At 43.9% G+C, this 263,050-nt stretch overlaps 3 protein-coding genes, 2 long non-coding RNA genes and 1 pseudogene across 10 annotated transcripts; 3 read left to right on the top strand and 3 right to left on the bottom strand.

The window, feature by feature from the left end:
• Positions 1-6,076: 6,076 nt before the first annotated feature.
• LOC307215630 (fatty acid-binding protein, adipocyte pseudogene) lies at positions 6,077-6,728 on the top strand (annotated as a pseudogene). The gene has a single exon. The product of its transcript is annotated as a fatty acid-binding protein, adipocyte pseudogene (transcript).
• A 25,316-nt stretch (positions 6,729-32,044) lies between these two features.
• On the bottom strand, positions 32,045-113,402 carry LRRC20 (leucine rich repeat containing 20). Of its 3 annotated transcripts, none has more exons than XM_079976506.1 (5): positions 112,502-113,380; positions 108,342-108,460; positions 98,160-98,309; positions 80,298-80,465; positions 32,045-32,623 (listed from the first exon to the last, which is right to left on the bottom strand). In XM_079976506.1, the coding sequence occupies exons 2-5, from the start codon at positions 108,421-108,423 to the stop codon at positions 32,478-32,480; spliced, it is 546 nt and encodes a 181-aa protein (XP_079832632.1). In that variant the 5' UTR covers positions 108,424-108,460; positions 112,502-113,380; the 3' UTR covers positions 32,045-32,477. The 3 variants fall into 3 exon arrangements, with proteins under 3 accessions (XP_079832632.1, XP_079832630.1, XP_079832631.1); XM_079976504.1 differs by lacking the exon at positions 32,045-32,623 and adding an exon at positions 44,376-44,551 and having other exon boundaries at positions 112,502-113,402; XM_079976505.1 differs by lacking the exons at positions 32,045-32,623; positions 112,502-113,380 and adding exons at positions 44,376-44,551; positions 111,625-112,478.
• A 2,221-nt stretch (positions 113,403-115,623) lies between these two features.
• EIF4EBP2 (eukaryotic translation initiation factor 4E binding protein 2) lies at positions 115,624-136,969 on the top strand. Its single transcript, XM_079976516.1, has 3 exons — positions 115,624-116,044; positions 126,419-126,595; positions 128,760-136,969. Exons 1-3 carry the CDS (start codon positions 115,894-115,896, stop codon positions 128,789-128,791), a joined length of 360 nt encoding a protein of 119 aa, XP_079832642.1. The 5' UTR covers positions 115,624-115,893; the 3' UTR covers positions 128,792-136,969.
• A 7,827-nt stretch (positions 136,970-144,796) lies between these two features.
• PALD1 (phosphatase domain containing paladin 1) lies at positions 144,797-262,511 on the top strand. 3 transcript variants are annotated; one of them, XM_079976263.1, is made up of 20 exons: positions 144,797-145,278; positions 201,578-201,772; positions 202,465-202,567; positions 203,183-203,362; positions 204,340-204,504; positions 205,464-205,624; positions 206,758-206,833; positions 208,289-208,440; positions 210,153-210,249; positions 211,113-211,217; positions 217,159-217,254; positions 218,692-218,826; positions 219,878-219,994; positions 220,912-221,091; positions 222,437-222,634; positions 223,909-224,049; positions 224,907-224,978; positions 226,040-226,180; positions 248,245-248,400; positions 262,129-262,511. In XM_079976263.1, exons 2-20 carry the CDS (start codon positions 201,591-201,593, stop codon positions 262,276-262,278), a joined length of 2,607 nt encoding a protein of 868 aa, XP_079832389.1. In that variant the 5' UTR covers positions 144,797-145,278; positions 201,578-201,590; the 3' UTR covers positions 262,279-262,511. The 3 variants fall into 3 exon arrangements, with proteins under 3 accessions (XP_079832389.1, XP_079832390.1, XP_079832388.1); XM_079976264.1 differs by lacking the exon at positions 144,797-145,278 and adding an exon at positions 154,331-154,500; XM_079976262.1 differs by lacking the exon at positions 144,797-145,278 and adding an exon at positions 156,473-156,866.
• LOC307216336 lies at positions 150,879-156,136 on the bottom strand. Its single transcript, XR_013839035.1, has 2 exons — positions 156,030-156,136; positions 150,879-153,713 (listed from the first exon to the last, which is right to left on the bottom strand). It is a non-coding gene; the product is annotated as an uncharacterized lncRNA (long non-coding RNA).
• LOC307216166 lies at positions 174,822-179,633 on the bottom strand. Its single transcript, XR_013838968.1, has 3 exons — positions 179,414-179,633; positions 178,592-179,372; positions 174,822-175,811 (listed from the first exon to the last, which is right to left on the bottom strand). It is a non-coding gene; the product is annotated as an uncharacterized lncRNA (long non-coding RNA).
• Positions 262,512-263,050: the final 539 nt, after the last annotated feature.

Below are 263,050 nucleotides of genomic sequence, written 5' to 3'. Positions count from 1 at the left end.
GAGTCATATTTGCAGCTTTCTCTCCTGGGATCCAGAAGAACCATTCCCAGTTCAAGGGCCACACCCTCTCAGGGCTCCCGAATGGTGGAAATTGGCTGGAATTGACTTCCTTTTGCAGCAGAGATCCCTCTGGAGGTGTAGGGCATTTTTGGTCACATTTGTTTTACCTGCCGACTTGCATGGGCAAGAATAAATGGGCAAGTCCAGGAAGAACGTAGGGAGGCAAGCAGCATTATAATATTCTAGGAACAGAAAGAGCTGTCTTATACCAAGTCAGAGCATCAGTCTATCTAGCTCAATACAGCCAACACTGACTGGCAGCAGCTCTCAAGAGTTTCAGACAAGGGACATTCCCAGCCCGGCTTGGAGATGCCAGGGATTGAAGCTGGGACCTTCTGCACAGAAAGCGATGCTCTGCCACTGAGCTGCAGCCTTTCCCCTGGAGAGCAAATCCACTGCCCTGCATCAGATCCCACAGAAAGATCCCCAGATGCTTTCAGCTTAGAACCACCAGCCAGTTTTTCCTCTGCCTTTTCCTGTCTTTCTCTCTGTGCCCCAAGCAACGTAATTTCTCTCTCTCACTGCCTCCGAATCTGCTTCATACCTCAGTTCCAAAAGCACACCTTTCCGTGGGGTGGGGACAGGCACACATCACCTTCTATGATCCCGGATGGGCTTTTCCATTCCAGCGGCAGGTCCAAGTCTTGCCATAAGTGCCTCATATTTGGGAGATGATCTCAGACAGAGGCAGGTAACTTTCTCGGCCCCTTTGCCTCATTGCTTGCAGGTTAATCTAACTATGGGGGCTTGCTTCTGGGGCATACCAACTGCACAGGCCCAATCCGTGGTGTGGTGGTAAACAGTGAAGTATGGGTTCTCTTCATAACAGCCCCCAACATAGACACAACCCTTAGGCGGTCACATTCCCATTCCCCTACAATGGCCAAGAGCTCCCTTTGAAGAAGGCTTGATTGTTAAATCACTCAAATTGTAGCTCTGTGAGGGAAATAGAGGTTGTCATAACGAGTCTCAGCACCCTTAAACTACAGCTCCCAGAACTCCTTGGGGGAAGCCAGGACTGTTTAAGGTGGTTGAAATGGGTTGTAGAGTGGTACCTCGGGTTACAGACGCTTCAGGCTACAGACTCCACTAACCCAGAAATAGTACCTCGGGTTAAGAACTTTGCTTCAGGATGAGAACAGAAATCGTGTGGCGGCAGCGGGAGGCCCCATTAGCTAAAGTGGTACCTCAGGTTAAGAACGGACCTCCACAACGAATTAAGTTCTTAACCCGAGGTACCATTGTATAGGGTATTAGTGGAGGGGTACGATGCTCTTTTGGGGGTAGTTTGTCCACCTTTGGCCCCTTCCCCCCGCACTCAGCTCCCACCTGCAGCTCCTAGAATCTGTCAGCATGCGACAGCGGCCACACTCTGGGAAACGGCTTTAACTAGCTGGCTAAACCAGGTGAGGGGTGGCCAAGGGGTCTCAAACCCTCAGTGAGTTAGGGACTTCCCCTGCATGCAAAAACAGGCTCTGGCGGATTGAGTGGACAAGACCAATAGTGACTCCAACGGTCAAGAAGGCGGTTTCTGCATGTGCTGTAGAGGAAAGTTGAGGGGCAGATGGGGCTCAGCCACATGGGAAGGTAGCCCATCTAGGAGAAGGAGAGCTCTGATCCTAAACCTCTGCTTCCTTGTGGGATATCTTCGGAGTGAAACCCTACACAAATCTGGAGTAGAGTCCTGAAGATGGTTGGATGGTGCCTTCCGGCAACTTCTGCAGCCAAGCTGCTGCCAAACGTATTGCGCTGCTTTCCTTTGGGCCTTGTCAGTGAGGTCAAGAGGGGGGGTCTTGTCATCTGGGCAGCCAAGGACCTCCACACACATTGCTTAGGTTTGCACCCTGGGGAGGTCACTTCAGTGCTGAAAATGCAGCAATTTGACTTCACCCCCAGAGGCACACTCCATTTTCTCTCGAGACAGATGGATACCAACAAGTGTTGTCAATGTGTGGTGTGAATCTGACAGAAGACAATACAGCAGAAGTGAACTGTTGACCGATGCAGACCTTACAGCTCCCATATCAGCCCAGCTTCCCCCTCCCCCTGCCTCCTGCTTTGCTTAACATCCAACCCGATGAAGGCTGTGCATAAACTATGAACCTTTAAAGTGCCTTTGGGACACATCCTTTCCCTCAATGAATTCTGGGACCGGCAGTATCCTAGGAGTTGTTGGGAATGGGAACTCTGTGAGGGGCAAACTGCAGGACCCATAATTTTTTTGAGGGAAATGACGTGCTTTGAAGATGTTGTGTGTATGCGGCTGTCGACTTCTGGAGGACTCAAAAGCTCGCTTGCTGCTTTGCAACATTCTGCTTGGTCACAATAAAAGGATTTCGGAATTCCTCAAAACCAAAGTGGCAGTTTAAACCATAGCTGTGCATGCTAATGTAACCTGCCTCTTTCTCTGCTTGGCTTATTGTGTGGGGGTGGGGTGGGGGGAAACAATCTCATTTGGCATGCAAGGGAATGGCAAAAAGCACCCCAGGAGATGCTATCATCATTCCCAATGTGAAATAAGTAGCAATACTGTCATTGTCCTAAAGTACAGGCAGAGACAAGGGAATAGCATTCCTGCAAGCAGCTGGCCACATTGGATTCCCTAGAGAAGCACCATTATTTCTCTCTCTCTCTCTCTCTCTCTCTCTCTCTCTCTCTCTCTCTCTCTCTCTGTGTGTGTGTGTGTGTGTGTGTGTTTCAAACTGCAGCATCTTTCTCACTGCCCCCAAAACCTGCTCCTTTTCTCTGTTCCCAAAATGCTTTTGTTGTGCACTCTCACACGTACCTGAAGACCAGTCCTCAGCTAAAGGGGAAAGGAGGGGGTTGTTGGGCAGAATGAGTCACCTTTCCTAGTTTCTGATGGGTTTCCCCATTCAGAACGTAGAGCTGTGCGTCATTGTTCTAAGCAGTCCTGCTACGTGAATCTGAAAGGAAGCGTGCTTCACAATCACAGCCTGCCAAGAGAGAAGGCTTACCTGCGCCTCAGGAGAACGTAAGCAACAGCAGCAGCAGCAGCAGCAGCAGCAACGTCACCACAAGACGGAATTCAACCTTCCCTTTCCCTCTCTTTCTGCCTCTCAGGAGAGCTTTTGTGATGGCACCTCTCTTACTTCCTTAAGAGTCCTCTTCAAGACCCACATTTTCTCTGAGGCCTTTGGCTCAGTTGCTTGTTCCCATGCTCTCCTGTATCCAAGGCTATATACACATTCGTAGCTTAAAACTCATCGAGGTCTTTTTCCACCTCACTGCCATTTCAAGCCACATCTTCGCAGCGCTGTGCACCCCTGAGAGGTGGTGGGGATGCGCATCACCAGAGGCACATTACCTGATTTGTTTCCCCACACCTGCAACCCCACCCCCTATTCCACAAAGCAGTCACCTGCACACATGCAAAGAATAACCAAAAGGTACGCACCTCAGCTTAACTGCTGCTTATGCTTTCCAACTGGATGCATGCATACTTTGACGGGAAACGCATCCAAGAGGAGTATTTCTCAAGAAACTGCAGGGTGCATATGCATTCTGGCTAGTGCCATATGTGCCCAGCAGTGGGGATTCACTGGAGCAAAAGGGAATGTGTATATAGCGTAAGCCTGCTACTGAGTCTGAGCACCAGCAATGGAAACAATGGGATATTATTTCCTTGCTTACCATGGCCTCCACCAGTGGCGTAGTGTGGGTTGCCAGAACCTGGGACTGCATGGAGAGGTGGGTGGGAGGGAAACGGATGGAGTATGCATGCACGCTCAACTGCCTAATGGTGTCCATGTCACCCAGGAAATCGTAGCCAAAGAAATAAGAAAAGAAAAAGTCATTCCACTGTCTGGAAAGGCAACTTCCTGATTTGCATGGAGAAGCCATTTTCAATGGAGGCCAGAGATGGAAGCATGCCACTGTACTGAGGCAGCACCAGGTGTTGAAATTTTGCCCCCCTAACAATTTTGTGCCTGGGGCAACCACCCCTGTGGCCCCCTGACGCTACACCCCTGGCCTCCACCCCCGCCAGACTTTCGTTTCCCTTGTGTCAAATTTTTGGCTAAGGTTGGGGAGCCAAATGTCATTGTTTTTCAGCTTCCATCATCCCTGACTGCTGGCCTTGTTGGTCAAGGCTGATAGGAATTAGAGCCCAGATACCCAGAGAGCAACAGGCTCCTCATCCGTTTTTGACAGATGTGTCCCCTTACACTCTGTTTACTTCTTTTGGCACCATCAGTGTGCAAACAAACACTTAAATAAACCAAACCTATGATTCTCCTACCCACCAGCAGAACTGGAGCAGTCTAGGAAGGTCTGCCCATGGCATGAAGTTCCTGAAAGTTCCCTCACAGTTTTTTCTGGCCAAGACAATGCTCATGCCATAGGTCTTAAGTTACTTATAGCTGCGCAAGAACAAATGTGTTGTCTGACACTGTCATTTTTCATAATTGGTTTTACATTCATCCTAGAATTATTTTCAATGCGGTGGAGAGAGGGGGGGGGCCTTTAACTCACACCTCTTGATTTCTGTCCTGTCAACCTTACACTGTTGTTTCTTCACATTCAGCCCCGATTTCTGCTCTCACTTCCTTTGTGTGTCAGTCCATGCCAGACGGAGAAACATAACAATTTTCACCTTGTGGGCTGCTCCTAAATTGCCTGCTTTGACTATTCATTGTGACTGGAGTTTTTTTTTTTTCTGCTGTCCCAGGACACACAGTGTTCTAACTCTCTAAACTCTAAATCTTGAAGGCTTTCAAGATTTCTGCCTTCAGGGAACTATTTCCACACCATTTTTTGCATTTCTGAATGCCCAGAAAGCTCACACAGAGTCCAGACCTGGCCTCTGGGGGCCTGATCATTGCTCCACATAAACAGAGAATCCAACCCAGAACACACTCAATGTACCTCTGCAACCCTGGATTGCAAGGAAATATCAGTAAGGGTGAGATCTCTCTCTCTCTCTCTCTCTCTCTCTCTCTCTCTCTCTCTCTCGCACACACACACACACACACACACACACACACACACACACCATTAAGCTCCTTGATAATCTTCCAAGAAACCCCAGAGTTCACTAGAAGACAATCTGAACTCTGCTGGAGGGGTAGCCTTGTTAGTCTGTAGTACCCAAAGCAGCAAAGAGTCTTATAGCACTGTGAAGCAAACTGTGTATGGCACAAACCATAAAGTCTTGGCCAATGTAGTGTTTTCCAGCTTTTTGGACTACAACTCACATGATGGCTACAGCACAGCCATCCTGGTTGTTCTGGCTGTGACCGATCGGAGCTGTAGTCTAAAACATCTGATGTGAACAATGAGTTGCATTACACAGAGCTTGGTCTCTCCAACTCCCTTGCTAAGTGTAAATAGAATTCCAGCCTGCAGCTGCAGTCCTATATACACTTACTTGGGTGCGTCCCATTGAACTAAACGGGGCTTAAAACCGAGTGGAAACGCATAGCATTGCACTGTAAGCAGAATGTTTACAAAGCAGAATGTCTCTGTAATACATCAAAATCAGGCAGCTATAATCACAAATTAGTACTAGCGAATCTCTGAGGTTGCTATTTAATCAGCATGCTAGTATGATTATTTTCTCAGCCAAATGATTCTTGCAATCAAATGACTTAGCTGTTTAAGTCATTGGCATGTTGATGGGGGTGGGGCTGGCATTTCCCTGCCCTCCTCCTCCCTGCCCAAATGCTGCTAAAATCACACTACAACATCATAATGTAGAATAATAATTAGACCACAGGCCCACATCTTCCAGTATCCTCTTCTCACAGTGGCCTATGGGAAGATTATAAGCAGAACCTGAAATCAACAGCTCTCTTGTGATTCCCAGTAACTGGTTCTTAAATGGCACAGCACCTCCTACACTGGAGGTAGTAAATAGCCATCATGCTAGTAGCCACCGATAGCCCTATCCTTTAGGATAGGGTTGTCATATTTCTAAAAGTAACACCCAAACTTTAAGACAGTGTTTCCAGAAATGGGTCTCCAGCTGGTTTTGCACTGCAGTTCCCATCATCACTGGCTGTGCTCTTTGTGGTGCTTAGTTAAACTTGTAAGAAGTTCCTCAGGAGACTTAGTTAATCCTACACCATGTGTGAACAATTTTTGGGAACTTGGAAGCTTGTTTCCACTGAAAAATTTGATGACTATATGAAAGAACTTGGTGTGGGCTTTGCCACCAGGAAGGTGGCTGGTGTTGCCAAGCCCAATGTGATCATCAGCTGCAACGGAGATGTTATAACCATCAAAAAACAGAGAGCAGTTTAAAGAACACCGAGATTTCCTTCAAACTGGGGGAACAGTTTGATGAGACCACAGCAGACGATAGGAAAGTAAAGAGTGTTGTAACAATGGGTCACTCAATCAGTTGCAGAAATAGGATGGCAAAGAGACCACAATAAAAAGAAAAATAGAAGATGGAAAGCTGGTTGTGGAGTGTGAAATGAACAACGTTATCTGCACCAGAGTGTATGAGAAAGCATGAAGATAGACTCCTTCCCCTGTGTGGTTAGTGGGACAAAGAAGTAGGAGAGTTAGCTGGTTCGGGATGCAGAGCCCCACAAAGCAGTTGCTTTCTCCAAAGAACTGATATGTTATTGATAGAACCATTGCCAAGAACCTGTATACAGTATTCAACCTAAAAGTATGGTGACTATTCAATAAAGTGCTTAATGATAAAGAAGAAAAAAACAATTCCCATCATCACTAGCAGGCAAGACCAGTGGTCAGGGATGGTGGGTATTGTAGTCTGAAAAAACAGCTGGAGACCCAAGTCTGGGAAATGCTGCTCTAGGAGTTTGCCTAAATCTCATTCAGAGCCATCCAAGCTGGCGACCATCACTACATCTTGTAGCAGCGAATTCCAGAAGTCAACATCGCTGTTCCTTTGGCCCCACCAACCTCACTCTGACCGCAGCCAACCTGCTACAGGCCTGCCTTCCTACATATAACAGGCACCACCTGTCAGCTTCCTCTGCCTTAATGTGGCTCCAGATGGCATGTTGATCCAGTATTCATTTTGATTTGTTTGTGGAGTGATTATGCAATATTACATCAAGCAGATGTCACCCCACATTTCCCGGTGCATTCCCCAGTTACATTTCTGGTTTGTAGCAGGTTTGCATACCCTCTAACATTTCTCCAGTGAAAATAAGGATGTCCTATTCCATAGTAAGATGATGATGATGATGATTTATACTCCACCCATTTGACTGGGTTGCCCCAGCCACTCTGGGCAGCTTCTATCATGTATAAAAACATAATAAAACATTTTTTAAAAAATCTTCCCTATACTGTACAGGGCTCCCTTCAGATGTCTTCTAAAGGTTGAATAGTTGCTTGTTTTCTTGACTCGGGGTTGCATAACTCCATACCCTCCAACATTTCTCCAATGAAACTAAATACGTCCCAAGGAAAGCAGGACATTCCGGGATCAAATCAAAACTGGCTTGGCTTATGAAGATCTGGGACTGTTCCTGGAAAATAGGGACCCTTGAAGGGTCTGGGTTTGTTGCAGGTTTGCTGTTCAGGGAAGTTTCTACTGAAAAGTCCTCCTCCTCTTCCTCAGTCCTATGTATGCGAGACTCTTTAACCAGGCATCTCTGGCTGATTTCAGCGGTGGTTGGCACACTGCAATGCAGGGATAGGCCGAAAGCAGATTGGGATCTAGCTGCAGATTCCTAGCTACTCAGCAGTAGAACGGCAAGAGTTTCTGACTCTCCGTTAGCAGCAACTCAGCTATCATCACCATCTAAATTAAGCTGAAATTAAAACGTTATAAAAGCTATCCTCCTGGGATGCTTTTGAGTGCAAGAACGGAGAGCTCAGACAGTTCAGTTTGGGAACCAAACTCTGCAGCTCAGGATGGGCTCAGAGAGGCACCTGGGTACTCATGAATTATAATCGTATCTCTTTTGCACTTAAATCTCCTTGATAGATCTTGGAGTTTTAGTTTTAAAACAACTACAACCAAATGCATCTGGCCAACCTGACGTCTGCCCAACTGCCGTGTGGAGAGCATGGCCTCTGTTGTGTGAGGGGAAGTGTGGGGCTGGTCTCTGTCACCAGACAGTTTTCCATGTGTTCAGAAGTGCTTTCACATGAGTTTTGACTCCACATGTTTTACAACCCTCAGGGATCTCCCCAGGGTTGCAGGTTGTGCAAGGAGCTGGGATGGGCTTCAGGCCTTCCCCCTCCAATGAATTCCCTCCCATAGAGTTGGAAGGGAACCTGAGGATCATCTAGTCCAAACCCCTGCAATGCAGGACTATGCAGTCGTCCTATGTGGGGATCGGAACCCACAGCCTTGGCGTTATCAGCACCATGCTCTAACCAACTGAGCTACAGGTGGCAGGACTGGGTAGCAGGGATGCAACAGAGGGGAAGCCAGAGAGCGTGCCCCCTCATTTCCCCTCACGCAATGGAGGCATCACACCTGAAGACAAGCCAGTAAGTAATATCTGTAGCCACTCAAAGGCTGCTCTGGAATCTCCTGCCTGTGTGAACTGGATCCAAGTTTAGGCTAATTTAATCCTGCATCAAGTGTTTTGTAAATGTACGTGGCATACCTTGGTACCATTATAGGGCAGTAATTCCTGACCAGCGTTTCCCAGAAAGTGAACCAAGTGGAATTCATAGCCTTGTTGAACATTTTCTTCTATATGCAGCTGTTTGTTTAAAAAGTCGGGGGAGATGCTAGTCAATCTTGTTGCAATAACATTAGTTGCTGGCTCATTGAACTGATGCCTGCCAGCAGATGGCTCATTGCTACAGTTTTGGATGAAAACTCTCCATGTCTCAAGTGAACAATTTTTCAGAGAAAGGGACCTGTATAGAGGCAAACAACTGCTCTTTAGCTGGTGGGTGTTGTGTGAAAGTCCTATAAGGTTTGAGATGGATACTGAAAAGAACAGAATCTTTCATTAAGATGGCTATGTATTTATTGGAACTCTTTCAAAGCTGCTCTTCAATTTACAGACCAATCTGCAAGGTGGCTTACAATTAACTTTTTCTCCTTTTTTTTTTTTTTTTTGAAAACCAACAGCAATTTTCAAAATACAAAGCATTGCTAAACAGCCAGGCTGATTGAAAATGACGAGGAAATAAAAGCAACAGGTAGCGGCCGCAGCAGAATCTTACACCTTCTAACCATCGAGTGATGTTAGTGGGATTGTAGAGGGTTTCAAAGGTGTGGCAAAGAGTTTGTGCTGGATCCAGGAGCAGACTGGAAGATGGTGCTAGTTTCTAAGGAGGAGCTTCATTGGACCTGAGCAATGAAACAAGAGAGTGGAATGCTGGGTAGACATCAGGGGGCCAAGCTGAGACCAGAGAGGAGGAGGCTGCATTGCAGTAGCCCAAATGAGAGGTGACTATAGCATGGAAGCAGAGCTTTTTCTCAAGAGACAGAAAGAATGGATCCCATTCATGCAATGTAAAGTGCATTGTTTGATTATGGGCCAGATATGGGGGATCAAAAGAGAGTGAGGCATCAAAGATCAAGCTATGTGCATAATCAATGGGGTGGAGGGAAGAGCAACATACAGTGGTAGCTCGGGTTACATACGCTTCAGGTTACATACGCTTCAGGTTACAGACTCCGCTAACCCAGAAATAGTACCTCGGGTTAAGAACTTTGCTTCAGGATGAGAACATATATCGGGCTCCGGTGGTGTGGCAGCAGCGGGAGGCCCCATTAGCTAAAGTGGTGCTTTAGGTTAAGAACAGTTTCAGGTTAAGAATGGACCTCCGGAACGAATTAAGTTCTTAACCCAAGGTACCACTGTACTGCACTCTGTAGTCAACACAGGGTACTCCAGATGTTGTTGGACTACAACTCCCATCATCCCTGATTATTGACCATGCCAGCTGAGACTGATGGGAGCCTCAGTTTGATAACACCTGCAGGGTACCACATTGGCTTTTCCACCTTGGGTCATGGACGAGTCGGACACAACTAAACAACAATCTTGGGGAGCAGGGGCACCTGGAGAAAGGCCCCTGTTGCAGCCTTCCCTGACCTGGTGCCCTTCAGCTGCTTTGGAGGATGCTGGCCGGGGCTGATGGAAGCACATCTAAGGCACATGACCCCCCTCCCCAACAATCCTGGGGCCTGTAGCTTCCTCCTCACATAGCTCCAATTCCCAGCATCCTTAACAAAGTGCAGTTCCCAGGATTATTTGGGTGTGGGGAACCATGTGCTTCAAATGAGCCTCGAATGTGCTTCGAATCTCTGCTGCCAGCGAAGTGGGGTGTGGTCAGGAAAACCCACATCACAACGTTTGGACATGGGTAAATGGAACTAGATATTACAGAGGGGGAGGGGGAGGGGGAACCGGACACTGACATCTCATTTTCGGTGGCTGCCCTGTCACCTTGTAATGTAATAGTTCCCTGCGTGGATTTTTTGAAAATGGGATGTTTTTGGCAGAGCTGATCGTTGCAGAGCGGCAGCCTCTTCCTAACAGGGCAAGTGTCGGGGTGGGAAAGGAAGAGCAGTGGGAAGCATAGATTCATACCTTTGTTCAGCTTGAATTGCAAATTCTGACATTGGTCAAAAAGGGGTGGGAGGGGGTGGGAGTCCATTCTTTGAGTCACTCAGGCCGTGGTTTTTATGTAACGACAAAATGCAATTAGCTTCTTCACAGTGATCCAAAATAATGAGAGAGATGCTAGGATGGCAACGGCTTTAATTCTGGATGCACTGCTAACCTGTCACCCTGGCAACTCGTGAAAATGTGCTCCTTGACAACTATGGAGGAATTGGAGAGACTGCTGTGTGGACATTTCCATAATACATTTCCAGGTTACTATTGTTTCCCATCCGTCCTGGCATTGCTGTGCATCCCTTAACTCACTAGGTTCTTTCTTTCTTCCTTCCTTCCTTCCTTCCTTTCTTTCTTTCTTTCTTTCTTTCTTTCTTTCTTTCTTTCTTTCTCTGAATACTGTTTTCTCTGTTGAGTTTCTATTTTTTTTAAAATAATATTTATTAAAGATTTTCAAATATAACAAAAAAAAGAAAAACATCCAAATTTAAGGCCTTATTTTCAATATCATCTTTCCAGGACTTCCCCCTCCCCACCCCCTCTTGTATTCCAATTCTTTCAAATAGATTCAACAAATTCTTACCCCAAATTTTAAAATTATTATCATTAACCCAATTTAAAAAATATTTTCCCATCCCCTAAAATCGACCTGTTCCCTTCCACGAGTTCCCCTCTTTAATATAAGATACAGATTAACATAAAAGAATTAAAAAAAGAATAAAATATAATTTAAACCCTTTGGATTCCAAATTTCCCTCCCCCCTTTCCCGGTTGCGTTCCCAGTGTCCATCAAATCCACTGTCTCCTGGAGCTCCCACATCTGAACCATAATCTAAGCCATAATCCTTCACCAGTCCGCTTTGCCGTCTTTTTAGTAATCTTTACCGTCTTTTAATCATCTTTAATTTCAAATGTCCAATCTTAGAAAGGGTCTATCTTCCAACTTTGTCCAGTTCTTGTTTTTCTTGTTGTTCTTGATGTTCTCTCTTCTCCTCTTTTTTTTTTCTTTTTTCCCCCCTGCTCTCCTGCACAAATGTTCTAATTCGAAAAAGCTTGTAATTCCTCTACAGAGGCTTTGTTATTCAGGAACAAAACATTACGTCAAGTCCCTTCCATTCTTCAATAGATAAATCTATTGTCTCCTTTAGTGTGTAGACCTCTGTAGACAAAATAGTGTTCCATTTCTGCAGTTTCCCAGGAGATAAAATGTCCGATTCAAATTCCATGCCAGCGATACTTGTAATAACCCACAGCTCCTCTAGAGAGATTATAGTAACTCAGTTTCATTCCCGATCTCACCCACCAGTCAAAGTAACTTATTATTCCTTGTTTTAAACAGTTTATATCCAATTTATAACAAATGTAACCAGCAAAGTCCTCGTAACAAAGTTCTCTTTTTGTTCTTCAGTTTTGGCAGCTCCTTTGACAGCTGTCAAAACCTCTATTTCTCCTCTCCAGGCGCTCTCACAGATCGCTCCCGGGGCTTCCGGGGGGGGGGGTTGTATTTTAATTCACATTCCACTCTTCTCCTCCAGCCCAGCTTATAATTTTCCATCGCGAAATTAATATCTTTATCAAAAGAAAAGGTTGCGCTCGATCTTAGTTGTCAGGTCCTTTGCTTTAGCTCCTCTACAACAGGGGGGAGGTTGACTTCCTTTTTATACCTCCCCCGCTCGCTCCGAATTTAAGAAAAAAATTATTCCCCTTTTTAATCCAAGTTCCAATTACTCACGGGTTGTTCTTTTAAGTCCAGATTTTCAATGGAAGAAGTCAGCGCTCTCCGCCAAATGGCATGCGGCTTCGCTCGGCAGGGGAAGCGGAGGACTCACAGCACCACCACCCCCCCGTCACCCGCTCCGCAGCCTTTAAAAAGGCTCCTTCGCGTGGTCGGGGGGGCGCAAACGGTGCCAGCCGAGTCACCATGCCCATGGGTTTCAGCGCCCATGGTTTTTGAGGGTCCCCGCGTCGCCGGCGCGGTAGAACCCAGCCCCTGCCGAGCAGACTCCCTCCGGAGCTCGGAGGGAGTCCACCATTTGGCGATGGCGCCAACCCGGAAGTCCTCTCTGTTGAGTTTCTAATCCATTAGCTGATAAAGTTGTGGCAGAGCTGTCTGTTGGTTGAGAACACATTATTGTACACATCAGATGCTGGTCTTGTGCACTCTGAATTTTATCTTTTTTGAAAGACGAGAAGAGCTATTTTTCTACAGATTGAAGGAGCTGAAGGGGAGGACTTCTGCTGATGCTCAGCTGCATTTGCCTGATGCTGCAGACCCAATCTTGCACCATATCAATTACTTATAACATTCCACTTACTTAAGAAAGATGCTGGGAGGCGATCTGCTCTTCCATTAGAACAGAATGAATTTTGTGCCCATCTCAAAATGAGTTCATGTCCTAGCCAAGACATCTAAATTCATTTTAGCCAGCTGAGGTCAACCACTATGCCAGGGGCAATTGCAGTTTTGACCAGATTTATTATATTTCCAGCAGCTTCAGCTGGTGCGCTAGACACCCAGAGACTGTGCTTTTCAGGAATTAATGGTAAAAGGAGGAACACCAGTTTGAAACTCTGTTAAACCTTTGAAAATGTTACCCTAGGCCTTTCAAGGGATATAGCAGCCTTTGCCAAGCTGTTACCCCCAAGCTATCAGAGACTAAATCCCATCAGCTCCAGCCAGAATGTCCTGACTTTTCATGTAAAAGGGTATGTGTGTTTTAAAGTGCAACACGGTGAAGTAAATGATCTCTTCAAGCTACATTTCAAAGCGCAATTCAAAGTGTTGGTGCTGACCTTTAAAGCCCTAAACGGTCTCAGCCGAGTATACCTGAAGGAGCGTTTCCACCTCCATCATTCAGCCCGGACACTGAGGTCCAGCTCCAAGGGCCTTCTGGAGGTTCCCTCGCTACAGGAAGCCAAGTTACAGGGAACCAGGCAGAGGGCCTTCTCGGTAGTGGCACCCGCCCTTGGAACGCCCTCCCACCAGATGTCAAGGAGAAAAAAATAACTACCAAACTTTTAGAAGGCATCTGAAGGCAGCCCTGTTTAGGGAAGTTTTTAATGGTTGATGTTTTAGTGTGTTTTTATTATTTTGTTGGGAGCTGTTCAGAATGGCTGGAGCAACCCAGTCAGATAGGTGGCATATAAATAATAAAATAATGATGCTAATAATAATATAATAAATAATAAATCACCTCAGGAGAGAGATGAAGAAGCAGCTTAACCTGAAGTCTAGTTCATAAACCTGTGACTCCCTGTTTCCATGTATGAGTGTGCCATACAACTACAAATGCACTTGTGATATATGAACTGTGTAACTTTAAGAACTTGAGCTTGCTTTGCCCTTCCTCCCTCCCGTTCCTTTTTCTATGTGTGCCATGTCTCTTTAGATTGCAAGCTTGAGGGCAGGGACTGTCTTAGGATTCTTCTAAGTGCTCCAAGAGCCTTTTGGCTACAGGGCGGGGGTATAAATGGCTGATGGGACACAGGTACTGAGATATCCGAAACTTCTTTTTGCTGATAAATCTAAAGAACAACTTTGACCTCAAAGTTTGAGCATTTTTGGCAGAAAAGATCCAAAGAGAATGGCTTAAATTGATCATGAGTCACTCTCTGAGTACTGTGACTCTGTTGTCAATTGCCACAATATAGCCATTTCCGCATAATGAAAACTAAACACCAACAAATCACCAGACCTTCCCCCCCTTTGCAAATTCCCTGTTATTCTTTTTGATGAGGATTGAAGTGACCTTCATAAGGCGAAGAAAGTAATTGGTTGCCTTCCTATTAGTGTCTGTGTTTGTCATAATTCTCAGGAGGTAAGAGAGGTGCACTGATGTTTGTGCTTTCTTGTGTTGAGCTTCACATTGATCCAGCTCTTTATTCTGTTGGCTCTTCTTTTTTTCCTTTTTTTAAATAATATTTATTAACATTTCCAATAAAAACATACAAATACAAACAGCAACAATAAAAACAAAACAAACAAACAAAACAACAAGTATAATTTCAAACCTTAATTTTCTCAACCTATTTTCCCCGACTTCCTCATACCTCCCCGTTTTGTATTCTAATTTCATTATCCAATCAGCAAATCCATTCCCTTGTTTCCCAAAAGTTTTTTACTAATTCCATTCCTTTTCTTAATCAAGGTCTCTGAAAACCACATTATTTTTAAACCCCTGTCAATCTAACATTCACTAATCTTATAGTATTTATTAAGGTAGTCTTTAAATTTTTTCCAATCTTCTTCCACTGTCTCCTTCTCCTGGTCCCGGATTCTGCCCGTCATCTCTGCCAGTCCCATATAGTCTGTCATTTTCATCTGCCATTCTTCCCGAGTGGGTAGATCTGGTGTCTTCCAATACTTGGCAATAAGGATTCTTGCTGCTGTTGTGGCATACAGAAACAAAGTTCTATCCTTTAACACCACATGGCTAACCATACCCAGGAGAAAGGCCTCTGGTTTCTTCAAGAAGGTATATTTAAATACCTTTTTCATTTCATTATATATCATTTCCCAGAAAGCCTTGATCCTTGGGCACGTCCACCAGAGGTGAAAGAATGAACCTTCATTTTCTTTACACTTCCAACATTTATTATCTGATAAGTGGTAAATTTTAGCAAGCTTGACTGGGGTCATGTACCACCTATAAATCATTTTCATAATATTTTCTCTCAAGGCGTTGCACGCCGTGAATTTCATACCGGTGGTCCACAACTTTTCCCAGTCAGCAAACATAATATTGTGTCCAATATCTTGCGCCCACTTAATCATAGCTGATTTAACCGTTTCATCTTGCGTGTTCCATTTCAACAGCAAGTTATACATTTTTGACAAATTCTTAGTATTAGATTCTAACAATTTCCAATTTTGACTTTTCCACCTGGAAACCAATTTTCCTATCCAGCTTGTAAACCTCCATTATTTGATAATAGTGAAGCCAATCTCGCACTTTGTCTTTTAGATTCTCAAAACTCTGCAATTTCCACTTATTACCCTCCTGTTCTAGGATTTCACAATATTTTGGCCATTTAGACTCCGTATTAAGTTTTTTCAATGCCTTTGCCTCCATTGGTGACAGCCACCTTGGAGTTTTATTCTCCAACAAATCTTTATATTTAATCCAGACATTATACAATGCTTTCCTGACAATATGGTTTTTAAAGCCTTTATGAACCTTAACCTTGTCATACCACAAAAATGCATGCCACCCAAAAAAGTTATTAAAACCTTCCAAATCTAAGGTGTCTGTGTTCTCAAGAAGCAGCCAATCCTTCAACCAGCAGAAAGCTGCTGATTCATAGTAAAGTTTCAAGTCTGGCAGGGCAAATCCCCCCCCTTTCCTTTGCATCAGTTAAAATCTTAAATTTTATTCTGGGTTTTTTGCCCTGCCAGATAAATTTAGAGATATCTCACTGCCATCTCTTAAAACACTCCATCTTATCAACAATTTGCAATGTTTGGAACAAAAATAACATTCTAGGCAATACATTCATCTTAATAGCTGCAATTCGACCAGACAAGGAAAGCTTCAAGTTTGACCAAATTTCTAGATCTTTTTTCACTTGATTCCAACATTTCTCATAATTATCTTTAAATAGATTCATGTTTTTAGCTGTCATATTAATCCCCAAATATTTTACACTCTTAACCACAGTTAAACCTGTTTCATTCTGAAACCTCTCCTTCTCCCCTACTGTTAAGTTTTTCTCTAATACCTTAGTCTTTGATTTGTTTAATTTAAATCCTGCCACTTGACCAAACTCTTGAATTAATTCCAAAACCCTTTTGGTGCTAGATTCTGGCTCTTGTAATGTAAGTACCAAGTCATCTGCAAATGCTCTCAATTTATATCGTCTCGCTCCGACCTGAACCCCTTTAACCAGCTGGTCTTTTCTTATCATGTTGAGCAAAACCTCCAGGACCGAAATAAAAAGTAATGGGGAAATTGGGCACCCCTGACGTGTCCCTTTTTCTATCTTAAATTCTTCTGTGACTACATTATTTACAATTAACTTTGCTTTTTGTTCAGAATATATTGCGCCTATACCGTTTTCAAAACCTTGGCCTACCCCCATCCCATGGAGATTCTTCTTTAAAAAGGTCCAGGAAATATTGTCAAAGGCTTTCTCCGCATCCACAAATATCAGAACAGCTTTTGTGTTTATGTTAACTTCTAGCATTTCCAAAATGTCTATTATATTCCTTACATTATCTGATAAATGTCTTCTCGGGAGGAAGCCCGATTGAGCCCTATGAATCTCCCCCATCAAAACTTTTTTCAATCTCTTAGCTAAAATGTCGGCAAAAATTTTGTAATCCACATTTAATAAAGAGATTGGACGATAGTTCTTAAGTTGGGTCTTTTCAGTCTCTGTCTTCGGTATAAGCGTAATATAAGCCTCTTTCCACGTATCAGGTGCTTCTTTCCCCTCAAGGATTTCATTACAGACTTCCTTCAAAGGTTGTATTAGCCATTCTTTTAAAGCCTTGTAATATTTGGAAGTCAGTCCGTCAGGTCCCGGAGATTTGCCCAGTTTCATGTTTTGAATGGCATCTTCTATTTCTTGTTCAGTTATTTTCTGATTCAGAAGCACTTTGTCTTGACATGAAATTTCCTTCATCCCATTTTTCTTCAAAAATTGTTCTATATCAATCTCTTTTTCTGGCCCTTGTGTATATAGTTGTTTAAAATATCTCTGGAAGCAGCTTCTAATTTCAGTTGGATTGTTTATGTTCTTTCCATCCACTTCTAAATTTGTCACTGTATTTAGTTTTTGTCTCTTCTTCAATTGCCAAGCCAACAATTTCCCGCATTTATCAGCGGATTCAAACGTTTTCTGTCTCATTTGTTTAATTTTCCATTCTATTTCTTGGTTCATCAGTTCCATGTATTGCATTTGGCATAATTTAATTTCTCTCAAGATCTCCTGAGACTTTGGTTTTGATCTCAATTTCTTTTCTCCTTCTTTAATTTTTTCTAATATCTTATCCTTTTTCTCGTTTTGGCTTTTCTTCTTTATTGCATTTTGTTGTATCAAGAAACCTCTCATAACCGCTTTGCTTGCGTCCCAGATTACTCTTTTTTCCACATTAGTCCTCATGTTAATTTCAAAATAGTCTCTTAATGTTTTCTGGGCCTTTTTACAAAATTCTTTATCTCTGAATAATGAGTCATTCATCCTCCATCTGAAAGTGCCAGCTGTTGTTTGATTCATCCCCATCTTCATGGCGTTATGGTCGGAGCAAGTCTTTGGGCAGATTTCCACTTTTTTTATCTTTGATGCCAGTCCTCTAGTAACCCATATTTGGTCAATTCTAGTCCAGGTCATTTTGGCTTCAGAAAAGAAGGTTCCTTCTCTTTCAAGAGGATTTTTTAATCTCCAAATATCAACTAAGTCCATATTGTCAGTCATTTCAAAAAATGTTTTTGGTAGCCTTCCGTCTTTAGAAATTACTTGTCTTTGTGCTTTGTCCATGTTTGTAGAGACAACTCCATTCATATCTCCCATCAAAATTATATTTGAGTCCATGTAGTCCAGCAAAATCTCATGCAACTTTTTAAAAAAATCAGATTTGCCTTCATTTGGTGCGTAGATTCCTAGAATCAAAAATTTCTGGCCTTGTACTTGGATTTCAATTGCCAGATATCTTCCTTGTTCATCTTTAAATATTTGTTTCGGCATCAATCTATCCTTTGCATATATAACCACTCCTCTTTTTTTCACTCTGTCAGATGATATAAATTCATGTCCTAGTTTTTTATTGATAAGTAGTTTTCTATGTGTTCTTGTCACATGTGTCTCTTGCAGGCAAATCAAGTCCAATTGTTGTTTCTGTAGAATATGAAAAACGTTCTTCCTCTTCCGAGGAATATTAAGTCCATTACAGTTCCAGCTCAATAATCGCAGGGCCATGATGGGATTATTTACTTACTCCTCCTACTGCTCCCAATTGTTGCTCTTCTTCTGTTGGTGGCTGTAGTCCAAACGATAAATTTGCCAAGTCCAATATTCCTTTTCCTGGTATTGTTGGCTCTTCTCCAAGTTCTGCTTCCTTCACTAAGTCTTCTTCGTGATCTCTCGAGAATTTGTCTTTGTCACTCAGTGTCCTTAGTCTAACTTTCTTTCCTCTGTATTTGTATTCTGTTAGCTCTTCTTGCAGAAGGCATAAGCCGTCAGGAGACCACAGAGACTGTAAAAAAGTCATCGATTAACTGCACAGAACAGTTGCCACAGAGAAGCGATGCATTTCGTTTCTGAGATGTCGTGTGTTTGTGTTTGTGTGTGTGTGTGTTTTGATTTGTGTCTGGGTTAATTACCAGAGGAACCAGAGAATGGTCAGAAATTTATTGTGTGCATGCTAGCGCTGCCAACTCTGCTTTCCTGCAATGGACCTCTGATGGCATTAAGTAATAACAGAAACCAAGTGATAGCTAGTTTTACGAAAGGGAGAAGCTTAAACACACTCCTTCCCCCTGGGGCAGAGTAAATGGACTGTGATAAGCATATTCCCTTGCAGTACTGCTCTGGAACAAGCTGGGACTGATATTTTTTTCATTCTTTTTGTCTAGTTCCACAATCGCAAGATAATCCAGTGTCCTGAATTATGATGATCACATGAGAGAGAAAAAACGAGGATTGTCCATTTTGGGATGAAAAAAATTACCACCAAAAATGAATTCCCTGAATTATGATGATCATGTTAAAACCCCCAAAACTGGTTCATATTGAGATGAATGCAATTGACCAGCAAAAGGGCTATTACCCATGGCAAACAAAACTATAGGTTTTACATGTGGCTGAGATGGAGGCAAGAAGCTAACACTAGCACATGCTGACCCATTCTGACCACATTTGGAGAAAAAGCAGGAAGGAAGTGAAGCCTGTAAGGAAGTTATCTACATTACCAATAAGCAGTTACTAAATCTTTCTGCGTATTGCTCCCTGCACGATGTTTATTGCAAGTGTTGTTGCTTTACTCCCAACTGGGGCTTAGTGTGTTTTAATACACTGAGAGCAGTCATTGCTTGTCACAGAACCAGATGTACAACTTTGACGAGAACCTGCTCATCATCAGCAATAATCAGTCTCACACCAAGATAGGTTGAAAAAGTCTGACTGCTGCAGCCCAATGTTTATTGTGCACACAATAGAACAACACAAAATCAAAAAAGTAACTTTTCCCTCAGCCAGCAGATAAAGACAACACCATACATGGGCATCGTGCCATCACACCAGGCTACGTAGTTGATCAGGCTATGCTACAGGGACCAATCATTGGAACAGCATGAACTGTTCATGCGCTGTTCATGCTCCAAGCGATGCCTCCTGCTACGAAATCACCCTGCAATAATAAACTTTCGCCCATGCTCTTATGTACAAACAACCATTTTCCCACACAACTTAACACCTGCAGCATCTAGTAGGGACTGATTCACCTTCGGTCTCCATCTTGGGACTGAATCTAAGTGAAGACCTTTGGTTGGTCCTAAAAAACTAATGCCCGACTGTGAATTCTGGAGTTTTGAAATTAGGTGACTGTTGAACCTGGCACCTGGAAAGATGGTTGACTCATAGACCACTGTGACATTGCCTTCCCACCAAAGGGGTTTAGCCTGCTGCTGAACCAGGAAACCTGGAGGGCAAAGCTGGGATAAGTTTATGTTGGATAGCTCTGCCAGTAGTGCATGAGACTGAATCTTGAGCCCCACGTCGGGCAAAAAGTTTCCTGCATTAAAGGGGGTTGGACTAGATGATCCTCATAGTCCCTTCCAACTCTACAATTCTACGATTCTATGCCACAGATGGCTAAGACAGGGGTGCTTGGGAAGATGGGCTAGTGACTTTTCCAGCTGCGTTGCGTTTTCAATTGGAAAACGACAGAGGAAATACCCTGAAGTTATGACTGTCAAAAGCTCACAGGTGTTGTAAAAGCCTAATAACAACAAAGCAGTTCTATAAAATCCATGGGATGTGGGTTGAGACTGTGCATTCCAACAGCTTGCCCTGTTCTTGTTCAGCTGCAATCCATATCTGCAGATGGGTATCTGCCTTGCTCTTGAGCAAGTGTTTTGAAGCCTGCAGCTATCATGTTTGAAGTATGCACACACTTTGGAAAGCCTCGGTGCAACTGAGGCTTTTTATTCAGATTGCGATGGAGGATAAGGATACCAATTTCCTTTTAGTTGTACAGTATATAGAGCGGTTGTTTCAGCACCATGGAAAGCAGCAGAAGAGGCACCACAGCTTTCATTTGGGGAAGTTTTGTGTTTCTCTCTCTCTCTCTCTGTTTCGATTCGATTACTGCATTGAAAAGCAGCTTGGAGGCTATGATAAGGAGCAGAAGAATGTGTGTAGCTGCTCAACTCTTCCTCCCTCCGCTTGTCTGCTCAGTCCACAGACCTGAGATCTGCTAGTACAATTTTGGGTGTGTGTTTTACCTGCCACAATTGAACCTTGTTTCGCTTGCTCTGAGTCCTCTGTCCCTACATGGGGTCATGATGTCATAGGACTCCATGCCACACTAGAGAACTCAAACATTTGCAGCTACCTTTGGTGGGCTTGCTAGGACACTCTGCACATGATCTGGTCAGTGGGGCAGGGTCGTTGTCTCTCCCCATGCCCCACAGCCAGCAAGGTTTGAATGAGAGGTGGGTGGCACCACCACCTGTCAATCATCTAGCATTACAGTGATGTCAGGTGACCCATTTTCTTTTGCCCGTGTGCTTGAAATCAAACCACATGGGTAAAGGCACAGGGCTTTGCAGGTGCTGCTGAGAGGCAGGGCTTTCAAAGCCCACCAGAGGTTCCCCGCTGCTCCCATAGACATAGACCCTATTCTGGGGTACAGGAACTTGGATCAGATTTTGTATCTTTTTTTTAAGGAGCTGGCCCTGAACTAAACATGTTTTAGGGTCAGCCAAAACAATGCAAAGCAGATCTGGCAGAGTCTGCCCATCATCTCTAGTAGTTTCGCATCTCTGCTGTTTGCACTTCCAAAGGTCCTTGAAATTATTTTGGATGTAGAAAGTCACACAAAGAAGCAGAAACAGGACCTGCAGTGTTATACGGACTTTCAGGAAGAGGGGTCAGCTCCAGCTTGTGTCTACATAGCAGGTTCCTCTTGGCAGGGTGGTCCGTCTTCTCTTGATGCTATTAATGTCATGATGATAAATAACTGTGTGCCATCTCTGCTAGGTCTCCCGTTCAGGGTAAGGCAGAACGTCTCTATTTCTTTCTCTTTTCTTCCTAATTACTAAAGCTGTATTCCCTATGCTCCTTTGTGTGCTGGAGATGAGAACGAATTTTAAATTCTCCCGATTCATTCTTTGACACCAACTCACAAATTCATATGTTGATCCCAAATTGTGCACTTGGGAATAACAGCTGACAAATTCAATGAAATCTGGAACTGCCACACATTAAAAGGCACCAACTAAAAGCCTTTACATATACGGGTGGGTGAAATACAACCACACAGTTTGTGGTAAGAAGGGATTTGAAGATCAGCCTGGGCACAAATGAGGAACCCATGGCCATCCAAATGTGGTTGGGCTCCATCTCCCATCATTCCTGACCCACCAGATGTTCTTGGGAAGCAGCTCCCATCATCCCTGGTCACTTTCCATTAGAACTATATTTTAAACCAAGGGATGGGGGTAGAAATCTCACAATAAAATAAGATATGGCAGATTTAGTTGACTGGAGGCTCCCATAACTGCTCAGAGGATAAACACTGGCCCCAAGTTTGATTGCAATGGCACCTCTCCCAGCCAGTGTCCCGATCACCCAGCCTGGTTATAAATCTTTTTATGACTTGCAATTACTGACATGGCACTTGGGCCAGGTACGTAACACATGACATCCATCACCAGAACTCCTACTGGCCTCCCTTTCCTTCTGTTCTCGGACATTGCGTTCAAGGCAAAACCAATATTTGTGGCAACCAGTTGCAGCTCTGCGCCTGAAGGCAAAGGGAACCGATTAATTGCATCTGGCTTGTTTTGCTGCTGCTGAATAAGAGCACTCAGATGATTTGCCTTAAAGGTACGTTTTGGCCCATTGCACTGCCAGCCCAATGTTTATGCTGTAAAGCAGCCAAGCCCATCAGATAAGTGGCTGGATGCATATCACAGCAACTTTACATGCCAAATGAAAATATCTATATCTATCTATCTATCTATCTATCTATCTATCTATCATCTATCATCTATATATCATCTATCATCTATATCTATCTATCTGTCTGTCTGTCTGTCTGTCTGTCTGTCTGTCTGTCTGTCTGTCTATCTGTCTGTCTGTCTGTCTATCTATCTATCATCTATCTATCTCTATCATCTATCTATCTATCTATCTATCTATCTATCTATCTATCTATCTATCTATCTATGTATCATCTATCATCTATCATCTATCATCTATCATCTCAAGGCTTAATTAAGGGGTCCGCTGTGTATTCTTTTCCCTCACACTCCAAAATGGTTACAACGAAATCAGGATTTCCTAGGGCTGGGGATACATGTCCCTTTGAAAAAACAAAGCCAGCTCATGTTTCTGGTCCTCATGGCCGTGGAAAATAATTAGAACACAGTGCTGGCTCCACGTTTCATGAGGCCTATGAGCAAAGCCCCTCCCCTCCCCACCAATGGGCATTTCCAAGACACTGTTGCCTGCTTCTTTTCCTTCTCCTTCTGGGTCCAAACCATAGAAATGCATTTCCTCACACTTGTCACTGCATGCATGCTCACAGCCAGCAGATGAAGACCAGCAAGGATGGTAAAGAGGATGTGCAGCAGGACTAGGAGTCTTCAGAGAGTGGAAGTGAGGACCCTGAAGTGGTGTGTGGGATTTTGCAAGTGCTCAACGTCTACCCATAATGTCGGCCCAGCATATGAATGTAGCATCTGCCGAAAGGCTCAGCAATTGAAAGGCTCAGAGTGGGCAATGCCTTGCAGGGACTAGAGGGTGAAACTTCTGCACTTTATTCTCTCCTCCATTATTCACCACCTCTGTCCCCAGTTTCCCATGAACAAACACAACTTCTCTTTTGCTAAAACTGGCGGAAAGATGCTAAATATGCTATTCAAAGCAGGCAAACTGCATGTGCAAATTTACTCAGATGTGAACACTGTATGTTTTGCCCAAGGGTTCATTAGCATGAAATTCAGATTTTTGAGGGAGGAGCAGAGTGAAAGCTATAATTTGCCATCTGTGGAGCTGTTGCTGATCTTGCTGAACCAAGCAAGGGCTCCAGCGACTTTAAAAACACAGCAAAATATCCAAATGTCTGCAGTGTTGCGGGGTGGGGTGGAGCAAGCATGAAAGGGTATTATTTGTGGGTATGTTAAAAGAGATCAGTTTAATATGGAGTCCTAACCTCCGTCAGCCCCAAAGACGGCTTCCATTCCCCCAGAGACCCATAAACATACATGATGCACTTTCTGTGGAATGTTAGTGCAGAATGCCATCCCTTCTTGTTCTAGCCTAGGGGCTGCTAAAGGCAAACGTTACTCTGCTTTCAGTAAGGTTGACAGGGGGCATCCCAGAAGAGGGCATTCTTTGTGGCAGCACCTGAATGGTGGCTTTCTCTCCCCAGAGAAGTGTGCCTGGCATCTTCACTGAAAATGAAATAATAATTAATAATAATATAGCTTTTGACATCGGCTGAAGACACACCCTTTACTCAAGCCTTTGATAACTCAGATACAGTGGTACCTGCACCGCCACTGCACGATTTCTGTTCTCATCCTGAAGCAAAGTTCTTAACCCGAGGTACTATTTCTGGGTTAGCGGAGTCTGTAACCTGAAGCGTCTGTAACCTGAGGTACCACTGTACTTATTTTTAGGGCCCACCCTATTCTTCTGACGGTAAATGGTTTCCACTGGTTTTTAATGTTACATTGCGTTGGGAGGGCATGAGACTCTTAACCCCAAGGATAGCTCAGTTGGTAGTGCACGAGGCTCTTAATCTCAAGGTCATGGGTTTGAGAACCATGTTGGGCAAAAGATGACCCTTGTATTCCCTTCTAATTCTAGTTCTATGATTTTATGCTGTAACTGGCCTAGGCCCTTATTGTGGTGGTTAATGATGATGATGATGATGATAGTCCTCTTGTCTCTTGAGCGGCTTGCAGATGAATGTTCAGACGCCCTCTTGCAAATGCAGGATAGCTCAGTTAATCCTTTGTTCTTGCTGCTTCAGTTTTGATCAGAATCTCACCCTCCACCCACCTCATTCTTGCAATAAGAAGGCGGCTTCCATTGGCATGAAGGACAAGCAACATGACCAATGTCACAACTACTTTGGTCCTAACTCTCCAGTCTCAGCCCCACCCCTTCTCCAAAAGATGGCCATTTCGCCACAGGTGTGACCCACCTTAGATAAGCTTGTGAACTGCAAGTCATCAGTTGAAAGACCAAGAGGCGTACTAGGCAGCTGAAATGCAGAGGAATACTGTACGTCCATCAGGCGTAGCTGTGTTTTTCCCAGTACAAAAAACAAAAAAAACACGCACTATGGGAAATTCTATAGTGGATTTCTTGCTGGTTAACTTGACATTTAACTAGTTTGCTTTTGAAATGCCAGTTGTGAGCAGCCTAGTACGACTGCTGATTAATGACCTTTTGCGGGGCTTTGTCTAGCCTAGGAAGAATAATTTCCTCAAGAACTTTCAGTATTTCTGCAGAGTTAAGTTCCCTCTGTGATAAGAGTAGAGTTTGGGGTAAAAGTTGTTGCCTGCATACGGACAGGAGCGCGGGAGATGAGGAAAGGCTGGTGCTGTTGGCTCAGGGACTGAACCTGCTGTCTGAGGACTCTGCATCCAATTGGGGGTTAACTTAGGGAGGCCTGAGCCCATCACCTGCCAAGAAGGGCACCTCCTCCCTTTTTGCCAATTTCTCAGTGGGAAGGGTCTGCAGAAAGGGAAGCAGTGCTTGCAGCACAGATCCCTCACCCACTCTGAGTGACGGCAATGCTCCACTCCCTCACTCTGAATGAGCTTTGTGACATCACCACAGCCAATTCAGAGTGAGAGAAGGAAGCTCTGACACTGTCTCAGAGCCCACTTGTGCTGTCCGCATAGTGCAGCAATACCATTTCATTCACCAAATGGTTTAAGCCCGATCAGCAATTGGAAAGTGGCTGTAAATCCTCAAGAAAAGTTTAAAACATTTTGGGAGTGGGGATTTTGGGAGTTTGCACACCCCATACCAAATATACTTCCAATATATTTCCACACCAAATATACTTACTGAAGAATATAGTTTGGCCTGGCCTTTCTTGCAGTGTTCTTAATACATAATTTTTTTGCATTGGCCACACATTACAAGCGGTAGAATGGCTGAGAAGTGAGCGGTGATTCTGAAAATGCAAGGATGGTGGAAAACTAACCTAAAAGATGTTTATTATTACACTGCTGCCCCTCAGCTGTTCTTCACCCTGTAAAACTGATCTTTGCAGTAGATATGGGAGTTAATAGAGGTTCATTCATTCCCCATAATTGTAGAGGGTGCAATTTAAACTTGAAGTGCATCTCCAACATACTCATTTTCTAAAGCACGAAAGCACTCAAGAGCAAAACTCCTTACAGTCAAATTTTAATGGGTGGAAATTCAGAACCAAAGGGTGGGGTGACAATTGCTTGACCTGACAGCGTAAACCTCTCCACAAATAAAGCCAAATAATGCTCAGTAAACTATAGACCTTGAATAATCTCCCTGCAAACTTTGTGCTAGCCAATCGGGATGAATGCTAACCAAACAGGAAATGACCCTGGCATTTGTTTCTGGTTTTGTGGCTTTATTTCGGTTTATGTACCGTGCCTAGTTTACGCAGTTTCTTTTGCAAACAATAAATAACAATTACAGAAAGCTGACAAAATCAATGGCACACTGTTAAAACTCTTGGCGTAAATCTTTTTTTTTTTTAAAAAAAAAACCCTCAATAAACTAAAGACTATTGATGGTGGGAAGTGGAAAACCAGTTGTTTCCTGCAGATGTTTAAACTCACTATGCTGTGGAAGATTGGGGTTATTTTCATGTTGCAGCAAACGTTTTGCCCAGGGGTTGCACGTATAGTATGAAACACTCATAGACTTCACTTGGGCAAAGGGTGTTACGCAAAATCAAGTTCTATAAATGGTAGGAATGAAGTATTTGCTCATTAGGCACCCTTGAACACAGGACCCAGTGCAAATATAGTATCTTCAGCACACAAATCTGAGGTGGCCCAGTGAGATCCCAATTCTGCACTGTGTGGTAAGAGTTTGAATGTCTGTATAGGGCTAGCATACTGCACTGTCTCTGAAAAGTCTCTCCAGAGAATATATGCATTTTTTGAAGTTCAATTCTGTTCATTTGTGTCTGAATGGGGACAATGGTTTTCCTTTTCCACTGCAGGCATTAAATAACACAAGAACCTCAGCAGTATCAGTAGTCACAAATTACTGCTGCTGTAAAGGGTATATATTTAAACATTAACTGAACTGTCACAGATAATGGGCAGTATTCAACAAACTTTTGCGCTAGCGCAAGGATTGTACTAAGGGCAAGAGGTTTCCTTTTTTTTTTAAATAATATTTATCAAAGATTTTCAAATATAACAAAAGAAAGAAAAACATCCAATTTTAAGGCCTTATTTTCAATATCATCTTTCCAGGACTTCCCCCTCCCCACCCCCTCTTATATTCCAATTCTTTCAAATAGATTCAGCAAATTCTTAGCCCAAATTTTAAAATTATTATCATTAACCCAATTTAAAAAATATTTTCCCATCCCCTAAAATTGACCTGCTCCCTTCCACGAGTTCCCCTCTTTAATATAAGATACAGATTAACATAAAAAAATTAAAAAAAAGAATAAAATATAATTTAACACCCTTTGGATTCCAAATTTCCCTCCCCCCTTTCCCGGTTGCGTTCCCAATGTCCATCAATATCTACTGTCTCCTGGAGCTCCCACATCTAAGCCATAATCCTACCAGTCCGCTTTGCCGTCTTTTTAATAGTCTTTACCGTCTTTTAATCATCTTTAATTTCAAATGTCCAATCTTGGAAGGGGTCTATCTTCCATCTTTGTCCAGTTCTTGTTATTCTTATTGTTCTTGTTGTTCTCTCTCCTCCTCTTTTTTTTTTTCCCCCCTGCTCTCCTGCACAAATGTTCTAATTCCAAAAAGCTTATAATTCCTCTACAGAGGCTTTGTTATTCAGGGACAAAACATTTCGTCAAGTCCCTTCCATTCTTCAATAGATAAATCTATTGTCTCCTTTAGTGTGTAGACCTCTGTAGACAAAATAGTGTTCCATTTCTGCAGTTTCCCAGGAGATAAAAAGTCCGATTCAAATTCCATGCCAGCGATACTTGTAATAACCCACAGCTCCTCTAGAGGGATTATAGTAACTCAGTTTCATTCCCGATCTCACCCACCAGTCAAAGTAACTTATTATTCCTTGTTTTAAACAGTTTATATCCAATTTATAACAAATGTAACCAGCAAAGTCCTCGTAACAAAGTTCTCTTTTTGTTCTTCAGTTTTGGCAGCTCCTTTGACAGCTGTCAAAACCTCTATTTCTCCTCTCCAGGCGCTCTCACGGATCGCTCCCGGGGTTTCCGGGGGGGGGGTTGTATTTTAATTCAAATTCCACTCTTCTCCTCCAGCCCAGCTTATAATTTTCCATCGCGAAATTAATAACTTTATCAAAAAAAAAGGTTGCACTCGATCTTAGTTGTCAGGTCCTTTGCTTTAGCTCCTCTACAACAGGGGGGAGGTTGACTTCCTTTTTATACCTCCCCCGCTCGCTCCAAATTTAAGAAAAGATTTATTCCCCTTTTTAATCCAAGTTCCAATTACTCACGAGGTTATTCTTTTAAGTCCAGATTTTCAATGGAAGAAGTCAGCGCTCTCCGCCAAATGGCATGCGGCTTCGCTCGGCAGGGGAAGCGGAGGACTCACAGCACCCCCCCCCGTCACCCGCTCCGCAGCCTTTAAAAAGGCTCCTTCGCGTGGTCGGGGGGCGCAAACGGTGCCAGCCGAGTCACCATGCCCATGGGTTTCAGCGCGGTAGAACCCAGCCCCTGCCGAGCAGACTCCCTCCGGAGCTCGGAGGGAGTCCGCCATTCGGCGATGGCGCCAACCCGGAAGTCTGGGGGCAAGAGGTTTCCATCACGTTGTCCTCTTGTGCCAGAAGCAGTTTGGTCATGCTGACCACATGACCTGGAAAACTGTCTGTGGACAAACTCTGGCTCCCTTGGCCTGCAAGTGAAATGAGCGCTGCAACCCCATAGTCGCCTTTGACCGGACTTAACCGTCCAGGGGTCCTTTACCTTTAATAAATCTTCCTTATCACCTCAGTGTTTACAGTACTTCATTTGGCCCCCTGATCCCAATTTGTTTGTTATTGTTCTAGAGAAAAACCTCCGAAATGGGAAACAACCAGAAAAAACAATAGACAATTAACCTTTCTTCTCCGGCAGCAACAAAACTGATGAAGGACCTTCAACAGGGATGGGGAACCTTTGTCAGCCCAAGGGTTGCATTGCCTTGAGGGCAACCCTGTAGGGACCACAGGCCTGTGTGTGAAGCTCAGAGCCAGATGTGGGCAGAGCCACAGATGTGATTCTTTCCTTTGTACAGCAGGCTACAATCCAACCTTGCAAAAGCCAGAGGTTTCTCTCTATACCTCCAGGCAGGCAAAATTGCAGCAGTTCAAGGACCCAGTTGAGCCAGGTAAAAGCCCTCGAGGAGAGTGTGGAGCAGAGTCAGTAAAAATCAGGGGGAGAGATGTTGTAGCTTGGGGAGCTTCCTGAGCACTGGATAGATTTGGCCCTCCAGACCTGAGATTCCTCCCCACTGTCCCTGAGGAAGCAAAGGTACACATGAAGACCCCCCCCCCCCGCAAAACAGGGAAGTGGAGCAGTAGCCGTGAGCTCCTCTCTAAAGCAGGCTGTTCTTTCCCAGAACTGAACTAATGTAATGTTAATGCTTCCTCTATCATCTCTAACATGGCACAGTCAAAATAGTCTTGGTTATCTGATCTGGAAAGCAAGCAAAGCGGCAGTCAGCCTCCATGAAGCCAAGATAATAGATGCAGCACTGAGAGATACAATTATGTACATCCCCCAACTGCAAACATAGAAGCTGTTTATCTGATGAAAGATTAGAGTTTTTGCACTTCTCCTTTTGGCTGTGCCCCAATCTCTGCTGAAGCTTTTACTTCTCTGATGCCTCCACCCAGATCAGCTCTTTATCTATCTGCATTATCACTATTATTTTAGAAGTATATAGTATTGTTTCAATTAAGGAGTACAGTGGTACCTCAAGTTAAGTACTTAATTTGTTCCGGAGGTCTGTACTTAACCTGAAACTGTTCTTAACCTGAAGCACCACTTTAGCTAATGAGGCCTCCTGCTGCCGCTGCGTCGCTGGAGCACGATTTCTGTTCTCATCCTGAAGCAAAGTTCTTAACCTGAGGTAATATTTCTGGGTTAGCGGAGTCTGTAACCTGAAGCGTATGTAACCTGAGGCGTATGTAACCCAAAGTACCACTGTATTGGGAAAGTTGGAGGGGGAGTAGGAAAGCATGCAGGCTTAAGGAGCACTGTGAGGGGCACACCTTCAGCCCTATATACCTGAAGGAGCGTCTCCACCCCCATCGTTCAGCCCAGACAATGAGGTCCAGCTCTGAGGGCTTTCTTGTGGTTTCCTCACTGCGTGAAGTGAAATTACAGGGGATCAGGCAGAAGCCCTTTTCGGTAGTCACACCTGCCCTGTTGAATGCCCTCCTCAAAGAGTTAATCAACTTCATAGAAATATGAAGGCAATCCCATAGCTGTCAATGTTTCCCTTTTTTAAAGGGAAATTCCCTTATTCCAAATAGGATTCCTCGCAAGAAAAGGGAAAAGTTGACAGCTATGCAGTCCTGTTTCGGGAAGCACTTAATGTTTGATGCTGTGTTTTACTTGGAAGCCTCCCAATATGGCTGGGGCAATCCAGTTGGATGGGCAAGGTATAATAAATAAATAAATACTACTACTACTATCCCCATTTTAGGGACGGACCCATCTGTCAGTTTCTCCTGCTTTCTCATTTTCAGAAAGTATGGATTGGATAGGGCTGCATGAAAATGCAAACGGAGCGAATGCCTCCCCCATCCTTGTCTATTTGGCCATTTGTAATATGACATTAAAAGGGACGCGTGTGGTGCTGTGGGTTAAACCACAGAGCCTGGGACTTGCCGATCAGAAGGTCGGCGATTCGAATCCCCACAACGGGGTGAGCTCCCGTTGCTCGGTCCCTGCTCCTGCCAACCTAGCAGTTCAAAAGCACGTCAAAGTGCAAGTAGATAAATAGGTACCGCTCCAGCAGGAAGGTAAACTGCGTTTCCGTGCGCTGCTCTGGTTCGCAAGAAGCAGCTTAGTCATGCTGGCCACATGACCCGGAAGCTGTACGCCAGCCCCCTCAGCCAATAAAGCGAGATGAGCGCTGCAACCCCAGAGTTGGTCATGACTGGACCTAATGGTCAGGGGTCCCTTTACCTTTACCTAATATGACATTGCTCCGAAGCTAACTCAGGGGAAAGTTAACAGCACATTATGTTAACCATGCAACAGTGAATCATGTTTTTTGAGACTGCAAACAGGTGCAGCGAGGAGGGTGGACTGATTGTTACTGCCTGGCACTATAAGCATGAAGGGAGGGGAGGTTTAAGCCTTCCATCCCCAGCCATCATCTCAGTAAACAGGTGGGCACACGTGTGGACTTAGAGAAAACTACTCAGGGTAGAGATGCAGCCATTTCTCCCACCTTTCAAACCCCAAAGCCATCCCAGTGCTGCAAAGTACTTCTTCATCTATTGCTATGAAACTTGTATTGTGTGGTGGATTGGATTTCAGAGGATCAGGCCGTTTATTTGCCAAAGCAGGAAGTCTGTCAATCACACGCTGAAAGGGAGAGGGGAACAATAGCCTGCGGGTGTGGGGGTGGGGTTGCAGTAGAGGAAAATAATTTCCAAGAAAATCCCATGGCTATAGCGCTGAGAAAGAAAACAAAGGAATCCCAAGCCGCAACCTAAGGTCAAGCCACTATGCTCCAACTAATCAAAACTAGAAACTGAGCACATGCAGCATTTTAAAGGGCTCTTTCAAAACCAAACAAACAAAAAGTGGAGGAAGGATGAATCTGGTAGTTTTCCACTGACAAGCACATAGCAAGCCTTTCCCCATCCTTAAGGTATAAGCAAGGGGGTACTCAGCCACTCACAGCTCAACATTAAACCCCTTCAGCAGAGGGGGGTGTATGAGAGAGAGAGAGAGAGAGAGAGAGAGAGAGAGAGAGAGAGAGAATGGGATGCAGAAGGAATACAGCACTCAAGAGTTTTTGGAATCTGTTGCTTTCACGTTGCACAGGTCAGCAAGGTGGAATCTAGACTCATATAAAAAAACGCTGTGAAACTGTTTTTAAAAACAGGTTGGGCTGCAATTGCCATCAACCTTATCCAATGGTCAGGGACAATGGGACTTGTAGTCTAGCAATATCTAGAGGGCCACACGTTCTCCACCCTTAAGGTATTCTGTTCACACCTTTGTCAGTCCAGGACTGGAGAGACTGTTGTATGTCCTAGGAAAGCTGAGAAAGATAGCCATTTTTCTGTGCAGGCACAATGTGCTTTCAGTCTATTCACAGTTTAGCAGAGTTTTGGTTCAGCAAGGACCACTATGATTTGGCAGGAACATCATGCTTCCTGCTCCTTTGGAAGCCCAAGAAACCTAACACATGCAGGAGCAGCGCAGCTTTAGGAAAGCATCCTAGCTCAGCTAACACTGTCTCCTCTTTTCCTTTACAGCCATGCCTGACTATGACTACATGCCCAAAAGTCCATCACGTGTCAGACTCTGGGGGCAGCTGGAGATGTCAGGAGGTCAAACTTGATCAGAGGCCTGGCGATCACTCGGATCTCGTCATTGACAGGGTTTGACTTGAGGTTCACACTCTGCAGAGACTCCATGGTGGCCAGCTTCTCGACAGGCACATCTGTAGCAAGGAAAAAGAGGGATGAAATCAGTAACACCCGAGCCTGAATGCCAGCCACCAGCATGTTAGACATGAATAGCAGATCTCCTCCATTAAATCACCATAAAAGAAACACAAATACGATTGGACACTTGGTCAGCCAAATGCTGTGAAAATGAGGCATGTATTCACAATATTGATTTATTTAAACGGAGCAGAGAGATGTAAGGTAAAGGTAAAGGGACCCCTGACCATTAGGTCCAGTCGTGACCGACTCTGGGGTTGCGGCACTCATCTCGCTTTACTGGCTGAGGGAGCCGGCGTACAGCTTCTGGCAAACCAGTGCTTTCGAACTGCTAGGTTGGCAGGAGAAGGGACCGAGCAACAGGAGCTCACCCCGTCACGGGGATTCGAACCGCTGACCTTCTGATCAGCAAGTCCTAGGCTCTGTGGTTTAACCCACAGAGCCACCTGCGTCCCAGCAGAGAGATGTACTAATTGGCAAAAAGGGCTACAGCTTGGTGGTACAACACAGGATTTGCAAGTTCGTTCCCCGGCGCCTCCAACCAGGTCTAACGAAGGCTCCTGTCTGAAACACTGTAGTCTTCAAGGTTTTCAAATCTGGGCTCCACCTTTAGCCCAGACCTGTACTGTGGCAAGGCTCTATCTCTTCCTTCACAAATGACTGTAGCTGGTATGCCAGCTGGAGCTAGAAATAAGCTTTCTCTACCACTGATGCCACTTGGGCCTTTAGTGACAAAGGTAGATCAAGAAGTACCTCCATGCTAGGTGTGGTAAAACAGAGGGGACACTTATACATGTTTGGTGGACCTGTGAAAAAATCAAAAGCTTCTGGAATATAGTATATGAAGAGCTTAAAAAAATGTTTAAGTATAACTTTATGAAAAATACAGAAGCTTTTCTACTAGGGACACAGTTATAGCAAGAGAAGATCAGAAAATATTCCTCTATGCCACAGGAGTGGCAAGGATCCTAACTGCTAAAAACTGGAAAAAAGAAATTATGCCAACAAAAAAGGAATGGCAAGACAAACTGTTAGAGTATATTGAACTGGCTAGAATAACAGAGGTAATTAGAGATCACACTAGAGTTTCAAAAAGCATGGGGGAAATGCAGAGAATACTTCACAAAACAGCGCCCTAAAATACATACCTGGACTTGTTTTGATTAATGTCTGCAGGAGACTTTGTGGATATTTAAATTATAATTAGAAAAATCGTAATAATTATTCATAAAGGAAACAGCTTATAAGAAGTAAATAAGGAGGCCAGATACAGGATAAAGGAAGTCTTTTATTTGGTTGTTTGTATTGTTGTATGTTATGCTTATTGTATTTCTGTATTGGGGGTGGGGTGGGGGTTTATGTTATGTTGTAAATAAAATTTCCAATAAAAATTAAAATTAAAAAAGAAGAAGTCCCTCCATGCTATGTACCTGTTCATTCGAGAAAAATGCAGCCCCATCCAGAACAGGGCATCTATCCAATTCCCACACCTGAGAACCACCAATCCAAAGCATCTGCCTTGTGAAGATTTAGTAAACCACTTTAAGGGTGGTGGTGGTGGTTGTTGTTACAATCAAGCCATGTATAAATCTGATTAAATAAATAAATTCAGCTTCAGTTTATTGGTCCTCACCCAGTATATTACTGATTCCAGTATTCTGTAAGCCTTTTGCAATCAGTATGTCCACTTGAAGCTCATGTATAAATCTTATTAAATAAATAAATTCAGCTTCAGTTTATTGGTCCTGTCAGGGAACTGCCATCGGAGCCCAAGGCGGTGGCAGGGCTTCCAGATGCAGGGGAGGGAACCAGCAGGGGGAGAGGGAGAACTTCCGCTGAGGAAGGAGAGGAGGAGGAGGGGGCGTCGGAGGGAAGGCTCAGGGACGCTTCCAGCGAGGGCAGCGGAGAGAGCTCAGGACCTCCCATTGGGACGCCCACTCTGCGCAGAAAGTTGTCGCGCAGGGAATCTAGGCGGAGACTCACTGTCAAGGAGCTTTTATGTTGGAAGAAGTTCAGGAAACGCCCACTGATGGATTCTGCCAGTGATTAAGACAGCCACAAACTGAGGGCTGTCCGGTTAGGGAAAGTTTTAAGCCAACTACTCTGCTTGGAGCGGGTTTGCGCTTACGCACAAGCAACCCCTTATCCCTTTACAGGTCCTCACCCAGTATATTACTGATTCCGGTATTTCATAAGTCTTTTTCAATCAAGGCGTCTCTACCTGAAGCTCATCTAGCCAGTTTTTGCTACTATACAATTTCTGCAGCGTCCATATTTAAAGGAAAGAGCCTGCTGTCTGTACTTGCATTGACAGCCTGGCAAGAAGTAAACAAATAAAAGTAACTAACCAAGTAAACTGGCTAATGTGACTCTAGCACTGTGGGATGCAAAGCCCTCTGCTGTGAAATAAATCTGCTGCTTGAAAGCAGACTCAGTCTGGCAAGTGAAGGAAATAGTTCAACATCACTGAGAGAGAAAAATATGTGCTATAATGAGTGGGTTGCTCTCAGCTTCCTGCAAATACCTACCTGCCTCCAATGAAAAACATCCAGAGGACTGCTTTTCGTTCTACATTTAATAACCCCCACCCATATGCATGTTTAAAGCTTCTCCCCCACATTTTCGCTCAGAATGATATCAGATACATCCACCCACATTCAAGGGGCTGTGCCCCTGCTTGCTCCACTCACCAACTCCTGGTCATTAGAGTTTCCCCTTTCGTGCAACTGCTAAGTTCTGGTTTCGCTTTCCCACCCCCATATCTGCAGCCGCTTCTCTTTTATTCTGCAGCCATTTTTCACCATCACCCCTATGCCCACGTCCAGGGCTGGATTCAGGTTTGATGAGGCCCTAAGCTACTGAAGGTAATGGGGCCCTTTATATGTCCAGCTGTCCTTTGTTAACAACCAATCGTTGCTGTTTTTCGTGTTGAATATATGCTATATGGTCATTTATGGACCTAATAGGTATCTAAAGCCATTTGCCACTGCTGCTGTATGTAGGTTTTATTTTATTTGTTTTTTATCTTATATTTTGGAAATGCACATCCAGGTTTTTTCCTTTAATTTTTTTTGGGGGCCCCCAAGAGAGGCTTGGGGTGGCAGCCTGCAGCCCGAAGCCCAAAGCAGGGGGCCAGCTGTGGACCCTGCCTGTGCTTTGGGCAGATGTTGGCAAGCCTCGCGCGCCCTGCAGGAGGTCCCGCCGGGTGCACAAGGCTTGGGGCGGCAGCCTGAGCTTCCCCCGACCCCAGCCCCCACACCTGGGGGGGGGAAAAATAATTTTTTTCCCCTTTATTCCCCCCCCAAAAAAAACTAGGTGCGTCCTATGGGGCGGTGTGTCCTATGGGGCGAAAAATACGGTACTTTATTTACATTATAAACACACACGGAGCACTGCAACATGGCTCCCTCTCTTTCTAGCATCAGACAGCAAAGAGAAAAAAACAAAGGACAATAGTCCCACTTCACGGAACACAGTAACACAAACATCCTGTCTCCGTCACTTCCCACTCTGTGGAGTCAAAATATACACGGTCATGTGAAAGACAACAATCCCATGACTGCGGTCACAGAGCAGGAATTCTAACAGTGATGGACCACCAACTTCTCAGCAGATGGCCTTGTTTACGCTTAGTAATTCTGCAATCCTATTCATGTCTATTCTTTGCTGCCAAAGAGGCTTACTTCCAGGTAGGTACATAGAGGACTGTAGCTTGCATCAGCCAATGGTCTTTCCCCTAGTGCCTTAACTGTGTTTAAATTCAGATCTCATTGTTAGAATACTGGGAGATAGCAGAAGCGGTAAGAAATTAGCAAGTCTAAATAGATATCTGAGTACAGCAAGAGGCTATATCTTCCTATATACATAAAAATGTAAGGCTGTTATCACACAGCCCCCCCGCCTCTGGAGGCAAACCTGGGCAGAGGGCCTCGGGCCTCAGAGGACTAAGCAAGCCAGGGATACCTGCTAGAGACCAGCTGCTTTTTTTCTTTGAAACAAGCTCTGCATGGGTCTGGGACGCGGGTGGCGCTGTGGGTAAAAGCCTCAGCGCCTAGGGCTTGCCGATCGAAAGGTCGGCGGTTCGAATCCCCGCGGCGGGGTGCGCTCCCGCTGCTCGGTCCCAGCGCCTGCCAACCTAGCAGTTCGAAAGCACCCCCGGGTGCAAGTAGATAAATAGGGACCACTTACTGGTGGGAAGGTAAACAGCGTTTCCGTGTGCTGCGCTGGCTCGCCAGATGCAGCTTTGTCACGCTGGCCACGTGACCCGGAAGTGTCTCCGGACAGCGCTGGCCCCCGGCCTCTTGAGTGAGATGGACGCAAAACCCCAGAGTCTGTCAAGACTGGCCCGTACGGGCAGGGGTACCTTTACCTTTACCTTTACCTGCATGGGTCTGCCTGGAGGATTTGTAGTGCCTCATCACAATCCTGGATTTATGCATGAAGTTTGGGGGGGGGGGAGAAAAGAGAAGGCAGCTTTTAAATGGCGGCTTTACCCAACTAAAGAGGATTGGCAATTTAAATTGACAGAATATGCACAACTTGCAGATTTCGCATATAGAATAAGAGAGCAAGAAGAACATACGTTTAAAGAAGATTGGAAAGCATTTATTAAGTATATGGAAAATAACTGTGTGCAGCTGAAAACGCTGACAGCATTAAGATAAATTCAACAGAGCAAATAATTCTTGACAGATGCAATAGTGGAAAACCGATTGGAATGGTTATTGTAAAATATGCAGGGATGTAAGATATGCAAAATGAACCATGGAAATAGAAGAAGGGAAGTCATTGGATATTTTAAAGTACCATATATATACTCGAATATAACATTTTTTATGCTGAAAAAGCCCCCCTCGGCTTATACTTGAATGAGGCGGGCAGTGGCGGCGGAGGGACAAGAAGCCCGAAAGGAGCCCTTTCCTGCCACTGGTCCCACCGCTGCATCTCGCAAGGGCAGTCACAGGAGCCGTGGTTGGGAGAGGCACTGCGCTGCTCCTTCCTCCTCCGCCGCCTTTGCCGCTGTCGGCGGCAGAGGAACAAGCAGCCTGACAGCAACCCATTTGGGCTGCTTGTTCTTCCTCCGACGCTGCCGCCACCACCAGGTTTGTGGTGTGGTGAACCGGCTTAAACTCGTGTCAATAAGTTTTCCCAGTTTTTTGTGCTAAAATTAGGTGCCTCGGCTTATATTCGGGTCAGCTTATATTCGAGTATATATGGTATGTAAAATGTTTATTTGAAATTGTAAAACAGAAAATTTAATAAAAATTATAAAAAATAAACAGCAGAGGTGTTTTAAACAGCAGAGGTTTGGATAAAGGAAAATGAAAGTGAAAAGGTGGGGCCATTTTAAACAATGGCAGAGGTGTGAGTAGAATGCGCATGGGGTGACACTGAGGGGGCATGAGTGACAGCTTGAAACAAAGTTTGAGTACTGCGAGAAGTGAGCTGGGAAAAACTTCAAATATCCCATAGTACCTTCCCACAATCATGCATTTCACTCCTGGTACCATGTGTTGCCTTCATCATGACGTTCTAGGTTCTATGTCGTATTTTAGAAGTGATGCTTTGTTAAGGAGCAAACACCTGCGAACGTATAGCATCCTCCACCAGCTGAACCAAACCTTCTCTAACTGGGCAAGCTACACCTGACAGGTTCACTTTTTAAGAGATTCACAGTCACCTTACAGATACAGGAGGGTATATCAACATGGGGAGTGTGTGTGTGCAGAGGGGGCTGCAGAATAAGAGAGAGGATCAGGCATGGAAATAAGGGTGGTCTCTGTGCAAGGGAGAGTTGAAGAAAGTGAGGAGGTGGGTGGAGGGGGGGGCAGGGGTGCCAGGGGTGCAGAAGGATGGGAGTTGGGTTGAAGATGAAAGCAGGGGCATGGGAGGATCTGGAGAAGAGGAGGGGATGCCAGCTACATAGCTGAATGAAAGGTGACAAGGGTGCTTAGTAGTTGTGAGAGGAGGAAGATGCAGGAAGTTACCATGGGGACAATTTGTGTGCAAGGTCGAGGTGTTGCACAAAAGGAGGGGGAGAAGCATGCTGGATTTACGTATAAGCTAAACAAGCTGTGAGCCGGGCGCGCAAGGCTTATGGACATCTGCCCGAAGCAGGGGACGGGCTCCGCAGCTCGCCCCCTGCTTTGGGCTGCAGGCTGCCGCCCCAAGCCTTGCGCGCCCGGCGGGACGTACCGCCGGGCGCGCGAGGCTTGTGGATAGCTTCCTGAAGCCTGGAGAGCGAGAGGGGTCAGTGCGCACCGACGCCTCTCACTCTCCAGGCTTCAGCGAAAGCCTGCATTCACCCCATAGGACGCACACACATTTCCCCTTCATTTTTGGAGGGGGAAAAGTGCGTCCTATAGGGCGAAAAATATGGTAGATTAGCCAAAATGCTGAGTTGCTGAGGTCTGTTACGCAAGCTGTGAAGACTCTGCGGATCCCTAAGTGTGCCTCTGAGGCCCAGGGCAATCTGCACAGGTTTGCCTCCAGGGGCAGGGGGCTGTGTGATAACAGCCTTACATTTTTATGTATATAGGAGGATATAGCCTCTGGCTGTACTCAGATATCTATTTAGACTTGCTAATTTCTTACCGCTTCTGCTATCTCCCAGTATTCTAACAATGAGATCTGAATTTAAACACCGTTAAGGCACTAGGGGAAAGACCATTGGCTGATGCAAGCTACAGTCCTCTATGCACCTGGAAGTACTGTATTTTTCGCCCTATAGGACGCACTTTCCCCCCTCCAAAATGAAGGGGAAATGTGTGTGCATCCTATGGGGCGAATGCAGCCTTTCGCTGAAGCCTGGAGAGCGAGAGGGGTTGGTGCGCACCGACCCCTCTCGCTCTCCAGGCATCACGCACCTCTCAGCAAGCAGCGGGAGCCAGCGCTGGGCTCCCACGGCTTTCAGAGCTGCCTGTTTGGGGGCTGGGGTCAGGGGAAGCTCGGGCTTCCCCCGCCCCAGCCCTGCACCTGGGGAAAAAATAATTCCCCCCCTTTATTCCCCCCCCCAAAAACTAGGTGCGCCTTATGGGACGGTGCGTCCTATAGGGCGAAAAATACGGTAAGCCTCTTTGGCAGCAAAGAATAGACGTGAGTAGGATTGCACAATTACTAAGTGTAAACAAGGCCGTCTGCTGAGAAGTTGGTGGTCCATCACATGGATATGCCTCCAACCCTCCTGCCTCATGCTCAACACATACAGGCAGAGGAGCTTACTTGTAATGAAGAAAGAGATATTTATTCAGGAAAGTTGTGCTACAGACTTGGCAGCAGACATGGAGTTCAGGAGTCACGATTCAAGAGTTCAGAAAGCATAAAAAGTGTTCAGGTCTGGATGGAAGTAACCAAGATGTCCCAACAGTTTCCACACCTGGTTTCTAAAGAGAAGATGCTTCGCTCGTGAGACTTGCTCGCTTTGTAGGAATAGTGTGATTCCAACCATGTGCTCCTCTGAGGTGGGGGTGGGGTTTGGCTCCCATCTATGGAGGCAGTGCCTGGTTCTAGATGACAACACTGTAGCCTCTTTCAGGCTCTGCTCGGTCCCTGCTGCTTCCTCTGTTGTCTCCCCACTTGGCTGCCCACAGCCCTCCCCAAACTCCAATGAGACTCTGCCCTGCAGGGAGGTTTAAGGAAGAAGCCAGTATCCCTGCTCCCTCTTCTCAGAAGAGCCAGTTCTGTAAGGTCCAAAGGCTAACTTTTGAAATGTGCTTTTATCATCTCATTGACCTTGACACAACTAAGCTGACACAATGAAATGCACCTTGGAGCCCTTCTTCTTCTTCTTTTTCTTCTTTTTCTTCTTCTTCTTCTTTCTTCTTCGTCTTCGAGTGCAAAATAAAACAAAGAATTTGAAGGCACCCAAAGGTATGTGAGGGGACAGATGACTGGCTTCACAGGCCTTTCATTGCTCCTTCAAAGGACAAATTTGCACATTAAGGCACAGAGCTCAGGTGATGGTTTGTTGTTTCTTCAATGCCACAATGGAAAATAAGGCAGAGAGGGCTGGGAAGTGTTTCTGGTTGTTTGTATGGGAAGAAATCCATAAATGCTCTCTCAAGGTTTTTGTCTCATTCTGGTCATGTCAGTTTGACTGCACCCATAGGCACTGTAGATGATCACTCTAGATAGGCTATGTGGCATAAACAGTAATTGATTAGGTCCCACGTTTTCCTTGTAGTAAATTATGTCATTTACTTTGTATGCTAGTTTGGCATGGGCTTTCGGACAACAAACACATGCAAACCAACCATCGCTTTGATAAAACCAAGTGCTTTCACTATCCTTCCCCCTCATGTTTTTCTTACTTAAAATACTACAAAAATGAGTTAGAAAATAAACAGATACAGGATTGCTGGTTTTAGATTTGTTGTAGAAAAAATTGGAGTTTGCTTTTGTGGCCCAACTCCCGAAGTAGTCCCTTAAGTCCATGATCAGTCAGAGAAGAATGGATGGAGGCAGGAACCAGTAGAAGGAAAGCAAGGAAGATCTTTATTTTCCTGTTGCAACAGAGTTACCCCCCCCCCCCTTTCCAAGGAAGTGATGACCCAGAACAAAGGCGTGCAATAACTTTTAAAGACTTTAGAAATTGCCCAGCCCCTTGGCTAAAGGCAACCCCAAAACATCACACATGCATCACAGACAAAGGCTGTCTACAACAGAAATTTGAGAGTGTGGCTTGTCCCTTGCTTGTCAAGACACCTGATAATGTTAGGTGATCACCAGTGCTTTTTTCCTTAAATAAATGTTTAGGGATACTCTCATTTTCCTACTCATATTTAAGTACTGCCCCCCAATCAGGCCAAACTTAGATTCACAAAATGTTGAGGGATATGTGTACCCCATCAAAATAAGCACTGGTCAGTCTGGATTGGTCATCAAAATCAGCACCACTTTGGTCAGTCTGGATTATTCATCTGAAATGGTAATTGGCACAGCTAGATTGTAACAAAACCTCAATGCCATCCTTTGGGAAAGGGGGGAGGGGACAATTCTGAGCAAAGAAGCAGTGCAGGGAAGAAGGCACTTATCACTTTTTCTTTGTTCAAAATTGCCTCTCCAACCACCCTTGGTTCACAATGTAGCACAGAATAATAATAATAATAATAATAATAATAATAATAATAATAATAATAATAATAATAATAATTATTGGCGGCTTCCAACAAGGATGAAAAATACACTAAAATGTCACATATTAAAAACTTCCCTGAACTTTGGGATGCAAGGAATCTGGAATGGAGAAAGGGCAACAAGAGAAAAACGATTAAGTGGCTAAGTACCTGCCCCCACTGGCAACTTCTCTTCTAAAAACTGCCCTCCCCAAGGCTGTTTTTCTTTAAAATTTAAATAAGCCATGGTGCCTTTAAGTGTGTTTGCACATAATACAATTACCCCCTTCTGCACTGAACCCAGATATGTACTATTTATTCATCCTGTGGCATTCATCGGTCTGTCTCTCTGTGCCTGTTCATCCTCTGCTAAAGGCCCTTAAATGGTGAGGTCACACACAAGAGGACATAAATGAATTCTGATGGGTTTTGAGACACTGCAATAGATGCTGACTTCCTGAATGATATTTGCCTTGCAATCCTTTTCAGCCCTTTGCAAAATATTGCACTTACATCCTCTAAGCTATGGCAGAATGACTGACAGGCTTGCCTGAGGCCAACAAACTTTTTTGGGGGGGTGGGGGGTTTGAAAGAATTGAATCCTACCTAATGAAGGGAATTTGAATCACATACCTACATTGCAACAAGGGCCTGAGGCTACCAGCTTCATGATGCTAACGAGCAGAAAAAAACTCAGCTGCCCAAAGTCAGGAAGTTCGGCTACTTTCAGTGTCTGCCAGTTGGTAGGGATTCCAGAGCCAAGTTTCTTAAACTCTTGGAGGAGACTCAACCACCACAAAACTTTAGACAGTTCTAGGGATGCCAGGATCACAGGCAACACAGCCAACCTGTTCCCCAAGTACCAGCTTTTTATGTGGCATGTAATGTTGCCGTGCTTGGTAGCATTTGAAAAGCTAATGTTTTGACAAGAGTTAGCGATTCCAAACGTATTTTAAGTTTCAAACAAGCCTCTTTTTTTGCACACACCAAAAGCTCTGATCCACCGCTGGAGAATATAGAGGATTCTGGGCTGCGCATGGGAGCCTGCAGTCCAAGCACTAGGAAAATACAGTAAAGGGCTATTGTTGGTCCTCCTTTGACAATATCCATCCATGTTAAGGTCCTTTCATTTAAAAAGTACATGCGACGGAAAGGGCTGCACTGCAGAATGAAGCTCTTTAAGATTCTGGTCACTCCATTCCATATCTCTTTCCCTCTCCCCCCCCCTTTTCTATCCCTTTATACCCATCAGCCTGCATTCCCTGGCCACTGAGCATGCTCAGTCCTTGTTCAGCTGCTTTTTGGTTCCCTCCTATATGGTTCCTCAGCCCCCACAAATCGTTTTTGTCCTTCTGCAAACCCTGGTGGTGGGAAGGGCTGTCGATACCTCTCTCTTGAACATGGAGCAGTTCTATTCTGGCCACACAGGCAATGGCGCTCACAGTCTGAAAAAATAGAGGGAAATAGAGGGAACCAGTGGGATTGGCAACAAAATGTTGCAGCGTGTCATGTTGCTGTTCAGGATACTCCATTATCATTTCCTATCCCATCTGGTTTCCTACCTCCCCACCCCAACAGTGAGTCAACCATCAGTGGCCACCAGTCTTCAATGGGAAGTGTTGAGAGCCCCACCCCCAGGTGTTTTTTTCTAAAGGTTTTTTTTTGGGGGGTACGTTTTCAAAACCCTTGGTTCCCACAAGCTGGCTGATACACCCCTTTTGCAGAGGTAGTGCCGCTCTGAGCCCAGCTTCGGCTGAGGAGGGCGGGATATTATTATTATTATTATTATTATTATTATTATTATTATTATTTTGGACAAGCATTCAGAGAACTGGGATTGCAATTATATATAGGAGTGGTTATTTCTTTCCAGTCTGTGTCTTTCCTCACTAGAGTAGGCCATCAATTTTCTTTTAAGAAGCAATGATGAGCTGCTGCACAATGACAAGGCTATTTGCACCCCACTTTCTCAGCAACAGTAACCTTTCATTATCTGGGGATTGAATATAATGTTTCTGATGCCAGATTCCTGCAAGTGGGAGCAAAATGCAGAAGAAGTGCATAGCCTCTTTCAAACAACAACAACAAACATTTGAAAGGACCCTTATGGAGCCTGCTGGTACGCGTACTTCTTTTGCCCCCAAATGCTATTATTATTATTATTATTATTATTATTATTATTATTATTATTTTAAAAAACCCATTCAAAAGGGTCTTGCTTAATGGCAGCAGTTCAAAGTGCCGAGAAAGAATATACATGTGAAGTCCAGCAGGGACCTGCTCTTCTAGGCAATCAAGAATAAACTTCAAAGCAGCACATAAAGGCTCCTGCAGGAAGTAAGTGAACTCCCAATTAGGATTTTGAAAACTACAATTCCTCACCCTGTCCCAGCTATTCTTGAATATCGTAGTCATGGCGTTTAACTATGGCTGGCTTTAGAATGTTGAGATTTGGAAGTCAACCTTCTTAAATCAAGAGTTCAGCTTAGAAATCACAAGAGCTGAAAACAATATATCTGAAGGTTTTCTGTTTGTTGGACTTGTGTTTTAAGTTTATTGTGTTTTAAGCTTATTTCCTGCAATCATGAAGGCTAGAAACCTAATTTTAAAATGGAATTTTTGAATTCTCAGGTTTCTGTATGACGAGCTTTCAGGCCACTGAAATGTGCCTTGTAGTTTGTGATCTGCAATACGATTTAGGGCTGCTTCTGTTCTGTACGCAATTCTTCACTTTCAGGTCAATGCCACATTCGGTTTCCTTTGGTGGCATTTCCACAAACAAATCCAGACGATCTGGACATTCTTCTTTTTCTGAGGGTAAAACAGAGTTGCTGAAGCAGCTAATTCTGATTTGATCACCTGTGCTCAGTGCCAGATTTACATTTAAGCTAAACAAGCTATAGCTTAGGGCCCCACTCTCTTGGGAGGCCCCAGAAAATTTAAAGAAAAAAACCCCTGGATGTACATTTCCAAAATAGAAGATAAATACAAATAAAATAAAACTTTCGTTATTGTCAAATGCCAATGTGTTTGCACTATAAAGTTTGTTATGAATAAAAATCATTTTAAGTTAGAGCTTAATAATTATTTCATTATTAATATACTACTTCTTAATTGTATTCCACCATTAATATACTTCTTCTTAATTGTATTTCAGTTCAACAATTACTTTGATAAAATACATATTTTGTTATGTTCAGATAGCTTTAGATACCTATTAGGTCCATAAATTACCATATAGCATATATTCAACACGAAAAACAGCGACAATTGGTTGTTGACAAAGGACAGCTGGACATATAAAGGGCCCCATTACCTTCAGTAGCTTAGGGCCTCATCAAACCTGAATCCGGCCCTGCCTGTGCTGATGATTCATGCCTGGCATTTACAGTATCTCTCTCACTGCACTGTCTCATAAAAAAAAATACAGTAATATCCAAAACAGAATTAAACTCAGACAGCTCACTGTTGCCACTTCAGCCCAGCCACATGGACTTGAAGTCATAGTAGATGGGGTTTGTTAGCACTAGCCTCTGGCGCCTCTGTGTCCTAGCCTATGGAGGTGGCATCAGTGCCAGCACAGTATCTGGCTTACACCCAGTTGACAGCCAGTAGTGGCAGCAACTGTACTCTAGGAGGTTCCTGACTTAGGAGTGCCTGCTAACATGGGCCAAACACCTCTCTGCCAGCCAGCCCACTTGGTCCCTTCCCTGAATCCAACTCCTGACTCCCTCGATCACAAACCCCATAGGCACAACCCTATGAGTAAAGAAGGGCCCATTTGCTTGCCCAGTCCCAACACTCCAGCTCTCCAGCTGATGAGCCTGCCCTACTCTTCTAAAAGGAGGTGGAAGGAAGGAAGGAAGGAAGGAAGGAAGGAAGGAAGGGGCACGTCACTCATCAATCTCTTCACATCTTCACCATGCAACTATGCCTTTCTTGTACCTGCTACACCTTGCAACTAGTTTCTTTCCTACATACCAATCTGATTTATTCATTAAAGTCTTGGGCAGAAACAGAACTGAGTGTTTGAGTTCTTCATCTGGTGAGGGTCAGGACAGTAGGACTTTTTAAAAGCATGACACCTATGGCATAGAGCTCTTACACAGGTAAGGGATTCTGGTAGCAGTGCATGCAACCAGCATCGTAGCCAAACTGGACTTCAGTTATACAAGGACCAGGTGCCCTGATGAAATGAGGATTATGAATTTAAGCGACTTCCCTCTCTGCTCTCCATCTCTCTTCCATTCACTAGCACAGAGTAAGTTCTAGCACGAGGACGCAGAAGCAGGAATAAAATCAGTCTGTGCCATTCAAAGTCTTAGTAATCAGGTAGCATAAAAGCAAGTTTTTCCTTCTTGCTTTTTGGCAAAAGTTTCAGGAGATGTTTGCCTTCATAAATCACAACAAACTGAATAGTGATTTCCTTCCATTATCAGCCAGTAAGTCATTTCAATGGCTTATTTTATTATTTAACAGTGGTAAAATCCTCACTGGAAGCTTCTGTATCACTTTATAGTCAGATCTTCAATTACCAGCAATGGTAATATGAAGCAATGGCAAGTGGGGGAAGCTCCAAGGATGAAAGGACCCATGAATGGTTCCCCAGCAAGACATTGATAGATTTTTACAGCTAAACAGCAATTGCATTTTAGTTCAGCTTCTGAGTGGAAATTGTAACACAATTCACAGCAGGTACCACTGAAAAACTTACAAAGTGACTTTTATTTAGCAGGAATGCCACACTTATCCGGGAACCTAGTAAATAACATGCTGGTCAGTTTACAAGCTGCAATAAGTCATCCTCCATGCCTGTGTTCAGATGTCATGGTTTATCATGATGGACACAAGCTTAGACAAGCTCCTCCTCCCTCCCTTCTACTAGCACAGCCATGAAAAGGAGTTTGGAAGCTTTTGCTTCTGTTTCTAATTAACCACAGTTTGTCATGTCATCAAAACCCAACAAACTGTGGCTAATCTTAACTGTGGTTTTGAAACAAGCCAGCTTCAAACCATGGATAATGAAGCTGGCCTGTTTCAAACACACTACAGTTAAGATTAAGCGCAATTTAGGGTTGGAAATAACACTCAACAGTGCTTAACTGAAATCAGAAACAAAAACTCTGATCTTCTTCAAGCCCAAAGCTTCCTTGTCCAAATGCGGGTATTATCTTTAGAGCACATGAATGGTTTGCCTTGATGTGTTTTGACTAAGTACAAAAGGTATTCTTCTTTGACAAGAATGTTTCAGAGGAGTGGAAAGAAAACCTTTTAATTAAACGGGTGCCCTCACAATTTAAATAACAATAGCCGATATATAGTAAAGGTAAAGGTACCCCTGCCCGTATGGGCCAGTCGTGTCCGACTCTAGGGTTGTGCGCTCATCTCACTTAAGAGGCCGTGAGCCAGCGCTGTCCGGAGACACTTCCGGGTCACGTGGCCAGCGTGACAAAGCTGCTGGCGAGCCAGCACCAGCGCAGCACACGGAAATGCCGTTTACCTTCCCGCTATAAAGCGGTATCTATTTATCTACTTGCACTTAGGGGTGCTTTCGAACTGCTAGGTGGGCAGGGGCTGGGACCGAAAGACGGGAGCTCACCCCACCGCGGGGATTCGAACCGCCGACCATACAATCGGCAAGTCCTAGGCACTGAGGTTTTACCCACAGCGCCACCCGCGTCCCCAGCCGATATATAGTCCATACTATTCTCTGGGAAGAATTGTCCCTAGTAGTTTACTTTGCTGAGTCACTGTAGATGGGCTATGTCAAACATCTTGGTTAGTAGACTTGTGACCTAAGTACTCCAATTACTCTGGAGACCAGGTAGACATTGGGTACTACTTACTGGAAGCAGATGGTAAAAACTTTGGCCAATTACAAAATAAGAAGAATGCAGAAGCTCCAAAAGTCAATTTAGGTTCCCCCAAATAGTAATATTCTATAGGATTCCCAAGGTGGTGTGCATTTTACACAGCCATGGGTCTGCTGTTCTGTCATAGAACGTGGCATTAGTACAGAACTTGGTAATTTTAGAAACTCGGCTGTGGTGCCCTGAAGTGTTTCTTTGACTGCTGTTCTTCTTTGCCCTCAATGCCTATAGACATAGTAATCATCCCTTTCTTTGCTCTTTCCCTCCCGTCCCCCACATCTATCCCAGCACCCCCCCAATTCTAAATCTTAGAAGCAAAATCATGTAGAAAAGACAAGTAAAAATGCAATCAATCATTACAGGGTGGCTGGACTAGATGAACCTTGGGGTCACTTCCACCACTATAATTCTATGCTTCTATAGCTGAAATGTGGAATCTGTAGCTCCCCAGATGTCCCCACCATCTCTACTCCTGCTAGCATGCTCAACGGTCAGGGAGATGGAGCTGCAGTCCGTCCACAATGTCTAGGGGAGCCCCCACATGTCCCTCCCCCCCTGATATAGAGGATATATTCTGGGCTTTGAATACAGTCTTTCTATCGAATTTTCACAACTGCTTTCTTATCTTGTGTTTGTTTATCAGAGCTTCATTGTGTTTCTGTCTCGGTTTTCTACCTTTGATGCATGGAAGACATTAGCTCTTTTGACATTTTTCTTTTCTTGTTTAATGGGCTCCGTTGGTGTTCAGGTTATGACAGCGTCGCAACAGAAGTCAGAATATGTACAATTAGGGAGCAGATCAATGCCTGTGCTCTCGCAACGGTGACACATACTTGTTATACAGGAGAGATTGGGTGGAACGTGCAGCAGATGCAGAGGTCTTTTAGAACTGTATGCCTGGGATGAAATTAAGGTAATTGCTGTCTTTGTCCCTGTCTAGTGGGCAGCAGCAGCGCAGAGGTTGCCTGCCTTGAACAATCATTAGAGGCTCCTGCCTTTCATTAGTAAAATCGGCGCTACAAAATATTGCTGCACTAGCCCGTTGCTCTTGGAAGAATATTGGAACTTCTAAGTACATATTCCTTAAGGCCATTGTGATCAAAAATTCTCCTTGAAAGGCCCTCCCCGCATCACCTTCACAGGACTTGAGACCAAGATTGTTTTCTCCCCTTTGGCAAAGTATACATCATTTGAACAATACCCAAACCATGCTCACTAGTCAGATAAAGGGACGTGTAGGTTTAATCCAGGAGTGGGGAACTTTCTTCTACCTGAGGGTGCCTTTCTTCTACCTGAGTGCCCTTTCAAGGCAGCTTGCAACATTAGAGCAAAATCAAACTATCACTGTTGAACACCGGGGTAATCTCATAAAATCTGGTGCAGGCGTTGGAGGTCGTAATTTCATATCTCGTGGGCACGAATGGTTTTTGACCCAAAGGCCTCTTCCTATGCTGCCGTGTGCCCATGCAGTGTAGGTGTGGGAACTGGGCTTTCACCCACCTCCTCCAGGGTGCAGAGACAATCTGTGCGAGTTGGAGCATATGTACATATAGATGTGTGTAACAGCCTTGCTCCCTCAGTCTGATTGCACACACACACACATGCAAAATTGAAGTACACACTAAATTGTCTATGTCAGGGTTTGGGAACCTGTGGCCCCTCAGATACAGTGGTACCTCAGGTTACAGACGCTTCAGGTTACAGACTCCACTAACCCAGAAATAGTACCTCAGGTTAAGAACTTTGCTTCAGGATGAGAACAGAAATTGCGTGGTGGCGGCGTGGCGGCGGCGGGAGGCCCCATTAGCTAAAGTGGTACCTCAGGTTCAGAACAGTTTCAGGTTAAGAACGGACCTCCAGAACGAATTAAGTTCTTAACCCGAGGTACCACTGTATTAGTTTGTCCCCTTCTTATGATAGGTAGGTAGGTAGGTAGGTGTAATGGTTGTGAGGGGGTTACTTGTGCATAAATTGCCTTCAGATTAGTTAGATTGCTTGCTCAATCATGTTTAGGGTTAGAGCTCGCCCTCCGTGACCTGTTAGTCACTTGCAGAGTCCGTCAGTGGGCGTTTCTTGAATCTCTTCCAGCATAAAAGCTGTTTGACCCCAAGTCTCCTCCTATGTTCCCTGCGCGGAACGCGTCTGCGCAAGTAAGGGGAAGGCAGGGGCGTGCCAGCGCTCTCTCCGCTAGTTTCGGTTGAAGGGTCTTGGAGCCCTGACACCGATTCCTCTATCTCCCTCTCCTCTCTATTGGTGTCATGCTGAATTCCTTCCCCCTTGCTGGTTCCCTCTCCGGCATCGCTCTGGAGCCCTGCCTCCGCTTCTCGCTCTGATGTCAGTTCCCTGACAGTAGATAAGTAAGTAAGTAAGTAAGTAAGTAAGTAAGTAAGTAAGTAAATAAATGTTAAAGACCCCTGGAAGTTAAGTCCAGTCAAAAGGCGACTGTGGGGTTGCGCGCTCATCTTGCTTTCAGGCCGAGTGGAGCTGGCGTTTGTCCTTTCTGGGTCATGTGGCCAGCATGACTTAACCACTTCTGGCGCAACAGAACACTGACCAGAGTGCATGGAAATGCCATTTACTTTCCCGCCGCAGTATTTATCTACTTGCACTGGCGTGCTTTCAAACTGCTAAGTTGGCAGGAGCTGGGACCAAGCAACGGGAGCTCACCCCGTCACGGTTCTGAGTGGCAAGCCCAATAGGCTCAGTGGTTTAGACCACAGCGCCACCCACATCCCATGTCCTATGAAAGGAGCCCAGAATGGCAAACCAGTGATAAAACAATAATAAATAGAGAGTCACTGTGTTGCAGTGGTAAGAGTGCTGAGATAGGACCTGGGAGACTGGGGTTCAAATCACTGGGTGACTTTGGGCTGGCTGCCATCTCCCAGCCTAGCTTACCTCACAGGGTGGTTGTGAGGGTAAAATGGAAAGGGGGAGAAGCATGTCAGCCACCTTGAGCTCCCTGGAGAAAAGGTGGCGTATAAATACATAAAATAAATTGAAAGCCGCTTAAGAGCAATTCCAGTACAGATGCAGAAGTGCGAAAGAACTCAAAAGGCTTGTCCAAAGAGGGAGGTCAAAAAGACAGCAGGGGTGGCACCCACCTAATATTCAAGGGGAAGGAAATCCGAAATGTAGGTGCCACCACACTAAAGGCCCAATTCCTACGTTGTGGGTAATGGAGCTCCTGGAAAGATAGAATCTGCAGGAAGCCTTCGCCCGCAGTGTGCAGAGGTTCAGGTGTTGCTGACTTACAACTCCTCTTATGCCTGACCACTGGGCATGCTGGCTGGGGCTGATGGAAGCTGGGAGTTCAGCAACATCAAGAAGGCCCCACCAGGTTCCCCATTCCCTGGATTATGTGCCATGTGTGTCTATGAGACAGCATGCAGAGTTTGACTGTGTGTGATGCACCCTTGAAAACTGGGCACATTTGTGACTCAAAGAAGTTGAATCACTGCTGCAGGAAAAACTCTTTGTGCTGATCTATTTCTTTCTTTCTTTCTTTCTTTCTTTCTTTCTTTCTTCTCCCCCTCCTCCTTTAAATCAACATTCCACTGAGAGCTGAGCGCTCTTCACAACAAATCTGGCCTTAAGCAAATTGAAACTGATGCAGAAATATGCCAAGCATGTAGCATTCCTAATGGGATCAATGCCATCATGTACAGGAAATTACCTGGCTTCTGTTTGTTTATGCACAGGGAATTCAGTACTTGACATTTACTCCCAGCACTGGTTATTCATTTGTTTTTAGTGGCAGACTGGTTTTAGGTGTTATCCACCTACCAGGGCGGTCCAGCTTTTCATATAAAATGGGCCACAAGAGTACTTTGACACAGAACCCACAGGACTTGTTGCATGGGGGTGGGCAGCAAGCCCAAAATTTGATGCCCCCCACCCCAGCCTTCGGCAGTGGGCATTGGGAAGGAGGTGCATGGCTCTGGCAGGGTCCTTGTGCCCTCCCACCTCCTCCCCAAAGCAGGGAAAGTGCTGTTCCCCTTCCCCAGGGACATCATATCCCAACCCCATTAATTTCCCATTTTTGTTTTTCAATTGCCAATATTCCATGACTACCAAATATGCCCCGCTAGGAAGTTTTTAAGGGGGTTTTTGCTGGGAGGGGGAACCAAAACTCTGCAAAGTTGAGGTTTGCAACTGAGAATGCCGATACCTCCTTCTTGTTTCTCAGTGGAACTTGCAATCTGAATTTGATGATTAATGTCAGTGTGGTGTAGTGCTTGCGAGTGTTGGACTAGCACCTGGGAGACCAGGGTTCAAATCCCCACCCAGCCCTGAAGCTCACTGGGTGACCTTAGGCCAGTCACTGCCTCTCAGCCTAACCTACCTCACAGGGTTGTTGTGAGGATAAAATGGATAACCATGTACACTACTCAGAGATCCTTGGAGGAAAGGTGGGATATAGGTGCAATCCATCCATCCATCAATGATCATTAAGTGCGCATGGCTAGAAGCAAGTAGAAAGCACAAAGCGAGGGACATGCTTGGTCAAGAATCTTGCAACTGCCTCATTTCTGCTGGGGCTCTGTATTATTCTTATTGACACAAAGTCATCAGTGTCAATGGCTCCTGGCAGGCAGGTGGCACAATGGGTTAAGTGTGTCTGGCTGTTAACCAGAAGGTTGGTGGTTCAAGCCCACCCAGGGATGACTATAGGCAGGATTCCTGCATTGTAGGGGTTGGTTTGGATGACCCTTGGGGTTCCTTCCAACTCTACAATTCTATGATTCTATGACAGTTTCATTAAGGTAAAGGGACCCCTGACCATTAGGTCCAGTCGCAGACGACTCGGGGGTTGCGGTGCTCATCTCGCTTTACAGTTTCATTAGTATATAAATTAAAGGTCCCTGCCCTCAGTTTCTACTGAAAAGTGGAATGCCACCATGGCTCATGTTTAACTCCTGCCTCCACAAGCAACAACTTAAGTGGAGCTTTGTTCCTGAAAATGTCTTAAAGTCGAATTAGCATTATGAAATTGCCGTTCACAATATAATACCTCCTCCTACAGTTGTGTGGAGTCATGCATGTTATGTATGGAAACAGAAATAAATGTCCCTTTTTGTAAAGTTTTGATCCGTCAAATAGATTATGATTAGTCACCTAACGTATACAGTGGGGAGCCATTCAACAGAAGTCATCCCAAAAAAAAAAAAAAAAAAAGAACACAACTGTTTCATAATTAAGCCAATTAGTTTCATTCATAGGATGCAAAATAACTTCTCTTGCATGGAAAATCTGATCTTTTAAACTCAGTGGGTTCCTGATTTTTACAGAACTCTAATGGAACACAAAGAATGAATTCTGGATGCCAATTCTTTGTTCACATAAGAACCCCCCTAATTTGAAAATGTTCTATGCAGAAAAAATGTTCTTCATCAGTAGAAACCATTTTTAATTGTTATTCGCAAATAAACTACACTCGTACCCTGAAAGTCGAACAGAATCCATTCTGGAAGTCTATTCAACTTCCAGAATGTTTAGAAACCAAAGCGTGGCTTCTGTTTGGCTGCAGGAAGCCGCGGAAGCCCCGTCAGGCGTTTGGTTTCCAAAAGAATGTTCAAAAACTGGAACACTCACTTCTGAGTTTCGATTGTTTGGGAGCCAATTTGTTTGGGAGCCAGGCATTCGGGATCCAAGGTACGACTGTAGTTGAAGAAATACACTTTGGGAAATATAATATTCCTTCTGTGAGGCTGATTGAACAAATACAGGTTATCCTGGAGCCAAGCTTCACAACTTCAAACACAGAAAGCATTTCTCCATGTAGGAAAACAAAATCCATAGTTTGAAAAGGTATAAAAGGTAAAGGGACCCCTGACCATTAGGTCCAGTCGTGACCGACTCTGGGGTTGCGGTGCTCATCTCGCTTTACTGGCCGAGGGAACCGGCATACAGCATGACTAAGCCGCTTCTGGCGAACCAGAGCAGCGCACGGAAACACCGTTTACCTTCCTGCTGGAGCGGTACCTATTTATCTACTTGCACTTTGACGTGCTTTCGAACTGCTAGGTTGGCAGGAGCAGGGACCGAGCAACGGGAGCTCACCCCGTTGTGGGGATTCGAACCGCCAACCTTCTGATTGGCAAGTCCTAGGCTCTGTGGTTTAACCTGCAGCGCCAACCGCGTCCCTTTGAAAAGGTATACAGAACTGCTATTTTTTTACCAAGAGTACACAGGGCAAAAAAATAGAACTTTTGTACCAGACTTCAAAGCACACAAAATACATTATTTCTTCCTACATGAAAGAGTTCCAAGCCTGAAATAAACAGGTGACAGTTTATGTGATTGTAGCACCCGGCACCCAGAAAATGGTTTAAGAGCGCGTAATACTGTTAAACAAGATTCAAGTCTGGTCAGGGAATAAATGAGACACTGTTTTGAAAAGGTGCTTTGAGCTGTCATAGAGTCACAGCATCATAGAATTGCCAAGTTGGAAGGGTCATCCAGCAGGAATCTCAACTAAAGCATCCCTGACAGATGGCCATCAAACCTCTGCTTAAAAACCTCAAAGGAAGGAGAGTCCACCACCTTCTGAGGGAGCATGTTCCACTGTCAAACACTGAAGCAAACAATAAAACAGCAGGATGGAGTGGGCAACATTTTGCAGCCCGAGAGCCACAGTCCCTTCAATGCAATCCCTCTGCACAGGGCAAATATTAGTGGTGGGTGGTGCCAGAATCAAAAGCCAATGGAACATTGAATTGAAATGTTACCTCTGCACACTGGGCTGATTTCTACACACATGCACACACTTCTCTCTATCCCCCGCAAGCAAAAGTTCTTCAGAGTTCAAGGACAAATGCTAGTTAAGCAAAAGCATTCAAGAGTACAACCTACTGCCTGGCTAGTGAGGGATGTTGTCTGGGGAAGAGCCCCAAGGCCAGGCAGAAAGGTCTGAAGGACCTCAATTGCCTCCTGGACCTAAGACCCCTCACCCTTGCTGCATGAAAACCACAGCATATTCCACATTATGGCTTTGTGTGAATTTATAGGTCTCTGGGTTGCCATATGTCCTCTTTTTTCAGGACACGTCCTCTTTTCTAAAATGAGAGTCGTCATAGCGATCCATAGTTAAAAGTAGATGTCGGCAAATGTTAAAATGACTGTAAAACTATTGAAATTCATATAACTGAAATTCATAAATAAATAAATAAAAATTGACAAACACTAAACAGACAATAAAACCACAACCAAATCTAACAGAAACCTTTCTTGCAAGGACAGGTAAAACAGAAGAGAGACATATATGGATTGTGCAAATTAGACCTCTTGAGTCCCCTTTACAATTAATGAGTTATTTATCAAAATTCTTTGCCCTCCCTGATTTTCCTAGTTGCCAAAGCAAAGAGAGCAGTTCTATAAGTTGTAAAATCATCGGTGTCACTCTAATTCTAAAGAGGAAAAACAAGCAAAGCTGAATCCTCATTAGGCTTTCCTATTTTTGGCTCTTTGCAGGGTGCTCCAGTGGCCAAGAGAGGAATGTGAGTGTCAGGAGTGCGTGCAGGAGCCAGGCCCTGTGACCAGTAGGACTTTGCAGGACTGGGGCCTTCCTAAGTTTGTTCTGAAGAGGCAAAGCGCAGCCACACAGGTGAGGCCAATTAGTAACTCACAGCACCTGGTGGCAAGAGCAAGGAAGGGATATAAGGTCAGTATTTCCCTTCGGCTCTTTGCCACAGCAACATGTTTCCTGCCTGGTTGCGTTTGGCTCCTTGACTTCTTGCTGCTTGATCCTCGGACCCTTGACTTTGTGACCCCTTGTTTCCTGACCCTCAGACCCTTGGCTTCTTGACTCCTGGCTCTCTGACCCTCAGACTCTTGGCTTCCTGACTCCTGCTTCCGGACTCCCATTGCTGCTCCCACCCCACCATCTTGCCCCTGGTCCCGTGAACTGGACCGTGATAGTGAGAATGTGGAGAGCAGGGATCAAGCCACATTTCTGTGATGGCCTGACTTCAGCAATTCACAGGCTCTAGTAGATTCAATTCCCTATCTTTCACGTGGAAATAAATATTCCTACCTCACACAGTTGATGGGAGGCTGAACACATTAAAAAAGCTTTCAATGTGCTTTGCAGGTTTAAAAAGTGCTACATAAATAGGCATCGAGTCATACCAAACTGCTGAGGACTCTGGAGGCAAATGGTGTGTTTACGAGCTTCATAGAAAGAGCATCCCCCACCCCACCTGAGGTACTGAGAATCAATCCCATCTCAGCTTTCTTCAATGATCTTTTTTAAATAGCCAAATGTGTTCCTGCAAGACAAACTCCACAACTGTTTATGTTCCTGCTTATGTTCTTGCCTTTAAAGGCGTTCTCTCCGGGACCTGCTTGCAATTCTACAGCGAAGGTTAACAGACTAATTGCACAGAAGCCTTGTAAACAGTTTTATCGGCGATGCCCAGCTGCACTTCTTTTAGAAGCACTCATTATGCAGAGCTAACAGAGACATCAAGGAGCGAAACAATACCATTCGAGCCAAAATGGTCCTGAATGGTCCCGGAGTCTCATCCGTTAAGGCTGCTGTTCCACTTCAGCTTTAGGGACGCATCAAACCCATGGCAATCCTTGACCCCCAAGGATCTTGGCAGCAGAAAGCCCCATAAAGATCCCTGGTAGCAGGCAGCACAATAGAAAAATAGATAGCAAAAGTCCTGGGCAGGCAGAGTTGCAGGACAAAGCACCACGGCAATCGGGAGGCATCTTGCAAGTGATAATAATAATAATAATAATAATAATAATAATAATAATAATTTATTATTTATACCTCGCCCATCTGGCTGGGCCTCCCCAGCCACTCTGGGCGGCTTCCACAGAAACCAAAAATACAGTAAAATCACACGTTAAAAACATCCCTGAACAGGGCTGCCTTAAGATGTCTTCTGAATGTCAGGGAGTTGTTTATCGCTTTGACATCTGCTGGAAGGGCGTTCCACAGGGCAGGCGCCACTACCGAGAAGGCCCTCTGCCTGGTTCCCTATAGCTTTGCTTCTCGCAATGAGGGAACTGCCAGAAGGCCCTCGGCGCTGGACCTCAGCGTCCGGGCAGAATGATGGGGGTGGAGACGCTCCTTCAGGTATACTGGACCGAGGCCGTTTAGGGCTTTAAAGGTCAGCACCAAGTACGTGAAGCTTTGTACCATCAGACCATGGCGCCCAGAATTGCATAATTTGAATGGCATTGGCTCTCCAAGAGCCTCTTCCTAGCCCTACTTTTCAAGATACTTTTATATTAATAGTTTCTGGGGACTGAAAATGGGGCCAAGGAACATAGAAAGCTGTCTTCTACTGAACCAGACCACTGATCCAGCTAGCTAGCAGGCAGCAGCTCTCAGGGCCTCAAGCCGGGGTCTCTCCTAACCCTACTTTGAGATCCTGGAGATTGAACGTGGGACCTTTTTCATGAAAAGCACCTGCCCTTCCCCTTCTGCATATCCTCTATTGTTGAGTTATGGGTGTTCCTCAAGAACTGCCAGGTGAACCAGAGAACGAGTGAAGGAGGCAAAACGTTCTTGCAGTGGTCAGAATGAGGCAGAATCTTAAATCAATGAGACATGGAAGTAATGACCTTGTTTAAGCATGATTTATCTACTTAAGAAACTGATGAATTCCATCCTTTACCAAAATCGGTAAGGTTGGGACACTCCCGTCACCAAGCTAAACAGGACCAAGGGTCAGAATTCTAGGCACCCCTGACCTAGGGATTTCAGCAGTCTTTAGGTGGCACCCTGTTGAAAATAAAAGCTACAGGCTCAGTCTTATTCTCTGGAAACAAACTTGACAAATACAAGTCAACAGGACCAAAATCCCAACTGTTATCAGTTTTGCAATCTAGTTTTAACACCTGCCAACCACTGGAATGATTATATGTAATAAACAGACTTTCTTGTGTGTGCTGAATTTTTTTTATCTTTGCCACTGAGAGGAATATAAAAGCAGAGAGAGAGAGAGAGAGATCAGCTTGCAACAGAATTGATCCCTTCTTCTCTATTCTTCATGCAGTTCTATTGATCTTTTCTGCTCTCATGTATCACAGTATGAAAACAATTTAAACAAGCAAATATTCTAATTGCTGCTGAGTTCTTGGAAGAAGCTGGGGTGTCGCTTCTCAATAGGTTTGATGTGACCCAGCAGCGTGTTGCAACATAATCGGCATCTACTTGGTGGGAATCAATGTCGCCATTGGCAATACAAGAGCCAGAGAGGGATGGGCTAGTTCAGTCAGCACCATTCTTGCATGATGCACAGCTCCGAGCACTGCGGATTGTTATCACTGTCAGAAACTGATCCTGTCACATTTACATTCAGCAGAACCAATGGTTAAGTACAGTGGTACCTCGGGTTACAAACACCTTGGGTTACAAACACTTCGGGTTACAGACCCTGCTAACCCGGAAGTAGTACCTCGGGTTAAGAACTTTACCTCAGGATGAGAACAGAAATCGTGTGATGGTGGTGCAGCGGCAGCAGGAGGCCCCATTAGCTAAAGTGGTACCTCAGGTTAAGAATGGTTTCAGGTTAAGAACAGACCTCCGGAATGAATTAAGTTTGTAACCAGAGGTACCAATGTATAAGAATTAAACAATGGCATTTAGGATGGTATTGGTGTACAACCCTTCCAGTACTGGAATAAGGAGACACTTTTGTTTCCTTGCTCTACTGCTGGGCCTTGAACTTTCTCCTTCTGTGTCTGGCCCCCACCCGCCAGATCACTGAAGAGAAGACAGAGCCTTGCACAAGCTGCAGGAGGAAAAGTGAGTTGTTGATGCAGCTTGTGTTGGAAGGGTTGGGATACAAGTCAGCTTGTATCAAAGGCTGGACTTCACGGGAGAAAGCAGACAGAGAAAAACCTCCAAAACTGCCCTGTGCTGACCCTTCCTCAGGTGCTGGACTGATATTTTATTCCTTAGATTTATGTACTGCCCATCAACAAAAGATCTCAGGACAGGTTCACATGATAAAAACATAAGATAGAAGTACAAATGAATAGTTAAAACAGAAACAACAAAATAATAACACCCACTCCCTGTCACAAACACATTGAAAAGCCTGTTCGTAGAATATTAATCAGCCAAAGGCCTGGCTGAAGAGGAATGTTTTTGCCTGGCACCTAAAGATATATAATGAAGGAGGCACCAGACAAACCTCAGATGGAATTCCACAAATGGGAGGCCACTGCAGAAAAGGCCCGTTCTCGTGTTGCCATCCTCTGGACCTCATGAGGAGGAGGCACATGAAGAAGCTCCTCAGAGGATGATCTCAGGATCCAGGTCTGTTTATATGGGGAGAGGCAGTCCTCGAAGTTTATCTTCAGGGTTGGTGTCTTCACTACTTCCCCCCTCTTTCTTCCTCTTCATGTTGGGAGAGGAGACATCTTTGAGAACAAAGAGCAGGCATGGCTCCTTGCATCTCAACCCTAGTTAGATATAACTAGGATCTTCCCTGCCTACTGTGTAATTTATTTGGACACACAGATTCCAATAGCTCAGTAGCAAGAGGAGAAAGAGAAAAGCAAACCAGTGATCTTATAACAGTGGTAAGATTGGAATTGAAACCTCCTCAGATACAGCTCATTCTTTTGCCACTGTCATCTACCAGCAGTCTGCCCAGCATCACATAGTGTTTTAACTAAAGGTAAAAGTAAAGGTACCCCTGCCCGTATGGGCCAGTCTTGACAGACTCTGGGGTTGTGCGCCCATCTCACTCAAGAGGCCAGGGGCCAGCGCTGTCCGGAGACACTTCCGGGTCACGTGGCCAGCGTGACAAAGCTGCATCTGGCGAGCCAGCGCAGCACACGGAAACGCCGTTTACCTTCCCACCAGTAAGTGGTCCCTATTTATCTACTTGCACCCAGGGGTGCTTTCGAACTGCTAGGTTGGCAGGCGCTGGGACCGAGCAGCGGGAGCGCACCCCGCTGCGGGGATTCGAACCGCCGACCTTTCGATCGGCAAGCCCTAGGCGCTGAGGCTTTTACCCACAGCGCCACTACAGGGCCATTAAATGAGCCTTTGCTTGTTTGGCAACAGCTGGCCTGCATTCTGGGTCATGGGAACATTAACTGGCCACTTTTAGCTACGGAGTTGCACAGTAGCTTAGACAGAAGGTGGTCTCTTCAGTATGGATCGCAACAGCATTCATGCTTTTCCTCCTCGTCCTGATTAGGAGCAATAGCTCTGGTATCACGTAGCAGGCAACATATGATGTAATCTGAAACAAGACCTGCTGTACGACAGACTGCTTAACTTGATTCACAGTGCAATAAATCATACAGAGACATCCCGATAGAGCCCAGGTAAGAACGAAAGATGGATGGCATTTTGTGAAAAACGGGCAAGGAACCTCTAAATTCATCAATGCCTTTGGGTGAGACACTAACAGGTTATTTACAAGAGTGGTGGCCTCATTCCATGCCTTTTTTGGGAAAAAAATATTACAAGATAGAAAAGGTAACTCAGGACCTTGTCTCACTTCAAATTCTGCTTCCACCGCTATTGGAAAATGCCACTGATTCTGCAGTAATTTTGGAAAAATTGCTTTTTAAATAGTGGGATCTTATATACCAAGGCTAAGCAATTTCCATTACAAGATTCTTTGTTAACAATAGTCACTTACATTCCATTCATCCTAAGGTGTACCTGTTTGTTGGCGCTTACCAACCTACTGCTAAATTTAAGACTGGAATGTTTTAGCAGCTGATTGAGATTGGTAACCAGGGGCTGCTGGAGTTCTTGAAATACACAACACACAAATTTCCCTATGCATCAAATCAACAGAGCATTACCAATGTAAACACTGAAATACTCTATCACACACCGTTGTGATGAAACTGGTAATTTGCAACTCGTTGTGAGATGAGATTGTGCTGTGTTTGGGGACATGAACAAATTTATTCAGATTTATTTTCTGCCTCTAAACTATTATACGGCACAGTTGTGAAACAATAGACTGATGCCTAGGCAATCTGCAGAAAAGAATCACCTGATCTCCACAGTTTAATTCAGGGGTCAGCAAACTTTTTCAGCAGGGGGCCGGTCCACTGTCCCTCAGACCTTGTGGGGGGCCGGACTATATTTTGAAGGGGGGGAAATGAACAAATTCCTATGCCCCACAAATAACCCAGAGATGCATTTTAAATAAAAGGGCACATTCTACTCATGTAAAAACATGCTGAATCCCAGACCATCTGTGGGCTGGATTTAGAAGGCGATTGGGCCGGATCTGGCCCCCAGGCCTAGTTTGCGTATCCATGTTTAAATTCATTATCCAAGACATGTACACAGTTTATTCATATGCACAATTAACAGGAGAGAAAAATCTTTATTAGCTCTCCAAGTTCGATCCATATTACATCACAATATCTCAGTGTGTTGCTGAGCTTTGGTACAAAGAAAACAAAATAGTCTGTATTTTACTTGTCTTAGGACTCCTTAGGGATGATGCAAGATGTCTCTCTCTCTCTCTCTCTCTCTCTCTCTCTCTCTCTCTCTCAGTTTTTTGGCCAAAAAATACTCTTCCATCTCAGAGACACAGTCCTTGTTTGTTTTATCATGTAATGCTTTTATAGTATGCAAAATACTTTACAATTGATTATTTACCTTCCTTGTCTTCACAAAACCACCTTTAATCTAATTTTTACAGAGGCTCAGATGAAGTGGCCTAGACATGGCAAGGAGAAGATGTGAGGGGAGCTGCGGCACAAACAGAAAACAAAGGTAGGCTGGAAATGCATGGAAAAGAACGGCATGGTCCGCCCATCCACCAGATTAAAGGAAAAAAGAAGAAGTCGTTATCAAGCATTGTTAGAACAGCTGCAAAATGGCAAGGTAACCAAAGGCCCTCTGGAACCTTTGCAAAAGCAGGAATCAATGTCTTCCCCAAGGAGCCATTCAGATTGCTGGTTTATTGTGCATACATACAACAACATGTTCTTGATACATTAATAGTGCATTAGAAGTGGATTTACAATGAACTGTCCACACACCAATATCACTTATCTTCCGATGCTTCCCCAGTGTTCCTACAATACTGCATTCACATCCTAACTCCACTCATTCCACTGTCCATGTTCATGCCATCCTCAATGTCCCCCCCACCCCCAGTCCACCCCAAACACATGTAACTTCTGCTATGCTGCTATGCCACCATTCTTCCATTTGCACACTTTTGAAGTTTTTTTATGTTCACGTTGCGGCTGCTGCACTAAAATCTCCACTCCTTTCAGCACAAAACCCCACAGGAATGCTGGCATCTTCTACAGCCACTGTGGTGAACCAAACCTAATTCACAAATGTTGCCAGGACGCCTTAAGGCACAGGTGCTACAGTACAACAAAAGTGGGGTGTAAACAAGAAAATAAAATGGGGACGTTTGTGATGTAAAAAGTTTTGGGATGTCAGAAAGGAAAGTATGGCTCATGCACCAGCTGATTATGAAGCAGTATGATTGACCCAGAACTTTTGTGGGCACAAAGAGTGTTGGATGTGGGAGCACATATAACGCCCCCCCCAATACCATCATGAGCACAAAGGATGTCTGGAGGCCCATTTTTGCAGCAAACCTGCCTTGCCTAAATTGGGCCCAAGTAGTCTCCTCCCCACGCCTATAACTGGAGATGTGAGTAAATGAGAAGAAGGCCACTAATCTCAAAATGTCCTCTTCTTTCTTTGGAAAGAAGCATGCATAGATGATTCTTTGACCTCTACTACTGCCCATGTCTGGAAAGGAAATCAAGGACACAACTAAGAGCAGGGGAAGGGTGCTACTATGGCATTACAGCTCTGTCTTGTTTCTCTGGGCAGGGGAAGGTCCACAGATATCTTCACCAGCTTCTCCTGGTGGGAAACCAGGTGTGGTGAAATGGTGTAACCTAGAAAAGGGCATGGCTGACTGCTAGGAATCCTGGCCAGGAGGACTAATCTCTGCAACATTTCGCTGCAGGTCCCACTTGTTGCTGTATAGCCTAGACAAGACCCAAGAGAAAGTTGAGCTACATGGAGCAGAACTAAACCGACGCCTGCATTTAGGTAGAGTGGAGTGGAAAGTTATTTTTGCTAGGCTTGAATAGCTTCCTGAAAGAATTAAGTGATGTTTACCAGAGCAGCCTCGCAGTTCCCTGCTGTTTAATAACACTGTTAAAGCACTCTCAGGCATCACATAATTGGCCTAAGCTGCTCATGAAAAATAAAATAAAAGGCAAGACAAGACGAGCTGTTCTGAATGGACTTTGTGTCACCTGGCACCATTTGAATAAATATGGAGCAGATGGTTGTTAAGTTCTTTTGGCATATATGGCGGCAATGCACAGGCAATTGCACAACCATCACTCTCAAAACCAACTGAAGCACCTCTCAATTAAGAAAAAAAGACACCCAATGTTCCTATAGTGCAGGCGCTTAAAAACCTACACATGGTTAAAAACCATTTTGACACACTAAGCCAAACTTAATCCAGCAGCAATGCATTGCAGTTTACAAGGTGTTTTTTTATCATTCCCATTTTTGTGGTCCTAGGCAAGCAGCAAAAAAAATAAAAAATTCCCAGGTTTGTCCATCTAGTTCAGCACTGCCTACCCTGACCGGCAGCAGTTCTCCAGCAATTCCAACAAGGGTTTCTCCCAGCCCTACCCAGAGGTACCAGGTATTGAGCCTTGGTCCTTTTGCATATGAAGTCTGTGCTCACCACTAAGCTGAGCTATGATGCAGGCCAGTCTGAATAGGAGGAGACTTCCTTGGCCTTAAGCAATTCTAGCATGCGGGTATCATTTGCCAAACACCCAGCCTGGTACCTAAGGCCTGATCCGCAGGTATAAATTAATGCCGCAGATCCTGTTGGAAGTTCCTCCCAGCCACATCTGGGTGCCAAGCCAACAGCTGCACTTCTGCTATAGCGTCTTTGTCGGTCACTATCCCAGTATGGGCCTGGATGGGATGGGATGCTGGAGCTTCTGCGGGTAAAAGGAAAGTGAAGGCTTCTCCACCATTACTCCTCTAAAAGGGGAGAAGGGGGGAATTCAATAAATGCACCTCTGGCACATGCTGGAAGTGTGAGTGCAACTCAGCTCGGTGAGAGAGGTTTTGCATGGGTTGAAGAGGACAGAGAAGGGAACCCTCGGGACTTCCGGGTTAGCGCCTCCGGCAATGGTGGAGTTCCTCTGATCAGGAGGAACTTGCTCCGTGGAATTTAGGGTCTGGCCGCCACGGCGAAGGCGGAGACCCACTAAAAATCGCAGACGGGAGAAGCCTGTGAACATGGGATTCAGCTGGCACCTTTTGCGCCTCCCCTACTCGCGGGGAGACCCGGGTTCGGGTATCCGGAGCGATGTGGGGTAAGTGGCGCGGTGCTTCAAATTGACTGCTTCTTTCATGGAGTGAAGCCGCATTGCTGTTGCCGGAGAGCGCTGACTTTTTCCTGTGGACAATTTGATTCTAAACAACTACCCGTGAGTAGAATGGAAAATTGGATTTTTAAACGTCTTAATTTGGCACCGAAACAGGGAGGTTTCAAACAGGAAGTCTGCCTTCCCCTTTTGTAAATAGATTGAAGCAAAGAATTTGCAAGCTAAAGTCTTGGAAAGTCCTATGTAAAGGATTAAACTTCCAACGGCTAAAATCATTAAACCCCCCCTTGGAGGCAGGAGAAGAGGGGGGAAATTTTGGATCGCGTAAGCCTGCAGGAGAGAGTGAAGAAAGTTGGATCACCACCGCTCTGAACCTGGAAATGGACTGCTAGTAAGACTGACGTTTTTGGGAAAGTTCATTGACTGTGACAGTTAAATAAGAGAAATACATTGTTTTCATTGTCTCCTGCGTTTAAAAAGGAGTAAAAGTAGCTGAAAATTGAAACTAATTTTACTGCTTGAACTGTGCTTAAAAGGATTGATACAAACAGAAATTGTTTCCCTCTAGAGGGAGGCTTTGAAATTGTTACAAGAGTTGGGCTGGTGGAATCTCCAGCTGCAAGAGAAAACCGTGAGAATGTCGACAGAAGAAGCCTTAGTGATTGCACTATGCAAGATAAGTGAGTCATTGGAACAGCTCCATAAAAAGATGGACGAGATGAATATTAAAATTGATATTTTGGGACAAAAAGCAACTAATTTGGGACAAAAAGCGAACATCTACACAGAAACTATTCAGGAACCGATACAGGAATCTACTTTGACATGCCAAATGGTGGAGAAAGCGAGGGAGAAAGTTGTGGTTGTAATACAAGTGGAGAGGGAGAGAGCCCCAGCCTTACACAGGCAACTTGATGATTACAAGTTGTTGCCCTCTATGATTGAATTCAGAGAAAGTCAGATTGGAACCCGGCTTGGACTGGAGAAGGAAAGTTGGATAGATCACCTCATGCAGGGATTTACTGACCTTTGGGATCTGGACCTGGGTCAGGAGAAAATTGGAGTTGTGGGGACCTGCAGATTTGGAGGGACTTTGAAACACGTCCTGAAATATCTTTTGGATTTTAGTTTTAACCACGGAGATGTGGATGACATGTCGAGAAGGAATAAAAACATTGTTAGGTTGGAGCTCCCTCGAGACCTACTCTTCAGCATCAAAGAAAGGAAATTAAGAACAAGATCAGCAGAAGACAAAGTAAAGTGTATGTATAAATGCGAAGAAGACTTGCAGAAGGGACCTGGAAAAGAGTTAAGAGCCTCGGACAGAAGAGCACCAGGTTGATGGACTATATGGAATTGACAGAAATGACTGGCAGAATCCGAGACCAGGGAGAAGAGACGGTGGAAGAAGATTGGAAAAAGCTTAAAGTTTATTTATAGAAATATGGTAAAATTAATGAGTGTTAGAAAAATGTTGGAATGAAATTATATGGCCTTAGTAGAAGTGTTATAAGGAGTTAAGCATAAATAAGTATTATAGTATTAATGGAAAATAAGGTTAAAATAAGTTAAGATATTTATATGACAGAAAATAGTGAAAGATGGAAAGGATTTGCTGAAACAATTAATAGAAGTGGAATACAAAAAGGGAGGTGAGAGGAAGTCGATGAAACAAGGGAATGAAAGATAAGGCATTGAAATGGTATGATGTATGTTTTTAAATAGTTTTTGTTCTGTTTTGTTTAGTTTAATGCGTTAATGTTGTGTGATGTATTGTTTATATATTGTATATATTTATATATTGTATTGTATTGTTTTTTCTCTCTTTTGTTTTTTCTTTTTTTTCTCCTTTTCTTTTTCTTCTTGTTTGTAAGGTTTAAAAGTAATAAATATTATTTAAAAAAAAGAAAGAGAAGGGAACCCTCAATTATTGCATCATCTCACTCCTCTTTCCCTTTGATCTTAAGACTGATATTCTTAGGTTGCAACCCCCTCTTCCTCTCTACTTCTTCGGACCCTCTGTGGAGAAGTCATCTTGGAATGATCTCTGAGAACAAAGGAGCAAGCATAGCTCCCTTGCACTCCCAATTCAGAACGAGAGAAACTTTCCTATCCAAGTACAGTCGCACCTTGGATCCCGAACGCCTTGCGAGTCGAACATTTTGGCTCCCAAACGCTGCAAACCCGAAAGCAAGTGTTCCGGTTGGTGAACATTCTTTGGAAACTGGAACTGACTAAGCTTCTGCGGCTCCCGATTGGCTGCAGGAGCTTCCTGCAGCCAATCAGAAGCCGCACCTCGGTTTCCAAACATTTTGGAAGTCAAACAGACTTCCAGAACAGATTCCGTTTGACTTCCGAAGTACCACTGTATGTATTTCCAAGAATAAACATCTTTGCTATTTTTCCTGTGTCTGTATGTGCACGGATTAAGGTCAGCCTATTCTCCTACCAAGGATTCGCAAGATGAAAGCTTCCAGGCTGTGTGCAAACCTTACATATCAATCTAACATCACAGATGTCCTTTTTATGCCAACAAGTCCAAGTAACATGTTATTAATCGAAGGAGCTAAGCTGAACCAGGGCTTCACAATTACATTTAACTACTAGCTTGCACTGCCAAATGCACAGTGTCGTGATAAACCTGGTGTCAATCAAGCAAGGCACATTGAAGTTGGCAAAAATCTCATTGATCCTAGTGGTTGGAAATGGTGCAATGCACCGTGATCGCGGAGACGGCTGCCAGGCAGTCCCCAAAATATATAGCCTTGTTCACAGTAGCTTTTTCCTTGATGGTCTTGTGTAACTGGATGGAAGAGTTTAACAGCATGAATCAATGAATGTGTTGAGAGTCGATAAAGTGATTAAGCATCAAAAGAAGGAACATCAAACCAAATGCAATTGAAGTCCCATAAATGCTCAATCAGATCAACAAATGATAAGCACCAACTGGCTATTTACTTACTTATTTTGCATGCTCAGAGAACTGACTTCCTAATTGATTATGATGAAACCTGTTATTGGCCTCCACTACTGCCCAGAGCTTTGTGTTCTACTACTCTAGGGGCCACTGTAGAATGTGCAGCCAAACGCTGCAGTTAAATGTATGTGCAACTGCCACTATGCTCAACTTCTAATCCTGCTTTCATTCAGAGTACAGTGCTACCTCGTGTTAAGAACTTAATTCGTTCTGGAGGTCCATTCTTAACCTGAGGTACCACTTTAGCTAATGGGGCCTCCCACTGCCGCGCGATTTCTGTTCTCATCCTGAAGCAAAGTTCTTAACACAAGGTACTATTTCCGGGTTGGTGGAGTCTGTAACCTGAAGCATCTGTAACCTGAGGTACCACTGTACCCTGGTCTCGTTCCTGCATCCCCATGGATTGGGGCTAGCACCTCCCAGCCTCAAAACCTCAACGTGTTATCAAAATTGTTCCTTGTTATAGATCATATTTTTGATTTACTGTACTTCATTGTTCTGAAACAACTTGGTGGTGCCTGGTTATTTGACATTGGTGCAGACTTCCGGAGGCGGCACAAACGGTAATGGCGGCCCCTTTACTGCTGTGAAGGGGAAGCTCCGCGGAAACTGGGTCGTCCGCTACGGCGAAGCGGAGACCCACATCGGAAACCCACAGGCAGCAAGAGCCTGTGGTCCTGAGACTCGGCGGGCGCCTGAAGCGGCACCCAAAACGCAGAAGGAACCCCGTAAGGAGCTCCGGAACGTGTAGGGGGTTGCGGCGCTGTGAGTCGTTTCGCAATCTGCGGAGTGAAGCCGCGTTGCTGCTGCCGGTGAGTGCTGACCTTTCTTCCTGGAAATTTTGATTCGGGAAAGCAACAACCCGTGAGTAAAGAAGGACTTTAAATAATTTGAGACTAAATTACTGAATTTGGCTGAAAACGGAGTGACGCAAAACAGGAAGTCCGTCTTCCGCTGTCATTGAACTTCAACGCAAAGTGCTGGAGGAGTGGAGGTTTTAAAAGAATCTTCAGTTAAATTGATTTGAGCACCCAGTGAACTTTCTTTAAATAAAATAAGGACTTTAAGTACTGGACTATCTGACTTTTATCTGCAATGTGATACCTTTCTTCTATTGGAATTACAATTTGGATGAGAAACTCAGGTGCTGGAGCTGCCTGAGTAACTTGAGCTGTCAGTTTTGCAGATCTGGCTACTGTGTATCAGAACTTGCAAAAATCTGAGTGTTTGGACTTGCTACTTTGAAGCATCAATTGAAGTACCAGTATGCACTGTTTGATACAATGTGGTTGTTAATACCAACTCTGCTTAAAATCTGCTATTGAAGGTCCCTGGACATTGAACTTGATTCTTGTAAATTTATTAGAATTGGATTCTTCCCTTGAGACATTTCAAGCTCCCTCTAGAGGACCTGGGATTTACAGCAGTGACTTTATTTTACTTTCCTTTTCCCCGACATCCTGTTTTGTTTTCCTCTGGGCCGCTGCTTTCTCGTGGGAACAACTCAGCTTGACCTTGACTTTTAGATAACTTTGGAATGAGTGGCGCAAGAAGGAGGGGAAGAACTAGACAAGCAACTTTGACAACTTTAACCTCAGTCTCGCAGGCACGTAGATCATCTGTGCCCACTTTGCCTTCAGAGGAAGAAGCTGCTGCTCTGTCAAGGGCAGGAGAGGGAGAAACTGAACAGTTACAATTGGAAGATATGGCCTCAGGAGCAAATGCTTCTATTCTAGAGAAAATCTTGGAAAAATTGGAATCTTTGGACAAGAGAGGGGAATCTCTGGACAAGAAAGTTGATGAACAAACAGCTAAAATTGATCAAAATACAGAAAGTCTAAATAGATTAACTGGACAAGTATCACAGAACGCACAGGCAATTGGGCAGCTGACGGAGGCTACGTTAGAAAATCGGAAACTGGCTGAGGACACTAGTAAAAAATTAGAAAATTTTGAAAAAGAGGTAAGACCAATCTGCAAACAAGTAGGTGAACATCAGACCTACCTATCTATGATTGAACTGCGGAACCGGGAGAGTAATTTAAGGATAAGGTCGATACCGGAAGTGGAAGAAGGCAATCTAGCTGAGTTTCTGACTAAAGAATTTTCCAAGTTCTGGAATTTAGAGGAAAAGGACTTTAAAATTGTGTCTGCTTTCAGGCTTGGAAGACTTGTAAAGAAAGAAAAGCCCAGAGACTGTTTGATAATACTGAGATCAAAGGAGGAAAGGGATAAGATTTTGGGCCTACATTACGGAAAGTCACTGGACATTTTGGACAGAAGAATTGAGTTTTATAAAGATATTCCTAAACAACTGTTGGACCTTAGATCCGCCTATCTTGAACTGGCTAAACTGCTTAGGAGCAACTCAATTATCTTTAGGTGGGAATTTCCCCAAGGATTATCTTTTACCTTCAGAGGGAAGAAGGTTAAAATTAGAACACTGGAAGATAGAGACAAATTTCTGACTACAAACGGAGAGGACCTTCAAAAAGGAATTGAACTACCTTTTGGGCCTGGAGCACCGGTGGTACCGTCACCTTTGGAATCTGAAGACTTAGCGAACAAGATACCACCCCTGGAAAAATAACCAGATTATCTCAGGATGTCTCTGCAACTTCTGAGCTGGAATATAAATGGCTGTAATATTCCGGAAAAAAGGAGGAAAATATTTCATATATTAAAAAAAGAACAATTGGACATTATTTGCCTGCAAGAAACACATGTGACTAGGCTTCATAGAAAAGTGTTAATAAATAAAAGACTGGGCCAGGAATTTATATCTTCGGACAGAGTAAAGAAGAGAGGTGTGGTCATTTATGCAAAAGAAAGCCTGTCACCCAAACTCCTATTCAAAGATGAGCATGGAAGAATTTTGGCAATTGAGATACAACATCAAGGAGAGAAATTTTTGATATTAGGAATCTATGCGCCAAATGAGGGGAAATCGGAATTTTATAAGAAGTTGCATGAGACCATGCTGGACTATTTGGACTATAACAACATCATTTTAATGGGAGATATGAACGGGGTCATATCAACCAACATGGATAAGTCACAAAGCCAAAATGTTACAAAAGATGGCAGACTACCAAAGACTTTCTTCAAAATGACAGACAATATGGACTTAATCGACATTTGGAGAACGAAGAACCCCTTGGGAAGAGAGGGAACATTTTTCTCTGAAGCCCAGCTGACTTGGACAAGAATCGACCAAATATGGATAACTAGAGGTCTGGCACCCAAGGTCAGAAAGGTGGAAATCTGCCCAAAGACCTGCTCCGATCATAATGCAACGAAGATGGACATGACACTACTACCAACCGGTTCCTTTAGATGGAAGATGAATGACAATTTGTTTAGAGATCAGGAGATCGTTGAGAAGGCCCAAAAAGCCTTGAAGGACTATTTCGAGATAAATATGAACACTACGGTGGAAAAAAGAACTATCTGGGACGCAAGTAAGGCTGTAATGAGGGGGTTCTTGATACAACAGAATGCTGTAAAGAAAAGGAGACAAAATGAGAGGAAAGATAAGATTTTGGAGAAAATTAAAGAATTGGAGAAGAAGTTAAGATTAAATCCGAAGTCACAGCCGACTCTGAGAGAAATCAAACTTCATCAAGCACAATATTCTAAATTGATAAACCAGGAAATAGAGTGGAAGATTAAATTAATGAAACAAAAAACCTTTGAATCGGCAAATAAATGTGGGAAACTGCTAGCTTGGCAGTTGAAGAGGAGACAAAAACTAAATACAGTTACAAATTTAGAAATTGAAGGAAGAAACATTCAGAACCCTGTGGAGATCAGAAAGTGCTTCCAGAGATACTTCAAAAGATTATACACCCAAGGGCCGCAAGACGAGGTCGAGATTAAACAATTTTTGGGAAAAAATGGACTAACAAAATTGTCACAAGAAAATAGATCAATCCTGAATTGCAAAATAACACGACAAGAGATTGAACAAGCCATTCAGAACATGCAATTGGGCAAATCCCCAGGGCCAGATGGGCTGACCTCCAAGTATTACAAGACATTAAAAGACTATCTGATACAACCACTGATGGAGGTCAGCAATGAAATCATGGAGGGGAAGAGGGCGCCAGAATCGTGGAAAGAAGCTTTCATCACATTGATACCAAAATCGGAAGCTGAAAAGACACAACTTAAGAACTATCGTCCCATCTCCCTTCTAAATGTGGATTACAAAATATTTGCAGACGTTTTGGCAAGTAGACTCAAAAAAGTATTAAATGAAGTAATTCATAAAGACCAGGCAGGCTTTCTCCCAGGTAGACATTTGTTTGCTAACACAAGGAACATCATTGACATTTTGGAACTTCTGCAAACAGATATTAATACAAAAGCAGTGTTAATTTTTATAGACGCGGAGAAGGCCTTTGATAATATTTCTTGGAAATTTATGAAGGGAAATTTAAAAGAAATGGGAGTGGGACGGGGTTTTGAGAATGGGATTGATGCTATATATTCAGAACAAAAAGCTAAATTGATAGTTAACAATGTGGTTACAGAAGAGTTTAAAATTGAAAAAGGAACACGACAAGGCTGCCCTATTTCCCCTCTGTTATTTATTTCGGTTCTGGAGGTGCTCTTGAACATGATTAGAGGGGACCGGTTGGTGGAAGGAATTCAGGTCGGAGCGAAACAATTCAAACTTAAAGCTTTTGCAGATGACCTAGTTTTGACTCTGCAGGAGCCAGAATCTAGTACGAAAAGAGTGTTACAATTGATTCAAGACTTTGGTCGGGTGGCGGGATTCAAATTAAACAAACAGAAAACTAAAGTGCTGGGGGAAAATTTGACAGATACAGAGTCAGAACGGTTTCAGAGAGAGACAGAACTAACTGTGGTTAAAAAAGTAAAGTACCTAGGGGTAAACATAACAGCAAAAAATCTGAGTCTTTTCAAGGATAATTATGAAAAATGTTGGTCAGAAATTAAGAGAGACTTAGATAGTTGGACAAAATTGAAACTTTCTTTGTTAGGCCGAATTGCTGCTATCAAGATGAATGTATTGCCAAAAATGTTGTTTTTGTTTCAAACATTACAGATTGTGGACAAGACGGAGTGCTTCCGGAAGTGGCAGAGAGATATTTCTAAGTTTGTCTGGCAGGGCAAAAAGCCAAGAATCAAGTATAAGATATTAACTGATGCGAAAGAAAGAGGGGGCTTTGCCCTGCCAGACCTAAAGTTGTACTATGAGGCCGCAGCTTTCTGCTGGCTAAAAGATTGGCTACTTCTCGAGGACACTGATGTATTGGATCTGGAAGGTTTTAACAATGCTTTTGGTTGGCATGCATATTTATGGTATGACAAGGTTAAGATCAATAAGGCCTTTAAGAACCATATTGTCAGAAAAGCAGTGTTTAATGTCTGGACAAAATACAAAAACTTACTGGAAAATAAAACTCCAAGGTGGCTTTCACCGCTGGAAGCTAAGGCCCGAAAAAGACCCAATATGGAGGCCAAATGGCCAAAATATTGGGAAATATTAGAAAAAGATGGAGACAATTGGAAATTGCAGAGTTTGGAGAAAATTAAGGACAAAGTGCGAGACTGGTTACATTACGCTCAGATTAATGAAGTTTTTAAAAACGACAAAAAGTTAGGGTTCCGAGTGGAGAAATCGAAATTGGAAACAGAACTGTTAGAACCTAAGACTAAGATACTTTCAAGAATGTACAACCTGCTGTTAAAATGGAATACACAAGATGAAATGGTTAAATCGGCTATGATAAAATGGGCACAGGACATTGGGCACAACATTATGTTTGAGGACTGGGAAGGGTTGTGGACCATTGGGTTGAACTTCACTGCATGTAATGCTTTGAAGGAAAATGTAATGAAAATGATATATAGATGGTACATGACCCCAGTTAAACTTGCCAAAATATACCATTTGTCTGATAACAAATGTTGGAAATGTAAAGAAAATGAAGGAACATTCTTTCACCTCTGGTGGACTTGCCCTAGAGTGGAGGCTTTCTGGGAAATGATATATAATGAGCTGGAAAAGGTATTTAAGTATACCTTCACTAAGAAACCAGAGGCCTTCCTTTTGGGTATTGTCGACCAGAAGGTGTTAAAGAAGGACCGAACATTTTTTATGTATGCAACAACAGCAGCAAGGATACTTATCGCTAAGCATTGGAAAACCCAAGATCTACCCACACTGGAAGAGTGGCAGATGCAGCTGATAGACTATATGGAACTAGCCGAGATGACTGGCAGAATCCGAGACCTGGGAGAAGAGAAGGTTGAAGAAGACTGGAAGAAATTTAAGATTTATTAAAAAAAGTATTGTAATTTGGTTGAATGTTAAGAAGGATGCTAGATCATAAATAATTGACCACCATTAAATTAGATGGAATTAGGACGATAAGTAGATCGAGGAAAATATAAATCATTTGGAGAACGATTAGATTATGTTTAAAAGAATGGGACCTAAGAATTTAAATAAGATGATAATTTGCTGGTTAAAATTTAAGACGATGTAAGTGGGAGCGGGAGATGTGAGGGAGTCCAAAGAGGTTTTGAAAATATGTTATGATATATGCTATATTGTTGACTATTTTTGCATTTGTATTTAAAAAATCTTAATAAATATTTATTAAAAAAAAAAATTGACATTGGTGCAGAATGTATTTATCAAGATAAAAGCGTTGATCGCTATTTTAGTGTTGGCATCCGTCTGTCTCGAGAGACAATGGAGCGCACTTCTGGGGGTGAAGTCAAACCACGAGAATCACAGTGCCTGCTGTAGCTGCAGAGAACAGTAACTCGTAGCTGCTGCCTCCCATGTTGTTTTTTGCTACATTGTTTTGCAGATAATACAGAAAATAACTGTGATTTGGGCCTGGAATAAAACACTATTATCACACAATTCCAGGAACCCTTTCTAGGCCTATTGTTCTATCTGCGACATTATTTATATCTGCTGCAGGAAGATATCTTAAAGCTTTTCAATACACCCTCCCTGCTAGCACATCTATATGAATTGATTCATGCAAAAAGGAAGGGGAGGGGGTACATTAATCCTATCCTCACACCTTTTTAAATCTAGCTTACTATTAAGGTATCAGACTGAGATACTCAGTTATGAAATCTAATGTATAGTAAAGTATGAAAATATAATTTTGAAGTTATATTTGTTTAAATGTTTTGTATGTTTTTGTTTTGTGTTTTGATTTTCTGTTTTGTGCTTTGTTTTTATTATGTGTTTGAAAAATAAATAAAAATTATTTTAAAAAAAGAAACAAAAAATTCCATCCAACATACAAAAAATATATATATATATAGTAAAGTCTCTCTAAATGACTACCTCTGAGATATCAAACTACATAAAAGCAGGAAGTATCCTAAAATAGCAATGGACACATTATGAAAGGAGTTATACAGACAGAAAAATTGCTGTCCCAAAATGATACCATACTTTGATTTGTCTTCTTCAATCACATCCAGTATTTTGTGCCTCAGAGCACTGGAGGCCCAGTGGAAAATTACTGTATACAATGAACTGGGGGGAAAAAGGACTAACATGTCCAATCCTCTCTCTTTGAGGCAGCAAATTGGGTATTCATCATACTTCTAAGAAAGTCTGCCATACGCAAGAAGGATATTTGCAGGTGCTTCTTGTAGTCCTTCAGTGTCGTGCCACTTCTCCCATTACAACGCTGCAAAAATACAAGCCTCTTCCTTGGCACAATTGCTGGTTCATGCTTTGATCACTGCTTGCCTTGACTCCTGCAATCCTGTAGTGTTTGGTCTTCTATAGTCTCACTTTGGTCCATTGTCCACAACAATACCGCCCATGTTATTCAACCCTCCCATCGCTGCCTCTCCTGAAATCCCTACACTGGCTTTTCATATGCCGCATCTCAAGAACGAACTCCTTGCGTTCAGCATCCAAGTGCCTTCCATTTTCCTTCTGCTCATATCTTGACATATTCCCTGCCTGTGACAATTGCTCATCCACCTTAGCAGACTGTTCCTTCGAAGGACTTTGCCCCTTGCTCTTGCTGCCTTTTAAGTCTGCAGCTGCCTCTCAGAACACCTGTGTGATGCTGCCTCTCTCCATTTTCCCAAAGTCACCTTTTCTGTGAAGCTTTTGGAATGTCCCCTTGCCAAAACGACATCCCTTGGGTGGTCAATGTGGAGCCTTTCAGATGTTCTTGGACTGCAATTCCCATCAGCCCCAGCCAACCTGGCAAAAGGTCAGGGATGATGGGAGCTGTAGTCCAACAACCTGAGGTGGGCATTACATTGGCTTTGCCTGCCTCACTGAACGAAACCCAAATAAGTGCAAGTCTCATTGAGGGCCAAAACACATGCACATTCAGTTACGTGTATAGTAATATGCTTAGCCTATTTTTATTTTGAAGAGGATGCAGTTGCAGGGCCCCCAATCTAGAACAACCCTGGTCTGGAGCGAGGACCTGCACCAGTTTTCAGTGGATGGGAGCTTTTCCTCAAAAAATAAATGGTCTAGTGAAGCATGCTTGTTTAATCATGTGAAATAAGCAAAAACACAAATCTCTTCCATCTGCTGCCTTCCCTGTGTTGAACTTGAGATTATATACGGAGGGTCCTGTATTCATGTACTCTGGAAAGTGTTGTGCACACCAATGTAACAAACACCAGCAACAACAGCATTTATTAATTATAATCGAGGGTATTGCTATCTTGAGCATTTCCAGAGCTCCAGAGGGTCCTTGTTTGCATTCCTATGTAAAAATCCTACAACAAGTAGTTCCTGCTGAACTGGGCAAAGTTTCAACCTTAGAGGTTCCAAATATTGATCCCAGACCTCTCTCCCCAGGACTAAACTAAATTTAAATTGGGCTCTCGGAAGCTTAAATTAATAAGACATATCAATGATTAAACAGCAGATAGCCTGCTAGATTGGCAGGAACCTTAAAAACGTCTCTTTAAAAATAAAAACTTTTTGATAAATATTTTTAAGGCCACTGTCAGCCCAGCAGGTTATCTGCTGTTTAATTATTAAGCTGAAGTGGTGGGAGGGAAAAGGTCATCAATTAGTCACTGCCAGATAATGTAGTCAAAAATATTCTCATCACAATGAGACGTGGCTGTCCTTGTTCTTCGGGAAAACAACCGGGTCTTCCAAATGTGAGCCGTTCACTGGGGAAAAGTGACCACGAACACTGTCAAGCGGGGCTTTTTATCACTGTTGTTAGGAGATTGTGGGAGCCAGGGTTTGTGGGTGCAAGACACCCACAATTCCTGGATTTTATTAAGTATTAGAATTGAATCAATGCTTGGAATATTAATGGTGGGCTGCCAGAGGCTGCCTTTGGCCTGTTCATATACAGGTCAAACCAGCTTCCCATGTCAGGATCATCTGCGGAGATGGACCAATAAAAAGAGGCCAAAAGGAAAATATAGAGTCATGGACCACAGAATGGAAACCCTTGGCTCAACCATGAGGCAAGGCGAGGCAGTGGCCTCAGGACGGCAGGTTCCGGAAAGCTGGGAGAGGCAGCAGATTGCCACCTCCTTGTCAGCCGCCTCCTCCACCACCACCACTGCACACCTGCTGCCTGCCCCTATGCGCCTGCCGCAGCGCACTGCCACCTCTTCGTCCTCTGCTGTGTGCCCCAAATGTTCCTTCCTCTTCTTCTTCTTTGGAGTGGGGAAAGTGTGGAGTTTGCCGCTTCCTAATTTGCGAACTCCAGCCAGCTACCTAGCCTGGGCCCAGAAGCCACTGAGTTTACTTCATGGCAGCTGTAGCAGCCAGGCAGAGAGAGATGGACTTTGCCAGGAGTGAACAAGTGGCAGCCGCCCTGGCAGAAAGGGCCGCGAGTTTATCCCGCATGCAAAGAGCAAGCCTGCCCTTCCTCCCCTCCCCAGAGAGGGCAGCTTACCTTGCTGACGCACCCAAGTCTCGCTGTGGTGTGGTATTGGACAGGACAGCCCAGCTCTTGCTTCCTTCAATTGCACAGGTCGCTGAGCCCCACCCTGCAGCCTTCCTAACCTTCCCGAGGACTAGGCAGCGGCTGCTCTAGGAGCTTAGAGGACATGCCAGTCAGGAAGCTAGACAATAACTGTACTGACCTTCTCCAGCAGGAAGGGAACAGGAACAGGACCCCACCCCCCCAACTTCATGCAGCTACAAGGGCCAACCAGTGACTACATTATATTATGGGGTTGGGAACCTCTAACCTGGGCGCCTAAGTGGGCTTTGGCCAAGCCACACCCACTGGTCCCACGCCTGGTATCATACAGGTTGCCAGCTGAAGGGCAGGTCATTGTAGGACTTGGGTCCAGTTGCCCATTCCTGGTGTATAAGGACATGATCCGCATACCCATTGACTTTAAAAGTCACCAGATGCATGTAAGGCAAGCCCGAGTTAGGCCAAACATGCCATGTGGGAAGTCGAGAAAATAGTGGTTTGCCTAAAGGCTGCCCAGTGAATTCATGCATGAACTGAGATTTGAACTAGGGCATACCAAAATTCATACCTCATGCTTAAAATTGCCATGTTGCACAACCAAAAAACGACTTGAAAATGATGCTTTATTGTGCGTGTACACACACACACACAATTTTATTGTTTCTTACTGCCTCCTGACCATTTTTATCAATACAGGCCTGACAGACAGCTTTGCCAATATATATTTTTCTGTTATCAGTAAAACAGGAGATAAAACATTTTGGTATTGATCATCCATGAGGCTCCCTATGCTACATCTGAGACCAATTTATTTTCAAATCCACACTGACAAGTGCCTGTTCCCTTTAATCTATGAATTAATTGCCTGTCACTTCTCTCTGGCATTTTGAGATGCCAGCTGATTTCGTTTTGTGATATTAAAGATGTGTCCGTGTTTAGAAACTAAAAAAAAAAAGAGTGAAAAAACACAGAAAAAACTAAGTGTACAGCAAGCAGCTAGTCAAGCTCAATAAAGATGATTTTTCCCCATTCTCCCTTTTTAAAAACAACAACAACTTAGATTTAATTAGTTCATTAATTTATACTTCCAAAATAAAATAAAAACATTTGGCAAACTGAGAACGGGGATGTCAAGCTTCACTGCCTGCCCACACCCGAAGGAGTAGATCACCACTGACACAAAATTAACGTGCAATAAAATTATTCATCTGAAATCTCCAGTTTATCTAAGCAGCTATTCCAATATCCAGGGGCTTTGTATATCAATCGAAGTCTATCTCTGTAGTGATAGTACGGCACAGTGAGCTATCCTAGATCACAGCTAGGAATGCAAATGACATCTCTGCCTTTGGTTCAAGAACCATGCAAACATTTATTTCCAGTACTCACAAATGCTCAAGGATGTTTGCAAGTACTTGGGGGAGGGGGGGGGGGAAACACCCCACTTGGCAAATGTCTAATGTTTCCCTTGCCCTGGAGCTTGAAGCTAGAATAAGAGTGGGTGCTTCAGTAATGAAGAAGCTCTGATGGGGAGCATATATAACAGCTTGGAGCGTTAACCCCTTCCTGCCTCTCAGTCAGCAGAGGTTTCTATGCATTTCCTCCTCCTACCATGAAGCCTCAACATGCAGCAAAGATGGGTGCTGCTGCTGTATGCTCCTGCCTGGCTCCTCATCTTTTCTGCTCCTTTGACCTTGGAGGAAATTGGGGGGGGGCAGTCTGTGTATATTTCTAAGTGTTTGTATTGCACTACTTGCCTTTGTAGTCAGGTCGCTGTTGCAAGCTTTACCTGGAATGGACAGAATTTATTTTAAAGGATGCACAGGACAGGCTCCCCACCCTGGACCCAAATCCAAGATCCTTGAATTTGGTTCTGAGGATAAACATCCCTTCAGGGCACAGTTGAATGATGGCTTGCAACAGAAGCTCCTGGGAGTGCTCTGATCTGCAGCCCAAGTTTATAAGAGCCTTATACTTAGACATAAGCTTATAAGTAATTAATATGATGAACACAACTAAAACTCCCCCCCCCCCCATGCCTACAACGCATCCAATGATTATGTGCAGAAAGCATGGAAAGTTGGTATGGCAGCAAGCAACAATCACATCATCTAAGTTTTCTGTTCCATCTTTATTATTATTATTATTGCCTCAATTTTGACTTGCCGGTTCTAGTATTCCACTAAATCTTCTCAGGATCTAACCAAACAACCTGTAGGAGATCTCTTTAAGTTTTATCTGAAGGAGCGTCTCCACCCCCATCGTTCTACCCAGACACTGAGGTCCAGCACCGAGGGCCTTCTGGCGGTTCCCTCACTGCGAGAAGCCAAGTTACAGGGAACCAGGAAGAGGGCCTTCTCGGTAGTGGCGCCCTCCCTGTGGAACGCCCTCCCACCAGATGTCAAAGAGAAAAACAACTACCAGACTTTTAGAAGACATCTGAAGGCAGCCCTGTTTAGGGAAGCTCTTAATGTTTGATGTAGTACAGTATTTTAATATTTTTTTAGAAGCTGCCCAGAGTGGCTGGGGAAGCCTAGCCAGATGGGCGGGGTATAAATAATAAATTATTATTATTATTATTATTATTATTATTATTATTATTATTATTATTCTAAGAGCAGTCACAAGGGCCTCCAAATTTAACTGAGCAGCTGTTCGTTTCTCTTACATAAATGCACCCATTATGAAGCTCCTATTAGTTCTACAGTAGAAAATGTACAGGTGCAATGAACAGTTTTTACACCTGGCTGACAAAGGGAAAAAAAGTCTTCTAAAAGATGACTCGCTTCCAGAAAAATAAAAACGAGCAGCATCTTCTGCTCATTATTCAGTTCCAAAGGGAAGCATGTGACCTGAGGGGGTCCAATTTCTTAGACTTAGTTTGCTCTTCAAAGGAATTTTCATTTTAAAAAATGATTATGAATCGTTTTCAAAAAAGGGGGGGAAAGCTGAAACAGCACAGAAAAGTAAAAGGAGAAATACTTATACAGTATTAATGAATGCAAATAGCATAACTTCTTTTTTGAAAGTGTAGCTCTAATGCTTTCAGGTTAGAAAAAAAACAGTGTTGAGAATATTATTGCTGAGCAAAAGTGCCGTTTCCTTAGCAAGGACAGACCCTTCAGTCGCAGGCGAAGTTCAATGCAAAGCATTCTCTTAAGTGATGAGACGTCCTATGAAACTCACAAAATTGCTTAATTATGAAAAGTTGCTCATGGCAGAGTTTGGAAGATATGGAGCCCAATAATAGCAACAGTAATACTATTGCTTGCAGGCAATTCCTCTTCACGGCTGGCTACCAGGCTAGCGCTTAAATACAAGGTTGCACTGAATATCCGAGTAAGTTTTAATGCAAGATCTTCGCTACTCCACAGTTGCAACAGAGAAGTCCTTGGATGCACAGATACAGTGCAGTCTCTTACCTGCAATCTCATTCTCTTCTAGGTTGATTGTTTCAAGAGCTGGCAAAGAGGTCAGCTGTTCTGGAAAGTGACTAAATTTGTTCCTAGACAGGTTGATGACTCTCAGGTGCAGCAGGGTTCGGACCTCTTCTGGCAGGCGGTGGATACAATTCCCTTCCAGATTAAGTTCTGCAATTGGACAGGGTGAGAAACCATGAAACCCGGCCAATTCAGAAAGACATTTGGCCAAACCATCCTTTATTTCAGGCAGTGAGTGGCCCTGCTGTTAAAGACAAGTAATAAAAAACAAAACAGAGATTGATGGAGAGAAGTTGTCAATGCTTGCTGGGCTCTTGCTAACAAAACAGGCATGACAACAGAAGCCAGCTTCTGTGATCTAACTCATACGTGGAAAGCTTATTTCTCACACATTTGTGAGAATGTGCAAGTGGAGAAGACATTTCTGTCTATCTAAAACTCTCAAGTAAAGGTTGAAGCTGGGTTTCTTTTGTGGTGGGGTGGGGGTGGGGAGGATGCAGCTGTTCTGCAGAATTCTAGATGCCTCTTTTTGCAGACAGACACAGATGGAACAGCTGTGGCCTCCCAGATGTTTTTGGACTCCAACTCCCATCAGCCCTTGCGAGCATGGCCAACAGTGAAGGATGCTGAGAGTTGCTGCCCAACAACATCCTGAGGGCCACAGGTTCCCTGTCTCTGATTTAAGATATTTTTAATAGACTTCCATTCATTGGAATAAGTTACGGGATGGTTTATAAAAACTAAAACTATAGCTAGGGGATTGAAATGCAGAACATTAATAGCAAGCAGAAAAAGAAAGACAAGACACTGATACTTAAAATGACTGAGAGGACAAAGAAAAAGTTTTACCCTGGTACCTAAAAAGTCAACAAGATGGTATAGGGAGAGTCTTCTCACAGAGGGTATTCCACAATGCTACAAACAAACAAACAAGCAAGCAAGCAAACAAACAAACAAACAACCCCTCTGTATCTAGGTGTCTGAGCCTCACCATGGATGGGGCTACGGGGGGCCTCAGGAATTATCTTAGAGCTGAAGCAGAATGGCATGCAAAAAGGCAGTTCATGAGATTCCCTATCCATTCAAGGCTTTAAAACAAGTAAGTGCCAGAATTTCGAAATGAGCTCATAAGCAAACAGGTATCCAGTGAAACTATTTCCTCGTCATCGTCATCATCATCATCATCATCATCATCATCACTAATCGGATTTCTTGCCTGCCTTTCACCATAAGGTCCCAGGACAGGTTACAACAATATATATAACAGGCTTGTAATTTATTTAAACTGATTTTATTCAGATGAATATGGTGGGTCCTAAAACACACACACCTCAGTTGTTGAAAGCTGGTCCAGTCAAAATCTGGCAGTTTTATTTTGCACAAAATGAGTCTTCATGAGGTCTTCAAAAGGCAGACTGGCAGACTGGTTTAACACCTGAACAAAGCACTGCATAAACAATGGGATGAGACTACAAAGCATGCTAATAACCACTCATCTCAGAACAGATCTCCAGAGCAAGAGATCTCAGTGTATGTCTGGTTTATGTTGTAAGAGATCAGTATTTATTTCTCCATATGGAACTCCATTTCCCCCCTTCACTTTAGGTTATTGTGGGGGGGGTGGCATAGAAGAAAGAGACATGCTAAAATTTGGGTTTTAATTAATCTAAGGTTCACTTGGGTCCAATATGTAGTTGGAAAGTTTCAGGATTTTGGTCTATTTCCAAGACTCCTAATTTCTTGGCAAAACCTTGACTTTTTAGATAGATAACTTGAGCCTTCATTCAATATTCTCTCTAATGAGAAATCTACAGAAATCTCTACAGGCCAATTTGAAGAGATACGGTGCTTTTGATACAATGCAAAAAGCATTCATTATTAAGCATGGCTTTGAAGACAGTTCACCAGGCAGTACCATGCCTGCCCACAGTGTGGGCCTGCTGAAATTTTTTTTCTGTGAACAATTAACTAAAAAGAAACAGGACGAAAGCAGAGAAGGGGCCCCTTTCTATCCTACAGTTAGAAAGCGGTAGACTGTGAAGCAACATATCATGGAGAACCAACTTCTTAACATTTTAATAATATGAAGAAATCCACATTGTCCCATTTTAGGGCAAGAGGCAAACTTTACACTCAAAAACAGAAACAAAGCAAGTGTTCCTTGCTGTGTGATGTTGTGCCATATATTTAAAAGGTATTTTCATCATGCTTTTCTTAGCATTAAAGCAGTTTACGTAGCAGAACTAAAAACAAATACAGTGGTACCTTGGGTTAAGTACTTAATTCGTTCTGGAGGTCCGTTCTTAACCTGAAACTGTTCTTAACCTGAAGCACTACTCTAGCTAATGGGGCCTCCCGCTGCTGCCGTGCCACCGCAGCACGATTTCTGTTCTCATCCTGAAGCAAAGTTCTTAACCCGAGGTACTATTTCTGGGTTAGAAGAGTCTGTAACCTGAAGCGTCTGTAACCTGAAGGGTCTGTAACCCGAGGCACCACTGTAAAATGCACAAACTGAACCCAACAAATTGGGCAGGCACTGTATTATCACAACTCCTTGTAAGTAACTTGCTCCAGAGACGGCCCTATCAGCCTCTGCCAAGCTCCTTGTCTGAAGAATGGAATTCTTAACAGGGCCAACCTCCTGTCCCGAAGACAGGTGCTATTTCTCCTATCTAAGACATCCTTCAATGTGTCAACTTTGATCACAACTTCTTTAAAGTCAAACAACAGCATAACAGCTCTGCTGAATCAGAGCAAAGGCCTATCTAGTCTACCATCCCCAATCAGGTGCCTAAGGAGAAGCCCAAAAGGAGGACACGAGGACAACAAGCTTCTGCAGATGTCCTCCAGCAAATGGTATCCAATAGAGTATTGCCTCTCAACCCTAGAGCAGTTGGTTGCAAACTTGGGTCTCCAGCTGTTGCTGGACTACAACTAGCAGGACCAGTGGTCAGGGATGACGGGAGTTGTAGTCCAACAACAGCTGGGGACCCAAGTCTGAGAAACTCTGCCCTAGAGGTTATGTCAGGCATAGGCAAAGTCGGCCCTCCAGATGTTTTTGGGACTACAATTCCCATGATCCCTAGCTAACAGGACCCAGTGGTCAGGGATGATGGGAATTGTAGTCCCAAAACATCTGGAGGGCCATGTTTGCCTGTGCCTGGGTTCTGTAGCCACGGGGACAGTCTTAGTCTCTAGGAATCTCTCTAATTCCCTTTCACGCTGTCGGCTACCGTGACCACAATTTAGGGCAGCCAATTCCACTGTTCAGCTACATGCTGTGTGAAACAATTCTGTCTATCCTGGATTGCTAACTACTCCAGTTCATTGGATGACCCTGGGTTCTAGGATTAGGGAGAAAAACACTTTCTACTTTTTCACACCATGGAAATTTATCCCCCCCCCCTTATTAGCTTTTTTAAAGCCCCAAATGTTGTAACCTTTCTTCATTACAGAGCTGCTGCAGCTTTTGATCATTTTGATTGGGCTTTTCCAGTTCCACAATAGCCTTTTTGAGATGTTGTGAACACCTAATTACAATTCATTTCCCAGCCTATTCTCTGCCATCTTCTTATGTGAGCAGCAAGTGGAAAGAGGAAGCCGCTGCCAAACAAAAAAGGAAGGAGCAGGAGCAGCAATTTGATTGTCTCTCCAGCAGGGAAAACACTACCCCCTCAATGTTGCCTGTGGTGCAGATGGACGCCTTGCTGGGAACACAAGGTGAGGTGTCTGCTTTTGAGAGCTCTCCAGCTGCTGTAATGTGCATGACACTCAATAAATGACAAGGGTAGGCAGTCAGGTAATAAGCCTTTGCATTCTGGTGGGCGCTTGGAAAGGTTTCATCACATCAAAGAGTAAGATTGCTAATACTGTACAACGAATTAGTATAAGCAATGGAAAAACAAAACCCCCACAAATCATACATCAAGGTGAATGATGCTTTTTACAAGAGCAACCAGATCATGGGTAGGCAAACTAAGGCCCAATCACCTTCTCAATCCGGCCCGCAGATGGTCCGGGAATCGGCGTGTTTTTACATGAGTAGAATATGTGCTTTTATTTAAAATGCATCTCTGGGTTATTTGTGGGGCATAGGAATTCATTCACCTCCCCCAAAATACAGTCTGCCCCCCCCCAAGGTCTGAGGGACAGTGGACCCCTGCTGAAAAAGTTTGCTGACCCCTGAACCAGATCAATTTTGTTTGCACGACAGAAAGTGTTACCAGTTGGGCTGGACACAAAAAGTTCATTGTAGTTTATTATTTCTGGCTATGGCACTTATCTTGCCCCTGGCATCCCCTTAGCCCATCCTACACCAAGAGGCTGCTATGACTGTGTCCGAATAGTTAGCAGAACTCTTAGGTTCAGCTGGCAGGGCCAGACAGCAAAAGTTTTCCTTTGTGCAGAGGGAGTTAAAAATGCATGAACAGGAGTGGGGAAAGCAAAAGTGCATACAGTACACATTATTCAAATTACAGGGGAAATGTCAGCGGTTTTTCACCTGCAAACGAAAAAAAATTAAAATCATTTCATACATATTTTATACATGTCCCATATTTGAGCCTACCTTGCTTGGTTCTGAATTATTTCACTCCCCACCTGTTAACCTGTCTGCCAGGGATCTTGTCGGAGATAATATGAAAAATAATTATTGCCTTTTGGGGTGCATTTCCATAATGAATTGCACCACCTGCTATTCGGCAAGCAGAAGGCTGAAAGAACAGTCTCTCTCCAAGGAAGTAGTTCTAATTCCATGCTTTATAACTTAATGTTTGTTTTTTTAAAAAAATGATGCCTTTCTTAAATGAAGAAGAAGAAGAGGAAGAAGAGTTTGGATTTGATATCCCGCCTTTCACTCCCCTTCAGGAGTCTCAAAGCGGCTCACATTCTCCTTTCCCTTCCTCCCCCACAACAAACACTCTGTGAGGTGAGTGGGGCTGAGAGACTTCAAAGAAGTGTGACTAGCCCAAGGTCACCCAGCAGCTGCATGTGGAGGAGCGGAGACGCGAACCCGGTTCCCCAGATTACGAGACTACCGCTCTTAACCACTACACCACTGGCTGTCAAATGAAGCATTATTATTATTATTATTATTATTATTATTATTATTATTATTATTATCAATGTAAGGAGTGAAATCTTGTAAGGGAGGACTGTTTTCATCTTTGGCGATCATTCGTAGCCAAGTAAGATTGTCTTCCACAAACACGGTGTTAACAGTGAGTCCGTAGGTGACTGTGGAGGCCAATTCAGGATCCACACGTCCTTCCACAGTGGGGACATAGGTTTCCCAGCGGAAGTTGATCACAGTGAGGGTTTGCCAAACATGCCTTCCTCTTAGCACATTTCTCCCTTTTGTCCTGAGTTCAAGTGTCTTCAAAGCCTATGACACCTTTGGTAAAGACTGTTCTCCAATTGGAGCGCTCACAGGCCAGTGTTTTCCAGTTGTCAGTGTTTATACTACATTTTTAAAGATTTGCCTTGAGAGAGTCTTTAAACCTCTTTTATTGACCACCAGCATTACGCTTTCCATTTTTAAGTTCAGAATAGAGTAGTTGCTTTGGAAGACGATCATCAGGCATTCAAACAACATGAGCAGTCCAGTGAAGTTGATGTTGAAGAATCATTGCTTTGACACTGGTGATCTTTGCTTCTTCCAGTACACTGGCATTAGTTTGCCTGTCTTCCCAAGTGATGTGTAAAATTTTTTGGAGACACTGTTGATGGAATCTTTCGAGGAGTTGATGGTGTTTATAAGTGGTCCATGTTTCACAAGCATACAGTAAGGTTGGTAGTACAGTAGCTTTGTAAACATGCATTTTGGTTTGCCTGTGGATGTCCCGGTCCTCAAACACTCTGCACTTCTATCAGGAGAAAGCTGCACTTGCAGAGCTCAGGCAATGCTGGATTTCGGCATCAATGTCGGCCCTTGTGGAAAGATAACTGCCCAGATAGGAAAAGTGGTTGACATTTTCCAGCGTTACACAGTTCAGTTGGATTTGTGGCGCTGCAGAGGGGTTGTTTCGTACTTGCTGGTGCAGCACTTTGGTTTTTTGGGTGTTTAGCGATAGGCCAAGCTTTTCGTAAGCTTCTGTGAAGATATTTAGGATGGTTTGGAGGTCATCCGCTGAGTGTGCACACACTACATTGGTTTTAAAACTATGAACTCGTGAAATAAGTTTCAGCACTGAAAGCACCTATAGCATTACAATTTGCCAATATATTTCCTTTTGTCTGCACCAAAATTTTAGGACTTTTGAGAGATGGCTGCACTGTTATTGTCAACAGTGTGCAAGGGAAAAAGGAAACTGGGTGAGACCAAGGGTCAAGCCTGCAAGCAAAATGTGAGTGCTTCAAAATCCGTATACTTCATATCCAAATGACCCCAAAGTGGTGCACTATCCAATATGTGAAGCCATAAACCACTTAGGCCTATCTGCACTGTACAGTTAGAGCAGGATCATACCACATTAAACAGCCATGGCTTCCTTCAAAGAATGCTGGAACCCAGTGGAGGCTGCTCTATTCAGGGAAGTGGGGCATTGCCCCTGAACCAGCCTTTTACAGGCATCCAGGCAGAGGGCCTTCCCAGTAGTGGCACCCACCCTGTGGAAAGAATAACTATGCAACTACTAGAAGACATCTGAAGGTAGCCCTGTATAGGGAAATTTTTAATGTTTGATGTTTTATTAGGCTTTTATATTTGTTAGAAGCAGCCCAGATGGATGGGGTACAAAGATGATGATGATGATGATGATGATGATGATGACGACGACGACTTGATTTCTTACTTTCCCCAGTGGATTAAATACTAGCTAATCAGGAGAGCATGCATACTGAGGAACAGTTCTGTGTATCTTAAAAAAATAAAAAATGCCCTAACATAATATTTGACTGTCAGCATGATATTTGAACAGAAGCATGCTGAGTTTCTATCACCTCCAGGGAACCAATTGCCATATGGTGATAAATGCCACTGAAGACAACACTGACTGTATTGGGAATTGAGGATGCAGAGCCCCAAGTTTGGAGAAGTTCAGTAGTTTGTACAGGCTGGCCTTTTTGCTGTTTGCCAATTCGCTACATACTCTTACATTCAATTCCACTTTCAAGGTATTGGGCTAGAACAAAAAGCAGACAGTAAAAAGCCTAGAGTCTCTGAGATGATCAAAATTCATAAGCAGAAGTACACTCTTGGGCTTTGAAAAGGTAAGAAATTAATGAAGTTCTGCACAGTTTGACAGAGGATCAGCTTCCACATTCCTTTGCAATTTTCTTTTATGTAAGAAAGTTTTGCACAGACTGGATGCCTTTGATATCAAGGCCAATATATTTGTTGCCAAAGATAAAGGCTAAACGAGATATCACCAGCAAATCCACCAATTTGCTAATGAATTTATCTCCCCGTGCTGGAACAATTTTACTGTGACAAGGAAGTGGATCAAAGATTAAGTCTTTGTTGATCTGAATGAAGAAGAATGCTATTTACTGAAACTGTGTTCCATAATCTATGTGGGTACCTTTCATGTTCTGGCACAGAGCATGAAAATTTAACTACACCAGAGATTATAACACTATCTTGTCTCTCATGATGATGAATGCTTGCAGTAGAATTACATCAGCATGATCCTGGATATAGAATTTGATGTTGCAAAGTGGTTCTAGAATCAAATGAAGCTCCTCTTCCCAGGGCAATCTGATTTCTAAGGAACATCTACAGCACCCTTCCCCAACCTGGTGTCCTCCACACATTTTGGACCACATCTCCCAAGAGTGCCAGCCAGCATGGCCAACGGACAGGGATGATGCAAGTTGCAATGCAAGACATCTGGAGGGAACCAGGTTGAGGAAGGCTGATCTAGAGTTCAATCAGAGAGACAGACATGTTAAAATAAAAGCCCAGCACACAACATATCTAGGTTCTGGTTTTTCCTTCTGTATAAATAATAGATTATTTTTTTAATCCATTGTCCTTAATCAGCAGAGAGATTATGAACACATCATGTTCCAGCACGTGTCTGTGGTTTTAAATGTATTTCTTTATAAATATATCACCATTCATCTCCTGCCTCTTCTGCCCAAGCCAAGTGCTCCGAGTGGCTTGCAGAAATGGAACTACTCCTACACAGCAATTCAACAGAAAATTAAGTGGTACCCACTTCAGCTGAGCTGCCACTGGGAGCAAAATTCTAGATCTCTCTCCATTACCTCACAGCACAAGCCAAATAATTCCCTTGCATGTGCTTGTGGTGGGAGAATCCAGAGCAAAACGAGTCCTGTACAAACTCAGAGGACTGTATGCATTGTTAACCTTGATGGATTGAAAATATTCTACTGGAAAATGTTATCAGATGGAATACACCAAACAAAAACAAAAAAAGCAACCTCAAGAAGGCCGCTGATAGCTCTGGTGCTCACGAAGCGGCTAGGGAGATAACCTTGTGCCTAGTAGACTGTTAAACTTCAGACTACTAAAAGGGGACTCACTCACATGATGGAGTAGCCCCTTCTTCCACCACTACGCCACCAACAATGTGCACGTAAATAATAAGATATAAAGGAGATGGGTTCTAAGATAGCCTTCTCCTCAACATGTTATATTTCCATTTTGTAAGGATGTTCTTTTGTTTTTAATTGGAGAATTTATCTTCATGTGAACTCCCCATCTTTAATTGGAAGTGGCATAATCAAGACGCAGGTTGACCTCACCGTTCGTTGATTTTGAGAACTGGGAAATGCAGTTACCATCTGCATTTTATGTGGCATGCTTTGAACCTTCTCTTCTTCAGAGGAAAAACATCCCAGAGCAGATGAGAACAGAAGAAGATCTTGCTGGATCAGGCCAAAGGCCCATTTAGTCCAGCATCCTTTTCCCACAGCGGCCAACCCAATGGCTATGGGGTGCTCACAACCAGAACTTCAACACCACAGCTCTCGCCACCTACAATTCCCAACAAGTGGTATTCAGAGGTGATGATTTGACAAATGATTTGATAAATCTCTCAAGGAGTGCCACCAAAATCCTTCGGGCTTCACAGCTGCTTCTGTTTCTTTCATCGCTTGTACTGGAGACACCAATATTGCCCTCTTGTGGACTGCACTCAAAGGCATTGCTTTTAAGGATGCTTCACACAGAGCCAGCATACAGGGCATTGGGGTGGGGACTGTGCTGTGGGCTATTTAACAGTTGTGCAAAGTACACTTTGCAGCATGCACCAATTTAAAAGCTGCAGAGCACAAGACAGAATAGTTTCACAAATGATAGCATACACCAATCACCTCCATGCGTTCCTGTGTAGGAAAAGTGTCTGAAGCAGCCCCAAGACATCTGTTTAACTGTGCGAAACTCCAAAGAGCTGTACTGATTGTCATCAGACTCCCATAGTTTTCAAGATACAATCTACCCTAGTGACAAGATGGATCTCTACCTTAAACTCCCCTTTCTTTCATAAAGCACATTTTCACTTCTTTTAATATGTTATCGTCCAACCCAATCCTGCATTAATGTGCATTAAAACCCACTGATGGGAAAGCACCCAGGCATAAATAACAAAGCAGCCATGGATTGACCCATCCATTCTTTGTCCAGCATGGTCTTGGTAATTAACTTAAGCAGGAGTGAATGGTATCCATAGAAATGATGTGCTCTCTCAAGCAGAGCAAGTAGCACAGCAAGCAACAACACGCAACAAGTGTCTCGCAAAAACAGCGACTAGGAACATCCATCTCACACATCATGTCATCGGATCCCATTACACTGAAATTGTTTGGAAACGGTTATTAAGGTTGATGTTTCTCCACAACAAATAGAATCCACATATATACGGGATTTATCACCATCGCAAATCGAGTCTAGTTTTTTCCCTCTTCTCCAATATCTGATGTACCTTGGAGCGGCTTCCCACACGGCTCGCATTTGTTGAAAAGGCAATACAGAAGCAACATTTAATTTCACCGTGAAGTAAACTTAGCTAAAGTCAAGTGACAAACTCGGAGTGGGAACACAAGCAACCTTTTCAGCAGGAGGAGGAATTGGGAGCCTTACTAGGCATGGGAAGACCACAGACTGTGTGCCACCACTGCTATCTCACCACCAGAAAACCATTAAGCAAAAATGGCTGCATCACACCTGAAATGTAGGGTAGGGTAGGGTAGTTTGGGTAGGGTAGGTAATGCTAGGGTAGATTGTAGACAGAATCAGAAAACTCCAGAAAGTCTGAAGCCATGGGGATGGGGAATGAACATAGGGAAGAACATAGAGTACATTACTGTATTTTTCGCTCTATAGGATGCACCCGACCATAGGACACACCTTGTTTTAGAGGGGGAGAACAAGAAAAAAAAAAAATCTCCCTTTCTGCACAGCGCCCCTTCAGCAAAGCGGCAGGAGAAATGGAGCCCCTTCCATTTCTCCTCCCGCTTCGCTGAAGGGGTGCTGCGCAGAGAGGGAAAGCTGCGCAGCGCCTCTCCAGCGAAGCCAGGAGAGCAAGAGGGATCGGTGCGCACCAATCCCTCTTGCTCTCCAGGCTTCAGCAAAAGCAACCTGAAGCCTCCGGAGCACGGTGGGAGCGCTCCCACTGCGCTTCAGAGGCATCGTGTTACTATTGCTGAAGCCATGGAGCCTGCATTCGCTCCACAAGACGCACACACATTTCCCCTTAATTTTTGGAGGGGAAAAAGTGTGTCTTATAGAGCGAATAATATGGTACTTAACAGCATAGTTTTATACAGAGAAAGAAAAAGAAGAGTATTGCTTATAAAATAAAATAAAATTTAAAAATACAGGTTTCCAATAAAATGGTCGTGAGAATGGCTGAATGAATCAGCCGTCCGGGTGTTTGTAAGATCCTGATAGCAAAAGGTAAATCTTGAAAGTTGACAAACTAAATCCAGCTCTGGGTCTGTTGGGGAAACCTCATTTGGGAAGGAACACTACCTTGTTTGGTTTAGAAGCACGGAAAGGGTAACGAAAGAAGTGGAGGAAATTCTGAGCAAAAAACCGAAGACAGCATTAGCTTTACAGATCCTCGTTTCAAATCCCCAGTTTATGCAGAGTTCTACCCTGGATAGCTTTTAAATTATGGAAGAAACTATCTGATATTAAAGTAGTGCTTGTGTATTAACATCTTGCATTGGCCTCCAGGTAATTTGTTTCAGGTACTTGCAGTTAATTACAGGGGCCCAGCAGGGAAACTGTCTGACTTCCCCTTAATCACAGAAGTTGAAAGTAAGCATCCAACCTCTTTCCTCATTGACTCCTTGCCTTAACAGCTGAATATAACTGGGTTGTTTTTCGCTTTGCTTTTGTACTTTACAAACTTTGCTTTGGACAGCAAACCTCAGGGCCAAGCTAAACATTACATGGGAGGTGTGTGCGCTTTGGTCTCTCAGCAGCTTTTTCCTAAATTCACAACAGTTGCGGGGGACTGCTAATTTTGCCCTTTCTCCCCATATACTTTTCCTGGTCTAAAGCACAAAGTCTGCTACCAGTCCTGCCTGTCTTTTCCCCAAAGGACTAACAGCAGACTCAAAATAAAGATTGCCTCAAGAGTACACAGGAGAAGCCTGTGGTCATGCTTCTCAACTCAGAAGCTTTTCGATCTTTTCTTTATAAGCTGCCTTTACATTTCTACAACAGCGTACCTTCAGCCTCCTCAAGTCTTTTAATGCCGTCAGCATAATACGAATCCGTTCTAAATTGTGATGGTGAGAAGTGAAGGTTTAGCTTAGACTGTTTGCCACTCAGCTGTGAGGAAAGATGCAACAGGCAAGGTGACACCAACTTCCTTACAGAACTTGGCATTTCACAGCTGCCTGAAGATCCCATGCAGGAACATTTGCTACAAACCTTGCAAAACGAAACTGGCTGAGGCCTAATCCCTTTGGAATTATAAGGAACACCTCTCAGCCAAGCCTCTGGCAGTTTGCAAACAGCCCAAGGAGAACAGCCCAAGATCAGCACATGTCTCCATGCCAGGGTTACAGGACCAAGGCCTCTCTGACCACGTGATGACAGTCTGTGGTCAGGACAACAAAAGGTCTGGAAGGAGTAGCCTTGAGCAACCGATCTCCTGAGATCTAGGGAAGAGTATGAGAGCCCGGTCAGAAGGCAGCATCTTTCGATAGGATGAAGGCAAGACTTCTGCGCTCACCAGGAGAAACATGTGATGTATGACACAACTCCACTCCCTCCTCTTCCTCTAAATTAGTAAACTGGTTACTGAGCATTGGGCAGACCAACATACCGTATTTTTCGCCCTATAGGACGCACTTTTCCCCCTCCAAAAATGAAGGGGAAATGTGTGTGCGTCCTATGGGGCGAATGCAGGCTTTCGCTGAAGCCTGGAGAGCGAGAGGGGCTCCCACGGCTTGTGGAGAGCTGCCTGCATCCCGAAGCCTGGGTGCACTGAGCAGTCGCGCCCAGGCTTCGGGGAGCTCTGCGCAAGCCGCGGGAGCCCTCCCACGGCTTGCGGAGAGCAGCCTGTTCTGGGGGCTGGGGAAGCTCCGGCTTCCCCCGACCCAGCCCCGCGCATAGGGGGGAAATAAACTTTTTTTCTTTATTTCCCCCCAAAAAACTAGGTGCGTCCTATGGGGCGAAAAATACAGTATATACCTTGTAGAATGAGCGAGTGTGTGCACACTCTTTGATTACCTGAACCAGGGGGTGCAAGCAGGGGGGGCACATGCACCCCCAGAGACCTTCCTAGGCATTCATAGGTTCCTCCCCCCTGCAAATTAGAAGCATAGCTGTCAACTTTCAGATTTGAAAATAAGGGATCAGCAGCCTCGAAAATAAGGGATCAGCAGCCTCACCTATCCCGGGGACAGTCTACAGGATATCTAACAATCCGGGATAGCAGCAGGAAGCAGTGGGAAACGGCGCTGGAATAAGGGAATTTCCCACAAAAAAAAAGGGAAGGTTGACAGCTATGATTAGAATTGGAAGAAGACTTATGTCATAGCCCATAAGGTAGGTTGCGGCGTGTGCTTGATTGCATTGTTTGTGTGCTGCCCACAATAGTTTCTCCAGCCTGGGCCACAAAGAGTTGGTAACTCCGGCAAACATGGTGTTCCTACACAAAAGAAATAGTGTGTGTGAGAGAGAGGTGTAAGGGGAGGGGGAAGTCTTCAGTAGCCTCACCAGGTCTTTGACGTTGGGCTTTATGAGCAACAGATATTTGATCACAGATCTCCTGCATCATATATACATGTATGATGAAATAGTGCAGCTGTCAGAAAATGTTTCAAAGATAGGGAACAGGACTGAAGTCTCCGTTCACAGATGTTGAGAGGAGACTTCAGTTCTGCGGGGTGCTGCTTCAAAGTGAACTGTAGGGTTGTTTGAAAGTGCTTTTGCAAACAGCCCCACTTTGCTCACTGAAACTTTTTAATGTATCTTTAATCTTTGTTGGAAGCTGCCCAGAGTGGCTGGGGAAACCCAGCCAGATGGGCAGTGTACAAATAAATTATTATTATTAATTATTATTATTATTACCTGTGTTAACAGGCGCTTTAAAGAGCAGTGCAGGGCTGTCAAATGTGCAGCCTCTGTCAAATGTGGCCCACAAGGGGTTGGGAGATAAAGACCTGGCTCACACTAGTAATTTTGCGGTATTCTTTTGGGCTTCAATTCAGACAATGGTTTCCTGTTCCACACTACAGGGTCAAAGGTAAGCTGGTTGTGCTATCACCAATAACTGCTGTCACAAGGGGTCACTCTGCTTATCTTAAACTTTACAAAGAATGGTTACAGGCCGTGATTTTTGCAGTCTAATGATTTGGTCCCACTGTTTATAACTTCCCATCTTCCGTGCCAAGGGCACTTTATGCAACAGATGAAGTAAGTTCCTGTTCTAAATCTGCTGAGTCTTTACCATGATGATTTTGATGAAGATATTCACCTGCCCTCCAACCCAAGGCCCCAGGGCGGGTTACAACAATTAGAACACAATATGGAAAGCAGTTTAAAGTAACTTACATTCACAGAAATAAGGCAAGTGCCTCAATGTGCCTCATGACCCTTGGGTGGTTGTGCTGCAACAGATCAACATATGCACCCCCCTGGAAGCCGTCAACTTTTGAGAGTTTATGCCAGGGATGGGCAGACTTCAGGCTTCCCAGATCTACCTTGTGTTTTTTTACTGGAAACCCAAGAACCACCAACCAGAACCAAATACAAATGAGATAGAGTCAGAATTTAATAACAGGGTGTTTCTGAGCACATTCTGAACCCAGAAATTTGTTTTCAGAACTAGAACTGAATGGAGTGAGCTCATAGCCCTTGCACCCAGAAGTCCATTCCTGGTTAGGCCCACCCACCCACTCACTGCATTTCAGCAGCCTAGGTGGGGGAAGTAGTTCTGCTGCTGCTGTTAACTGGGTGTCAGAATTCCTTGCTGAGCTGCTGCAAACCAGCCAGAGACCCATCAGCAGATCCTGCTCTACCTTTTACCCACCCCTGGGATTAGGCCATTCCGATGATACGGAAAGGGCCTCCAAATAATCATCCCCTAACACTATCCTGTTCCGCCTTCTGCCTCATCTATGAATTAGAGCATGCTGCTAACATCTTTCACTTCTCCCAAACTGATACACAAAAGAGCACTCTGTGCATAAATAATGGTAGCTACTGTGGAAACACAAAATGATAGGCCAGTTTAAGTTAGCCTGTTTACAGATTAACATTCATTAGTCTTCTCCATTAATTAAATTACCAATGCTTTCATAAACAGACTGGAACAGTTATCTGCCCTTCCCAGCCCCTGAAAATACACCCCTTTCCATCGAATGAATGGGTAGTGGTTATTTGCCTATCAATCTCTCTCAGCAGGTTCCCTACCGTACACGACCAACAGGCATAGTAAGTCTCCGCAGAAAGAGGCAAAAAGAACACAGTGCCAATAAGTATCATGTTGTTTGGAAACCCTGCCTGGCTCCCTCAAGCATAAGAAGTCTAGTTTCCAATAAAATGATGCATTCTGTTCTGACTCCAAAGCTATTGAAATGATTGTCTCTGCCGGAGCGTTTGTAATTCCTAAAATATTTTGTTTAAAAGCATGCTGCTTTCTGAAAAGGCTTAAAAGCCCAAAATGCTTTAGGCAGAAGTTCTACAAGAACTGGTGGCAAGCTCAGGACAATTGAGAGTCCAACTTGCTATCTTGCCAGGTTTATGCATTTTAAACTGCGAGTTCCAACTTCCATGTCTCCTTGAGCAGTCTGCCCCAGCAGCCATTACACCTAGCTGCATCAGAAGAGGGAGAAGAGAATGTTAGAATCCTGCAGGTGGGTGGGGGAAGCAGATTGGAAGGTGAAAATATGAGTGGATGAAGAAAGAAGCAAGCATCTCTAAGGCCCCTGCACTCACCATTGGCACTCACCATTGAATCTTCATGAGGTTGCTTTTCATTGAAATCTTTCCCTGCATGTGTTGCAGATCACACTCTTAGGCCATTACACTACTCCAATCTTCAACTGGCAACATCCAACGGCGATTGGCTGCTAGCACAATGGGAACTCACTTGCACAACAGGGTTTCTGGTTTTCCTACTTGCCCCGCTGCCCTATGCACCCCAAATCTTCTCCAGAGGGCCCCCTAACCCTCAAAGCAGATTTGAGGGGCTCAAATGGAAGGGGAGAAGCCTTCTGGTGTGAGCAGAGACCTCCTTGGGCTAAGCTCGCTCTAGACCTCACCCAATATTTGTAGAATAGCATCATCAAGCATTACTTTCAACAACTCTAAGACAACTCCACAGACTGCAGTGTGGGTACCATTTAGGTAACAAGTGATGAACGTCACCACTTAGGTTACACCAGGTAGAGGGACATTAGCATTTCCCACAGCTAATTTTCACCCAACCTTACAAAGCTTTTGCTACAACTGCTAAAATATATTACCTCCCCACTGATTTCAAGCCTCTAGCTATCATTAACTCAGCTATTCAATCACCCTGTGTCTGCTAGGGTCCATTTATCAACATGTGTGGGTTGTTTGCTTTTTCATGTCCCTATTAAATTACATCAAGGACTTCAAGTTTCATTACTTTCGCCATCTAGGTGCGTCATTTTTCACTAATGCTTATTTTATTTATACACGGCCGTTGGATTACAGCCCGCTGAATGGGAATAAGATTTCTCTATTAATGCTTCAGTGTTCCGTATACCCTTCAAACTCTCTTTCAACGCCTGTCAGCAACTTGATCAGATCGCAAAATTCATTTTGTTCCTAGGAACCGCAACTTTGGAGAGGAAATTAATTTTACCAGGCGATCGTTTATCCACGTTACAGCATATGATATCAGTTCCGCTGTGTGCTCCCTATTAATCCTTTACCTTTTCTACCTTTCCAAGTCAGGAGCAGACAGAAGTTTGAGAAATCAATATTCTCCCTACCCGCCCCCAAGTAAGAAATGTATGAAGTTGCCTTGTGCATCATCACTCCATCTAATTCACTATTGTCTACTCTTGATGGGCAACAGCTTTCTGGGAATTCAGGGAAGGGTTTCTCCCAGCCATACTTGATAAGCTGGTGACCGAACCAGGGATCTTTTGCAGGCAAAGGATGTGCTCTACAGCTGAGCCAGAGTCCCTCCCAAGGCATTGCTTCCCTGAGCTCAGTTCTGTGATGCTATAAAGAACTGGTAATGTATATCAATATAAAGCACACTTAACTCTGCCTTCCTGCCCCTAAAGCTAACTTCTGCTTTCACTTAGACAAAAGGCATGGAATTATTTCATTGTTGTTGTTTGTGGGTATATACTAATCACGCTCCAAAACTGAAGTGAAATATGGGTAAGGCAGAAAGCAGTGTGCCTGTGAGGTCGACCATTTTTAGGCATGCCCAACTGATGTGCGATGGTGGACGAGCGGGTCCTTTTGGACTCAGAAGAGGGCAGAACGGCTCAGGACCACAATACCTCAAGGACTGTCTCTTTCCATATGAACCTGCCCGGATCCTGAGATCATCTTCTGAGGCCCTTCTTCGTGTTTCTCCTCTTGAGAGGTCGGGAGGGTGGCCACATGAGAACCGGCCTTCTCTGCAGTGGCCCCCTGTCTGTGGAATGCTCTCCCCAGGGAAGTTTGTCTGGTGCTTTCATTATACACCTTTAGACGCCAGGCAAAAACGTTCCTTTTTAACCAGGCCTTTGGTGAATTTGATTGACTTCCTATGCCCTTTTAAAATGTGGGGTTTGGGGAGGGGGTGTTATTGGGTTGTTGTTTTTATTTTGATTATATATATATTGTTGTTTTATATTCTGATTTTGTTCCATGAACCGTCCTGAGACCTCCGGGTATAGGGCAATATATAAATTCAATAAATAATTAATAAGAAGAAAAATGGAGGGCGGAGTGAAGTGCAATGGGGCAGGCTTATGTGTGCTCTGATAACATGCATTGTAGAATTGTATACAGAACTGTGGGGAACGCAAATCTCCACTTGGGTCCAAGATTGAAACATCACTGAAGCAAGAAAACTTAGTTAAAAGTCCAAAAATGCTATCCCTCCAGAGTTCTGTTGTTGCTGACCTTTAGATTAGCCAGCCTCACCTATTCACAAACCATTTGAGAGGGTCTAAGGTGCACTAAGTGTCTAGTGCTGCTGCTGATTTTCAGTGCAGGTTTACCGATTTTATTTTGATATTTTATTATTATTATTAATGGTTTTTAACTTTATGTATGGCTATACACTACCTTGGTTCTTGGAGGAGAAGCAATAAATAAAATAAGTACTATTATTTTTTAAAAAATGACAAGAGATGTCTGAAACACAAGCTAACATTTGGAAGAAGGAACAAGATGCCACTGCCTTTTCAATTCCATGGTTTCCTTCAGAGATAAACACCTACCTCTCAGTTGGCTGAAGGTGGTGATAAATTTGCTGGTCACAGACTTCAGCTCATTATTGGCCAGAGTGATGAGATGGATTCCTTCCGAGACGTGCCTCATGACTTTGTAAAGGGCAATGGGGAACGTCATCAGTTTGCAATCTGCCAGATCTACAGCGAAACACCAAGGGGAGGAAAGGAGGGCGAGAGAGTGAGTTCAGTTTTCCAGGCAAAATGTATTGTGTTCCAACACATCACATTTTAATTGGCCATCCGTGAATTCCCCCGAGGCTCTGGCATGGTCGGTCCAACCTCACTGGGACCCTCCGCCAGATTGTCAGTTGTGTCTGGTCCTCACTCAACACCCATGACAATACATTCCTAACATAATAATTTATATAATAATAATTTATTATTTATACGCTGCCCAACTGGCTGAGTTTCCCCAGCCACTCTGGGCGAAGGAGGACAGAAAAACCTGAGCAAAGCCATTTTGATTATCAGAGACATTCCATGAACAAATCACACACTTTTGCCCCATTAAGAGTGAATTAGATAGCATTAAATGAACTGCTGGAGTTTGGACCTCAAGCTTTACGAGTGACTTCTTTTCCCGACTGTAAAATGCAGGAATGATAGCAAACTGGTCAGCATGCAAGTCTTTTTTTTCTGCACTGGATTTCTCTGCCTAACACCTCTAGCGTTTCTCTCTAAACTAAATTTGCATTTCAGAAATACCTTGGATCTGAACTCCAGATGCCAGAATGTCACATTGTTCAAAATAAAGCACAACAAGCTGGCATGGGGACAAACAAGGGCTGCTTAAGCACACCTGCTTTGACTTAATTTCAAGTGAGAAATCGCTTTGCTTTAGTTTAATTAATCACATAATTAAAATCCCTATTCAGTCATATGTTCTTATGGTCTGCAGTTATAACTCAAGGCTATTAATTCCTTAAAATCCCTATTCAGTCATATGTTCTTATGGTCTGCAGTTATAACTCAAGGCTATTAATTCCAAGGGGGACGCAGGTGGCGCTGTGGGTTAAAGCCTCAGCGCCTAGGGCTTGCCGATCGAAAGGTCGGCGGTTCGAATCCCTGCGGCGGGGTGCGCTCCCGCTGCTCGGTCCCAGCGCCTGCCAACCTAGCAGTTCGAAAGCACCTCCGGGTGCAAGTAGATAAATAGGGACCGCTTACCAGCGGGAAGGTAAACGGCATTTCCGTGTGCGGCTCTGGCTCGCCAGAGCAGCGATGTCACGCTGGCCACGTAACCCGGAAGTGTCTCCGGACAGCGCTGGCCCCCGGCCTCTTGAGTGAGATGGGCGCACAACCCCAGAGTCTGTCAAGACTGGCCCGTACTGGCAGGGGTACCTTTACCTTTACCTTTATTAATTCCAATTTTTAAAATAAATAAATAATGTACATAAAGGTGAGGTGTTTCGCATGCGTGTGTTTGTGTGTGTGTGCAAATCTTAGAGCACGTGTGCACCTTCTTCCAAATACTGAACACACACAACAGCCCCAGAAAGATTTTCTTTCTTTCATGCAAAATGAAAATTGGACATACTAAAATTCCAGGAAGCAAAAGGCTGCTATTTTGGAATAATAGTACGAAGGAATTTTACTCTACAATCATCAAAGCTGCAGAAGAGGCATTCATAAATCCATGCTGCTTAGCCACTGATTAATCATCTCCTTCCTTCACTGAGCGAGCACAGAGACAGCCTTATAATGCACTGTGACACCTTGAAGAATAATAAATTTATGGTGGGCATAAACTTTTGCAGATTAGAAGAGCTCAACTTCATTTAAAGCACCTGGATCACAAAAACTTACACGGTAACAAATCTGTTTATCATTAACGTGCTGTAAGACGCTTATTTGCCTTTGCTGTGAGAACACAGTGACTACCCTAGAATTAGTCACCAGAAAATGCTGTGACGCTTTGCTGGGAGGCTACTGTTGAAATGTACTGAAGGATGCTATATTACTCTTCTGGAATCACCTTCGTATCCAACTTGCTTTATCTGCAACCAATTACTGTAGTGCAGATCCACTGGAAATCAAAACAGGATGATGAGCCACAACACTCATCCTCCAAGCCCCCTGATCCATGGAACGTACTCTCTTCATCTCTGGCTCCGTGCAACTTCCCTCTGCAGCCTCCACATCAAAAACGAGTCAGATTCTCATTTTGCAAAATAGTGACCACCTTCAGTCCTGCATTTCCCAGTGATTCATATCCAAACATTTTATCACCATCTCACTGCACAGCTTCTCTCTTGCCAACAAACAGCTTGCTTGCTGGATGTCTTGCTCCTCTCAAAGCCTTCAGCTGAATTATACCTGGGCACTTATTTGGTTGGGCTGTTGTTTTTGGTTATGCGACTCCAGCTCAGGAAGCAGTTAGGTCCAGACTTAAGTTAGTGATTTAATGGGGACCTCAGGGCACTTAAATTTCAATGGGAACTATATGCAAATACCATATTTTTCCGTGTATAACACGCCCCCGTATTTAAGACGACCCCTATTTTGGGGGAATCGAAATTAAGGAAATGGGAGGAGATTGCCCAGAGCTCTTAAGCTTTTATGGGTGGGGGGACTGCCCAGAGTTGTAACTCAGTGGCAAAGCATATGGTTTGCATGCAGAAGGTCCCAGGTATGATCCTCAGTACCTCCAAGCAGCGCCGGGAATGTCCCTGGCCTGAAACCCTGGAGATCAGGTCCAGTTAGCCAACCTGGTGCCCTCCAGATGTTTTTGGACTACAACTGCATCAGCCTCAGCCTGTATGGCCAATGATGATGGGAACTGTAAAGCAGAGGGCCCCATGTGGGCTGCCCCAGGTACAGTATAGACAGTACTGAGCCAGATAGACCGGTGACCTGACCCAGCATCAGGCAGTTTCCTACGTTCCTATGGACACAACTCAATGGCTGTTTTGGGTGAGAGGAGAACACAGGGCAAAGGGAAAACCAGCAACCATCCTCACAGGTTACAAAAGCCTTTGACCAACTGCAAATTATTATTACAACATAAAATCCAATAAACCAGCGGTTTTCAACCAGTCCGTCGTGGCACCCTGGGGTGCCTTGAATGATGGTCGGGGTGCTGCGGGCAACACTGGCCTCAATCCCTCTTTCCTTCTATCCCTCCTTGGTTGCCCTCTTGCATCTCTGCCTCCCAAAGGCTTGCACAGCTGTTGTTGCAGCAGCCTTGGCTACAAGCTCCTCAGGATAATGGTGCCTCTGGTGCTGGCCAGGAGTGCTTCCCAGGCCCCTGTGTGGCAGTGTGAGGAGGCACCTCTCTTTTGGGGGGGAGCGCAGAGACTAGGGGCAGCGGCAGCAGCTGCCCAGAGGCCTCCCAAGGGGAGAGGAGGCTGAAGGAACACTCCACAAGGGAGGGTGTTCAAAAAGGGGTGAGGGGTGTCACAGAAAGAATGTACAGTGGACGCTTGGGTTGCGACCGTGATCCGTGCGGGAGGCACGTTCGCAACCCACGGCGTCGTGTCTGCGCACACGCGGGTCGCGATTCGGCGCTTCTTTGCATGCGCAAAGCGCGATTTAGTGCTTCTGTGCCTATGCGAGCACCGAAAACTGGAAGTAACCCGTTCCTGTACTTCTGGGTTCGGCATGGTGCGCAACCTGAAAAATCACAACCTGAAGCATCTGTAACCCGAGGTATGACTGTAGTTGCTCAAGGGAGCTGTGGACTCAAAAAGGTTGGAAACCTCTGCAATAAACCATAAAATAATAATGCTGTTCACAACATAATAATGCTCATTACACACACACACACACACACACACACACACACACACACATCCAATTAGCCTCGTTCATTTAGGCTCACCCGTACTTCCCCCCGTCAAACAAAGCTTTGGTACATGCATTATTTATGACACAGATCAATGCTGTGCAATCTCAGAACCTTTGAAACTGCAGCAGTTAGCCCCATGGATTGCCAATGCTTTGCCCAGGATGATCTTATGTATTGTGGGCAGAAGACTAGTTTTCCCATCTCCCTTGTGGGATTATCGCTGCAGGGCAGTTACTCTTACAACTGGAATGTTTTTGCGTTTCATTAAATCTTCATTTCATGAATATGCTTGTCTTATTGCTGTGCACCCCAGTGGCTCATACAAGGATAATTGCAACACACACACACACTATCTGTGTTGGGAGGAAAGTGCCCCATGAGAACCATCCTCAGCTTGATTGGATAAGGCTTGATTGTGCAAGCCAGACACATCCCTCCTTCCAAGGAGTGCATCAGGCTTCCATACCCAACCAGCTCTGCCCCAATACTGCAGAAAGCTACCTTTGTTTCCAGTGGGGATTTTTCAATTATTTCCCATCCTTTATGACCACCTTCCCCTCTAGATGTTTTGGATTCCAATTCCAGCCAGCTACAGCCAGCATGGAGAGATGACAGGAGCTGTAACTCAAAACATCTGGGGAGTACCAGGTTGGGAAAGGCAGCCCTGTGGAAATACTTTGTGGATAAATTCCTTATGACACAGGTGGGGCAGCCGTGGCCTTCCATATGTTGTTGTTGGACCACAACTCCCATCATCCCTCGCCATTGTTTGCATTGGTTGGGGCTGATGGGCGTTGGAACCCAACAGCAGCTGCAGTGCCATTGGTTCTTCACCTCTGCTTTATGGTCATAGCTCTCTCTATGAACTGGTGTCATAACCAATGTCTTTCCCACTGGCAGAGCACCTCAACATCCATCTTGAATCATGTCGCAAGGCTTAGGTGTGATCTGCCTTAGCAGCGACATGCAGACCAAAAATCGTTGAACAATGTGTAGATCGGACTAGAACCTAATTTTATTGTGTCGGTCATTTGGCTCAACAACCAAAAGACCCAAAATGTCCAGTAAGAAACTGACTATAATATACCAATGAGAAAGCATTTACTACTCAACGAAGAGCTGTGAATAGTTATTTAGATCACTCACGGAGATGCAATTTATTCACTTCAAGAAATGCCTAATACTTATATTGCTTTTTGCTGTATTTCTGGGCCTGCATGCATCAATACTTTCAGTAATTAACATTTTAATCACATTGGGAGGTGCCTTGCAAAGTTCCCTCTGACAGAAGCCAGATTGTATCAACGTTTTCTCATTAATGAGCCTTAGCATAGAGTGGGTTTCAATTCAAGATGGAGCTGAAACTTTGCACTAAAGATACAACTTTGTTCCCATTTGCTCGTGTTGTACTTCTGCTTTATAAAACAAAAAAACCATAATCAATTCCATTTTTTCTTATTGGTTTTTGTTACTTTATTAATATACCCAATTCTTTCTTTGAAACACCCGGAGTTGCCACTAAACTCCCATTCTTGCAGTACTGAGCATATCCTTAGTTGCAACCCTAAACATATGCCATTGGATGTTAAATTCTAAGCATATTGCTCAGAAGTAAGTGTTAATGTCATACACACACATACACACAAAAACTTAAATATGTAAGACATTTTAACACCTCAAAATCAACTTGGCCTCTTCTTTGCCATGTCCTTTGGTTGTTTATTGTTAACACAGCTTTTTGTGGATTTTAATTGTATTTAAAATTACAGTTCTTGCTTGTAATTTTTGGAAGCCACCTTGGGAGGCTTCTTGTTCTTGAAGAATGAGGTATAAAATTATTTAATAAATTAAATAACATAAAGAAAACTTTCCAGTGATTCTACTGAAAGCTAGGTCAGGCCTTTTCGATTACACGTGTCATTCCTGTGTGTATTTAATTTTCACATATTCTTCCTTTAACCCTTCAAGAGATATTCCTCTAAGCGCAAGCCCACGGGATTTCACTAAACGAAAAAGGTCGCATTTTAAATATAAAAATGTTTTCCTACATATCAGCTTCATTCTCAACAACAGTTTTTCTACTCCACTGCATTATTTTATATAGTCAAGAGTGTGAATCAATACCACATTACGTTTTAAATTAAATCTATAATGACTTTATAGCACAGATCCAAATTGTCATAACAAGGAGCTGCAGGCATGGGTGCTTCTATCTTTTTTGCTTTCTTGTAAAACCATTCACTACTCCTACAACCATATGTACCGTGTCCATCAATTAAATTAGTATTAATGGCAAGCAAGAGACCGTATCAAATTCAAGTTGCCTGCTACGGGGACTGACACCAGTGAGTCAGCATCTGCAAGGATGTCTTGCTGCCTCTTTGAGCGCCACTAGCAATAATCTTCCAAATGCTTTCCTTACCCGCCATATTGCTATTTTCTAACAAAACTCAAGTGCAGTTTTGTTGGCACGTTTTAACATTTCACCCTCCAGGATTATAGATGGCAGATTTGCTAAAGTTAACATCAAGAACAGGTGCTGACCATTTTGAAGATCTCCCTTGAGGGAACTAATAAATCCCTTTCTGAACAGGTGGTAGAATATTTGAATGTTGACCTGCTAATGTTGTTAGCTTCCAACTTTCCGCCTTTTTCTTTAGAGGCTGTGATTTTGTATTTTTTTAATATTTTGTACTTTCTTTCATGCTTGAGTTGATAATAGTAAACACTTGATTGGCTGATTGATCTGTGTGTTTCCCCACCTTCTTTGCACCAGGTACCTCGCAGCTCAGTCAACTACCTGAGGGGCCCTTTGTCTGAAAACATTTGCCAGAAATTAAAAGTAACAATGAGGTTTCATTTTGGAAGGGGAGCAGCTATGGCAAAAAGCTGACTGACTCACCACCTTAGAAGAAGAAGAAGAAGAAGAAGAAGAAGAAGAAGAAGAAGAAGAAGAAGAAGAAGAAGAGGAGGAGGAGGAGGAGAAGGAGGAGTTTGGATTTGATATCCTGCTTTATCACTACCCGAAGGAGTCTCAAAGCAGCTAACATTCTCCTTTCCCTTCCTCCCCCCACAACAAACACTCTGTCAGGTGAGTGGGGCTGAGAGACTTCAAAGAAGTGTGACTAGCCCAAGGTCACCCAGAAGCTGCATGTGGATGCGAACCCGGTTCCCCAGATTACGAGTCTATCGCTCTTAACCACTACACCACACTGGCTCTCTTAGACTGACCATCACTCCAACAAGTGGACGTACAGTGGACGCTCGTGTTGCGAACATGATTCGTGCGGGAGGCACATTCGCAACCCACGACCCGCACGTCTGCGTATGCACGGGTCATGATCCGGCACTTCTGCGCATGCGCAAAGCACGATTCAGCGCAAGTGCCGAAACCTGGAAGTAACCCGTTGTGTTACTTCCGGGTTTGGTGCGGTGCGCAACCCGAAATCGCACAACCTGAAGCATCTGTAACCTGAGATATGACTGTACACTGCTTGAAGTTTGTTTGGTTTTTTAAAACCAATATTTGCACAATTAATGAAAATCCAAAGGAGCTGCTAAGTTTTTGCTAAGTGACCTAGTGAATGTGCCATCAGAAGAAGCGCCTGGAAAAGAGATGGTGTGACTCGCACTTTCATTTTTTCACTGTCCCCAAAGCTGAAAAATCAGTGGGCTGAGAGAGTTGCTTCTTGGTTAGCAATGCAACAACTCCACCTGCTGGATGTCCAGCCAGAGTGAATAAAGAGTTCATAAACCACAACATCATAGATATAACTATGAGTGTTGATCTCATGAGGCCCAGTTAATGATCTGGGCTCAACTGATGCAAAAGGATTGCTGACACTAAGCAAATCAGTTCCTTGGATAAAATTACAAGTGTAACAAATAATTATTTGCAAGAGTTGGTCTCATCCTCCATTATATCCCTTAAAGGTAAAGGTAAAGGGACCCCTGACTGTTAGGTCCAGTCGCGGATGACTCTGAGGTTGCGGTGCTCATTTCACTTTACTGGCCGAGGGAGCCGATGTACAACTTCTAGGTCATGTGGCCAGCATGACTAAGCCACTTCTGGCGAACCAGAGCAGCACATGGAAACGCCGTTTACCTTCCCGCCGGTGCGGTACCTATTTATCTACTTGCATTTCGTGCCTTCGAGCTGCAAGGTTGGCAGGAGCAGGGGCTGACCAACGGGAGCTCACCCTGTTGCGGGGATTCAAACCGCCGACCTTCTGATCGGCAAGCCATAGGCTCTGTGGTTTAACCCACAGCACCCCCTACATCCCTTAGTAACGTGATTTAACAAATGCAATTAATACCAAGCCTGCATGTTTAATATATACAGTGGTACCTCGGGTTAAGTACTTAACGTGTTCCAGAGGTCTGTTCTTAACCTGAAACTGTTCTTAACCTGAAGCACCACTTTAGCTAATGGGGCCTCCCACTGCCACCGCGCCACCAGAGCATGATTTCTGTTCTCATCCTGTAGCAAAGTTCTTAACCCGAGGTACTATTTCTAGGTTAGCAGAGTCTGTAACCTGAAGCGTATGTAACCTGAAGCATATGTAACCTGAAGTACCACTGTATTTATTACTATATTGTTCCAAGAGAAGGTTGTGCACAGACTTGAAAAGGTCACACCCAATGAGTAAAAAACCCATCCCTAGGAGGCCTGGAAAAGGAAGCTACTCAAAAGCTCTTCACTCCCCTACTCTCTTTTAAGCTAACAAATGTGCAAGTGAACTAGTGAAAAGGTGGCTTAGTAACTTATATCAGACTTGGAAACTTATGCAGAGCGGTAAAGATGAGATTAGCCATTACATTTCTATCCTATAACTGGAAAATGAATTGATGGATTTATTTTTACTTCCTATCTTCTTAAATTCCTTTGTCATTTCAGCATTTGCCAGTGGAATTCTGAGAATTTGTCAATCACAGCCTCCCTGTAATAATGACCAACCTCACAAGGTATTGTAAGAGGGGAGAAACATGATAAAGTATATTTTATAGCCAGAGCACCATAGGAATTGTAACAGTGATTGATCCAAACATCAGACCAAGAGTTGTGTTTCTTCACCTTCTCCTCCTCCTCCAGTGTGGTGTAGTGGTTAAGAGCGGTAGTCTCGTAATCTGGGGAACCGGGTTCGCGTCTCCGCTCCTCCACATGCAGCTGCTGAGTGACCTTGGGCTAGTCACACTTCTCTGAAGTCTCTCAGCCCCACTCACCTCACAGTGTTTGTTGTGGGGGAGGAAGGGAAAGGAGATTGTTAGCCGCTTTGAGACTCCTTAAAGGGAGTGAAAGGCGGGATATCAAATCCAAACTACTCCTCCTCCTCCTCTTCTTCTTCTCTTTTGAGCACTGCTTGAATCATTATTCAAAGGTCAATAGAATAAAAAATGGAACACAAATTTTAAAAGAGAAATCAGAGCTGCAAGTAGAGGGTTACACTCTCATCTTCTAAGGTTGAACCATCCCAAATTGGATAGAGCGGAGAATGTAATATGTGCTAAAACAGTAAGTTTGTGTATATTGGTTTAGAGTATCAATGCATCTGATGGATGTGTGTTGACCATGTAATGGTGAGCTTGAATGAAACTGAACATTCTTAGCTGTAGCTAGATCAAGTTGTGTATATTGCTGTACAGAGGACTGGGAATTTAACTGCATTATAGAATCAAAGAATTGTAGAGTTGGAAGGGACCCCAGGGTCATCTAGTCCAACTCCCTGCAAGGCAGGAATCTCAACTTGATCATATATGACACATGGCCCTCCAACCTCTGCTTTAAAACCTCCAAAGAAGGAGAATCCACCACCTCTCATTGTCAAGCAGACTATTCATTTAATGATTTGATTGATTCAAGTATTGTGGTTGTGAAGTGGATTCCCCCCCCCCCAAAAAAAAATGTCAATCATGTTATTTTTAAAATGGCCTATATACTTTTTAGGTGATGTTCATTTGTAATATTTTGCTTCCTGGTATATTTTGTTTAGTTGTTTACTATGGCTACTATGACTTTTCCATATATTTTTGAGGCTGATTGTTACATGTTTTACTTTGATACTAAAGAGGTCTTTCTATTTAGTAGTTTATTGTGCTTTATATAATGAAGAAATTCTGTTTGTTTTTATATTCGCTGTTTACATAGTTTTAAACAGCTTAGAGTAGCACTGGGGTGTATTAACTTGTTGTTGCTGTGATTCTCACTGCTTTGAAACAATTGTCTTGTTTTTATACATGTTTCACTTCCTGCTCTGTCGAATTCTAGTTTTAGAGGAACTGTGGATTTGAATTCATTTTATTTTCTATGTCACCTAGAGAACTGGGACTGATGAGCAACTGATAAATGGATTACTTTGGCTTTCCTATGAAATATTTATTTCACTTACCAAGCGAATCTGCTTTGTTTTCAACCGTTTCATTCACTTTTCTGGCTACTCTGGCAACTGCTTCTCCCATCTTTTTCTCCATGCAGTCACGTCCCACCAAGAAAACACTTTGGAAGTTGCTAAAACAAACAAACAACAGATTCCATTGGACTAGTACTTCATAAGGGTTTTCAAAACATTTTTTAAAGACAGACAAATAGCACTTATTCTAAAACCAACGTGCAGCTAAAATTCAGCATTGACCACAACTGCCAGGATGCCCCCACTCCCAAGAATCTTTACCAAGAGACAACGTAACTGGGACAATTCTAAGAAAATATTGTCCCTTAGTCCCCTTTCGTTCTTTGCAACTGGTGTTGCCTGAGTCATGCAATGAGTTCAAGAGGCAAATACATCTTGCAATGCAGAAGCTGGCCAGTAGATGTGAATTTATGCTGTGGGAAACATACACGTGGACATAAAAGGGCTAAGCCTCTGCTTATAGAAGTTACCACTCTTCGTCAGCAGCCTGCAGAAAAGCTGGGAGTCATTTTCCTTTCTTTTGTAAATAACATATTAAATGTGGATCTCTGTCATCTTTCAGTTTATCTCACCATCGAACATCTGAGTAAGAGGGGGAGTGAAATACTACCAAATCCTTGTTAATTATTTTCATGTACTTCTAGCTATCAAAGAAACTAGATAGTTTATAACAAGGAAGGCTCTATCAGTCCCAAACAAAAAAGCAGGTTTAACTATAAGACTACAGATATTATTTGTTCAGTGCCAGGGATACAAACAAGTTTACCCTAAAAGTATTTCTGAAATCTGAAGCATACATATGGAAAGGAAATCCAGCTGAAATCAGTAGGCTTGCATCTGGTTCCCCACCTTTGAATGATATAAAACTATTTGTGTGAATCCCAGTGGGTGAATCTAAAATGACATAAGATGAAATAAGGAAGAGAGGAGAAATACCTCCCTTTCCATATGAAAAGTTAGAAGAAGGTCCCATGCAGTTTGGGAGACAGAACCCAAATCATAAAATATTCAAGGCTACAGAGGCAATTGACCTAGGAAAGGACTAACTTTAGACATACTCAAAGCAAAGCAACTTTTCCACTGTTATCAATGGGCCAACTCCAAGTTGCATATTGCCCATTATTATTTCCACAGACATTATTAAATTGGAAGACTAAAAAGGCACTCAAGAGACATTAAAACAGGCACCAGGCAGGCCTCTTTAGGGTGGGTGTTCTACAATGGAGGGGCCACTGTTGAGAAGGCCCTTTCTCAGTCTAATAGGAATATAGTCACTATTAGCTGTCCGGGTAATAAATTACACATGTATTACCAGCAATTTCTGGAGCAATCTGATTACTTACATGCTGGTCAAACTCCAGCCCATCTATGTGGTCTGGTCCAATGTTTACTGCCCAAAGCTCAGCATATTCCAGTCTACAATTGTTAGCATGTTCTGCTGGAGTTTTAAGTTAGTAAAGATACATGCAAAGAAATACTGGGAGGTTTTTCTAGCCACCGCAGAAGCAGCCCAGCAGCTTGGTCCTATATTTAGTTGACAGAATAGCAAAATTAAAATGCTGGGCCAGTGGTGGAAAACCAATCTGCTGAGCTGAGGGACACTGCCAAACAAGTAATACTAAACCTGTCTGGGACTGGGGGTTATCTATGCCTTGAACAAATCTCAGAGTACAAAGCTAGGAGTATAACACAGCCTCCATCTGCCAACCACAACTGTGTTGGAGCGGAGAACACACAAGCTCAACGCACTGCAGCCCGTAATTGTTTGCATTCAACCAGCACGTATGCCACAAGCTTCTACATACTGGCATAGTAGCTAAATCTTCTTGATTTCAAAGGGAACCTAATTCTAAGCAAGCATGCCTAGGACAGCAGCCTTTTAAAGTTATCCACAACATTTGAAAAAGCTTACAATTTGTGAGTGCTGCATTATTTTTCTATAGTTGAAGATGACTACATATAGTAGCCTATATGATTTCTATGGTTGAAGATGACTACATATAGGGCAATTTTTCAATATATCATTCTAAATCAGTTATGAAGTCCACAGCACGGTAACGGTTTCATAAAATGTTATCTGGCAAACATCGCAATTTTGAGAAAACTATGTAGCCAGCCAGTGCTTCCTCTGTTTCTTTTCATTCTGCAGCCATTCCTTACCCCCATGAAAGAAGAAACTGAGGTTGTTTTCTTCAGAGTAAGAACAAAAAAGTTGTCCTGTTATTTAACTCTTTTTCTTTACTCCCATCTCCCCTTTTACCTGTGTGTGCACGGGAGAAGTCTTTCTCTCCCCCTGTAATGACTTTACTGCCATTTTAATTATTATTTTTTGCTAAATCTACTACTTTTGTAAATTTTAAATTTGCCCCTAAAACTGCATAGAACATTAATATATTCTCCAGAAATCTTCAGTTGAAGCATGCTATCATAAATTTTCCTATAATTATATGCATCAAACTTAGATTTTGCTGTTGTTCAACATTTTCCCTGATTAGTTGCATTCACTGTGACTCATCACTGTATTTTGGATTATCCTGGACCTGAATACCACCATTTGGTATCCAAGCCCCCAACCAAAGTCCTGTTTGGATGCATTTTGGCTCGCCTGTTGATGATTTTATCAGTGTGTGGCGATTTAGACCTGCCACTTAGTAGCAGATGCCAGGACATTACCATGTTCGCCTCTACGTAGCTCCATCTTCTTTCAGATATTGTGCTACATCGGTATATCGTGATGTTTAGCTGGTGATATATCATGATATTGAAAACCAGATATCGCCCAGCCCTAACATACAGTACTTTGCAACCTGCCCTTCTCATGTTCCAAGGTCACATTTCTCTCACACTTAGCCTGGATTCTAGGCAAGGACTTCTGCCTTTTACTCTCTCGCTCCACCACTAGGCTTGTAGCTGTTTTTAATCATTCCCCACCCCACTAAATATTTTCCAGTCTGGTATAACACTGCCCTCCACAATTATGTGAGGATTGTTGAGTACAGGCTATGCACACCAACACACAAAACAGGCACTTCCCCCAAAATGTTACTTTCACAAGTCAACAACCCAATGTTGTTGTTTTTCTTAAAAAATGTTTAGGGGTACTCTCATTTTGACTCAAGAAAATCACCATTTTATAGTTCAAAGCAGGAAAAATAAATATAGTAAATGGACAAAAGTACAAAGATTTGCAACATGTTTAGGGGTATGCGTCCCCCTGTGTCCCCCCAGAAAAAAAGCACTGCAACAACCAAACAGAACTGACCTGCTCAGGATGTGTCAGGTTGAGGGGACCCAGCTAAGGCTGTGTGCACATCACGCATTGAAAGCACATCCTTTTCCACACACAACCCAAATGCGGAGTAGTTTGCCCCTCACAGAGCTACAATTCCCAGAAGCCTTTAAACACACACACACACACACACACACACAGAGAGAGAGAGAGAGTACAGTTCCATTAAATTTGCTCCATTTGCTTAAAATGGGAGGGGAGGGGATCAATAAAAATGAATGGGCAAGAAAACCAAACCAAACCAAAGAAACTACAGTTCCCAAGATTCTTTGGGGGAAATTAATGTGTTTTAAAGAGATAGCATCGTGCCTGCAGTCGAGCCTTCACCGAGAAGGCATTTTGGAGCCACTGCCTAGGGAACAAGCTATAAATGTAACTTGAAACTGGAGACAACACGCAAAACAGAACCTCGATCTTGTTCCATGAGAAGATTCCCTCCACCAGTTTTTTTTGGTTTAAAACCCTTCATTTCCTTGGGCGGGGGAAAGATATCCCTTCACTCTAAGAACAGCAGAGGCAGCTGCAAAACAGAGAGACAGAAAAGGCATCCCACAACACACCCATGTTTCCACTCAAGCCCTGTTAAAGGAAATGAGGCCTTGGACTACAACTCCCATCAGCCCACCCTGCCGCGGCGGATGGCCAGGGACGATGGGAGCGGTGGTTCAGGGTCGCACCAGGGCCCCTCTCTTTCGCGTCCTCCGCTCTGCAGCTGAATGGCAGCCGGAAGTGGGAGCTGTGCGCCGCGCTCGGTTCCTGCCCCACGATCCGCGGAGCCTCCTGCGCTCGCTCGCTCGCCCTCGCCGCCGCTCCAAGCTCCGCTTTGCTGGTTGGCAGATGCGCCTCTTACCGGAAAGCTAAGGCGAGCTGGTCCTTTGCACGCCGCCGCTGCAGCTCCACGCACCTGCGGAGCAGACCATGGTGAAGAGCAGCAACAGCTGCCTCTCCCCTTCCAGGAGGGATGGAGGAAATCCAACACAAGGGAGCCGGAGGGGGAAGCGGCGGCAGAGCAAAGGAGAGCCAATCGGTGCAGGAGCCGATGCAAGGAGGCCTGCGAGCCTGCAAGGGAAAAGGGAGCAGGCACCCAATTCCCTCCCCGCGAGAGAGCGCCCTCCCCTGTTGCAAGGAAGGGACCCCGCGCAGCCTAGTGCCGGGAGCGACCGGCCGACTTTAGACTGCCACCGCGGAATACCGTGGTCGCATTTTGATTCAGTCCTCCGGTTAGAAAGCTATCCGATCAGAGAAAGAGCTTGAATGCTACTCCTTTGCGCGTTGGGGGTTTAGTGTGCGTGAGGAACAAACTCAGTAGCCCACCTTGCATGTTGGTTTGTTTTACTATTCGTGTTTATAGCCCAGCCCACCCTTCGCCATCAGGTCTCAGGGTGGGTTACAAAAGCAAAGTAAATGCAGTTTATAGGAAGAGTTATAAAGAAAACGGCTCTGGACTGCAGTACCTCAAGGGCGGCCTCTTTACCCAGACCCTGGGATCATCATCTGAGGCCCTTCTTCATGTGCCCTCTCCACAAGAGGCCCAGAGGGCAGCAAAACAAGAACAGGCCTCCTCTGTGGTGGCTCCCCAGTTGTGGAATTCTCTCCCCAGGGAGACTCGCCTAGTGCCTTCATACTTTAGGCACCAGGCGTAAACATTCCTCTTCTCCCTGGCCTTTGACTAATTAAACAATTGGGTGACCTTTTGAACTGGGTGTGGGTGTTACCACTTAGTTTACTATGTTATGTATTATTTTGTGTTTATACTGTAATCTGCCCTGAAGGGCATTGTAGAAATATAATTAATAATAATAATAATAATAATAATTTTAAAACATACTATGATGCTTATGTTCTACCTTCATTGTCTCTCTTTGTTTCTGAATAACACTTGCTGGGAAATGGCAGGGGGGGGGGGCGGGGGAGTGCTGTTGCACTCAGATCCTGCTTGCAGACTTCCCTTAGGCATCCAGTTGGCTATTGTGAGAACAGGATGCTGGGCTACGTGGGCCTTTGGGTCTTATCTAGAATGGCTCTTTTCGTATTCTTAATGTCACAAAACAACAACAGTAAAATAAAAAGTTCTGCTTCAAGTGTCGAAAATACTTGACAAGTCATTGCAAGGTTACACTGCAAGGTCCTCTTGTGGGAAAGGAACGTGGGAACGGTTAAATTGTTTTCTGGTAGAAAACTTTGATTTTGTTGGCAATTCTGTTTTCCCTTCAGCGATTTTTCATGCTACAAAAAGCTGCTTTGTTTCCTTGGAGGTAGCAGGAGCTAGAAATCATGTCACCTTTAGAGTTTTGGAGTAAGTTGTCAGCAATATGCTGATGACACACAGCTCTACTTCTCAGGACCTTGGGACTGGATGAGAGCTGATTCCAGATAAGACTGAGGTACTGTTAGTGTGAAGCAGATTTGCAGATTTCTGTGCTCAGTTAGAGGCTAATCCTATGCATAGGTACAGTAGAACCTCGGTTTACAGACGCTTCAGGTTACAGACACTTCAGGTTACAGACTCCACAAACCCAGAAATAGTACCTCGGGTTAAGAACTTTGCTTCAGGATGAGAACAGAAATCGTGTGGCAGCAGCGTGAGGTCCCATTAGCTAGAGTGGTACCTCAGGTTAAGAACAGTTTCAGGTTAAGAACGGACCTCCAGAACGAATTAGTTCTTAACCAGAGGTACCACTGTACACTTAAACTCACCAATGAGTCCAGGTGTGACACAGGATATACAGGTTTGTTTCTATTACTCTCCAGCAAAATATGATTTCTTTTCTAGAACTGCCTTGTTCAAGGTCAAGAGCATAAAGTTTATCCGGTACATTTGACTTTCCGCCTTGTGATTAAGTATGTTGCCATGTGTGCCAAAAGAAACATTCATTCTTTTTTACCTGTGGTGATGAAGAATTACGTAATAGAGAAAAATAAATAAACCAGCCTGCATTCATGCTCTATTAAGGATCTTTTCAAAATCTGATGTTATCCAATAGAGCCCAAGACTACTTCTTACTTTTGAGTAAATCCCCACTTTGCTCAATGGGACTTTCTGCCCAAGACCCACGCACATGGTTGTTATCCCTGCCCCACAGAATGGTGGTGGTTAACCATGTTTGACTCAAGAGCAGACTAACTGAAATTAATGAACCTTGCTAAAGAAATTAATCTCAGTGGGTCTGTTCTGAGAAAAAACTTGGCTGACTACAATCCTAAATTGCTGTTCTCAAGTAAACACAAATATGACAGACACACAGGAGCTGGCTGTTGTTTACAATATGTGCAAAACTGAGCCACCAAAGGATGCCAGCATTCAGAGGTGCCAACTTGAGTAAAATTGGGGGGGGGGGCTAGGTAAGCCCCACCCTACATAATCACGCAGAAGATGTGGCATATGCCCACCATTTGAATGGCAATGCCCAGCAACTTTTGGGGGGCGACTCGACCCCCTCAAATATTGGGGGGGGGGGGCTCTGAAGGGCCCTCAGCCCCTAGGACTTAGCTCCTATGCCTGAATACATCCAGCAGTTGTGCGCAGTATCAAAAAATGTAAACGAGATCTTCGGTTTTCTTTTTTGGTTTATTGATTTTCAGTTACAGAAGCATTTGACACATTCACGGAGAGAAAAGATACGATCAACAACAGGTTGGAGTACAGAGCCATCACAAAACAAAAAAGGGGAAAATATAACAGAAGCAATCGCAGACCCTCGTTCCAGCAGGGCTTGCCCGTGGCTCCAGAGCCCGAGGCCAGCTTCGCCTTCCTGCCCCCGGCGCGGGTTGGGAGGCGAAGAAAACAGCCCGAGTGGAGCCCGGCCCTCTCGCTCCGACGCCAGGCGTTGTGTTTACACGGGAGGAAAGCCCGCTAAGGCTTTTTTGCACGCCCAAGCAACCGCTCCGTCCCCTGAAGCAGCAGCAGCCAGCGCGGCCCTCCCACCCGGCCACTCCTCCGCCGCCGCGTGTCCCCGCCTCCCCTGGCGGCCCCCTCGTTTCCTGCTGCTGGCGGAGGCCGAGGGAGAAGGTGGCGGTGGAGGCGGTGGACGGAGGACAAGAAGCGCCCCGCAGCCGGAGCGAGCCTCGTCCGCGGAGGAAGGGCAGCAGCGCCGCCGCCCCCACCACCTCCTCCTCCCGCTTTCCTTCCGTGTGTGTGTGTGCATTTGCTCCACCGCCGCCCCCTTCCTCCTCCTCCGCTTCCCTTTGCAGCCCCTTCGCGTCTCTTCCTCCCCGCAGCCCGGGACAATAGAAGCAAGGGAGATGTCCTCCTCCGGCGGCGGCGGCGGCGGCCACCAGCACAGCCAGAGCCGCGCCATTCCCACCCGGACGGTGCTCATCAACGACTCCTCGCAGCTACCTCATGACTATTGCACCACGCCCGGGGGGACGCTGTTCTCCACCACGCCCGGAGGTAACATCAGAGCAGGAATAATAATCAGCCTCATCACCTTGATGCACACGGGCCTTGCCGAGAGCTGTCCGTTGTGCATTTGCTCGCGGGCATTGCAAAAGGGGGCGCGGGCGCCCTATAGGTCGGGGTGGAGGGAGGAAGAAAAGGAGACGCCGCAGGGGCGCCAGCGAGCATGGCCAGCCAGGCTTTAAAAAGGGGGTCGAGGCCTCCAGAGGCGAGGCCGTCAATCATAAATGTAGCGGCGGGGTGGGCGTGTAATTTTCTCTCTCCCCCCCCCCCGCACCCTTAATAAGATTGAGGAGGAAGTTGGGAAGCTAAGTCGCTGAGTCTCCAGGCCATATGCTGGAAGCCCCCTTCGGTGGGCCTTGCTCTGCCCGGGTCTGCAGGGCGCCCGCAAGAAAGACGCGTGTTGGCGCGCGCCCCGACGCATGGCGGCGAGGTGGTTCTCTTTCCCCCTCGTTGCTCGAAAGGGGAAGCTGCTTTGGTGTACAAAGCATGGTGGGGAAGGGGGAGTTTGCCCCCAGAGCTAACGGGGAGGCTCTTCTCTCTCTCCCTGTCTCCCCGCCCGGCTTCCCGTCGTTAGTTTGCCTTGCCGCTTTCCGGGGCCGACCCGGGTCTAGCTAGGCCGCGCTCCCGGTGCGCGGGGCTGCTGGCGGCGAGTTATTTGTAAACAAGGCCCAGGAGCCTCGAGGAAAAAGCCCGTGACGGTTGCACAATAGCAGGGGAGGAGCGCCGAGGCGGGCGGGGGATTTCTCCGACAGCTGCAGCCCCTGCAGGGAGACGGAGCGCCGGCTCCGCCGAGGGGTCGGACAGCCTCCCAAGACAGGGGGAGATCGAGGGATCCCGACCAAAAGAAAGGATAACCCTTTTGCAGAGCTACCGGGGATACGGATTGTGCCAGCCACGTTTTGCACAAGCCTCCTCTGTTCAGGCCTGTCCCTGGGAATTCAGCCTGCTGCTGCTGCTGCTTTCCTGAATGACTTTGTTTTAAAATTTAAAAGGCTCGGGCGCCAGAGCCCCTTGCGATCTTGTATGTTTTAAGAGGCATAAAGGGTCTCTGCCACTCCTGCGTGGCCCTATAGTAAAATAAACTCCTTTGCTCCACCCTGAATAATTTACAAATGCTGTATTCTGTGGCGTTTTACATGCATTGAATACTGTACTGGCAGAACGAAGGTATGAAGGCAAGGCAAGCAAGATTCCACATTTTACTGGTTGAGAGCTGGTTTGAGATTATGTACAGAACAGAGCAGGGTTTCTCTCACTCCCCTCCCCCCACCCCTAGCTGGGTAGGCATTGCACTTTTACTGGTTCACAGCCCAAAGCTCATTGCTGAAAAATGTGGAAGTAGGTCCTGCATTCTGAGCTGTTTCTTTCTGAAAGACAAGACGAAAACAATGTCTAGGGCTTGGAACCTGCTGCTTCTCTGTAGCCTAGACATTAGGACTTGGCCTGAAGCTTAGTTTAGTTTCCAGCCACTTAAAAAGGCAGGCATTAGCAGCTTTGTCCACCTTTCTTTTCATTATATATGCTTGAAATGCTGAATTGCAAATTATGGTGGCATGTGGCTTTCATGGCATTAGAATCATTGCAGCTAACAAAGTTGGATCTGGACCTCAAAAGCAGGTGACACAATAAATCTTTCAAGTCCTTAAGCCTTAAAGTTTAAGGTGTCAAAATGTTCTTCATAAACTAAATGGTGACACTGTGCCAAATCCAAACCATTGTTCTCTTCCCAATTTATCCGTCATGCCTGCCTTTGGCTGCTATTCATGTCATGCACACATGCTACTTTGATTTGTGCATACATAGGCATTATATACATAGGCATTATACATAGGCATTAAGGGACGCAGGTGGCGCTGTGGGTTAAAGCCTCAGCGCCTAGGGCTTGCCGATCGAAAGGTCGGCGGTTCGAATCCCTGCGGCGGGGTGCGCTCCCGCTGCTCGGTCCCAGCGCCTGCCAATCTAGCAGTTCGAAAGCACCTCCGGGTGCAAGTAGATAAATAGGGACCGCTTACCAGCGGAAAGGTAAACGGCGTTTCCGTGTGCGGCTCTGGCTCGCCAGAGCAGCGATGTCACGCTGGCCACGTGACCCGGAAGTGTCTCCGGACAGCGCTGGCCCCTGGCCTCTTAAGTGAGATGGGCGCACAACCCCAGAGTCTGTCAAGACTGGCCCGTACGGGCAGGGGTACCTTTACCTTTACCTTTTAGGCATTATAGATTGTGGGCCCCCTAAACCCTAGAAATTGATAAATGGTAGGATTTTGATGATTCGGGATGTGAAGGGAGAAACGGAAACTGCAGAGGAATTCCTGGGCTAGTCTATGCAAAACTACCTGGCCAATCTAGGGCCATTAAGAAACTATTGAAGGCCATTAGCAATGCAAGACAACTGTCCTTCTCCCCCTTGCCCTGAGATGTGAACAGAGACCTTTTGGAAGGTTGCCAGGGTAACTGTGTGTTTGGGATGTCAGGAAAAGGGAGTCTTGGTAGCAAGGGGTTCTGGGAAGGAGAAGGAGGAAGAGAGATTGGAATCCATCTTTGGGCAGGCTGGCTGCAAAGCTGACAGGGAGAGATGTCTTGCACTCCAGGACTGCACTTCTCTGGTGTACAAGCCTCTCTTGAAATGACTGTGCAGTGAGATCTGTACTCCCTCCATGCAGAATGAAGGTGAATAAACCATCTTTCTTAAAGCTACAACAGTCCATTATGTCTCAATTCTCCAAAGGAACACAGACCCTGGGAGAGTGCCTGGAACCCCATGGGCTTTTGCCACCAATTGGCAGAGAAAGGGGGAGGCACCCAACTTTTATAAGACAGAATTGCAGCCTTTCCTGCTACCCACTTTGGTGAGTCCTGGCAGGCTTGTAGGTTTAAAAAAGGTGCTTAATTTTACCTTTGCATGCAGCTAAAATTGTGCCTCTTTGGAACGGGGCTACCTGTGAGCCTTCAGAAGGCCTTCTTAAGGAGTTGTAGCTTTCCTTTTTTCAATAGTAAATTTCCCTCATGAACTCATTGCTTCCTGTGTATTCTGCTTTTCCTCTTTTAATCTAATCATTCCAAATTACTCGTGATTTTGGGCAGTACTCATCTGTTTCTTTGACACATGGTAATTTGCTGTTCTGTGTGTCTGCGAAGGCTGCCTGCTGAATGAAGGTAATAAGAAGGGGTGTTATGCATATAACAGTGGTGGGAACCTCATCTCAACCCCCTTCACAGCAGCCTTCTAGAAGCCACATTCCTCTGGTTGGCAAGGCCAGAGGTGAAAGTGGGTGGAGCAAATAAAGTAAATTTTACCACTGTACTAGTTTCAACATGCACTCATCCTCCCCCCACAAATCGTTGCTCCAGGCAAGCAAGAAGCATTATCAGAACTCAAGGGCACATTCCTGCAAGGCAAAAATGAGGGTACCAAGTGGGGGTTGCTATGAGGAGAGCCCCAGAAGCTAAGTAGAGAGGCATAGGGGGCTGCATCTGTGCTCCTGACCTGAGGTTTCCCATACCTGGCATAGAAAGTTTCAGGTTGCAATTATTTTATTCTGTTTTGATCCAAATTTGCTGTGATTGGGGATTTAACTAATTAAAATCAGTGACACGTTCATACACTTCCCTAAAATAGCCTTTAATATTCTACACTTGGAACAAAATGTCCTCCAGTGATTAATTCAGTTACAATGGTAAGATTTTATTTGTGCACACGTAGAGCTCATGCAGATCAAGGGAGATCATATATAACATTACTGTTCTCTAAAACAGGTTTGGGAAACTTCTGTCCCTCTAGATGTTGCTGAACCACAACTCCCATCATACCTGGCCATTGGCCATGCTGGCTGGGGTTGATGGGAGTTGTAGTTCAAAACATCTGGAGCGTACTGAGTTGGGTAAGGCTGCACTAGATTCTAGTGTTGGTTTGGAAGATTTCTGTAAGAAAAATTGGGCTAGGTTTTCCTTGCTCTGTTCCAGCAAGATAACTTGCATTCTTGAGTAAAAGTGCATACTTGGGATCACTTGTCTATAAAGACGTAAGAAATCCATACAAATACAATATCTTGCTTTATCATTTTAAAATTCTTTACTGGACAAAGGGGTTCTTTCCTTCCTTTTTTTTTTTTAAGGTAAGCCATGCTAAACTGGTTGACCTACCCCCGTCTTACTGAATCTGCCTAGGTCATTCCTACACTGAAATAATCATGAAAAAGGACAGAGCCTGCAGATCAAGCTGGCCTGACTGCAATTTGGTTTTGAAAACAATGTTAGGTGCATGATACTATGATTCTACGATCTCCAAACATTCATATTTTCATTCTTGGAACCCGGGGGCCTTGTTTTGCTAGGCCACTTCTACTGTTCCAGGAATTGGAGCAAAATAGCAAGCATCAGAAACTGAATATTACTCCTGAGTGTAGCTGTAGATGTGTAAAGGAGAAGGAACTTAGAAGGACAAAGTATCAGCTTGCTTCTTAGGAGTGCCAGCAGTCATGAGGAACTGAGAAGGGGCAAAAAACACAGAAATTTAGCAACATTTGGATTGGTTCCCCAGCTTATACAGAGTTTCTTCTGTTTTGTTAGAAGACAAATTCCATGCTCATTCTGAATTTGTTTTGTTTCGTTTGAAAGCACTGAGTGTGCCTTACTACCTGCCATGGACAGTGGAACGTTGCCCAGGTCAACAACGGGGGGGGGGGGGGTGAGGATTAGATGGGTTCCAGGAGCAAAGAGACATGAATGTTCAAGTATTAACACTTCTGCTGAAACCTGCCTTGAAAAGCAACCTCTCGGCAGGCCTCTTTGGAGCCTTGTGGGCTGAAAACTTCGAACCCACAGTGTATGCGTCCGTCTGTCCCCCCACAATTCAGGCAAGTCGCCTGCTTATTTTCCAAGAACTGAAGAATATTGCCACTAGATAATCACAATTGTAATAAAAAATCAGTATAAACCATTAGGGTTTTCCAATAGCATTTCTAGCTTTGTGCTTTGGAGAGGCAATGACTGTTCCTTGTGCCAGTACAGTGGTACCTCGGGTTACATACGGTTCAGGTTACATACGCTTCAGGTTACAGACTCCGCTAACCCAGAAATAGTGCTTCAGGTTAAGAACTGTGCTTCAGGATGAGAACAGAAATCGTGCTCCAGCAGCACGGCAGCAGCAGGAGGCCCCATTAGCTAAAGTGGTGCTTCAGGTTAAGAATAGTTTCAGGTTAAGTACGGACCTCCGGAACGAATTAAGTACCTAACCCGAGGTACCACTGTAGTTTCTTCTCTCCCCTATTCCCCATATGTAGCTGCTAAGAAGACCTTTAATTTATAATCACTACAGGCAATCCTTGCTCAGTGACAATAGGCCTCACCACCCTGTTTTCAAGTTCAAGGGAGAAAGTAGTCTTCAGGCTCATTATTCCCTCTGGATTAAAGCAGCAAAACACAAGATACGTGTGCAAATACTTCTTAGTTTCAGACTGCTGCGTTGCTTGAGGCGGTCAAGATCAAGGGCCCAGAGTTCCGAGACTGTTCAGGCGCAGAGATAAACTGATTAAGCTAGCACATAAAAATAAACTTTGTGTGCATGTTTGGGGTGAGAGGTAGGCTACAGTATCAGAATGGTTCTTGTTGACCTCAGTTCCCCTGAGCTTGTAGTCTTGTGTTTGTTCTGTTGTTCAAACATGAAGAGGGGCTTTTCTTTTGGTACAGGATACAAAGTATTTTTGTTGCCAAGTAGCCCGCCCATGGGTGAGACATTTGAAATGAACAATGAAAACGTCGGCAATATTGCATTATGCTGCTTTTTTGGGATCTCGGTTTGGGATGGTGGAATAAGTGAGCTGGCAGATTTGGCTAGGAAAACCCTTACATTGCAATGCAGCATTGCAAACGAGTTGTTCATCTCTCTCCCAGTATTATTGCTTATCCTGGACCATAGTGGGGTAGGATATTTTACCCCTGTACTTTATTTTACTTATTCAAAGCTACAGTTTACACATACTGTGTATATCAAGTTTGAGTTTCATAAAACCACCACACTGGGGGGGGGGGAGTTTATGGAGTATAACTTCAGTTCATTTATGGGTAGAATTTAACAGCTTCTTTTTCAATAGTATTTCCAAGTGATCAGCTATTCTAGTACGTGCTTCTAACCCTCAGCTTGCACCTCTTAGTTTCAAAAAAAAAAAAAGTTTCAAATGCCTTTGCTTACTTTCCTTTTTGTATCTGTATTTTAATGAGGTTAATGACCAGAAAAATGACGATGAAACTCGCCCTCATTTCTCAGTGTCAACCGCAGCATCTGTTGGTTGTATTGCTGTCAGCAGAGAACATAACAGAACCCACAGAGCTGCCTATCAGCCGGCCCTTCTCCTACCAGTAGACTTTTTGGACAAGTTATGCGTCTAAATTCCATCACTTGCAGTGCCTTCACATATAATGATGACTGTTATGCAGATGTTAAGCTACTACTTGAACTCAGTGGTACCTTTCCCAAGATAAATGTGATCAAAGTGTTGGATTGCAAGACTGAGCTGGCTCAGCTAGCAACTTTGGAAGGGAATACCTTTCGGCAACAGAATAGACATCTTCATGGAAGTTACTGGAAGGCTGATACCGTATTTTTCGTCCCATAGGACGCTCCGTCCCACAGGACGCACCTAATTTTTTTGGGGGGAAATAAAGGAAATTTTTTCCCTTTATTTCCCCCCCCCCAAACCAGGTCGGGGAACAGCGGGATGGCGGCACTGCGCCTCCCCGCTGTCCCCCAAGCTTGTGGGGCTGGCCGATGTCTGCCCGAAGCGTGGGGCGCTCTGCTTCAGTGCATCTCGCGCGCCGAGCGGCAGGCTGCTATCCGCAGCGTGGGGAGCCCTGCGGGAACTCCCGCGGACTCCCCAGGCTTGCTGATAGCTTCCTGAAGCCTGGAGAGCGAGACGCGGGTGGCGCTGTGGGTTAAACCACAGAGCCTAGGACTTGCCAATCAGAAGGTTGGCTGTTCGAATCCCCGCAACGGGGTGAGCTCCCGTTGCTTGGTCCCTGCTCCTGCAAACCTAGCAGTTCGAAAGCACGTCAAAGTGCAAGAAGATAAATAGGTACCGCTCCGGTGGGAAGGTAAATGGCGTTTCCGTGCACTGCTCTGGTTCGTCAGAAGCGGCTTAGTCATGCTGGCCACATGACCTGGAAGCTGTACGCCGGCTCCCTCAGCCAATAAAGTGAGATGAGCGCCGCAACCCCAGAGTTGGCCACGACTGGACCTAATGGTCAGGGGTCCCTTTACCTTTACTACTTCTTCAGCAGAGAAACCTCTGAGCTCAAGTCCAGCAATTGGAACAAAATGTATAAATTGCATAATTTTTATTGTAATTCTTTATACTTGCTGTGCTTTTCCTCTTGCAGAAATGGGGAGTTTTGGGTTCTGATTTATTGTAAGCTGGTTTTAGAATAAATACTGCAGAGTAAAAAAAATGGGAGAGCTGCAGAAAAAAGGCTACCAAGCAGAGAGAATAGGTTCCTGGGAATGTGCTAAATGTCGACAGCAACAGGTGGTTGCTGGAAACCTCAAGTGCCTTCTTTCTAGGTTCTTAAACTGAAATGACTTACACGTTTTCTCCTCTTAAAAAGCTGTTAGGATTTTGTGCGTGTTATTTTAATCTTGTAAATAGGTCTGCAAAAGTTGCTATCCCTCAAGCCTTGATCCTGTGTACCTTTTAAATACCCACCTTTAGTCAGTTTTGTAGCATTTGTGGCCTGAAGGAAAGGTTCGCAGTGCGAGGAACAATTCTTGTCTGGTTTACAAAAGTTTCCTTTGCTGTTCTTTTAGAAATATTGCTTACCTTTCACAGCTGATTTGGCCGAGTGGTTGTTTACAAGCCTGGGTTGTTCAGTTTCTGTATTACCTCTGCAACCTAGGAATGTGCACAAACGGTGCTGTTATAAGGGTTTCACTCTCCTAATCTTAGTGGAGCATGATTCATCGTAAGGGAGGAAGCAGTTGCTTACCTGTGTTGGGCCCAAGCCACAGTAAAAGACACAGTTTGGTTGTTTGTAGTACTTCTGCAGCCACTCAAGCCATTTTGTTTACTGACTGCAAAAGGAAACTGGAGGCTCAGGTGTATAGCTCCACAAAAACAAAGCAACCCTAATGGGAAGGATGGTCAGATCACAGGAATTTAGCCAAATGATGAAGATGGGATTTAGGAAGTGTGACCAGATATGGAGAGTGGGTGGGTTGGAATAGAAGTGTGTTCCATGTGCTTCCCTGCCTCCCTGTTAAGTTTTTAAAAGTCTCCTCCTGTTTCTGAAGTGTTCAGCCTTGCCTCACTTTTCTCCCTTTTGCATACAGAGATGGAATTAATTCCAGACTGGTACCTCTAGGGTTTCATTCAAACCAAACAACCAGATAAATGCTGTTTAAACTATACAGTACTGCTGTTCAGATTACAGCTCTGCTCTTACTGTGAAATGAAGCAGAGTTCATAATATTGCCTTCCGAAAGGAGCTCTGTGGTGACAGAGAAGAACAGCTTGTTTGGTTGGCCACGAGCATTTCCTGTAAATATACAGTCACCAGAGTTTTGTTGTTATGTGACATGTTGTCAGAGACAGTGTTAGAAACTGGGATAGAAAAGCTAGGAGCCAAATGGCTTCTGGGACCTGGGTTGTGGGCGCCAAAACAGAATGTTTGGTCGCCACTTTGGGGGAGGGGGGATGTCGGCAGCACTATTTATTCTTTTGATAAGCATGAATTAATACGTAATTCACATGACACATAGTTATTATCACATTTTTAGCAGACATGGTTAATGCATGTTTAATTTGGTGTTTACAATGAAAATATTGGTACCATACTTCGGTTTTCAAAACACTCTACTCTTTATTGTTAAACTCCTTAGTATATTATCTATCTTTGAGTGTCAACCAGATGCAAAAAATAGCAGCTAGACTTTTTGAATTGCTCACAAATGGAGCAAAATGTGTCTGGCACCCTGCTAATTTCAAACCCTGGTCAGAGACACAAACTTCTCTGTTTTCTCCTTGTATTCATAGAATTGTAGAGTTGGAAGGGACCCCGAGGATCATCTAGTCCAACTGCCTGCAATGCAGTAATATTCAGCTGTCCTATTTGGGGATCGAACCTGCGACCTTTGTGCTATCAGCACCATGCTCTAACCAACTAAGCTAGCCAGGCATCTCAGAGTAGAGCATGAACCCTCCTGGATTTGAGACCAAAGTCTATTGAGTCCAGCGTGCTGTTTCTCTCAGTGGTCGATGTCTGAAACTATCAAGAAACCACAGGCAGGGCATTAAAGCAAGTTTCTTCCCCTGTTGTGTTGCCCTCGGCACCTGGTATTCCAAGGCACATTGCCTCCCAGCATCCCTTCCTGTTGAACTGATGTGAAAACCACATGCACCTTTAACAGGACTGCAGGGAAGCAGCATGAGGAGTCCCCATCTATATCTACATGCTACACGTGTAGTCAGATGTGTCATCTTTAGAATATATAGATGAGAAAACTAGTTTTCATCTCTCCTAGGAAATTGACATCCATGCATCATAGTCAGTGAATGCTGTTTCTTTAAAAAGAAAATAAAGAGCCATACCCACTCAGCATGAAAATGGCAGTCTATTGATTCTACTTGCAGTACAGTTCTGAGTCTGTCCACTCAGATTTAAGCCCTAGTTCGTTCAATGGTAGGGTTCCCATATTTCAAAAAGTAAAAACTAGGCTAGCCCGAAAGTTGTTGAGCTTTCTTTAGATGAACCCCTGAGTTGTTTTGCAATAAACATGATTTTTCGATTGAAATGCCTAAGATCTAGAACAAAGCACTACCTTTCGGAAATCCCCTCACCCCGACGTCAATTCTGGATGTATGGCAGCCCTATTCATTGGGATTTATTCCCTTGTAAATAAGTTTATTATTTGCAGCAAATTAATTAGCAAACTGATGAGCTTACCATAGATTCCGGCATATAAGACGACTTTTTAACCCTGGAAAATCCTCTAAAAAGTCGGGGGTCGTCTTATACGCCGGGTGTGGGTTCGCTGGGCAGCGACAGTGGGCGGCAGGCTCCGCACCAGGAGGAAGCTGCCCAGCGATGCCAACCCGGCTTAGCATCGCTGGGCAGCGTCACCGGGCAGCTTCCTCCCGGCGCGGAGCCCACTACCCAGCGAAGCTGTCGCGTATAAGACTGGGCGTATAAGTCGACCCCCCCCCCCAAATTGGCAGCTGCCAGTTTGGGGGGTCGTCTTATACACCCAGTTGCCTAATATGAAGGAATCTATGGTATATAAAGACTTGGGCCTTACTTGAGTTATTATATGAGTATTGTTTGTAACCTCATCTATTGGAAAATGATTCTGATAGGCCAATTATCTTCTTCCTCCGCCCCCAGGTACCCGAATCATCTATGACCGCAAGTTTCTGTTAGATCGCCGGAATTCTCCCATGGCTCAGACTCCTCCTTGCCACCTTCCAAATATCCCAGGAGTTACCAGCCCTGGTACAATGACTGAGGATTCCAAAGTGGAAGTAAACAATCTGAACAATCATGACGGGAAGCCTATAATTGGTAAGAGCATGGCTGGAAGGAAGGCACATTTTGTTGTATAACTTTTCCATGATCGACTATTAGGGTTTCGTAAAGTTTTGCTTCAAAATCATGTCATTTCTTTCCTCACTGCAGCTTATATCTTTTTATTTCAAAGTTGTGGGATATAGTGCTTTACTTTGTCTTTAAGGAGCCTCTGCGTATGGAGCGCGGACTCAGTGTACTGTTACACTGATCTTGTGTGTGTGGGTTGCTTGTATGCTGAATTATTGCCCTTAGGCTATTAAAAACTCTGTAAAAGCACCAGTTGATTGACAAACAGGAAACTGCCTCCTGTTCTGTCATAGCTATTTAACACTGGTGAATTACTGGAAGATTGTCTTGGATTTTGGCAAGTCCAGACGTATGAGGTTGCAGGTCACACAATCACCACTTCCTGACACGATCTCTACCTCCCCACACCCGTGTGGTTTTGATAACATAACTTGCTCACATAGACTAACTGGAGCATGAAATATCCATTAGGAGAGCTAGCTTTCAAGCCATCCATTGGGACTATTGGCTGCAAGCATATATTTAGTTGGACAGCAAACCTATAGTGGGGAAAATGAGGCCAGTGGCATCTGGCATTCATTTTAATATATGATTTGACTGGTCCCAAACATGAGTTATTGGTATTTGTATTTAAATAGGGTAATAAATATGTGGATTTTGTGATGTACAGGCATGTGATCATCAGGAAGATAGTAATCAAGTTCACTCCAGAAACATAAATATAGAGCATGCTATATGTATGCACTGTATACCGTATTTTCCCGTGTATAAGACGCCCCCTATTTTGGGGGACTCAGTTTCAGAAAATGGGGGGAGATGGCACACACATGTCCCCTCGCCGGCAGAAACTACCAATCATCTGCACACTTGCCGCAGCATCAGTCAATCAATAGCACCCATTGATGTAGCAACCAGTAACACGCACAATAGTTGCTGACAGCCATGGCAGCAACCAATCAAACGCCCACCCTATGCACTACCCATGTATAAGACGACCCCCATTTTAAGCATGATTTTTACATGAAAAAAAAGTTGTCTTATACACGGAAAAGTACAGTATATACTTAAAGTTATGCCCCCTGCTTCGTGATGATAACAATAATTAACACAAAATCAGATCAAACAAATCGGTAAACAGCAGAAATCTAAAAATAGGACAGCAGAAACAAAGAATAAAAAGCAACTTGGCTGACTAGTCTTGGGAAATAGAAAGGTCTTCACTTGGCGCCTGGAAAGGGGATTGTCAAACTGCAGTGCTCCTGAAGTTGTTGGACTACAACTTTCATCATCCATGATCATTGGCTATGGTGGCAGGGTTCATGGGATGGAAATTGGAGCCAAGGTAAAAAAGAAAAGGAAAAAAGGAGGGTTTGATCACCAATCACAAAAGAGAAACACACGTTATTTCAAGCAAAGGGGGAGGGGGGTAAAAGAATGTAAAGTGATATGTTTTTTTCTTTTGCAATGAATGAACTAAAACAAATAGTATTCCCCATCCCTGGGAGAAAAGCCTTGTAAAGTTAAGGCAAGAGGTGGTCAACTTTAGGCCTACCAAATGTTGATGGACTACAACTCCCATCAGCCTCTGCCAGCATGGCCAGTGGTTAGTTGTGGTCCAGAAACGTCTGCAGGGCCACATTTTCCTCATTGCTGCATTATAATGAAGTAGCACAATCTTGAGGATGTAGAATAAATTGTACCACTTCAGTATACAAAAAGTATATACAGACTTGTATGGATTTTTGTTTTTTGTTTTTTTTGTATTTTTTGATTCTCATTCTCTCCCTCTCTCTCTCTCTCTCTCTCTCTCTCTGTGTGTGTGTGTGTGTGTGTGTGTGTAAATAAAAGTGACAAAATGTGGAGTTTTGCTCCACATTATGAGTTTTATACATGCATATATAAACACCAGCAGCTGCATACTCTTATCTGGAAATGATTCTAGACCAATCCTTTCTGCTGTGCTGTTTTTCTACTTAGAAGGAATTTTGTTTTATTTTTTAATGCACTCGTGCGTGCACACACACCCCACAACTACAATCTGAAGGAGCACACACCCCTGTCTCCTATATATCTTAATGATGCTTCCTCAACCCACTCCATACTGACTTGCGTCCTCTTGTCCTTCAACCAGGTGATGATGCTCAGTTTGAGATGGACATCTGATCTTCCATGAGGGGCAACCATGGGGAGACAGCAACTCCTGATCACCTGTGCACATCTGATTTGGCCAACAGGATCAACAACTGAAGGATGGAAGAAGAAGAAGCTGTTTTCCACTGGAATCTTCACTTCAGCTTTTGAAGTGCCAAAGGATAAGAGGACTATTTACCCCACTCCCCTTGATTCCCATTAGCCATGCAATGCTTCACCCCTCCTCCTTTGCTCCCCCCCCCACTTTTGTTTTTAACCCTTTCATATCCCTGGTTTGTGACTGAATGGAAACCCATGATAAATTTATAGAGCTAAGGAGTGTCCCTTGGCTTCTCGCACTTTAGAGACAACTTATCAAATCATGCACACGCGAGAACTTGGCTTCCATCAGCATTTGGATAATTATTGCAAACAACAACAACACCACAAAAAAGGGGCCACGGAAGGGGTGGATATATGCTTGAAGGGACACAACACTGCCGTTGTTCTCCTCTCCCTTAACTGCTGTCAATTTAATCCCATTTGGTAACCTGTTTCTGTGTATCTTTCATTTGTGTGTGCAGTGCACTCACTCAGATTCTTCCGCTTCTCCTTACTAATTAGTATAGCTCGGCACTTGGTGGGGTTCTGTCTTGTACAAGGGCTTTGCTGTGATCCCTTTCCAAATTAGATGTTCCCGCCCTGTTCCGAAGAACAGGTGAGAAACCTAGAAAGAGCCACCACTCAAATCATGCATATTTCCTAGTGCCTGCTAGAAATTCCCCAATTCAAAAAAAAACCCCTTCTCCAGCTTTCTAATTTGAACCCATCAGTGTTAAAGGAGAACCACATTTCGTTCTGACTTAATACCATACTTGATGGTCCTCTGGACTGTTTGTCTTCAAGTCTACTCTTCCCATTTTTGCTGCTGTTAACATCTGCCGGATTCTTTCCAAGTCTACTATTGTGCCAAAAGGATTCATTGAAACACCCTGGCTGTGCTTGACTAGAATAGGCTTCACAAGAGTCTAGTGCTCTTGCATAAGCTTGGGACACCCTAAGATTTACTTACTGGGCTGTTGGAATACGCCATTCTGATTTTGTGATGTGTGACTTGGGGTGGCAGGCAATCAAAAAGTTAGTAAGCCTATTGGAGCAAAACCACCCAGCTGTGATCCTGTTCACCCATCTTCTTGCACATTTCCTGAATTCACACATTACTAAATCAGCTGGGTGAGCAAGGTACCCTTTAGTTGCTGATGGCCTCACTTAATTCAATTCTTATGGGTGAACTGCTTGCCTGGGCTTGAAAGGGAGAGAACTCATGGGGAGTTATAAGGCAGTCAGGCTACCTTGTGAGAGTGGATGAGTTCATGCCTTGGTTGCGGTGCTAGCTGATAACTTGAACTGTGTAAAAATGCATCTCCCTAAGGCTGCAATATTTTGTCACGTTTAATTGGCTAGATCGATCCATTAAAACCCATTTTCTCGAGTAAAACAAACCTTTTTTAATCTGACTATTTTTAGTGTGAGTACCTAGCAGAACCTACATGCAGGCAGCCGAAGAGACATAACAGGAAGGAATGTTTTGAATATGATGCTGCTTATGACACATGGGGAGCATCATATGCCAGGTATGTTAAGTTTCCCTCCCTGCAAACAATTTTTATTAATACGCACAGTTGGTAGGTTGATTTACATCACATTCCTGTGCATGTTTACTTGGAAGTAAGTCGGGCTTGGAACACACAAAAAGCGTGTTCAAGCTGCTAAGGTTCCTTTGCTTAGATGTCAGCCTTCTCCCAGGTACCAAGCGGTTGATGGTTGCAGCGGTTCATATGGTATCAGCAGTGCTTTTTTCTGGGGGGGGGGGACGCAGGGGAACGCATACCCCTAAACATTTTGTGAATCTTAAGTTTGGCCTCATTGAGGGGCAGTATTTCAATACGAGTAGGAAAATGAGAGTACCCCTAAACATTTTTTTAAAGAAAAAAAGCACTGGGTATCAGTATGCCGTGGCGGCCTCTTTTTCCTGGGGCAGGATCTCATCCTGCTCTGGTAGTGTTTGCAATAGGGATGAATGGATCGTACGGTCCACAGTGGATGTCACAGTGTGATGTGGCAATTTCCCCCAAAGGATTTCATTCGGTTGTAGCTTGGTAGTTGCAGCACGGTACCCCAGCCTCAGGGAAAGTGGCAGCCACGCTATACTTGTAACTTCTGAATCGGTCCTGGGTGTTAAGCTGAACACAAATAGGGACATTGGTGACAGAGAAAACTTCCAACACATGAACTCATCCCTTGGAATACAATTCTGCCCCTAACATCTCTTCTGTAAATCGGCAAAGATCTTTTCTCTTCTTGTGATTTAAAAGGGAGGGTCTAGTAACTTTTTCCTTTTTCTTTTTGCCTGCACTAAAATGTGAATATAGGAGCAAAATTGCTTTCTAACTGTTGATCTCTCAGGAATAGGCTCTGCTTGCAGTGTTTCTGGGCAAGGCAACACTGCCCCTTAAAAGTGGTGGTGGTGCAAAAGTGAACTAAGCTGTGATAAGCAGAGGGGATGCTCTTTAGCCGCGTTGCAAAACTTCCTGATTTTGCTTTGTTTTTGGTCAGGGTAGTTCTGAAGTGCACTATACGTCTAGCCCAGAGTCAGGGCACAGTTGAATTTCCATCCTTCCTCTTGCATAATTGCCAGCAGTTGTTTCTGGAACCCCGTCGGCTTTTCTGTTGATGAGGCAGAACAGAGAGCGTTTGCTCTTCAGTGCTGACAGTAGTGGAACTCGGATTTGTCTATGACCTAAGCCAATTTAGGCTGCAGTCGTAACCCCGTTTACCTGGGAGTAAGCCCTGTTGAATTCAGTAGGACTTAACTTCAGGGTTGACATTGTTAGGAATGTGCTGTTAATTGGTGAGATGGAGGAGAAGGGCTGTACTTCAGGTGTTGCTGACAGCCACTTTTCTAATAGTATTTTTCAGAAACTCTCTTGGACTAAAGGAATGGCTTCAAACTTGCACACTCTCCCAAATCTCCAAGGGTTTATTACATACTATGAAAGACATTTGGTAGTACCATTCCTTCCACCTCATAACAGAAAGCATGAAATGCATCAGGGCTTTCTATGTGTCACAATCAGTTTAGTTGCTGCTGCTGCTGTTGCCTCCATAATCTTTTGGACAAAGATAAGGAAAGAAAGACTATTTAACTAGTTCAGTGTAGGTGATCATATTTCTCTTTCTTGTTCTGCAACAAGTTTCCAGCATGTCTCCAGGCAAGTCTCTTTGTGCCTCAATTCCCCACTTGTTAAGATGGGGACAATAGACTCTTACCTCACAGGGTTGTTGTGAGGATAAATTGGTAGATATTTGTAAGGCACGCCCCCCAAAAAACCAACCCCTGGCATGAGTGCCACAAAGAAACCAATAAATCTTACATTTATTTTAATACCCAGCCAGGTGGTTCAGTTGTGGCCATGAAAGAAGAAAGGTTGCTAGCATCTCCTGGATTATTTCCCTATGGCGCACAACTTAGTTTTTAAGAGAGCATCATTTTGATGGAACAAAGGTTGAAGGGCCAGCAACAGTTGCTCTGAGAGTTGAATGGGCTAAGGGTTCCTTGGTGCCTTTCCTCTGCAGATGCTATACCAGAGGTTTAACCCCCTTGTGCATTTCGGTTGCCCAGTCCCTTTTTGCCTGTGGCTTGGCCTGCCCAGGGGAGTGAGTAGCCAAGCTGCCCAAGGAGAGAACTCTTTCTGGGGAGATGGCAGAAAGCCCTTTGCCTGTGACACTGCTCCATGCTGAAGAAAAGGGCTGAGATAACACAGCATAAGGATTGGGGGAGCTATATGAAAGGGCCCTGGGCTGCCAGCTGCGCCCATCACTTCTCTAGCATACAGCAGTGCTGAGCCGAGCCAACTGAACACTAAGCCTACACAGCAGCCTTTATAGTTCTGGCTGTCTAGTTTGAAGGAGGGGGGGGGGAGAGTCCTTTAAATGCCTGTGCAATTGCAGTTCTCTGTACAGTCTTCTTGCTGCATCCTGTGCTTCCAAGTGGTGCTCCGGTTTATGCAAGAGATCAAACCGATTCCCCATCAGGTTATAAGTTGTGTTGACTGAACAATCACAAATACATATTCAGTGGCTTGCCATTTTAAGACGACAGAACACACAGGCACTCCGAACATGCCCTTTCCCATTACCATTAATCCTGATTCCAAGATACTAAGATGGAAAGTTGCACTTTTTTAAAAACAACAACAGTGCAGTTTTCTGCAACTGCACTGAGGAATGGTGTTTAACCCTCAGCAGTCACTTAAAATTATGTTTGCTGCTGGCTTTTATGCTGTAATGATGTTACTTGAAAGATTTCTACTTGATGGCTGAGTGAGTAAAAAGTTAACAAAAAAGAACCCGACAGCAAGTTAGTATTTTTACCCCCACAAACTCAAAACTGCAATTTCTTATATTGTGTCTTCCTCACAATGTCACCACCAAAGCTATATGGTGGGTGTTTAGATTTCGTTTTATCTTGCTTTTGAAAAGCATCTTTGGCTGGCTGAGACTCCCAAGTGCTGCTGTGACAACTCTGATCTATACCAGTCATTTTAGATTACCAGGGCTGCAATATTTAGTCTATCAATCTTTAGATTAACAGGGCTGCAATATTTAGTCTATCAAACATTTTGGTCAGCAGAAAAAAGGAACAGTAGATTGAAAAAAATAAACTTTAATACAAGTACTTCTACAAATTGCAGTGAAAACATCCATTTTAGAGCAGCCCCTCCATTTGTGAGAGAAAATGGATAATATATCTTTTAAGGCATTGTTACCCTTTATTTGGTATGGGTTTTTTAAAAAAAGCTATTGTATATGCAAATACATGCAGTTTTAATTAGTTACCTGACTAAAACATAATCATCAGCTAAGATTTATTTAATCACTTGACATCCTTATTGATCAGTCTGTATTAGCTTGTCTTTATTCACACCAGTAAGTGATGAGTCACGGATGGCCAATGTCTGTATTCTGTGGCTGTTCTGGAGGCCAGAAATGTGCTTTGCCTCCCAAACTGTATGGCCAGGCAATCTTGCAGTAAAGGGACATCACAGTTGTGTCTGAGCCCAGACATTGTGTGCAAAAAGCCAAAGAGAGTTGTAGCATGAACCGTATCTCTTGCTTACCCCACTTGCAAACACCCCCCCCCCCACCTCATTAGTGCTGAAATTGTAGGATACTTTTTACTATGCCTTTGATTAAAGTACATTAGGGCCACTAGCTAATACAGTATTGGAAGACTGGGAATTATGAGGCTACCCTGGAAGAAGGAATATAGCTGCCCTTATCGCCTAGTGTAGTAAGGAAGCAAATTGTGGCTTCAGACACTGCGACGTTATGAAGAGACATCTGATGTGGGGCAGGGGGAACCACCACTGAAAAAGAAACCCAATGACATGGCACAGTGGTATATGATTTGGGGGCATGTTGCCAGAAATACCTAGATAACATGCATTTTGGGTGTGCCTTCATTCTGAGATAACCGAGAACATGTACAAAACGCCATGCAAAAAAAAAAAGGGGGGGGGGGTAAATGTAGTGCATACATTGACTGAAACCTGTGGTTGGAGTAGGCAGTTTTCTGCTTCAACTTGGCTTCTAAACTTCCAGCTTTCTGACAACTGCCGCTGAAAGGAAAATGTGCCAGGAGGCCTGAGCCCCTACTATGCCTTATGTTTCCAATGCCCTTCCTTACCTATACAAAACAAGAATATTCAAGCTCCAACACCTGATTGTCTTTGTTTCTACGTTAAATCTTGCATCGTGAGTTTCTTGTTGCAATAACAAGTCAGATCCCAGGTTTTCAAAGAGCACTTTTGTTGGCCCTTAGCTAAAATTGGACATTTGGGCTTGCTATACCTGTAAGAACCCTTACAGCCCTCAAGAACTGTCGCTTTAGTAAGCCTTTCGTTCTTACGCCTTTGTATTTGGGAACCACCAGCTGGCTTTCTCAACCAAGGGTTTGGTGCAGATGAGTCTTGAGTGGAGTAGAAAGATTGGGAACCGAGTCAGTATTTCATTTTAAAGGGGGATGATTGTGATGGTCTGGAATCAGGAGTCTTATCAGGAATATATAGTTACACTTTTGCTTAATTTCCCCCATGATAGGTATCCTGATAGGTAGCTCACCAACTCATACAGATCACCAGTTTTTGTGACATAGACTAGAATTGAAGATACTCAAGTACTTAACTTCTACTGTGACTTACTTCTGTTGTATTAGTAACACCTTTAGCATACTGAACTAACAGCAACATAATGGATGCTTAAATGTGGCCTTGGAATCTGTTCTGTGTTATGCTGGAGTACCACGTTTATTGACTTTGAACAGAAACCACATTTGGAAAAGTTGGCCAAATCAGTGGTGGAGTTCTTCGTACTGTCACCAAAGATCACTAGCACAGCGTTGTATCAAGTTGTACAAGTATTTCCACCAATGAAAAATGTTTCCAGACCCCAATTAAAAATCACAGTCACTATTACTTTAAGTGTCACATTCTATGGTATTTGGTTGTGTACATAGGATATAAGTTGCCAGTGGGATTTACCATTGTAAATCAACTAAGGCACTGGAAGGGATGCTAGCTTCCTTAAGAGACCCATGGAAGGTTTGAGATTTCACATCAGTAGGCTATTTCTTGTTCTGGATCCCTTCAAGCAACCAGCACCAATTTCACACCGGGGAGTGACATTCTAATGTCAGCCTTGGGTTCCTGCTGTCCGCTGCCATTGTAGCCCTGATACTTCTCTTTGCAATTTCTGGTGCCTCTCAACCATTGATGATACTGTCCTTGAAATTTCAATAGATTGATTATATTCAGTATTTCACTTTGGGTCTCAGGACTGTGCTAAAACATTCTGGAGTAGTTTTCTAGTTGGGATATTTTGGCGTCAAAGATGAAGAGATGTTTCACTCCTTTTTTTTTTCATTTGTGCTAATTTTATTTCTCTCTAAATGTACTTGGCTGATTGATGTAGCAATGAGTTTTAACTCAGTTTTTCTTTCTCTATTTGGGCTGGGAGAATAATTCCCTTCTGCATTTCCGTAATTGTTCATAATGGTAAAAGAGTTCATATAGGAAACCTTGATAGGCATTTTGAGAAGTAAACTTTGTTTATGCCCCTGTGACATTCTGTGAACTGAACTTGATTGCAACAGTTCATAAAATGGATTTACAGAAATTAGCTGCTCCTTATGTACATTCTGTGTGGCAATGATCTGCTTGCCTTTTTCTTTTATTTTTGTCTCCTTCATCCTAACGTTATGCTGCACAGAAAGCTTGAGAGGTTGAAAGATTGGCTTTTGATAGTCATCAGCAAAATTGGGTAACTGTGGAAAATTATAAATCTATTGTGTGGAGAAAGGGTGAGTGCAAAAATTATGTATATGTATGTGGGTGGATGCTTATACACACACACAAATATATATAAATATATATAGATATATATATGAATTTTTAGAGAAATAAAGAACTGTGTTGATGCTTTTAATGCAGGGAGAAATTTTACTTAGGGCTGATCATAGGGAATATCTGGTTTAGCAGAGCATATATTTCACAAAACCAGCTTTACAATATCCAAGGATAATTTATCTTGATCCCAAAATGCAAATGCAGCAGGAACCAGGTATAAAAAGTATGTGTGTGAGTCAAATAAGATGTGGAAGATTTCATCAGCATCTTGGTCTGTGTTTACATCAAGAACACAACAGGACTTCCCTTCCTCCTCTTGCAATCTCCCTCTCTCATGTCAATCTGCATCTCTGCAGGATGGTAATCCAGTGTGCCTTTCTTCACCTTAGACAGGAGAAGAATTATTAACATTTGTGGGGCAGCTTGTTTTCTGGGTTTTTGTGGCCTCCTCGGGGAAAGTGTGGAGGCTGCTGCCAATAAAATTACTGAATGTCTCTTGACACTTTTTTTTTTTTAATTGGTTATACCTGTCTCCTTCCTATTTACTGAACACGTCCTTCCTCACCCTCCATATTCTGTCTTTGTCTAAATGTAATCCTGGTTTAAAAGAAAACAGAAGTCGTCTGAACAATCCTTGGGCTACTTCTGTACAAATCTGGTTTTTACTGAAACAGGTGTTTAGGGAAAACACTCTCACCAATGGTTGCTGTTACCATGAGATCAATAAAGATCTTGATTATATCAAGCTGCAGTGTTGCGTTTTTTTCCATATTGAATCAGTAAGAAAACGTGGGGTTGAGGATAGCAAAAGCCAGAGCTGAGCACATTTCTCCTTGAAGAAATAAAACTTGATAGAAATATAGAATACAGTGGTACCTCAGGTTACATACGCTTCAGGTTACAAACTCCGCTAACCCAGAAATAGTGCTTCAGGTTAAGAACTTTGCTTCAGGATGAGAACAGAAATCGGGCTCCGGCGGCGCGGTAGCAGCGGGAGACCCCATTAGCTAAAGTGGTGCTTCTGGTTAAGAACAGTTTCAGGTTAAGTACAGACCTCCAGAACGAATTAAGTACTTAACCTGAGGTACCACTGTATTGGACAATAATTGGATTTGTAGTGAATTATTATATAGCATATAATAATTATACAGCATATAATAATTACCAAGAGACCTTCAACATCCATCATTTTGTTGATCATCACAAAGTCCTTGCTAGATAGGCTGACGTTACCTTTAACTATTGTGTTAGAACTGGTAGTACTGAATAATGCAATAGGCCATTCACTTTGAGAACCTGTTTTTCCCCCAACAGATGGGAGAAGAATACCAGTAATCAATGGCTTGTATTTTCTTGGATATTTTCTTGTGAACCTAAATCTGGATCAGAACATTTAGATCTTGTTTTAGGAGGAAGTCCATCCCTCTTCATCAAAACAAAGACATCTCCATCATCATTGCCATAAAAGTTTGCTCATTTATTCCCGTTTCTTGTTTCAGGAACATGAGGATGATTTCCTGCATAATTTTTACCTATCAAGAGTAATATAGATAAATTTTAATGCTGATTTATTGAACAAGACACCCTGCTCTTACATGGAGTTCCCAGTGGTCTCTCAAATTAGTGGTCAGGTCCACACTCGATTAGCTTCAGAATGCAATAACTTCTGGTATCCACAGTCCATACACCAGGTCCCATTTACAATATTTACAGTCTACTGAATGTTTACATATGGCATTGGAGTGATGCTCTTTCTTGGCTACAGCCATTCATAAGCAGAAACTGTTTTCAATGAAAAGTGTTACCTAGGGCCAGCCTTTCAATTAGAGAAGTGTGATATCTGCCTCAAAAGTACGAGTCTTGCAAAAACTGGCTGACTAATGAACAGCAGCTGGCTGCCTCTCAATACTGACACCCTCAAATTTAGCTTCATGAAGCCCTGGGATCCTGAGGAAGTGGGGAATGCAGTGCAAAAATCCTGCTGTTGCCTGACTGGGATTAGGAAGGAGATACAAGGAAACCAGTGGCGCTGGGGTGGAATGTCCAGGTTGGGAAGAGGAGAAGGGTATGGTTCACAGAGCTGTCTTCTAGAGAGGACACAGGATGGTTTGCTTTATGTACATTTTGGGAACTTGTTTTCAGTTTAGCTCATGTGAGGACCTGCAACAGAATGTTGCAATGCATCCCCCACTTAGCGCAGGTGGGCTTTTCTCCTGGGCTTTAACCACCCTGGAACAAGAACTTTATAGTCATGTTTTGCTGAGGGCTCTGAGAAGTGGTGAGAAAGTTCTCTGGAAAGCATAAGGACAGTATTCCCTTTCTTCACTTTCTTACTCTCTGCAAACTTTCCACTGTAGTACTGCATGATGCTAGCCCTGAACCTGAGCTGATTATTGCCAAATAGTGGTGAGCATAGTGGGAAGGTTTCTGCAAAAAGGAACTGTGTCCTTTTTCATTCTCTTCCTCCAGGCCTCCCCTTGATGGGAACGATATGTATGCTACTCTGAACTCCTTAGAGAAGGTATTAAACCGAGCTTGATCCAGTTTCTTCCAAAATTGGTGGGTGCTACTTTTGGCTTACTAACCAGCATGTAGGTATTTTTTGTTGGCTGGAATCCCTCTTTCAATGGGGCAGAACAGTCCCTCATGGTAGAAGGCATTGTATTGCTTGGGGTTATACAACTGAGGAGCTCCTGCCTATCTCCTCAAAATTCACATTGAAGTCCACTCTTTCATGGAACTCCAGTTCTTTCAAGTTCAGTAAACGAGAGTTCCAGAGTTATTTATTGTTGTGCCTTTGCCTCTTGGTGACTTTTGGGGTCTCCTGCATAACATACTGGCAGTGGATATGCTGGGCCGTTATCTTGCCTTGGTAATGGGACTGGGTTAGATCCAACAAACTGAAGCTCAAATCAGATAAAGACTGAGGCACTGTTAGTGGGCAGTTCCATAGACTGGATGGATGAGAAGTTTGCCTGATCTTGGTCACATGAATCACATTAGAAGGAATAAGGCAAAATGCAGTGAGCAGCTCAAACCCCCACCCATGTACAGTATACGAGAAATATTCTTGATGCCCTGTGTTGACAGATGAAAGTTGGAACGCTGCTTATTTTGGGACTTGGATGTGGGCATCAGCAGGATGATATCACCTATGCTGATTTTGCACCTCAGTCTCCAGCTATTAATTAGGAAACTTTCAGTGAAAGTGTCTGCATGGCTAGCTAACAGTGAACTTCCACATTTGGCATGTTGTCAGGGGAGAAAAAGCCCTTCAAATGACGCTTCCTGTGCTTTGGCATGTTTTCTACTGCACTGAACTGAGAGCACATTCTGTGTGGTCTCAACTTGAGCGTGCCCTTGCCAAACTCAGTGTCGCAGCTCCTGCTTCAGTTATTCTGCTTACTCTCTAAGTAAAATACAACAGGAACAGGTGCCTGTGGAGTGTGTGCGTGGGAAGGGGAGATAAAAGGAGAGGTGAAAGAGAGAGACCCACCCTCACCTTAATTCACCACTGCCCTTCACCTGGCACCGTCACCTTGCCTTGTCCGACTCCTTCTTCCCAAGGACTTCCGCCCAGTCAAGACGATGACATTTGCTTACTGTATGGTGGCACTTTTGGGGAAGGGCGCCCCACTAAAGGCTCACCATCAGGGGGGATAACTTGAATAAAAATGGGGGGGGGAGGTGAGCCCCGCCCTGTGTCGTTGATTACATGATATTACAGACCGCCGAGGGCCTTCTGGCGGTTCCCTCATTGCGAGAAGCAAAGCTACAGGGAACCAGGCAGAGGGCCTTCTCGGTAGTGGCCCCCGCACTGTGGAACGCCCTCCCATCAGATGTCAAAGCGATAAATAACTACCTGACATTCAGAAGACATCTTAAGGCAGCCCTGTTCAGGGAAGTTTTTAATCTGTGATATTTTAGTGTATTTTTGGTTTTTATGGAAGCCGCCCAGAGTGGCTGGGGAAACCCAGCCAGATGGGCGGGGTACAAATAATAAATTATTATTATTATTATTATTATTATTATTATTATTATTATTATTGTGCATGCACACTATTTGAACGGCACACTATTTGAATGTCCATCAACTTTGGGGGGCTCTATCCCCCTCAAATATTTGGGGGGGGCTGAAGGGACCTTGGCCCCTATACACACCGTATAAGATGGCACAGCTGAGGAGGAAGAAAAGGAGAAGCGTCCTTCCCTTCCTTGCTTGGCCTGCAGCCTCACGGGGCTCCGAGGCTCCTCCTCCGGCCACTTTTTGCGCCAGTCCCGCCGAGAGAAGGTGTAGCCGCCACCGCTTTCTCCTCCTCCTCCTGCTCCTCCGCAGCAGCAAGGATTGCCAGGGTCGTGCTGACCGGCAGCGGCGGTGGCGCCTCCCCTGCCCTGACTTGCCCATGCGGGCTCCAGGGAAAAGGGCGGGCAGCGCAGGAGCTACGCGCGCAAGGCGCCAAAACTGAAAGGGGAGAAAGCGCACAGGGGAAATCGGGGAGAATTGGAGGTCTGCAGGCTTTGGGGGGGGGAGGATGGGGTGCAGCAAAACAGTGAAAGGGGGAGAGCAGGCTAGACTTTCACCAAAACGGAGACGACGAATGAGGCATCTAATCATAAGCCTGCATTTTTATCAAGCTTATATTTTGATCAGGGCCTGTATCTTAAAATGAGCTTAAAGATCTTCAAATGTTTCATGCCAGGCAGAAGAGCAGCTGCCTAAGAACCTTGGCAAAATGTTTTTCCTCCTAGACAAGGGGGCCCCCGATTTATAGCAGAAAACAATTCTCAAAGTCGTAAAAAGGGAATTACAGGCTGACAGCCAAGGTTACACTGACCCTACATATTACAGAAGATAAAAAAAAAGAGATAAACATAATTAAGAGTGGGTAAATAGTAAAATAAAACCATGTGCCTCCCATTAAACTTGAGCCATATTTTCCTAAGGTTCAAAGGTCAAGAGCAATGGAAAAGCATCTAGCTGGCAGAAAGGAAGAGAGTATTTTGGGAAGTCTTTTTCTAAAGTTGTTTCTTTCTTAAACTGAGATCCTTTTAAGATTTCTTTTCCTTTTAAAAAGGTTATTTATGTTATATATTAAATATATTAGCTTAAATGTAATTATGCAAAGGAATTAGAAGCTAAGAAATGTTAAATCCTTATGCTAGATTCAATGATGATCCTTGACATCTGTTTAAGATAAAAATTTAAGATTAACCATTTGTTTTGGAGGGCAATAGGGCGAGGTGAGCTGGTAATTAAGGTTCCTTGTTGAGACACATGTAAGATATATTACTACTTATTTGTCATTTATAGATAGAAGAATATATAGCTTTTTGATTCCCATAAAAGGACAGAAGGAAATGGGTGTATCTTTTGTGATTGGTTCTAGCAAACAGCCAATAGGAATTTCAACCAGGCTGATTGGACAGAGGCAGCCACAGGAGGAGCAAGGGGGCTGGATTAAGGAAATATAAGTGCTGGCCAGAATGGCAGGAGGCCAGGCCAGAGCTTGGTAACCATATACCACTGTGCCTCATATTTATTTGTCTGACAAATAAATTATTATTTTAATTTCTCTACTGCTGCGTTGAATATTTCATTCCAGCTAAGCGTTAACCACAAGCAGGGTGCTACACGAATACATTTTTGTCCCACCTATCAGCTTCTAAAAATATCATCAACTTGCTCTTGGACTCTTCGACTTCTTCCTACGCAGAGAGGCAGACAGCCCTCCCGCCTCCCTCGCGAATATCGCTTGCGTCATTTGCTGCCTCAGTCCCGGCGTAATTATTCCTTATTTTAGCAAAGAAAAGGCATATGCATTATAAAAACCTATGGCACCAACCATGTCTGTGGGAACCAAACAGTTGTCGGGACCCATTTGGTAAAGACAAAAAATGTAGAGTCATCCCAATGAGGACTGCGGAATAGCGCTGGATTTAGGGCCGTGCAGGACAAGCCCAGGGGGCACATCCTCTATTTATAGGGTGTACCCAATTTTGTCTTTGCTCAGGGTGCCATATTACCAAAGTCCACCTGGGGGCAGGGAATGAGAAGTAAGGAGTTTGGCTGAGATCCTTACTTAGGCCCTACTTTCCTTCTTCAGCATCCCTGGATTTATCACCACAGTCTCCTCCTGCACCAAATCCTCTGTTCCCTAGCACCCTCCTTCCATGCCCTCAGAATGCCTCCTCCATAATCCCTCTCCTCACAATATTGCCCCTTCATAAATTCTGAGCTCACAAACTTCTATTGCTGCTTTCCCACCTGAACTCCAGGTGAAAATGATTGTATGTAGTTTTATGTTCAAGAATTGCCTCATCCACTCTTACGGATTCAAAACTCTCTTCACCTTGGATCTTTCACAATTGTGCCACAGGCCTACATTTCTCAACTTTTTAGCAATAAACTCCCTGCGTTGTCTTCCTCCTGGCCTAGAAGTCTGTTATCACCATAATCAATTTAACCACAACTCTCACAACAATCTCTCCAATCCCACACCAAATTCCCTTTCTCCAGATTCTCCTGCATGTCATAGCAAGAAATAATACTTTCCTGACTCATCCTCACAGTCTCCATGGTTCTCTGATTCACTTTATACCCTCACACCCTCCAAGGCTTTGAATTTCTTTTCAGGATGCAACTTTACATTATTAATTATTATATAATAACACCATTTAATATAAATATTCCTAGGGCTTCAAACACTTCTTAATAAAAGCAATAAAACAACAAGCAGATATAACAAAAAGAGAAAATTGTAGAAATAAATCTGATTTTTTTAAAAAAGCAAAGCCTGGGAAAATAACAAGGGGTTTGCTGGGGTGTCAGAAATAGTGAAAATTGGGTGGGATGTCTGCCCTAGGGAAAGCATCCCACATGCAGGGGTTCACCACTGATATGTCTCTTCAATAGACACCTGCCTCACTTTAGATGGCAGGGACACACAAAGAGGATCTCTGAGGATGACCTCAGTTCACAGGCAGGGTGGTGTGACAGTAGGCAAGCCTTCAGCTGCCCAGATCCAAACATTTGAAGCAAGGTGCGGAACCTCTGGCTCTCCAGATGTTGCTTGATTGTTACAATTATCAGTTTCCATGACTGTGTCGACCACAGGAAACTATGGCAAGTTCTTAAAGAAATGGGAGTGTCTGATCACCTCATTTGTCTCCTGAGAAATCTCTATGTGGGACAAGAAGCTACAGTTAGAACTGGATATGGAACAACTGATTGGTTCAAAATTGGGAAAGGAGTATGACAAGGCTGTATATTGTCTCCCTGCTTATTTAACCTATATGCAGAATTCATCATGCGAAAGGCTTAATTCCCAAACCGGAATTAAGATTGCCGGAAGAAATATCAACAACCTCAGATATGCAGATGACACAACATTAATGGCAGAAAGTGAGGAGGAATTAAAGAACCTTTTAATGAGGGTGAAATATGGTCTGAAGCTCAACATCAAAAAAACGAAGATCATGGCCACTTGTCCCATCACCTCCTGGCAAATAGAAGGGGAAGAAAGGGAGGCAGTGAGAGATTTTACTTTCTTGGGCTCCATGATCACTGCAGATGGTGACAGCAGCCATGAAATTAAAAAGACGCCTGCTTCTTGGAAGAAAGGCGATGGCAAACCTAGACAGCATCTTAAAAAGCAGAGACATCACCTTGCCAACAAAGGTCCTTATAGTTAAAGCCATGGTTTTCCCAGTAGTGATGTATGGAAGTGAGAGCTGGACCATAAAGAAGGCTGATCGCTGAAGAATTGATGCTTTTGAATTATGGTGCTGGAGGAGACTCTTGAGAGTCCCATGGACTGTAAGAAGATCAAACCTATCTATTCTTAAGGAAATCAGCCCTGAGTGCTCACTGGAAGGACAGATCGTGAAGCTGAGGCTCCAATACTTTGGCCACCTCATGAGAAGAGAAGACTCCCTGGAAAAGACCCTGATGTTGGGAAAGATGGAGGGCACAAGGAGAAGGGGGCGACAGAGGACGAGATGGTTGGACAGTGTTCTCGAAGCTACCAGCATGAGTTTGAGCAAACTGTGGGAGGCAGTGGAAGACAGGAACGCCTGGCGTGCTCTGGTCCATGGGGTCACGAAGAGTCGGACATGACTAAACAACAACAAACTACCACATGCTTTCTGGCAAACGAGTAAATCTGCACACCCAAGTTTCTGAAGCCACGTCCATCCTTCGGCGGTTCAAAACATGCACTGAGCTTTAGGTTTAAGTTCTGCGTAATGAGGTGTGTGCAAAGCAAGCAAGCAAAGAGGAAAGGAGGGGCGGGGCCGAGTGCTGCTTTTTCCTGGGACGGGCGCAAGAGCAGTAGCTGAAAAGAGCCATCTGTCTGCGCCGGGAAACAGCTGCAGCAGCTGGGAAAGCGCAGCCGGCTGCGCATGTCCCTCCCTCCGCCACCGGCGCTTTTGTGCGCACATTTGTAGCCAAGCGAGGGCGGCCGGTGAGCCTGGAGAAGAAGCGGCGATCGGAACCTGGAGCTACGGCAAGAGGCAGGAACTCCGGCCGGCTTCTTGTTTTGGGCAGCCCCGAGAGCGCGCGCGGCAGTGGATGCGCCCCGGGCGCTGCGGAGGAGGAGGAGGAGGAGGAACAAAAGGCTGGCCCAGGCGGCGCCCCTCGGCGCAGTTCCTCTCTCCCGAGCCGGCAGGGGATGCCGTCCCTCCGGTGAGTGAGTCCCCTCCTTTGGTGCTCCGCCTTTTGGGTCCGTCCCGCCGCCCTCGCTCCCCGCGTCTCCTGGCGAGCTGGCAGGAAGTGCTGCTGCTGCTGCTGCTGCCTGAGTCTCGTCTCCATGCACCGCTTTACCGCTAAGAGCCACCGGGAAGGAGGTGAGGCAACAGCGGCCGCCTTGAGTTCCCCAGCTCTCGTGACTCCCGCAGCCCGCCGGGGATCGGGGGCCTGCCCTGGCGAGGGCAGCTGTCGGGGCTGAAGGGCAAGATCTCAGCCGTCGCCCCTGCAGACTTTCTTGGATGCGAGACGCTCGCTGGCTTGGCGAAGGGAACCTCGCGTTGGCATCCCGGCGCGCTTCATGCCTACTTGTAAGTAAACCCCGCGGGGCTCATTGCAGCTGGCTGCCTAGGAAGGGATGCTTGGGCTTGCAGCCTCACAGCAGGCCAGCCCATACATGTTTACTCGGAAGTAAGTTTCCTTCAGTGGGACTGAATTGGGTTCGTGTCCTGTTGCATGCATGCATACTCTGAATGGGCAGCATGTGTGCGATCCAATATTTTTCCTTTAAAAAAACACCAAAACACCCCATTCCTGGTCAGAGACCAAAAGGCATTGTTAAATTAGGCATTGTTCCACGGGTTCCTTTGCATAGGTAGGGGAAGGTGTGGGTGCAATTATCTGTGTGGGTCTCTAAGGCAGTCATCTCCATCCTGTCCTCTCCAGATACCTTGGAGTACCAGTTCCCATCAGCCACAGCCAGTGGTCAGGGGTGATGGGAGTTGTGGTCCAGAACATCTGGAGGGCACCAGGTTGGGGAAGGCTGCGTAGAGGGTATGAGCCTCACAGAGCGAAAGGTCCTGTGTTCAAAACCTAGGCGCTCTCTTACATACAGCCCTCTTGCATTAGTTTGTGGTCATCATCTAGAAATAACTAATGTGAATCTCAGTAGGATCTGGGGTTTTTTTGTATGTGTGTTTAGGATCAGTTTTAAAGTGTGTTAAGTGGTGCTTAGTGCATGGCTAAAAGAATTCACACATGTATTATTGTTGTTTTTACTCAGAGTAGACCTACTGAAATTAATCAACCTAACTTAGCCGTGTTCATTTATTTCAGTGGGCCTACTCTTAGTGAAACTTAGTGGAATGCCACCCTGTTCTGTTCTGATCTCTTGTCTCATGCCTACTGTTTTAAGCACTTCTTTGTTCACACAGTCAATGGGGGTGTCTTATTTCTCTGCAACAGCCTGATAATCCACAATGTTGCTAACTGGGGGGGGGGGGGGACTCACCTTCCTAGAAAATTGAGCCTTCTCTGCTTCATTTGCTTTCATTTTGACTCTTCAGCCTTTACCCTAAAAATATATACAGTATATCTTCCCAAAAATACCCTCAGGGAAAAAAGAAGAAAACATTCCACATCTCCCCATGGGATCCCTGATGGAATCAGGACTCTGTAGTCTAGCACAAAAGCCTTGCAACCAGAGGAGGCAGTTCCTTCCATTAGGAAGGAAATAGGTTTGCTTTGCCTTGGGAGTTACAAGGCCTGCACTGACTGGGAGCGATATTTAGCATTTTCAAGGCTTTCCCTGCTAGACTTGGCCATGTACCAAACCACATTGTGTGCTTACTGCATGAGTCTTCTCCAAATGCAACTGTAATTTCTTTGCTTCACCCCACTTGCTATGCTGCAAGATACAAATGGACACGATCATAATAGAAAACCCTTACTGAGTCAGCACAGGCTGCTGTTGGTTTCCATGGCATGGATTCTGCTTTTACTTAAATACAGTATAAATGGGGGCATCCAGACCTGTGATGTATTGCCCACCCTCCATCCCCTGACATGTCACTGTTGCTCCTTTCTAAGTGAATTTTCTCACAGCAGCGCCTGCTTCTCCTTATAGAGCTCCTACTGCAATTGTTGTGGACCAGTCTTTCTGAACACTTCCCCTCTTCCCAGCCACTGGCAGTGTTTGCACCTAATGCTAAGCCAGCATCCGCCAGCCTTTTGAAGCCTGTGGGCACCTTTGGAGTTTTGAGAGAGTCTCATGGGCAATATTCCCTCTGGTTGTTTCTCTCTTCCACACCCCCCCAAGGTTCATGTTCCCCCTACAGAGAAAAAAAGATTTCCTTTGCATAGGTAGGGGAAGGTGTGGGTACAACTGGGTTCCAGGTAAAAGTAGGATCCTGTGGAATTAAAAACAAATCCTCTTGAATTCGCATAACTTTACAAGGAGACTCCAAAAAGCACACTACAAAATGGAAGTTTACAATGGCAATAAGGCATTGTAGAGCCTGTGCCTACTATTAACGGGGGGGGGGGGGGGAACATTGATCCTCCTGGATATTCATGACATAAGACATGACATAAGATGGCAGCAACACCATCAACAAATCACAGAAGTCATTTGTAGACAATAGAAGAGACCTATGATTTAACAGAGGTTTTGAGTGGATCCCTTGTGGAAAAAAAAAGTTATGAGGCTCAAAAGGATTCATGTATCAGGGCCACGTTTTTGCAGGTCATTCAATGGAAATGTGATTTCAGGGTGGTTTGGTGGGGATGGAGGGGAGGCAGGATCCATGGGGAGATCCTGCCTCCCCTCCAGGAATACTGTGGTCACCAATAGTCAGCATGGATTTCTGAAAAATAAGTCATGTCAGACGAACCTGATCTCGTTTTTTGACAGAATTACAAGCCTGGTAGATGAAGGGAACGCAGTGGATGTAGCCTACCTTGATTTCAGCAAGGCATTTGACAAGGTGCCCCATGATATTCTTGTAAAGAAGCTGGTAAAATGCGGTCTTGACTATGCTACCACTCAGTGGATTTGTAACTGGCTGACTGACCGAACCCAAAGGGTGCTCATCAATGGTTCCTCTTCATCCTGGAGAAGAGTGACTAGTGGGGTGCCACAGGGTTCTGTCTTGGGCCCGGTCTTATTCAACATCTTTATCAACGACTTGGATGATGGACTCAAGGGCATCCTGATCAAATTTGCAGATGACACCAAACTGGGAGGGGTGGCTAACACCCCAGAGGACAGGATCACACTTCAAAACGACCTTGACAGATTAGAGAACTGGGCCAAAACAAACAAGATGAATTTTAACAGGGAGAAATGTAAAGTACTGCACTTGGGGAAAAAAATGAGAGGCACAAATACAAGATGGGTGACACCTGGCTTGAGAGCAGTACATGTGAAAAGGATCTAGGAGTCTTGGTTGACCACAAACTTGACATGAGCCAACAGTGTGATGCGGCAGCTAAAAAAGCCAATGCAATTCTGGGCTGCATCAATAGGAGTATAGAATCTAGATCAAGGGAAATAATAGTGCCACTGTATTCTGCTCTGGTCAGACCTCACCTGGAGTACTGTGTCCAGTTCTGGGCACCACAGTTCAAGAAGGACACTGACAAACTGGAACGTGTCCAGAGGAGGGCAACCAAAATGGTCAAAGGCCTGGAAACGATGCCTTATAAGGAACGGCTAAGGGAGCTGGGCATGTTTAGCCTGGAGAAGAGGAGGTTAAGGGGTGATATGACAGCCATGTTCAAATATATAAAAGGATGTCACATAGAGGAGGGAGAAAGGTTGTTTTCTGCTGCTCCAGAGAAGCGGACACGGAGCAATGGCTCCAAACTACAAGAAAGAAGATTCCACCTAAACATTAGGAAGAACTTCCTGACAGTAAGAGCTGTTCGACAGTGGAATTTGCTGCCAAGGAGTGTGGTGGAGTCTCCTTCTTTGGAGGTCTTTAAGCAGAGGCTTGACAACCATATGTCAGGAGTGCTCTGATGGTGTTTCCTGCTTGGCAGGGGGTTGGACTCGATGGCCCTTGTGGTCTCTTCCAACTCTATGATTCTATGATTATTCCATTTCAATATTATTCAATTTACTGTGTAAATTGCACCTGCCTTAGTTCTCTGGCATTCCCTCTTTTCCCTCTCTGGCACTGTCTCCCTCTTGACTCCTGGAACACCCAGCTTGGTCTTCTTTGCCTCCCCTCCGATCACTGTTTCCCCCCCCCCCCCCAGCCGCTCAAACCCTTTCTCTCCTGCCCTTCTTAGTTGCTCCAGTTTCTGCTCAGGTGCCGCTCTGGGCCTTGAGAAACATATAGAGCTGAAAGAGGAAGTGGGAAAGGGGACCACTCTTTCCATCCTTGCTTTCATCTCTATGTGCTTCACAAGAAAAAGGGAACCCTTGCGAAGTGCGGAGGACAAGCGATAGAGTGTGCAGAAGCTTTGTGTGCACCAGGGAAAGTCTTCAAGGGTGCCATTGTGCCCGAGGGCATCATGTTGGGGACCCCATAAATATGGTTTAGTAAGCCATAATGTGCATAAGCTGTGTCCTGAGCACTCCTGCTTTGCTCCTGTCTTTGCACAAATGCGTAAACAAACCATGATGGGGATAGCTTACCATAGGGATCAGCAAACTTTTTCAGCAGGGGGCCAGTCCACTGTCCCTCAGACCTTGTGAGGGGCCAGACTATAATTTTTTTTGGAGGGGGGGAATGAACGAATTCCTATGCCCCACAAATAACCCAGAGATGCATTTTAAATAAAAGCGCATATTCTACTCATGTAAAAACACCAGGAAGGCCCCACAAATAACCCAGAGATGCATTTTAAATAAAAGCATACATTCTACTCATGTAAAAACACGCTGATTCCCGGACCATCTGCGGGCCGGATTTAGAAGGTGATTGGGCGGGATCCGGTTCGCGGGTCTTTGTTTGCCTACCCATGGCTTAGCATGATGTCCAAGCCCAGGATCATGGTTGTGCTTGATTGTGGTTTAATAGGGTGAAACAAACCAAGATTCTGGATTTGAATACCAGGCTATGCAGCTCAACTATCTCCATTGTGGTTTGTTTACTTGCTTGTGCAAGATGGAGGAAAGCAGCAGTGCTTGGACTGTGTGCACAAGTTAGTTTAGTAAACCGTACTGAATGGCTTAGTGTAATGTGCAAACACTTGTCTTTTATTATCATAGACTTTTTTAAAACAACAACAACATGTTTTTGATGAACGCACATTGTTGCTGCTGTGTGCCTGGTGACCTATGCCTCCGTGTTAATTTTATCTGTGGAAAGGGAAGGACTCAGATCTCAGGCAGAACACATACTTTGAAAGACATTTGATAAGAGGCCTTTTCTGTCCTTGGAGAGCCACTGCCAGTCAGAATATTAGACAATGCTGCACTGGCTTTGATAGAAGATTGCTTATTATGTTCTTCTTAAAGAGGCTGTAATGTCACCCCTTCACAATCCTCTCAAAGCTTCTCCCATTTTTTGGCTGTGGTTGGAATGTGTCTTTTTGTTGTTGTTGTAGCATACAGTTTATATTTTACTGGCCTTGCATCTGTGGGTGTTCAAATTCAGCTTTATCCCCACCTAAGAGTGCCTCTCTTGTCATGCAGATAGTGCATCAATGGCATAATCAAGTGGGCGCTCTCGGCTGGTCTGGCAAACTGTCTGTTGTTTGTTCTACTCATTGCTTTCTGAAGCAGAAATCCTTGTGTGCTTAGCTACACCTGTGCATAAAAGACAGCAGTCACAAGCTTGCAAGGGTATCCTAGAGAGCAGCTGGGCTTCTGGTGTTTTGGCGCTCCAAATGTGGAGCTACTAATGTCTTGCCCTTGCTTAGACTGGGTTATGGAGCCTTTGCATGCCTGTATGTTAGTAGTAGTGGTAGTAAGTAAGTAAGTCCATCTGACTGGGTTGCCCCAGCCACCCTGGGTGGCTCCTAACAAAATATGAGAAACAATTTCGGCTTTAGACCTATAACAGTTACCAGAGAATAATTCTCCTTAAATTTCAGTGTAGGCTTACTTTTGAATAGGCATGTATAGGATTGCCCTGTTGATGACAGTTTTGTTCTAGAAATTTGTTTTTGTTGATAGAGAATTACTAGGGTTTCTTCTTGAGCGTTTGTGCTCTGCAAACAAATCCAGAATGGTCCAGAGTGGATCATTAGACTTCCTTTATTTGTTGCTTTTTCACAAAAAAGCCACAGAACCCCGTCACCAATTGTTATGTACAATTCTTATCCATGCATCTTTTAAAATCTTGTGTTCTTATTATGCAGTTACAACCACTGCTTTTCTCTCTCTCTGTGGGGGTACTCAAGGGTACGCAGTACCAGAACCTTTTTTTTCTAGTAGAAAAGTACAGGTTGCAATTATTTTGTTCTTGCAGTCATTCACGCTGGCATCTGATGGGTCTGCAGCCTGTAAGTTTTATCCAAGGAAGGGGGTTAGACAGGCACATCTGTAGGGAGAGTCCAGCTCTCCCTCCCATTCACTGTGGATGCAGATCTGAGGTATAAGTCTGAAAGTGGGAGCATAAGCAAATGTCCTGGAAGCAAATTAAAATGCACAAGGCATTAAGACTGGTGTCTGAAACAGGTATGTCCATATATGATCTTCACGGTGCATTGTCTAGTGGCAGGCATTTTGCACATAGTTTCAAAGTCTAGAGAAGAGTTTTGGAATTAATTTCCAGTCTGCATGCCTCGCGTTGCACAAGGGCTCAGTAAACAAACACAAGACCTGTGTTGTTAAGGCTGCAAGCTTTTATAGCTGTTTGCTGAGGACCAACTTCAATGGGGATACAAATTAAGAATTTGAAGGTAGCATTTCCTTCTAACGACATATTATGTTTGCTTTATATAAAATTGCCATACATACATTACATTCTTTACAGATAAACTTAAGCAAAAAAAGGGGGGGGGTTGCTTGCAATGTGGAGACAGAGGCAAAGGGTTTCAAAGAGTCTGAAAATGAACAAGTGCAATTGCATGCATTATAGAAGAGGAGGATTGTGAATGGCAACTCGCAATTTTATAAACCAAAGCTTTCTTGCACTTCCTTCAGTATCTCAAAAAGGCAACTCTCCTGTAGTTTTAATAATATGCAGATATATCCAAGCAAGAGGAGGTAGTTAATCAGCTGATAGCCCTGTGTATTGTAGGGGAAAAACACCCCACAATGTGTAGTGCTTACACATGTTTTGAAAAGTGTTTGATGTGGGTCAGTGGTGTGAAGTAGTACCTGAGTCCTGCTCCACATTCCAGATCTTAGGAATATGTCATTTGTAAGTTTGCCTTCTGTTGTTGAACTGCCCACCACGTGTAAATGGGTAAAATTTCTGTAAAACCTTTCCCAATACAGTAGTTTCAAACAGAGCTTTCTGAACTTTTCATGCTGGTGATACAGTACTCTTTTTAAACATGTGTCATTTTGCGAAACAGTAATTAAGTTTTACTAGGAAACAGGAGGCTAAACTAACCCCTTTCCAGCCCTGGTAGGAGCAAGCTCTGGTTTTTTGTTTTTTTGTTTCATTAAAGATTTTGTTGATTTACAAAAGTGTACAATATCTCTCTCTCGTGTTTTTTCTTCCCCTGTAACATTTTTACAAATCAGTTTCATTTGTTGAGACATTAGGAAGAAAAGGGGAAAGAGGTGGAGGGGGGGAAAGATGGGGGGTGGGGGCGGGTGGCGATGTTTCTATTTTACTTACTATATGTAGGGTTTGGTGTGAGCGTTGCTTGTGCAGGTTCTTTGCTGTTCGCTTGTGTTCCTTTGGTGGTGGTGGTAAGCTCTGGTTTAAAGGAAGCAGTTTGTGTGGGAATGCCTTACTTTGCCAGAAGAGGTCCCCATTTGACAACTTATTGAAGTTTTTGATATGCTATAAATAAAAATAGAACCGAGCTGTCCTGGTGTTAAATGCGATGGTAATGAATAAAATAATACAGCAATGATTAAAAGGTATAGATCTAGTATTAAAGTAGCTGTTGACTTTTGTGGTTCATATTGATCGCTCTGCTGTGCTCCATTTAGAGATTTTTAAAATATGAAGTGGTTTAGAAATGAGCTTTAGGTGTGGAAGGAAAACAGCAAATGATTGTGGATGAAAAGTGGTGGGAACCCATTGACCTTCTAGATGTTGCTGAACAGCGCCACCCGCGTCCCTCTACCAACCATTCTTAGATGTGCTCATTCATATATCAGCTTGCATCCCTATAATTCACAGAGAACCTAATGGCATGTACCATGCCAGAGGCACCTGAAAGTAAAAATAGTGTTTCCGATCTTAACCTTCCATATTTATGTCAACAAAAAGGCTTGTGGCACCTTAAAGACGGAGCAGATTTATTACGGCATAAGCATTTGTGCATCAGGGTGCACTTGGACCTTGGTGCATGAAAGCATATGCTACAATAAATGTGTTAAGGTGCCACAAATCTCAGTTGTTTTATTTTTTGTGGCAAACGACTAAGACAGCTACTTATTTGGAAGATGGCACGTTTATGACAACATCAAACAACTTGCACTGCTTGAAGGAGAAAGGTCAGTGGCAGAGATTTTGGCAGAAACCCCCCCCCCATTTGCATTATCTTTTTCAACCATCTTCTAAAACTTTTTAAACAAGCAGGCTTTTTAAAATCCCAAAACCCATTCACTCAGGAGACTTAATGGAGGCCTGGGGCTACTTGATCTTTACCGAAGTTAAAATGGTTACCAATGCAGAGGATTGTCCCATATTAGGTTGCTGTTGGTGCCTATACGGCAAATTTGCGTGGTTTCCTTACAAATATTGTTTTTCAGAGCATAAGCGTCTCTCTCACCACGGAACAGAACTCTTGCAGGCTTCCTTTCCTTAGGAAAGTTAATGCTGAGCTGTTTCCCCCTTTCCTCTTGAGCTCTCCGGTTTCACAAATAGCATTGTGGCAGCAAGAGTTAACAACAAAGATCTGTGAAAGGAAATCTCCACCACTTGGAAACAGCTTGGCAACAGTCCTCATTTGAAGAAGTGGGGGGTGAGAAGAGAAAATAAAATGAAAATACTGTAAATCCATTCTCTGGGCAGAATTGGCAACAACAGGAAAGTATCCCCCCCACCCGCGATTGTTGCAAAATTCTGCTTAGCTTTGAATTTTGCCTTTAAAAAGGGGGGGGGGCAATATCATGTGAACTTTTAGCTCTCTTCCTTTGTTGGCCTGCTGTGTCTTGCCCATTTTATCTGTTTGAAAGGACCGCTGTAAATCTCCACCACACATTCCTTGCAGGGGAAATTTTCTGATTTCTTATGTCATGCCTTTTAGTTTTCTTATCTTGGTGCTCAGAGTGACGTATGCTTAAGCCTATCGAAAGCAAACCCAGGCCACAGCACGCTCAGCAGCTTGGCCAGCAAGGAGTTCCTGGGCCAAGCCAAAGTAAGATGAATTCCTCATGCCAGCTTGTAAGAAGCCAGTGTAGTTTGGCTGGTATCTTAACATCCATAGCATGAGCATTGTATTAACAGCCTTCCAGGCCTTCAAACGTTACCATTTTCGGGCACTGCCTGGGTTCCCTTTACATTCCTCCTGATGTTTATTGGGCTGAATGCCTTTTCACTACTTTTCCTTTGGCTCAGTGGCCTCCTATAAATATTTGGCTTCTGCTTGGCAGCTGCAGTGCAGGTTGGCAGCGTCGTAGTAGGAGGAAGCATAATATTTAAAGAGCGTGTCTCATTTATGCATGGTTGCCACTTAATCCAATGCTTTCTCAGATGAAACTTGCTGACCGTAGAGAGAGACTCCGAAAGGTGAGGGATGTGATAATATCAGGGTGGGCAAAGATATTTCGTAGCCCTACCTGGAGTTGCCAGGGACTGAACCTGCGATCACCTGCTTACAAATAATCGACTCTACGACTGAGCTAGCTGCAGACGTTAAACAGTTTTCCACAGAAAAGTTTTAGAAGCCAATAGTGAAAAACGTCACAAGTGTTTACTAGCAGAGCTGGCCCTACTATTAGGCAGAGTGAGGCCACTGCCTCATGAAGCTGATTTTGGGTATCATGAAATAGTAGCAAATTACTGTTTTGATTGTTGCTGTTTCACTCCCAAGGTGAGATGCCTGTGAGATATTTTTTTTCCATTTTGGGGGCCAAAATGTGAGTACTGCATGCCTTGACTGGGGGAGGGGCACTTGGAATTTCTGCCTCAGGTAGGAAAATGTATTGGGCTGACTCTGCAAAAGAAACACCAAAGCAAAAGGCTATGACATTGGGAGGATTTGGATGTGTGGTGGGCCTCCTTAGGCAGGGCAAGATCTGTTTTGCTGGGTCTGGTGTGTGTGTGTGTGTGTGTGTGTGTGTGTGTACCTTCTCTCTGTCTCTGTTCTGATGTCTGCAGCTGAATCTGAAGAGAAACCTGAAACTGAACTTATATATTTATATTAGTTGGACCTGGAAGCTTTTGCTTTTCTTCCCTTGTGTTATGGTGCTGCTCTCTGTTTTAGTTTTTTTTGGGTGGGGCAAAACTGCAGACTGCAGGTGAAAATGGATGGTGGATGAGACACGAGGAGTAACAAGCTTGGGGCTGCTTCGCGCATTCGGCGAAATAGTGGGAAAGGGATGTGCAACTGACGTGCTTCCAGGTATCACGAAAGGAGAACGGGTGCATCTCTCCTGCAAAGTGATGCACATTTGGAACACTGACATCTTGCCAGAGAGGAGCTAACAGTTCCTTATGAAACTGCTGAGTCAACATTGTGCCAGCCATCTCAGGACCTGGTTCCCTGCGGAAATGATTAGCAGTTCAGTGCAATAAGATGGATATATTTTAAAAATTGACTCGAAGTATTGTTGCATGTTAAGACTAATGGACCTCATATTACCTGCCAGGAGAGTGGTTAATACTAAATCAAGCAATTTCTGGTGCTTCCACCGACCTACACCGTAAGAAATGAGTCCTGAGTCTTTGCTCCAAGCAGATTGTAATTTAGATTTTTAAACAGTAGCGGAAGTGATAAGGGATATGTAGAAAAGTTATCGGCTAGGATGAAGTTGAATGAATGCAATCAAGTGCAGTTGCACATAGGCTATTTTCCATTAGCATCTCCCTTTTCAAAGAGAGAAGCTTTTATTAATTCTCCTCACTTCTCCAAATACTCAAGGCTGCCTATGCTTTAGAAAAACACGATGAAAACCATAGACATCATTATGCAGGCCCTGTAAAGCCAGCCAGTCGAAGTAGATAATGACACATTCTTATGTGATTGTATACCAGTCCCTGCCTGTTTAATTTTACATACTGATAGTTGGGTGGGAATAAAATATTTTAGTAATTACCTTGAGAGTGTTGGAGCATTTCAAGGAAAGAACAACCAGCAGTCGATTCCTTGCCTTACGGATTCTGCTTTTCCTCCTGGATTGGTGGTTGCTGAGACATCTCCTGAAAAGGAGAATAAACGCGAAAAGCAAATGATGGCAGAAAGCTACATCTAGAAAAGCATCCCTGTCAGGGAAGATGGTGGTGTTTCTCAAAGGTGCAGAAGAAGCCCATCCAGCGGTTCGATTCCTGAGCCGAGAAATCTGCGCTTTCCTCATCTTCTGTATGAAACCTTGTCCTGCCTTGGCAGTCTCTATGGCCTGTGGTCTCCTAGTGCCTTGTGGCTTTGGTTGCCAGGAATCCCAAGCTTTTCATTGGCAGAGAAGCCCACTGAGCTGGCCCTCTTTTTATATAAAGCCCACCCTCCACGCCCTCCAGCACACAGACAGCCGAGGCTGTTCTGCTCAGAGTGTGCAGATTCCCGGGGCTCTGCCGGCCCCTGTTTTCATTGGCAAACAGGATAGGATTTTTGATCTCTCGAAAACAAAAGTGCTACAGTCTCTCGGCTTCGGCTGAGAAGACTCTGCTGCAGCAATTGTTTTGCCCCCCCCCCCCAGATGGTTTTAACTGCTTAGACACCGAAGTAGCAGCGGCGACAGCAGCAGCAGCAAAGCCTTTGATGGAACATCCTGAGAATTTGCAGAGAGAAAGGAGGGAAGAAGCTCCCTTTTAAATCGCTCTCGAGAAAGTTGGGCGGCATCGTTTGAATCGTCGAAGTTTATGTATTTATTTATTGTTGTTCTTCAGTGCACCAGGAAAAAGGATACTGGATGCGCTCCCTTGATTCCTCAAGTCAGGTACCTTCGGAATTTTCTCCTCTCTGCTGTTCTCTTTTATGGTTTGAAACCCTTTCCTCCCACACTCTGGGATGGGAAAAGGGTCAATTCTTCCATGGATGTAAAATCTTTGATACCTGTTTTGCTTGCCTCGTTTAAACAGGTCCCTCTTCATCTCAGCTCCTCACTTACTGATTTCTGTGGCTATTTAGTAGGTTTGTTTGTTTATATATCTATAAAAGCAAATCAGAAATGTCAGGTGCTTAGCCCTCGGATCTTCTATTTTAATTCTCAGGTTTGTGGAAGATGCCTTACATTCTTAGGTGTTGCATGTTGTCTTGATGCTGTTGAAATGTAATTTGCTTTGAGGATTGAGGAGCGCATTGGAAACATAAAAAATTTGCTACCTTTCTGCACCAATGTGCCTTTTTTTAAGCTATATGAAACAAAAGTAATCTTTCACAAACTGGAGATTGACTTTTAAAAAAGAAAGAAAGCAAGCAGATCAATACGTATCGTTTATATACAGCTTTAGGTTGTTCAATGTATTATCTAGACTTTTAAAAAAGAAAGAAAGCAAGCAGATCAATACGTAACGTTTATATACAGCTTTAGGTTGTTCAATGTATTATCTAGATAAAAACCCTGATATATGACCAACAGGAAGTTATGAATGTTGGGCTTATCTGTGGAATGGAAAATTATTCTCTCTGTAATCAAGGAGGGACTACTCTCCCCCCCCCATTCAGTTATTGTTTTTAAAACTAGGATTCTGAGAATTCTAATTTGTGGATAATAAAAAATGTCAGCGAGGCCCTAGGTGGGCAGTATGTAATGCATCCTCGCTATCTCTGTTTTTATTTTCTTTTTTCTTAAGGACTAGCATGCTGATCTGGAAGTGAATGCTGCTGACAGTGGAATGCGTTTCCAAGTGTGCTTAGAATTAAAGCCATAGTTTTATTTCTTCTTGTGCCAGATTTGGAAAACTCCCATGCAGCAAGTTTATTTGGCAGTCTCTCAAGTCTATTTGTGCCTCCCATGGCTTGTTTGTAAGCCTAACGGTTTTCAAGACAGTATACTATAGCAAATGGGGTAGGGGAACCCATTGTTTCCCTGGCAGAGGCTAAAGGCACTTTGTGGTGAAAAGGGGAAGGAAAGGCCTTGTGTGATGTTATGCTGAATGGTTTATTTGTTTTTTAAATGCTTGATTGTTCATACTTGCATCTGTACATCAAATACATATCTTCCTTATTTTACATAAGTCAGTTTTATCAAAATGAAAACCCAACAAAAGAATATAAGTCCTCCTACAATATATTTAGTAAATAAGTTTGACTTCCTGTCCTTTCCCAATTTTTCCACTCTAATAAACCTATTGCCTCATGAAACAATAATTTTCATACATATATAAATCTGTTTTCTCCCTTTTATATGCCAAATGTTTTAAGGGATGGACTTAGGGCCAGGGCCTTTTCAGTGATGGCTCCAACCTGGTGGAATGCTCTGTCCCATGAGACTAGGGCCCTACGGGCCTGTAAGACAGAGCTATTCCACCTGGCTTTTAATTTGAATTCAGCCTGATCTTTTATTTTCCCTGTCTCCCCCCCTCCCCTTTTATGAAGATTATTCGCTCTGGGACCCCACAGCTAATTCTCCCCTGGCCTCCTCACTGGCCCACGTAGGACTAATTCAGCCAGCTAGCCCTGGTGACTATCTAATGTTTATTGGATGGATTTCCCCCAAATTGATTTTTGAACTTTTAATTTTATTTCCATTCATGCTTTTATGCTGTATTTTATGCTGCTTCTATGTTGTATTACAATTAAGTGTTTTAAATTTGTTGTTAGCTGCCCTGAACCTGGTTTTCTGAACCGGGAAGGGCGGGGTATAAATAAAAAAATATTATTATTAGGCTGCAATCGTGTATCCCAGGAGTAAGCCCCCATTGAACTCAATGGAGCTTATACCTGAATATGTTGTTATAGGATTGTGCTGTTAGTTAGCTCGGAGGGCATCAGAACATTTTGCACAGCCATGTGCAGCCCATGAGCCTGTTTGAAACCTTCAGAATGAGGGTATGGGAAGGTTTGAAATGGGTTTGTGTCCTGGGAGTGGCTCCATTGGTCTGCTGTAGCAAAAGCAACCTTATAGCTGCAGCTGGTTTACTGTGTTATATACAAATCATATCCACACCATGGCTTCCCCCAAGGAATCCTGGGAACTGCAGTTTATGAAGAGTGCTGGGGATTGTAGTTCTCTGAGGGGGTAAACCACAGATCCCAGGATTCTTTGGGGGGAAGCGACGTGCTTCACATGTGTGGTACGGATGTGACCCCAAGGTTTTTGTGGGCTAGAAACTTGCCCCATCTTCATCAAGGATGTTTGAAGTAGTTTTCTTTCTACTCTCTCTTGTATTGCTCAAACCATTGGCTTACCTTTTGTATGGGAGGGGAAAAAAACTATGTGTGTAGGACAATGGACCTACCCCAGCAAACACTTGATGCATGTGATATAGTAGGATAGTGGTTTTCATCTTTTTCAAGTCCACGTCTTTCTTGACAAGCTACATTCTTTCTGCGGCTTCCTTGTGGAAGCCACTTACACTGGGATGCGGGTGTCACTGTGGTCTAAACCACTGAGCCTCCTGGACTTGCCAATCAGAAGGTTGGCGGTTCAAATCCCTGCAGTGGAGTGAGCTCCGGTTGCTCTGTCCCAGTTCCTGCCAACCTAGCAGTTTGAAAGCACACCAGTGCAAGTAGATAAATAGGTACCACTATGGCTTCCATCACAGTATTCTGTTGCACCAGAAGTGGTTTAGTCATGTTGGCCACATGACCCGGAAAACTGTCTGTGGACAAATGCCGCCTCCCTCGGCCTGAAAGCGAGATGAGCGCCGCAACCCTATTATCACCTCTGACTGGACTTAACCACACAGCGGTCCTTTACCTTTTACCTTTTTACACTGGGGTTCCATTATGGGATGCTTTCACCTTGAGCAAATAGACTCTTCCTACCCTTGCTGTCGGCAAACTGTAACAATGAAGTCACAGCTGACAAGAGGAAGCCAAGAATGATGCCTAGGAACTTAGACTTCCCCTAACTGGTGCCCTCAAGATTTTGCTGGACTACAACTTCTATCATTCCTGAACATTGGCCATGCTAGATGGGACTGATGGGAGCTGGAGTGCAGCAATATCTGGTAGAAAAAAGGATGAGGTAACTGGAGAACCGAAGTTTCCTGAACGACGTCTACGGGGCTGCTGTTTTCTTTTGTTTGTGTTTGGCATGTACAAGGTCTAATTTTTGAAAAGAGGAGTCCTGGGGTTTGGGCTTTTATGGCGCTCCCTCTGCCTCATCTGCAAGCCCTACCACACCCTAGATGTGTGAGGTGGGAATGCAGCCTGCATCTTCAGAAGCCCTTAGGTTGGTTCATGCGTCCCTCGGCTAGTCTTGACGTTGGTAATGGGTATCAGGACTGAGGTCTGGCTCAAATTAAGCCCTGGATGTTGAGTAAAACTCTAAAATTACACTTCTGCAGGCACTGAGACATGTCTATTATGGAGGGTGTGCTGCCAGCTGTCTGATGGGATCAGCCTTTGTGTTCCTAACCCGGCTCCAAACCATGCCTTGTCACAGAACTATTGTTAAGAGGCTGCTATAAGGGAGCTATAAGGCAGTCTATCTGTCTGCCTCTGGATGTCTTTCTGTCTTGTTTTCAGTAATTTGGTGGAGTAGTGAAGCAATCTTAAGCTCGCATGTGCCAGAAAAGTAATTGGCCTTTTTAAAAATTAAGATTGTTATCTAAATCTAGGACATGTGCTAAAAAGAACTTCGATATTCTTGCTGAAGGAGTGGGAAGGAGTGGGATCATATCTTGCTGGCCTTTTTGTAGTGTCCTGTGAAAGATGACTTTCACACAAAATGTGTGAGGCAGTATGAAATATGCCCCTGTTGCTGAGACAATGAGGTTGACAATCCCTCCCTTGCTGTATTGCAGAAAGGATGGCCAGGTAAACTGCCACAGTGTTTTCTGTTTCCTTGGCAGTGGGTGTGGGAATGTTCAGGGAGGCAGGAGAGGATATATTGTTTAATGATATCCTTCCTAACTTGTGTTAGCAAGTTCTGTGTCTTAGCAGAGTTTAAACATTCCCCTTTAAACGCACAGCGGTTTGCTTGTTGCAGGTTCGTCTGAACCTCTCTATATAAGATTCCTGGTAAGATCCCTTATTGTCCCTCTTTAAAAGAATAGACAATCTTATTAAAGTCTATATAAAAGTAATTTACTCACATTCATTCAGTTCACAGTTGGATCCCTGAAGACAGACTTAGGTTACAAAAGTATATATACATGCGGAACTATCCTATAAGAGATTCAGGTAGGTAGCCATGTTGGTCTGACACAGTCGAAATAAATAAATAATAAATAAAAAAATTGTCTAGTAGCACCTTAGAGACCAACTAAGCTTGTTCTTGGTATAAGCTTTTGTGTGCATGCAGTGACAGGCAGTCTCTTCTGCTAACATGTAGAAAAACGAAACGGAGAAGAAGGAGCAAAAGAAGAACATGTGCTCCCCTACCCAGATTAGGCCACGCCCAAATCTAGTCACACGAAGAGGATGTTTGTCCCAGCTCAGGAGGAAACAGTTAGTTTTCTCCTGGTTGGTACGAAGCATCCCTTAGCATGTCCATTCTAGGAATGTTGTACTTGATTGCTAGGTGTTTCACATCCCACTGTGGGTGGGTGGGGGGCACTCCCTTGCGTGCAGGGCAGGGGTAGCCCTGTTTGTTATCAGTATTACCCCACATGGCCTAATATACCAAGCATGACTTCATCTTGCTATCTGCCTGATCCTGGATTGGGTGGGATTACTCAAGGAGGGATATAGAATGGCAGCAAAGTGGAGAAATGTATACTGCAAAGTATACAGCCATTCAAATAGAGGATGGGGGAGGGGCGTCACTTGCCCCCTCCAAAATCACAACTTTCTTTTTGTCCTGAGAATGTTCAAACATTCAGCCACAGCCCTAATTCACTGTACAGTACAGAAATTAACACAAGGTGGGACTGTCAAATCCACTTATTTACTTTTGCTGTCATTTTGAAAACTGCTATTACTGAAACAAGCAGACTAAGGATTGTGGCATAGGTTGCATTTTTTAAAAAATTCAGACTTTGTTTACATACAAATGTATTTCTAAGCTGCATAACATTTTTAACATTTGCAAAACGAAAACACTAAAACAATGTAATAAAAGCTGAGAGGGAAAACAGAAGTCCAGAGGTAGTGGTACACAGTCCAGTCTTATGGATCAGAGAAAGCCTTTGCGCATATGCCTTTACAAGACTCCTAAAGCAAGCAATTGATGGTGTTTCTCTTTTATTTACAGATATGATCTCCAGTTTATTTACAAATTTGATCTCAATGGATGTTTGACTTTGGAAACCATGATGTTTCCAATCTATTATGTAATGTTAAAGAAGTGTTTGTAATTCATGATTTTCAATCGGGTATGCGCCCCGAATGTTATTTAACCAGGAAAAATAAATATTGGGAGGAATCGACTTGGTTCTCTGTTTTGCCAGTTTCCCCTCTGCTTTGGCAGAGACTGTGGTGATGGATCAGCTAAGATAATCTCTGCTCTTCTGTTTGTTCTCCTGCTGGTTCAAGCAACCTCGTCTCCCAGAATTGCAGAATAGGTACAACCCAGTGAAAACAATACATGTAAAATCATGCTAGTTACATAAATTTCCAATCTTATGCATATGTGCCCCATTGCATTCAACGAAATCTTACCTGCATATAAGCACAGTGCAGGATTGCAGCCTCCCTCAAGATCCCTTGAAATCAGTGGAGCTTATTTCTGAGTAGACTTGTATGGGATTGCACCATTAGATGCATGCTCAACTTAAGGAGATTGACATTTTTATGGCATTCAGTGTCGCAAAATGTGGAATTGACTCCTAGGATAGATAGTTTAAAATAATAATAATAATAATAATGAGGCAGATGGTGGAGGATTGGCTGCTATTGGCCTTGATAGCTAAATAGAAGCCTCCATCATCACAGGCAGACCCTGCTTGTCATCTTCCCAAAAGCAATTGGATAGCAATTGTTGGAAATGCCATTTCAGTGTTTTGTATACCAAACGAATCACTGCGCTTTGCAAGGGAGGGCCTCCTTCCTGCCAGTAATACCCATTAGGATATCTCTTCTGTGCAAGGTAGGAATTATGTATTTTCTGTGGTGTCACCTAGACAGCTCTATTGTCTTTTTGAGATGAGCATAAAGAGTTGTGGAGTGTAAAGTGGGACGTCTGCTGAAAACTTGGTTTGCACTGGGCAGGGTGGTGTTCAGGGTTAAAGGGCCCTTTCCTTGTGCTTTGGCAGCTCCCAGAGAGATGCATAATGAGACATGGTGTTTGGGAAGCTCACAGGACTTCAGTTGTTGTCTCCTGCAGTTATATGCTGCTAGCCAGCTCGTATTTTCCATTGCAAGTCTTGGCCTTCTTCCACCTCGCTCACCTTCTTTCATGCTCATAGCTCCTAGAAACCTTATTGACATTTATATTCTAACTTTCCTCCAAGAACTTCAAGGGGGCACACACACATGGTTCTCCTTATCTCCATTTTGTCCTCAAAAGGCTGAGAGACAGGACAGCTTCGTGGCAGAATGGGGATTTGAACTCTTGACCTCTCGGGTCCTAACCTGACACTTTAACCACTACACCACATTGGGTCTCCTGATGGGAGTTGCAGTCCAACAACACCTGGAGGACCACAGATTCCCCATCTTTCCTGTAAAGGCTGTTAATCTGACAAAAATACAGTCGTACCTTGGTTGACGAATGCCTTAGCTGTTGAACTTTTTTACTCCCAAACGCTGTAAACCCAGAAGTGAGTGTTCTGGTTTGTAAACGTTCTTTCGGAAACCAAATGTCCAGCGGGGCTTCTGTGGCTTCCAATTGGCCGCAGGAAGCTCCTGCGGCCGATCGGAAGCTGTGCCTTGGAAGTTGAACGTTTTGGCTGTAAATCCAAAGTTAGGTATTGGAATAAAAAAACTGTAGTGAAAGGGCCATAGATCGCCTCCTCTTCTGTTTTAAGGCCAGACCATCAACACATCCCCTCCTGCCTGTGACACACCTAGACTGAGGTTGCGGTGTACCATATTTGGAGAGCAACTGTACCCCTACGGCTGCTGGAGGAACAATTGGTTGTAGGTGACAGAAAAGCTGTGTGTCACAGGGAAAGACAGAAGCCCCCTCCCTTTCTCTCTTTTTGCACCTCCAAATACAGTGGGACTGCAATAGAACTGGTCAGGCTCCCCACCCCCAAATTTCTCTCCGTGCTGCTCCCTTTCCAGTTACTAGCAGGTAGATGGTTCCGAAGTAAGTTTTATTTGGGTGGTTGCTAGGCTGCATGTGTATAATCTGGCCATGGGTAAGAACAACTTCTATGAGTTGACGAGAGCCTTCCGATAATAAGCATATTGCCTTTCTGGGCTAACCTCAGATTGCACTGCAGCGGCTCCAAGCAAAACTGGAGAGCGCCAGCGTCCCCTGCCCTAAAACAGGGAGGGAGATTTTTGCTGATCTGCTTTGTGGTGTTCATCTGGTCCCCATTATCTGGTCTAGTGCTACTAGTCACATACGACAAAACACAACCAGAGGTGTATTAGGGGCTTAATTCTATTTTGTAAAGTATTGTATTCATGTATTTAGAATGGCTATGTACTGCATTTTATAACTTGCCCCATCACCATAGACGATCAGGAATCCCATACAGGGGAATGAGCAGGCTGGTGGAGGCAATGGTTTTTGTTTTGCTTTTAAGAAACATAATTTGCAGGGCACTCCCCCCCCCCTTACAGACTGTGCTCTCAGGTGTCTTAATTCTTTCAGTGTGGAAATATTATGAGCGTCTTGTAAACATGATCGTTGCTGTTTTCAGGATTCTCTAAATTGGCAGGAGGAACGGTGGTTTTTGCTACGAATAGAACAAAATCATAGTCTTGAGTTTCCAAATATACATCCTTTTGTATGCTGTGTGCTCTTCCCCAGGCCAAAGCTTACACATGAGTGTTTCTTGTTATCTTAAGTGCTATGTAGCATTTGGGTTTTGCCTGGGTGTTTCCTCTTATACTGGGTCGAAAACCTCATACTGATCCTTAGATTCTTTTTTTTTATAAATATTTATTGAGATTTTTTAGATACAAAATGCAAAAATAATAAACAATATGACATGTATCATAACATATTTTCAAAGCTTCTTTGGACTTCCTCACATCTCCTTTACCCTGCATTATTTATATTAAAAATATCAGCAAATTATTACCTTGTTTCATACCTTATTTTGTACTTTCCAAATATTATACTTCTAAATTTAAGATAATTTTTATCATTTACTCATACCTTAAATTTAAACATATTATTGCCTTAAATTTCGACCTTTTCTTACTTATAACTTAATTTTCTATTTTACAAAATCTATTTGCTGGAACTGAGATTTTCTAAATCGTGCAGATACTTAACATTCATACAACTTATATTGTTTTTGTAAATAGTCCTTAAACTTCTTCCAGTCCTCTTCCGTTGTTTCTTCTCCCAAGTCTCGGATTCTGCCAGTCATTTCAGCCAATTCCATATAATCCATCAATTGCGTCTGCCACTCTTCCAGTGTGGGCAAGTCTTGTGTCTTCCCTGATCCTTAGATTCTTTTCCTTCTCTTGGCATCTGTACGAAGAGATTTCTGGTCACCATGAAGAGCGGTTCCTTGCAGCTATAGATAACCACTTAATTCTTCTTTTATGCAGAGGCATCAATAGATGTGGTGCCTGTAGAATCAACATGAGTAAAAACACACCAAACCCAGTTTTGTGGTTTCACACACACCCTTTCTTTCTTGACTCAAAGTACATCACAAGATTGTGGGACGATAAGATGCATGCCATCCATAGCTCTTTAGAGGAACAGTGAGATACAAAAGAAATGGCAACCCGCTATTTACTGTGTTATGACACCATAATTGGGGGCCTCTCCAGATTTTCCTTGTATTTGTGCATTCATGATGATTTGTGCATGTGATAGTATTGGGTAGGTTATACATGATCCTGCTTTCAAAATTGTTTGCTTTTGCAAAAGCTTTGGGAGCGAACACTCTGCTTCATTTCTAACCAGTGCATGCCCTGTGGCTTCCTGCTGAAATCCTGTAATTTTTCATACTGCAAACGTCTCCAGGGTTTTTTTGTGTCTCGCTTTTGTTGCACAAGAGTGCCCCTCCAGACCTCAATAATAATAACACTGGGGGGGAGAGCATAGCAGAACACATAATGGAATGGAATGATGTGTGGATAATACAGTAAGAAACCACCACAAATTATTGCAATTGCATCAGTGGCATGCTGCAGAATTTACCTTAAAAAACCCACTTGTCTAGAGGGGCCCAAGTCAATTTTTAACACATATTTCTCTGCTATTAAAAGGATACTTATGGTCCAAAAACTCTAGTAGTTGTCTCCACCTTGGGGGAAAAAAATCTCTATTTTTAAATTTATCCCAGAATATTCAAGCTGTTCACACCTACCCACTACTCTGTTTCGTTACAATTAAAATTTTGCTGTTAATTGCATAGCTTCAGATGCTTCTCAGATAAAACTGAATTCTGAGCTGTAGGATCCCTATTGCAACCCCTGAAATTGGCCCCAAACAAGTTTTAGGAATAGACCATTAGTTCCTTTTTAAAATGTGGGCAATAGACTCCTTCAGAACAATATTTTAATGGATGCTTGGAGAAGCTACTGGAAATTGAGGCTTTAAAACTCCATTTGGCTTAAGTACTCATGTTTCACTGTGCATAACAGTAATAAATTTGGGGAAAAGAAATTTAATCTCCCTCTTCATGTAAACACACTGAGATTCTAATAAGCCATCTAGATGCCTTGGTTTTTGGCAAGCAACTTCTTCCTTTGCACATATTTGATGAAAATTATATCTGCTATGTCTAGGTTTCCACCATTACACTGAAAACAGATGTTGTTAATAATATTTCCTCAGCAGTGCATGCCTCTGTTAAGTTAGTTCACGATTCCAATTATCATTGTGCGATATCCCTTCTATCTTCTTAAAGCAATAGCTGCTTCAGTTAAGTTGCCCAGTACAATTATACTGGTAGATATAATTTAGAGTAATTTAGAAGCACAGAGTTTGTAGAGTTGGAAGGGATAACAGTGGCGGCCAAACTTGGCCTTCAAGCTGTTTTGGGACTACAATTCCCATCATCCCTGACCACTGGTCCTGTAAGCTAGGGATGATGGGAGTTGTAGTCCAAAAACAGCTGGAGGGCCAAGTTTGGCCACCACTTGCACTATGAGGATAATCTAGTCCAACCCCCTGCAATGCAGGTATCATTTGCCCAACTTGGGGCTCAAACCCACGACCTTGACACTAATAGTCTCATGCTGTACCAGCCGAGCTATACCAGCCACAAGAACGCTTGGCAGCGGTGGGATTCAAACCCACACCTCCAGAGACTTGCCCCATAAGATAGTCTCTCTTCTCATTGACATATTATTATCGTATGTAATAACTGCATGCACCCTATTGTCATTTTAAAAGTGAAAAAAATAACTCCCAAGTTTTACCCTAATGTTTATCTTTAAGGCAACTAGAACAACATGGTTTTTTAAAAAAATTTCAGCCCAGCAATTGCAGAGCCTTGCTTGACAGCCTCCGTTGCAGATTTTATTTGGTGAATTCAGCCCCGTATATAGGCTGGAGGGTTTTCAGGGATATAAATATATATATATATTTAATAATAATATTTATTAATTTTATAAAACAAAAATCCACATAGATAACAACAAGATCTTTCTCATTAACCACATTTCATTCACATCTTTGGACTTCCTCACATCTCTTGTTCCTGCTTTCTAAACACATAGATTTTTCTAGCAAATTATTCACTTAATTCAATTTATATCATTTAATTATCCAATATTAAATCTCAAATCTTATAATTTAAAACACTCTAGATCTAACATATTGTTCATCCAAAATTTGTCTTTTCTTTCAGTCACATTTAAATTTGTATTCTTTATAACTAATTTGTTGGAACCATCTTATTGCGGATCTTACATCTTTCTTAACATTCATACAGCTTACAATATTTTTGTAGATAGTCCTTAAATTTCTTCCAATCCTCCTCCACCAATTCTTCTCCCTGGTCTCGGATTCTGCCAGTCATCTCTGCCAATTCCATATAGTCCATCAGTTGCATCTGCCATTCTTCCAATGTGGGCAAATCTTGAGTTTTCCAGCTTTTAGCGATGAGTATCCTTGCTGCTGTTGTGGCATACATAAAAAAGGTTCGGTCCTTCTTTTGCACACTCTGGTCAACAATGCCCAAAAGGAAGGCCTCTGGTTTCTTAAGGAAGGTATACTTAAATACCTTTTTCAGCTCATTATATATCATTTCCCAGAAAGCCTTCACTCTAGGACAGGACCACCAGAGGTGAAAGAATGTTCCTTCAGCTTCTTTACACTTCCAACATTTATTATCAGGCAAATGGTATATCTTTGCAAGCTTGACTGGGGTCATGTACCACCTATATATCATTTTCAAAATATTTTCCTTCAAGGCGTTACATGCGGTAAATCTCAGACCTGTAGTCCATAACTTTTCCCAGTCAGCAAACATAATGTTGTGCCCTATGTCCTGTGCCCATTTTATCATAGCTGATTTGACCGTTTCATCCTGTGTATTCCATTTTAACAGCAAGTTATACATTCTTGAGAGTATCTTACAGCTGGGTTCTAACAGTTCTGTTTCTAACTTTGATTTTTCCACCTGGAATCCTATCTTTTTATCCAACTTAAAAACTTCTTTAATCTGAGCATAATGTAGCCAATCTCGCACTTTATCTTTTATTTTCTCCATACTCTGCAACCTCCAATTATCTCCGTCTTTTTCTATTATTTCCCAATATTTCGGCCATTTGGCCTCCATATTGAGTCTTTTCGGGGCCTTAGCCTCCATTGGTGATAGCCACCTTGGGGTTTTGTTTTCCAGTAAGTCTTTATATTTTATCCAGACATTGAATACTGCTTTTCTGACAACATGGTTCTTAAAAGCCTTATGTATTTTAACCTTGTCATACCACAAATATGCATGCCATCCAAAAGCATTGTTGAATCCTTCCAGATCTAAAACATCCGTGTTTTCAAGAAGTAGCCAGTCCTTCAACCAGCAGAAAGCTGCTGATTCATAGTACAACCTTAAGTCTGGCAGGGCAAAGCCCCCTCTTTCTTTAGCATCAGTTAATATCTTAAACTTAATTCTGGGCTTTTTGCCCTGCCAGACAAATTTAGAAATATCTCTCTGCCACTTCTCAAAACACCCCATTTTGTCCACAATCTGTAGAGTTTGAAACAAAAACAACATTCTTGGCAATACATTCATCTTAATAGTAGCGATACGTCCTGACAAGGAAAGTTTCAATCTTGACCAAATTTCTAGATCCCTTTTAATTTCAGACCAACATTTTTCATAATTATCTTTGAATAAGTTCCTGTTTTTGTCTGTTATGCTTACCCCTAGGTATTTAACTTTTTTAACCACATTTAATTCTGTCTCTTTCTGAAACCTTTCTGATTCTGAAGGGGTCATATTTTTTTCCAAAACCTTGGTTTTTTGCTTGTTAAGTTTAAATCCCGCCACCCGACCAAACTCATAAATCAATTGCAGTACCCTTTTGGTGCTGGGCTCTGGCTCCTGTAAGGTCAATACTAGGTCATCTGCAAATGCTTTAAGTTTATATTGTTTCGCTCCGACCTGAATACCCTCCACCAACCGGTCTCCTCTGATCATATTTAAGAGCACTTCCAGGACCGATATAAATAACAAAGGGGAGATAGGACAACCTTGTCGTGTTCCTTTTTCAATATTAAACTCTTCCGTCACCACATTGTTCACTATCAGTTTTGCCTTCTGCTCTGAATAGATTGCCTCTATCCCATTCTCAAACCCCCGCCCCACTCCCATTCCTTCCAAATTTTTCTTCATAAACTTCCAAGAAATGTTATCAAAGGCTTTCTCCGCGTCTATAAATATCAAAACTGCTTTTGTGTTGATGTTTGTCTGCAAGAGTTCCAAGATATCAATAATATTTCTTGTGTTTGCAAACAAATGTCTACCTGGGAGAAAGCCTGCTTGGTCCTTATGGATCACTTCATTTAGGACTTTTTAAAATCTGCTTGCTAAAATGTCTGCAAATATTTTGTAATCCACATTCAGGAGGGAGATGGGGCGGTAATTCTTGAGTTGTGTCTTTTCGGTTTCTAGTTTAGGTATCAATGTGATGAAGGCCTCTTTCCACGACTCTGGTGCCTTCTTCCCTTCCATAATTTCGTTACAAACCTCCATTAGTGGGTGCATCAAATAGTCTTTCAATGTCTTATAATACTTGGAGGTAAGACCATCAGGTCCTGGAGATTTGCCCAATTGCATGTTCTGAATGGCTTCTTCAATCTCTTGTAGTGTTATTTTGTAATTCAGGATAGTTCTATTTCGCAGAGACAACCTTGGTAGACCATTCTTCTGTAAAAATTGTTCTATCTCCAATTCATCTTGCGGCCCTTGTGTATATAATTGCTTAAAATATCTCTGGAAGCACTTTCTAATTTCTACTGGGTTCTGAATATTTCTTCCTTCAATTTCTAAATTTGTTACCGTGTTCAATTTTTGTCTCTTTTTCAGCTGCCATGCTAGCAGCTTTCCACATTTATTTGCTGATTCAAAGGATCTCTGTTTCATTAGCTTAATTTTCCATTCCACTTCCTGATTTATCAGTTTGGAATATTGCGCTTGATAAAGTTTAATTTCTCTTAGAATCTCCTTTGATTTCGGTTTAGATCTTAATTTCTTCTCACCTTCTTTAATTTTCTCCAAAATCTTGTCTTTTTTCTCATTCTGTGCTTTTTTCCTTATAGTGTTCTGTTGTATCAGAAACCCCCTCATAACCGCCTTGCTTGCATCCCAGACGGTTCTTTTTTCCACCATAGTGTTCAGGTTAATCTCAAAATAGTCCTTCAAAGCTTTTTGGGCCTTTTTAATAATCTCCTGATCTCTAAACAAGTTGTCATTCATCCTCCATCTGAAGGAGCCGGTTGGAGTTAGTCTCATATCCATCTTAACAGCGCAATGGTCGGAGCAAGTCTTTGGGCAGATTTCCACTTTTTTAATCTTAGGTGCCAGGCCTCTACTTGTCCAGATTTGGTCGATTCTTGTCCAGGTCAATTGGGCTTCAGAAAAGAAAGTTCCCTCTCTTCCTAGGGGGTTCTTTGTTCTCCAGATGTCGATCAAGTCCATGTTGTCAGTGAATTCAAAGAATGTTTTAGGTAGTCTGCCTTCTTTTGTTATGTTTTGGCTGTGTGGCTTATCCATATTAGTTGATACCACGCCGTTCATATCTCCCATCATAATGATGTTGTCATAGTTCAGATAGTCCAGCATTATCTCATGCAACTTCTTGTAGAATTCTGATTTTCCATCATTTGGCGCATAAACTCCTAATATCAAAAACTTTTCTCCTTGGTTCTGAATCTCAATTACCAGAATTCTTCCTTGTTCATCTTTGAATAGAAATTTTGGTGACAGGCTCTCTTTTGCATAAATCACCACGCCTCTTTTCTTAACTCGGTCAGAAGAGATAAATTCTTTTATTTATTAGCACTTTTCTATGAAGCCTAGTCACATGTGTTTCTTGTAAACATATAATGTCCAATTGTTCTTTTTTCAGAATGTGGAATATCCTTCTCCTTTTTTCAGGGATGTTGGCGCCATTTATGTTCCAACTCAAAAGTTGCAGAGACATCCTGAGTAAATCTGTTATTTCTCTAGTGGTGGTATCTTTTTGTCCTGGTCTTCAGACCCCAAGGGTGTAGGTATAGATGCAGGGGATGGTCCAGCCCCTGAAGGTTCTCCAATCCCTTTCTGAAGGTCCTCTCCGTAGATATTCAAGAATTTGTCTCTGTCTTCAGCTGTTTTTATTTTCACCTTCTTCCCTCTAAACATAAACGATAGTCCTTGTGGAAATTCCCACCTAAAAATAATTGAATTACTCCTCAGCAACCTTGTTAGTTCAAGATAGGTGGATCTAAGGTCCAGAAGTTGTCTAGGAATATCCTTGTAAATCTCTGCTCTTTTGTCCAAAATTTCCAGTGACTTTCCGTAGTGTAGTCCTAATATCTTGTCTCTTTCCTCCTTGGATCTCAAAGTGATCAAACAGTCTCTGGGCTTGTCCTTCCTTGTCAATTTCCCAAGTCTAAAAGCCGTCACAATTTTAAAGTCCTCTTCTTCCTTCAAGGGCCACCACTTAGAAAATTCCTTTGTCAGAAAGTCAATTAAATTTCCTTGTTCAGATTCAAGTTCTGGCACACACCTCAATCTTAAATTATTTTCCCGGGCCCGAAGTTCGATCATAGACAAGTAGGCCTGCTGTTCCCCGACCTGCTTGTGGAGTGGTCTTACCTCCTGCTCCAGTGCCTCAGTTTTCTGGAAAGCTTCCTCTGCCAATTTCCGGTTTTCTGCAGTGGATTCAGTTAACTTGCCAATTGCTTGTGCATTTGATGCAACTTGCTCAGTTAATTTGTTGACAGAATCTCTGGTCTGATCGATCTTAGCCGTTTGTTCATCCACTTTTTCATCTAGGCCTTCCAATTTTTCTAATATTTTGTCTAATACTGAAGCAGATCCCCCTGATGCCATTTCTTCTTCCGGCAGCTGTTCAGCTCCCTCTAGTTCCAAAACATTGGGGGCAGATGATCTTTGTGGCTGCGAAACTAAAGTCAAAGTTGCTTGCTTTTTTCCTCTAGCCGCTCTTGTTTGTCTCGCGGCGCCACTCATTCCAAGTTTATCTGCAAGTCAAGGTCAAATTGAGTATGTTCCCATGGGAATCCACAAGCCCATATAACAAAGTTTTAGGAGGAAAAGAAACCAAAAGGACAGTCAAATGTAGTTGTAAATCCAAAGTCCTCTAGAGGGAGCCCACCTTTAAGATCGGGGATATATCAAATTTATAAATCTCCTTGTTTAAATCTTTAAAGTTTTCCCCGATTTTTGCACAGTCCAAACAGCCTTTAGTTTCCCAAAAGATCTTCAGTTTAGTTGTGTTTAGCAGAGTTGGTCTCAAAAGTAACAGTGTCTCAATAAGTACAAAATGTAACAGTTCAGTATAACAGTTCCACTAAAGCTCAGTTAATAATACCTTCAGCAACAAAATATCAAAGTCTTGCAATCTGACAGCTCTGTTGTCCAGGCAGTCCCACTACCAGGGATTCTTAATCAATTTGTAAATCCAACGGAACAGGTATCAAACGGTTTGTATTCCAAACTAAACTTTTAGCAAATTGAATCCTAAAGCAGCTTAAATAGATGTAAGATGTGCGAATTGCTTGCCTTTTAGCGCCTCTTCAGAGGCTCCAAGCTTCAAAGTCTTTGCTTTATATCTTTAAGCAGTAGCAAGAGACGGACTTCCTGGTTTCGTCTCTCGTTTTTAGCCGAATTAACAAAAATTTAGCATCCAAATCTTTCTTTCCTTCTTACTCACGAGTTGTTGATTTCCAGCCGAATAGTTCCAGGAAAAGAGGACAGCGCTCTCCGACAGCAGCTTCGCGGCTTCACTCCACAGAAAGAGCGATTGACTCACAGCACCGCACCCCCTTCCATGTTCCGAGACCTCTTACGAGGTCCCTTCTACGTTTCGGGGAGCGCTCCAGGTGCCCGCCGAGTCCCACGGCCACAGGCTTACGCTGCCTGCGGTTTTCCGGTGTGGGTCTCCGCTGCGCCGTAGCGGACGACCCGTTTCTGCGGAGCTCCCTCCTCACAGTTAGAGAAGGGCAGCCACTGCCAGACGCGCCACCTCCGGATATAAATATTGGTCTAATAAGTAACGCCTAAACAAACCTCTACTATCTTGCAGCTGTGCAAAATTTCCTTTGTTGTGCAGTCAAGGTAATTCCCAATTAATATATGGCTCAGTGAAATGAATTTTCTAAGGTTTAATGCATGACCTACTGGGCTGCGAGCCTATGTACGAGGAGGGTACTTAATGTGTTACTGCTTTGCCAAAGACAAAGGAATATTGTAAGGCATTTCAGTCTCATTAATACCTGATTTGCTGTTGTCAAAAGCACTCAGCTCATCTACCAGGCAGACTCTGCTTTTGTGCTACACAGTCTGAAAGCCCCTTAGTGCCCAGTTTAAGAGGTCTTGGCTCCTGTTGACTAGTTTCTTCTTCACTTATTCTTTTCTCTGTTGGCAAGATTGGATTATGGTGCATCTGCTATATGTGAGAGTTTCATGACTTAAGCGTAGTGCAGTAGTAGGATGGAGCAGGGCCTCTGTGTGAGAGACCCTGCTTTGTCACAGAGCACCTCATGTGCAAAACACCACCTGCTCAGATGTGAGCTCTAGGGAGACTCAAGAAATTTGGTCTTTGCAAATTGCTTTGCAAAAAGACCTGATCTGCTCTTCTCAGACTATAACGCGCGGGTCGGAGCGTAGCTGTTGGGACCATGTTCTAAAGTGTAGCTAGGCAATGAAGCAGCTGTTACAGGATTGGAAAGCTCTGAAGCGCATAGCCCACTATTTGAAAGGGACTTTGCACTACAGGCTGAGGTTCACCAGTCAGAAGACTGGTGGTCTTGAAATCTTTGCAGATGCTCGTTTTGGAAGTGACACCACGGATGGTACAAGCACTTCTGGAGTATGCTACATGTACAATGGTTGTCTGTTTGACTGGCTGTGCAAGAAGCAGACGACAGTAAGCCTAAGTTCCTGTGAAGCAGAACTCAATGCTCTGTCATTTTCACTCATGGATTGTGAATGGTTGATGCAACTGTTTCAGGACATCAGAGTTTCTGTGAAATGTCCTATACAAGTGTATCAAGACAATAGATACACTTTGTTGAACTCAGAGTTGCAAGCAAAGAACCAAGTACTTGCAGATTAAGCTACATCGTGCAAGAGAGTGTATTCAAAAAGGACTCATTCAGGTGTCCTACATGCCAGGAAATGAAATTCCTGCTGATCTGTTGTCTAAGGTTGTTAACAGAGAACAACTTAAGGTTTATGTACAGAGGTTGCAATTGGGTTGAACCACAGGTACTACAGGTTACACGGAAAGGGGGAGAATGTTAGGATATTTCCTAACAGCAGCATGCTTATTTTCTATTTCTCCAGCTGTGACAACATAGCTTTTGTTAGTTGAGCTCTACAAGTACGCGTTTAAATGTGTATGTTGACAGAAAGTGCACGTGTAAATATTTTGAGATGATTTAAAAAACAGACAGGCCAACAGATTAATGTGGGAATGAAATGGAGCAACTCTGCCCCGCAGTGCCAAGGACTGCCGATATCCACACGGCAATGTTGCTTCTCCCAGAGTGTTAACTGTGCTGCAAAAGAGGTATAAAGAATTAAAACTCCTAGGCCTTTTTTTTTGGATAGCATGTTTGTCACCGAGATGATGACAGCTTTTGCCTGCTTTGTATAGGTCCTCATGGCTGCAGCCTTCAGCACAATCACTCTAGGTTACAGTCCAACTGAAACTAGCAACACACTTTGAGAATTAATGGTTTGAAGACTCTTAATAAGCCCTGCAAGGGAATTCTGAGTTTGAATTGTCTCCATGCTGGAGCCCTGGTCGCAGGGCTTGTTGATGTGCCACAGAGCGACAGGGCCACAAATGTTCTAGGAGCAGGGTGAGATCAGATGAAGAGGTGTTGCCGATTATAAAAAAGACCTCTCCTGCTGCACAGGAAGTGTCTCTTGGCACGGATTGAGCTTAATTAAACAGCCCGCAAAAGCTGCTGCCTTGGCTTGAGTGGGGAAAACAGGAACCTTTTCCTCCCCTCCTAGAACTGCATGCCTAATATTCTTTCCGGCAATTATAAGGGGGCAGGCTGCTTTTGCTTCCAGTCCCTTTCTTCCTTTTTCCTTTTTTTAAAAAAATAATATTTATTACTTTTAAACCTTACAAAAAAGAAGCAAAAGAAAAGAAAAAAAGAAGCAAAAGAAAGAAAAAACAATACAATACAATATATAAACAGTACACAACACAACATTAACACATTAGACTAAACAAAACAGAGCAAAAACAATTTAAAAACATACATCATACCATTTCAATGCCTTATCTTTCATTCCCTTGTTTCATCGACCTCCTCTCACCTCCCTTTTTGTATTCCACTTCTATTAATTGTTTCAGCAATTCCTTTCTTATCTTAACTTATTTTAACCTTATTTTCCATTAATACTATAATACTTATTTATGCTTAACTCCTTATAACATTTCTACTAAAGCCATATAATTTCATTCCAACATTTTTCTAACACTCATTAATTTTACAGTATTTCTATAAATAAACTTTAAACTTTTTCCAATCTTCTTCCACCGTCTCTTCTCCCTGGTCTCGGATTCTGCCAGTCATTCCCGTCAATTCCATATAGTCCATCAACCTGGTGATCTTCTGTCCGAGGCTCTTAACTCTTTTCTAAGTCCCTTCTGCAGGTCTTCTTCATATTTATACATGCACTTTACTTTGTCTTCTGCTGATCTTGTTCTTAATTTCCTTCCTTTGATGCTGAAGAGTAGATCTCGGGGAAGCTCTGACCTAGCAATGTTTTTATTCCTTCTCGACAGGTCAGCCAACTCTCCGTAGTTAAAACTAAAATCCAAAAGATATTTCAGGACGTGTTTCAAAATCCCTCCAAATCTGAAAGTCCCCACAACTCCAATCTCCTCCTGACCCAGGTCCAGGTCCCAAAGGTCAGTAAATCCCTGCATGAGGTGATCTATCCAACTTTCCTTCTCCAGTCCAAGCAGGGCTCCAATCCTCAAAATCTGACTTTCTCTGAACTCAATCATAGAAGGCAACAACTTATAGTCATCAAATTGCCTCTGTAAGGCTGGGGCTCTCTCCCTCTCCACTTGTATTACTTTAGGTTCAACAACAACAACTTTCTCCCTCGCCTTCTCCACAGTTTGCCATGTCAAAGTAGATTCCTGTATCGATTCCTGAATAGTTTCTGTATAGATGTTCACTTTTTGTCCCAAATTAGTCACTTTTTGTCCCAAGTTATCAATTTTGATAGTCATCAGATCCGTCTTCTTGTGGAGCTGTTCCAATGAATCACTTATCTTACATAATGCAATCACTAAGGCTTCTTCTGTCGACATTCTTAACCTATCCAAGGTCAATCCCTGGTTCTCACGGTTTTTTATCTTGCAGCTGGAGATTCCACCAGCTCAACTCTAGAGGGAAACAATTTCTATTTGTAGCAATCCTTTTAAGCACAGTTCAAGCAATAAAATTAGTTTCAATTTTCAGTTACTTTTACTCCTTTTTAAACGCAGAAGGAGACAATGGAAACAATGTATTTCTCTTATTTAACTAGCTGTCAAGATACGTTTTATTCACAGTCAATGAACTTTCCCAAAACGTCAGTCTTACTAGCAGCCCGTTTCCAGGTTCAGAGCGGTGGTAATTTAACTTTCTTTCTTCTTTTTTTTTAATAAATTTTTTATTAATTTCCAAATTTTTAACAAACAGAAAAACAACATATAAACAAACACAAAAAATCATATTTTCTTTACCTTATTTCCATAAACCTCTTTTCCCGGACTTCCCCATACCTTCCCCTTTTTGCATCCTTTGTTTTAAACAATTATTCAGCAACCCTTCTTAGCCAATTAACTATAAATTCATTCTCCTTTTCAATTTCGCCCTAAACACAATTTACCGCTGCAATTCTACGTCATTCCTCTCCCTCAGCATTTTAGCACTCCTCAATTTTGTAGTAACTCTTAAGATATATTTTAAACTTCTTCCAATCTTCTTCCACAGTCTCTTTCTCTTGGTCGCGGATTCTGCCGGTCATTTCTGCCAGTCCCATAAAGTCAATCACTTTCGCCTGCCATTCCTCCAGCGTGGGTAGCTCTTGTGTCTTCCAATACTTTGCTAGGAGAATCCTTGCTGCCGTAGTAGCGTACAAAAAGAAATTCTTATCCTTCCTCGGCACCAGCTGGCCGACCATACCCAAGAGAAATGCCTCTGGTTTCTTGTGAAAGGTGCACTTAAGCACTTTCTTAATCTCATTATAAATCATTTCCCGGTAATTTAACTTTCTTCACTCTCTTCTGCAGGCTTACGCGATCCCAAATTTCCCCCCCTCTTCTCCTGCTTCCAAGGGGGGTTTAATGATTTTAGCCAATGGAAGTTTAATCCTTTACAGAGACTTTCCAAGACTTTAGCTTGCAAGCTCTTTGCTTCAATCTATTTACAAAAGGGGAAGGCGGACTTCCTGTTTGAAACCTCCCCGTTTCGGTGCCAAATTAAGATGTTTAAAAAATCCAATTTTCCGTTCTACTCACGGGTAGTTGTTTAGGATCAAATTGTCCACAGGAAAAAGTCAGTGCTCTCCGGCAACAGCAGTGCGGCTTCACTCCGTGAAAGAAGCAGTCAATTCGAAGCACCGTGCCGCTCACCCCACGTTGCTCCGGATCCCCGAAACTGGGTCTCCCCGTGAGTAGGGGAGGCGAAAAAGGTGCCAGCTGAATCCCACGTTCACAGGCTTCTCCCGCCTGTGATTTTTAGTGGGTCTCCGCCTTCATCGTGGCGGCCAGACCCTGATTTCCACGGAGCAAATTCCTCCCGATCAGAGGAATTCCGCCATTGTTGGAGGCGCCAACCCGGAAGTCCCTTTCTTCCTTTTTCCAAGAGGTTTTGGTTTCAGTTGGTTTGCAAAGGAACCCCTTGTGCTGAAAGAAACCTGGCGAAGTTTGCTCCCTCTGCAAGAAGTGGGCTACTTTTTGCAATTCATGTATCTCTCCTTCTGTCACTGTTGACCCTTTGGCTTTTTGATTGACCTCTGTTTTGAAGCCTTGAAGAAGCAAGGTGCTGTAAACCATAGCACAATTAGGAGATACTGTGTAATTCATTGGGACAGCCTTACTGTTTTGTTTGTTGAATATATTCATTACTAGCTTTTCTTCAGTACAGGTGCTAGGGGTGGGATGCAGAATATGTATTAAATAACAATATGTATTAAATAAAGTACAGTCAAACCTCTGTTTATGTAACCCTCTGGTTACGTAAACTTTGGGATGCGCGTGCGGCAAACCCGGAAGCATTTTACTGGGTTTCTCCATGTGTGCATGCGCAGAAGTGGTCTGCGCATGTGCAGAAGTGGTCCTCAGGTTGCGGAAAACTCTGGATCTGACCGGACCTCCGAAACAACAGATCTCATCTGCAACCAGAGGCACCACTGTATATAATCAAATAAATACAGCAGCTGAAAACAGTAGTGCAGCTTAAACAATACAGTTGTACCTTGGATCCCAAACGCCTTGCAAGTCGAATGTTTTGGCTCCTGAACGGCGCAAACCCGGAAGTGAGTATTCCGGTTTGTGGACGTTCTTTGGAACCTGGACGTCAGATGGGGCTTCCGCGGCTTCCGATTGGCTGCAGGAGCTTCCTGCAGCCAATCGGAAGCTGCCCCTTGGTTTCCGAACGTTTTGGAAGTCGAACGGATTTCCAGAACGGATTCTGTTCAACTTCCGAGGTACCACTGTAATCAGCTTCAAATGCCTGGGCAAATAAAACAGGCTGTGCCCAATAAAGATGTCCTGTTTTCACAAGGACTTATGCTTGTACAACAGAAATTCCCCCCCTCTTCCATTTGTATGCCTCCCCAAAATTATTTTTTTTGGTGGTGCATTTTGTTGAATAAAACCCAGGGTCTTTTAAATAAAGTATTATTATTATTTATTGTAACAATAGCAGAAAATATCTAAAAAGTAAAACAGAACTTTCTACAAGAATACAGGATCATCTTAGACTTAGAACATATAAGACAAGCTGGCACATAAAATTGCACCTACCTGCCGAAAACCTTAAAAAAGAAAAGAAAAGCTGACATCTGAAACCAAACAGAAGATGACTGGCTGTTAATCATTGCTGAAATATATCATACCATACATGGTCATGGGTTTTGGGGGGGGGGGCTGCTTACCAGGACTACCTCTGTTTATATATTCAGCGAAGCTATGCCAAGTTGTCTCAGAAACAGCGCTGCTTGTGTTATTTCTGATTGCTTTAACCAAACTGGGTTAGCTTCTCAGCTAAAGCTGCCTGCCATTTATTCCTCATGCACGGAAAAAGAGATAGACTTTAAGGCTGGAGAAAAGAGGCTTGCAAGTGCATGGCAGGTAACAAATCTAGGCTGGATCTAGACACATCAAAGAAGCGTTTCTGTTGAACGCGTTGCATACTTTGTATGAAAAATTGGGTAAGCAAAAACCAAACTCCACAGCGCCATCTGGTGTCACAGTGTTAGAATGCATAAACTGTGCATGTAAAGCGTTTTTTTCTTTGCCAGTGTAGCTGAGTCCCTGGTGGAGACTTGGAAACTGATTGGGGCTGAATAAGGTTTCCAGTGCTGCTTGCTCTCCTCCATAACAAGCAAAAGCAGACTAACTTACATAAAACTTAGTGGGACCCCCCCCCCACCTGCAGCCCAATTCTGTGCATGCTTACTCTGAAGTAAGTCCCATTGTGGTCCATGGGACTTTATTCCTCACATTTCTTATATCCAAAGGAGGCCTTAAAATGGGGGGGGGGGGAGAGAATTTTGGGAGGGGCACACATCCCTTCCATCGGAATGAATGTGCATAAAATGCTACTTTCAGTCAGAGCAGTGCTTTAAAATGTTGTAGCATCCATGTCATACTTTTTGCAAATTTCTTAGATTCAGCAAGATTTACTTAGATTGAGTAGGATATGAGTTATCCTGAATCCCTCATTTTACCTAGTCAACTATGATACATGTCACCAGATCCTATGCATGTCCACTCAGATCCAAATCCAATGAGTGCACTTATTCACAGCTGAGTGTGCATAGGATTTCTGTTTTAAAGTGGTTGCATGCTGCTGAAGAGTTCAACGTTCTAAAGTTTAACTGATTTTTTGTTCTGTTTTTTTGCTACTTAATTGGATTATATAGCCTCCTCCCTCCTAAATGTATGACCTGGTTCACACACCAGATTTATTAAGTCATAACTAAGTGTTAGGTGTGAACCCTGCCCAGAAACTTAACTGTGGATTGATTGCTACCAGCAAACCATGAACTGAAGCCACAGTTGATTGTTGGCTAAATAATCTTTGTTTCAATTATGGCTTGGTGCTATGTGTGAACCCAGCACCCTTCCTCAACCATAGTGTGTTCGGCCACCCCACACCAAATGCTCACTAAACTACAAAACCATGGGGCAAGAGCTGCTGGAGAACAAGACAAATGTTAGACAAGCAGGGTCTGTTTGAGTGTCTGTAGGACAACTCTTGGTTAACTCATGGCTTACAAAACAACCATGGCTTAGCATTATATGTAAACCAGACCTATGAGTTTGCTCTGTTTCTGCACTATGACACTGATATCTGTATACAGTTTCTGAGCTTCGATAAACTTGATTGTTTTCAACTGTGTTTTCCCCCAAATTTCCCCAAAGGCCAAAACTAAGACATTTGAATACCTTCGGGTGTGGTTCAATTCTCCCCAAAGTTTGAGGTTGTTTTTTTTCTTTTTATAAAAAAGTGACAACCCTAGAGAGCCCATTTACTTTCTTCTTCCCACTCCCTCCCTGGCTTCAAAATTCCCAGAAATTTCCCATTTCTGCTCAGTGCTGTCCACCTCTGCAAGTAAAATATAATCCTTTTAAAATGCCCTTTGCCTCTCCACCCCTTCGTTCTGTCTGAATTTCATCAACAAGCCTTACTGTTCATCAACAAGCCTTACTCCAGTACTGTTTGCTGCTTTTAAAGTCACTCAAAACAAGGAGTGCAAGCTGGTGGCTGCAATTACAGAGATAAGGTCTCATCAAAACCAGCTCTGTTGGAAAGAGGACGCAACATTGACTTTAAAAATGCTGTTAACTTTTTGACAGAGGACTTGAAAAGAGATGCATGGGATGTGCCGGATGTTCACTGGGAAATGCCAGAGGACAACCTGCTCAGTGAAGTCATTTCCTTCCTTGTTCTCCAGAGCGCTAGCTGCTGCTTTCTTCCACAATAACATTTCCATTTTTACTGCCTGTTGCTGTTGTCCCATTTTCCTCCCATGGTTCAGGTCATTGGCAGATGTGATTCTGAATTTGCACGCTGAGCTTTGAAACGGAAATATCTTTGTCTTCCTTGAATGATCTCTCTTTCCTGTCAAATGAGGCCCTTTCAGAACAGACTGTGTCAGCAAAGGTGCAGTTCTTTTTTTAAAAAGTTCTTTTTTTAAAAAAAAGGAAACGCCAATACTAAGCCTTGGAGATAAAACTAGAACGCTACTTTTACTAAGGGTTAGCAATGGTCTAAGGGACGCGGGTGACGCTGTGGGTTAAACCACAGAGCCTAGGACTTGCCAATAAGAAGGTCAGTGGTTCGAATCCCTGCAACGGGGTGAGCTCCTGTTGCTCGGTCCCTGCTCCAGCCAACATAGCTGTTCGAAAGCATGTCGAAGTGCAAGTAGATAAATAGGTACCGCTCTGGCAGGAAGGTAAACGGCGTTTCCATGTGCTGCTGTGGTTCGCCAGAAGCGGCTTAGCCATGCTGGCCACATGGCCCGGAAGCTGTACGCCGGCTCCCTTGGACAATAAAGCGAGATGAGCGCCACAACCCACGCCTGGACCTAATGGTCAGGGGTCCCTTTACCTTTACCTAGCAATGGTCTAGATGGGCCCTCTATTCCCGGAGGTAGGCTTTTATTAATGTTCTGAGCTCTGGTTCCCAAAGGTTATGACATAGACTTTTTCAGCATCCTCTTCCTTTCTGAGGAAGGAGGATATGGGGAGATGCCATGCAAAACTAGTTGCTTGAGATCCCTTTATCACCGACTCCCACGCTCCTGCTGTACTTACAGGGACGGAAGAGAATCATGGACCAGCATGATGCATGGTTATTCAGCAATAGCCCATTTCTTACTAATGGCCAAGGTTAATTCTCCTGGTAGGAATCCCCTCTGACAAAGAGGTGGCTCTGAATGTGTTGCATTCTGTCCCTGTTTGGGTGAATGTACACCTGACTGCCAGGTAGGGCTAGGGGAGCAATTCTGTTCAGTTGACATTTAAAGGCAAACCTACCTGATGTGCACTTTCCAAACTATACACGAAATGATACAGAGCCATTCTTCAAAATCAACACTTCTCTCAGTTTTGCAATGCAGTTCTCTAGCCAAATAGTGTGTACCAAAATGCAAATACTAGGGTAAAGTGTGCATTAAAATGCATATATATATATATATATGTGTGTCTGTGTGTGTGTGTGTGTGTGTGTGTGTGTGTGTGTGTGTGAAAATAGCATTAAAACATATTAGGGAAAGCTGCTTAGCAAAAAATGTGCATATTAGCTAACATTACATAAAGGTAAAGGGACCCCTGACCATTAGGTCCAGTCGTGGCCGACTCTGGGGTTGCGGCACTCATCTCGCTTTATTGGCTGAGGGAGCCGGTCATGTGGCCAGCATGACTAAGCCGCTTCTGGCAAACCAGAGCAGCGCACTGAAATGCCATTTACCTTCTTACCGGAGCGGTACCTATTTATCTACTTGCACTTTGACGTACTTTCAAATTGCTAGGTTGGCAGGAGCAGGGACCGAGCAACGGAAGCTCACGCCATCGCAGGGATTCGAACATTACATACAGACATGTATATTTGAAGAAAATCGCTGATTCATTTTCATGTGGACTCTTTAAAAAAATGCAATCTGATGTGGAGAACTGAACTTAATATCGAAAAAAGGAGAAACTGAAATCGACAGATGCACCCACCCCTCCTTCTAATCTACATGATCAGGAGGATCAGCTCTTTCTGGACTATATACTATTTTAGGCTTCAGATGTTGTTTTGTATGCTTACTGTTTGTTTACATGGTGGAGTCATACCTTAGCCTTCAGTAAATTCCCAGCAGGGCTTACGAAACTTAAAACCAACATTATTTTAAAAGGAACAAAAACAAAGAAAGAAATGATGCCTGGCTAAATATTGAAAACGAGTGCAGGTGGAGCGTTTACACATTTCCTATCGGCAGGCTGAAATAGAGCTTCATTGCAATAATTTAGCTGATCATGTGGCTCAACTTGCTTTGCAAGTCTGCAACACTCTTGGGCTGTTTGTGTGCATCATGGTTTTCTGTGGTTCCAGGGTGCTTCCTCAACTGGCTTTTGAATCCATGTACACACTGCATTACCCACAATGCAGAGCTGCCCTGCCGTTCCTTGAGAAATAGTGCTGTTCTATGCGTTCCCTCTCTCAAACCACCTTCAACCCAAATTGAAAGCTTAAGCCACATTTACTTCGTAGTTGAGCTGAGGTGTACATATCTGAAACCAGCTGTTGCGCATGCGCAGATGACAGCTTCATGAACAAGAGCTAAGGGGGTTGTAAGTGTGGGGAAACCAACCAGGTAATGAGCATTAAGGCATCCCCATCTCCTCTGTGTACAACAGTGTGTGAACGCAGCTTGAAATGCAGCTGGGGTGGAAGGGAACTTGCTGCGCTTTAAGCTGCTAACGTGCATCTAGCCTTAAGTGCTGTTATTGAGCAGTAGTCTATTTAACAAGAAACTAGAGGTTAAAAAAGGGTGATTTGCTGAGACCTCTATGGTTCTGTGGCTGATGGAAGTATTTGACCAAGTCCGACACTCCAGCCACCAATATTTCACTGGCTTTCAAAGAAGGCCATGAGTCTGTAGAAATCCACTTGTGTTGTGAGTATCTTCTCTGCTAGAAGGCATTTAAGTGCCAGTATTTGGGATGCAATGGGATGAGGGGTGGGTGGAAAAAGAAGAATTTTCATGGCACTGCTGTCTAGCTCACTGGCCTTTCAAGGTTTTTTATTTATCACATTTATACAGTGGTCCATGGGGTCATGAAGAGTCGGACTGAACGACTAAACAACAACCTCATTGCGAGAAGTGAGGTGACAGGGAACCAGACAGAGGGCCTTCTCGGTAGTGGCGCCCACCCTGTGGAACACCCTCCAGATATGAAGGAAATAAGCAGCTATCCTATCTTTAAAAGACATCTGAAGGCAACCCTGTTTAGGGAAATTTTTAATATTTAATGCTGTACTGTTTTTAACACTTGATTGGGAGCCGCCCAGAGTGGCTGGGGAAACTCAGCCAGATGGGCGGGGTATAAATAAAGTATTATTATTATTATTATTATTATTATTATTATTATTATTATTACCTTGGTTTTCAAACAGAATGCATTCTGTTCGACTCCCGGAACTGTTCAAAAACCAAAGCGTGGCTTCTGATTGGCTGCAGGAGCGTCCTGCAGCCAATTGGAAGCCATGGAAGCCATGCCAGACGTCCAGCTTCCGAAAATCGTTCAAAAACTAGAACACTCACTTCCGGGTTTCGATCGTTTGGGAGCCGAGGCGTTCGGCTTCCAAGGTACGACTGTATACCCCTTTTTCCTCTAAGGAGTTCAAGGTTGTTTGACATGGTTTCTCCCTTCCCCATTTTACCCCCGCAACAAACCAGGCTGCTGATAATCTCTTTAGGCTCTGGTTTCTGTCCTTTCATCTTTTCCCGTTTGCCTCTCCCTGACAGTACCATACAAAAATGACAAAAAATGTGGGAGGCATGGATGGGGCTGCAGACCCCCTGGGTGCGTTCTGGGGTCCCCAGACCCCTAATTGGAATGTTGCTGTTGTTTAGTCGTTTAGTCGTGTCCGACTCTTCGTGACCCCATGGATCAGAGCACGCCAGGCACTCCTGTCTTCCACTGCTCAAAAGAAACACTTGCCTGACAGAACTGGTGTCTTCAGCACTGGGTTGTTGCAGTGTTTTTCAAGCACATCTCTCTAATCTGGAGCCATGAGAGCTCAAAGAAAAGATGTATGCTGTAAATTCCAATGAACCTGGAGAGCTATCTTCCTTGGGAGTCCATGTGAGCTACTTGAGTGTTACTAACTCCTGAGTGACCTATTGTAAAGAGAGACAAGTTCCTGCAGCAGTCTTGCCACCTGATCTGATAGTGATTGGTATTAGCCTGGATTTGGTGTCCTTTGTGTATTTTGAAAGTGGGTTTTCATGTTTAATGCAACTGAGGGGGCGGGCAAACGTGTACGCTTTCTAGTGAATAAAATGAAAAGCAAACGCTGACTCAGCAGTTGAGGCTGCAGCTGCTTTGCAATCTGAGAGCCCTTTCCTTGAGATGTTTGGTGCAGAGAGGAAGCAGACTTAATCCATTAAAAAAACCACTTGGAAGACTATGAGTCCTTTAAAAAAAAAGTGTGCTTTTTTAATTGGGGAGAAAAAGGCAGATGGTTATTTCTTTGGATAGTTGTTTGGCCATTCTGGAAAGCAACTCTGTGTTTGTTCACTCAGTTGTGAAGCCCCTATTCTCTTTCCCCTTTGTTTCAACTCCTTTCATTCCCCTTTGCCTCTGTTCCACCCCCTTTTTTAAATTTGCTGCCCCCAACATTCTTCTGGAAGAGCTGAAGGTTTGGTCTTCTGCCACACTATATTGGTTTTGTGGGGTGCTGCTTTCTGTGGAAACGAGGTACAAGACATGCAGGCATTTCAAGCATTAGAAAGAAAAGCAAGCAGGGTGATTTTCGCTCCCCAACAACTTTCCACAGAATTGCACAGTCACAAAATTGCATAAGATTGTATGACCATAGGTTCTTTCTGCACAGTCCCTGGGAATGCACAGTCCCTGATATTTCTTTCTGTAAAAAATTGAGCAAGTTTCCACCCTTTAAGAGAGAGGCTTTAGATTCAGTTTTCTACAATACATAAGATTCATTTCCCTACATAGCTTTCTGACTTTGCTTGGCCAACTTTGAAATAACTTGCCGATGAGGTAGTTTAAAAGTATGTTTAGCCAAACAGGTAAATTTAAGCACATAGGCAAATCAATATTTGGGGAGCCCAAATTGTTGAGCTGTATTTGACGACAACAAGGAACCGAGCCATTAGTGTCATTGGCCCAGTCCTGTGGAAAACTCTGCTAATGGAAATTCATCAGGTGCTTTTGTTTCAACTTTTAAATGCCTGTTGAAGACTTCTCTAGTCCATCTGGCATATTAAGAATTGCATCTTTCCACAACAGTTTTCTGATTTTAACTGTTTTATATGGCCTTTAATGCATGGTTTTATGTACAGCCATTGTGAACCACTTTGAGTTTCCTTAAGGATTAGCAGAATATTTTTTTTAAAAAAAAATAAATAAAATAATGTACAGTCCACAGAGTTTCAGTTTTTCCCCTTGGCTGCAGAATTTGATTTTAAGACAGATTTTTTTTTGGTCTCCTTTAAAAGTACACTTTATACTTGACAGTTTACTATGGTCCTCTGCTGAAACGAGCTGATGACAAGCGATGATGTACTAACTTTCCTGAAGGCTCTTCTATCTTTGGCAATCATTCGTAGCCAAGTAAGGTTGTCTTCCATAAACACTGTTTTAACAGTGAGTCCATAGGTGACTGTGGAGGCCAATTCTGGATCCACACATCCTTCCACAGTGGGTACATAGGTTTCTGGGTGGGTGTTTATACTACATTTTTTTAAGATTTGCCTTGAGAGAGTCTTTAAACCTCTTTTGTTGACTACCAGCATTACGCTTTCCATTTTTAAGTTCAGAATAGAGTAGTTGCTTTGGAAGACAATAATCAGGCATCCGCACAACATGACCAGTCCAACAAAGTTGATGTTGAAGAATCATTGTTTTGACACTGGTGATCTTTGCTTCTTCCAATACACTGACATTAGTTCACCTGTCTTCCAAAGTGATGTGTAAAAATTTCTGGAGACACAGTTGATGGGATCTTTCGAGGAGTTGGAGATGGCATTTATAAGTGGTCCATGTTTCATAAGCATGCAGTAAAGTTGTAAAGGCTAACACATACCGTAACACACAAGTGTTTTTTGTACTTAGCACATTTCCTTTGTTACTGCAGATCAATGGTCCACCTAGTTAAATGTCCATTTCTGGTTGTAAATCCCCCAGCATCTGATAGCTGGAGATCTCTAAAAGAAAAGAGGAGGTTACATAGGTAACTACCATGGCTATTGGTTACATCCTTCCTCCATATCTTCATCTAATTCTATTTTTAAGAAATAAAGAAACATTCAACCCCTGTCTGCACAACGCATTTGAAACAGTATCGTGCCTCTTCAAACAGTCATGGTTTCCTCCCCCCCAAAGCATCCTGGGAAATGTTTTTTAAGGGTGCAGAGCTGCCTCTTTGTAATGTACAAAGGTAAGTGCCACATCCATTGAACTGCCCGTTTTTGTCTCTAGCCTTGCCCCGCACTGATAATATGGTCTCCAAAAGACCTACCCCTTCCATCACTTCCTCCAGGTAGACTAGAGTTGTCTACCTGGTTCTGCTCCCGACATTTGGCTAGCAAGCTACTTTTAGCCTTGGCCCTAAGCTGTGCAGGCGTGCCTGGTGTTATATAGCATTGAGAGGTGAGAAACAGCCTGAAATTCTTCTCCCACCCCCCATTTCATGGGTAGGCAAACTAAGGCCCCGGGGGTCAATCACCTTGTCAATCCGGCCCATGGACAGTCTGGGAATCAGCGTGTTTTTACATGAGTAGAATGTGTGCTTTTATTTAAAATGCATCTCTGGGTTATTTGTGGGGCATGGGAATTCGTTCAATTCCCCCCCCCCCCAAATATAGTCCAGCCCCCCCACAAGGTCTGAGGGACAGTAGACTGGCCCCCTGCTGAAAAAATTTGCTGTCCCCTGCCCCATTTCTTTGCTTGGCCCCACCATCACCACACACACTTCAGATGTTGTTCTATAATATTATCCCACTACGTTTGCCTCCAGTGAAACTCCTGCATACTTTGAAGGAGTGAGAGTAAAAGAGACAGAAAGAGAGAGCTGGGAAGAGAATGTCTCTTGTTTCTTTGCAGAGAGAGACTTGGGGAATAGCTGTCCCTTCTCCTATACACATGTAAATGGGATGCATTCATTCTCTTGTCTTGACTGGAGGACTGTTTGAGGCATGCTCTGTGTGCCAATTTGCCATCTTCCCTGGAACTGGGTCCAGGCGCTGCGGCATAATTCTAGCCTATCAGTTTGGATTGGCTGTTTGGGAGCTTCACTGAATGAAACGGCGTTCTGTAGCAAATGAGGCCTGCTAAAGGTCCATTTTCTCCAGGCCAGAGCACTGATGCTTAAAACCAGCTGATTTCCTGGTGATGCCATGAGAGAGAGAGGCTGGTGTATGTTTGGCTGGTGTATGTTTGGCTCAAATGCTTATTAATCTTCCTTCTGTGGATGTGGACACAGATGAATTGTGCAAAAACTCCGCTGGTTTTTCTACATGGACCCCACACACAGGCAGTTGTTTTGCATGATGTTTATTGTGTGTGGAGGTAATTTCATGCACATTATCAGCAAATGTATGTACAGTTAATCTTAGCTAAAACTAGTGTCTTAGTGTTCAATTTTGCATGCTTCTGAAAAATCGTAGATGGATGAATGCTAGATTTTATTACTGGAAGAGCATTCTTGTACATTAGTTGGGCATTGCATTGGTGGTTGATGTTGGCTTCTGTTTTCCTATATAAAATAACATCATTCTTTCCAACATTTCTCCGACGAAATTAGGGACATCCCATTCCATAATGATAATTTTACTATTTATACCCCACACATCTTACCTGGTTGCCCCGGCCACTCTGGGCAGTTTCCAACAGATAAAAAAATTATAAAACATTAAACATTTTTTTTAAAAAAACTTCCTTATACAGTGGTACCTCTAGTTGTGTTCACCTCTGGTTACGTATCCTTTGGGATATGTACGCGGCAAACCTGGAAGTATCTTTCTGGGTTTAGCAGAAGCAGCACCTCCAGTTGCGAATTCCTCGGGATGCAGCCGGAGCTCCAGAATGGATCCCGTTCACATCCAGAGGTACCACTATACAGGTTTGCCTTCAGACATCTTGGGAGTCAGATAACTCCATACCCTCCAACATTTCTCCAATGAAAATAGGGACATCCTAAGGAAAAGTGGGACATTCCAGGATCAAATCAGAAACCGGGACGGCTTCTCTAAGTCAGGGATGCCCTGGAAAATAGAGACACAAGAGGGTCTGGAACGTTGTTGATGGGAATTATGAAAAAGCTTGTGAATTTAATACAATTTTGCAATTCCAAACACAACTTGCAAGACAACCCAATGCAAATTTACCTAGAAATAACTCTGAATAAACTTGATAGAGGCTTGCTTTCTAGGAAGTGTGTGTGTGTTTCAAGATTGCTAGCTTAGTCAGATAGGGTTGGCGAAGCTCTTTGGCATGTGTGGCAGAAGTCAAGGCCAAAACAGGGGGCAGCCTTGCTTTTGTGAAGTATATGGAACATATGCAGTGACTTTTGCCCTGGACTCCTCAGCCCAGGGGGACGCAGGTGGCGCTGTGGGTTAAAGCCTCAGCGCCTAGGGCTTGCCGATCGAAAGGTCGGCGGTTCGAATCCCTGCGGCGGGGTGCGCTCTCGCTGCTCGGTCCCAGCGCCTGCCAACCTAGCAGTTCGAAAGCACCTCCGGGTGCAAGTAGATAAATAGGGACCGCTTACCAGCGGGAAGGTAAATGGCGTTTCCGTGTGCGGCTCTGGCTCTGGCCAGAGCAGCGATGTCACGCTGGCCACGTGACCCGGAAGTGTCTCCGGACAGCGCTGGCCCCTGGCCTCTTAAGTGAGATGGGCGCACAACCCCAGAGTCTGTCAAGACTGGCCCGTACGGGCAGGGGTACCTTTACCTTTACCTTTACCTCAGCCCAGGAGTAGGCAGCAGATTAGTGCCAGAAAGGCTGACTCCACAAAGGAGACCATTGTGACTAAATGGGGTCCCTGTTCATGTGAAGGTGCTCCAACATGGGTGCATCTGTATGTGCACAGATACCAGATGCCTGGGAGTATGGCAGAGGCTATGGGGTATGCAATGTTGGGGTAGGGCCTGGAAATGTGGTCCCACTTTCCCTATACACCAGTGTTTCTCCAACTTGGATCCCCAGCTATTGTTGGACTACAACTTCTATCACCCCTGGTTAGCAGGGCCAGTGGTCAGGGGTGATGGGAGTTGTAGTCCAACAACATCTATGGACCCAAGGTGGACAAGCACTGGTGTAGAGGGAGAAGTTGGGAGTCGAACACTGAACAGCCTCAGTGACTCCTGGTTTCTGTTTGTATTTATTGGTTTGGAGATAAAAATCTGCAAGGGGCCTGGGGTGGCATACAAGGGGCTATTAACCCATTTCAAGTACTTTTGAGGTCTACTAGGCTGAGAAATAGAAATAAGCCACGAAAATCTCCTTCAGGGTTGTGTGTGGGTTTGAATCCACGTTTTACAACACTGTGCTGACTCAAAAGCATATTTGACAGGAAAAGTTAAACCAGATCTTTCAAATAAACATTCTCCTTCTGTCATGTGTATCAGCGTTTCTTTTTTAAAAAATAAAAATACTCCCATTATAGTAACAAATGAGGGGAAGGGAGAAGCAGAACTGCCTCTGAAGAGAATTTTCTGCCGCTTTCTCTGAAGTGTCAGCTGTCGTTTTAAGGACATCGTGTTTCTGTGGGAAGGAGTCCTTACAAACTCCTTCATGTTTCAGATCCTGACAATATAGCTGCCGTCTCTGAGAGCATCGTTTCCATCTGTCTCCTCCAAGCTTTCCTACGTCTCTTTGAGACTGTTGCAGTGAAATGTTTGGCAGCGGAAAAGAAATCTTATTTTCTTCTTTGGAAAGTAAATGCGGCTAACCGAGGAGGACTATTAGTAGAGTGATGACAATTGCTTTCCCAGTGGAAAAAGGCTTTATCAAAATTTGCTGATTGGAGATGGTTCTCTCCACTTGAAGCATTGCATAGTGTTTGCCAGTCAGGAGTGATGCTTCCTACCATAGTAGCCAACTCCTAGGGGCCGATGGTGTGTGGGTACCACACCTTGCAATCAGTTATGTGGGGGAGGGGTTTACTTGTCCCTTGGAACCCCTGCTTCCCATCCCCCTTGCCCCATCCTGCTCTTCTTTCGGAACATAGAAAATAATGAAGCTATGACTGCCAAGCCAATAGCAACTAGTCTGGCCATTATTCCTTCGCAAGAACAGGGCTTTTATCTGAATACGCATAGCTTCTGCACATGGTGAACTTGATAGAGCTGGTGAGGCCCAAGGACCAGGTTTAATGCAGCTTGAGGCTTGTTCTTTAATTGCCCTTTCTGAGGCTGTGTGAGGGAAGGAAGGAAAGAGGCGCTTGTGGGGTTTCCTGTCCCAGGTGTGGAAAAAACATCAACCTTCTATGCACCTTGACCAGAACCCCTTCAACCCTCCCCTCCCCTAGCCCCAGTTCTGTATTCAAAGGGGTCATAGATATATGGGAAACTAATGGGAAACCAATGAGGTCACTGGCCCATACGCTTTCCCTGTGATTCTTCTCCTGTTTGCATTTAAAATAAAAATAAAAATCACTCCTTCTCCAATTAAAGGTAAAGGTAAAGGTACCCCTGCCCGTACGGGCCAGTCTTGACAGACTCTGGGGTTGTGCGCCCATCTCACTTAAGAGGCCAGGGGCCAGCGCTGTCCGGAGACACTTCCGGGTCACGTGGCCAGCGTGACATCGCTGCTCTGGCCAGAGCCAGAGCCGCACACGGAAACGCCGTTTACCTTCCCGCTGGTAAGCGGTCCCTATTTATCTACTTGCACCCGGAGGTGCTTTCGAACTGCTAGGTTGGCAGGCGCTGGGACCGAGCAGCGGGAGCGCACCCTGCCGCGGGGATTCGAACCGCCGACCTTTCGATCGGCAAGCCCTAGGCGCTGAGGCTTTAACCCACAGCGCCACCTGCGTCCCTCCTTCTCCAATTACTAGGTCACAAATTGCCCCCTGCCCATGTCACCGCAACTGCTTGGGACTTCCTTCCCTGTAGTGAAATTCCCATGAAGTGTGGTGAGCATGAATGTGAACAAAGCAACCATATAGGTGGGGGAGTACAGTGGTACCTCGGGTTACATACGCTTCAGGTTACATACGCTTCAGGTTACAGACTCCGTTAACCCAGAAATAGTGCTTCAGGTTAAGAACTTTGCTTCAGGATGAGAACAGAAATCGTGCTCCAGTGGCGTGGCAGCAGCAGGAGGCCCCATCAGCTAAAGTGGTGCTTCAGGTTAAGAACAGTTTCAGGTTAAGTACGGAACTCCAGAACGAATTAAGTACTTAACCTGAGGTACCACTGTAGTATGAGACTTGCCCAGCTAGTAGCGAGGAACATCCCATCCAAATGTTTGTGCACCTCTAATTGTTTGTGCCTGCAAAGCCCCTTTCAGCCAAGGGAGAATGGGATGTGTGTTTTCTCGGAAACACGCCTTCTGCTTGATCCTCTGAACAGGAATGGAGCGAAAAGTGTTTAGATCTATTGAAGAAGAAGATTGAAAAGGATGAAGCAGGTTTTGGAATCCTACCCAAACACGTTCTTTTATTATGTGTATTCTTAAACTCTGTTGATTTTATCCATATTTTGATAATTCTGCTATGTCGACTTGTGATTAAAGTCTGTTGATATCGTCATTTTCTTACTCATATTTGCTACTATTTTATGTAAACTCTGTAGATGTTTTTTTTTTCCTGGTTAAGCAGTCTGTAAAACTTGTTAAACAAAATAACAGAAAGGTTGGGGTTAGCAACTGCATCTCAGTGCATGTTCTTTGCTACTTAGTGCGGCAGCATTTTGGAGACTGGTAACAGCCTCTTCTGCCTGGTTCAAACAACAGGAAAATAATGCCCTTCTCCATAGAAATAGGATGCAATTTAAATAGAATGCAGAGACTGGGAGAAACTGCCCCATAATTGCCAACAACTCTTCTATTTCTTGCAACATCTGGAGTTAACTTCTTTTAAAAGAGAGAATTTGAGGTTTTTGTGGCCGAAGGGTTGTTTTGCCTTCTAAAAAGCCATTTCTTTTTAATGATGTGCCAATTGCCCTTGTGCTGCATTTCTTCTTTTGTGTGGTGGCAGCCAGGAATATGAAAACACGACTAAATGCTATCACAAATGGCAGCGTTTTTAAGATCAACGATTTACAGATTAACTTTATTGAAAACTAGCTGTGTAGGAAGTTATCCTCCCACATTGGCTGTTTTCCTTTAAGTGTATAGCAATTTCTGGCTAGATGGTGAATATGGTATGCCCAGTTTCTCCTGTGGGCTGTTTTTAATATACTGGGTCTAAAATGGTAACAGTTTCCCATAGACATTGGTGCCATTCAGAAGATTACATATGTTGAACTTCGGTTTGCTCTTGGGGAAATTACTGCCACAACAGTACACCAACTTGAAATTCACTATTATAGCCTGCTGTTCAGTCCTGTTTGAAAGTGCTATATGCTCGTCCTTTGGTTAATTTCCACAATAACCCTGCATAGTAGCAAGAATGTTTATGCCACTCATTCACCTCAATTGATTTGCTGAGATACAATCTGGTAAAGTTACTTCTGCATTTTCCGTATTCGGATCTGTGCAGTGCAATATGAACGGTTAAATATTGCACCAGCCTTTTGAAGTAGATTGTCTCTCCGGTCAGTAAAGTCCTAAATGGACATTTAGGAAGATCAACTACTTTGGGACCTTCTCATATTAATATTTGTGATACGGTTATTTCTATAGTTATATGTAATTTTTTAAAAGCCCCCACCACCATTGCTTTTAAACAATTCATTCTAGGATTTCTCTCTAATTCCAGTGCCTTTGCCTTTAATCTTCCTCTATTGTGCTTCTTGCCATGGTATTTCCTATATGCCTTTCTCATCAGTTCATAGCCTTTAAAATTTAACCCACTGAGAAAGAGAGCTTGCAGCGCCCTGATGCTGATGGTCTGTGTATTGTCCTTCATGAACCACATGTCGCAAGATGCTTTTGGCTGCTTCCAACACAGAGATAGGAAAGCAGAGTGATATTTATTGTCATGTTTTGCTTCAGAAGCCTTGTGAATCAGTGCATCGCAATTGGCCTGGACCAGATTAGCTTCTGCTGCAATTGATCCTGGGGTGTGGAGGAAGTTCCGGTTGGGGTTAGACATTAAGGCAGTTGTAAAGCTGCCGTGGGAATACTTGCGTATCATCCTCCTTGATTACTCCTAGCAATATGGAACATGTGGTGTCATTTTACTGCGTGTTTCTCTCTCCCGCCCAAGAAGCAACCAACACAGCAGGAAACCTGCAGAATAATGACGACGGTATGCCATGTGTCTTGGGTGACCCAGCAAAAGAGGCGCATGAGAGATGGGGCTGTTGTTTATGGGAGCATTTGCACACCATTCCACTAGAACTCAAAAGTGAACAGAGAACAGTGTAGGGAAGAAAATTGATTCTACCAAGTATGTTGTTCTCGACTGGCTGAGTTACAGCAGCAAGTGTAAGCCAGGGGGTTGGGGAGACTTCACCATCGGAGTTTCGTGTGACTGGCTTTCCGAACTTTCAGCTGTAAACATCAGTCTCTGCTGCTTAGAAGGCAGCCAGCTGCTTTGAGCAGCTGGAACACGTCACCACGAGCGTGTTCTTCTTGGGAACTGAGAGAACTCCAAGGAAATGTTGCCTCCTTCACTCAAAAGTCACCAGTTCTGGGAATAAACAAATAAAGCGGCTAAAACTTTCACCTAAAAGTGAGCTTCGGAAAAGTAATTTTGTGGCCAAGGCTGTTTAACAGGAAAACATTTCATGGTTCAACCGTGCCCACTCCCATGCTAATATAGTCAGGGTGTGTTGACTGGGTGGGTCTATATTTGGTGTGTCTGAAATTGCTAGCAGAATTCTTGACTTCCAGGAACAGAGTCTCTGCTTCTCTGATTCCTAGAATTATTTTCCTCCTCCAAGGTGGCACACAGTTTTCAGTGTGACAACAGTTTCATTTTTGCTGTTCTTGGTAACAAAAGCACATCCCTCCGTTGCTCTAATGATGCAAAGAACCACTCCACTGCGGGATAAATATACAGTGTAGATGTGACCACTTGGTTAGGCTGCACCATCCTGCTTGGCGGCAAGAAGAATTACACCATACAATGAAGCCACCCAATTAGAAGTCTGGGGAAACAGTAAAATTCTCTTTACCAGTTGGCAGGATGCTGCAGATGAATCAAATGGCTGTGTGCAAGTTATCGCTGGGTAAATGGCGGTCTTAAGCCATCCATGATAAGGCTTTCTTCGATACGTTGCGTCCTAACATTCTCACTAAAAAAACCTCTAGAACACAACAGAAGCATGTTGTAACCCACTCATAACCATTGACACATGGTTTTTTAAGGGTTTGGGTGGGGTAGGAATGGAGGTAAGGCTATTGATCAAGAGAAAGGCTTTCTTGGCTTAATTGAAGTTCTTGGTCTGCTCCTCTGCCAAACACAGACCAATTAGGAATACGGGAATGCAGCCAGGTTTGTATTTTGTTAATGAAAGATCCAAGCAAGGAAGGAAATGAAGCTCTGATGTTATGCCCCCCCCCCTGCTCTAGCTGTCTTATTATAAACCATTCATATAACACCATCTGTTTTGTGGCACTTGTCAAAAAGAGGTAGGGCTTGTCCCTATCCCAAGAGGCTTACAATCTGAAATAGGCACAGAGGAACAAGAGAGGAAATGGAAGCATGGGCAGAAAATGGGATTGCTTCAATTGCATGCACTTGGGTTGATCATGAGCAATAGACCTAAGTGGGAAAGAATCAGGACCCAGTAAGGAAACAGGAAGTACCGGGGCAGGAAGTCAGGGAGAGAACCCCACCCATGCTATATCTGAGCTGGAGCAAACTGGTGTGTGAACCTGCGCAGAACTCAATCCAACATTTTACCTCCAGTCTAAATCCTTCAAGTGCTTTGTCACAGGTAAGGATGACGAACTTGCAGCCCATAATCCCCCTTGGGGGCTAGGAGTCAGGGATGATGGTGGTTGGAGTCTTAGCATCTGGAAGACCATTGATTTCCTCAGCCTTGCAAGAATGTGGAGGGGCTACTGGGATTAAGGAACAGTAATCCTGTGGGCTATACACGAGGGGGACAATGTGCTGAACAATATGAGCAGGCTTTTCAGAGGCCTGGTGTTGCAGTTTACAAGGTAGGAGGAGCCCTATAGAGTCCACCTGGGCAAAGATGCCACGCCCAAGCAGCCTCCCTTGACACACAGAGTTTATTCCACCTATTGGCATCCTGCAGGAATATTCCAATTTTAAATATTCTTCTCTGTTTCCCCATGTACACTGTATACAGCCTGAAGGAAGAAGGAAATGTCATTGAACATGCATGTAATAGTGCTTTATAAGGGATGTATTGAGGCTTTTCCCTAATGTTGTAGACAGCACATTCCTATGGACGGCAGCAACTCTTTATAAACTAGTCTGACAAAGTAGACTTTGCCAGCTATACAAACAGAGACCAAGTCTTGTTTAAAACGTTTCAGTAACTTCTGAATATTGTCACACAAACGCTTACTAGGCCTAGCATCTCCCTAGTCTTAATCACCAGGTGTGCTGGGCCAGGTGTTAATGTAGTCTGCTATAGAATATCTAATTGAATACTAATTTAATACCTATGGGTCTGTTGTTGTGGGTGCTTCTGGTTAAGTTCTATTTAAATGGGGGAAGACTGGAGTCAGGTCTTATTAGCAAAAAAAAGCCTGGTCTCTGCCTCAAGGTGCTTGCAAAATTTTGACCATGAGTGACTGGAGGCAAGGGTTACAGGAGAGGAAGATCGGCAAATTAAGTTACACATGCTTGGGCTTTGTTTAGGGTGGGAGTAGGATTAAGCTAAAAGTTTCATTGAAGAGATGGGTTTTGAGCAATGTTTGGAATGAACTGATTCAGATTAACCAATTCACTGTATTAATTTAAAAAAAATCTCTGAACTGCACCTGAAAGTAGTTCATAGAATTTCTAGGTGAACTGAACATGAATTAAGTTCCTTTGGCAGTGGAACTTTGGGTGATTTTTAATTCAGTTCCAAATTTAATTCATTATGTACTGTGTACATGCTACCCCAGGCAAATGTTACTCTGTGGTTTCTGGTGAGTTTTCTTATTGCTTTTCTTATCACAAAAATAAATCAATCTGTATTTTCTTTTTTTTTGGGGGGGGTGGAGTAGGTCTGTGGCGCAAAAGGTCCATATCAATTTAACTGTGTAACCTGAATAGTCCAGTAGCACCTTAGTGACCAACTAAGTTTGTTCTTGGTATAAACTTTCGTGTGCATGCACACTTCTTCAGAGAAGTGTTCATGTACACTTCTTCAGAGAAGTGTGCATGCACATGAAAGCTTATACCAAGAACAAACTTAGTTGGTCACTAAGGTGCTACTGGACATTTTTTAAATTTTTAAATATATTTTGACTGTGTCAGACCAACACGGACACCTACCTGAATCTGAATTTGCCAGTATGTGATTGGGGCCTATCTGAAAATAGTCACAGTTTAGAAGCACCAACAAATGGAGAAGAGGAAAAGAACGAATGACCTGGAAAAGCCATTAAGACAGTTGCTCAAAAGCAGACTTGTGATGGGTAAAGTGCTATGCAGATATTTTATGGAGTGTGCTTAGAAAACAAAACTTAGGGTGTCAAAAGCCCACCTGCTATAATCAGTATCATGATATGCTGGCTTGTGCTTAATTCCTTTGGATTTTTGAAGGAGGTGGGCGTGTCTCTTTGCTTTTTAGCTATTTGCCCATTCACCCATTTGCTCAGGTGCGCCATCTTGCTGACTGACTTAAAAACAAAAACATATTTGGGCCCTTTGATGGAAATTCATTCATCTTTCCCATGTATTTTTTTTTAAAAAGCTGCATCTGTCACAGCAAAATTCTCATTAGAATGAGGCTTGAAGGTGGGTCAGTTACAAATTTGCCCACCCCCATTCTCACTACCCATTGGTTAATAAGCGAAAAGGTGTACCATTTTAATTAGTTTAGATGCTAGAAGGAGTCGCAGGGGTGGTCTTTTGCTGCAGCAGCAGTTAAAACCCTTATCATATGACATTTCAAAGACTTAAGGCATTGATAGTGGCATAAGCTGCTTTCTCAGGAAACGGTCATTCCTTTTCATCTTTCTAGTCCACAAGCCTTACTACATAGAGGAATATACACATAGTTAAGTGGCTTGCAGGATGTGGGTGGTGCTGTGGGTTAAACCACAGAGCTTAGGGCTTGCCGATCAGAAGGTCGGCAGTTCGAATCCCAGTGTCGGGGTGAGCTCCCGTTGCTCGGTCCCTGCTCCTGCCAACCTAGCACTTCGAAAGCACGTCAAAGTGCAAGTAGATAAATAGGTACTGCTCCGGTGGAAAAATAAACGGCATTTCTGTGCGCTGCTCTGGTTCGCCAGAAGCGGCTTAGTCATGCTGGCCACATGACCCGGAAGCTGTACGTCAGCTCCCTCGGCCAGTAAAGCGAGATGAGCGCCGCAACCCAGAGTCGGCCATGACTGGACCTAACGGTCAGGGGTCCCTTTACCTTCTAAGTGGCTTGCGGTATGCAGCTTTAGGCTGCAGCAATACAGCAAGCTCCATTTCTGCTTCACAATACCTTTGCTGTGAGCTACAACTGTTTGTTAAATTGCCATTACAAGGTGGCAAGAGAGCTTGGCCTTAGGAATTGCCCAAGTAAAAAAAAGGTGGGGTGCATAAGGGGTGGGGGGCCGCTGAACATTTTGCACATATTCACAGCCCCCTCAAAATACCAATAAATAAATAAATAAACAAACCCAAACAAAACTGGTAATGCTTGGGTCCCCAAAACAACAACCCCCCTCCCACTCTCAAAACAAAGAAGAAGGGGAAGTCACTCCTCTCCCCGCAAAAGGAACAGACAGCCCCCCCCATCCAAACAATCATCAAAAGTATTTTATTTTAAAAGTTGAAAGGGGTAGGTGGCATTGGTGGGTGCAAAGTGTGGAGGCCCGCAGGTGCTGTGATCCCCAGAGGTTGACAGATAAATGTCACGGTCCCGTTCACGGGCGATCAAAGTCCTGGCAGGGGGCCCTCAAGACCGGGAGCAAGATGGCAGGGTGGGAGCAGGAATGGGGGGCCAGAAGCCAGGAGTCAGGAAGCCAAGAGTCTGAGGAGTCAAGAAGCCAAGGGTCCGAGGGTCAGGAAGCAAGGAGGAACAAAGTCAGGGGTCCGAGGATCAAGAAGCAAGGAGTCAAGAAGCCGAGGTTCAAGGATCAGGAAGCAAGAAGCCAAATGCTGCAAGGAAGGGAGCGTGTTGCTGTGGCAAAAAGCCGAAGGGAAATTCTGACCTTATATCCCTTCCCAGCTCTTGCCACCAGGTGCTGTGAGTTACCAATCGGCCTCACCTCTGGGGCCACACCTTGCCTCTTCAGAACACACTTAGGAAGGCCCCAGTCCTGCAAAGTCCTATTGGTCACGGGGCCTGGCTCCTGCACGCACACCTGACAATAAATCTGACTCTTCCAAGTATTGCCTGTGAGGCATGCTAGACACACGGTTAGGAGTGTTGCGTTCCAAATATTTACGTGGTTCTGCATGAAGGCAGTGGCACTCCTGATGCTCTCTGTATAGCTGTATGTGAACTTGGAGAGAGATGGGGAAATAGATTACGGTGACAGATAAAGAGAAGCTTCTAAGGCCTATGTGGATTTGATGCTGCGGGGAGGAAAGGGTGAAGAACAGGCCGTTAATTAAAAATGGGATACTGGCTCACACTGTCGAAGCCACAAGCTTCCAGTTCAAATATTGTCTTTGTCACAAGCTCTCTAGATACAAAGGGTGTCCAAGTTCCTGTGCGAGTTGGAATGTTATTAAGCTATTTATGAATAGGATTAGGAAGAAACAGGGCTCAACTTTGTACTTCGGTGCTGGAGTGTGTGTGTGTGTGGTGTGTGTCCTGCATTTTGCAGCTTAACCTGACTTAGTTTCCAAGAGTTTTAATGAAATTGAATCTTTATTGAGTCACAGCTTAGCCTTGGGACCTAGAAGGTAGCACTCAAGATGTATCTCTCTGTGTTTTCCCAGTAATGAAAGAAGGCTCATATACCTGGGATTAGTTTGGGGAGGGGGGAAGTCTGTAGTGGAATCCAGCCACTGCAGTAGGCGGTGCAAAAATATCCTGCATATTCCTCGGAGGATATGGCCATTTCCTTAAACTAGTCCTGTACTCCACTAATGCTTAGAAGCCAACAAAACCCATCTATAAATGTCAAGATAAGCGTAACTGGTGGAACTATAAATGGGTGGCTTTCAGACTTACTGCTTTCAGCACCAGCTCATCTGCTAAGGATGCTTGGCACATCTGCCACAGAACTCCAGCACTGCAGAGTGGCTTTTTTGGGAGATGCACAATCACTCGTTTCTGAAGGGCGCAGGCCAGGCCTGTCTGATCTTCCTTTCCTGAACTGAGTGTGCAGCATTCTGTATCACACTTGCATACCTACCGTAAGGGAAGATCAGTGGTGGTGGACAAGCTTGTCAGTCATTGCTTACCTTTCTGTTGAGGAGGTAATGGTAAACTTCCGTGGAGTTCCAGGGTTTCCCTGAAAACGGTTTAAAACACCGCTGTTCTAAAAGGATTATGTATGTTTGTGTCAAATCCAAATTCCCTCTTCCTGGATATCTTTGTATTCCTTCCTCCTCACTCCAGAAAAAGCAGTCTTTTGATCTTTCCATGTTTCTCTTCTTCACCTTCTGATTTTGCACAGTTGCCTGTGGATTATGGGTACAACTGCCAGCACAGCTCAGCAGACGACGACGGCAACATTTGAGAATATCCACGGCAGCAGCGGAACGATGGAAGACCGCCATTCCCTCAGCATCCACTCCTTCCAGACGGTCGGCCTCCACAACAACAAGGCCAAGTCGATTATTACCAATAAGGTGGCACCTGTAGTCATTACGTGAGTTGCCCCCCAAACAGTGATGTTCCTGAAATTCCTTGAACCTCAGTGCTGGTAGCTTAGAGAACCGTTGTCTTAGACTTGCAGATCATGGAATCATAGAGTGTGAAGGGACCTACCCTGAGGATCATCTAAGTCCAGCCCCCTGCAATATGCAGCTGTCCTATACAGGGATCGAACCTGCAACCTTGGCATTACCAGCACCATTTTCTAACCATGCTCTTCTGAAATGCATGTGGCTGCTTCCCCCTGTCTTCCTGCGTCAAAGGTTAGATGCAAACCAGACTGTTGGCAGAAAAGGCATCACTCAATGGTAGAGCATCTGCTTTCAGGCAGAGGGCGCCAGGTTCAATTCCCAGCATCCCAGAACCTTGGAGAGCTGCTGCCAACCAGTGTGGCCAATTCTGAGCTATGTGAACTCTGTATAAGGCAGCCTCCTCTGTAATTCTGCCTGTGCAGTTTGGTAGAAGAGGCAGTTTGCACAGACTTCTAACATCTTAACACCTCTTTTCATCTCTTCTCAGTGCTCCAAACTAACTAGGGGTGGAAAGAAAGTAGACTGGGATCTACTGCCAGATCTTTGGGTGATTTGCAGTATTTGTTAAACTGCTAAAAAAAGAAAAGCACATATTTAAAGCCCTATTTAATTGCAGAAAACCCCACTATGAATTTCTTCCATGTGCTTCTTACAGCTACAATTGCAAAGAAGAGTTTCAGATTCATGATGACTTATTGAAGGCCAGCTATAGTGTGGGGCGGATTACAGAGTCTACTCCAGAGCATTACCTTGTACAGGTGAGTACCATAGACTTGGCTCAGGGCATCCAGCATGCAGGGACTGAGGCATAAGGATGTAAGAAGAGCTTCTCCCCCCTCCCCCCCTACTGTGACTAGCCAGATACTGCTGGAGAAAACGGAGCATGAAGTCAGTTGCCCTCTCCTGCTGCGGTCCCATCTGGCAAATGGCCTCTGAGTAGGAGGTTCCCTCCAGCCAAAACAGCAAATAGCCCTATCTTCCATGAATCTGTGTCAATCCCCTTTTAAAGTCATTTAAGCTAGTGGCTATTACCGCATCTTGTGGCAGCAAATTATGTGACCGATTTATGTGTTGTATGAAAAAGTTGGTTGGAGACCGTTCCATCAGTGTGAGCGTTTCAGCTTCTTGGTTGGAATGATCTCCCCTTTCCTTCCCCTGGACACTGTTTTGGAGGTTCCCTTGACCTTCCCAAAGTCAAGTTTGTGGGGTTTGGGTGCCCAATGGGGGCAAAAAGGCTCATTGCAGAAAACCTTGCACTGGCTTCTGCTAGCAGGACTTATCAGCTGAATCTGGCCCATAGCATCCTGCCTTCTTTTCCATGTTGAAATATGCATTATACTTTTTCTACTTTCTTTTTCCCTTCCCTATTACAGGGGAAATACTTTATGGTCCGTGACGTATACAGCAAGCTAGATGTCCTCAACACTGCCAGCAGCTGCGGTGCTCCAAACTTTCGACAGGCAAAAGGGGGATATTCTGTGTTTGGGATGGGCCAGCCCAGCTTAAACGGATTCAAGCAGGTCCTGCAGAAACTGCAGAGCGACGGCCACAAGGTCTGTGTGTGCATGGAAGTAAAGCTAATGCACAACTCAGAATGCAAATGGGAACAACAGTTCACTACTCCCACAACCCTCCACACGTTCTTTCAACGCATAAGGGGGGTTCATGTGAAGCCCCTGCTGACCATTTTACTTTTAAAAATCCTATTTGCTTTTCGTTTTGAGGTTGTTGTTTTTAACAACCATGGGGTGTATACATGTTAATGAAACAAAGGATAAATAAATCATTGGGCACCGGCACGATGACCCCCCAAATTTTTGTAAACTTTTAATTATTGTTATTTCATTTTGTAATGCATATAAAACAGGGAGTGCAATTATAACAACCTACAAAAATTACAAGGCGAACAAACTATGAAATAGTAAGATGAGCAGTTGCACCGGAGTCAAAATAACAAAAGTCCAAGTAAATGCTGTCAGTTTTATCAGATTGAGGGCACAGGCGCTACTGAAATTCGTTGCCCATCCGTTTCTACATTTGAGATGTTAGCAAAGCATTTTGTGTGTGCCTTTGTGTGCTTCTGATTATGTCATAAGTTCCTATCTGCTTTCAGCTATGATGTGCCGTTAGCCTCATGCTTCCATGTCCCTATAACTATACGAATATGTGCGTGGTGTTCTTATACTCCCACTCCCACATGTGTGCATGTCTTTGATGAATCCAAATATAGCTGTTGAGTGGGAACAGAACAAAAAGATTCCACTTTAATATGTACATGAAGACCATGATGTAGCGACAATCTTTTCTTCTTCTCGGAACAGCACCTGGGAGCTTTGCCTCGAGCTGTTGTGCATGTAGCACATAGTCCATATAGTTAGGGTAATTAGAGTCAAAAAGAAAATGCTAAGAGGTTAAAAAGAAAAGACCCATAGGAAAGTGGCAATGCATCAAATGGGCTCTTATCTGATATCAACTTGCAGCTTAGCTTACCGACACGGCTTAGCCAACACTTTCCTCTCTGTTGCAGCAGGAGTGCATCGTATTCTGTGTCCGCGAGGAACCTGTGCTTTTTCTGCACATGGACAATGACTTCATGCCCTACACTCCCAGGGGAAAGGAGAACCTGCACGAAAACCTGCACAACCTACACAGGGGTGTCAAAGTCGAAAACCTGGAGCTCTCTATTCGGAAAGAGGTGATTTTTCTGAGTGTCCGAGGAAGTTGCACGGTACTGTGGGACCTGCTAGAGATGGGATAGTCCGTTCATTCCTTGTCTCAGTGCCTTACCACTTAATTCCACTACAGCACTATAGGAATTCCACTATAGGAAGCTATTTCATGTACCTGTTCCTGGAACCGGAAGTGGGGAGAGTGTCTGTGGTGCTCGGATCTTGCTCTGAGGGCTTCCAACAGGCATCTGGCTAGCAACTGCGAGAACAGGATGCTGGGCTAGTTGGGCCTTATGTTCTTAAAGTCAGACCATTGATCTATCTAGCTCAGGACTGGCAGCACTGGAGTCCCCTTGCACGTAACGTGTGACCTTTATTCCAGATCTCCTGGCTTATTTTTTGATATTTTTAAAAAATATATCTAGATGGTAGGTATGCACTTAAATTATTGAGCTGGTCATGTAGTTTATTGATGGGAAGTCAGTATGTGTGTGTACATTCGTTGATATTTCAGTGTTGTAGTACTGGGAAGCCATATTAGACAACTTCATATTCTGCTGAGAGGACAAATGGGTATATTAATTAGCATGGCATTTTGGGAGCCCCTTTGTCATGGTATAGTCCAGTGTTGTTTCAGTAGCATCTGCCTTACTGGATAGGACTGGGCTAGGGATAGGAAGTGGTTCCCAGGTTGCCATGGCGACCTATCCGTTGCCAAACTCGGCCCTCCAGCTGTTTTGGGACTGCAACTCCCATCATCCCTAGCTATCAGGACCAGTGGTCAGGGATGATGGGAATTGTAGTCCCAAAACAGCTGGTGGGCCAAGTTTGGCCATCACTGCAAAAAAATTCAGCGGGATACGCAGATATCTGCCATGGTGCCTCTCGGTTCAGTGGCACAGGTGTGTGTGTAGGGAAGTTGTGAAGGCGTGTTTTATAAAGCAAGGCTCTTCTCAGCTTGGTTTATTGGATTTATCTGTTGAAGATACACGACTTCGCCCAGCTGAAGGAGAACACGTATTACGTCTACAACGATATCGAGCATTTCAAAGACGAGCCCCATTCGGTGAGAATCCGCTATGAAGAAGACATCCATGTGACAGAAGAAGTGTATAAAAGGCCCGTCTTCCTGCTGCCATCTTACAGGTAATTTTTCCATGAGAGAACAAAATGGTCCCTGCTTGATTATAGCATTCGTGTTAACTTGGCTGTCTCTTCTTTTCAAATGTTCTTTGCCCATCTTCATCTTCCTTTTCCGCAGTGTGTGTGTGTGTATTAGTAAGGGTTCTGTGCCCCCCCCCGAAAGGAAATAGAACTGTAAAAACATACTGTACTTTCCTCAAGGACAAACATTTTTCCTGTAAATAGATTAGATTAGCAGTAGTGTCCCCGTTAGTATTCCTCTGCTTTCAGAAGTGGTGGCAGTCTGGAAGAGGCCTTTTCTGTGGCAGCCCCCCCCCCCAAGTTGTGGAACACCCCACAGAGGTGTGGCTGGTATTAGATACAGCCTGGCCTTTGACACTTGAGATGTGTGTTCTCGGGACTATCCATCATATTGTCATTTGTTTTAACTGTTTTTAATTCTAAATTTCAAATTGTTGTCAGGACAGGTAATAATAACAATAATACAGTGGAACCTTGGTTCTCGAACTTAATCCATTCCGGGAGTCCGTTTGACTCCCGAAACCATTCAAAAACCAAGGCGCGGCTTCTGATTGGCTGCAGGAGCTTCCTGTACTCAAGCGGAAGCTGCGCCAGACGTTCAGCTTCCAAAAAAAGTTTACAAGCTGGAACACTTACTTTTGGGTTTGCAGCGTTTGGGAGCTGATTTGTTGGACAACTAAGCTGTTTGAGAACCAACGTACCACTGTAATAATAATGGTAGTGGTGTTTAAAGAATAAAAAGTATTTTTGTTGAGAGGGGAAGCCTTGCACACAGCCTGTAAGTTCAGAAAGCAAACAGGCTGTTACACCGCTGAGGCACACAACAATGGCAAGAACCAAACATGGCCCTACTACAGAAGCTTATAACTGAACAACTGACAAAAGAAAGAGTTGGGGGATGAGTGGAGTGAATTTAGCAGGTTGCCACAGGCATCGTATGTGGGTTCCTCCTCCTTTCCATGCTGGCACATTGAATTAATCTAACTTCTGGGTGAGTGGAATTGACAACCCAGTATTAAAAAAACAAAACAAAAACAACACAAAAAACCCGCCTATAGTTTTGATCCTCGCTGTTTTTGTCTCTCTGCTCCCAGTAACACCCCCTTTCTTGGCAGGTACCACCGGCTGCCTTTGCCTATGGATGGAGCCCCCCTGGAAGCGCAACTTGATGCTTTCATCAGTTTCCTCAGGGTAAGGGCTGCCAAAGAATGTTAAGGCCTACAAGCTGCCTTGAGTGTAGCATCCTCTGTTTTAAACAGGCGGCAACATGCAAAGCTGTTGTTGTTCAAGGTAGCGCAAGTTGGATGCCATTGGTTTTTGAAAGATTTATCTTTCCTTCCTTTTGCCTGCTGCTGCCATGCACATACAGCTAAAAGCGGTGGCTATTTTTTGGCACTCTGGAGCTTGTAGCTGAATACATGCATTTGTTGGCAAACCTATATTCGCTTTGGGAGCGTGTCTGGAGTTTCACGACCATGTTTGGATGCCTGATGTGAAAAACCCAAATGTCTACCCACACAGGTTGGTTTGGTTTGTTTTTTTAAAAAAGGTGTTTGATCCAGCCAGAAGTTTAAAATACTTTTTAAAAATTTTCATTGGTTTCATTTGAAATCAGTGTGGTTTGAAACTGCAAGCATAAGATTGTTTTAGAAATGAGATATTGTTCCATTGATAACAAGAAAGAGAAACGTGTTTTTCAATATTTCTGCCTTCCAAGCAGTTTTCAACCATGTTTAATATATGAAACTAATTTGAGAAAGGGTTTTTTTTTTGGGGGGGGGGAATAAGAAGATCTTTCTGGCTTTGGGGGACAGTAAGCCATTTTGGAATGTGTTTCTCTTTTTTGTTGTTCATTTTTATATTCCACACTCTAAAAAAGAGCACTCAAGGCAGCTCATTTTAAAAACAAACTAATGGTACATCATAAAAAAAGAAATCAAACAGTAGTAAAAGAAATAGCAGCAGCATGTAAAAATCAATCAGTTTTTGTCTTCTTGCCAACTCTTTTGTTTATTTATTAAGGCACCCGGTCAACTGTATCCTCTATACCACTCCAGTGTAAGTTGGGAGTTGAGGCATTCTGGTTTTTCAGATTCACTTTAGAGACTGATTAGATGAGTGAAGTTGTACATGTTATGTAAGCCCCAAATAAGTTTGCGGGTTGGACTCTGTCTGAAATCATTGGTTTCTTTCCCCCCAAAGGTTGCAATCTAGCCTGAGGTATCAATTGCAAGTCCAGTGTGCTTGGTGGGATACAGAACCCTATGTCCTTCCAGATGGCATGGGACTGCAACTCCCATCAGCCCCAGGCAGCAGAGCCAAAGGTCAGGGATGCTGGGAATTGGAGTCCCAGCAGCATTTGGAGGGCTACAGGTTCAGCATCCTTGGATTAAACCATACATGACATGAGCAACATAACTATCAACCCCCTGATAGCAGAACGAACGAGATGGCGGACTAGTTTGGGAGAAATGCCGCTTTCCTCTTTCTGCCATGTCCTTTTCCTTCTCTCCCTCCTGTGCTTCAGTGATACAAGCCTGTTATTTCCCAGACTGTAAGAGAGGCCTCTCCTCTGGCCCCATCAGCTGTCAATCTGAGGGAATGGTAGCCCAAGAAATGTCCTTGCACTGTATTTTTGTCCTGCAGGAAAGTCCCAATGTGCTCCTTCTCCAAGACCCCAGCAGGCCTCCTCCCGCCCTGCTCTTCAGCTGCCAAACAGGAGTCGGAAGGACCAACCTAGCCATGGTTTTGGGCACTCTGGTTCTTTATCACCGCAAGGGTGGGCTGCAGAAACAAGAGTAAGTACTGTATGCCTTTTCATCCTGAGCTATCTTGTTGGTTGTCCTTGACTCTTGTCAACCAACAAGCTGACATGTGCCACAATGCAGGAACCAAAGAGAGAGAGAGAGAGATTTCAGGATCCAATCAGAAGCCAGGATGGCTTCTGTAATTCTGGGATGTCCCGCTTAAAACGGGATGGTTGAAGGGAATACAGTCTCCCCACTGGCCTGATATTTCCCATCCCTGAACTGGGTAAGCAGAGCTGGTACAGTGGTGCCTCGCAAGACGAAATTAATCCGTTCCGCGAGTCTCTTCGTCTTGCGGTTTTTTCGTCTTGCGAAGCACGGCTATTAGCGGCTTAGCGGCTATTAACGGCTTAGCGGCTTAGCGGCTATTAACGGCTTAGCGGCTTTAAGAAAAAGGAAACAAACTCGCAAGAACTCGCAAGACGTTTCATCTTGCGAAGCAAGCCCATAGGGAAATTCGTCTTGCAAAGCACCTCAAAAAACGGAAAACTCTTTCGTCTAGCGAGTTTTTCGTCTTGCGAGGCATTCGTCTTGCGGGGCACCACTGTAAAGAACTCTGTGAGAGAATGTGGAAAATTGTTGTCACTCAGAGGAGACAGTACTAGGCTAAATGGGCCAATAGCACGTTTCAGTACAAGTCAACTTCACAACCCCACAAGCCTTTTGTTGTGCCTCTCCCATACCCAGCAGTAAATTGACAGTCAGACAGTTTGACCCCTGACAAGTTGGTTGACAAGAGTTCCATAATGGAAATGAAGCTGAGAGGGAGGAGTGTTGGTTTGACTGGCATTGGAGATTCTGGCTTCCCTTACATCCAAATGTTGGGACTGTACTCCATTTGGAACTATATAGTTTCAAGGGGACAGAAGACTCTTTTAGGTTTCGCCTCCATACATCACTCTCCCTTGCGGATCAGTCTGTGTACCCTGGTCCACAGTGTCTCACTTTCCATTGTTACTATAACTCGGATTGGTGGGAGCAAGTATGACAGTGCAAATAGTTGTGTCTCAAGTAACTGAGCCACACCATAAACTACAGGGGAAGCATTTGTGGGAACCCTAGACATTCTAGGGCAGCCTTTCTCAATCTTGGGTCCCCAGCTGCTGTTGGACTGCAACTCCCATCATCCCTAGCTAGCAGGACCAATGGTCAGGGATGATGGGAGTTGTAGCCCAACAACAGCTGGGGACCCAAGATTGAGAAAGGCTGCTCTAGGGTTATTATCCTGGGAAAATGAAGCATGCACTGCTTACATTCCTACATTGCAGGGGGTTGAAATAGAGGACTGTTTGGGTCCCTTCCAACTCTGCAGTTCTATGATTCTATGATCTAAATCTTTGATTCTGTGATTTTAGATGTTGCATGTAGATGACCAAAATGCAGAACAGGAAAATAGGATTATGAAATAATTGGCTTGGGAGACATTATTGACTCCTGCAGTAGTATATAAGTGGCCAGCTCTTGAAGCGGAATGATATTTCATTGAGTGTGGATGTAATAAACACCATGGCTTGTGTGTGTCTATATGAAGGTGTTGGTATATGAAGCAGGGGATTACATCTGATGGATATTTTTGAATGGGTGGAATTGTGCTCTCAAGTTGACACGTGTGTGTGTGTGTGTGTGAGAGAGAGAGAGAGAGAGAGAGAGAGAGTGTTCACTTCACATTAAAGATATCATATTTTGACCTTTTCCAATTACAGCCTTCCACAGCCCACTAAGTCTTTGCCAAGGGATCGATTTCGAATTATTCAGGCCTTTATTGACATAGTACCAAAAGGCCAGCAGATAGTTGAGGAGGTAAGCAAAGTTGCATTGATTTGCAGATGGAGCCTTGGCAATAAAGTCCACGACACCCATCCCCTGTTGCCCTTGCCCTTCTCTTGACTCCCTTTCTCCCCCTCCCCATTTCTGCTGTCTGAGGTCATTGTCCGCAGCAGCTACTGATGTAGAACCAAGCATGCTGTATCTCTTCAAGGCTAAGATGGTGTTATTGGGCACCACTTGTTGTTCAGAAGTGATTGTCAAAGCTCTCTTCACAACAGCTAATCAAGGGTGTAGACACAGAGCTTTCCAAACTGTGTGTCACGCGAACACTCCTCAAGCTCCTGGGGCTGGAAAGGGGTTAGCTTAACCTCCAGTTTGCTAATAAAGCTGAATTACTGTGCTGCAAAATGATGCATGTCCAAAAAGTGTGTCACCAACATGAAAAGTTTGGGAAGCACACACTGGTTGCAGTGCTCCTTTAGCATTCTTTGCATAATGGTTAGTGTCGCAGGTTGATGATGGACTTTTTCTTTTAATCAGGTTGTACCTACCAGCACCATTTTGGGGGGTTCTATACAAATGCATGGAATAGTAAAACAAATTTAATAAAACCTGGATTAAGAGAGCAGCATAGTCAAAACCAAAGCTGTTTATTCTCCCCGGTTCTCAACCCCCCAGTGAAGAAGGGAATGCATCTATGCTGCAAACTTTTTGATTACCTGTGAACTTGATAAATTTGAAGGTTGTCCAGAAAGTGGCCGCAATTTTGAACTGTGCCGTTAAACTGGGGAGTGCCTTTCCAGGCGATAAGACCAATGGGGGCCTGCACAAATGTAGCATGCAAGAGATTCCTCTCTCTCTTGCGTAGATTGACATTTGGCTTTTGGCTTTCTCAGGTGGATTCCGCCATTTTCTTGTGTTCAGAAATGCATGACATGAAGGAAGCCATCTACGAGAATAAGAAGAAGCTGGAAGGGATTGGAGAAGATTATCGAATTCAGGTATCGGTCGGGCGGAGCCTCCTCCTTAAATTTTTAAGCATTTAATTTAATGATTGAATTAGTTTACTACTTAAAATATTGACCTTAAAATCTTGACCTATGGCATTATTAAGTTTCCTAAAGTGGCGTCCACAGCTGGGTTTGACCCATGTTATGATTATGCCTTTCTACGGGACATTGGGATATTTAACGTACATCTATCTAAGCTCACAACTGATGCTTCCTTGGAAGAAAGCCCACCTTTAAAAATTTGACTAAGGCCCCATCTGTGTTATACATTAAAGCCGTCTCATACCACTTTAAACAGCCATGGCTCCCTCAAAATAATCCTGGGAACTGTAGTTTGTTAAAAGTGCCAAGAGTTGTTAGGAAGCCCCTATTCCTCTCACAGCGCTACAGTTCTAAGAGTTTCATGGGAAGAGGGATTGATTGTTAAACCACTCTGGGGATTGTAGCTCTGTGAGGGGACTAGGGGTCTCCTAGGGATGCGGGTGGTGTTGTGGTCTAAACCACTGAGCCTCTTGGGCTTGCCGATCAGAAGATCGGCAGTTTGAATATGCACGACAGTGGTGAGCTCCCGGTGCTCTGTCCCAGCTCCTGCCAACCTAGCAGTTTGAAAGCATGCCAGTGCAAGTAGATAAATAGATACCAGTGTGGCGGGAAGGTAAATGGCATTTCCATGTGCTCTGGTTTCTGTCACGGTGTCCTGTTGCGCCAGAAGCGGTTCATGCTGGCCACATGACCCGGCAAGCTGTCTGTGGACAAACGCTGGTTCCCTCGGCCTGAAAGCAAGATGAGCACCATAACCCCATAGTCACCTTTGACTGGATTTCACTGTCCAGGGGTTCTTTACCTTTGCTTTTTTTTAGGGGTCTCCTAACAACTTTCAGGAGCTTTGGGGTATTGGCTTAGTTGTGTTGCTGCAACTCATTCTAGCTAGGAACTTACATTGGTACAGTGGTACCTCGCAAGACGAATGCCTCGCAAGACGAAAAACGCGCAAGACGAAAGAGTTTTCTGTTTTTTGAGTCGTTCCGCAAGATGAATTTCCCTATGGGCTTGCTTCGCAAGACGAAACGTCTTGCGAGTTCTTGTGAGTTTGTTTCCTTTTTCTTAAAGCCGCTAAGCCGTTAATAGCTGCTAAGCCGTTAATAGCCGCTAAGCCGCTAATAGCCGTGCTTTGCAAGACGAAAAAACCGCAAGATGAAGAGACTCGTGGAACGGATTAATTTCGTCTGCGAGGCACCACTGTATACAGGTGAAACTTGGAAAATTAGAATATCGTGGAAAAGTTCATTTATTTCAGTAATTCAACTTAAAAGGTGAAACTAATATATGAGATAGACTCATGACATGCAAAGCGAGATATGTCAAGCTTTTATTTGTTATAATTGTGATATTATGGTGTACATGCACCTGTGACTTTGCAGAATATCTTAGCATCTTGCCTCCCTAGAATCATTAAAAATAAATATTACACTCAGGATTTTATGTAGTGCATTAAAAATCTTCCAAGGACTTCCAAAGGCCATAGAGTAGCATTCAGTAGCCCCATTCAGCAGAACACATTTTATAGAAACTGTACTTGCTCTCCAGTATATCTGAAGGAGCGTCTCCACCCCCATCGTTCTACCCGGACACTGAGGTCCAGCACCGAGGGCCTTCTGGCGGTTCCCTCACTGTGAGAAGCCAAGTTACAGGGAACCAGGCAGAGGGCCTTCTCGGTAGTGGTGCCCTCCCTGTGGAATGCCCTCCCACCAGATGTCAAAGAGAACAACAACTACCAGACTTTTAGAAGACATCTGAAGGCGGCCCTGTTTAGGGAGGCTTTTAATGTTTGATGTAGTACAGTATTTTAATATTTTTTTGGGAAGCCGCCCAGAGTGGTATAAATAATAATATATTATTATTATTATTATTATTATTATTATTATTATTATTAGTTCTCCCAAGCTTCATTAGACATTTTCTCGTTTTGCATACCAGTTCACTGTCAGTGTTATGTGTTGCCTCCTATTGGACCCACTGTTGGTAATTAGTGTGTACAGTTCTCTTTTTTTATATATATATATATAATTTTTATTATTTTTCCAATTTTAAGACAAAACAACTTACACACATCAACAAACAAAAACAAACACACAGATATAATTTCATAACCTCATTTTCATAAGCCTTCTTTCTCGGACTTCCCCATACCTCACCCTTTTTGCATCCATATTTTACAATTTTTCAGCAACCCTTTACTCCAATTAATTAAAACTTATTATCTTTCTCAATTTCATCTTATTTCAACAAACAATTTCCGCTGCAATTCTGTATCTTCCTTTCCCTTGACATTTTAGCACTCATCAATATTGTAACAGTTCTTAAGATAAGCTTTGAACTTCTTCCAGTCTTCCTCCACCGTCTCTTTCTCTTGGTCACGGATTCTGCCAGTCATTTCTGCCAATCCCATAATTATAGTGTGTACAGTTCTCAATAGTTCCGGGACTCAGCTCCATCTGTCCTTGCTGCTTCTTAGATTTTTTTTCTTAGATTTTTTTCTTAGATTTCTTAGATTTTTTTGTTTGGCTTTTTGAGAAAATGTGCTCTCTGTTCCTGACATGCAGCTTTTTCCTAAAAGTTGACAAGAAATGTGAAAAAGGAAAGATGAGCACAGGGGACACACTGCTTCAATTTTCCTTTTGGGTGCCTCTCTCCTCTGCCCTCCCCGCACACACACACACACACACACACACACACACACACCCCGCTTGCCTAAAAGACATAAACAGGATAGACTATAAAATTCTTCAGGTGTAAATTATGGCTATAAACAAGGACGGTTTGTACTGAAAGCCAGAAAGCTTTCCAAATGTTTATTCAGGAAACCGGAAGGATATATTGTTTTTTCAAGAGAACACTTGCCATTGAAGATAAAAGCGCTTGCTATTATTTGTTTTTTATCATCACATTTGTAAAGGAGGATCCAGGCTTCGGGTGGTGCCAGGGCTCACACCAGAAGGGATTTATCTTCTGTGCCACCTCCTGCATGGCTGAAGACTTAACTAGGGCAATGTGTGTGTGGTGGCAGGGCTGAACTCTCATAAAAGCTCATTCCCTCCCATACCTTAGGGTATTTTTCTCTTGCCAGCTGTGCAATGCCTTTGTCTCTTTTCCTTCTCTTCCTTCGTTAGCAAGGGCTGTGTCTAACAGGCATGGAAGGTGCAAGGCCTGACTGGTGAGGATGTGGGCTGGGGGCGGGGAAGGGGCTTGGCTGGGGAAGGGGTGTGGAATGAGGAGAATCTTGAGGGCCGGATACAAGTGTCTGGAGGGCCACATTTGGCTCCCGCCCTGAGGTTCCTCATCACTGCTTTAATCCAGCTCTGTTAGCTGCAGTTAGTCTCCTGCAAAAAAAGTGCTATATGCAAGGCTGTGTAAGCAACTCTTGGTTTTTAATTTGTGCAAGGAAGCTGTGGCAGCTGCACCTCGGAAAAGAAGATTGAAGTAACAGCCCTTCAATTTTTAATGTTTCATCAATGTTTACTACTGTGCTTATTAATGTTTTAATTTGTTGGAAGCTGCCTAGAGCGGCTGGTGACATATAAATAACAACAACTTCTTCTTCTTCTTCTTCTTCTTCTTCTTCTTCTTCTTCTTCTTCTTCGTCTAACATTCCAAAGCCCCAACTCCTTTGATATTTGCCTTTATAGCAAGGTGCATTAGTAGGCACAATACAGTTAAATAGTTAGCATATAAATGAATCTTTAGAACATTGTATTCAGTTGAATACAAAGTTCATTCTGTTGATGCATACTGAAAATCTATTGCCTAGTACTTTAATGAAGGGATTGAGAACCTCCTTTTTTTTAGCCTGAGAGTCTTAATTCCCTTCTAGTCATCGTTCTGGGGGCCACACTCACACAGCCTCCCTGTCCTCCATCCAACTGAATCACCTGACATCCTGTCACCTGACACAATGCTTCAAAGCATTATGGGAGTTCACGGATGCAAAGGAGGGGCACGGTGGGGAAAGGGGATGTGGTCTGGCGGGAAACCCAAGGTGCAGGCAAAGAGGCTCGGAAGGCTACATTCACCCCTCAGGCCTGAGGTTCTCCATCACTGCTCTAATCCACCCTCTGCAGACTGCTTGTGACTGGTAGACCCACTGTCAAGGATGTGGCATCCTATGGTGTCATGTGATACCACTTTAAAGGAAGAATTGGGAGTGTGATTTAAGCGCTTCCTTTGAATTCTTTTAAAAGGTGGCAGGTGCAACCTGGCTGGTGTGCCAAGCACTGACCCACTGCTTGAGGCAGCTACCTTACTGTGCCTCATGATAGGGCCCGGCTCTGAGACTCAGGTTTGAAGATCACTGGGTGACCTTGGGCCAGACACTATCTCATCACAACCTTATCTACCTCATAAGCTTGTTGCGAGGGGGAAAAGGATGGGGAAGAACCACTCCATTTTGCGAATGGAACTCTGGAGCAGCCATTTGCGAATGCAGCCCTGGATTTCCTGTCAGGGTGAATTTCAGTTTGGCCTTTGCAGGATGCGGCTGGCGTATGTCTTCAGCGGCTCTGAGAAATAAGCCTTTGGACCCCGCTCTACATTTCAAACACAGGGACTGTTTATTTGAAGTTCAAACACAGCAACAGCTCTTCTTAAAACAATGGAAAAATGTTCTAGGGTTATGTTCTCATTGGACAAAATGCATCATGGGGGAAGAGCAATGTGTGTCTCTGTAAATCTATGTTTATAGTGTATACCATGCCTTTCCAGCTTGTAAATCTCTTGATTCCATCTCAAAAGCTGCTAATGGCTGCCTGCTATAGAGTGGCTAAATATCCCTCTCTTCGCCTCCCCTCTCCCCCAATCTGGAACTGCAAAAATGGGAGAGGTTGACGGGTACCTGGCAGGCCACAATGGGTGGGCAGGCTACATTTGTCTTGATAAATCACATATAAATCTGATATCTGCACCATTCAGTCTTCTTTCACTGAGAAAAGGCAAGAAGGGACCTTTTTGTTTAACAGGCTCGTATATAAGTTTACGCTAACAAAAAACATGGTATCGCTCACTCGACAAATGAATGTTAGAGGGCAACCATAAAGTGTGTCACAATTTTAAACTCTTGCCTCACCTTCACCCCACAGATAATTAGGGAGACTTTAATGTGGAGCGTGCCCAGTTATATCTCCTCTTTCCCCCTTTAACAAATAGCTGCATATTTTCCATGCAGAAGAATGTTCAATTCAGTCCTAAGCATGTTCCTTAATCTTTTTGACAAATCACTTGTGGCCGGATTTCTCATAAGGGGGATAACAAGTAAATATTAACGAAAGACAATTATGTAATGTCACAGATTTCCAGTGGACCGCTTGCCAAATTCTTTCTCTCCCCCCACCACACCTCCCCAAAACAGAATGTAGTCCCTTTATAAATAGAGTCAAATGTTAAAGTTCTACATTTTCCATATGGAGAGCCAGTATGGTTTAGTTTTGTAGTTGGACAGGGGAAATCAGTCAAACCCTCACTCAACCATGGAACTCCCTGGGAGATATTTCAAAGTGTTGAAAACCAGATATCGCCTAGCCCTACTCTGCAGCTGAGGGCCTCCTGGAGATACCCTCTTATTAGGATGTTCATTCTGCACCATCGGGCTTTTAGCGTGGTAGCACCTACGCTTTGGAATCCCCGCCCCATGAATGTTAACACAGCTTCTGTCTTCTTGGTGCCTACCAAATACAGTCCAACTTCAACAAGACTGAGATCTGTCCCAGTCTGTGTCTGTTTTGGAATTGCTTTTAAGATGTTTTTATTGTTTTGTCATTTGGTGTTTGCTGCCCAGGGCTCCTTTGGGAGGAAAGGTGGGATGCAAATTTAATAGCAACAACAACAACAGCAATGGCAAGTGCCTCTTATTAATATTACTATTTGTGTGTTTGCATTGTAGGGGAACAGCACCAAAGAGTATTTCCTTCAGAGGACGCTGCAGAGCCTTGAGCGCTACTTCTACTTGATAGCTTTCAACTATTACCTTCACGAACAGGTGAGTATTCTTCCCTGAGCTCCTAAACGATGCTGTGCATTTTTCCACCCTTGCCGGGTGTACCCAGTGATGGGGTGCAGACATCTTACATATGTCAGGGAAAGTGAAACTAGATGTTGCAGTGCCAAGGGGGGTAGGAGCCGGACACCAAGCCTCTTTCTTCAGAGCCAAAAAAAGGCTCTCAGAGCAGCTTACGAAAGCCAGTTCCAATATGGTCCCTTGCCCCCTAAGACTTGCCATGTAAACACAGGAGGAAAATGAAATGGGAGGGAAGAGGGGAAGCAAGCTTGAAAATGAAACAAAAATATCCTTAGAAGCTGCAAGAGGCAAAAAACAAACAAAAAGCTTTTAAATCAGGCCAAAACTTCTCTTAAAAAAGCCCCATTTTCACTAATGAGGCACACAGGGTCTCTGTTGGGAAGGGTGTTCCACAGCCTAGGCACCACAGCTGTGGGGTGGGGGAAGCCTGAGCAGACCCACATGGAAAGTGGGGGGTTCTTGCGAAATGCTGAATCCACATTGTTTAGTTCCACCCTTATAAACATTTCACTTGCATACAATGGAAACTGAACGTGAAGCCCAGAGAGACTGAAGTGAATGTTGAACCCAACTAGTCATCAAAAGTTTCTTTGCTGGCAAGCTCTTGGGCAGGCATAGGCAAACTCGGCCCTCCAGATGTTTTGGGACTACAACTCCCATCATCCCTAGCTAACAGGACCAGTGGTCAGGGATGATGGGAGCTGTAGTCCCAAAACATCTGGAGGGCTGAGTTTGCCTATGCCTGCTCTTGGGAGTCTGTGGTCAGATCAAATTGTAAAGGGAGATGGCTTGTGTTAGATAAACTTTTATTGCGCTAGCCAAAGGCCATGGCATCAAGTTGGCTGTTGTCAGTGTCACTGTCGTTCCCACTGCTCTTTACTTACTGTTCACTCAGTGGCCATTATGATGAAAACATTACGAGCCCTGTAATAAAAGAAACCTTCAGCTCAGTCAAATCAAGCAAAACACCCTTGACAATTTGCCATGTTGGTTTACAGCAAGTGTTCCCCAGACTTGGGTCTCCAGCTGTTTTTGGACTACAAATCCCACCATCCCTAGTTAGCAACACCAGCGGTCAGGTTGAGAAACACTGGTTTACAGAAAAGGAAAGGGAGAAAAGGACAACTTTATATCCTGTTCTGCGACAGCAGATTTGGCCACCATGCCTTGTGTCTTCCATACCCAACAAGATGTTTACATAATTCTCTCTGCTGCTAAGATTATGGCCTCAACTAGCAGCATCTTCAGCCAATGCATGTTATTCCATAAGGAGGAGAAAGTGTTTTTTGTGCCAACAGGATGACATGTTTTCTAATGATTACTTGTGATGTGTGCAGTACGTTGATTTGCTTCTGACAGTGTCCCTGTCTGTCTTGTCTCCCTTTCCTGGACTGGAAGTACCCCCTTGCTTTTGCCCTAGATTTTAGCCGATGGATGTGCAGGCACTCTGAACTATACAGGCTTCAAGCCAACATGAACCTGTCGGAGCTTGTGGTCACAGGGGAGCAGATAATTAAGGGGGCACGAGTGCTGGTGAGTCAACTATTTTGAGTTATTGTTGTTGTTATTATTATTATTATTAAATATATTTACCCTGATCAGCCTGCCTACACTGCCTGACTTTTGAACACCCTTCCTTGGAGCCGTCTTGGACAGCATCTCTGCATTTTATTACATTTCTGTAATAATAATTATGATTTATTACTACCACAACTACATTTATATCCCACTTTCCCTCTAAAGAGCTCAAGGTGCCGTACACAGTTCTCCTCCCCATTTTATCCTCACAACAACCCTGTAAGGCTGAGGCTGAGTGGGGATTTGAACCCTGGTCTCCCAGGTCATAGTCCAACACTCTAACCACTGTGCCACACTGGCTCCCACTTGTGGATGCAATTGTTCTCCTTGTTAAAGGGTTGGACTATATCCCCTTTCTCCCCCACCCCTACATGCTCAGCCTTCTTCTGAGGATGGAGTCAGGTTTTATGAAACGTAACAGCACGTTCTTCCAGGGATTCTGTTAAACTGAGTGTGTGCAGGCATGCCTGAGCACCAGCGGACATTGGGTGGCATTCAGTGCTAGCCCTACTCAGAGCAGCCCCATTGAAGTTAGTAGATGTGGCTAAGTTAGGTTCATTAATTTCAGTGGGTCTGCTCCGGGTGAGATATAGTTGAATGCCACCCATTGGGCAGATTACTCTCCGTATCTGCGTATGCTTTGGGTGATTTCAGATCTGCATCGCATTAATGTGATTTGGGGACTATTGTTGCTATTTCTGTAGGCCACCCTCCCCCAACCTGGTGCCCCCTGGATGCTGTTGGGCTGCGCTGCTCCTCATCCCTGACCGCAGGCCGTGTTGGCTGCAGCTGACAGGCTTCATCTGGAAAGGCACCATATTAGGCTTTTAGTTTAACTGGGATTTGGAAGGAGGTTGTTGGTGTAAGAGCTGCTGTCCTTCCCGGTATGATCTTGCTGAGGCAGGAAGTGCTTGAGGAAGTGTCTCTGGGAACCGCATGAGCAAAATGAATGTCCAGCTTTTCCTAGTTGTTTGCCGCAGCCTTTAGAGTTCTGCTTCTGCTGCAGGTGGTGGATGAAAGGTTTTCTCCAGATGTGCTCAGCACACTCAAGGAGATGAGCGTGGCCAACTTCCGGAGAGTCCCCAAGATGCCTGTGTATGGGATGGCACAGCCAAACACCAAGGTAATTGAACAATGCTGTGTAGTTTCTGAGAAGAGAGACTGAGATAGGGCCAAAGAGCTCTCGGATTAAAAACAGGCATCATCATCATCATCATCATTATTATTATTAAAAATCAAAACAGGAATTTGATCCTTAAAAAAATAAAATAAAAAGACAGTGGAGTTTTCAGATTTCCAACACCTGTGAAACCCAGTGAAGTTGTGGAAACAAAAGGAAGCTGACTGAGAGCCCTTGAGAAACAGTCACACAACTAACCAGTTGTAGGGTTGTTGCTTTTTAAATCTTTTTAAATGCAAGCATGATTGTAGTTACTCATTCTCTGACTGATTGATTGCTTTTCAGGTTTATACATTTCACTAATTTTGCAATCACTTTAACATTTCAAAACTTGATTTCCTTCCCCCTCTTTCTGCATTTCCTTAAACTTATTTTTAATATCTTCTGCATATCCAAATTAACTTAATATGCTCTTTTATTCATCTACTTTAAATGTATACTCTTATAAAACTGCAGGTCATTACAACAATCCTGCCAATGTTCTTATCTGCTTACAATTTAATCAGTAAATATTCAATAAACCATTTCCATTCTTTTATAAAAAGTTTGTTACCTTGGTTTCTTATTCTTCCGGTAAGTTTCACCATTTCTGCATATTCCATAAGTTTTGTATCCATTCTTCCTTTGCTCGGATGTCTGCTTCTTTCCATTTTTCAGCGAGTAGCATTCTTGCTGCTGTAGTAGCATACATGAATAAGTTTCTATACAGTTTTGGTAGTTCTGTCCCTATAATTCCCAAAAGAAAATCTTCTGGTTTTTGTTTTTTTTACAAACGTTATTTTAAACATCCTTTTCATTATATATCATTTCCCAGTAAGTGTTAACCTTACTACAAGACCACTATTACTCATTTTCTTCAGGCTATCGGGAATGTCTTGACCTACTTGACAGATGCGAAGAGGAAGTACTCCCACATCTTGTGGGTCAATCTTCGTGAAGATGTGGTCCTAGAAGGGAACGAGCAAACCTACACCGTCCGGGAGGTGGGCAACCTGGAGCAGCAGATTACAGTGCCTGCAACGTCACCTGAACAGCTGGAGGTGAGAGCTCAGGCGCTTTTAACTTCTCTTTTTTCCTTCGCCAGGCAAGTATTAGGAAACTTTTGGGTTGATCTGGGGCAGTTAGCATTTCACAACAGGCAGCCACTCTGCAGGAATTGGAAAATAATGATAGTTCTCCTCTAGGCTGGCTTCTAAGGATGCTATGCAGTTAAAAAGTATCCGACAAGGAGATTCTTACTATCTGTTTACATTGGATGGCATGTTGCATCTTTCATTGTGGCTGTTGTTGTATTGGTGTGACAGGCTAACTGTTGCGCCCCCACCCCCACCCCAAGCCCCGGTTTTTAAACTCTTACGATGTAGGAGTGAACAAGGGGGACGCATCCATGGTGGCATTTTGAGGCATCCAAGTAAATAATGTGTGCTCATCACAAAGGACATTTTTCAGCCTGTTGTCTTTTTCAGATTTAACCTTTACGTCTCCATATGGAGCTGATCGATCCTCTTTCTTAGAAATTATAGATGCCAGCCTTGCTTGTTCTCCCCCTGCATTATTTATCACACAAACTGAGCTTGAAAGTATTATTGGCTCACTCCATTTATTTTTTTAATTTCCACCTTGGAGCACTTTGGAGCCTTAAATTGATCAGCTTTCTTTTTTTTTTAATTGATTTTTATTGTTTCTCAAAGACTTAAACAAATTTATTTGCATACAATATGCCATTCTCTTGCATATTTCTTTTTGACTTCCCACCCTGGTGTTTTTGTTCATATCCTTGGTTGCTGCATTATGCTTATTATCAACTCCCCCTAACTCCATCTTATATTTCCCCACCACCACTCATATCTCGAATCCTGCTCACCATTTAATATCGCTACAATACTTCAACAGTATAAAAAGGCCCCCACTTTTTCATAAACAGTTCATCATTTGGGTCCCCTAGTTTTGCAGTCAGTTTCTCCATTTCAGCATACTTTTATAAGCCATTCTTCTTGGGTTGGAATCTCTTCCTTCTTCCATTTCTGAGCATATAGAATTCTGGTTGCGGTTGTTGCATACATAAAAAGATTAGTCAGCTTCTTCAGAGTCTCCATCCCAATTACCCCTAGCAACAAGGCTTTGGGGTTTTTTTGGGGGGGGGAGCACCAATTTAAACATCTTTTAAAATTCATTATTATTAATGGCACCTGCTTTCATAGACCTCATTCCTTTTTGTCAGATGCATGCAGTTACGAAAAGTAGGCATACAAGGATTGTGGGGAGGGGAATCGTAAGTAAGTGAGGCCAGAGGGAAACGAAAAGTGATAATTGCATAGTTAACTGTGGTAATTCCTCATGAGCCTTTTTGTTTGTTGGTTTGGCCTCATTGCTTCCCTCCTTCAGAAACTCGAATCCGTTGTGAAGAATGACCTGCTGAAATCCCAGAAATGGCTCGAGGTCTATCTGGAACAGGAGAAGCAGATGAAAATGTTAAAGACATGCCTGACCATGCAGGAAGTCTTCAACCAGCACAAAAGCACCTGCCACGGGTTGGTGTATAAACGGGTTCCAATCCCAGACTTCTGTGCTCCTAAGGAAAAGGTAAGCACCACACAGGGACCCCATATCTCCGCCATCCCACCTTCTTCCACATGGGAAATTTTAAGATGGCTGATACTTAAGCAACCCTTCTCTCCGCTTGCTAGTCTTCTACTGAATACAGTGGTACCTCGGGTTAAGTACTTAATTCATTCCGGAGGTCTGTTCTTAACCTGAAACTATTATTAACCTGAGATACCAGTTTAGCTAATGGGGCCTCGCGCCGCCGGAGCACGATTTCTGTTCTCATCCTGAAGCAAAGTTCATAACCCGAGGTACTATTTCTGGGTTAGCGGCGTCTGTAACCTGAAGTGTATGTAACCTGAAGCGTATGTAATCTGAACCATATGTAACCTGAGGTACCACTGTAGTCCAGCCTTTTGTGGGCGCCTTTCTTTTTGGGGTGGGTGGGGGCAGGGAAGTGAAGCCTCTTGTGGAAATATAATTGCACAGCTGCACATAATGTTTCGTCCTAAAACCATTTGTTCAGCTAGACAAAAACCAGGAGCCATTATTCCCTCCCCCTTCGCCCCGTCCACTTGATTTTGCAATAGGGATGCCCCCAGGGATTTTGTCTAGTCTTCGTGTTTTTAAGTAAACAGACCTGATTTGTGCTTCATGAAATGCAGTTGTCCTGTGGTTTTTTGCACTTCTCCAAATTATGTGATACAGTTCACATGACTCAACTAAAGTCTTGGGTTGCTCAGCCCCTGGATGGGGGCGAGCCCGCCCCCCACAATAAACCCTGTGTATGCTTCCTTAAAAGAGGCATTGGAATATGCATTAAAAAAGGTAAAGGGACCCCTGACCATTAGGTCCAGTCGTGGCCGACTCTGGGGTTGCAGCGCTCATCTCGCTTTATTGGCCGTGGGAGCTGGCGTACAGCTTCCGGATCATGTGGCCAGCATGACTAAGCTGCTTCTGGCGAACCAGAGCAGCGCACGGAAACGCCGTTTACCTTCCCACCGGAGTGGTACCTATTTATCTACTTGCACTTTGACGTGCTTTCAAACTGTTAGTTAGGTGCTATTTAGAATCCCTTTGCAGCAACTTAGTGTGATTAAAATCTGGTCTGTTTGTAGTGGATTTGCCTCATCAGGGCATTGCTGCCACCTAAAGGCCTTATGAGGGATAGAACATACATTTGGCACATGCCGTGAGTACAGTACTGAGCACTGAGCACATGCGAAAATCACACACACACACACACACACACACACACACACACCCGAGAAAGACTAGGCTGCTCACAAATGCCCTTTGTGTGCCACCTTTAGGACTTTGACCAGCTGCTGGAAGCCATGAAGGGTGCTCTGGCTGAAGACTCCCGCACAGCCTTTGTGTTCAATTGCCACAGTGGCAGAGGAAGAACCACCACAGCCATGGTCATTGCTGTCCTCACCCTCTGGCATTTCAACGTATGTACTAATTTGGAGACCTGTCCCACTTTGTGAGGGGTCTGGGATTCTGCAGGGAGGGGTACCTGATATTATGGGCAAAATCCTTCCTGAAATGTGTGCAGTGCCCAGGGTTTAAATCTTCTTGGCTTCTGCAGAACAATTTTAAGGACTAGTATTAAGTTTCAACTTTTTTAACATATACAATCAAGATACAATAATATATTCTCTCTTATTTTTGTTGACTTCCCACCCCGTTTTTCTTGGAGTTGTTCTTTCTCCCCTTCTGCTGCGCCCTATTTTCTATCTATTAAATCAAAACCACAATATTATAATCTAATTACACCTGTTGCTCACAGCTCAAATCCTGCTCGCAAGTTCATCGTACTATATTATTTCTTTGAGTAGTCCGAAAAAGGCATCCATTCTTCCATAAAACACTCACCATTAGATTCTCTTAATTTTGCTGTTAATTTCCCCCAGTTTTTCATAGTCCATTATCTTGCTTATCCATTCTTCTTTCGTGGGAACTTCTTGCTTCCACTTCTGCGCATAAAGAATCCTAGCTGCTGTTGTTACATACATAAACCACTTTAATATTTTTTGATTGGAATTTTAAGGAATTTTCTTAACCTATGCAAGATACATAAATAGACATAATGGATAAAGGATACATTTTTAAAAGAATACCTTTTCTAAAACATAGAAAGTGAGAAGTACCAAAATTCTACAATATTCACAGTTCCTTGTGTCTTAACATGGCATATTACTAACTTCATGAGCAGCCATATATTGCAGTTAGTAATTCTGTGATACTGTTGTTTATCTCCTGTGTTGCTCAATAATCAAACCTAAGACTCCTCTTCTTGGTGCTTCAGGGAATCCCTGAGATGGTTGAAGATGAAATTGTGAGCGTGCCTGATGCCAAGTACACCAAAGGAGAGTTTGAGGTGCGTATCTTCCACTTTTAAAATTAGGCGACAGAATATTCTTAAGGTAGTGTTTCTGAAAGGGCAGCCTTAACCACCACAAATAAATAAATCAGCACTATCACCACAAACACATCTGGGTGCACAGGTGATCTTCCATTTTGCTCGGTTGCTGCTGACATCAGTTTCTGCCACATCTCTCCCACCGCCTCTGCAGTAACTGAATTCCGGGGATCCCCCCATATTTTCAAAAAGGGGGCCGCCCCGCTCCCAAAATGTGGTGAACCTCAAAAGGACACACCAGGACAAAGCTGTTTAGCCATGCCATATCCTTTTGAGTATTGCCAGGAACCTGGCAAGATGAAGCAACTTCAACCCATGTGTCCCTTTGATGATCTCCAGAGCACCTTCCTGGAAAGCGCACAGGCGATCTTTGCCAGGGACGTGCAGGGCGAAGCATCTTCGCCTGCACATCCTTTTCAAAAAAAGTAAGGTGGCTGGCAGTGGATGGGCTTGGCTGGATTGGGTGGGGGGCATCACACATGTGACATTATGCATGCACGGCACCCCCCCCCCCAAATATTGGGTTGCAACTCGGCACTGCCGCCTAAGTTTGCAGCTCAGAAAAGAAAGGGACAAAAACAAAATATTGAGGAACAGAATCTTTTGTCAGTGCTGATCTGAATCTGGCACGATCCACATCTTCCATGCTGGTGGGCGGGTTTGTACCGCCATACCCAGCAGGTCAGTAAGACATTTTTGCAGGCTGGTAACTTTTGTGGGCTTATTTGCAAGGCTGCTTTAAAGGGATCTAAAGAGTCGGAACTAAGTGTGACGTGTTGATTCCTGTGAACATTCTTGAGACTGGCATTTGCACTTGTCAGAAGGTACTTTTGTGTCCCTTATGTGATGTTTTTGCAAAACTAGTAGGTCACGGAATGCCAGAAATGGGGGGCAAACTATTTCCCTCTTCACTTCCCCCAGAATAAAATTTCAGCGGCTTAACATTTGCTCTTTGTGAAAGAGAACATTCCAGGTGGGAAGGTTTCATGTTAAGCTGGGCCCTTGCTTTTGTCTGCCAGGTGGTCATGAAGGTGGTGCAGATGTTGCCGGAGGGACACCGAATGAAGAAGGAAGTAGATATGGCGCTGGATACCGTGAGTGAGACGATGACACCCATGCACTATCACTTGAGGGAAATCATCATATGCACCTACAGACAGGTAAGCCTAGCGAACGCGTACCATGGATGTTGCTTTGAATTTCCGCACGCCTTTGGTGGCTCCCTCTGTTCTTTGCCGTTTCACTCTGCTGTTAAGACAGACATAGATCTGTTGGCAATTAGTTTCAGTGGGCAGGGCTGGACGTGCAAATGAAATGGCGGGAGGAGTACAACAGGGAGAGGACAGAAACATCAAGAAGCAAAGGGTGTTTGCTGTCTGTTCAGATTAGATAGAGATCAACTGCTAATCTCAGGAACTGAGTGGACAAGTCAATGGGGAACGGGCTGCAGTTTTGCTTGGTAATGGTTTGCCTGCAGTTTCAGAGAGCTCATCTTTGACTGATCCACATGGTGTTATAGCTGGGGCAGGGAGGGTCTGGCCCCCTGCTGCAGAACCTTCTGCCGAGCTTGTGTTCAGGACTGTAAGAAATTCTGTGGCCTTTATCAGTTATAAGCATTAAGCAAGCTTACATAATTTCTCATATTTAGCTTAGTATATTCTCCAGGTGATACTTTGCTTTGTCTCTCTTGGCTTTTGTAGTCATGGGAAAGAGGGCAAGGAGTTCTCTTATCTACCCAGAAGCTATCCTTCCTTGTAAGATACATGCCCTGATTTGCATTGTCTATTAAAAGGACATCAAAGCCTGCCAGTTTCTACCAGAGCTGCTGGTTGGTTACAGCAATCCTGTGCACCAGTGCTAGTGCTCACCATCATACTGCTATCAAACACCCACCCACCCACAAACATATGCACGTCCTCTGCAACAATATATCTGGAAAGGCACTTTTTGCGTACAAGTTTTCGTGAGGCTTTCTTTGCATGATATTTCATGGATTGCAAAGGAGCTTTTTTAAAAACAAAACAGAAACATGCTATCACATACGTAACTGAATCGTAATTCTGTGCTAATATATAGAGAACACTGATTCCAGCACCACCGCCTCCCTGGAGTCATTGAAGCCTGAGGCACTCTGACACCAGTTAAAAATGCTGAACAATGTGGGTCACTGTTTGCAAACATGACACCAGTCCCATGACAGCCTAACCTGCGTGGAAGCTGTTTGCAGTTGTTGATATACTGAGCAACAGTAGTATATATTAGCCGAATAACTAGCCTTCAGGTCACAGAGTTCATTATTTACCAAAAGCCAACAGAGGGCAGCCGAGTGCCTTTGGATTTTCTGATAATATGTATAGATGCTGTTCTGAAATCTGCAAAAATCCAAACAAAAATAATAGGAGGGGTCGCATACCACTTTAGAAAGCTCAAGATACTGAGTCAGTGTGACAGTCATTTTCCTTCCAGTTTAGAGATGGCTCACATCTCCGTGTTTACTGCTTGATGCCCTGCATGTGTGAATGACCCATTATGCACGAAATTATTTTTATTTTACTCCATTATTACTTACTTCACATATGTAAACACCGCAGAGGGAAATTTCATGTCATCTCAGAACGCAATCCCAAACGCAGCCCTTTTTTTCCAACAGGCTTCATGGTTATTCTGCCTCCTGTAGTGAAATAAACGTACATGCATATAGGAATCGGATCCAAGATCTAGCTTAGGAAGCCAATGTTCAGAGCATTCAATGCCCAGACCCAACACACAGCTTCAAGCTGTTTGCATATAGGGTGGTTTCTGCTAGTCATTAAAAGAGACCTTGTGCAGTATTGCAGACACAGAACTGAGCCTGTGTGTCTTTTTTTTTCTTTTTCACTGGCTTGTCTTTTCCCCCATTACCCTGTCTGGAAAAACCTGTTTGACTTCCCTGCTATCAAAAGCCCAGCAGTTCAAGATGAATGAAATTTGGCTTTCCTGCCTCAGCCGCAAAGCTCTAGGGGAACTGTGGTTCTTGACAGATGTGGGCTAGTTTAGAGATCACCTTGACCTCCGCTAGTGTGCCTAAGGTTTATGAGAAGCAAGAGCCTATAGCTGGCAGGGGGATGAAAAGGGCCTTAAATGTGGAGGTGGGTGATATTGGTCCTATTGAAGACCTTGTTGCTTTGATACTTACCCTCTATCTTTCATTCAGTTAATAAAAATGAAATCCAGCATCCTAACTAATATTTATCCCTGAATACAGCTCTTCTCCTTTTTACAGCTGTGGGCCTTTGTCATTATGTGAAGCTTTTGGGTGTTCTTAGTGAGTGGAAAATCCCACTAGATGGCAGGTTTCAACAGCCAAGCACTCTCAAAGGCTACGAACACAGCATTATTGCATGACATAGTGAAAACAACAAAACCTTAATTTTAAAACCACATTATCAGGGTGTGTTTTAAAATCTCACTGTCAATCTTGTGTGTGTGTGTGCTTTTCTTTAAAAAGCAAACAAACTGTTTTAATATCTCCATATTCCGGATTGTGAACATTTTTTAAAAACCAACAACAACACATTTGTTCATAGAGAGCTGGTGGAGGATTTCCCCATTTGGTAGCACAGTCTATGCAAGACTTACTAAAACTAGCAATGAATCTGATCCTTGCATGTGCTAGGCTGTGTGCAGGCATTTCCTCACCTAGCAAATGGTTTGTACTTTGATTTCTAATCAACTATTGGAAAGGAGGGAAAAGGTGGCTGAAATAGACTTCTCGTTGCCTAATCCTGAGCAAATATTTAGTATTGTCAGAGCTGGCAACAGCAGCCAATAGTCTACTGGTGTGTGGGTAGCACACATCCCCTAAATTAGGATATGTATTGTGCAGTCCTGGGTATGCAGAGGAGTCTGTATGCAGAGGATTTCCCCTGAGCTATGGTCTCTTCTTTCTGACTTGTGCAGAGTCCAGTTTGGAGAACAATATGTGTAATCGTGTCTCAACTCCCAAATTGCGTTTGTGAAATTGGGGTTAATTTAATTCATGCATGACTAATATTTTATCAATGATCTCTGTGGCCGAAAGCACTAAAAGTCTGTAACGCATAATTAACATGTCAAATAGGTGGAAATGCCACAAAGATGCAACAATGGCTTTAAATTTTTTTATTTTATTTTTTGCTAGGAAAAAACAACAACACCATGTCTGTTAACCATTCCTGGCAATAATGCCATTACAGTGTGACACTCTGAATAATAATAATAATAATAATAATAATAATAATAATAATAATAATAATAATACTTTATTTATACCCTGCCCATCTGGCTGGGTTTCCCCAGCCACTCTGGGCAGCTTCCAACCGAATATCAAAAATAATACATCATCAGACATCAAAAACTTCCCTAAACAGTTGTTAAATAGTTGTTTATTGCCTTGACATCTGCTGGGAGGGCATTCCACAGGGCAGGCGCCACTACCGAGAAGGCCCTCTGCCTGATTCCCTGTAACTTTGCTTCTCACAGTGAGGGAACTGCCAGAAGGCCCTCGGCGCTGGATCTCAGTGTCCGGGCTGGATGATGGGGGTGGACATGCTCCTTCAGGTATACAGGACCGAGGCTGTTTACGTCTTTAAAGATCAGCGCCATCGTAGGAAGGGCAGTTCCACAGATTTACAGATAAATCAGCCGTGGCAACGGAAAGAAACCTTCACGTTAAAAGGCATACTCATGAATAGCCAATGGGAAGGAAAATAATGGGGAGGCTATCACTTACCAGTGCTGTTTGTGAGCTCCCAGAATTACCACTACCGATGAAGTAGATAGGCTGGATCCAGCTAAAGCATTATCCCCTAGAATACAAAGGGAACAGGGCACCAGGAGACAGAGTCTTTTTTTTACATATGAAAGTCCCTGGTATGGTTAGTAACACTTAACAGTTGTTTAAAAAATGGGTTTTTAAACAGCCTACCCCCTCCCTCTCGGATTTATAATCTTCATGAGGGCATATCCTTCAATACACACTTTTTAAGACCCAGGTTTTCCTTCTTTGCTGCCGCACTGATGCTGGGAGCACTGGTGCCTTTTAAGTTTTTCAGGTTTTCCTGGTCGGTATAAAAGGTAAATACAGAGCCGTGGGACATAAGCAGGTAGTCTTCTTCTCCACCTCGTGAAAAGAGTCCTCTTTCCAGTGACCTCGAATCAACCTTGTACCACGTGGTGTTTTTGGAAAAAGGGAAAGCAGAAACATTTCAGAAATAACAAGCATATACCTCCCAGGGCCTTTGCAGGGGGGAAATTTCAGCCTGGGCTCAGTATTTGGGATTGGTGTCTGTATGGACTAGCAATAAATAAATAAAAAGAGGAGTTCTGGAGGGAAACTTCACCTTGAAGTTACTTAAAAATTAAAAAAAGAAATCCTGGTCAGGATTGCAGATATCACCACATGCTGAGAGTTTCAGCAGCGCTTGCAGCCTGCAACGGGAAACGGAAAATTATCTCCTTCCCCAGCTCCTGTAACTGTTCAGTTACAGACTGTGTTATCAGAAATTAGTCTCTCCTAGATTTTCCAGTGTGGCTGTGATATGGCTTGACTTCTGTTCTGTTAGAGGTACCAGTAGCATTATTTATATGGGTTGGGGATCTATGGCCCTCCAGATGTTGTTGGACTCCAACTCCCATCAGCCCCAGCCAGCATGGCCAATGGTCAGGGATGATGCGTGTGTTGTCTCAAGCAACATCTGGTGAGACTGGTGATAATATGAAAGAAAGATTTTTATTCTTTCTCCTTAGGCTTTTCTTAGGACTAAAATGTCAAGATGTGCTGATGTTTTGCTTTGTTTTTTAATTTACAAATTTAAAAAGTGCGTATTAAAAGAGTGCGTATTTGGACTGTATTAATGCATAGCTAATCTGCGCTAAGTGATCCTGAGTATGCACTTTTTTTGCTTTGCTGGATCAGATCAAGGCCAATCTAGGTCAGCAACCAGCCAGCACTAAGCAATTCACCAGGAATTTGGCCAGTGAGCCATGAACTATCTTGGCAGTGACAGAATTGCTGCTAGTAGAATAAGGGTTATTGGCAGGCTATAAAGTGAATAAGGAAGCAACAATTTTATATATATATATATATATATATATATATATATATATATGCATTAGTGTAACAACAAATTAAAGTAAGACCAAGTTGATTTCCTGCTATAATTGGAAATCATGGCCAATACGATATTTTGAAATTAAAATATCAAATAAAATGGACAGTCTATATGCGAATGACTATGAATCGCTTTATATGGAATTTGGTACTCTGATTAAACAGTGGAGAAAATTGACTCTTCTTTTCAAGAAGAAACTCTATGGATAAAATGGTTTTGTTATCAAAATTAAATTTACTGCTTCACAGCCGAGGTGTGTGGCCAAGTCTAAGGGAATTGTCACTTAACAAGGGCTCCCTTGGAAGTTCATATGCTACACCAATGCTCATTTTTTTTTGGGGGGGGGTGGTATCTTGGAATTGCTTCTGTCACATGGAAAGCCCTTGATGCACCTTCTGGTGAGTGAAGAACAGAAGCAATAAGGCAACTTTTACTCATTACCTTAAGATTAGTACGGGCTAGAAATCAAAATGAATATTAACTGGGATGTTATGAATCCAGCGCCAAGGATTCAACCTCATGTGTAGCCTCCATCCCAAAATTTATAGATTGCTGCTCTTGGCTACATCCAGTAGTCCATTTTTAGGCCACAGCTGTGATGACAGTATTCCAAGGTCAGGGAATTTTTAAATTCCACATCATATATGTAATAGACAAGATTGGTCTCCCAGTGAATCCGCAATTGTTCTAGTAGAGGGGGACTTGTATGTAGGGCTGCTCTAAATATTCTCTTGTTGTCATTTTCAGTCCAAAAATACTGCTTCTGGGTGGCAGTGTGTGCAGAAATATTTCCCAGGGAAAACAAATTTTTGCATTAGAGAATATTCACCTTTTATTCTCATCCTGTTCACTGATGCTTTAGCATTTTCTCTCTCTCTAGATACTGATTCTTTCTCCTTCTGAGTTTAACACAGAAGAGACCATGTCACGATGGAGTGACATGTGAGGGCATCACAGACCTGTTACTGCTCAGTTGGAGTTGGCTGTGATGATATCACTGAAGTAAAGCCAGTTGAGGAAGAAAAGATAGTGTAAATCAGTGGTGGGAAACCTTTTACTTTCAGAGGGCCACACTGCTTTCTGAGTAACCTTCTGGGGGCCAGATGCAAGTGGTGGAAATTGCCAGAGGCAAAAGGGGGCAAAAGGAATGAATGTAAAATTTAGGTTTATACAGAAGGGTAGTTTCTACACACGTCCTTCATCCCGGCAAGCAGGAAGCAGGATTCAAAGATAACATTCCAGCCAGACAACATCACTTAAGGAGGATTCAAAGCAGGGCCAGGAGGGGGTGTGGCTGGGGAGAAGGGGGCATGGCTTGTGGAGTGTCCCAAGGGCCAGGTGGGAGGGGCTTGGGGGCGCATTTGGCCCCTGAATCTGAAGTTTGACTTCCCCGATGTAAATGAACTAGGTGAACCTTTTTGACAACTGTTGCTGGGAAATAGTTGAGAGCTGTGTGCTTTTTGGAGGAAAAGGTTTCTGAAATGCTCTCGGTTCACCACTGCTTTGGATGTTTCTGTAAGCATTTTAAGCCTCCGTTCGATACTTAACATGACAAGAAGCGATGTGGTCCTTTGAGACTTAATGTGGTTTATTATGTACAAATGTGGAAATGTTTAACATCTGCCCAGTACTAAATCAGGGGAGGCGTTGCTCCAATCAGGCTGCTTTGGGTTGTCTTTGCACTCTTCAACTGCTGCTGTTTTCACCCCAAGGATCAAGCAAAGCTACTCTGGGGCCTGGAATGTGTGGGGTTGTTGTGTGTTTTTTTTAGCACAGCAGTGGTTTTTCTTTTCTGTACTAAATGGTTTCCAGGTGACAGGGGAGAATGCCGTGCCCCTGGCTCTCTCCTAAAACACTGGTGGATTTTAAAGGTCTTCCCACACCCCACCCCACTTTGTTTTTAACGCAAGTTCAGGTGCCTTTTAAAACCACGTGCCAAAATTCCAAAACGGCAGCCTTCGAGCTACGGTATTGGCACAAAGCTCCCTTTCTCCAGCCCAGTGAGGTCAGCAAAAGGTCAGCAGGGAAATGGGCCTTTGGCTGCTAACTTGCTTTCAAATATTCATCCAAAGCAGTAATAGGTGGGCGCAGTTGTTATCTCTGCCATTCTCTTGCTAAAACCGGCTCTTGCTCAAAGGCTCAGTCTCCATCAAGGTCCTCCCAGCTTTCTTCGTGACTTGTACCAGCGACCTGATCACAGCCAGATGTGGCCCCTTCAACCTTGCCTGCCACATTAGAAACAATGACGCTTTACCCCTCCTCTTTTCTTGTCTCATGTAAACTGCTGCAGATTTCCTTGGAGAATATTCCCGGTTCGTCATAACCTGTTTGCAAGTCTCTATGTCAATTTCTTTCTTTCAATGCATGCTTGTTCATTCCTTCCAAGTAAACCTCATGGTTCACATGCCACGATGCCTAAACGGCGGTTGGGTGACTTTTTGCAGGCATTGCCCACGCCATCAAAACTTGCAAAGGGAGGGAGAGAAATAAATTGTTGCATATGGCGTTCATCTATGTGAACGTTGGATTTTTATTGCGGAACAAGCCTTCCAAAAAGCTGCTAGTAAGGAAACTTTGCAATAAAATGCAGGCTACTTCTTCCACCCATATTAGGTTCATATTGCCTGCTTTTGTGTGGCAAGAGCAATATTTGCCACACAGAGTTGCAAGAGGTGTTTGGTTAGGCACTAGGTGTGTCTTTGGCAGGAGAACAGCTTCTGTTGAATAGGCTCCTCATCAGATGAGCACGATTTCCAGGTTGCATGTGAATTTGGATTAGCTTACTTCATCTTGTCCGGATTGTTTTTGTTATTGCCAGGGTAATGGAACTGCTGTGTTTTTGTCCAGCAGCTTTACTCCAATCCCTAGCATTTGAATGAAGGCATTAAAAGGTACCCCACGCAGGTAGGTTACGACATGTTCCTCCCTGCGGATCCTAAATGGCACATCTTACCTGCCAGTGCTGTACCCTGCAGGCTTTCCGGAAACAGCTTGAAGTCTTAACTTTCTGCACAAGCTTTTCCTTGAAGGAGAGGGCTGAGTTGGTGGGTTTGTTTCCTACTGTTGTGCTAGAGGCTAAATCTCAGTAATCTTGTGTCGACGGCTTCTTTTGTTTTTATATATTACTGTTAACAAGTTTGTTTTTTTCTTTGTTATTGTTCACCACATTGTGAGCAGTTTCCTCGAGGTTGACTGGTAGTGCCTATGCATGTTTTAAAACCCAGGGGACTTAATTGGAAGAAGAAGGAAGAAGAGTTTGGATTTGATATCCTGCTAATTTATCAGTACCCTGAGGAGTCTCAAAGTGGCTAACAATCACCTTTCCCTTCCTCCCCCACAACAAACACTCTGTGAGGTGAGTGAGGCTGAGAGACTTCAAAGAAGTGTGACTAACCCAAGGTCACCCAGCAGCTGCGTGTGGAGGAGCAGGGAAGCGAACCCGGTTTACCAGATTATGAGTCCACCGCTCTTAACCACTATACCATGCTGGCTCCAGTGGGGGTATTGGAGGGGGGAAAGTGTGTCATATGTGTTTCTAAAAGAAACATATTAAATAGATTTCTTTTTTTCTTTAATCCCACTGTCCCAGCAAGAAAATGTTGTAATAGTATTGGAATACTCAGATACAGTAGGTGAAGAGAAGAAACTCAACTTAAGGACAAGTTTACACAGAGTCTACAAATGAGCATTCAAGTCTCTTGTTAGCCACATAGCTCTGTGCAGATGGCTTATGTTTTCTCAGTGACCCATCTGTCAGTTCACTTTCCGAGTCAACACTTGGTGGCTTCTTTGACTTGGATCAGCAGAGAAGAATAAGGATGTTGCAGCTATTGTCTTCTTTGCAATCCAAGAAGCTGGAGGGAGGTTGAGCAACCAGTGGCACTGGCAAAGAGTTGGCTGGGGGTATCATCAACTGACTGTGGCAGCTGTCATATTTGGTAGCTATTGCAGCCACCTGGAGGCTTCTCAGTGTGCATGGGCTCATTCATGGATTCCTCTGTGAACCGGGCAACGGATTTTAGCAGTTGTATTTATTCTGAGCACTATGCAGGGAAACTGGGCTGTCAGAGCTTATAATGTGTAGCTGGATAATAACTTAAGTGGTAGATTTAGACAGAGAAGTGGATTTGCGGTGGCTTCTAGGATATTTCTTTAGGATGTGGGTTTCTTCGGGTTTTTTAAAGTAGTGTCCTAAAAATAAAGCTCTAACGGCTTTCTGCATGTTCTATTCAGTTACATAGGACAGAGCTGAATAACTGGTGTCTGTGGCAGTGGTCTGCAACACAATCCTGATCTTAAATTGCTATTGATGGCAAACCTCCTGCTGAGTTTGATTGAGCAATTGATCAGCATCATAGTTTGAATGCCTCCTATTGTGCATGCCTATAGATTAGGTTGCAATGTCATTTTTTCGGTGCCCCCCCCCCTTTAATCCCTGCTGAGTTGGACTTCCACATCAGGCAAGTTTCCTAAGTTCTAACTAGGAGGGATTCATCCACCCCCCCCCCAAACAAAAAGCCTTCTGCCACACACCAGGACAGACAGGCATAATTAAACGAGAGTTTCTCATTGACATCTGTGTATAACTCTCTGGGAGGATGAAACTGAAACATAATTTGTACATTAATGTCATCTGCTTCCTGTCAGCTTGGATCTCAATTTATATGTAGTCCTCTGACTTTTCCGTTCAAGAAAATGACAAATTGGACTTGAGCTCTTTGAATACAGGATACGCTTTATTTATGTAACTTATTTAAAATTCGCTCACATTTTATAAAATGGGGAGCTGATGTAAGTGAGAAGTACATATAAACCCCATGTGGCTTTTATTTAATTTGGTTCCATTTTGATGCAAGAAAGGTTGGGTTAACGTAACCACCCATATTTCAGTCAAGCCACAGGCAAAATTTGGGCTGTGGAGGGGGCTTGTTCATACCCTCCTCACCTAGGAATTGTCTACATGGGGGGCTGCCTTATCCTTTCGAGAATCTCTGCTGTGGAACTGTAAAGCTCAAAAGAGAACTGGCAGGCTAGCTGGTGAAACCTTGTGCTTTTGATAGGCTTAAACTAGTTTAATGGTGAGATGAAGGCAGGTCAGGAAGTACTGGTAGAATTATAGTTAATCTGCAAGAGTTTATGATTCTCAGCAAATGGACAGTCTTCCCTCTGCCCCGCAAATTAAGTTGTAGACTCCCTGGTGTAGCTTAAGGTGCTGATTTCTACATGTTTATTTGCAGCTCCTCTCATCTCATGGCATGGTGGGTTTGGGCTGCACCCCTTGCCACTTGGCTCTGGTTAATAGACCTTAGGGTTTTTGTAGTTAGCATAAAGTAGATCGTGCGGACCTAAAGTCTCCCCGCACTTGTCCTGGACTTAAGTTATCCCCAGTTGCTGTTCAGATCCAGAAAGCTTGGTGGTGCCCTTGTTTCTTCCCCTTGCAAGCAACTCTTTCTCAGCTGTGTCCATCCGATCTCCATAATAAATATGTTTGCTGAGTCTTTTAGACCACAGTAGCCACAGCATGTGCCTGTGACTTCTTGGCCCTGTCCATACAGGTCAGCCATACAAAGATACATAGTCAAACAGACCCTTTGGCACATTAATGTTCTCCCAGATTCCATCATAGCTTCACCACTCCAGGCACCCCAACATTTCTAACCTGACCTGTAAAGAGCCAGTGTGGCGTAGTAGTTAGAGGGTTGGACTAAGACATGGGAGACCAGGGTTCAAATCCTCCCCTCAGCAGTGAAGCTCACTTTGGCTGGTCATTCACTCTCAGCCTAACCTCCCTCAAAGGGTTGTTGTGAGGGTAAAGAGGGGGATGAGGAGAACTATGTATGCCACCTTGGGCTCCTTGGAGGTGAGGGATATAAATTAAATTCAGAGAGAGAGTACTTACAGATGAGACCTGAGGCACTGTGTGGGCAACAGACTAACTGTGCCCTTGCTCAGGTAGCACAGTAGTATTGCTTCTGCCTGCCTGCTGCTTTCCTGGTCTGCCAGCATCAGGGCACTTCCTTGTGCTGTTGCCTGGGTACCTGTAGTCATGTTCCAGCCCCACTTTTCCGATCTATATGTACCAGGTATCCATGAGAACAAGGCAGACTTACTGGTTGCAGCACCACGGATAGCTCCAAACAAGCAACTTGTCCTGGTGAAGGCTAGAAGAGAATACAGGCTTTGTTAAGTCATTTCCTCCAGCCCCCATTTCCTGAGGTCCAGCCCCTGAACCTAAAGAGATGGTGGCTGTTAAAGAGCCCAACCTCTTGGCCTTCATACAAGCACCTTCTGTGGCCTCCTTTCTGGCATGCTCCCTGCAACTTTCATCAGGTGCGGTTACATTGGAAACGCTTGATTCTTCTGATAAGTCAAGATCACGGAACAGCATCTGTGCTGGCTCAGGCTCTGCAGGCTCCAGACCACCAGCCTCCAGTTCTGTGAGCACCAACCTTTGGCTCTGAAACGCCAGCATCAGGAACGTGGTCCAAGTCCACCCAGATGTGGCTGTTTCCTCCTCCTCTGAGGCCAAGGCCACTACAGATTCTTGACTTGGAGCATAACCTGCAGCTGACTTAACTATGAATCTGTCCCAACAATGTGGCCATCTCTAGTTCTAATCCTGCCAGGATTTGCACTTCGGCTCCCTATCTACAACCCAGAAATGAGAGGTGACTCCAACCTCCAGGTGCCTCATAATGGTTGTGCGAAACCTGGCACAGTTTGGTGTCTAGCGTGGTGCTGTGGACACCCGCCAGGCCCACTTTTGCTGTGGCATCCTCCTTCCCCACTTGCAAATCTGAGCCAAATTCTGTGCATGCTGTCTGCTTCCATACAACTTTACTGTGCGGCACCTGCAGCTGGAAATGGCCATGCCCCCAATGCCTGCGGGACTTTGAGACTAGGTTGTAGAAAACACAGTCCCCTCATACAGCTGTGGGTACATCTTTTTGCTTTCTTTTCACTTTAAAGCGCTTATCAGGGGAATGTCTTACCGATACCAATTTTAATCCCCAAATGTATACTCTGCATTGGCCTTCTGCCAGGCAAGGAACCCCCAGCCGTTGCAATCAGTGCTGAAAATGCACTGGCTAAAAGCATAGCAGATGGTGGCTGTGTGCCATTTTTCTTGGGGGTTGCTTCCTATCTGATGGCTACAGCCAAGCCAAACTTGCAAAAGTGATGGAAACTCCCAGCTTGGATATGAAGATAGGTTACCTGAAGGAAGCTCATGGGAGTCAATTTTCCTGTCCTGACCTTCCCTCTGTGTTTGTCAGTGCCCCCCCAAAAAACACCTCCCAATTGTGGGTGGGGCTGCGGTCTTGACCAGTGTAGGGATGAGGCAAGGTGGTTGTTGGGAGAGGAAGAAATAGCAGAGTATCAAGTTAGAACCCCAGACAATCCAAACTTCATCCGAAGATGGAGCAGCCCCCAGCCCAGCTGTCGACGGATAAAACTCTTTGAGTTTTATAAATTATTTGGTGCTATAAGGATACATCAAAATGAATGTAGCACACCACAGCAAAAAACAAAAACAAACACCTGCATAGCAAACCAAGTTACATTACAGGTATCACCCGTTGGATGAAGAGAGCAATTGAGAAGGTTCCACAAATCAAAGGTCTTGGAACTTCTTGGCACATCCCAACAACTCAGGGCTTTTATTCATCATCGACCCGCTGCAAGTTTCCGAGAATGCCCATCTATGACAAGAGGACAGTAAGCATTTTGGGGAGTGACACAGGATGCTGCTGCAAGACAGATGGTGCCAGTTGTTTAGATGACTTCATTGGCCCTAGGTACCATGGAGGATGCAAACCTTGATGCCCAGCTTAGGTGGCGTACAGAATAGAATCATAGAGTTGGAAGGGACCCTAAGGATCATTCGATCCAACCCCCTGCAATGCAGGGATATGCAGATGTCCTATACGGGAATCAAACCTGCAACCTTGGTGTTATCAGTACCATACTCTAACCAACAGAGCTATCCAGAATGGCAATATGAAGGTGGCCATTGTCTCTTTAGGGACTGCTAACTCCACACTGTCTGCTAACTCCACACTGATTTCTTTGGCTACGAGTGACCACCTCTGGCCCTGCAGAGTGAAGGGAATAAGCCCTGTTATGTAAAGCTAAGCATTCCTATTTGAAGAGCAGAGAATTTTGTGCAAAATCAACACGCCAGAGCTAATCCAGCTACAGACACCACATTGCCCTGCAGAAACACTGCTGGTGAAACCTATTGCCTCGATTACACTGAAACCCAAATAGAACTTGGGCATTAATCTTCAACCAGCATCTGGAGCCTGTCTAGCTGCATCTGAGCTACTGGCACATACCGCAGCTTGGCTGAGATCATCACATTTTCTTCCTTTGTTCTCTCCTCCCCTCCCCTAATATTTCTGGGCCGGGGAGAGTGTTTTTTGAGAAAACAGGCCGAAGTATTGAATAAGCTCTAACTCAAGTAGGAGCTTTCAGCAGCATCAAGTGTGAAGCTTACATGGAAAATATACTGTTCTCTGGAGAAGTTTTTACCAAGCATCTTTATCTTGCTAGTGGATAAGGCATAAAAAGCTACACTTTCCCTAAAGTACTTTTAGAGTGATAGATTGGAGGGCCTCATTGGTAGGGGGAGAAGTAAGGCCCTTACTGGACTGTAATGGCTTCCAGCCCTTTTGAGTAGAGAGAGGGAGATATATAACTTTAGTATGTAGCAGACAGATTGTCTGCTAAGAGAAACAAATGGCTTTAGCAGACAGAAATAATAGTAAGACACTAAGTACAGGCCCTAAATTTTCTCTGCCTGACTTGCCCCCACCCTTTTTGATTCTTTAAATAAATCCTCTAACTTTTCTATTTATAATTAAGTTGTAAGAACCTTCTTTGAGTAGATCTTTTTCCTTGGGCAAGAAAAATCAGCTAAGCACAGAAAACCAACACCAAACTGAACTTCCATTTACTTTGATCCAAGTTCTATTAACATGTTTTACTCTCAAATGCCGTAGTTTTATGACTGCGGATCAAGATTGGTTTTAACTATGCAGCTACACACACACACACACACACACACACACAGAGAGAGAGAGAGAGAGAGAGAGAGAGAGAGATCCCTGTTTATTATTTATAGAGAAGATTACTTCAATGCAGGATTTCGCTTCCCCGCACTTCTGTTCTCATTGTTTGTTGTTTTCGTTTGTTGCTTTTATGGTGCAAATTGTCTCTCTGGTTTTTATACCCGCCACTTAGGGCCAGGTTGGTTGAAGAGAAGGAAAGTAAGAGTATCTACATAAGTAAATCCCCCATTGTAGATTGGAATTATGTCCCCCAAGTTAATTTCATTTCACACTGTTTAAATGCAGCTGGCTATTGAAATGAATATTGGTTAATTTTGGAAGGGGGAACCTCTGGGTTTGGGTGGGATATGGACTCTCAAGTTCAAATCTTCTTAACAGTGAAGCATACTGCGTGTCCTTGTAAGTTCCTTCCTTCTATCCTGAACAAACCCACAAACAAACTTAAGAACGATGGTTTCCTCAACCATTCCCTCTTTTTGAAATATCCCTTCATTTTTTAAAAAAATTAAGTTACAAATGGAAGAAAAAATTAATACTTGCATCCTAAAGTTTGATGCTTTGCATGTCAGAACTGCGCTTTTGCTTACCACAGAAACCATATTTTTTTCAATGGATTTTCTTCTTGGCATTTGTGTGTGTGTGAAATCGAACCTTTATCACTAGACCCTTTTGAAGCAATAGTGTGCGTTTAACCATGCAGATCCCCAAAGAGCATGGGAAAAATACATAGCTGATAGAATATTTGGGTCAGGAAGTGGGTTTTGGGGGGCGGGGAGACGGCTAAGAGCATACTACCAGACTACTAGAGACATAAGGAGTAGTAAGCATTGCTTGGAAGGAAGCAAAGCATTTCTTTGTGTCCATGGAAAGACTTTAAATCTGAATCCATACTGTTCTGTTCTTTCAAGTGCTGAGAAGCAGCTAATATTAAAGGTTTATGATGAAGTTTAATAAAAAAAGAGAACTTGAGGCTGCACATTTTCAATTTTTTTATTTTTTTGCTTGGATATAGCCAAAGGAGAATGTCCCAATCATAAGCAGGATGAAATCAAAATCAAATGAGTTAATTGTGACATGTTCTAGGCTGTATACCACTGTGATTAGCAGCTCACAAATGTTATGCCTAGGAAAAAAAGTGAATGGACTGTCCACACATTCCTTGTATTTTTGATGAGAACTTTTTGGATTTCTTTTTGGACCCCAGTTGATAAGCTTTTCTCTTTGCTGAGAATGAATAACATTAAATGAAGTAAGTGTGACTTCTGAAGGGAAATGGGAATATTTTTATGTGCTGGTTATTTTGGGAAGAAGGGACTTGCAGCATTAGTGATAAACCATATTCCAAATGCCAACCCATCATATGCCAGAAACCATCAGCCTTTTAAGACCACCAACCTGACTGGGATGTTCTCTAGAGATACCTCTTTGGCAGATTGCATTTCTGAGGTCTCGCCACGTGTAATTAGAGCAGCTTTGGAATGCTGTGAACTGTCGTATAAATTGCCTTAACTCTGCCTTAAAATTGATCTAATGGTTTTCTCCTTTTGGGTACTGGCACATTTTATCTCAAGACAATACAGAGTTTAGTATCACTCTCCTTAATCATTTAGTTTTATCTCATGGATTGTTTAGATCATTTAGCTCATCAGAAAAGCTGTGTATTTTTCAGTCATTGGGGCAGTGAACTGTAAGGAACAGGGCAGAGGAAGAGCAAGCAGATCTTTAGCAGATGTTTAGCGAAGCCAAATCTGAATTCTACACTGGCAGTTGATGATGATGATAAATAAATAATATTTTTTTATTATTTATACCCCACACATCTGGCTGGGTTTCCCCAGCCACTCTGGGCGGCTTACAGCATATATGAAACATAATAAAACATCAGAGATAAAAAAAACTTCCCGATACAGGGCTGCCTTCAGATGTCTTCTAAAAGTTGTGTAGTTCTTTATCTCCTTGACATCTGAAGGGAGGGTATCCCACAAGGAGGGCACTACTACTGAAAAAGGCCTTCTGCCAGTTCCATCCCATGTGTCTTTGGGTGACCCAGGTGGTTTACCTGGGATCACTTTATGCCTCAACTCTAGACTAAATATGCACATGCAGATGACCTTCACAGATTTTGTAATGGCCACCACTGATTTTTGTACTCAAAGCTGATGTTTTCCCCAATGGCATTCACACATGATTGGCTGCTGGTAATCAGCTGCAGATGATTCAAGGGATGTAAGTCCAAGAATGAACCACTTCAGAAGCTCACCAATTTGCACCAGAACCTACTTCGCACTCAATATGTGTAGGAAGCTCCGGCATGAACCATCTTTCTGCAGTTTATTTGAAATTCTGCAATGGAATGGCATTGGAATGGTTGCAGACCTCTTACATTTTTTTCCATTGGGCGGCTTCTGCTTGTTTAGTCGTGAGGTTAAAAGCACTGGGGGGTAGAGAGCCATGTACCCCGCCTTCAGCTCTGGGGAGAAAAGCCAGGATATATATATATATATTGCCAGGATATACATCTATATATGTGTGTGTAATAAATAAATGAATTTACCAAAAAAGGAAATTGGCAATAAAAGTGGAAAATGAAGAATAGCAGCCAGTGAATAATGTTGTGCTGGAGATAGATGAAACACAAGGAATTAGCCCAAATGCATGAAAAGTACCAGCCCACCGAAAAAAATAAAAATAAAAATTACCAGCTCCGCTTCTCTCACACAAAGGTTAATCAATTTGTGGTCAGGAAGGAAGAAAAAGAACTATTTTATAAAAATGTTCTGCTTGGTTGCCTGAACACAATTCTTACTCACCACAAACGAGTGGCTGTTTACAAGATTGCTGAAATATAATGATTTAAAAGCCAGGCAGAACTCAGGGCAGATAGACACTGTAGTGGAATAATGACCTGGCAGCCGTTTGAAACGGGGAAAGTCACAGTAAGATCAGGTTGCTACAAATAATGAGCTTCATGTCCTCTTCTTCTGATTCTTTATGATAATATTCTGGCAGCTATCCCGCGGGTCCATTAATTTTTCAAGACAAGAGATCACAGACGAACAGTTCTGTTTTGGATTCTTAAAAGTTGTTGCATTGCAGTGCTGCAGTTGGAATGTGTGTGTGTGTGTGTGTGTGTGTGTGTGTGTGGCACGTGTGTTTAATTAGAACGAAATATCTCTTGAGCGTCTGGGTTGTTGCCAGTTTGGGTAGCTGTCAGTGGAGCCTGCTTTCCAGCTGCACCGAGTCTGAGTCCAAAATTTGGTCAGTTTGTTAGCATTTGGAATACTGCACCTTCCATCGGCTGTGTTCCCGCCCGCTCGCCTCTCCAATTAATATTTGCAATCTAAACAAAGCGATGTTTAAAACTGAAAATAGTGGCGTGTTGTGAAATTCTGCCAAATCAAAACGAGGAAATAACGGCAGCGTTTGCCGCTGTTTGCTGTCATTTATTTCCTGGGATGCTTTGGATGCAGTTAAAAGCAAGTTAAAGGTAAAGGTAAAGGTACCCCTGCCCGTACGGGCCAGTCTTGACAGACTCTGGGGTTGTGCGCCCATCTCACTTAAGAGGCCAGGGGCCAGCGCTGTCCGGAGACACTTCCGGGTCACGTGGCCAGCGTGACATCGCTGCTCTGGCGAGCCAGAGCCGCACACGGAAACGCCGTTTACCTTCCCGCTGGTAAGCGGTCCCTATTTATCTACTTGCACCCGGAGGTGCTTTTGAACTGCTAGGTTGGCAAGTTAAGTTGCGTCTAAACCCTGAATGAGCGAAGTGTTAAAAGAGGAGTAGCTGACTTTTCTAAACAATTGTAGCTGACAGTCCTATGCATCTCGACGCAGAAGGATACCCCACTGAGCCCAGTGGGGACTTAATCCTTGAGAAATATGTGTAGGATTGCAGCTATAGGGTGTTAGTTAATGGCCCTGTTTTCTCAAGCTCTCAGGTTCTTCCTTTCCAGTTTTGTGGTGTTTCTATTCTATGAAGCTTTAATTGGTGTTTTCTACTTATAGCAAAGTAGCTGCTTAAGAGGTCGTTTTGAACTGGAAGATGGCTGGTCTCCGTGTTTGGCCAGAAACTATGAATAAAACCCCTAACACACCTCAGGCTTCTGCCTCGGCCGGCCTACTGTTGTGTGGTCATGACTCAGTTGAGGTCAAGGCAGGGACAGACGATAGGAGGGGACTAATTCTTGGTCACCACAGCCTTTCAGGAATAGAAGCACTATATAAAATAATGGCACTGTTTATAGCTTGGTGTGTTTGTGTGTATGATTTTTTTTTTTTAAATGCACATGTGTACGTGAAAGTAGATGCATACAGTGCTGCTTTAAAAAACAACACTTATTTCGGAGGGGTCTTTGTGTTTAAAAGAGGAAAGCATTTGCCTTAATGCGAGCCTGGGCTGCCAAGTTTAAATGCCACCCTGTTTTAGCCACCTTCCAAACACTGCCGTTTCTCCTGGCATGAGAAGCCGGTTCATTCTAAGTTGACCGCAGCCAGAGTCTTCAAGGGAAGTTTCCCACAATACAGTCCCCCTCCCCCACATGGTTGCAGAAATTGCCATGGGTGTGTTGGGTATGTGTATGCATTGATTTGTAACATTTGCAAGTCTCTTCCCACACCAGCCCCATTGTCCCTTTAGTAGCCTTTGGATAATGTGCAGCCCTGGCCCGGAGGTTCTCCAGATCACCAGGCCGCTGCTGGCAAGGTTGTTTTCCATGCTTGGCGCACCTCTGTAAGAAGCAGTTTGTGAGCTGCTTCCATAGAGGGGCTCCTGTGACTGAAGCATCCCACAGTGATCTTAAATGTCAAAGAGGAACTAGGGTTGAAAACAGCTACCGTATTTTTCGCTCTATAACATGCACCCGACCATAGCACGCACATAGTTTTTAGAGGAGGAAAATCCATAGGCATGCCACCCATAGGCATTTCCTCCATAACACGCACAGACATTTCCCCTTGCTTTCTAGGAGGAAAAAAGTGAGTGTTATGGTGCAAAAAATACGGTACATAGCAGCAGGCCCAGCCTTTCATCGAAATGCCACAAAGTACCCTGCTTTGGGTGGTAGGTCCTAGGGTGGGTGAGTCTTAATCTCCTTCCATTTGTGGTCTTCAAAAGCATAGTCCACCCCCATCCCCCAAAGAAAACCAAAGCTCCCCAGTCTATGGTGTTGAAGTTGGGCTTCAGGTGCAAAAGTATTTTAAGGCCCCAGGGTCTTTCCCAGCCCTACCCTGGGACTCAGTCTACGACCTCCTGAATGCAAAGCATGAGCTCCACCAAAGAGCTTTGGCCCTTCGCAACCTTTCTACCGTACTCCTCCCATCCGACGGGCAGCTTCAGAGCTCAACCTCCTAGCACAGGAAGGAGGAGCCATGCCGCTGCAACACTCATTCCACCATGGTCATGTCAGAAGCAGTCCTGAGCTGTTGCACCTGCGGCATTTCCTTTGATAAAATGCAAGGTGGCCTGCCCTAGTTTTGGGACTTACAGGGCAGTTCTGCTGTCTAGTGTTGCCCTTAAGCAACTGTATTATTATTATTATTATTATTATTATTATTATTATTATTATATTATATTTTTAAAAATATTTTTATTGATTTTTACAAATAATTTCCAAAAATCATATAACATACTTACTTGACTTATACAATGTTTTTTTTTTAAAAAAAAAAAAATTATTGGATTTTCACATTTTATAAACACACACACACAAAAAAGAAAAAACGAAGACAAAACATGTATAATTTCATATCCTTGCTTTCTTAACCCCACTTCCTGACTTCCCCCCACCTCCCCTTCATACGTCCTAATTCAAATAATTAGCTCAGCAAGTTCTTATCTCTCATCCTTTACATATTATTGTTATTATTTTTTTTTAAAGTTAGTTCTTATTACTTAGCCAAATTTTACTTATCCAATTATCTTATAAATATTAAATCCTTTTCTAAGGTCGACCCAAACTCCCTTCCACAAATTTCCCCCTTTTTATATTAAATATAGGTCATAATAGCCAAACACAAAGGTTAAAATTCTGTTCTCCCCTCCCTCCCTACCCCGGTTTCTGTCCCTTCCCGAATAAATGTCCACAAAACAGTTTTTAGCCTGGATTCCTCACATCTGAGGCCTTCAAGTCTCTGTCAGTCTCTCTCTGCCGGTTTTGTTGGTAACCCTCTTTGTTGGTCGTCAGGTCTCGAAGGAGCTCTAGCACTGTCTCATCAGATTTTCTTCCATCCGAAATACTTGATAGCAGCTGCTGCAAAAGGTCCACTGATCTCCCATGCTCAAAGAGGAAGCCCCAATCATATTTCTTATTTCTTTTAAATTCCAGTGTTCCAAGTGTTCCAGGGGCTTCCTCCTTCCTCTTTCGCATCTTTCGCAGATTTGTAATCCAAAGATCTTCTTCTTTATGTTCTAGCAATATAGGCTTCTGGTTGGTACTCTCCACCTGTACTTTCTCCACTCCTTCTTCCCTCTCCTCCAGTTCCAAAGATGTCTCTTCTGATTCAGCTGCAGATTTTTTTCCAGTCAGATCCTTTGTGCATTCAGCAGAGTTGCTTGTTTTAGAGTTCAAGGTTATAAGTTGTTTGTTCATAGCCATGCTCTGCTCTTGCAGTATTCCCACGAGAAAAAACATTCTTTCTATTTCTGCCTGTAATTTTCCATCTGCAGCCATTGTAGTGTTTCAGAGTTCCCCCTAGGGGGATTCTGGTTACTTAATAGTCCTTTCCCAACAGTCCGTTACTTTGATTCAAATGTAACAAATTTAGTCCAGAGAGATGTTAAATAATAAGATTTTTAACTTTAACTGCCCGTTTGACAGCTCCTTTGACAGCTGTCAAACTCCTTGTTCCTTTTCCTCCAGCTCACACACAGGACGCTCCCGGGTCCGGGAAGGGGGGGGGGTTTAGACAAAAACTTCTAAGGTTCCACTCTTACTCTCCAGCACAAATCTTCTTCTGTCAAATTCATGGAAATATTATCTTTTAAATCACACCGAAAAGAAGATCTCTCCACCTTAGTTCTCCAATCCTTGCTTTAAATCTTTTGTAGGTAGGGGGGGTGCGGACTTCCCTTTAGCACATCCCCCGGTCGTACCAAATTCAAAGGTAAAAATTTTAAAGTCCAAATTCTGTTCTACTCACGGGTTATTTCAAGTCCGAATTTCAGGGGAAAAAGTCAGCGCTCTCCGGCCATGGCTCGCGGCTTCGCTCCACTGCAGTAGCGGTCTACTCACAGCACCAAGCCACTCTCCGTACCCTCTCCGTAGCCTTTAAAAAGGCTCTTCGTGGGTCGGGGGGGCGCTTAAGGTGCCCACCGAGTCACCAAGTCCGCAGGCTTCTGCGCCTGCGGTTTCTGAGGGTCCCCGCATCGCCGTCGCGGTAGGACCCGTCTCCAGTAGAGCCGATTCCCTCCGGAGCTCGGAGGGAATCCGCCATTAGCCGATCGCGCTAACCCGGAAGTCCCGATTTATACAATGTTTGGGACTTCCATCAACTGCATCTGAAGATTTTTCAGTCTTTATCACTTAATCTGCATTTCATTATTTTCAGTATTACATTTAATACTCCTTCACTAATAATTCTTATCATAGTTTTCTCTGCAATATTTCACATAATCCTCCTTACAAAACTTCTTGCAATCCTACTAGCGTAATCTGTTGATTACAATTGCTTTTCAAATAATTCATATATTTACTCCAGTCCTCTGAGAATCTCTGATCCCACAGGTTTCGAATCCTTCCTGTCATATTATCCAATTCTGCATAGTCCATTTTATTTTGTTTGCCATTCTTCTTTCGTCGGTAGTTCTTCTTGTTTCCGTTTCTGTGCCAACAATGCTCTTGCTGCCGTTGTTGCATATAAAAACAGTTTATTGTCCTGTCTATTAATGTCCTCACTTACAATGCCAAGTAAAAATGCTTCTGGTTTTTTTATAAATGTATATTTCAACATCTTTTTCATCTCATTATATATCATTTCCCAGAAGCTTTTCACTTTCTTACATTCCCATATTATTATTATTTTCAGGGGAAAACAGCTAAGGAGGAGAAGGAGATGAGGACATTGCAGCTGAGGAGCCTCCAGTACTTGGAACGCTATATCTATCTCATCTTGTTCAATGCATACCTGCATTTGGGGAAAAAGGACTCCTGGCAGAGGCCTTTCAGTGTTTGGATGCGTGAGGTAAGCGCTTTTCCAACACTATTCACTTCTGGCTGTGCCAAACAATGCCCTGAAAAAGCCCAGATATTAACTTGGAAGGAAGCACGCCAACATGTATGCTTTTGTCTGGTAAGCAGCTCGCCATTCAAACAATTGCAAAGTCATTGTTGTCATTATACTGCCGTTTGCCTGCGATGTGACATTGGTCATCTATACTGTTATAGACAAACCACTGAGTTGCTAACTCCAAATGCTAAGCACTAACACTGGCCATTTAACAGATGTTGAGATTTGTAAAGGTCACTGATTTGTCTTATTACGTTTTGAACTTGCTGGGTGTTTTCCCAGCCCCTGCTGCTTAATTGTCATCCTTATAAAAAAAATTGCAGCCATGCTTTTCAGTATGTAAAAAAAATGACCGCCGGAGAGAGCTAGATTCTAACAAAATCATAAGCTACATGAAAGTGCTGTGGAAGCTTAGGTATTGTTTCTGTTGCATATCCCACGCATTGTTGTTTAAGTCCAAAGTGTAATATCTTCGCTCGGCTAGATTGACTGCAGGCATCTCGACTGCTGTGGGACCGGGATGATAAGATGGTTATTAGGCTGTCGGGAGACCCATTACCTTAAATGTCTACATTGTATGTCTGTTCAGTAATGGTGCAGTGGATGGTGACCTATATGGGAACAGCATTTTAGGGTCTTTGGGTTTTTTTTCCCAAGCCCACATTTCTGCCCTCTCAGTTTCACCAGTTGCTCATAGCTGCTGCTGGCAGTTCACCCAGCTGTCGCAGAGAGCTTTCTCAGCCTTCCACCCCACCCATCATCACACCATGCCCTGGAAAAAAATAAAAGCACAGCAAACACAGCCTGCTGCCGTTGCATTCCTTCTGGATTGATTCCCATGGAAAACAGCTGTTTTTGTATTTTATTATTATTTTTGGTTCATTGTCCTCGGAGTATCTTTTTATTTAGTAAGCATATTTGGCAGATAGCAAGTCTCATCTGAGCGGCTTCAGTTGACCAGGAGCCGTCGAAATGCTCTGGCGGCAGGCTCACAGCTTCAGCAGGACCTAGCTCTTGGTCGGCCAGTAGCTCTGTGAGAGCACCACTTTGAGGGGAGAGTTGCTGAAGGAACCTACAGCCCCATCTTCCTCTCCCTGGAGTCCACATGCTTTGGGCCCCTCTTGGGAGCAGCCACAGTTCTGCTCTTGGCAGCCCCAGCTAAAAGGATGGAGGCAAGCTATTCATGGATGCATAAACAGGGTTCTTGACTTCAGTAGGTAGGGATGCACACCTGGCTCCTGTTTCCATAGATCAGGGTGTGTGCTATCCAGACCTATTCCAAAAGAAACCAAGAGGCAACTTCATCCATTACTTAGGTTATTATTTACATGTCATTAGTTACCTGGGACGCGGGTGGCGCTGTGGGTTAAACCACAGAGCCTAGGACTTGCCGATCAGAAGGTCGGCGGTTCGAATCCCCGCGATGGGGTGAGCTCCCGTTGCTCGGTCTCTGCTCCTGCCAACCTAGCAGTTTGAAAGCACGTCAAAGTGCAAGTAGATAAATAGGTACCACTCCAGCGGAAAGGTAAACAGTGTTTCCATGCACTGCTCTGGTTCGCCAGAAGCGGCTTAGTCATGCTGGCCACATGACCCGGAAGCTGTACGCCGGCTCCCTCGGCCAATAAGGCGAGATGAGCGCCGCAACCCCAGAGTAATCCGCGACTGGACCTAATGGTCCCTTTACCTTTACCTTTAGTTACCTGCTAACTTAGTCTTCGAGTCTTCAAGACCAGTGTTCTTCAACCTCAAAAGTTGTTGTCCTGCAGCTCCCATCTTCCCTGACCATTGACTAAGCTGGGTGGAGATGATAGGAGTTGTGGTCAGACAACATCACAACACAAATGTTAAAAATGTGTTAAGAATCAGATCAAAAAACTTCACCATAAAAAATATACCATACTTTTCTGTGTATAAGACGCCCCCTATTTTGGGGGACTCAAATTTAAGAAAATGGGGGGATGGCACAGAGTTGTTGAGCTTTTTTGGGGGGGTTGCCAAAAATTGCTCACCCGCATGTGTCGCAAAATCTGCCTCCCGTCTGCCGTCTGTACCATCACCGGCAGAAGCTGCCAATCTCCCGCCCAACTGCCGCAGCGCCAGACAATCAACACCTGCCATTGATGCAGCAACCAATAACACGCACAATAGCTACTGACAGCTGTGGCAGCAGCCAATCAAACGTCCACCCTATGCACTATCCGTGTATAAGATGCCCCCACTTTTTAGCATGATTTTTGAAGGGGGGAAAAACCATAGTCTTATACATGGAAAAGTACGGTAATACATGAAAAAGGGATACTGCAATCCTATAGTGGGGTAGCGGGGAGTGTTGTAATTCCAGGAAAGGAAGGTGCAGAAAGCAGGGGAAGATAGGTTAATCAGTGGATCAAACAGTTTAGCTTCACCAAGCACTGCATGGAAAATAGAAGCCAAATATATTGCCCCACATGATGACAGGTATGCCTTTCTGTCCCCAGTGTGTCATTTTGGAATGCCGTCAGTGCAGAGGAGTAAGTGGAAGGGAGGCGTTTTAAAAGCAGCTATATGTCCTGGTCAATATGGATGTTTCAATCCGTGTACTGACACGGAAAGCACCCAGTTTTTAAATCACCCGTGGAAATGCTTCATCTGAGCTTTCCCCAACCCTCCAGATATTTAGATGCTGTGCCTCTGCCATGTGTGACCCAAATGAAATAAAATAGCTAAGGGCCAGTTCACATACTAAGCCGCCTCATCTAAATTCCCCACTGTATCCAGCGAACTTTGCATGGCATGCAGTGGAGGAGCAGGGGGGGGGGGACATTCCTTTTTCTCCAGTTCGACTGATTCCACCAGTAAATACAAATAAGCAGGTATTAACAAACAGCTTAGTGAGGACTGCATGCAACCGCTTGTCTGTATCATCCTGCCGAGTGGTGAGGAGAACATTATCACATGCTCATACCTCATTAGAATCTGGGAAGCAGTAAAATTTTGGGTTTCCCCACTGATACTTAAGTGTTCACTGGAAAGGGGAACTGGTAGCCTCATGCTTTGGTGGGGGGCAGCTTTCCAAAACAAAGTGGACTGGGGATTTTCTAGGGAGGACAGAGTACAGAATAGTAGCCTAGTATTTGAGTGCTGGACAGAGGCAGGATTAGATCAGATAGTCCTGTGACTATCAGGACAGCTGGCAACCCGGAAGAATTTCCTCTCTGCAGGTTGAAGAATGCATTAAATATTTGAGGAGCTGAACAAAAAGGAGATCTGAATATCAGACACCATCCAGAATAGCTGCAAGATGGTTGCTCTTAAGTTGCATTGCGGCAGAGGGTGGAATTCTGCATTGCTGCTTGCCAAGTGGAATGATTGCCCTTCTTTCCCTCCTTTTGCTGTTCTGGGCTCCTCCTGACCCCACAGGGTCAATGGTGGGGGGCACACAAGGGAGGGGAGGGAAGCCTCAGTGCACAGGTGGAAGTCCTTGCACAGGATGAGGCATGTTAGGAGAAACCTTCCCAGAATCTCCATAGTGCTGCTGCCTTAGAGTGAGTCATTCAGACAGGAGACTGAGGGGCCTCATTGACCTTTTTGTTATGTTTAAAGCCACCCATTTTGTGCTTAAATAGAAAAATTTGGGGTTGAAAGAAGCCACGCAAATACATCTAGGCATTTTGCCCTCTCTGTTTCATGCTGCTACCCTGTCATGTTCTCCCCTCCAAATATTGGTCTTGTTTAGTGCTTCCTCCTTGACTGCACTCCCAGTTCCGTTCTCTGTTGCTCTCTCTCTCTCTCTCTCTCTCTCTCTCTCTCTCTCTCTCTGTGTGTGTGTGTTGTGTGTTTGTGCCTCCCACATGGTTGTCCTTTCCTGGTTTATCCAGAACTCCCACAAATACTATTATGTTTTTTCTCCTGCCAGTCTTTGAGAAGGCACCTCAGTTTCACACATCCAAGATCTAATTTTGTCCTGGAGAGAAAGAATTGTGGTTTGTCCGTAGATGAACTCCCTGCTATTTCTCTGTTTTGCTCTCCCACTCTTTCACGCAAGCAGCTTAGAGAAGATGGAATATCGTTGTGTTAACCTGTCAGGGCTAACCTGCTACACTTAGCAGCTAAAGAAGATAGGTGTGTTTTGAGTGATTCTTGTTCGTCTCTGTCTCTCTCTCTGCTCCTCCAGGCTGCTGGTTTTCTTGCAAGTGTATTCTGCAACATCTCATTGATGAAATTAGAGTGTATTAGTGGTGGATTTATACTGGACCGTCCACACCTCATTCCGCTTTCTTAGTTGTTCTGCGTTGCTTCCTTGGTCTTACTGGAGGGGCTGTCTTGTGCTATAGTGCAGCAAAGGTGGAACAAAAAATAAACCGAAGCATTCATGGTGTTATGGTGTCAGGAAGTTATGAGGACATACACTGACTGGAAATGAAACGGTTTGTCCGCACCAAAACTTGCAGACACACTGTAAAAAGTGGGATCACATATAACCTCTGCAGTATCCTCCTGAGCAGAAATCATCATGAATGCATAATAAGAAGGATGTCTGGAGGGACTCCAAATCATAGGCATCTTCAGAAGTCCCTCATAAAGGCTCATAAAATACACTTCAGAAATTAGGATGGTTTAATTTCCTGGACATCGTCTGGACCTCTGTAAAAAATCTGTCTGTAGGATTGGACCCCCTATTCCTGGCATGCAGCTATGATGCCCTCTAGAACAAACTTTCTCAACATTGGGTCCCCAGATGTTGTTGGACTACAGTTCCTATCATCCCTGACCGCTTGTCCTGCTAGCTAGGAATGATGGGAGTCGTAATCCAACAACATCTGGGGACCTGAGGTTGAGAAAGACTGCTCTAGAAGCTTTTAATCCTTATTTTAATTTGTGCTGCAAATGTGTCATGCTGTGAAAAAGCCTTGTCAGTTTCTCTTGCTTCGAATAGCAGAAGTCAAATTAATATTGTCCACTTGCAGCATGGGGGGAGGGGGGGGGGCAGGGATGGAAAGAATGGGGGAAGGGGAGTGAAATCTGCACTGCTTCTTTTCTAGCACAGAAGTGTGCATCTACCTCTACACTTCTCCAAAATAATACAGCTTCATTGTCACTTGTTGAGAGACTCTCAAAAAGGGGGAAAATAGACGCATTTGACTTTTTGGCATTTGCCATTTCAGTTAAGAGCCTGTGTACTATATCCCAGGACTAGATCTCAGTCTGCTTTCCTTTCCCATATTTTCTCCTTCTTACCCCCTTTGAATCTTCCTACCTCTTCATCATTCTACCTCTTCCTTGCCACTTCCTACCAAACTTTCAACCATGTCCTACTTTTTGTTTGTGGTGCATGGGAAGGGGGCGGGGCGGAAGACACAGAGGAAAAGGCAGTTCTGCCCTTGTTGTAAGAATGTATGTATGTATGTACCGGCATGTCATGGCTCCCTATTGTTTCCAGCTCTGCTCTTTCCACAAGTGAGGTTTCGTAGTGTCTGTGGCTTGGCGAATTAATCTCCATGCAGTTTGGTCAGATGGACATACACAGAAGGGAATGGAATTCATGTGCATTCTTCACAGATTACAGCTGATTCATCAGCTCTCACCACCAGCTATTTTGCTCTTCTCTCTTTGCTGAAGAGAGATAAAACTGGATAAAACTGGGGTGCTGGTGAGGATTGCAAGAGGAGACGTTAAACTCTCTCCCAGACTCCCCTACCTGCAGTAATGCCTGCATTTTTTTGGCAGCTCATGCCGAGAGACCAAAGTGTGAACACATCTTTCAAGTTTTCCTAGGCTGCATCCCTGTACACAGGGGGACTGGCTTTTGAATTAATACGTACAAGATTGCACTGTGAAGAGTACTGTTTTCTTGACAGGTTTTTTTTTTTTTTAATAATATTTATTAAAGATTTTCAAATATAACAGAAAAAGAAAAACATCCAAATTTAAAACCTTATTTTCATTGGCATCTTTCCAGGACTTCCCCTCCCCTCCCCCTCTTGTATTCCAATTCTTTCAAATAGATTCAACAAATTCTTACCCCAAATTTTAAAATTATTATCATTGGCCCAATTTTAAAAAAATATTTTCCCATCCCCTAAAATCGACCTGTTCCCTTCCACGAGTTCCCGTCTTTAATATGCAATACAGATGAAGATAAACAGAAAGATAAAAAAAAAGAATAAAATGTAATTTAACACCCTTTGGATTCCAAATTTCCCTCCCCCCTTTCCCGGTTGCGTTCCCAATGTCCATCAATGTCTACTGTCATCCTGGAGCTCCCACATCTAAACCACAGTCCTTCACCAGTCCGCTTTGCCGTCTTTTTATTAGTCTTTGCCATCTTTTGGTCATCTTTGGTTTCACATGTCCAATCTTGGAAGGAGTCTATCTTCCAACTTTGTCCAGTTCTTGTTATTCTTATTGTTCTTGTTGTTCTCTCTCCTCCTCTTTTTTTTTTTTCCCCCTGCTCTCCTGCACAAATGTTCTAATTCCAAAAAGCTTCTAATTCCTCTGCAGAGGCTTTGTTATTCAGGAACAAAACATTACGTCAAGTCCCTTCCATTCTTCAATAGATAAATCTATTGTCTCCTTTAGTGTGTAGACCTCTGTAGACAAAATAGTGTTCCATTTCTGCAGTTTCCCAGGCGATAAAAAGTCCTATTCAAATTCGATGCCAACAATACTTGTAGTGTCCCACAGCTCCTCTAGAGGGATTATAGTAACTCAGTTTCCTTCCCGATCACACCCAACAGTCAAAGTAACTTATTATTCCTTGTTTTAAACAATTTATATCCAATTTGTAACAAATGTGACCAGCAAAGTCCTCGTAACAAAGTTCTCTTTTTGTTCTTCCGCTTTGACAGCTCCTTTGACAGCTGTCAAAACCTCTATTTCTCCTCTCCCGGCGCTCTTTCAGATTGCTCCCGGGGTTTCCGGGGGGGGGGGGGTTGCATTTTAATTCACATTCCACTTTTCTCCTCCAGCCCAGTCTTATAATTTTCCATCGCGAAGTTAATAACGTTATCAAAAAAAGGTTACACTCGAGCTTAGTTGTCAAATCCTTTGCTTTAACTCCTCTACAAAAGGGGGGAGGCTGACTTCCTTTTTGCACCTCCCCCGCTCGCTCCGAATTTAAATAGAATTTTTCCCCTTTTTTAATCCAAGTTCCAATTACTCACGGGTTATTCTTTTAAAGACCAAATTTTCAATGGAAGAAGTTAGCGCTCTCCATTGAATGGCATGCGGCTTCGCTCGGCAGGGGAAGCGGAGGACTCACAGCACCACCACCCCCTGTCACCCGCTCCTCAGCCTTTAAAAAGGCTCCTTCGCGGGTCGGGGGGGCGCAAACGGTGCCCGCCGAGTCACCATGCCCATGGGTTTCAGCGCCCATGGTTTTTGAGGGTCCCCGCGTCGCCGGTGCGGTAGAACCCAGCCCCTGCCGAGCAGGCTCCCTCCGGAGCTCGGAGGGAGTCCGCCATTCGGCGATGGCGCCAACCCGGAAGTCTCTCTTGACAGGTTTTGTAATCTATTTTACTTCTTTTTGCATGGGACAGTTGTGCACAACAGAGCGTTTCTCTGGTACAGTAATAGAGAACAAGAAATATCCATTAACACTCCCCAGATTCCACATGTATCTGAAAAACTCATGCATGATTAAAGCATGGCATACAGACTTCCATCTCAAGAAGATGTAGTCTTGCTATTTGTCTTAGAAGTAGGTTTCCACCTAGGGGAATATTTCTCCTCCTTTGTGTCTGCCTTCTGCTTAGGTAATGGATCTTTGCAGGTACGTCGTTCTACTTCAAACAAGCCACGCTGCTTCCTTACCCACAAAACAAGTCCATTGCAAAGAAAGTTGACCCCCTTCTCATGCCCACTCTTCTCCAGAGACAGTGAATTATTTTGGTGTGAGGTGGCATGGTGGTTCTGTACATCTCCGAAGAAGCAGAATAGGAAGCCATGTCACTATATTCAAAGCTGGGCTGAGTTGCTCTTCCCAGAGGATGAGGTCATGTTGAGGAAGTGAGGGAGATCAACTGCAATCCATTGCAGTGTTTGCCACCAAGGCACAGAGTCCCCCTGTTTTCATTCATAAGGTATCAAAGCTGTCCCTTGAAAAGCATCCTCCTTCGCCCTATTATTCCCAGGCACAAAAGGGTTTTCGAGGCCTTTCATTTCATTGGACCTTTGGCCTTCCCTCTCTCATTTTTTTTATCAGCCCTCTGCCTGTGCTGTGGTTGCCCCAGCACTGCAACTTGAAAGGCTTTGTAGAGGCAGCCAGCAATGTTGATTGAGCCGGGGTGGTCCCCTCATCCATCTCTCGCCCTCTCTCCGTTTGGAAATGAGAGCTTTTTGTGTGCATGAGAATGGGAGAGGCCTGGAGAATTGTTGGCCGATAGAGCACCATCTCTGTCTTTTGCTCCAGTAGAAAGGAACCTTCCAAGGCATCCCTCTGCAACAAATTAACCCTCCAATTAGCCTCTTTGGTAAGAGACGCAAACGACAGCTCCACGTTTTACGTGACAGGCATGATTATGCAGGTATGCTGATGCAGCACCAGTGTTTTCTGAAACCAGTATGCAGAATGTGGGTGACATCTCCCATGTTTGCAGATACCCATAAACATGCACCTGGAAACCATGATCAGGCAGCAGTTCTCAAACGTTTTCCCCTCCACCCCAACCACTCTAAAATAGTTGGGGGGTCTTCCCTTGTTTGCCTTCCGTGCCAGCATTGTGATCAAACCATCAGCATGTTATGAAAATCATGGGTGTCCTAAGCCAGGCCACTAAGAAGAGCCCTATATGAGGGGAGGTTGTGGAGCAGAAGGGGTCTGTGGATCACAGCTGAGAACCTCCAAGCGATTTCAGAAGGTGTACATATGCTTGCCAGTTTAGGATTACACCTTTCATCAGATGAAGTGGTCTCTGCTCTACAAAGGCTTGTGTCGTAATCATTTGTTAAGCCTTTTCAGGTGCCAGGAGGCTTGTTAAAAGAATAATTCTGGAACTCTAAATCTGTCTGCGTATGGAGAAAGATACAAATTTCTTATTGGAAAAGCCGGTGTGTGTCCCTTCTCTTCGATTGCATGTTTTAAAACTCAAGCGAGGCAAAGTCAAAATGAAAAAGAGGATTCCAGTTACTGTTACCAAGTCTGCTGATTGGCAGTTCCTAGGCCAAATCTGGCCTGTACACCGGTTTCCAAGAAGTAAAAAAGGGTGTGTGGAAGGAGCGGCGGTGGCTGCAGCCTTGTGAAAAAGAAACTTAAGAAGCTGCTTTAGACTTTGCCAGATTATTAGTGCACCTAGTCCAATATTGTCTTCTCTTAATAGGTAGTGGGTTCTTCCCCATCGCCACCTGCCTGAGATCATTGTCACTGGAGATGCCAGGAATTGAACCAAATACATTTTGCATACAAAGCATGCATGCAAAGGGCAGGTGCAGAAGATGGAGTAGGTGGTCTGATTTTTTAAAAAAGTAGCTGAGGGTTGATTTGGTAAGCTGTGGTTGCAGAATGCAACCTTCCATTGAATTTTGCATGTTGTATTGCTTGGAATACAACATCATTTCACCCTCTGAAATGAGACCACAGCTTCTCTATCCTAGAAGAGTGTGGTTATAGGCCACACTCTGGTTCTTTTATAAGCCAGATTTTTGGGGGAGTTGGGGAGAGGAGCATAGCCAGTGTTCAGACCAATATGTCATTCACTGAATAGTCCCCAAAGAGCCACCTCCTACTTCAAAAGACAGGGTGTTTCGTGTTTTGAAACACACCTTAACATGGGCAAGTGCACTGCAAATGTAGCTCCAGTGGTAAAAAATAAAATAAAATAAATGGGTGGAATTGCACAACAAAAGTGCCATGATTCAAAATAACCGTTCGGTGACAAGAGAAGGTGAAAACTGTGCAGACAGAGGAAAGCAGTGTGGGTGTCGGAACGGGCTCATTTTGTCGGTGTCCTTGAGACGAGCCTCTCTCCCTCTCCTGTTTGTGTCAGCTCTAAGTGGGGAGTCGCTGACTGGTGTGTGATGGGAAAGCCTCGGCTCCTCTCCGTCTCAATTAGCTTTGCTAATTCATATTGGCATGTTTGATCTCTTTGGTGAGAGATGAAAGGGGCATCTGCCAAATGCAGTTACAATCAGAGCCCCGGCCATTCTTGGTTGAAGGGACTTGCTGGAAAACGACATTCACCCCGTATGCATGTCTGGGGCGGGGGGCGGGGAGGAAGCGCTGGAGGGGAAATGAACGGGGGGGGGGGGGGGAGAACGTTACCGGTGTCCCGTCGATGTACAGCATGAAGCGGAGAGGGAGAGAAGGAAGGAATATTATCTGCACGAGCTCACTTTGTGCTTGGTTAGAAAGCAGAATGGAGCTGGAATGTGCTCTGTTGCTAAACTGAGTTAAGTCAAAGATGGTGGCCCTTGTTTATTTCATTCCCCTAGGGAAGAAGGCTCAGCTTCACTCTTTACTCCTGCCTTGAGCAAGTTTCCTTGAATCAGGAAGGCTACATCACTCCATCTTGTAAAGCCAAATACCATCCAAGGGAGTTTGTTGCACCAGGAAACTGGTCGAATAATGTTTAGACTTCTAGGAATACTGAGAACAATGATAAGCACTGGGAGTTCTAAGCCCTGCTTGGCGCCTCCTGATCCATCAGTAACTCACCACATGGTCCACCTTGAAGCCTAGGAAAGGTGACTTTTTAAAAAAAGAAACAAACATGTTGACTTACAAAATGCAATTCCTGGTTTGTTTGTTTTTTAAGCCTTTGCTGATCATTTCAAACATCAGTCACTAGATGTTTGCAAGAGTTAACTTTGTAAAAGCTGCAGTTTCTTCTGTAAAATTAAGAGCACCCACATGAAGAAACCTACAGACTGCTAAATTAAGAACTTCTCAGCGATTAAATGAAAAGATAAGTTTAACTGATTTCTTTTTTTAGAAAAAGAATTTGCTTGTTCTAACTAATACAGAGGGTTTTATAAAAAAATTCCTATTAAAAATTAATAATGTATGCACATTACATAACAAAAAAATCCAGAAGAAAGGAATACGCATGGAGCAAATTTATGTAAGTGTTCCCTATAAAATACATACGTTGTCCTGCTTCTAAAGAAATTGATTTTAAAAGATGTTTCTATATGTGTTACATCACAATGTTTATCTAATAGTAGTCAGGCTGAAAAATAGTTTTTCTATAAATTTGTTATACAATGAAAGAATGACAAACCGTCTCCAAACATCTCTCCTCAGAGAGGTATGAGTCAAAGGAGAAGCCCAATCATGTTCTTTGTTAGCCACAAATTTTATAAAGCAAAGCCAGTTCTCATGAAATACACCTTTCTTTCTAGGAACACGGCCTCTTTTTTATTTGCTTGGCCAGTTTCTCCATTATCACTAGACACAGGGGTTAACATGAGGTTATGAGTCAATCTTAGTGGGCCAGACGGTTAAAAGTTTTTTCACCACACTACCTTAACAGGAAGGCCCTCCTGAAGGAAGGAAGAGCTTCTGGCTATGAGCAAACGGTCCCAAATAGATGGACCAAAAGTTATTTAAGCCACATTTGATTTGATAATGCTTAGAAATTTCCGCTAACCCCAGCAGCAAACATGTTGACGTCACCAATAGCAGCCTTTGCCAAGCTGCAACCCTCCAGATACTTTCAGCTACAGTTCCCATCGGGGCCAGCTGTGGCAAGGCAGCACTGCCTGGGGCTGATGGGAGTTGTAGTTCAAAACATCTGGACAGCACCTGGCTGGCAAATGGGAAAGGCAAACCCTAATGGAGCAAGATTCGTAGCCTTAGATGAACTATTCTAATAGGTAAGCATGGATAAGGGACGCGGGTAGTGCTGTGGTCTAAACCACAGAACCTAGGGTTTGCCGATCAGGTCAGCAGTTCGAATCCCTGCGACAGGATGAGCTCCCGTTGCTTGCTCCCTGCTCCTGCCAACCTAGCAGTTCGAAAGCACATCAAAGTGCAAGTAGATAAATAAGTACCACTACTGTGGGAAGGTAAACGGTGTTTCCGTGCGCTGCTCTGTTTCGCCAGAAGCGGCTTAGTCATGCTGGCCACATGACCCGGAAGCTGTACGCAGACTCCATTGGCCAGTAAAGCGAGATGAGCGCCGCAACCCCAGAATCGTCCGCAACTGAACCTAATGGTCAGGGGTCCCTTTACCTTTACCAAGCATGAATCCCAGTCGATTGGTTATCTGAAAGGTGCAGTATAATTTGCTAATTCTTAGGGAGGAAAATAATGGAATAGTCTCTCTCTCTCTCTCTCTCTCTCTCTCTCTCTCTCTGTGTGTGTGTGTGTGTGTGTGTGTGTGTGTGTGTTTAACTAAATCTATTTTCATACCACCGAGATAGATAGCATTTCCTTATAATACATTTTGTATTGCTTGGAGTCATTCTCTGACAACTGAAGGTTATGAATGGATGGGCAGTTGGGGTGGGGGTTATGAATGAAAGTTTCAGGGAAATAGTGTGGATTATGCCTTTCTGGAGTGCTTGGGTAGTAAGTTGTGGCTTAAGAACAAGCATGGAGAGGAACACAAACAAAGCAGATGTTTGCCTAATCCACTGCTGCATCAGAAGTAGATGAAACATACTCTGAATGAGTCTCTGGGCTCTCCTCTTGCATGTATCTGAAGTGGTTCAGGGAGACATCCCAGATGTTCCAGGAATAGCATTTCCTTAGGTTTTATAACCCATCACTCTGCCCCCCCTCTTCGCAGCCTCCTTAATACTGACTCCTGTGCATTTTTGTTGTGAAATAACTTCATAACGGCAAGAGCATACATTTCCCACAATCTGAATCTCATGTTAACACAGAGAAGGAAACAGATGCATTTGTGTTTTCTCTCTAAGTGTAAAGCCAATTTGAGGTTTTCTGGCCATTAGTTCCAGCACATTTTTTTTCTATAAAAATAACACCAATTAGGGTGGTTGTCCAAGCTTGATGTGAGAAGGGGACAAGGAACAACAGCAAGAAGAAGGTAGACATAAAAGTGGGGACGAGAAGCCACTATGGGATGGAGATATATATGCTTAAAGGTGATGTGGCAGAAGGGAGATAGAAATTCTTTAAATGAATAAATGATAGCATAAAGGTGCAGGGGGGAGTCTCAATAGCCAGAAGGGAAAGAATTTCAGAATATGAATTGCTCATTTTGTATGAAGCCCCATCCCCTAGGCTAGGGAGCCCCTCTTCCATAGGACAAAACCCAGGATGAAGTGCTGCAGAGTGCAGAAGTGACGCTTGCAGGAAGCACCTGCGAACCCTAGCCGTGTTGAACTGGAGCAGGGTCTAGGTGTGCACACAAACAGTACTTATCTGTCTGCAGACATGTCTGAAATGGAAGGAAAATATGGCAGTGTTCCTCAACATGCTGCTAGCGATGCATACAAGCAGTTCTTGCAAGAGATCTAACTGCCAGCTGCAAAGGACATTTTGGACCATTCCTCCTTCGCTGCCCTCTGCAAATGACTTTGCTGTTGCTTTCCAGAGAACCAGAGCTGCCTTGCTGTTCCTTGCCACCCTCACCCCCATATGCTGATCATTTATTTAGGATGTTGTCTCGTCCCGTCCCCTCACGCAGCAAAATGCAAGGCATGCCACCTCTGCAATGTGGACACTTGCTCACCTGTATACATGGAGGAATTTAAGAGTATATTTCCCTCCCTCCTTTTCTTTCCCCTCCCTGCTTCCAGGTGGCGGCCAAGGCTGGCGTCTATGAGATCCTGAACCAGCTGGGTTTTGCTGAATTCGAGAAGCTGGAGGACAAGCCGCTCTCCCAGCTTCGCTACCGCTGGCAGGAGCAGAGCCAAAGTTCACTGCCGTTCCGGGGAGAGTTTGTTTAGGACCTGGCCTTTTCCAAAGCACAGTGAGGATCGCAGCGCTTCTCCCCACGTGGCCGCATCACTCTCTTTGCTTTTCCAGGTGGATTTTTTAAAAGACTTTTTTTATATATAAATATAATGTGGAGAAATACGTCTTAAGGGAGGACTGTGAACTGAAGAAGACATTAAGCTGCCTCGAAGACGTTTTCATAGGGTTCGTTCAGACACAATAAAAATAAATTAAGATAACTGCAGACGAGTGTCAAGGCAAGTGGTGTGTCCTTCCCTCTCCCTCCCCCCGAAGTCCCTCCCAAATGGGAGCTGTCCTGCCTTATTTTTACCCCCACCCCCAAAGACTTTTATCCCCTACAGCAGTGTTTCCCAACCTTGTGCCTCCAGCTGTTTTTGAACTACAACTCCCATCATCCCTGACTAGCAAGACCAGTGGCAAGGGATGATGGGAATTGTAGTCCAAAAACAGCTGGAGGCACAAGGTTGGGAAACACTGCCTACAGGTCTGTTGTATACTTTATGTGTTAAATAATATGCATGCGCAGGGAAAACATACGTGCCATTGCTGCGTTTGGAAGTGGACAGTTTGGGATCATTTCATTCTTCCACATGAATCTCTTGATATTTTTTTATGATGAGGTTTTCAATTTGTATGGTACCCTTTTTTGATGGTGCAAGGAGCTACTGCTGTTAGAGGGTTTGGCTTGACGAAGAATGGGAGAGGTCCACAGGGGTGTCCATCTGCATATCTCTCCCATGGAACACAGGATGGAGAAAACAT

The sequence above is a fragment of the Podarcis cretensis genome (genome assembly GCF_951804945.1).
Source record: "Podarcis cretensis genome assembly, chromosome: 5".
Lineage (NCBI taxonomy): Eukaryota > Metazoa > Chordata > Lepidosauria > Squamata > Lacertidae > Podarcis > Podarcis cretensis.
This window is presented reverse-complemented; position numbering and strand designations above follow the sequence as displayed.

Bases quoted from the DNA above. Each gene is read 5' to 3' on its own strand.
- PALD1 (XM_079976262.1), top strand. From the start codon at position 156,790: ATGTATTTATTTATTGTTGTTCTTCAGTGCACCAGGAAAAAGGATACT. The intron at 201,773-202,464 runs GTGAGTTGCCCC...TGCTTCTTACAG, and splicing joins GTGGCACCTGTAGTCATTAC to CTACAATTGCAAAGAAGAGT. The intron at 202,568-203,182 runs GTGAGTACCATA...TCCCTATTACAG, and splicing joins CAGAGCATTACCTTGTACAG to GGGAAATACTTTATGGTCCG.
- LRRC20 (XM_079976504.1), bottom strand. From the start codon at position 108,423: ATGGAGAAAAAGATGGGAGAAGCAGTTGCCAGAGTAGCCAGAAAAGTG. The intron at 98,310-108,341 runs GTAAGTGAAATA...GTTTCGCTGTAG, and splicing joins AAACAAAGCAGATTCGCTTG to ATCTGGCAGATTGCAAACTG. The intron at 44,552-80,297 runs GTAAGAGACTGC...TTTTACCCTCAG, and splicing joins AGAAGAGAATGAGATTGCAG to AAAAAGAAGAATGTCCAGAT.
- EIF4EBP2 (XM_079976516.1), top strand. From the start codon at position 115,894: ATGTCCTCCTCCGGCGGCGGCGGCGGCGGCCACCAGCACAGCCAGAGC. The intron at 116,045-126,418 runs GTAACATCAGAG...CTCCGCCCCCAG, and splicing joins GTTCTCCACCACGCCCGGAG to GTACCCGAATCATCTATGAC. The intron at 126,596-128,759 runs GTAAGAGCATGG...TCCTTCAACCAG, and splicing joins TGACGGGAAGCCTATAATTG to GTGATGATGCTCAGTTTGAG.